The sequence below is a fragment of the Mustela putorius genome, unplaced genomic scaffold (assembly GCF_011764305.1).
Source record: "Mustela putorius furo isolate JIRA1106 unplaced genomic scaffold, ASM1176430v1.1 tig00003858_pilon_pilon_pilon, whole genome shotgun sequence".
Taxonomy (NCBI): domain Eukaryota; kingdom Metazoa; phylum Chordata; class Mammalia; order Carnivora; family Mustelidae; genus Mustela; species Mustela putorius.
Window position 1 is genome coordinate 39,915,800 of NW_025422010.1, and position 263,541 is coordinate 40,179,340.

General features: G+C 49.4%; 2 protein-coding genes across 4 annotated transcripts; both read right to left on the reverse strand.

Moving 5' to 3' along the window:
- Positions 1-1,218: 1,218 nt before the first annotated feature.
- On the reverse strand, positions 1,219-150,802 carry LOXHD1 (lipoxygenase homology PLAT domains 1). 2 transcript variants are annotated; one of them, XM_045065772.1, is made up of 41 exons: positions 150,673-150,802; positions 144,739-144,853; positions 138,351-138,431; positions 136,179-136,363; positions 114,900-114,998; positions 107,686-107,834; positions 98,388-98,511; positions 95,817-96,067; positions 94,649-94,784; positions 93,916-94,076; positions 92,826-92,912; positions 92,257-92,392; positions 81,418-81,572; positions 79,925-80,085; positions 76,150-76,226; positions 75,044-75,240; positions 72,276-72,468; positions 67,554-67,714; positions 64,747-65,230; positions 64,103-64,257; positions 62,037-62,170; positions 56,835-57,001; positions 56,007-56,111; positions 53,362-53,490; positions 52,117-52,281; positions 48,623-48,804; positions 44,933-45,049; positions 43,835-43,997; positions 39,762-39,916; positions 36,368-36,577; positions 36,117-36,252; positions 33,952-34,160; positions 32,904-33,089; positions 30,652-30,779; positions 24,181-24,298; positions 23,160-23,334; positions 21,350-21,535; positions 15,211-15,381; positions 9,303-9,435; positions 7,578-7,736; positions 1,219-2,144 (listed from the first exon to the last, which is right to left on the reverse strand). In XM_045065772.1, exons 1-41 carry the CDS (start codon positions 150,800-150,802, stop codon positions 1,664-1,666), a joined length of 6,846 nt encoding a protein of 2,281 aa, XP_044921707.1. In that variant the 3' UTR covers positions 1,219-1,663. The 2 variants fall into 2 exon arrangements, with proteins under 2 accessions (XP_044921707.1, XP_044921708.1); XM_045065773.1 differs by lacking the exon at positions 32,904-33,089.
- A 5,933-nt stretch (positions 150,803-156,735) lies between these two features.
- Positions 156,736-218,887, reverse strand: ST8SIA5 (ST8 alpha-N-acetyl-neuraminide alpha-2,8-sialyltransferase 5). Of its 2 annotated transcripts, XM_004752211.3 has the most exons (8): positions 217,724-218,887; positions 200,898-201,005; positions 186,128-186,220; positions 177,447-177,533; positions 173,721-173,865; positions 170,038-170,150; positions 169,172-169,264; positions 156,736-168,042 (listed from the first exon to the last, which is right to left on the reverse strand). In XM_004752211.3, the coding sequence occupies exons 1-8, from the start codon at positions 217,852-217,854 to the stop codon at positions 167,574-167,576; spliced, it is 1,239 nt and encodes a 412-aa protein (XP_004752268.1). In that variant the 5' UTR covers positions 217,855-218,887; the 3' UTR covers positions 156,736-167,573. The 2 variants fall into 2 exon arrangements, with proteins under 2 accessions (XP_004752268.1, XP_004752269.1); XM_004752212.3 differs by lacking the exon at positions 200,898-201,005.
- Positions 218,888-263,541: the final 44,654 nt, after the last annotated feature.

Consider the following 263,541-nt stretch of genomic DNA (forward strand, 5'->3'; position numbering starts at 1 on the left):
GCGGAAAACTGTTTTCAACTTTGAACTCACCATCTTTCTCCAGCTTTAGACAGAACAGAGAGGCTGAGAAGGAGGCCGTGCTATAGGACCCTCAGAAATGGCTGTTGGTATGGGAGCACTCCCTTCCTTCTGGCTGCCCTCTTACCCAATCCTGGGGACCGGGACTTCAACAGGGCTGCCTAGAGAGGGAAGGGGTACACCTCATTTGAAGATAGAGTGTCCCACCCCATCTATAGAGACCCAGGGAAGAGGGGTGGCCTGGCTGGCTGCTGATGACAGAGACGTGTGGCCTGAATGCCCAGCGTTCGTCAGAGCAAAGGATGCCCAAGGACCTCCTCTACAGGTGTCTTAGTTCCTAAAAAGGAGATAGATTGGAGGGCTGAAGGAATGGAGAAGAACTCCCACAGGCATCCTGCCTCTCTTTCCTCCCCCAAGGGATGGGAACTTGGGGTCAGCAAGAGGGGGAGGGGGAGGGACAGTGCACGGTGGGGAGAGAGGGGAGGGACTGCGTCCCGCACCCACAGCGGTGCACACACGCATGAACACACACGCGTGCACCCCTCCTTCCCTTCTGGTCCCCCTGTGAGAGGACTGAGTTGCGGGATGAGATCAGACGAATTCTAAGTATGACTTTGGCCCTTATCTAGGAGCCGGACATTTCAATGGCAGAACGGTAGTGGGCTTTGGGACTTAAAGTGGTGGTTGCACTTTTTATGACCCACGAGAGTTCAGAAGAGCTTTGAGGCTTGGTGAAGGGGACAGGGACGGTGGTGGGGAGGTGGAGGAGGAGGGTGGAGAGAGCCAGTTCCACAAAAAGCTGTTTCATGATTACTTCTCCCCTACTCCCACCCCAGCCCCCATGAGTCCTGCTCCCTTGTTCGACATGCCGGACACACTCCCCCTTCAGTGCCGGCACTGAATCCAAACCCCCCGGTGACCTGTGTGGTGGTAGTTCAGTCTGAGTGCACCAGTGACCAGGCTTTTCCAGGCCCTGCCCCTCTCCCTTCCATTTCTCTTCAGTTCTCTGGGTCTCACCTGTGGCACCTGGCAAGGCTTCTCCTTAAACGGTGGAAAGGATCATGTACATTTTCTCAGGCTCATAAATCCCCCCGGGGCTAAAGCACTTCCTCCCGATGTTTTTCTCCATTTGCCACTGGATTTATTGGAACTGGGGGAAAGGATGCATTTCTTAGTGAGCAGACGCCAAGATGACTTCTTTGTAGGGTGTGGCTGGTAATAATTTAATTAGCCCAGCTTTTTTGGGAAAAACACATTAATTAGTTTTCGCTTAAAATACACCATCTCGATGGCCTCTTCTTCCCCACTTCTCTCCCCTGGGTGAAGCCCCAATTTCCCATCCACACTTGGCAGCAAGTCTCAGCCTGGTTTGTTGCTGTTATTGGAAAAGAAAAACACAGAAGGTTATTTCAGTACCACACAGGATTATGACACACGTTGATGGATTCCTGTAGGTCTGGGAGACTGGGGAAGGGCAGGACGCCTCAAATAGTCACCCACAGTGGCGTCCGGAGAATGTGAAGTTCCAGCCCACCCTTCTGGACCCCAGTCTCACTCCAGGAGGCTTTGAGAAAAGACTGCTGAAACCCAAGGTGGAGGTCAGGAGCATCTTGGTGAAGGAGTGGGCGGGAGGGCCTCCAGCCCCTCAGACGGAAGGGAAGAGGTCTCTCCAGGTGAGCCCGTCCCCCCGCTTCTTGTCCAGCCACCTGCCGCAGTTGAAGATGGTGGCCACGCCAGTGCTGGTGTTGGTGACTTCCACCTTATCCACCAGCCAGCCCGAGTAGTAGCCGCTGCTGTCATGTTCCACTCGTACCTTGCGCAGCTCGCCCAGCTCCAGCGTCTCCAGGAAGAAGCGGTCGGTGCTGCCGCGCTCAAAGAGGTTACGCATTTTCTGCTTCAGCTCCCGCTTGCCCGTGTCCCCGTTGGCCCCAAAGATGGTCACGAAGACATTGGCATCGGTGCCTGCCCCTGGCTCATAGCCCGTCGTCACGATGACCTCATACTTGACTGGCACCAGGCTCTGGATCTTGCTGGCGAAGCTCTCAGTTGTCTTGGTGACCTCAAATACTTTGAAGTACTTCCTCTTCCTCTTCAGGGGGATGAGGGAGTCACAGTTGAAGAAGTACCTAATGGGGAGGGAGGAGGCTCTGTGGACACCGGCCGAGGCTCCCACCCTCACCCTGGGACCCCAGGTCCATACATGATTCCTTCCCCAGGTGGCAGGATATTGGGGCTGGAGATGTCTGCATTGAAATGCGAGGATGGAGCCTTTCTTATCTTAGAATTCACAGTGAGTGGCTTCTCTATTCTTGTAGTTGCTCCTTGATTCTTTTACCCTGCCCCCTCTATATTCCATGTGTGATCCACCAGCAAATAGCATTGACCCCGTCTTTAAGATAGGTCCAGAATCAGCCACTTGAAAAAGTGTGCGTTGGCTCACTATCTGCTCTGCTGTCCCTCTGGTCCAAGTCACCAGCACCTCCCCCTCAAGACAGATCAGACCCCCAGCTGGTCTCTCTGTTTCCTGCGGTCCATTCTTTGCACAGCAGCCAATTACTCTGCAGACATGTAAGCCCAAGAATGTAATTCCTCTGCTCAGAACCCTCTAATGGCTTCTTAGATTAAGTAAAACCCACCTCCAAGACCCTTTGAGACTAGACCCTCTGCCTGGTGTTTGCCTTTCTGACCCGGCCGCTGGCTTTCTCTAAGCTCACTCCACAGCAGCCAGGCGGTCCCCTTGCTCTTTCAAAGGGACTGATGAATATTTCTACCCAGTTTTGTCACCTTCAGAGACAGCTGCAGGATCCAGAGTGACAGTCCCAGGCAAAGGCAAGGGGAAATGTCCCTGGGGAATGTGTGCTCCCAAATCCCTTGCACTGGGCTGAGTTGAACTATGAGTGTGTGTGCATGGTCTGTAGAGTGAAAGGGGTAAGAGAAAGCCCTTCTTGAAGAAACCACCATAAGCAGAAGCAAATCTAGGGACAAGAAAAATGGTCTCAGACCAAAAAGTCCCCTCTCTACCCCTACCCTACACAACGCCAATTTTAGCCTCTGGGTAATGGTAGTGAGCCCAATAATTCATCACAAAGGAAGAAGTCAGAGGGCATGGTGGGAAAATGCTGCACTGGGTCGCCCCAGCCCTGCCACCCACCACCCGTGTGACCTTGGACAAGCCAGGCCCCCTACTCCGACCTTGGTTTTCCCCTTGGCAATGCTAGACGTTTGAACTGAACAACTGCTCTGGTTTCTTCCCACTCCCAACTGCTAGAATTTTAACAGCTTTGGAAATAAGCTCTCCTGGCACTGACTGATGACGTCAGGGAGGTAGCCCTGAGAGGGCGTGCCCAGCGTACAAAATCAGACCCCTCTTAGATCAAAATCCGTAACTGCGAAAAGACTTGGCTTTCCTGCACGCTTCCTAAATGCCAAGCCTTTGCGTTCTTGCATCTCATTAGTTCCCACAACTACCCGGAGCTGTAGGCATCATCCTCCCATTTCACAGAAGGGGAAACTAGGTCTTGGAGGAGAAAAGTCACCACCTAAGGAGAGCCAGAACAGGGCCCGGGACCCAGTCTTCCTAGCCAGCCGAGGAGCCTGCCACTGAAAGACACGGGGAGGAAATCCTTGTTCTGCTTCAAGATCCCCCTTCCCCCAGTTACCACTTGATAAATGCGGATTGTTGTTACATGCCACATTTTCTTAGAGGGGATATAACTTCATTCTTTGTTTAGACATTCTTTAAAAATGTATTTCTTTATGCAAATCCTCACTGATATACATAATTCTATATAAATGCACAGATCATGTGATCACATGCGTGTTTTTCTAAATGCACTTTTTTTCTTCTTGTCGCTTGGCTCTCTCTCCTTTTTCCCTCCTTCCTTTCCACTTCAGCATCCCACCTTTACCTCAGATAACCCATGTAACAGTTGCGGGTGTATCTTGCCAAATTTCCTTCCATTTCACCCAATCCTGCACAGACCCACATAGACACAGACATATGCGGGACGTCAGTGTTCCCTTTACAAAATGGCATCGTATAATATGTGTTTTCCCATATCTTACTTTTCCTGGGAATTGCTCCAAGTCATCTGGTACATATTTAATTCATTATTTTTAATGGCTGAAAAATATTCCCTGGTATAGCTATAAGGAAAAGATTTCTAATAGATATAATTAAGATCCCCCAAAAGGTGGGACCCTAGGGCTTTGTGGAGTTAAGACTCTAGATGTGGAAGGACACAATCCAGGCTTTTCCCACTGGAAATGAGGACAGGGTCATCAGAAAGAATAAAGGCAAAAGCAAAGAAAAACAAATGAAAAGAAATTAAATATATTTGAAAAACATGTAAATATGATCACGCTTCTGTGAACAGTGTGTAATTTGAATTTTTATAATGACTTTATTTTTTTAAAAGATTTATTTATTTATTTATTTGAAAGAGAGATACAGAGAATGCACAAGTAGGCAGAGCGGCAGGCAGAGGGAGAGGGAGAAGCAGGCTCCCCACTGAGCAGGGAGCCTAATGTGGGGCTCTATCGCAGGACCCTGGGATCATGACCTGAACCCAAGGAACCCACTCAACCGACTGAGCCACCGAGGTGCCCCATGACTGTAGATTTTATTTATTAGAGAGAGAGAGCACACACGAGCAAGGAGGGGTAGGGACAGATGGAGAGTGAGAAGCAGACCCCATGCTGAGCAGGGAGCCCGACTGGGGACTCAATCCCAGGACCCTGGGACCACAGCCTGAGCTGAAGGCAGACGCTTAACCAACGGAGCCACTCAGGTGCCCCAAAGACTTATTTATTTATTTGAGGTTGGGGAGGAGTTGGGGGGGTAGAGAAACTCAAGTAGACTCCATGCTGAGCTTGGAGCCCAACGTGGGGCTCAATCCCACGACCTTGAAATTATGACCCGAGCAGAAACCAAGAGTCTAACATTCAACAGACTGTGCCACCAGGGCACCCCAATAGGATTGTGTGTTATATATGATATTGGGCTAAAACAATAGTTATTTTTGGTTAAAAAAAAAAAAAAGAAAGAAAAGAAAAGTCCCTGTGTGGGTCCTCGCACCAAAATCCTGAGGATCTTAGTGGTGAAGGAGGACTGGTTAGAAGGAGGAGTCAGAACTGGAAACGGTTAGAAAGGAAATTTTGAGATTACTGTGTTTATGGGAGATTGAGATTAAACTCTTTTGTAATTCACGGAAGCCCAGCTATTAACGGGACCGCGGACGCAGACACATCGTCCCTCAGGAACCACAGGCTTGTGCCCTGCCCACGCCGGCAGGAGTACAACCTGTGAGAGTGTCCTGAGTTGGGGTCCCTGTCAGCCACCCCCCAGCACCAGACGCCAGGGAACATCCAGCTCTCTTCTCAGAAGGGGACAGCGAGCACAGGGAGGTGATGGGAAACTGCCTGTGGCCAAACAGCCGACCAGATGACAGCCCTAGTGTCGGGGTCTGGGCCCCCTGCACCTCCCTTCCCATTGGGAAGGTCCCCCACCCCATGGACATCCTTCCTACCCCTCCAGCCCTGGTGACATTGTGACAAAAGTCTACAACTCTTGAGAGTGTAGGAATGGCAGCTTCTTTCCACTGGAAGAGAAATCCTGTAACTTGGCTCCCTGGACTGTGGGGTAGGAAGTTCATGGGCTGAGCCCATGTTTTTCCCTTCCTTCTGAGACTGGAAGGTGCTGGGTGGCGCTGAGATTTTGGGCTCCCTCTCTCACAGCCAACATTGTTGGTTTAAATCAACAGGGACGATTTCATTTTATTATCGCATTGCATGATATTGTCTTGTCTGGTTTGGTCTGTTTTGGGGGTCTGCAGAGGTGTGGCGTGCGCAGCCATACTCCATGTGGCTGGCGGGATGTACCAGGTGACAGAAGGGGCTCTGACCTGGCCTGGGCTTGCTGGGTGAGTCGGGAACTCGTCTGGGCCTGTCCCTGTTCTCCAGTACCCATCAGTGCCGCTCCAAGCAACCGCACCCAGAACTCTGGCAGGATTTATTGCACCTGCTGTTTTTTCTCTAAAATAACAATGGCTCACAGTGCAGCCTGAAAGGGACTCAATTATGTCCCAGCTCCAAATTCCTACATTGCAGCCCTAACCCCCAGTGTATGGCATTTGGATGGGATCTGGGAGGTGAGTAGGTTTAGATGAGGTCTAGGATGGGGCCCCTTGAGGGAGTAGTGCCCTTATAAGAAGAGGAAGAGACACCTGCGTTTTCCCTTTCTCTCTCGCTCTTGCTCTCACTCTGTCTGCTGCAATGACACAGCAATCCAGGAAGAGAGACCTCGTCAGGACCCAGCCAGGCTGGTACTCTGACTTCCCATGTCCAGCCTCCCAAATGGTGAGAAACGGGTGTCTGCTCTTGGAGGCACCCAGTCTGTGGTCTTTTGGTGCTGCAGCCTGAGCAGGTTAAGACCGAAGCTTTGAAGTCAGAACACAGGAACTTTCCTGGCGGATTCCCAAAGGGGAAGCAGCTTGGTCCGAGGGAGCCAATCCCAGGATGTCTGCCTGCTGCAGGGGGTGGTGGGGGACACAGGCACACATGGCTCTGAGAAGCTTGGGCTTCTGGAAGCTGGAGCCTAGAGGCCGAGCCTACACCTGGCTGCTGCTTCTGTCCACTGCACTCACCGGGAAGGCATGGCCATGGGCAGGTCACCAGGAAGGCATAGCCATGAGCAGGTCACCAGGAAGGCATGGCCACGGGCAGGGTCTGTGCCAGGAGGGGTGGGCCACAGTTCTTGGCGGGGGCCCAGCAAGCAGGCTGGCCCTGTGAGTTGTGCACCTCGCCTGTCACTCACTCCCCAGGCCTAGCCTCCCAGAGGCAAGCACTGCCCCCGGCGGCATCTCTTTCCTCCCCTCCTGGTGCCTCCAACACTGTCCTTCCTGCCTTCGAGGGCCTCTGGGCTCTTTCTGGCATCCAATGTGGTAACTAAGTGGTTTTAATTAGAAAAACTGATGGCTGTGGACTGTTACCCAGGTAACTAAAACCCTTAATCCTCCAGAAACGCGGAGTCTCCAGAAGGCCCTGGAGGGTGGGGGTAGGGGGATGCAAAAGCTCCTTATCCAGAGTCCTCAGAGGCAGGTGGGCCATGGGGTGACTCCAGCTGGTCTCTGGTTCCCACTCTGCCCACAGGGAGGTCCAGCTTCAAAGCTGTATTTCTTTGTCCTTGCTCGGGGAGGGGAGGGGAGGGGAAGGGAAGAGCCTGCTGTCTGGCATTGTCTGGCTCACTCCGGGGGTTTTTCCAAGGAAGCATCCCTGGAGCATCCAAGCTCATCTGCTCTAGTCCCTGTCTCTGAGGGTGGGCCTATGGCTCAGAAAGCTCCAGAACAGTACAGCTGCCTCCGCCCTTCCTGCCTTGCAAGTTTCCTGAAAAAGGTGGCCTTGAAGGGGACAGCTTCCTGGGGTCTGGTGTCTTGCCTCTGCTCTAGCCCCTGTCCATCCCTGAAGAGTGAGCAGAACTTTGGGGGGGTGGGGGGGAGGTCCACCCCTGCAGAGTGAGCAGCACTTCCTGGGGGGGGGAGGGGCAGAGGCACAGTACATACACATTGCCGTACTCCATCTCCGTGATGGTGATGGTCTTGACATGCCAGACCAGCTCTCTCTTGGGGATGAACCGGTCCTCCCTGGCAAGGTGGCCCACGCAGAGGGAGGCAATGTCCCCCAGGAAGATGCTGTCAAACTCAAACGTGTCTGTGGTCCCCCTGAAGGAAACAAAGATAGGCCCGTAAGAGCTGCCCGTATCCACTGAAGGAGGTGAGCATTTATTGAGTGCCTACTGCATGCCAGGCACACTGGTCTGAGGAGCAGGGATGGAATGGCAACCACAGCCCGATGTCAGGCTCACGTTCTTTCAGGGGTTTGGTCTAGTTTTGCAACAAGACAACCACAGTCATTAAAAACCCCTGCCTGGGGACGCCTGGGAGGCTCAGTGGGTTAAGCCTCTGCCTTTGGCTCAGGTCATGATCTCGGGGTCCTGGGATCGAGCGTCGCATCGGGCTCTCTGCTCAGTGGGGAGCCTGCTTCCCTTCATCTCTCTCTCTGCCTGCCTCTCTGCCTACTTGTGATATCTCTCTGTCAAATGAATAAATAAAATCTTAAAAAAAAAAAAAAAAAAAAACCTTCCTGGTCGCAGCACCAGGGGGTGGGACTGTCATGAAGCAGATGGAGCCGGGAGAAGGGGGAGTTGGGTGTTGAGCTGGGGAGAGTGTTGGGGTTCAGAGAGCAGAGCCATGGGAGGACGGGAAGAGGCCCCCAAGGGGAAACTGACTGGGGGCTTCGGGAAGGAGGCACAGGCTTTACTTGCGGGGTACTACTGGCTTGGCTGAAGCTGGGGTTCAGCCGGGGAAGCGGCAAGGGGAGAGGCAGGGTGCGGCCATCTGTGGCAGTCCAGAGTGCCAGTGTAAGGAGCTCAGACTTCGTCCTGATGCACAGGGAGTTCGAATGAGAGCTATAGTGGGTCACAGGCGGGGGAGACTTCTGTAAGCACTTCTGGAGGGAGCGGGGAGGGGAAGGGGGCATCTGGGCGGACCAGAGGCGGCTCTGGTATGGAGGAGGGGAGATGGTCCCGGAGTGCCTGCCAACCAGGAATGGCGAGAAGAAGTGCCTTTACCCGAAACTCCAGGCTGATTTCCCTGCAGAGCATCTCGGAGGCTCCGTCCTCCCTTCGTCCCTCCAAGTAGAACTCATTTCTATGCTGTCTCTCATGATGACTCTCTTCGCAATCTCATGGTTCAATGTTCTCTTTTTCCATGAGGCCATGAGCACCTGGTCTGCACGGACTTGGAGGAGGTCTGCAGTGCTCCCCGGTCCTGCTGCCATGAAGGCTCTCTTTAATTAGCTAATTACTAATTTTTGCTGTAGCTTTCTATTAACTTTTAAAAACTGAAATATATTTGACATAAGACTGTATAAACTTAAGGTGTATGTGTTAATTTCATACAGTTTTTATATTACAGCATGACTGCCATTGTAGCGATAATTAGTACCTCTAGTACATTACAGAATTAGTCTTTCTTTTTAATGGTTGACATAATTAAACTCTCATCTAGTAGCCTCTCTTGGAGTGGCAATCCCCTCCTTTCCCTTTTATAAGGGAAACTCCTCGGTCCTGACAAGTTTGCACAGGGCTGGCACACAGTAGGTGATCGGTAAGTGCAGTGTAGGCCCATTTGTATACTTATGGCGCCTACCAAGGGGATTGATTTTGGGGGTCCCTCTCTGACCCACCCCACCCACCATCACTCCCTTGTGGGAACCCCTCTTCTTACTTCCTAAAGGCCCGTTGTCGGGAAGAATTTTCCACGAGGAACTCTTTGGATCGGTTCTTCCGGCCTTCGAGGATGAGCCAGACGTTCTCCCTGGTTTCACCTCCGTTGCCTGTTTCAATGACGATCTCGTAGGCTGCGGTGAAGAAGGTGGGAGAGGGTCAGCTAGGGAAGCACCCCCCGCCCCGTGGCTTCCAGGTCCACCCTCTGATCTTAGACCACAGCCAGGGGGCAGGATGGAGTCTCTGCCTCTGCCAGGAGAGTCTGCCCTCCCCCCTCCGCCCCCAACCCAGGCTACTGTTAGAACCTCTTCCAGTTAGAGAACAACAGCTTTGCCCTGCTGGGCGGGAAGCCCCAGCAAGCAGTGGGGGAAGATGAGTTTGGGAGAGGTGCTGGGGCCTGGTTCTCAGGGATGGACAGCCCCCAAGAGGTAAAATGGAGATCATGTGCAGAGAGAAGAGGACAGGGAAGGGTGGGCAGGCCAGACTCCAGGAGAGCTTTGAAGTTTGTACACAAGTGCCAGGTCCTGCCCGGTCTCAGTTCTCACTCCGGTGCCCTCCTCCCCTGCACTGCCCTCGCGCGCGCCAGCATGCACTCAGTGATATTTGTTATGAGGCTGCCAAGCGTCAGGATGCAGCTAGATTCTGGGGGACACTGGAACTGCCTCTACAGCCCCAGACACACACTGACTACCATAGCCCCCAGACGGAGTGTGCTACCCTGGCAACCCTGCAGCAAAGGGCTGAGGGAGCTCAGGGTGAGAGGAAAAATCAGTTGCCCATTAACTCTCCAACACCATCTTCTCGTATTTTCTTCCTTGCTCTCTCCATGCACTCTGCCTCCGTGCTGTCCCTGGAGCCCTGGGAGGTGCCCTTGCTCCCTGCACAGCAGTGCTGCCCCCCCAACCCCTTGCTCTCTTCACTCCCACTCACTAGGCTCAGCCTTCACCTTGTCCTTGCTCATGAAGTCTGCCCCAGCCCCTCAAGATTGCAACCCTATGCACCCAGCACTCCTGGCCTGCCTTCAGGGGCTCCACATTTTTCTCTTCTTTTTATCACCTGTTACCTAGGAACATGCTGTGTAGTTTGCTTATGATTTTACCGTTCATTGTACTCCCCATCCCATCTGAATGTAAGCTCCACGAGGGCAGGGGGAGGTCTTTGTTTCACTTACTGATAGATCCCAAGTGCCCAGAACAGTGCCGGGCACACAGGCACTCCATACATATTTGAGCAAATGAATGAATGATCCCGCCACCGGAAGCCTCACGAAGGAGGCAGCATTTGAGCCCGTGCTTAAAGAAGAGTGATGATGACCACTGGCAGAAAATGAAAGGAGGTTCTAGGGGGAGGGAGGAGCACAAGCAAAGACTGAGGAGGTGAGGAGGGCTGGGAGTTCACGTGAGCCAGCAATCCCTCCCCAGGGACCAGGCCAGAGATGGAGATTTCCAGAGTGTCCCTTGTGCATGTGGCTCTTGGAGCAGTCAAGGAATCAGAAGGTTTGGGATTCTGGATGCAAAGGACAGCTGTTTCTGCACCTTTCTCCCAGAGATGTGATATGGACAATGGAGAGAAGGCATGGCTGTGCCTACAGCTCGGTGTAATGTTAGCCCTTCTGCCCTTGTGACTTCTCTCAAGGAGAGCGTCAGCTGTTGAGATGAGGGAAGTGAATCTGGACAAACAGGCAAGTAGCCAGTGATAGAGGAGGAAAGCCACAGAGAGCACATAACTCCTGAAGAAGACGAGGCTCTGTGGGTCCGTACAAATCGCAGCCCAGGACACTGAGGACCTACGATGGCTGAGCCATTGTCAGCTCCCACTGCCATTCTGCTTTCCTCACAGAGGGTGGGCTGAGTTCTGCAGACCTAACACCTGGGAGTTGCAAGCGAATCCTGGGCTTTGTTGAGGAAATGGTTTGTTGGCCCCTGGGGAGGAGGCAGGAGCTCTAGGAACCTAGAGGCTCACTAGGTGAACTCAAGTCAGAGATTCAAGAACTAATGCGGATGGAGTGCAAATGGGCCATAATCCTTTCCCGTTGGTCCTGAGGGTAAGGAAGCCAAGTAAGGTGTGTCAGCAAGGACATTTAGAGAAATTGGGAACAAATGTTGCCAATGGCATCTGTGGTCTTTTGAGAGGAAGTTTCAGTGAACATAGTCCACCCTGTTCTCTTTCCCGGTATTTCATCAATGGCTCGATAAAAATGTGGAAGGCGTGCCTCTCAAATTTGTGTATATGTGGCTGGGGGGGAGGGGAATGGACAGAGGAGCACCAGGGACCTGAAGGAATGGGGCAGGTGGGAATGGTGAACCCAGGCTAGTGGCGATCAGTGTAAGGCCCCCCTCGAGGCCAGCACACCCACAGCGCAAGCCCGGCTGGAGAGAGGAGCACAGCAGCTCCGGCACGAGTCACCAGCACGAAGGGGGCACCAGCCAAGCCACCATGGGCTCTGGGGGGCATGAGTGGAGTTCAAGTGGCAGGACAGGAGAGGGAAGAGCAACCACCCTTGAAATCTTCCTCTTGGGCATGGCATCTGCGGAGGAAGATGAGCAAGGAATTCAGGCTGTCCTGTCATGTGAGAGGTGCTGAATAAACAGGGGTTGTCCTGAGGCAGGAACCGCAGGGGCACACGATGCTGGGACAGTGGGCGCCTGGAACTCGCTGTTCCAGATCACCTTGCCCATCTCACAATGTCAGGAGGCCTCCTGCTTTGTGGTTCAGATGGCCAGTCAGCTTCTTCCCTTGGGAGACACCGTCTTCTCTTCCGCTGAAAATGTTAAGTACAGAGCTATGGGGTTGGGACTACCAGAGACCATCTTCCCACAGTGTAGACAAAGAAGCAGAGCTGAGAGGAAGTTGAGACAGAGATGTCCTGAAGTGACTGGTGCCTCTGGAGACAACCGAGTGGAAGCCAGCTCCACCTGAGATTTCCAAGTTCTGGGAAACAACACATTTCCTCTTTGCTGGAGCCTCAAGGTGGGTTCAGGCCCAGACAACCAAGAGTCCTGACCATTCCTGAAATGCTCTGTTTGACTCCACAAGAACGGGAGCTTCGAGAACTTGAGTACAAAGATGGATTTTCTGACAGAGTTGCCTGGTAAAGCAGGGAGTCCTCCGTCCCTGGGGAGCTGTCATCAAGCTGGACTATTTCTGGCCTGGAAACTTGGTAGATAAGGCTCAAAGAGCAGCCCTAGGAGGCATCAAGGGAGGGAGAACAGGAAGGGGAAGGGCTGTAGGAAGGGGGCCCTTCTCCTGCTGGAGGATGTCCCAGTGAGGGAGATCCTTCCAGGGTTGTGTGTGTGTGCGTGCGTGAGTGGGTGTGTGTACGTGCGTATGTGTATGTGTGTGCGTGCTTGTGCACACACAAACTTATAATACTACTGCTCAGCCCTTACTCTGGATTAATTGCAACAGAATCTGGGATTGGGACCCAGATGTCATTGTTATTTAAAAGTTGCCGATGGCTTTCAGCTTTGCAGCATGCTGGAATCATCTGCAGAGGCAGGTGCTTGCAGAGGGCTGGGAGCAGCTCTGGAAGCGCTAACAAGAGTCAGAGGTAAAGGCAGAGAAGAGGGGCTGCGCCAGGTGGAGCAACTGACCCATCTGGAGACCAGCCAAGCCCAGTAAAGATGAGATAGCCTGCAGCAGAGCAGTGAGCCCTGGACTAGGAATCAGGTCACCTGGGTCCTACCAGCTGTGAATGGGCCTTAGATGTGTTGCTTCACCTCTCCGGGTTTTGTTTTCCTTACTGCCGGTATCGAGGTGAGAATTTACACCCAATCCAGCTCAGGGGGTGGGAGTGGAACCGTGAAGGCCTAACGAGAACAGAGGTGTAGAGTGCTTCCCACGTATGAGGCTCTGTTCGCGCACTGTGCGGGTGTTGGTTCTCACAAGCAGGGTACCTGGAAGCGCCCCAAGGCCACAAACACTGAGTGCCACTAGGGCAGGGTCTTGATTTCACCTACTGGTGTGTCCCAGACTTCAGCAGGGGTTGTGGCATTTGGGAGGCGCTTCGTAAACGTCTGCCAAGTGGCTAAATAAAGGTAGCTGAGGACTGGGATGTTTGGCTCCAGCTGTGTCCGAGGCTCTCCCCAGTGTGACCCTCCATCTGAGGACACAGGTATGGTCATCTGTCCCTGTGCCATACCTTGAGGGCACCACGCTGCCATCCGTGGCCTCTAAGCAAAGACAGATATCCAGGACAGCTCCTGGGCTGCCTGCCCCTGCTGTCCAATCTCCCATCCGTAACATCCTTCCAGAACTAACCCAAGTGCTGCTCTCCTCGGCCATCTCCCTGCTAACCCAACCCCCGAAGGTCTTAGCAGCTGCTTGGCTGGAAATCTTCGAAGGAGACTCGGTGATTATACTCTGAGCCACACTAATCTCTCCTCCCCTGGAAGCCAATAGCCTGGAGGAGCCTCTATGGAAGGGGTTTAAGGCTTCCTATTGCATGAAGGGCTGACGCTTCTCCCTCTAACAAGATATGAGGCTCTAAGAGGAAGGACCACCACTTCTCTTCGCTGAGCACTAACTGCACACTTATTGTCCCAAAGCTTGTAGAGCTGCAGAAGGCTACAAACATGAGTGGCCCTGTCCCTGACCTCTGAAAGCTTCTAGCTGTATAGGGACACTAACCATGTGCAAAAGCTGATACAAATAAACTGGAGGTCACAGAGCAGTGTGCACCACTCACGCATCTGTCACGAAGCTGGGCAACCGGTGACTCCTCTGTAAGTGTGGGGTCTAACCTCTGCATCAGGGAGGAATCCTTGCACCATAAACCTGACCATAAACCTGACAACATCCTTTGGATGTTCCCTGGGACATAATGCTCACCATCTCTTGGAGAAGTTAAGGTCACGATTGGGTAGTTTGGATGGTGTGGCCAGCATGAATGGGTGGCTTTCTACCAGAGAGCCATGCTTCCCTTCCATGGTATACAGTTTTTCCCCTGGAGGGGCTGTCCAGCCAGGGACTACATTTCCCAGGTGCCCTTGCATCTGGGTAGAACCAAATGATTAGTTCTCACCAACAGAAAGTGAGTCAATTTGTTATGAAAGTAGGGACGCATGCCTTCTCCATGCTCTTTTTCCTTTTGCAAGAACTTTGGGAGCCCTATGTTGAAAATGGCAGAGACACAGATCAAAAGACCTTGGGTCCCTGAATCACAGTGTGGAAGGTCTCCTGCCAATGACCACACTGGACGGTTTATCACATGAATAGAAATACATTTTGGTTTGTTAAGCCATTGAGATTTGGGGGTCCACCTCTTACTACAGTTAGCATTACCTTGAAAACTGAGGTTAAAAAAATCCTTTCTTTACACTGGGCTCTGCCTTTGGTAAGACCTTGAATCTGCTGAACCCAGACTACAGGCAACTGTAATAAAGGAACATCTCCCTAGTCCTGGGATGGCCATCCACTTGGGGGATCAATTACTTTTCCCTTTAAATATCCCCTGCGGATCTAAGAAAGAGGCTGCAGGAGAGGCTGGCTCCTCCTACACATTCTGTTTCCAGAAGTCTTGATTTGTCAGCTGTTGCCACGGGCCCCAGTTGTATGGAGCCCATGATACAAAAATAAACCAGAGACAGAGCTTCCCACTCAAGTGCCCAGCCCAGTCCTCAGGGCAGGGTGAGCTTGTCCCCTGTGGTTTTCTGGCTACCTAATTAGTCCCTGTGATTGGGGCCAAGATCTGGGACCAATGTCTTGGCTGTTCCAAGTTCGCCAAGGAATATTTAGGGTATTTATTTATGTACCTTCCCAAAATTCTTTCCTTCATAGGACCTCTGAGTCCCTCCAGCTGTAACAGTCTCTATTTCAGATTTACCGACGCCCTTCCCTACCCCCTCCTGAGCCACCTCCCATCTAACACTGAAGACTCAGCCCATGAGTCACACCTGCCCCCCACGTACTGGTCTCCTCCAGCTCATCACGGATCTCATTGTTGGCACAGGCAAAGTCACGGAGCGTCTGCCTGTCTCCCTCACTCCTGGAGAGCCAGCAGTCACACTGGAAGCGGAAGGTCTCATCACGCGAGTTGTCCTTCACGTCGATGTAGCTCAGGTGCCAGCCAGGAAAGATCCCTGTGGAAAAGACTTCGTGGGGACCAGGAGCTGAACACGCTGTCTTGCTTTCAGCTGTCTGCTGCCCCCTGCCCACTGCCCGTGAGGCCCCACACGAGTTCTCTGTCCTCTCTCGGCCTGGCTTTCTTTGTTGAGGGAATGAGGACATGGGCTAGATGGTCTCTGAGGGCTCCTCTAGCCCAGGGCAGGTAATGTTCTTTGCAAAATCCTTAGTCTGGGGTTCATGAGCCCTTAGATCTGTGTATGGGAATGAAGCAGTCTAGCGGCTGGGAGAAATTGTGCTGTGATTACATGTTTCACCAGGGAGAGAGCTCATAACTTCCACCAGGTTCACAATGGGGGCCACTGACTTCTGGGGAGTTCACACAGCTGAAGGACAAATCCTATTACTTCCTGACTCCAGTATGCACCTGACTCAGGCCGGTTATCCTTCCAGAATTCGTTCTGGCATCACCCCCTCCGGGAAGCCTTCCCTAGTGTCCCCTGATTGCCCAGTAGGCCTGCACCTGCCTTGGCCACACGCTGACCTCCCCGTGTCATCACTTGTTTACGTGTCTCTTCCCCTGACCATGAGCTTTTGGGGGACAGGGACCTGGTCTTATTTGTTTTTGTTTCCCTAAAGCCTTGCCTATTGCCGGTCATGTAGTAGCCGCTCCATGAATGTGGGCCGTGTCTGTTATGACGTTGAGGACCTTGGCTGTTCAGTGGTCATAGAAGGGATTTGAGGCTGCTGCTTCTTCAGGGTATATGTTAAACTTGAAAGGTCTCAGCCTAATACTGAACATACAGTTACTTCTGCTGTAACTGGCAGGGCTTCTTTCCGAAGTGCTCCCCCCAAATCACAGCTATCAAGTATAAATCTCTGTATTTGCTGTGGCAGCTATGTCTTATTTGTGCCTCACACTGGTGCAGTTACTCTCTGAGAACTCGGAAAACCAAAGCACCCATCACACATGGGGGAAATCCTGTTGTGTGACAGGTTACAAGGTGGTACCGGCTGCTCATTAGTTGTCCACAGGCAACCTCGCAAGGAAGGCACGGATATGCTCAAGTGTCATGTCTTGACCTCCCATGTCACCTGGGCCTGTCCCCACCAAAAAGCCATTCTCTAGGATTGGACACTGCCTCCAGCAACACCTGTAGATCCTGCTGCTGGCCTCAAGGGTCTTATAAGCACAAAGACACACAAAGATGGACACACACTTCTATCCCTCGGCTTTCCGGGGATGGGGACGGGGGAGTGGATGTGGAGGCTCCCGGGCTGGGCATACACACCAGCAGTCCTAGGATAGCTTAATTCTGGATTAAAGGCTCTTCATATATTTTTTAAAACATAGATCTGTACTGAAGTAAAAACCCAGGAGTCCTGAAATAATTACGTTAAAATTTAAAATACTTCTGTTGAGTTAAACAGTGGTAAGTAATTTTATCGATAAACTTAGAAAAGCGCAACAATATTTTTACTTTTCCACATTGGGGCCAGTTCTGACTGTAAGGTTATAAATTGGCTGCTTTCTGAGATGATAACATCATGAAACTGATTCAACCGCTTAATAATCCCTGGTGTGTTCAGTCTGGAAATGATGCACAGGAGACCCGTTGGAGCAGTCCTTACAGACCTCCAGAGTGGAACAGAGAAAGGGAGAGGCAAGTAAAAAGGAAGGCAGAGAAAGAGAAGCCAAATGTTGGTGCCCTTGGAAGGTGTAGGTGTGTGTGTGAAGGAGAGAGCAAGAGAGCAAGTGGGAGAGAGAGAGATTGTGTTTTCCAGACCTTACCCAAATCAATTACAATAGGGTCTCTGGGGTAGAAGCCAGGCATCAGTGGTCTTTACAGTTGCCCTAGCAATTTCAATGTAGAGCCAAGGCTGAGAACTAGGACCTACACTGCAATCACCTGGGCCCCCCATCCTGGAGAGTCTGATTGAGGGGGTTTGTAATGAGGTTCAAGAATTTCCATCTCTAACTAGTTCCTTGGTCATGCTGGTGCTGCAGGTACCAGAGTCACATCTTGAGAATCACTGGCTTAATGATCTCTCCTGACTCCAGGATGACGGTGTTTCAATGGCTTCATGACAAAATAATCAATGGGAATTAATGGGTAATTATAAGTGTGTGATTGTGTGTGTATGGGTGAGTGTTAGTGGAGAGGGATGACGTTAATTGGAGAGGTGGGTCATCGCAAGATCATGTCTGTTGCTGGAACACACTATTCACCCTGCTTCACAGCCCAAGTAGATTTCACTCCTGAATTACTTCTTGGACTCCAGGCAGGGTGGTGACAGTGAGCGGAGGGGAAAGGAGGATTCTGGGCTGGCTTTGACTTTATCCACAGACAATTCAGTGCTCTAATGGAGCAGTGAAAGCCACTGGAGATGGAAGAGAAGGAATGTGTCTGGCCTGGGTTGCCCTGGTGCTTGGTTGCTTCTCTTCCCACCCTTCCCCCCTTTCCCCTGTCCTCTGAAAGCATGGCCTTGTCTCACCCATCTCCAATTCTCTTTTCAAGTAGTTCTTAAAAAACAAACAAAAGCCCTCCTTCCATGATAAATAGCAGGCTAACCCCAACTCCTTTAAGATGAAAGAAACTTGTCTTCAGATCTTTTCTCATTGTTGATTTAGTTGCCTTGTTTTGGATATGTTCAGTGTGATTGAAAGGGACCCTACCACCATGAACTCTACTAAGAACCTATCAGACATGCAGCTGGAAACAAGCAGCTCTGGGGGCTGATATCACGCGGTTGGCTTTTACTGGTGAAGACGAATCCACAGTAACAGCTTGGCTAATGGTGTGGCCAGCACTAGCCTGATGGTGGAGAACCTCCTGACCCTGTGGAACAACAAGGAGCCATCTGAAAGCCACCATTAGAGAGTCCATTTCTTTACAAAGTCTCCTCTCCTAAAAAATTTATTTGAGAGAGAGAGAGAGAAAGGGATAGTGATTATGCAAGAAAGAGCATGAACAGGGGAAGGGGCAAGAGAAAGAGAGGAAAGCAGGCTCCTCACTGAGCAAGGAGCCTGATGCGGGACTTGATGCCAGGACCCTGGAATCATGACCTGAGCTGAAGGCAGATGCTTAACTGACTGAGCCACCCAGGTACCCCAAAGTCCCCTCTTTTAAAGTTTTACTTTTTAAATTTTTTACACAATGATAGTAACTCCCCACTGCTGGACACCTTTTGACTCACAGCCAATCCATATCAGATCATATCTGCCACATCCTCTTCCATAGTTGTATGGTTTTCCTTTCCATGCACACACCAGAAATCAAATACCCACACACTACCTTGTGGACACATAGTTGTTCTCCAGAATTTCACTTGCATTTTACAGAATTTATAATATTGATGCTGTACTTCTTATCCTTCTACATATATCATAGTGATCTTTTAAAATCATAGATTAAATTTTGTGGTAAAAAGTTCTTCATGGGGCACCTGGGTGGCTCAGTCAGTTAAGCGTCTGCCTTCAGCTCAGGTCATGATCCCAGAGTCCAAGGATCAAGCCCTGCATTGGGCTCCCTGCTCAGCTGAGAGTCTGCTTGTCCCTCTCCCTCTGCTTCTCCCCCCCAGTAGTTCTCTCTCTCTTGCTCAGTTTTTCCCAAATAAATAGATAAAAATCTTTAAGAAAATAACTAAAATCTTTAAAAAAAGAAATCTTTAGAAAAAAGGTTTTTCATTTCCCCAGAGTTTTCATCAGAGAAAGCAAGCAAGCAAGAAGAATTAGAAAATAAAAACAGTATGTTATAATTTGTTCTGTTATAAAAGCTATGGAGGTAACTGGAATTAAGAGGAAGAATAAATCATTCACCTTTATTTTCTTCTCTGGACAATATTTTCATGGTAATCATGGGAGCATTTTTTTAAACAAAAGAATTACAGTTAATCAGTGGCAAAGAAAGGACAACTAGAAAGGCACCATTTGTAATCCTAATTTATCATCACTGGATGAAGCCATTAGATGAACAGTTATTGGCGGGGGAAAGGTGTCAGGGTAACCAGGCTGACAGTCCCTGGATCCACTATTTGGTGTGAACATCAGGAAGAGTAGGATTGCTGTGAGGTAATGGGAAGTACACAGTTGCATTTTAAAGAAAGATGCCAAAGAAAGTTGAACCTGAATCCAAGCATGCCTTTAGAGCTGACTTCCAAATTGTAGGAAATATGGGGACTCGAGAGGCAAAGACACTACAGTAAGCAGATAAACACTAGAATCTAAACATTCTAGAATGTCCAGAATGTAGACATTCTATAGATCATTGGCCCAATCGATTCCACAAGCAAATGGCATGACAAAAGAAGTAGGCATGCTCTGCTTTTGAAGAGACTGAAGGGAGATGGCAGCTATACACGGAGTGGAGACCTTGTTTGCTTCCAGGTTCATGCAAACCCAAAAGTACAAAGGCATTTTTTTTTTTTTTTTACATTAAGGAAATTGGTGTATGGAGTGGAAATCAGATGACACAAGGAAATCATTGTTTAGTGTGATCATGGCATTGTGTTTCACTTAAAAATGTCCATTTTGAAAAGTGAAACATACTAAATATGTTTGGGATGAAATAATATGAAGTAAGGGTTTGATTTTATATAATCTAACAACCAAAAAGAAATTAAGAAAGAAAAAGAAAAAGTGAGAAGGGGAAAGCAGGTATGACAACTCATAATTGTTGGATCTATGTGATGGTGATGTGGAGGTTCATTATACCATTTCCCTCACTTTTGTTCATCCTTAAAATTTTTCATGAAAATTACTGGATAAACAAAAAAGATGGAAAGATAGATTCAAAGAAAGAGATGACTGCCATGATATTAAGTTAACTAAACATTTGTAACTTATGAGGCATCACAACTTTTTTTGTGGAAGTCTCTCAAACGAAATATTTTTACCCTCATAAATTGCTATGCAAGGGAAGCATAATGTAGCTTGAATATTTTTAAACTAAATATGAAAAAATGTGGCACAGAGAGAGAGAGCTTAAGGACATATTTAGCTGTCTTGGCTTATATTAACATTTAAGCTTCCATCTATGGAGGAGAAAGTTACTATAAAGAGGAAGCTAGGCACAGAACCTGGACTTCCCTGTACCTCTCCTGACCCTACTATCCCAACCACCTGAGTTCACTGAGGATACAGATAGACATCTTCCTTTCCCTGCTTTCAGATCCAAAGTCTGGCTGGAGGGGAGGAGGCCCACTTCTCTGCCTACAAAGGAAAGAGGATAACGTCGGTGCTCGGGGTTTCTTTAAGGCGAGGAACAAGGCAATCAGATAGTCTTGAGTTACCCAAGGGACGAACCAGACTGTTTGAAGAGCTTGCCACCTAAACCACAGTAGTAGCAACAAACAGTACAGCCGAACGCGAGGAGCTGTCCACGGTGCTGAGCTGCCTCCCTTTTCTTTTGATAGTGAGGAGACACAAAATGATTGGCTGTAAAGTTTTTGTACAGAGGAAAAATGAATCAAGAAAAATGAGAAACTCTGGATATGTGCATAGTTGGTGTCGGGGACATGGTAGGAAAAGCAGTATTAGTGGACCTAGTCATGAACCTGGGATTCATGGCCAGGACTTAATTTTTGAAAATATTAAGGCACGGGGAAAAACTGATTCCATGGAGATGTAGGTTTCTTGTGACTGCGGCATGAAAAAAAATCAGGACTGAGTCTGAGAGAGTGAAATGTGGCTATAAATAAATTCCATTAAAACTATATTAAGTCCCTACTATAGTACAGGCAGTGTGATAGGCATTACGGAAAGAGCAATGACCAAGACAACGGTGTAGTTAGGAACTAAGCTTGATTTCTAAAATTTGTCTAGAAACACAGGACATTTCTAACTGATGGAAATGTCAAAATGGTGGCAACCAACAGTTTTTAGTTGTCTGCCACCTTGTGGTAGGAGGGTCAACGTGCTGCCAGGGGGATGGTGGAAAGCGGAGGTTTGCTATCCCCACCACCCTGACCTTGAGCAAGAGCTACCTTTGTTGTCATGCCAGACCCTCAGCTTGCAGAGGTGGCCCAGGCTCAGCATGTCAGGGAAGTTGAATGTGTCTGTGTTGTTCCGCTCAAACTTGTTCCAATTGGCTGACTGCTTCAGGGCCAGTGTCCCGCTGTCCCCATTCTCCCCGAAGATGATGATGAACACATTGGCATCGGTGCCTGCTCCTAGAGGGTATACAAAATAAGGGTTCTGGGTGTTAGCCTCTTCAACACACAGTCCACTTGCTCTGGTTCCCACCCTGGCTTTCTTGGAGGAGCCATCAGTGCAGATGGGAAGTTTAATGTTGATGAGGCCAGTGGGGAGGTTGGAAAGAGTTGGTTAGTTTTTTGAGACTTCTGGGTCTCCAATTTTATCTTTCATCTTATCTCTGTGTCTTCTAAATGCTATTGGGCTAAATGGAGTCTGGTTAGCAAGTATGAGTGGTCTAGTGCAAAAACTCATTTATTTCTGGGGAAATACACCCATACTTAAAAGTATGCCATGAAGACTGGTTTTTCAGGTTAGAAATCTAGGCTCCTTCCTGCACAACATGGATTCAGAATGAAATAGGAAAGTTCCTTATTCCCCAGATCTATCCCTGGTTGACAGTCTATACTAGAGCTTTGTATCATTTGCTTAAGCCAAATAGAGGTATTGACCCTAGTTAAAAAGAAAATGTTTCTGAAAGGGGTGACTCTGTGAAGGTTTCCTGAAACATACACCCTATGGTTATCATGGGATTTATCAACTATTTTCTGAGAACACATCATGAGGGGATGTAGGGGTAAAAAACATGTGGGCACTTGGAACTTTTAGCAAGAAGAGTGAAGGCTCCATTGTTAGGAGAAAGGAAGAAGAGAAGTACCAACAAACTTACCTGCTACCTGGGCCCACACTTACTCCAGAGATCTTACCATGAGAGCTTAATTTCTTTGGCTAAATGCTTCTTTGTTGAAAATGTAAGCTTTTATGGCCTACAAGCTAACCCCTCACAAGACATTTATACACAGTGCGAATGAGTTTGTCACATTCCTTGTAACAGGTCCTGGAGAACAGTTTGATATAGAGAAGGGTAAGTGGGAGACATTGTTTCCACGATGGGAGTGTATTCCCACTCAACCTCAGGCCTTTGCACAAACTAGCATTTTTGCTTGGAAGGTCCTTCAGCTGGTGTTCCATCTACCTCAGTGGCTTCTGTTTGTCTTTCTGCACTAGACTTTGGTATCTCTTCTGGGAATACCTCCATGACCCTTGCTCCCCAGCTAGATAAAGAACCCTCTTCTGGGTCCCCCAGCTCCTGTGCAGACCTCTTCCAGAGCTTAGTTCACTGCCATTGTTCCCCTAGAATGTCAGTTTTAGTTCACTGTCATTGCTCCACTAGAATACCAGACTCATAAGGGCTCAGGGTCATCTCTCCATGCTAAGATTCCAGACCAAACCTGGCACACAGAAGATGGTTGCCAACCATCTGTGTGTCAAGGAACCCAAGGGCATCTGAGATTCACAGCAGCATAAAGACAGAGGGCCTCTGAGTCATGTTCCTGCATAGTTTTCCAAAGTGCTGACCATGGTGCCCAAACTGGTTCTCCCAGACCTCCTTGAGGGAGGAGGAGGAGAGCCAGTTCAGTCACTGGGAAGAAATACTTTGTCTGGACAGAAAGTGACACATGGTGGAAAGGATTTGTGTTTGGAAGGTCAGCCAAAGAAAAGTGAGAGCCTGACCAGAGCCCAGGGCCTGAGCCAGAATTTGAGGAAGGGCAAGTGGACTGGGATGTGGGACTGGGAGATGGGACAGATGCCCTGACTCACCCAGGATGTCACTGGTCTTGACTGAGACAGTGTAGGAGGTCCACTCCATCATCTCTTCCCCATCAATGACAGCACACATCTCACACACGAGGGTCTTCTTGCCCTTCCGCTGGGACAGCCAGTCTCCATAGTAGAACATGGTCAGGTCTCCAGTATTCATGCACTTCAGGAGGATCTGGATGAGAGGAGCCAGTGTGGGAACCCTCCCTCACCTCCACCAGCTGTCCACCTGCGAACACAGGTCCCTTTCCCGAACCCCAAGGACCCATGATTCCAGACCCAAGATGAATTCTTCTGATCAAGATTCTCTGGGAAAAAGACCCTGTGTTGTATGTCTTGCACAGGGGCCGAAACCCCTTAGTTTGGGGATTTGGAAATGGGTAATGCATTCAAACCTGTTTCTGAGAGGTACCTTCATTGTGCACAAGAAATGTTTGTTGAATAAATGACAGAAAAAGGGACCAACCAAACCACTGTCAGCCATAAATACCTCTGGTTGGCCAAGTTGTCCTTGGTGTGGGCACCATATTGTTGGCTCAAGAAAAATCTGCTAATGGCTGTAGAGGGGGAGTGGGAACCTCAGGGGACTCAGGATAGATAGCCTTTGGTGGCTGGGAGATTTGAGGACTGAATCAGAGAGAGCAGAGCCTGAGATGGAAAGAGAGGCAGCTACCTAATGTGTGATCCTAAGGCACCCAAATCTCCCTTCCATCCTGCCCGAAGTGCCCAACATTAGACCCTCTGCTATCCCGGTTGTTGCTGCTTCTCTCTCTATCCTCCCAATTGACCTCCTCCAAGAAGGACGCGCTAAGTCTGTCCACACTATACTGACTGCACATACTGAGCACAAACAACTAAAACTACGTTCTCTGGTTAATTCAAGCCAAAGGGCTCACCGGATCACTAGGTCTGATTCATGTCATAACCCTCTAAAGTGACATTTTCTCTTTAACCAGGTCCACTGAATAACTGAGAAGAGCAGGAAGAAGGGTTGGGCTGTGGCTGGAAGGAAGATATTTACCCTCTCCAGGAACCACTCGGGCCGGCTGCCCAGGCCATCAATTCGGATCCGCATCTTGGTGAACGGAGCAATGTCCAGGATCTCCATGATGAAAGTGTCATTCTGCTCCCGCTCAAATCTGGGGAAGAGATGAGGGGCGTGATGTAGGATGCTGGCTAGAGTGAGGGGTTAGGCCTGAGAGAGGATGGAAAGGGAGGCTCCCAGCGACGCCCCAGCAGTCTGTCCCTTGCACCCCAGATGTGTTCCTAAAAGACTGGGTTAAGGGAGCTTGGCTGATAGCCATGACCCTGAATCAGGCTCTGGATCCTAATCTCATTCTGCCAGCCACCTAGAGCAGTCCAAGCTTCTCTCTGGGACTTGGTTTCCTCGTCCTTATTCTGGTGGAAATGACACTGGTCCTGCAATCTCACCAAACTGTCAGGAGGACCAAAAGAATGTGACATCAACTTAAAATATAAAAGGAATTCCATATCTGCAAGGCTTCAGATGAGATTCTAGGAGTGACAGGGCTGCCATGAATGGTGGGGCAGCCTGTACACTGCTCAGCTTAGATGGTACCATTTACATTTTTCTGTACACAATCTGCAAAACTAAATGCAGAAGCCTGAGATTGGGTAATGATACCAATAACTATTAAATGGCAGGCACGTAGAGGTAATATTGCTTTTGGTGCTATTACTATTTTTCTGCTAAATGACCTCATCATCGTCTCAGAAATGCTCTATCTTGCTTTCTTACTGCTCTTCCTACAGGGCTACATGTATAATGCAACCTTCAGTGCTGATTGCTTGACTGATAACTGATTCCAGATAATGCTGCTGATAAGCCTTGGGGGTAATGCAAGTGGCACTGAAGATAGGGAGATAGGATGCCGCTAGGCGATTGGGCTTCCTTGTATATAAGACATATATGTTTAAAAACAGAGGCCACAGCCGGAGGGGGTTGGGACCGAAAATGCTGCAAACCAAGAACTAGTCCTTTTCTCAGAGGCAGTGGAAGAGCAGAGGCCTAATCCTTTTTGATAACTTACTCATCTGTATTTTATGATTATTAGCAGCGAAGACATTCTCCCGGAAGTCTGCTCTAAATCCCTCCTGCTCTAATTTAAGCCCTGCCTGTTGTTCTGGTCCTGTGGAAACTACAAAGGCGTGCTCACAAGTCTCCTTGTCGAGCTCGTAACACATACTGGAGATTCTCTCAAATAATCTTTCAACTAGTTGATTCCTTACCAGGTGCATAATTTTGCAGATTTAAGGAATTTTAGAATTCTTTGCTTTGAAAAAAAAAAAAGAATTCTTTGTGTTTCTCTTGAATTTTCACTCTTTGAATTTAGCCAAGTATTCCCATTTTATGGAGATTTTATGGTGGGGCAGTATAAAAGGGAGAAAGAAATAAGCTTTTCTTCTAGAAGACTAAAGAGTGGATGACTGTGCCCCCTCATCCTTTATTAGAGGCTAGACCCCAGTCCCGCCTGGGTGGACCGCAGCAGGGTAAAAGGCCCACATCCACAGTGGAAGCCCCACCCGGGCCCTTCATCCCTCCACGACTCACTGGCCGCATGTTTCCAGCTGTCCCACTCCCTCACATATCTCAGCTGACATGTAGGAGGGCTCCACTTTGAGAGGCCACCTGGGGAGAGGCGGTCATCCTCCGATCCAGGTCTGTTTGCCTCTGGCTCAGAAAAGCGGGGCTGCCAAAGTGGTCCAGAGCCTGCCCTGCTCCTCTGCTCAGAGGGGCCTCTACTCAGCAGCAAAAGAGGTAGCGTTGGGGGGGGGGGTGTGTGTGTGCGACCTTTGGCTGCCCCTCAGTCCTTTCCTGTTCTGGTTTCCTTCCCTTCCCTGACCCCCACCAAGGGCTGTCCTTGGGAAAGGGCCTAGCACCCACTCACTCACTGGTCTCTGGGACTCAGAACAGCCAGAGAGCTAACCAGGGCCCAAGTTTTCATGTGGAAAAGCAGCTATTTGATGGAAGAATTTTAGACATTGCTAAGAAGCTAGGGAAGGTTTGTGGGTAGCCCTGCAAAAGGGCTGGCTGGAAGACAGGGAGAAAAGGTATGGGGTCCAAAGCTGGCCTCTCCGGGAAAGCTGCCTAAGCAGTCAGCCTTGGTGCCACTAGAGGCATGGCCGGGGCTCTTGGGAATGGCAGGGGTCAGAGCCTTGGCTATGGCTTCAGGCTAGACCTAGCTCTAGCTGCTTCCAGGCTAGACTTTACACCAAGAGCCATCTAGTTCATGCCCTGCCACCTCCAGTGATGGGCCCCCGTCAGGCTGGGGCAGCCCTTTTTCTCTCTGGATGGCTGGGGCCAACTTTTAATAAGGTTGGTTTACATGGAGCTGAGCCTCCCCTCATGGGTCCCAGCTCTGCCCACCAGAGCTAATGGTTTCACTGTCAACAGTTCGGCCACACCCAGTGCCATGCAACAGTCCCATGCAACTGGCCATCAGTGGAATATTAGGCAGCCGTGAAAATGAACAAATCACAGCCATCCTCAGGGGCTCAGAGAAATCTGAAAATCCTAGTGTCGAGGAAAGAAATTAAACATGAAAGAATGCCCACAACTTGTCTCACTTACATAACACTGAAATCAAGACTCAGTGGAAGCTGGTTGTTCAGGGAGGCCAGCGCAGGGTAGGGATAAAAGAATAAAGGAAAGCAAAAATGTATCTACCTTAAAAGCCAAGACAATACTCATGTCTAGGGTGGGGAGGTACAGGGAACTGGTAATGTTCTTGGGCTGGGGGATGGCTCATAGGTTTTGTTCTGTAAGTGTTTACAATTTATGTACATATATATGTTATGCACGTTATACTTGTTATATATATATATATATATATATATATATGAACAGATGGCTAGGTACAAATAAATAGAACTATATTCTCTAATTAGCTGGTGCCAAAGAGGTATGAGGTTATTGAATTATATAAATCATAGAAGGACATCTAACCCCACCCATACATAGTTCCTAATAAACATTAAAAAAATTGAATGTCCTTGAAACTGTTGACTATTCCTGATAAGAAAGAGATTTCAGAGCCCTGCTCTGTGGGTCAGAGCCCCTGAGGTAGGCTGACAAACACTTCCTGCTAGGGTGATGCTTAATGCAGTCACAAGTGTCTTTCTAAGGAGGAGGCAAAGAGATATTTGACACCGACATGAGGGAGGAGGCGATAGGGAGGATGGAGCAGGAAGAGGCAGCAAGATGCTGGCTTTGAACGCTGGAGAGACGTGGCCACAAGCTAAGGAAGGCGGGCAGCCCCTAGAAATTGGGAGAGGTAAGGAATGGGTTCTCCCCCAGAACCTCTGAAAGGGGTGCGACTGGCCTTGATTTCTGCTGAGTGATACTGACTTGAGACTTCTGGCCTGGGGAAATGGGAGAGAATACATCCCTGTGGTTTGAAGCCACTAGATTTGCAGCAAATTTTTATCACACCCCCAAGGGCCATGGATGGAGCACACTGGGATGTGAAGGGTGGTCACCTTGGGACCAGCATAGGGGGTATTCCAAAGATGCGTGAGAAGCAGGATGACCGTCTTAGTGGTGGTGTCCATGTCCACGGGTGCAGATGTGCCTGGGGGGTAAAAGGTGAGCCAACAACCTCTGGCTCTTCAGATCTCTCCTCGGGAACCATTAAGATAAGTGAACACAGCACATGCCCCCATGAGATATCAGGGGGTGACGAGCCGAACCCACCGGCTGCATCCGTATGCACAAGCATCCTGGTTGCGGTGTGAATGTAGACCAAAGGCAAAGAAACCTCAGATTCCAAATATCTGTCATCCCAACATGCCAGGATAAGGCCCTGTGCATGTTCTAATCTCCCAGAGCCCTCGTAAAGCATGGCCTTCCGGCTGAAGACAATGTGTCAGGAGGGCTGACCCAGCAGTAGGAGCTGGGACTTTCCAACTGCCTCCCACGGGTCCCTCAAAGACAGCCTGCCTTCCTCTTCTGTCCCCTGAGACTTGCCTCCAAGCCCAACTGAGGGAAGGACTCAGCACACCCAACAACAACCCTGCCCTTGAGTCCCCAAAGATGGGCTCCTTCCATTCCCAGAGCTTTAATGGGAGTAGTGGGAGTTCCAAGTGATAAAGAGACAAGACTCACGAGCTTATCAAAGCCATGGCCACAGTCACTGGTCCAATAGTTCCCATCTGTCTCCTGAAATGGCATCTAGAACCCTACTGGGCTCTTCACTCTGCTGGCATTCCCTTGGGCTCAGTTCCTCATCTTCTTTGCACTGGGGGCTCATGAAAGCCATGTGGCCATTCCGTTGGGCAGACCCACAGAACTCTGACTTCCTTTTGCTTCCAGATCAGGAATCTCTCAGGATATGAGGTCTCTACTGGGCCTGGGAATGATTCCTTACAGGCACTTACTTCCCTTTAAAAAGTCGCATATCTTTGTCTAAAAATAGCATCTATCCCCACCAGATACCAGCTGACTAAAATTCCACCATTAGAGACTCATTCCTTGGTTTGCGCATTACCTTTTGAGGATGCCATCTTTTTGGATGCCACATTCACTCACCAGCATCTCAGTGTGAATTAGTTTACAGAACTGTTTCCCCCAAAGTGGCAAGATAAGAAGTTGGGGGCTTCAGTTGGGGAATGGAGTAAGTGAATAGCTACTGACCTTGACCTCTGGGTCGAACATTTGACAACAGGGCAGTTGGAGCAGGCAAACCATGTATGTAGGCATGGCTCTGCCTCCTGTCTGGTCATGCACCATCTTTTGGGGGTAAGGATCTCCTTGCACAGCACCAAGCTGTGCATGTGTTGTAAGCCCAGTGAGTCTTACTACCCAAGTCCCTGATCAAGACGCTGACACTGAAATAAAGCGCAGGTCAAACAGAGCCAGTTGCTGATGAAATCAAGCAAAATTTGCCTTGGGTAAGAGGTCTGAGCTTGCAAACTAGAGGTGGTAAGGAACAATAGCTCTCAGCACAAAATAAGTCTTTATTCAGAAAAACAAAATCCTTACAATAAGGATTGTGATAAGCGCTTCAAATCACCTACAATATGGTTGTATTATAATGTGACTCTCAAGCAAGACTTCCAGAATTTAAGTACTGCCAGAAAGGAGTCTATCTCCTCTACCAGCAACTACTTCTGTGTATGTCTGTGAAATAAGGTGTGATGTTGATATGGGATCATCAATTAAAGAAAAAAGAAAACTCAACAGGACTTTGGGCTTGGGATGGAGGTTAGGGCCAGAGTATAGAGAGCATGAGACTCCAGACAGACAGGGGCTAAGCCACATGAAACTACAGAGCCAGGCCCCACCACCTCCAGGAAGCCTCCCAGGTGACCAGACCATGGCCTGAGCCCTAGCAGGCCCACAGTAGTCAGGCCTGGGTTGCCCCGCTCTCCCGCTCAACACATCAGGGGCCAGGGATGGCCTGGGGGACAATGGCTGAACACAGAAAACCAGCACAAACCCAGGACTGTCTGAGTCAGGACTTCAGTGAAAGGGCAGACAGTAAAAGCTGTGGGGAGTTCACCTTTATCATCATTACTGATGACGTAAGGGGCAGCAGAACCTCATGCTTAAGGCCACAGACCCCTGGATGCAGCTCCCAGTGCCATGTGACCTTCAACAGCACGACTTCACCTTGCTGTGTCTCAGTTTTTGTTTTTCAAAAAGGGGATGATAGAAATGGTCCTCAGAGAGCCGCAGGGAGAACTGTACCAATGCGCTCAGGGGGCTTAGGGAAATGCCAGGTCCATGGTAAGGTCACTCTGGTGTTCATGCTGCTGCTGTGGCTCCCCAAGTGTTAAGCTGTGTGGGTTCGGGAATCTTCTCCTGGTCATACTCTGTCTCTTATGTCTGAAACAGTGCCTGCCATATACTATGTGTTCAATTATTTTTTAATATTTAAAAATACTTTTGGCTTTTTATTTGCAATCATTTTAGACTTGTAGGAGAGGAGCAAAAATAGAACCGAGTTTCTGTGTTCTCTTTGCTCAGCTTCCCCTAATGTTAACATCTTACATCATCATGGTACGGGGAACGAAAGCAGGAGATTCACAAGGATACAACGCTATCAACTAATAGACAGACTTTATAATAAACATTTTTAGGTGATGGAGGTCGGGAGGGAAAGATGGAGGGAAGGATGGGTGGAGGGGGGGAGGGAGAGAAGGAAGGAAGGAAAGAAAGCAGGAAGGCAGGCAGGAAGGAGGGAAGGAGCTCGCTGTGGGCTGAGATGATCAAGGCAGGCTTCCTGGAGGAGGTAGATTTGAGCTGGCCCCTGGAAGAGAAAGGCCCTGAGACAGAAGAGAATGGGTGAGAGGCATTCCAGGAGAGAAGAATCTCCTGGATAGAGGTGTGGAGGCTAGAAGGCCCTAAGGTATGAGGGGAGAGGGAAGGAAGCAGCCGATTGAGGGAAGCAGCCGATTGAGGCAGGGTGGGACTAGAGGCTGGGGGACTGGATGTGCAGAAGGGCGAGGGGCAGAAGCCCCCTCTAGATACCTGGCCTTCTTCTTGTCCAGCTTCACTTCCTCTGTGCTGCCATTGATGCCGTAGAGGGTCATAAAGATATTGGAGTCTGTACCCCCGCCGACCACATCACCCGTCCACACTGTCATCTCATAGAGCACCTGCCGAGAGAGGGATGCTGTGAGAGCTGCCGACAGTTCTGCCCAGGCCCATGCCAGGCCTGCCATGTGCTATGGGCCAGCAAGCACAGTTCCAGGTCTGTCCCTGTGTTGGGCACAGCCAGTAGACCCTGCGAGCTTCCTTGAGCAGTGACGCTCGAAGAATAGCCACTGCTTCCCTGATTTACTCTTCAGGTTGGGGTTTGGCCCTTTTGCCTGAGGTTTGTTCCAAAGAGAATGTGTTTCCTTCTGTCTGTCTCCACTGGAGGGGGAAGGGACAGCCTGCTCTTCCCTGGACGGTGCCTCACTGGTTCTTTCTCCAGGGGCAGCCTTGTAGCAAGAGGGGCCTCCTTTGCCCATGTTCTGGAATGTCCTCTGGCTTTTTTCTCTGTTCCTTCTTGCCAGGATGCCCATCTCCTCTGAACACAGCTAGCCCTGCCTTCCCCTGAGACTGAAGCATGGCGTTCTCACCTGGTCCCCACTACCCAGAAGCCCTTCAACTCAGAACCCGAGTTATGCGTCACAGCGATCACGTTCCCGATGTTGTGCCTGTTGGGGGCTGGGGGCTAGGTGCCTTTCAAGCAGCATCGAGAATCTTTGCCATGATACCATGAGGGTAGAAGTGGTCTTGGTAGGCCTGGCCCAGAGGCCAAGTTCACTACTTATTTGCCCAGGTAGTGAGGGAAGAGCCTCTTGCTTTATCAGGAAAATCCTCTCAAACCTTAACAGGGCATCGTGGTGGCCCGAGGAGCTATTGGGAATGAAGGCGGGAGCCTGGTGCTTTTTTGCTCTTATTCAGACAGGCAGGAAAAATAGCAAGATCAAAATGAGAGCTTTGGTGACCCCATGGAGACTGGCCCCTTAAGGCTAGTGCCTCCAGACTGTCGTGCTCTCTGGGCCCATCTTTCTCTCCTTTACACAGATGTGTCTCTTTTTAGGTAATAGGTTGTTTCCAGAAAGAGACACAGAAATGGGGCTTTTGTAATTCCGCTCTGATAGCTCCTGGGGAGATGGACTGTCCAAAGAACCCTGTGGTTCTTTGCAAAGTGATAAAGCTGTGTTCTTTTATAGCGTCAATAATAGGGGCGTGGGTCTGCATTTCCACAGACTAAAGGGCTCAGGGGGAGATACAGCTGTCCTGAGTGGGGTGTGTGGGGGGGGATGGGCGGCACGCACACAGACACACTCACACCCACATGCACACTGGGAACTGGGTCAGGACAGAGGTCCCTGGATGAACTGTGTGCTCACCCACACCATCCGTCTGGCCGTAGATGGAGATGTCTGGGTAAGGGGGGGGAGTGGATCTATGCTGTAGAAAGTTCTGCTTTCTGGCTCTCGAGCAGGGGAGGGGCAGGCAGGGTGATTTCTTCTTACCTTCGTGGGACACCTTCTGACCTACATCTATAGCCCACTGGTTTAGATTCAGGAACAGAGTTGAGGGCTGGAGCATTCTGTTGAGCCCATAGCTTTTTGGTGGGAAACACCCTGCAGGGTTACGTGAACCAGGGCCATCTGCACCACCAACTGGCCACGTATCCTTGGGCCCAGCCCTCAGGCATCCAGCACTGGCTTGTGAGTTCATGCAATTTCATCCCAGATCATGCGGCCAGTTAGAGGTGGCGGACAGGAGCCCAAAGCTGCTGTCCTTCAGAGGTCTCGTGCCAGCAGCTCTCACTGCCCTGTAAGATCCCAAGGCACGTGGTAGCCCACATGCTGTCTTTCTCCACCACTGTCCTTGGGCATGGAGGGAGCCTTTGGCAGAAAATGACTCTGCACACCTATGCAGGGCTTGCAAAGCTCTTCAGGGACTGTTCATGACCTCACTTGCTCTCATCAAGATCTTCTTACATGGAACAGGATAGAAAGTCTTATTTCCATGGACTGCATGAGAAGACCAAGACCCAGAGAAGTTAGGCGATTTGCCCAAGGTCACAAGGCAGCAGACCTAAAGAGACTCGAGTCTCTTGGCTCCTAGCAAAGTGAGTCTGGATGGTGAACCGGGCTTCAGCCCTGCCCCAGGGATGAGTCTCCTGCTTCCCTCACTTCTGTCTCCCCTTCTGCTCTCCTACCCGACCCTGCATAGCTCTTGCCATGCCATAGGCACACCCAGGCCCCTCTCCATACCTTCTTCCCTATGTTCACCACCATGGCGTCCAGGAGGTCAAAGACGCGGGAGGTGACACCATCGCCTCGGTCTTTGGCAAGCCAGCAGTTGCAGCGCAATGTGTACTTGGTGCCCTGGGTGGGCACGGCCAGACACAGCTCCTCCACCAGCCAGCAGCTCTCGGGGGAGGCCCCATCGTGGCCCAGCTGGGAGAGGACACACCAACAGTCTGGGTAAAACTGGGAAGGAAGCCCTTGCCACTCAGCATCCCTTCCCCGGTTCTGCAACTTCCTCCTCACGGCTTCCTTCCAAAGTGCTCTGTACACAGACCTGGGTACCCCCCTACCCAGGAGGTGAGGAGGTTTTGCAGATGAAATAGAAATCTCTAAACAGATGATTTTGAATTAATCAAAAGATTATTCTGGGTCGGCCTCACCTAATCAGGCAAGCCCTTTAAGAGAGGGTCTAAATGTCAGAGATGGAAGAAGTCAGAGACATTTGAAGCAGAAAAGATGGTGTCTTATTGGTCTTGACAAAACAAACTGCCATGTTTTGGAGAAGGTCATGTGACATGGGAGGCCTGCAGCCTCTGGGAACTGGCAGCCTCAGTCCTACAACCACAAGGAAATGGATTCTGCCAATGACCAGTGAGCTTGGAAGAGAACCCCCAGCTTCAAATGAGACCATAGCCCTAGCGGCAACTTGATTTCAGCCCAGTGAGACCTTGGGAAGAGGACACAGCTAACTCACATCTGGACTCCTGACCTGGGAAAATGGGAAATAATACATCTATGTGATCTTATGCTAAGTTTGTGATAATCTGTTACACAGCAATGGAAAACTAATACAGCAGACATCTCAGTGGAACACCAAGACCCGGCAGGGCAGTGACTCATTCAGGGTCACCTAGTTGATGGCAAAGGCCAGGGGACCTTTCTCCATGACCTGCCCCAAGCTGGGGCTCCAGGTCATTTGCTCTGGTTGCCCTCCACACCTCCACCTGCTACGTCCTGATCAGCTCCTTCCTTCCCTGGGGGTAGGCACCATCCAGGACCCAGGGACCAGCACCTCTATTTTCTTGATGATGCCCACATCCAAGCCTGCAACATAGAACTCCTCCACGGAGCCACAGCTGAAGCCCTTCTTCCCCCGGGGGAAGTCCAGCCAGATGCGGTTGCTGCGTTCATCATCCTCCCCAATGAGTAAGATGAAGGCCCGGCTGTCAGTGGCTGCATCCTTGTGCTTCCCGGTGGTGACCGACACATAGTAGGGAATCACTGCAAGAGATTATGGGACCCAAACTCATAATGGGCCAGGTGGACATGGGTGGGCTCATAGACTTGGGAATGACCTTTGGAGAGCACAGATCATAGCTCCGTGCCTCTGAGACAAAGTGTGACAGAGCTTTCCGGACTGGTGAATGATCTATGGCGAGCATCTATGCTCCCGGGAATGAGAGATTGGTATCTCCCAAGTGAAGATCATCCTACAAGAGCATTGTTGCCACTTCTAGAAGCCCTTCTGACCAATGATCTCAGCTGCACTCTCATGTGAGGTAGGGCAAGACCAACAGCTTTTCACCAGGTACAGAAAGCTAGAAAGCTTTCTGTAGTCAACAAAAATGAAGTGGGCAAAAACAAGGTCTCACGGAAAGTAGGAATTGGGGGAAGAAAAAGAAAATAGTATTATATGTATAACATGGTAAATGAAAGTTCTAGAAGGTAGCCATTTCCAAAACAGACCAGGATAATCAGTATAAAACCTTGCTGAGGTAGTGCAGCAGAGTTCTAATTGCCCAGCAAGCATCCATTCTTCTTGCAGCTAGGCACGCTCATAAAATATAAGCAAACATTGCTGGGTGAGTTTCTGGGGAAATTTCTGACTCAGCTGGGAGGAGGGCCCTTTTCCCCCTTAACCTTCCAATTTGTTCTGCTTGGAATGTGGATGTGATTGCTGGAGCTCCAGCAGTCATCCTGGAACCATGGGCAACCTTTAGGATGGAAGTCCCTGACTTTATCGGAACCTACTCTATCAGTCCCAGTTGCCTAGCTTTGAACTTTTATGTGAGAGAAAAGAAAATCCCTTATTTGTTTAAGCCACTATCTTGTCTCAGTCACTTGCACTTACTAACTGATACAAGTTGGAAAGCTTTCTCTGGGATCATCTTCCTCAGTATCTTGGGAGACAGCTCTGGTATAGGTTATAGGTTATAGGTTGTGCAATTTGTATGTCTTTGAAAGTTTCCAAACTAGCCCTTCCCCATGACCTGTCCCAAGCTGGGGCTCCAGATCAGGTGCTCTGTTTGCCCTCCATACCTCTACCCACTATATCCTGATCAGCTGGAATTACCAGCATTGTTTTCTGCACCTGTCCACAGCCTTATTTCATCTTTATAGGAGGCCCTGTTGGCCTTTCACGGTTGATCATAGCACTTAATTCAGGAGAAGCACTTACTTGTGGGTCCTATCATTTAGTCACAGAGTGAGAAGGTAAAATATAAAATCATACACTTCCCCCCAACATGGTCTCCTAGAAGGGAACAGAGTGGCTCATGCTCTATACTTAAGACGGCTGAACAGACAGGCAGTCACTTTAAATGTTGGATAAACAAACACAGAACTGCTTTATCTCAAAAATATGGTTGGAAAAATGAGCTTTTCAGGGCATTACAATATCGTTTTATGGAGGAGGGAAAAATTGAGGCCAGAAGAGTGACTTGTCCAAGGCTACATATATTCTTGTCAGAACCAGAAATGAAACTTAAATGCCCCTAAAACCATCTTAGGCCTTCTTCCACTTCCTCACTACATCACACTATGCCTTAAGTCTGCATGGTTAACATCCTCCACGGGATACTCTACGGACATGCAAGGGGTCCTCACTGCTGCTGTTGACTTCTGTCTTATGAGAACTGTCCCAGGCGCTCAGGGCTGAATCTATATCCGGCAAGTCTGGGTGAGGGCAGAGAGTACCACAATGCCCTCCTGGTGGCGGGTAATGGATTAAGGGCATCATTCCCCTAACTTCTCTTAGTCTTTGTTCCCCCTTTTGCAACAGGGCTGATCGTGGCCCTTTCAGGCTGTTGTGGGGTGGAAACAGGCAATCTGGGGGAATTTTAAAGCATTAGATAGAAGTCAGAGGACAGTGGGGCGAATGCATGGCCTGCCCAAGAAAAGCTTAACCATGTGTCCAGGTGCCTGCCCTTCCTCCACCAAGCTCCCTGCTTGGCTTACCCGGGCCCTCCTGCACGTAGTCCACCATGGGCCCCGTCACTGTGGCGATGTCGACGTCGGCCATCTTGGAGCTCAGGGCGATCTCCCAGAAGTCCGCAGGGCTGCTGCAGTTGCTGCTTCGGTCCCCTGTGTACTCCTGCCCAGAAGACCCGAGTCCCACTACAGCTCTGGTGTCTTCTTCCAGAGCACAAGGCATGAGAACGGGGACGAACCAAGTCCCCCCACCCACACTGCCATGGCCTTTCCTGCACCTTCTCATAGAAGAGCCTCTCAAGCCGCCCGTCTTCCTTCTTCAGGGACAGCCAGCGCCCGCACAGGAACAGGAACTCGTCCTCGTTGGTGTCGTTCCAGATCTCCACCTTCTCCACATACCAGTCTGCACACCACCTGCTGTTGTCGTGGCGGAGCTTGATCTTGTAGATGACGCCCAGGTCAGCGGCCTCGATGATGAACGTGTCCGCCTGGGGAGACAAGATGTGCGGGCTCGGTGGAGACGCACCCCTCCACCCGCTGCAAGCCCAACCATCCAGTACCTTCTATCCCCCTCAGCTGCTGGACTGAACAAACCTTCCTAGCTGGGAGCCCTCCAGGCACAAGTCCCCAACATAGAGCGCTGGGTATTCTGAGGCCTCCCTTTCCCAATGGCCCCATTTTGCAGTCCTGTGCCTCCTGGGGTACCCCTTGTGGATGTCTGGAAGATGGAATGTTAGTGGGTGTGGGGCAGATGAGGGCGCTCAGCCTGGTGCTGGTACCTGGAGGTCCTTGGTGATGTGGAGTGTCAGCATGAGTTCAGGTGGGGGGCAGGACGGAGGATGGAGAGGGGCCTGAACTCCCGGGGGGAAGCTGGGAGGCAGTCAAAGGAGCCTCTGGGTCAGACAACAGAATAGGGAGAGGCTCTGGTGGAGGCCAGGCTGAGGAGAGCTCCGGGACACCATCTGGAATGCAGGTGCAGGCAGGTGTTCTGTGGGGTGTGATGTAAGGCCCTCTGGGTCCCTGATCATCCCTTCAGTAAAGGGCTGTGACACTCTCAGGCACTTGGGATTCTTTTGGGATTGCTCAGTGAGATGTAGAGTTCCAGGCCTTGAGGGGGGGTCAGTCAAAACACAGGCTATGTGTGGCTGGCAGGAGCCTGGGGCAGGATAGGAGAGGCTGGTGGCCTTGGGTTACAGTGCTTTTCTTCCAGAAGATGGAAGATGTGCTGAGTCACTACGGAGCACCGGGAACCCAGACACAGGGCGAGAAAGCCTCTGACGCTCGTTGGGACCTCCCAGCCCAGGGCAAGGAGAGGAGGCGGTGGGTCAGTACAGCCCGGGTGCGGGAGCAGCCACCTGTCCATGGACTGGAGTCAGGCCCAGGAAGCCTCTTCAGGTGGTGGCAGGAAGTTAAGGATGGGGTGGCTGGGCCTCTCAGGCAGCCCGGCAGGTCACTGTGCGGTGAGCAGTGCACCGCTGATGGGGCGGGCCACAGCACTCTGCCAAGCGGCTGAGATCGTCAGGGCAAAAACAGGCACAGCCCGTGACCCAGTCCACCTCTTTGCTTCTGTCCTTGAGAGGACACTTTTGCATGTGCATAAAGATTTTTACTGCAGGACAATTTCTACAGTGGAAAGCTGGGAGGGGAGCCATGCGCCGTCCAGGGCTTGGGGAATGGCTAGATAACCTTGGTGATACTGTGTGTAGGATGTGTGTGGTTGTGACGAAGGATGAGCCATCGACGCTTGACGATCCTGACATGGAAAGATTTCCAAGGTACGCCGCTGCACGCCAAGGGGAGCTGAAGAAGCATTCATCTTGGCTGATGTCTTGTATGTGAAACACTGAAAGCAGGGAACAGCATCATGGATTTTCTCTGGGCACATGAACCTGGTTGTAGGGAAGATGCCCAAAAAGGTTTGGAAACAGGAGAGAGTGAAAAGCATTGTGCAGTGGACGCTCCACACAGGCTGGCTGCATGGGCCATGAAAGGTCGTGAATCCTGCAAAGAGCTCAGGCTGGATCTGGGATCATGGAACGCCCCCGGAGGGCTGCATGTCTTTGGACTGGGTGAGATGAGGAGGCCCAGGGCACATAGCAGAGAGCCCAGGGGGTTCAATAAGCCAGGTCAGCTAAGGAAGGGCTCAGGAGCTCATAGGGCTGACCTAGGAGCTGTGCAGAAGGGAGAGTCTCCAAGACCTGGCTTTGGGCTGGAAGTGGGTGGGTGGTGCTCATGGGGGGCAGGTAGGGGACTTCTGTTTGTGGAGGAAATGGTCAGAGAAATGGAAGCTGCTAGAGGCTCAGCAGTGAACTTTAAGTCACATAAACCGTCAGTGAGTAAACCAGAAGTGGCTCTAGCTCCTCGATAGGAGAAAAGGAAGAGAAAGGGATGGGTAATAGAATGGGGCAAAGGCTTTTCTTATGACATAACAATTGCTAAGAGAGACAAAATCTGGCTCTGAACCCAGAAGGGAATGGACTGCATCACCTTCACTTATAAGTTCATTCATTAATGTGCTCTATAAATATTTGCTGTGCCTACTCTGTGGATTTGGCCACAAAGACACATGGATCTGTCGTCTGCGAGCCACACGCCCCTATCTGACAATACATTCTCCAGGGGTCGGTTCCAGGCGCCATCAAAGGCAGGGGAAGGTGAGTCCCCCAATTCTCAACAACGCTCAGCACTAACGAAGAGCTAGGCACTTCAGATGTTTTAATTCAGTGAACTTATTTTACGGTGGAAGAAACTGAGACATCGAGATGTTAAGTAACTTGCCCAGGATCACACAGCTAGTCAGTGTCACCATTTGAGTCCCTGACCTCTTTGCATTCCATTTTGTCCAAAGTGGTTAGATCTCCCATTACTTTATGAGTGCAGCAATTACGTGTGTGTGTGTGTGTGTGTGTGTGTGTGTGTGTGTAATTATTTCTCCCTGATACAGTGTTCTTCCATCTCTTGTCCTGTTCATCAGCCCAGGGCACAGTACCTATCACACTGCTCTTCCCACTTCAGAAGCAGTAAACCAAAGCTAAAAGTAAAGAGTTCCTATCTGGGTGATGGAACAAATGAATGGGAGCCCCGGGGCCTGACTAACCCGGAACCTCGAGGCCAGGCTTGGCCCATGGGGTCACCAGCCAGCTGCAGACCTGCTGAGATGCCATGGTCACCCTTGCTCCACAGCGAATTTCCTTCTCACTAGTGGGAAATGTTTCAGGCCAAGGACCACACCCAGGTGAGGGTCGGCCTAAGGAGACCCCTGCTAAATACCCACCGGTCAATGCAAGAAACCCCTATGTGCGCACGGCCATGGGCAAGACCGCAGGTCAGGCTACCCATCTCCATGAGGAGACCTGCCCACAGTGAGCTGACTTCTCTGATGATGACTCCCCCTGACCCCCAGACAGACAGCAACCCGGGGCTCAAACAGGCCTGGAGCAAACCCCAGCCCTGCTCTACCTCCACCCCAGATCAGGACCCAGGGTTCGCGCACAGGCTGAGAGAGGAGACCGGCCACTCTGCAGAGGGAATCGCTAAGGGTGAATACCCACACGAGGGAGCACAACACCGCACAAGGTTCACGGACAGCCTCCGGCACCAAGAGGAACTGACCCCAGGCCACTGGACCTAGGAAGGGGAGGGAAGGGGGTAAACTCTCTGTGCCCCGCGTACCGTTCCTTTCTCGAACTTGTTGGTACGGTTCTCGGACTTGCCAAGGTACCGCTCCCCGGTGTCCCCCAGATCTCCGTAGATGGTGATGTAGACCTTGGCATCCGTCCCTGCCCCAGGAACGTTTCCTGTGAAGATCTGCACCGAGTACAGCACAACTGGGTGGGCGGTGAGACCAACGGACAGACAGATGGACAAAGGGAACAAAAGAACGGCATTACTTTAGACTGGAGGGAACTGGATTTGTAGGAGGTGTTGAGCCTCTGGCCCAGGCCCCGAGGAGGAGTTAGCATCTGCCTTTTATTTGTTCACTTGTGTACATTCTGCTACAAATCCACGAGGATTTGCAGGCAGGGAGTCCGCCCAACCTCTGGACATGGGTAGCCTCGAAGACGTGGAGGACGGAGGCTTCCCCCGGCAGCTGTCAAACCATCTACCCATCTAGCTGCCTGCGCTGCTGGGGGGAGGACACAGGAGACCGGCCGACATGTGGGCACACTGTGGTCACTACGTCTACCAGACGATAGTATGCCTTCCCGTTTGAGGGTGATCAGGATCCATGCCCGCTGCTGCTAAACACTCTTTGGAAAAAATCAAGTATTTTTTTTTTTTGAAGGCATAGCTTGCCCATAGTGTCCATGTCCTTATTTCTATTTATTCTTCAGCTCCCTGCAATCTGGTGCCTGCCCCCAGTGACCATCAGTCACCCTCTCCTTCACCTCCTGTGGTCTGCAGCAAGGGCTCTGTGACAGTTATTAAAAAATTATCAAGGAAAATAAAAACAAATGTTGTCTTGTCTTCGTTTTGCTGTTGTGGGCTCATAGAAGAAGAGTGAAGTATCGCCTTTTCCGACCTCCACCCCAGAGGCAGAGGCGAGCTGTGCATTTTTATGAGGCTAAGGATTCTTTCTCTCCTCCCCCTATGCGTCTGTCCCAAGAGCTTTGGAGTGTCAGACCAAGAAGAGGGGACTTCCCTGGATGATCCCCAGGGGGTGGGATGGAAATTGTGGCTTTGAGGTGGAGGGCGGGAGCGGCCAGACCAGGAGGAAGGTTCGTTTCGCCAGCCTGCAAGGGAGCTCGGGCTCGGGAGTCCAGTTGGCTGGCAGGGACCCCGCATCTGTACACGGAGCCTCTGCGGGGAGGCGGCGGGCTCGGGGGTCCAGTTGGCTGGCAGGGACCCCGCATCTGTACACGGAGCCTCTGCGGGGAGGCGGCGGGCTCGGGGGTCCAGTTGGCTGGCAGGGACCCCGCATCTGTACACGGAGCCTCTGCGGGGAGGCGGCGGGCTCGGGGGTCCAGTTGGCTGGCAGGGACCCCGCATCTGTACACGGAGCCTCTGCGGGGAGGCAGCGGGCTCGGGGGTCCAGTTGGCTGGCAGGGACCCCGCATCTGTACACGGAGCCTCTGCGGGGAGGCGGCTGCGGGGTTATCTGGGAACCTGAAGCAAGTAGGCCTCATGGCCAAGAAGACGGTCTCGGGTTGAGGCTGAGGTGTCTCTGGCCACCTAGACAAATGATGCCTCTGTGTCTGCGGAGAACCAGCAGCTACTGTCACCGTGGGGTAGGAGGACACAGGTGTCCGTAGTACCTGCCCTGGACTAAGGGCCAGGCCCCTCCTGCGAGGCTCAGGATTCTCATGAAACCAAAAAGAGGAATTCTCTCTCCCTGTCGTGACTGGGATGGACTTTCTTCCCAACCCCTGCAAGTGGGCTCAGACCACATTTAATTAAATGGAGAAAAGGAGGGAGAAGTGAGCTGCTCATACTCATGGTTATGGAACGTGTTCACGCCCACCCCGTGGTTCCTATTATTCTCCTCTTTCCCCTGGGACTCCACCGCCTTATTCTCCCCTGCTCTCCATCTGCCCCTCTGGTGGCTCCTTCTGGAGCAGCTTTCCGCGTTCCTGATCTCCTTCCCGCCTCTCAGATGCCTGGTTCTATCCGCTTCCCTCAGCTCTCCTCCTGCACACCCTGGGCACTGAAAGCCGCGAGTTTCTCCACTCTGTATCTCCATCCCAGTTCCCTCCTGGCTCAGATCCACGGCCCTGTCACCTAGGGGACATGTCTGTCTTCACTAGATGTCACAAACTCCCCTGCAAACCTGAACTCTGAAAGTCCCTTTCCAAGCCTTCTCCCCACCCAGCCTCCCTGCCCAGCACTCTGTTCTACAGATGGCCACGGTGCCCGTGAGCGTGGCTCTCGGGGGCCTGTCCCCACCCAGGCCGGGAACCAGGACTAGTCACGCTGCCCTCCACCCCTGCCTCATCAGCTCAGTGCAACACCCATTAGCATTTCACGTGTTGCATTAATAAATAAAAGCTCCTCTTTGGTGTTGAAGAGTCAACATTCCCCAGGTCTGTCTGGCTCCCACTGACAGGAGGTGACATTAGGAATCTTGTCACAGTTTAGACACAACAATCGACTGTCTTCCCCTGCATGTTTCCTCCCCAGTCACTTCCTGGCTGTGGGTTCAGCCCTGCTCCACACTGACGTAGGACCTTTTCTCGGAGCCCTTGGCGCGGAGTGGGGTGCTGTGTCACCAGGGGCTGTGGCTGAAGGGCCCCCCTTCTCCCCCTCCTCCACCCCCCGTTGCTCTTTCCAGTCCTTGGGGAATGGAAAACTGATTCAGCTTCTGGGCGCTGAGCAATGCGGTTGTGCAGCCAAATCCAGCTATTTCTGGATCCTCCCCCCTCCCTGTCCCACCCAAGCCCCACAGCTCTCAGCAGAGAGATGTTTCCCTAGAAACATCACCAGGCACGGAGTGGGCTTGTGGCATGTTATTAATACAGAACAGCCCAAGTGTGCCGCTGGGACAGCTTTCCAGGTTGTCCTCTGGGATCCAAGTAGGAAAGGGAATTCTCCCCCAGACTTAATAGCAAAGGGATTTGGGTAGGGAAAGGCACATTACGGAGGCGACACTTGTTTTTATTTCTAAGCAAGTGGCAGCTGAGATGAAAGGAAATGTTAGAGCTATGGCTGCTTTACACCCCCCTGGTTCCTCATGGGGCCTGGAATCTGGGCTTTCACTCCCTTTTTTTCCAAGATGGGATGCAACGCAACCTATGTGAGCTGGATCTCCAAGCTCCCAGAGCGTCTCTGATCCGCGCAGACTGCCCCCCGCGGGGAGACCGCTGGTATTCTTTCATGTGTCATTGGTGGCGGAAAGCCCGTTTTTTGCACGTGAGTTTGATTTTTGACACAGCTGAAGCTCACTCGGGGCTCACCGAGTCACCTGGGGATTGATGGGACAGCGACATCGCTGGTCAGAAAAGAGGTGCGGCTGTCCCCGTGGTCCGGGAAGTAGGTGTGTGTGTGCGCATGTATGTGTGTGCGCGTGTGCACCCATGTATGCGCGTGCACTGACACGTGTGCGTGCCCATGCAACGTAAAAAGAAAGAGGAAGAGAAGGCCAAGGACGGAGTCTGAGGAACGCCACCTCAGGTAAACAGCACCTGGCGCAGGGCGGACGACAGCACTCAGCGGGCCACGCAGAGAAACGAGAGAGGAGAATGGCCCACGAGCAAAGGAAGAAGCGCACGGAAGTGGGGTCAGCACGGACGGCTGACGCAGAGCCTGCAGGGAACCCTGGTGAGGAGTGGGCAGAGGTAACTGTCCTTAGAGAGAAGAAAGTCGCGGCTCTGGACGCTCGGGGGCCGCTCCCAAGCCCTGGGTGCAGCTCTAGCTACACATGCGTCCCAGGGGCCTCCTGGTTCATACCCAGCAGAGACGGGTGGGTCCCGCCAGAGCAGGGAGGACCGAGCCCTGCAGAGGAGTAGCAGAATCAGTGAAGAGGAGGGAAGACCAAGGGCCAGGGGGATCCAGACACAGGAGAGCAGGCATCTGGAGGCCAGGGAAGGACGTGTTGTGAGACAGCCAGGACCCTGAAGCGCAGCCCGCCATTGATCAGCTGTGTGAACGTGGGCAGCTTAGAGCCCCCTGTGGGCCTCAGATCCCCTCTCCACAGACTGGAGTTAATAACAGACCCTGTGTCCTGGCACGAACACTTGGCCTGGCACGAGGGAGGTGCCTGACAGAGGGCGAGGGGCCGCGGCTGACCATACGGAGGGCGTCACACTTACTGTCCAGAGGTTCCTCCACTTCCTTGTAGACTTGCCTTAAGGACCCATCTTTCATGTATTTCTCAGTGAAGATGTCATAAGGGACCAGTTCTCGAATGGTCTTCTTGTCGTCCTCTGACGTGGCAAGCCATCGATCACAAGGGAAAGTCAAGGTCTCTGTCCCCTGGGGTGAGGAGGCAAGAGGAAAATTCCTTAGTGTGGACTCTTCCGACGTCAGTGGCTCGTCAGCACATCAACACTCGTGGGGACCAAGGACAAGGGTCGTGGGCCCCACAGACAATGCAAAAGCCACAGGGGAGGCCAAGCTCTGCCCTGATTCCAACAAATTTAGTCTTACTTCAATTGCATCAGGGGCAGGCTCTTGAAAGCCGAGTCCCCAGGGTCACTTAAGATGGTATCAGAACCCCATCCCACAGACTCAGATTCCGTGGGTAAGGGGAGGGGCTCAATATTTTTAAATTGTTCTCAAATCTCTCAACCACAGCCACCCCTGAGACTTGCCTTCCATGTTTAGAATTCTGTGGTTTCAGGATGTTTGCCAAGTTGTCCCACTGGGTTTCTGTGAGTTGACCTTGAGCAGCAGGAATGGCATGCTTGGTCACTCACTAGCAGTGCGCCCCTGGGGGTGGGGCGCAGGGACAGCCCTGCCTAGACCCTCTTCCCCAACCCCCTACATGAGGTTCTAAAAGATCCTGCCTTGGACCTGAGCTGGTTCCTACACTGTTTGGGAAACTGGTAAACTGGGTGAATTGTCCTCAGATTTTACCTCAACTTAATAAGGCTACAGGTTCTTTCTTTTTTTTAAAAAAGATTAATTTTTATTTATTTGAGAGAGAGAGAGCGCACAAGTGAGCAGGGGGAGGGGCAGAGGGAGAGGGAGAGAATCTCAAGTGAACTCCCTGCGGAGTGTGGAGCCCGCCACGGGGCTCGATCTTATGACCCTGAGGTCATGACCTGAGCTGAAACCGGGAGTCCGACACTTAGCCAGCTGGGCCACCCAGGCGCCCCATAAGGATGCAGGTTCTTATCAGCAAGCAGTCTCGAATCCCTCTGGAAAGCGACAGAAGAAACAGCAGGACAGATGAGTCAGGAACTCACATCTTTATCTGGGAGGAGCCTGCGGATGTCCACGTGGGAGCAGTGCCAGCCAGGATTCAGGCCTGTATTGTCATGGCCAATCCGAATTTTCTCAATGATTTCCCCCACGTCTTCTAACTGTGGGAAGGAGAGAAGGTACCAGGTGGGAGCCAAAAGTTCCAGGAAAGTAGAACCTCAGCAACATCCTGCCTCCCCAGGACATCGGCTCCTGTGTCCCTTTGAACGTCTAGGGGCCACTTTCTCCCAGCATGTCCCCCTGTGTGGCTGAGCCAGCCCCTACTCTCCTCTGTGCATGCCACGCTCAGGCTTCCCTTCCTCTCTCCCCACGTAAAACCAGCCTAGACTCCAGAACTCAATTCAGTCAACCTCTGGGACACTGGTCCCCCTTTTCGTGGTGGAGCCCACCTCTCCGTCTTCCATTACTTACCATGGCAGCAGCTCATTCCTGGCTTGAGAACAGACTTGGATATCAGAAGATGAGTTCTGGTTCTGCCCATGCCCTGTCTTGCCAGCCTGACCTTCTTCTTGGCTCTTCAAAGCCCCTCTGTCTCCAACTGCCCCTCTTCTAAATGCCTCAAATTACAGTCCCTCAGACTCAACCTTCTCTTGCCGTGGGGCCTTTGCACAGCCTCCTCCTGCCCCTCCACTTTCCTCTTCTTTACCTAAACCTCAACCTCACCATTCACGTATCAGATCAAGGATCACTTCCCCAGGGAAGCCCCCTTGACCACCTAAGGAAAGTCAAATCTCGTTATGACAGGCCCTTACAGCATCCCATGGCACCCTTGTCCCCCACCCCAGCACTTCTGCGGCCTCTCTGCAGAGCTGACCACCTGGCTGGTGCGGGCAAGTCCTCAGTGCTCAGAGACAGCAGTCAGCTCTGGGATGGGTGAGTCCTGTGACAAGTGAATGGCATCTGAATGATAGATGAAGTCATTCACCACATGCAAAGCCTCTAGAACCACAGACAAGTGACCTCTGAGTGAAACGGAACTGCTTCCAACCATGGGTTTCCTTCTTCCCGGCATACACACACGCACCACAGTGGGCAGCCAAGAGCAGGCCCATCAGGACTGCTTGAGGAATGTCCCCAACTCCCATCCCCATCTTCAGCCTTCCCAGTTGGGGTCACGGCTCTGCCACCTATAACCCATGTAACCTGAGGCAGTGCACCTGACCTTCCAGGACTCAGCTTTCCTCTCTATAAAATGGGGGAGAACAATGTCTTACTCAAAGGAAGGCAGAGGCCTGGTAGTCCCTTGAGGTCACTTCGAGGTCTAAGATCCCAGCCATGGTTCTTTTTGGCAACTATTCTCTCCTGGGACCAGCAGGGCACCACATTGCTAGAAATGGCGAGAATTAACAAGGCTTCTGCTGTCTGCAGCACTGGCCCCCAGGCCCTGCTCCCTACCGGCTAGCTCACCCTCGCTTCCCCACAGAAGTGCTGTCCCCTGGGAGCCCCCGAGGGCAGTCTGATCATTAAACACAGATTGGTGGCCTCAGGCTGACGTTAGTGCTCTGGACATTTTTAAGGAGGCTTCACTCCCTCACGACAGAAACGGCATAGAAGCTATGGAGGAAACCCTTGTCTCACAGAAGATCCCCCTGTGGGCATGGAGGACTGAAGATTCACCTGCCTCTCCCTCTGCCCAGGGGCCTCTTCTGCTCCTTCCCCATCCCGTCTCTGAGCTTTGAGATGTGTGGACCTGGCTTCACTGGTGGTGGAAGAGCTAAGCAGACAAAGTCCTGGAATGGAGCTGCTTGGGTCTAAATCTTGGCTCTGCCCTTTGTTCCTTACGACGACCCAAGCAAGTTTCCTAACTTGCCATTTCAGCCAGACAAAGTGATAATCATACCACCAGCGCAGGGGATGGTGACAAGGACTCCCAAGTGCTCAGAGCAGGGCTGGCACAAGGCAGGGGAAATTAGTATTAGTTATGTTTGCTACTTTCCCAGTGACTCCCTGTGTCTTAGGACAAAGCCACAGAGGGAGGGAGAGGCTTGTTCGGAGTCCGAGCCAGAGCCAGAGCCAGAACCCGGGGTCATGTGCCTGCGACCCAGCGCTCTATGTCTCACCTAAAGATCAGTCGGAAAAGAGACATGGAGAGACGGGGACACAAAGCTTTTTCATGTGTTTCCAAACTCTCACACTCCCCCAGCAGCCGGAGAGGTTTGAAAAGGAAAAAGAAAAAACTTAGCAACAAATTACTGGCCAATTATAGCTGCCGATTAGCGGGCATTTCGTTGATAAAACTCCGTGGAAGTCATGCTGGGGTGTAATCGCAGCCCCCCACTGATGGCGTCAGGCTGGGGTGACTCATGTGCCATGCCATCTTGGCGGGGTGAGCTGTTACTTTGTGTGCGTAAAGGAATCACCCTTGCATTTTCCTTGACAAAGACTACCGAGGTGCCAACCTTCCCACAAGTGTTGACGGCTCCTGGGGACGGAGGGGAGGGAGCAGGGAGAGCCCCCCCACCCCCAGCACAGACACTGGCCGGGGGAAGAGGTAGGGGCTCTGGACTTTGTTTCCCATCAGAAGATAAGGGGTATTTCTCCAAAGGTCCCCACGGTCTGGAGAGTCCCGGCTCTTTTCCTTCACAGCTGTCCCCTCTAAGTCTTGCTTCAGCCAGTCCTTTGCCCTTCGGGTCACTCTCCTACTGTCCATCTGGCCAAACCTCATTCCACATGCTGCATTTATTTACACGTCTGGCCTTGGCCCCAGTGTTCCCTCGCTAGGAATGCCTCCCCTTCTTGTCCTGTCTTGTCCCTGCTTACGGTCGCACTCAGTCCAGCTCAAAGTCACCACCTCCAGAGAGCCTGCGTCTTTCTCTGAATACCCATCACACACTCAGTCCCTTACTCATGCTCATCACCAGGGGCCAGTGTCCTGTAGGACACTGAGAGCACATATTCTAAGCCAGTTCTCCTGGGTTTGAATCCTGCTTCCACGACACCCTAGCTCTATGAATTTGTGCAAGCTACTCAACACTCGGTCCTCACTTTCCCCATCTTTAAGCAGGGATAACTACAGCACAGAGTTGCTGTGCGGGTTAAGTGAGTTAACAGATAAAGTCCTATAATGGTGCCTTCTTACCAAAAGGAACAGTTACTCTAAGGATGACCAGCCTCTCTCATTAGCCTTATGTGGAGGTTCCGGGTTCCCCAGCTGGATGCAAGCCCCTTGCAGGCAGAGGCTGGGTCTTCCCCTTCTCTTGTCTCCCCCACCCAACCTAGCGCACAGAGGAGACACTGAGCTCACGTGCATGGGATACCCAGCTGCTGGGACCTACACCTACAGTAAGCATGCACCAAGCAAGGCCCCAGGCCAGAAGGGGAGCTGGGGAACACATGGAGTTTCTGGACGTCTGGCTCTCCCCAGGGATATGGGTGTGTTGCTAGCACTGGAGATGGTCCCAGTGGAACTGGAATTGTGCCTCTAGTTTCCCCAAGGCCTGTCCACCCACTCTCAGCTTAGGTCCTGAAACTTGTTCCTGTGGGACAGGTGAGGTGCTCCATCCTCCTGGTGACTCAGACGTACTGAGTGAGGCCCAGCAAGGCTGGATGAACCGCCTGGACTCCTTGCCAACAGCAGCCCATTAGGGTCCCTCTGGATGCATGGCTCTTCCTGCCCCCTCCTGTGGTGCCCCCACCTTCCGGTGTTGGCTATGGGGGAGGGAGGGTCCGTGTACCTCCATAATGAAGCGGGAGGCTGACTTCCTCTCAAAGAACAGCTTCTGCTCTCTCTTGTTGGTGCACAAGTACTTCTGCTGGGTGCACACTGCATCACAGCCATATATGACAATGAAGATGTTGGCATCTGTCCCGGCGGCGAAGACGTCGCTGGTATACAGGGTGATCTCATAAGGGACAACTGAGGGTGGGCAGAGGGTGAAGTCAGAGGGGAGGTGAGAACAGAAAACAGATGTGGACAAGATCAAGTTCTTCATTGGCCCCACTGCCCCATGCCCCATCACTGGAAGCTGCCACCCAGGGACCTGCATCTTCTTCACACGGTTGCTTAGCAACGGCAGGTGCAGGGGAAGGGGGAGGCAGTGTCCTGTCACACCTACTGCCCGCAGTAAGCCCCTGCACCTCAGACCATGGTCTCTGTGCCTCTCTCATCTCAGAGCTAGTCCAGCAGTTTGGCTGAATACACGGGATCTATCCTGATTTTTTGTGTGACCCAGCCAAGCCACTCAAGAATCTCAGTTTTCTCCTCTACAAAGGGTCCTCACCATGGTCCTTAGCTGTAGAGACTGTAAACAGGAGGGTTACATTTCAAGGGGCAACGAACCAATCAGATCAGCAGAATTGAATAGAATTGAATAAAAAAATACCATCTATGCAGACATCACACATAGTAAGGGAAAACATTTTTTGTGACACTTACTTGTTGCATATGTATATAAATGTATATATACTTTAAGTCACAATAATAAAAAAATTATATTAAAAACTCAGAGAAAGGGTGTAAGTGGAAATCTACCTTATTTTGTGGTCTCAGCCTTAAAAGCGATCGCATTAAAAGTCACCTTCTCACAGGTGGCCCCCTCTCCACATCTGCTCCAAAGCAAATGAATTTTCTTTTCATTAGTTTGTGATGATGTCACTCTGCTGTCGAACAGCAGCTGTGAGGCCCTATAAGAATCATACTTGCTGTCTGTTGCCCTGTGCCCGACTCTCCACCGAGAGTTCTACCTTCCCCATCTACAACATTCACGATGACCTGTACAGGAGACACCATTACACTTCACTTTATGGATGAGGAAAGCAGGGCTCAGAGAGGTGAAGTGACTTGCCCCAGGTCACATGGCTGTTCAAAGGTAGGGGAACTCCAACTCCAACAGGCTTGTCTGACCCCACCATCCTGGGTGGTCAACCCCTGGGGTACTGTTGTCAGAACTGGAGGTGAGTACTGTTCTTACCTACTGGTCAGGGCCTGTCCCCACAGTGGCCTGGACAGGCCCCTCACCAAGGTCAAGGAAAAACGCAGGCCATCGCAATAATGGAGGCAACTTCCTTGGAGTCCTCTTGGGTGTCTCCATGGTCTAAGGCTCAGGAGGCCTTGAGCAGAGATGGACTTGAGCTTTCCTGAGACTAGCTGGCAGTGGGAGAAGCCCTGGAAATAGATGGGCAGGAAGAGCCGACCCTTCCGCCCTCACCACTCTGGGCCTGGGCTCAGATGCATTTCTTGGTCTCTAGTTCTACCTCTGCCATTGAGGAGCTGTGTGTCCTTGGGCAAATGGGTATACTTCTCTGGGCCTTTTTCTTTGTCCATAAAATGAGAGCATTTAACAGAATCTGTGGTTTTCAGACGGTTTAACTGAAATTAATTTTCAGTGGAATATTCTTGAGCAATCCTTAAAAATACCTTTAGGAAGAATGTTCAGAAAAAAAAAGAACTTGACTTTTTAAAGCTGAGGAGTTGCTCTGGATGGCATGAACTGGGGAGCTGTTCCTGCTCATCCTTTCTCCAAATCCACCAGCTGCCTGGAAACTACCCGCCCCCCATCTTTAATACCAGCAACCCTCAGAGCACAGACTTTAAAGCTGGTGCCTCTCAACCCTAACATGGCATGATTCTGACCTTCACGGCTCCACGCTGTGTGGTGCCTTTAAGGGACCATCACAGTGGTCCCTTTCCTAAGGGACACCCCTCTCCTGTGCTGGCAGCACATTTCAGTAGGTCTGGAAGCAGAGCCATTTTGCTCTGTTCTTCTGGTTTCACATGTATTGGGCAGCCTTGATGAACTGCCTGATCTGGGTCTCAGCCTTCTAGACCCCTGAGAACAACACCCGGCCACCGCTCCTGCGACTGCAGCTCCCCAGCCCCTGGAGCTCCCTGGCTTTGGGCCCTCTAGAACTTTCCCAAACAAGAAAATAGGCTCTGAGCAGCAGACCCTCCCTGCTGGGCTTCTGCCTAGTGAGAGCCGCCCTTTGAAGCTGCCTCCATGGCTCTCCAGTCTGAAAGGTGAACCTCTCCTGCACTTTATATGTATGTATGTGTGTATGTATGTATTGGTAAATACGAGCCTAAGGCAAAGGGTAAATGGGCTTGTTTTCATATCAAGCTAGAACTGAATATATTCAAGGTTAGGCCATACGAATCCAGAGCAAGGCCCGTCCTAGGGCGCAAAGGGAGAAACGGCTACTTCTGTTTAGAAGTGCCTCGCCCAGTACTGCTGTCAGGTCTGCGTACATCTGTCAGGGTCAGTGTGTCTGTCCCCGACTGCAGGCAGCTCCTGGGGGCAGTGGCTAGAGCCAGGGTTTGCTCTGTATATGCAGAGATTTTACTAGAGGGAAATGTCACTTTCTTTCAGGCTTTAGACCTGATGGATCAGGTCTTTTCCAGTTTAATTGCTTTAGGCGACCCCCGCCCCAAAACAATACAAAACAAGACCAAAAAAAAAAAAAAAAAAAAAAAAAACCAAAAAGCAAAAAGCAAAAAACAAAAACCCATCACTGATTTATACCGTGTATTTATGAGCTGTTTGGGGGAAATCTTTCGGCATAGCTAATTATTTGGTTAGGAAAAAAAAAATTTTATTCTGTGGGTTTGGTTCCAATGTTAGCATATTCAGACAGATTTTTATAGTTTGGCTGATTTCAGCTTGATTCCCAGCGCCTAGGATGTACGTACACGTAAATAAACATTGGACACATACTTTCTGGTGACACTGGAAAGGAAAGGTCAGAACTTCACCCAATTGCTCCCCTTCCTCCTCTCCTTTAGCTGGTAAAAGGAATCACATTTATCATCTTTTCAAGTTCTTTTTCCCTCCAGTCAGGATAAAATCTGATAGCGGTGATTTTTTTGTCCTGTTACTGACTAGACTGAGACGGATGATGGGGCTGGTAGTGACTTCTCACAGTTTAGACTTTGATCTTTCTTCCCTTTGGGGTCATAGGAGGAAACTGATCCCAGAGAGGTCAGGCGCTCTGTCTATTGTCACCAGCTGGTTTGGGGTGGAGGTGGGACTAAGTCCCATATTTCCAAACTCTTGATCCTAGACACCGCCCATGGCCCACAGAGGGCCCAGGGAATTTGGGAGAGGAGCAAGAAACCCAACTCTGCAAGGTGGGCCTGGCCCAGGACAGGGACGGAGGAGGGGCTGGGACCAAGTTGGGGTAGTGGGTGATGGGATGTGGGAAGAGGGCCAGCCTTGCCGCATACATAACTTACATGGTGTGTACAACCTCGTCTGCAGCTCTGCGTGGAAGAGGTCCCTGACGATCGCTCCGTCATCCTCATTCTTCGCCAGCCAGCGGCCACAGGGGAACGTCATGCACTTCCCAAGAGATGGGGCGTCCACCTCTACCCAGTCTACAAACCAGCCTGGAGCCTTGCCTGGAGAGATGGAGACACAGATCTCACCAAGGAGCCCAATGCAGAGGGTTTACTGTGGGCAGCTTCGGGGACTCCAAACGTTCTTCCCTACCCCACGGCTGACATCCACAGCTGCCCCGCGCACGGGCCATTGCTGTCGCTGATTCCTGTTCCAGCGTACACCCAGCTGAAGGCGGAAGCTGGGTCACGCTCCAGGCTGCTGTCAGTGAAATCAGCAAGAGCAAAGGAGCCTGGGGAAGAGGTGACAGGAGGTGACAGCAAGCACACTGTCCAGAGCGGAAGGCACTCTAAAGGGGGAGCTCAGAGATGAAAGAGAAAGCTCGTACAAACAAGGATTTCATAATGTCACCCCGGGACGAGGATGGTACTCTGAGCTCCCTGGCCTCGGCCCGTGGAGCCTGAAGGGGAGGGAAACTTGCGAAGGACTGATGGTCTTCCCTGGACAGATGAGTGTTTAAAGAAGGAAGTAGGGGCTGAGCAGAGAACCCCGTCTCTCCATCCCAGGGGCGAGCTAGAGGGCCTCGTTCCTCAGGCCTAAAATACTTAGTGAAAAGATCAAGAAAACAAGTCCTCCCTTAATGAGAGAGAACAAAGCTTGGCTGTAGTGTCAGTAGGTTCTGGGAAGAATTGACCAGATCAGTAGTTCTCCAAGTGGGATCCAGGACCCTTACCATCGTGTGTGATAGAAATGCTCGGGCCCTACCCTAGACTTACTGAACCAACACCTGCGTGGGTAAGGTCCAGAAATCTTTGTTTCACAACCTCCAAGGTGGTTCTGTGGCTCACTCAAGTCGGAGAACCACTGAGCTAGATGGGGGATTCGCAGATGTTGCCGCACAAGGAAATAACTGATGGTGGGCTTTTGGGGAACTCACTGGTGTCCAGGCCTGAGCTCGGGCCAATTAGACCAGAATCTCTGCAGGCAGCTTGGGCTCCACTGGACCGAAGGGCCCAAGGGAGCTGTGCCATCATGAAGGCAGCTGACATCCAACTTTCTTGCACATTCTTCCCAGACTCCACCGGGACCTGTCTGTGGTCCTCACATTTTTAGCAGAAAACAGAGGGGGAAGGAAGCCAGACCTGTGTTGTCATGACCAATCCTGACTTTCCACAGATCTCCCAGGTCCAGCGTCTCCACTGTGAAGATTTCGATGCTGTCCCTTTCAAACTTGTCGCTGTTGGTCTTGGAGGATTTCAGGAGGGTCATTCCTGCCAACCAAATGGCCCCACATGACTGGTTGGGCCTGAGACCTTCAAACCTAGACTGACTGCCCGTTTTAGTCCCTCCTCCCAATAACCAAATATTTCTGACTTTCATAAAATTTAGACCTTGCAGGGACCACCCACAGGTACCTTTGCACATTTAGTGGGTACTGTCTTTTTATTGAGCTTTGTAATCAGCTTTCAAGGTGTGTATTTTTATTTCGAGTTTGTATCTAAAGAACAGGAAACATACCAAAGGGCTTATCAAGACCATCCAGGAGAGGGTGGTGGGCCCTAAGTCAGTGTCAGCTCTATTTCCATACTCCTCCTGTTTCCCCATGTGGGAAGGAAGCCTGTGACAAAACCTCCCTCCCCCTGTTCCCTGGGGGAATTAGGGACATCCTTGAACAGAAGGAGAAAGCTGGCGGAAGTCACGGACAACAGACCAGTCACTGTTTGGACTGGGAGGCCCTTCCTTATGGTTTTAAAAGGTAAACAGAGGGATGCCTCTAGGAAAGGCCCAGGAAATGGTAAAAAAAAAAAGGAATGGAAAAAATGGAAAAAAAATTCAGAAAGGCCTAGAGAAAGAATGACCACAGGATCGAGCATATTACCTAAGGAGACACGCTGAAGGGAAGATGATTCCTATGGCTTCCACATACTTCGAGGGTGGTAGACATAGCAATGAGGATGGGAGAAAGGAAAGGAGACTCTCTGCCCCCTGGAGTGGAGTAAGACTGACTTATAGAGATTTAGGAAGAATCTCTAAAGGAACCAAAGTCCACAATCTGGGTAGACAAGTCACCTTGTGTGGAGATTTTTTTTTTTTAAAGACTGATTTATTTATTTGAGAGAGCGAGAAAGGGAGAGAGATCACAAGCAGGGGCAGAGGGGGAGAGAATCTCCAGCAGACACCCTGCCGAGTGTGGGACCCAATGCGGGACTCGATCCCAGGACCTCGAGATCATGACCTGATGTGAAATTAAAAATCAGATGCTAACCAACTGAGCCATCCAGGTGGCCCTCACATGTAGACTTTTAAGGAAAAGGGAACTGCCTTTCTCCAACAGGACTGGTTACATGCAATCTGTCAAGTGTGTGAGGCATGCAGGAACACATAACAGGAAAAGGTCAGTCTCTTCACAGACGGTGCTGAAAAAGTGGAAATCTACATGTAGAAGAATTAATGTGGACCCTTATCTTTCACTGTATACAAAAGTCAACTCAAAATGGATTATAGATTTAAACATAAGACCTAAAACTCTAAAACTTGTAGAAGAAAACAGGGGGAAAGCTTCATGACGTGGGTCTTGGCAATGATTTCATGGGTAGGACATCAAATGCATTAGGCAACAAAAACAAAAACAAACAAATGGGACTACACCAAACTAAAAAGTTTCTGCACAGCAAAGGAAACAATCAACAGAATGAACAAGCAACTTACAGAACGGGAGAAAATCTATCTGATAGCAGTTTCATTGCCACAATCTCCTACAACTCAAAAACAAAGAGCTAATAACAAAAAATGGACTAAGGACTTAAATGGATATTTCTCCAAAGAGGACATACAAATGGCCAACAGTATATGAACAAAGTGTTCATTGTCACCAAGCTTCAGGGAAATGCAAATCAGAAACGCAATGAGATCTCACCTCACCCCTATCAGGATGGCTACCATCCAAAATCAAAAGACAACAATTGGTGAGGATGTGAAGAAATTGGAACCCTTGTACACAGTTGGTAGGAATGTAAAATGGTGTAGTTGCTATGGAAAATAGTATGAAAGAGCCTAAAAAAATTAAAAATAGAACTACCATATGATCCAGCAATCCCACTTCTGGGTATATTTCCAAAAGAACTGAAATCAGGATCTTGAAAAGATATTAGTACTCCCGTGTTCATTATAGCACTATTCACAATAGCTAAGATGTGGAAAAAACCCAACTGTCCATTAACGGATGAACAGATAGGGAAAAAAAAGTGATATATCCATATAATGGAACACTATTTGGCCTTAAAAAAGAAGGAAGTTCTCCCACATGCAACAATGTGGATTGTCCTTGAAGATGTTATTCTGAGTGAAATAAGCCAGATGCAGAAAGACAAACATAGCATGATCCCACTTATACAAAGTGTCCAAAAGAGTCAAATTCATCAACTCAAGGACTGGAACTGTGGTTCCCAGGAGCTGGGGAGAAGAGAAGATGTGGAGATACGAATCAGCAAGCATACTTCCAGCTTAGTAAGATTAGTGAACTCCAGAGATCTGCTATCCAACCTGTATCTATAGTCAGCGGTGATGCATTACACACTGAAAATTTATTAACTGGACAGATCTCATGGTAAGTGTTCTTCCCACAGTAACATAAAGTAAAACAATAAAGGGGAATTCTTGCAAAAAATTTTTTTTAAAGAGAGAAGAACAGAGACGTGACCAGGATTTCCTTGGAAATTTCTACTGAATCTCCTACTCTCCTTGAGGAGGAATGTGGGTGAGCCTCGGCCCTGCGTTGCTTTCTTACCAGTGTTGTCCTGTGTGCCAAAGAGCGTGATGAAGACATTGGCATCCGTGCCTGCATTCTTCTTGTCCCCAGTCTTTACGGTCACGGAGAATGTGGTAGATTTGTCTGCCAGGAGAGGAGTGTGGAGAAGTGAGTGGTAGAGCACCCCTCCACGGAGGGAGGAGGGAGAAAACACACTGAGTATGCTTCTGCATTCATGTTCTCCATTTCTATGAGTTGCTTTTCTTGCAGCATGTGTTCTTCTGCAGTTCCCTTTAATCTAGAAACTTCCTCAAGGCAGAGGGGAGGTCTCCTCTACCTCCAGCTCACACAGGAAGCTCTCAGTCAACAGAGCTGTAGAACGCTTAGGGGAGACTTGGGCTCATCAGCTGGGAGCCTGGTCTGATTCCTCCAGGCTGAGAAGAGTTTTACAGATGCAAGTTTCAAGGAAGGGAGGCATCTTAGAATTCTTGAAAGTTCATTCTTTCCCTTGACAAAAATGTACTGAGGGCTTATAATGCGTCTGGAGGGGAGGACACAAAACTAAATTAGAGCTAGCTACAACTATGCTGTCCTATCCTAGCCTATCCTATTCCATTTCACTCCACTCCTGATAAGAACTCCATGCTAAGCCATATGTACTTTATCCCAAGCCTTATGCTACACCTGTGGGAACATGTCTTGTCACCTCCCCACTCTTGCCATGGAGGAATGAGAAGGTCGGACAGACACACTGCCAGAGGAGGAGATGTCCAGAGCCCACAGGGAAAAGGAAGACGGAGGCTGAGGATGGGGGCGAGGCAGAAGAGAGGGAGCTAGAGGGAAGAAACCAGCTCTAGTTGAGGAAACCTTTCTGCTCCAGGGCCAGGCTGTCGAGGGGGTTGCTGTCACCACCTCCCCCTCCCTCCTCATTCTCGCTTGGTAACACATAGGACTCGTCCACCGGCAACAGCTCCCGGGACAGCTGGCCATCATCCTCCTCCACCGCCAGCCATCGTTGGCATGGGAAGTAGTACCTGTGGGGTGGAGAACAAGATAAGGTCAGGAACATCTCTTTGGAAAGGTTTCACAATGGAGCAGTCCTGGGCTGCAAAATGAGAGGCCCTCGGGGGCCCAGACACTCCCCTGCCTACTCCCTTCCCAAAAGCATGGCCCTCCCCATACTACCTAGCCTAGGGGTCACCCCATGAGTCACCTGCCTGGAGTGGACAACAAATCTGAGGTGATGGTTTGAAGACACCCCCAGCGAAAATGGCCGGGTAACAGTGCCTGAAGCATGTCAAGTCCTTGTCAGGGTTGCATTGGAAGCATCTGGAAGAAGAGCTTCCAGGGACTATTCCAGCAGTTTCTAGGTGGGTCTGGTAGCCAATGCTACCTTAGTGGAGAGCATTGTACACAGTAGGTGTTCAATACCTAAGGGCTGAATAAATGGATTTGAATGGAATGGTATCCAGTTATGCTTCTGGAAGGTACGAAGGTGTAGCTAAGGAGCTGGCACAGCTGACAGCTGGCACCATCCAGGGAAGGGAGGTCCAAGTTGACTCCTCAGTAGAGGTGGAGCCTAGTGAAATGGAGACACCCAGGCAAAGAGGGGGGTAGGGAATCACAGAGGTAACGACATGGGGTAATTAAGGACTCACCTCTGGAGCCACACGGGGTTTGAATCCTGGCTCTGCCACTTAAAGTCATGTGACCTTGAGCAAGGTTCTTTTCCTCTCTGTGTTAGGGCTGCCAGATTTAGCCAATAAAATCACAGAACTCCTAGTTAAATGTGAATTTCAGAGAAGCAATGAATAATATTTTAGCATAAGTATGCCCTATCCAGTATTTGGGACATACTTAACGCTAAAACATTATTCACTGCTTCTCCGGAATTCAGTAGCTGGCCATTCTGTATTGTATCTGGCAACCGTACTCTGTGATTCAGTTTACCATTCTGTAAAATGAAGATCGGATTGTTTCTTTCAAAGTTGTTAGGAGGATTATGTGAGTTAAACATTTTAAAGTGCTCATCTAAACGCCCGGTAAGAGTCTGCTCATACCATCACTGTTGTTATTCTTAGTGTCGTACTGCCCTGTGTTTCTCCTCTGCCCGTGCGTGGGCTCTCTGGAGCCTGTGGGCTGGACAGTTCCTCTTGGGCACCCCAGTTCCCAGAACAACTCAGAGGGTCAGGGAATGCAGCCAGCCCATCTGTCAACTGGGGCCATTCCACCCCGTCTCTATTCCTCCAAGCCCTCCACCCGGCTGGGAGCCAAAGATGCATTCAGGGACTGATCAATGTCTGGAGAGGAGGAAGCCATGTGGGCTGAGTGTCTCGCCTCTGTCAGAGCCCTCCGCTCCCCAGCAGACATTATAGCCTCCCAGCACCAACACATTTAGAGGAGCAGAACCTGAGAATACCACGTCCGCCCGCGGGCCCACGCTGGGTGGAGAGGGGAATGCTGTGTTCATGGACATGGACATGGATTCAGAGGGTGGGAGGAGCTCCGCTAGGGGCGACGGCGACTGAACGGTAGTTACATCGGAGTTCAAGTGAAAACTGCGTGTGGTTCCACGTCCCAGTCTTTAAATTATGAAAGGGAAAGTTTCATTTTTATTCAACCAATTAACTTATGAATAATAGGCTTTGGTTCTAAATTAGGGCCAATTAAAGGAGAGACAGAAATAAAGAAAGGAGTGGGGTTGGGGCAGAGGAAGAGACAATGCGAGTGGGAAGTCAGAGCAGAACAAGGACAGGGGGAGAAGGAGACGCAAAGGAGGGGAGACTGGTTCCGGGAGAGAGAAAGCAGTCAGACAGACAGAAGCGTGAGGCTCAAGCCCGCCCACACCTGCAAGCACTCGCACGCACAGGGACGCAGAGGCTGGCTTTCCTGGGGTGCCCTCCCCGCTCTTCTGGAATACCTGCACGGGGACTGAAGCTCCCCAGCACGCCCGGAGCCAGCAGGTGGAAGCCCCTCGGCCCCCGCCTCTCAGTCTCCCCCATCACACCGTTCACCTGCCTTTGTGCCTTCTGTTCCAAACACCAGACATCAAGGCCCATCTGAAATGCCGCCTCCAACAGAGCACCAGAACACCCCCACCACAAAGCTCCCTGCCCCCTGGAAGCCCTGGCAGCTGGGGGCGCCACCGTGAGATGGCTGCCACCTCCCTTGACCTTGCAGCCCCCATGGCCGCAGGAGCTCCTTCCTGCTGTGCTATGAGGCCCCTTTTATGGGCTGCCAGGCTGGACCTGCCCTGCCGAGGGAGAGCAGCCCGGGCTGCCTTCTGCCGAGGGTCAGGCGGTGGGCCCTCACATGGGTCATCTCAGTCCCCATCACAACCTCGCGAGGGGGTTTGACTATGTCCATTGTATGGATGGAAGAACTGAGGCTCGGAGGCCCCCCAAGGCCACATGTGTAAAGCGTGGGAGAAACAGGAATGGGGCCTAAAACATCGGCCTCTTAGACCCTCATAGTTTTCTGCTCTTCAAGGGCAGAGTCGGAAACAGCCACTTGACCCTCAGCACTGAGCATGCGTGTGTTTGCTGAATGAATGATTAATACATCAAACATAATCTTTATTCATTAGTTGACTTGGTATTTGTGGCATGCCTACTGTGCGCCAGGCCCTCTTCTAGGTACTGGGGAGGACACTGCAGGGAACAAAACAGATGAAGTCATTAGCTTTGGCAGGGTCCTTATATTCAGTTGTGGCGAGAGGAACAATAGCAAAATCCTGCATTTGAGGGGCACCTGGGTGGCCCAGATGGTTAAGCGTCTGCCTTTGGCTCAGGTCATGATCTCAGGGTTCTGGGATTGGGCCCTGCGTTGTGTTCCCTGCTCAGTGGGGAGTCTGCTTCTCCCTCTCCCTCTGCCTCTCCCCTCTCCTTGTGCATTCTTTTTCTCTCTCAAATGAATAATAAACAAAATAAAATGTTTAAAAATATACTGCCATTGAAGGTAGGTCAAATGATAACTGAGGTGGAAAAAAGTAGAAGTTCCAAAGGGGGTTGGGATCTTGATAAGTAGGTGACACCTGAACAGAGACCTTACCTAGAGACAGTATGAGAGTGAGCCATTGTGGGAGGGAGTGCCAGGCAGAGGGGACAGCACATGCAAAGGCCCTGAGGTAGGACCATGACCATCAGCTTCAAGGAATAGCAAGGAGTGAGCGAGACAGAGATCAGGACCAAGAGTTAAGGAGGGGGCATGCGGCAGGCTACTGGAAGTGCTCTAGCTCTTACTCGGGGTGAGTGGGAGCCTCTGCAGGTTATCAAGCAGAGGAGGGACTCACCCCTGCGGGCTGGACTGCCACAGACACAGGAGGGCCGCAGTGCAGGACAGCGACCAGGCAGGAGCCTCTGAGCAGGGCTGGGGAAGCTGGAGAGATGGAGTTTGCCTCACACCAACAAGATGGGGTGGCAAGGGAGGGAGGGAAGATGAGGAAGCCAGGAGCTCCAGGAGTTGAAGAGGGAAGAAAAAGAGAGACAGAGGGAAGAAGATGAGTAAAGAGAAGATACCATTCAAAAGAGTGGTAAAAATACAAAATATTTGAGCATAAACTTAATAGGACTGTAGAAAATTGTAAAGCATTGCTGAGATACTAGAGGGAACAGTTGGCTAAGTGGGATGCATACCTGGGGCAGCACTTCATGTTCTAAATATGATTCTCCACACGTACATTTAATGGCATAACAATCAGAATTCCAACGGGTTTTTTTTTTTTTTCCAAATCACTTAATGTCTTGATTTGAAAAGCTAAGAAAAGTGAATATTTTTAAGGAATAATGGAAGCAAAATAAGCCAGAGAAAAAGAGTTATCCTAGGGTTTCATTCTATATGGAATGTAAGAAACAGGGCAGAGGTCGGGGGCGGGGGAACCGAATCAGAGAGAGAGAAAAACCATGAGAGACTCTTAACTATGGGAAACAAACTGAGGGTTGCTGGGGGGTAGGGTTGGGGGATGGGGTAACTGGGTGACAGGCAGGGTGGAGGTGGGAGATAGGGTGAGCCCTGCACAGAGGGGAAGGCACTCTCTGAGAGATACCAGATCGCAGGCCAAAAATTGAAGTCAACGCACATTTGCTTACTGGGCGCCCACTATATTCCAGGCACCGGCAGGCCCTTGGTAGCTCCACAACCCGCTCAGGATCTTGCCTGCTTTCTTCTCTACCTCCCTCCACATCTCCCTACCACACCTCAGGCCTTTTTTCCTGTCTACTGTCCCCTGACCCCTTTTGCTCAAGAGGCAATGGAACCTACCCATGGAAACACACCAGATTCATCACTGACGATCTGGAGTTCTGGTCGTGGCTTGGGCATGAATTGGCTCTAGAGCCGTGGCTTCCCCTCCCTGGGGCATGATTCCTTCACCTGTCAGGAGGACAATACCCCTTTCCCAACTTAGCTCCTGGTGGTCACTGGGAATCTTGAACCCGGGCCAGCTGGGTTTTGTCCTGGGGACAAAATCTGGCCTGCTCACCTGTTTATGTACATCCCAGAAGCTAAGCACGAAATTTACATTTTTAAATGGTTGAAAGATCTAAGGAACAGGATTATTTTGTGACACGTGAAAATTACATGGAAGTCAAGTCTCAGTGCCCATGAACCCAGGTTTATTAGAACACAGCCACACCCATCCGTTTAGGCAGCACTTGTGGCTGCTTCCCCACTGCAAAGGCAAATAGATTAACTGTGACAGAGACCGAAGGGCCCCAAAGCCTACAATATTTACTCTCTGGCCTTCACAGAAAAGTCTGCTCACTCCTGGTCTAGGACATTAAAACAACGGTACCAGAAGCCACTTCCTATGCAGAGGGATGGATGGGTGACTAAGTCTGTGCATGGAGACTGGCAGGGACAGGAGAAGTCACCTTCTGAGCTGATGGATCTCAGGACCTGGATGGGCGGTCCTGCCAGACTGTCCCCTGCCAGGGCAGTAGCTCCAGGGGGCTGCCCAGTGAGAGGGAAGAAAGGGAGGCGATGTCCGCCCAGCTACCCACCCCCCGCCTCGGCCCTCTTTCCAGGACGGTCTCAGAAGCAGCCCTGGCCTCCCCTACCAAGCCCACTCACGTGATCTCGTTGTTCATGTCCGTGATGTCTATTCTGTCCAGAAACCAGCCTGGTCTGTTGCCCGAGTTGTCATGGCGAATCCGGATCTTGGTCAGAGGCCCCAGGTCAATGGCATAGATGGTGAAGGTGTCAGTCTGGGAAGGGCCGGGGAGGCACTCAGAAGGATGGTGCGGCCCCGCTCTCCCCCGCAACGGCACCTCCCCTCCCACACACACAGTCTGGTCACCAGCCTCACCCTCCCAGCGCCTGGGGCAGCCTGAGACCTACTGTGGAAAATGCAGCCGGCTAACTGGTGTACGGTCTGCACAGTGTTTTTTTAACCTGCCTTCCTGGGGGTCTTCTTACTCTCACTGTGTCCCAAAGGGTGGACGGAGGAGGGAGGAGGGCCATGAAGATGACTGAGGGAGAGAGAAGGCAGGTTGGCTGGCACCTGCATTTGTGTTATGGGGTATGTGTGTGCGTGTGTGTGTGTGCACATGCATGTGTGTAGGGCTGTTGTTGGCAGTATGCCGAAACCCCGCATTATGTGTGCGCCTGTGTGCACACACCCCTTCAACCACATATTTTGATGAAGCACCGGGGATGAGCCAAAGTGGATGCAAATCCAAAGTCATTCACAGAAACAGGACACTTGCCCTTGCTCACACGTAGGTGGGAAGACACTGGTTAGACGGGAGCAGGTGCACATGCCCGGCAGGAGGCGGACAGCCTCAGGACCAGTAAGTGAATGGGATTCTTCTGGGCTATAACTTTTTAAACTCTTTACATTGAAAAACATTTCAAGACTACAGAAAACTTGAAGGAATGGTACAATGAAATTTTGCAAGTCTTTCACCTATTTTGTAATATTTGCTTGCCCTGTCTCTTTTGCCCATTGTCCATTTTATTTTTTTTCTGAATCAAGTAAAAGTAAATGGCAGATACCATAATTCTTCACCTCTGAACTCTTCACCGTAGATTTCCCAAGAGCAGGTGATTTGCATATAATCACAGGTCAATGGCCAAATATAGGAAATGTAACATCAACCTAGTATTATTATTTAACATCCAAGTCTGTATGCAAATTTCATCCCGCATGCTAGTTACACCCTCTCTAACAGTTTTCTTCCAATCTGGGATCATAGTGGCTATAATTTCTAAAGGAAAGTATCAAAACATGAAATAAGCCCCAATCCTCAAGTCATGGTAAGGGAGTGTTGGAAGAGAAAGCAGACAGCCTTTGAAGTATATCAGAGGGGCCCATGGGTGCTCTTGTGGGTTTGGTTTCTTTCTCTTCTTGCTCTGTGTAGAGGAGGGAACGTGGCTTTGAGATCAGGGGTAGGAATGAGAAAGGTGAGATGGAAAAGTCTTCCATCTCATGTTGTAAAATCTGGAAGCACAAGGAAGACAGCTGGATTTTTTACACATCTCCCACTATCCCTGGAAGAGGGGCCTGTGTGCACTTCTTTCAACACTTGAAAGTCTTGGTGGCTCCTAACACAGTAGGCAGAACGCGGTCCAGGCTTCTCAACCTGCTTTCAAGGCTCTCATGCCCCACTCCCTGTCACCGCGCTCATCAGGCTTCCAGAGGCAGCGCCCACCCCAGCTCAGCATGAACACAGCACAGGGGAAGAGTCACTGTCCTCGAGCTGGCCTTCCACATTTCCAGCCCGCTCTCTGTTCTGCGGCCCCATCCCTGGAGAACACCTGCCACTGCCATCCTTAGATGTCTATACCACAGTCACCCGCCATGGCCCCGGATACAGCTCTTCTTCCTACCACGTTTTCCCCAAAGCACCGTCAGCACTTCCTCCTTGAACCCCTGCTCTGGCCACTTAGCCCCTGAGCTTCTGCTGCCTAAACTATCTCTGGTTATCTCCTGCGCGCTCCGTGGTGCTCCATACCCCCACCCCGGGCCTTTCTTACGTCCCGCTCACAGGTGCTCACAGGGGACCCACTGCCATGACACTTGGATGGACTGGACAAAGGTCCCTGCTGAACGCTGTGCTGGTGGGAGGACAGGGGGCGGCCTGGGAATCAGCAGAGTCTCAACCACGAGCCCAAGGACCAGAGAGCCCACACACTACCTGTCCCTGCTCAAACTTGTTGGACTTGTCCGACCTCTTCAGGGGCCGCTCGCCTGTGTCCCCATACTCCTCACCGTAGATGGTCAGGTAGACATTGGCATCGGTACCAGCCTTGGGCACATTCCCTGTGATCACCTGGACCTCATAGGTGTTGGCTGGGGACAGAGAAAAAGGCCGCGTTGAGGACAGCGCCGCTCAGGGTGGATCTGAGGCTCCGGCTCTCAGATACAGCCAGCTCCTGGGGAGCGGGAAGGCACCACAGGTTCATCTCCCCTGCACCAACCTGGAGCTGAACGGACCCCTCCTCCCCACACAAGACCCTCCTTTGCCATGACGCCCAAGAGGCTAGGAGTCACAGGAAAATGTCCTGGGCCGCCCTCCTACCTCATCCTCCCCCTGGGAATCATGGTGAACTATATCCACGCTCCTCCTGGAGTCCCCGAGCCCTCCCGAGAGCCACAGGATGGGGCAGAGCTAAGCCAAGACAGAGACCTGTCCGTGGTGGCAGTTCAGACACAGCTCAGGGGACCTAGTTGGGAACCATGATGGGTGCCCCCCTCTGGGGCCTCCAGGTGACAGGAGAGCTGGACACCCCCTTCCCGGGGCCCCCTTCAGCAGACGGGCTGACCCCTCCTCAGGCTTACGCTCAGGGCCCGGCCGGCCTGCCGGCACCAGTTCCACAGCCAGCTCATTGTCCTCTTTGCCCCGGGCCAGCCAGCGGTGGGCTTCGAACTTGTACTCCTCAATCACCTCCTGCATCCCAGGCCCAAACTCCTCCTCTTCCTCCTCCTCTTCCGTCTCCTCCTCCTCCTCCTCCTCCGACGAGGACTCCTCCGACGAGGACTCCTCCTCCTCCTCGTCCCCCTCGTCCTCCTCGTCGCTGCCCTTCTTCTTCTTCTTCTTCTTCTTCTTCCTCTGCAGCTTGGCCTTCAGCCGCTCCTTCTTGAGCAGCTGCCGCAGCTTGTCCTTCTCCTTCTTCCTCCGGGCCTCCTCCTCAGGCGTGAGGTCCACCTCCCGCACCACCAGGTGCCGCAGCCACAGCGTGTCCACGAACCAGCTGGGTCCGAAGCCTTCGCCCGTGTGCCCCAGCCGGATCTTGAAGACCTCGCCCACATCCTCCGCCTCCAGCTGGGCAAAGCACAGGGCAGTGGCTGGGGCGGCCCCTGGCCTCCTCCCCGCCTCCCCTGCAGAGCCAGGCGCGGGCCATCATGCGGAGCCGCAGGACGGGGAGGCCCGGGCCTCAGCTCAGAAGCTTCCACCAGCCCCTCTCTTCTACCACATTCGGCCTGGTTGCTGGACCAGCCTTCCAGGACCTCTTGTAGGTCCTACCCTCCACCCAGACTTCCTTCCTTCTAACCCTGCGTGGTGGTCAGAATGGGGTCCCTGTCTCTCCATCTCTTCCCCTTCTCCCCTACCCCATGTAGGCACATGCAGGCACACATGTGCGCTCACACTCATCCCTGTTCCTCCCAGTTCCATAGCTGTCTTCACGCGCTCCCCCCACCCAGAATGCCTTTATTCCCTCTGCCGCCAAGTAAAAACTATTCATCCCGTTTTCTGAGTTTGATCACTACTTTTCCTTTTTTTGTTTGTGCTTTTCTGCATTCTCTTTCCAACGTTGTTTTTTTTTAATTATAAATCACATATAACTTTTGTAATAAGCAAGAAAAAAGTGTTATCTTTCAAAAACAAAAAAACCTCACCCACATCCCCAGAAGCCCTGAGCCCCTCCCCCAGCACATGGCCTTGTCCATCCCCAACAGCACAGAGGACCCCCCCCAGCTTGGCTATGGTCCTGGCCTGTTCCGAATGCCCTCCCTGTCCACATGAGCTGCTCCCTGCCCACTGGGATGGGAATTCCTAAAGACAGGGACTGTTTGTTCTTGCTTCTGTCCCCCACGGGGTCTGGCACACGGCTGGTTCAAAGGGCAGTGGGGGTGGATTTAGCTTTCTTCAGAAGATTGGGTCCCTAAGTCTTCGGTCTGCCACTCTGTGCTAAGCCTCACACTGCAGTGAGGTCTAGCCCCCGCAGAGCTCAGGGGAGGGCTCACATGGGGGGCCTGCTGGTTGTGCCACTCTTCGGGTTCCCCACTGATGGGCGCTCTTCTGGGTGTCTGACACTTTTCAGTCTGGTGCCACCAATCTTCCCACAGGTGTCCTAGTGAAACTAAGGTCTGGGGCTATCCCATGCATTGCTCAATGCCCTGTAATTGGAGTTCAGGCCTAGATGAGAACTCAGGTCTTCTGACTGTGTTCATGAAGCTACGGTATAGCTAAAACCACCTTTCTGAGAAACTGATGAGCCAAAATAGAGCCCAGGAGCCCCAACAGGCATTTTTTCTTGTCAGCTACTGAGAGGATGGGCTCTGGACCCGGTAAGCCCCTTCTTCAGCACATGAAATCTCCTGTCCAGAATTTTCCAAGTACAGCATCTCTGCCACCAACCTCTGCAGGCAGACCTGCTGACCTACCCCTCTGCCCACATCTGTCTGCCCAGCTGTGACCACGTCCAACACTGCCTCCAGCCACACAGCCCTGCGGCACCAGAAGATGCCCCATTCTCTTATGTCTCCACAGCTGGTCACAATTGCCCAAGGACTTTCTCTGACATGGACTGTTTTGCTCCTTCCAAGGACTGTGAAGCAGGCTGGGGAGGTAGTCTAAAGCTAGGTTTGCACTCATGAAGAATCCAAGGCTCAGAGATGTGCACTGCTAGGGCCTCTACCTCCTCAGCTGTGTAATGGGCGCTTGGACTCAGTGAGGCCGCCTCCAGTGCTAACGTTCCAAGCCCCTGGGCCAGCTCAGCCAGGCCCTAATCTGCTGGGCACGGGGATAGGAATCTTTGCTGAGGACTGTCTGTGGCACACAAACACACAGAGAACACCCAGCATGAATATGCTCCCTGTGTACACACACCTGCAGTAGTTTCCCTTCTAGAACATTCTTGTGTCCCCCAAGGGCCATCACACCTGCATCCTCTTCTCCCATCAGCAACATGTTCACAACCTCATCTCTTCTTTTCTGCTCAAAGGGAAGTACAGAGTCCTGCTGCACTCAGAACAGCCATGAGACTCCTCCCCAGATCCCGTGTGGGAAGCATGGCCTTGCCCACACACAGGGAGAGTGGTAGAACCAGAGCTGGCAATGGCTGCAGTAATCAGGGGCCTCATGCCACACTTGGCCAAATTAGAACCATCAACTCCAGCAGTACTCAGAATTGCAGCATGTTAGACTCCCCAGGAAAGCTTCTAGAGGCATGACCCAGAAAACATACCACCCGCCGCAGAGGTTCTGATTTCACTGATTCGGTTGTAGGCCAGGCAGCCCTTTTTTTCTCTTAAAGCTTTCCAGGTGATTCTAAGAAGCCAGGAATGAGATCAAGTTCAATCCCTACATTCTAGGGCATCCATTGGTGCTCTGTGGATACCCCCATTGCCTTACCCCCACATACCTGGAATGTGTCCTTGGACGCGCGATCAAAAACTTTTGAGCGGCTGGAGAGGAAGAGCACTTCTGTCTTGCCGTCTTCACCATAGATCTGCATGTAGACCCGGGCGGTGGTGCCTGCACCGCCCACGTCCCCCGTCCAAACCTCAACCTCATAATGGACCACTGGGTGGGCACATGGGGGCAAACGGGACAGTCAGTAATATTCACAATGGCAGGGAGAGGAACAAAACAGACATTCCTGACCCTGTACCATGCCTGGGGCTTCATAGGCATTATCTTTATCATTTTCTAATATTTTTCTTTCATTATCGATCATAATGAAATTATCTATCATTATATACCCTTCATTATCTATCATTATCTAATATCTATCCTCATCATTATCTAACCCTCTCATCAACAAAATGATGAGGACTACCATCCCCATTTCGGAGGCTGACAAACTAAGGCTCAGAGAAACTGAGTAGGTGGTAGAAATGGCAAACTCAAGCAATCAGACTCCAAAGCCCAGTCATTCACTGCACCACATGTGACTCCTGGAGCCAGGTATGAGGAACAGTCAACATGCCAGCTAGCATTCTCTGCTGTGTGCCTACCCCTGGGCAGACACCACAGATCAGAAAGAAGCAAAGGCTGTATGTTTGCCTCTTTTCCTTATTTTCAGTAAAGGACAAGAGGTTGAAATTACAATATTATATGTGTGTATGTGTGTGTGTGTGTGAGAGTGTGTGTGCACGCGTGTGTATATTCTTAAATCTATTATTTATTTGAGAGAGAGAGCAAGCATGTGCACGTGGGGTAGGGAGAGGCAGAGGAAGAGGGAGAGAGAGACCCAAGTGGACTCTGCGTTGAGTGTGGAGCCTCATGGGGGGCTCAGCCTCACGACCCTGAGATCAGACCTGAGCTGAAGCCAAGAGCTGGACACTCAATTGAGTAACTGACTGGGCCACGCAGGTGCACATTTTATATATATATATATATATATATATATATATGTAATATATATATTTATATATAAATAATATATATTAATATAATCATATATTGATGTAGATTATATATAATATATTATATATTAATATAATTAATGGAAAAGATATATTTTTTAAAGTAAGCTCTATGTCCAATATGGGGCTTGAACTCATGGCCCCAAGATCAAGCATCTCATGCTCTACACACTGAGCCAGCCAGGCACCCCTGAAATAATTTTCATTTAAATATATGCATCTTTCAGATGATATCAACAGATATATCTACACAGAAAGAGTTGTCCGTATTTTGAAGTAATACTTTATCCAGCGTTAGGGGGTGGAAATGTGTTACAGGTATGCACCACTAGAGGGCATTTCCCAGTGAAGAGCATAATGTCTACCAGAACTATGGGATCATAGCCTTTTTTTTTTTAATTTTTTAATTAACATATAATGTATTATTAGCTCCAGGGGTACAGGTCTGTGAATCGCCAGGTTTACACACTTCACAGCACTGACCCTAGCACATACCCTCCCCAATGTCCATAACCCAACGGGATCATAGTTTTTTGGTGTCTACTGCAAAGACTTGGGCTCTCAGCAATGTCATAAGATGATATCATTATTTTTTTTTCCAAGATAAGACTTATTTTCAACAAGATGGAGGATCTTCCATTACCACAGTTATGTGAGAGATTTGGGGTGGAAAGCAAGAGGACTGGCTGAGAGCCTAAAGAAGTTGAACTAGAGATTCCAGGATCAGCTGGGGGTGACCGTGGGTAAGTGTTTGGACAATGAGAAGATTCAGTAAAAGCTGACATTCCAAATGGAGAAAACCCCAACCCCATTCGCTCTCTCAGATTTTAGAGAAATAAGCAGCCAGGATTAAACGAACCTTGGAGAGAGAAAAATTAGCATTCAGAGAGCAAGAACCAGCTATTGGAAATCAACATGTGGTAGCTGAAATAAAATATTCCATTGCAAGGATAAAATCAAGGACAGTTCATAAGAACAAAAAGAGGAAATTTCCCAAGAACAAAATGACAACTGATAGAAAGGTAAGAAAATCAGAGGCATTCCAACATCTCACCCAGAGCTCAGTTCTAAAAAATACAGAGAATGGAGAGTTGGAAATTGACAAAAAAGTAATATTCAAAGAAGTCCCATAATTGAAAAATACTTCTAGAAGGAGCCCATGAGTTCCCAGAACAACCAATGAAATTAAAATCCCACAAGGCAGTGAGGACATCATGAAATTTCAGAATGCCAGAAATAAAACTAGAATGCTATAAACTTTTAGAGAGAAAAAAATCCCCAAGAATTGGATCAGAGAATGGCATCAGACTTCCCAGCTGCAACACTGGGAGTTAGAAGATGGTAGAATGATTCCTTCTAGACTTTAAGGGAAAATGCGTTCTAAATCAGAATTCTGTAATGAGCCAAATTCCTTATAAATTGTGAGCCATTTACAGACATTTCTCTTCCATGCACCTTTTCTCAGGAAGCTACTCAGTAGAAATGAAAAGAAGGGAGAAACCAAAGAGGGAGACGCGAAGTCCAAGAAACAGGAGATCCAACTAGGAGAAAAAAGAAAGGAATTTCCAAAAAGATGGCTAAAAGGAAGTCTCACAGGACAGCTTCATGACAACCTAGAACCCTTTGAGGTTCCTAAAGGAATGTTTTTTGGGATGGGAGTGAGTGGAAGGAGGTAGAGAGGAAACAGAATTGTTGTTGGGTTTGGATTTATGAAAAGAATTTTAGTTCTACTCAAGGGATGGAGATAAAAACGATGTTCAGGGAGAACTGTCTCCCCTCCAAATTCATTATGGAAGCCTAGCCCCTCGCATTTCAGAATGTGACTTATTTAGAGATAGGGCCTTTAAAGAGAAGATTAAGTTAAAATCCAGGCCCTTGGGAGGTTGGGGTACCAGGTCGTGGGTATTAGAGAGGGCACGGATTGCATGGAGCACTGGGTGTGGTGAAAAAATAATGAACACTGTTTTTCTGAAAATAAATAAATTGAAAAAAAAAAAAAAAAATCCAGGCCCTTAGGGTGAGGCCCTAATCCAATATGACCGCTGTCTTTATAAAAGGAAGAGATTAGGACACACACATGCAAATGCCCAAAATAAAGACCATATGAATATGCAGTAAGAAGGCCGCTATCCACAAGACAAAGAGAAAGGCCTCAGAAGAAGCCTAACCTCCAGACACCCAGAGCCTGGCCATCTGGCCTCTGGAACTGTGGGAAAAGAAATATCTGTTGTTTAAGCCCCTAGTCGTGGTATTTTGTTATGGCAGCTGTAGCACACTAATACAGATAGGTGGGTATATAGAACACGGTACAAATGGAAAATGAGGCTATTACTAACTTCAGAAAACAAAAAATTGTGCCATAATTGAAATGCAACCATCATACAATAGGTGTCCCAGCCGTGAATGATATTTACATAGTCATAATAATGTAAAAATTGAATACGGATTTAATTTTATTGAAGGCTGGAAGGAGGGGAAGCGTGTATGTACACACACATATACACACGTGTGTGTTCACAGAGCTAAACCGTCCTCTTCCATTGTAGGAAGTCAAGAATTAATGTCCATGAATAAAATAATAAAGAAACAGGTAAGCAAATTATTAAAAATATAGAGATAAATTTCAGAGAACAGGTGAAAGCCATTTAAAAGTTGATACTCTGAAGAAGGGGAATAGTAAGGGGGAACTACTTCTTTTTAAAAATCTGCATCTTACTAACTAGTACCCGTATTACTGTGATAGAAATCAAGTTTTAATTTCTAAAAAGAGGAAAAGAGTTGATTTCTTCACACTGGCAGATACCATTACAAAGCATGTATGTGTATGTGACCCTTCAAGGAACCTACAGGGTCCCTGGGGAGAGAAAATGCACACATGAAAACACAAGGAGCTCCGGGCAAGGAAGCAGTGAGTTCACACTGGGGTTCTTCCCAGGGAAGATTCTGGTGGAAGTGAGCCTCGGGCAGTAGCGTTCAGGGTAGATGTAGAAATGCAGAGGTGAGGGAAGTGACATTCTCTGCATCCATTTCTGGTGTCACTATCTTCCTGGCCCTCTAGATAATCTCTTGTTGCTCCGACCCCTCCCATAACTATGGCTCTCACGCCGTGTGCAAATGAGCTTCACCTTCATTTGGCGGTCTCATCACCCTGCCCAAAAGTGTCCTCCACCCCCATGCCATGACTGTCACCCTGTCCTGCTTCATTTTCTTCATAGCTCCTACTTGGCATTATATTATGTATTTACTGTTTGCCTCCCCTGGGGGCAGGTAAATTCCACAAGCGCAAGGACTTGGTCTACTTTGTGCCTAGGGCAGTGCTGGCTCAGAGAAACAGTCAATATATATTCTTATTAAATAAATGCACGAATAAACAGCTTTATCTCTTCCGCCAGTCTTCCCGGAGGAAGACACGGACTAGGTCTCAAACTCTTGCACACAGGGCTGAGGATGTACATCTCTTAACAGAGTCATTTTGCTGCCTTTATTCCAGAAAAAAATGTCTCCTCCACTGAATTCTCAGTTTCACCATCTGTCCAATGAGCCCTTTTGCCCCTCCAAGAGCTGTGATACACAGGCAATCAGAAGCCCCATTATCTCCCTGCAGCCTCCGACTCAGAAACAAGGTCCAAGTTACCCCCACGGTCACTCCCCCTTCCCCACTGCCCCAGCCCACAGGGGAAACGATGCTGATGGTCCCATTACTGTTAATCCCATACGTTTCTGGATCTCCACGACCTCACTGGGGTAGAGCTCCACCTCCAGGCGCCCATCGGCCTGGTTCCTGTCCAGCCAGCGGTTGGCGGGGAAGGTGTATTGCCTGCCTTGGCGGGGCACGCGGATCTGGACGCTGCCGAGGAACCAGCTGGCGTGCATGCCGGTGCTGTCATGTCCAATCACGAGCCGACTGATCTGGAAGGAAACCCAGGGTGTGAGTGAGCAAAGAGCTGCTGCATGGAACCCTCGACGCCTCCATCCCTCTGCACCCCACCCCCACCCACACTGGTACAAACTGCTGTCCTCAGCCCAGATCTTCAGTTCCCCAGAAGAGGGGGGCTCAGCAGGAAGAGGCTGGGTCCCAGGCTTGTCCACCATCAGCCAGCTGCCTGGAGCCTCCCATCCCTCCTCTTAAGAGCAGCTTGCCTCTCGGGGAAGAGGTGAGAAGCCAGTGGGGGACCCTGGGTATGGCGTGAACTTTGAAAGCTCCAGCACGTACTTGGGCAGCGCCCGAATAAGAAACCGAACATTCAAAACATGAACCATTTGCTGCTGATAGCCATGCTATTGATTGGACTTTGTTTTGTTTTGAAAAATACACTATGGTATGTCTTTTCTGCATTTCTTCTTTGACAAACCCGTCTAGAGGTGACCGGATAGGTGGACGACCTCTCAGGACAGCCTCTCTGTGGTTCTATGCTCAAACGCTCCTCTCACTCTTGGCCCTGATGAACATCTTTCTCCAGTAACAGTCAACAGTCTACTTGCTTGGCTATTTTACATGTTAACATCTTTACATTTCACACAGACGACTGCCTAGACCATTGTGTTATCATCCTTAGGACGAGTTGGTTCTTCAATGTTCAAACCGCTTTAGTGCTTTTTCAAAATGCTGTTTGCAGGGCAATTCTAACATTAGGTGGAATGATCAACCAGCCTTTGAGATCCCTGCCAAGCCTCCCCCCCAGATCATCTCTGTGATGGTTTGGAGAGGTAATGCTAGACATGAGTTTGGGGCCAGAAGGCTAGTTCGAGAGGATTGTCCCTCCAAGCCCTGTGTTTGCTCTTACGAGTATGAAGTGCTTCTCTGGGCTGATAATGAAAACACCATCACAACTGTGTGCCTGTAACCCGGGTCCGCTGGAATTGTAGGAAGGAAACCAGCCTTCTCTACAAAGCCCGACAGCCTTTCCGGTGGGCACCAAGGGTCACAGGGGAGCTTCACTGTGGTGCTGGGACAGTGACGGGACCAGCTGGATGATTAAAGATAGGGACAAGGGTCTTCTGCAACACCCAGTGGGAAGCTCCTTAAGGAAAGAACTCAAGTTCTCTCCATTCCAGAAGGCCTAGCACCCCCCTGGAGCAACAGTTCCAGTTCCATCAATAGCACCTAGTGACTGAGGATGACTTGTGGGGGCCGGGGGGAGGGACTAGGTTATTATTAACATAGTTACTGCAAACAGCAGTCCCATTAGCATGCCCAGTTGTTAGAATGAATGAGGCAAACAAAGGTGAAGTCACTGGCAGGCTTGGCAGGAAGTCAAAGGAGGGACCTCAGGCAACCAGCAGCCAGACTGACCCTCCCAACCTCTTAAGCTGAACTGCTTGCTGGGGGGAGGGGGCATTTCAGAAATACAGGGAAAGGCCCCAAGCACCATTCCCCTCCCCTTAGATGTTTCATCTATCCACTGGCTGTTGTAGGAAATCCTCAGTAAAAGGAAGAGCATTTCACTCTACGGTTATTAATTCAGCTGAAAATGTAAATATGTTTTAATGAAGGAAGATCTTGAGTTAGGCTCATTACCATCAGGTATAAAGAACTGACAGGAGCTCTTTCCCTGTGAGCATGTTCTTGGAGTATCTAAAATAGGGTGAGGCTCAGATAGAAAGGAAACGGATTGCAGGAAAGTTGCCGCTAGCCACACCTTGAGAAGGGCAGGTGGTAATAGGAAGCCCAGCTCAGAAATTTCTAGAAAAGTTTCCAATTTTATAAGGGGGTTAGATCTGTGCTTTTCCAGATGAAGAGCTCAGACTGCTGGCAGCAGGGCCACCAGGGCCCTTGACAGAAGGAGACCCTCAGGTGCCATCTTCAAGAGCAGAGTCTCTCCAGTGTTGCTCAGGGTGAGCACTGAAATGAGTGTCCTGAGAATATCTCAGAGGCACACTCAAGTTTGGAACTAGGAAGTATTTTCAGCCCACTTTTCCTGCCCTGCATACCGGTGTCCTTTTCTCCAGTGTCTGGGACCTAGCCACCATGGTGTTGGCTATGTAGGTAAAGGGAATGTTGGGACTACAGACCCTAAAAATAGACATTCCAGGGGCGCCTGGGTGGCTCAGTGGGTTAAGCCACTGCCTTCGGCTCAGGTCATGATCTCAGGGTGCTGGGATCGAGTCCCGCATCAGGCTCTCTGCTCAGCAGGGAGCCTGCTTCCCTCTCTCTCTCTCTGCCTGCCTCTCCGACTACTTGTGATTTCTCTCTGTCAAATAAATAAATAAAATCTTTAAAAAAAAAATAGACATTCCACCCCTACAGGGACTGCAGAAGTTTCCCTACTGTTCACATATCTTCTGCTGCTCTGGGTCATAGAGGAAAGCTACGCAGCTCACCTACCTCCGAGTGGGCATTTTCCCTCTTTGTGCATGTGAGTGTGCGTATGCGTGTGATGTGTAAGTGTGTGTGCACATGCATGTGAGCGGGATTGTGCACCCACATGTGGATATATATGGGGTGGGTGAGACCATGTCGCATGGTCTCGGGAAGAAGACTTACAGTTCCAATGTTCAGGGTCTCCAGGGTGAACTCATCCACCCGGGCGCGTTCAAAATAGTCTTCTAGGTTGTTGTCGGAGACCAGAAGGACTTGCTTGATGGTGTCAGATTTATCCCCGTAGAGCTTGATGTAGACCTTGGAGTCTGTGCTGGCCCCAGAGACATCCCCTGTCTTCAAGCTGATGTGGTAGCGGAAGTCTAGGCAAGTCCAGGGTGGGAGACAGGGAGGGGGAGGGGTTAGAGCAGGTTGTGGGGGGAAGGGCTGGAGCAGGAAGGTGGTCTGTAGCCAGGGTGGGACACCGGGCTGGGGGTCGGCCGCTGAGCCCTTGCTTTAAGTAGACCCATGGTGGGGCGGGGCTGCCTTCCTCTCTGTGGGGGTCCCCTCATGGGCAACACTGGGATGCTGACCCCTGCTTGGCCTGCCCACAAGGTGTGAGCACACCCAGAACAGGAGAGCATTCCAAGAATACGAAGTGCAAGAGACTTGAAGGACCTAAGGCAACCACCTTGTCCAGTTTCTGATCTGACGGATGAGGAAACAGAGGCAAAGGAGTATCAAGCTTTGCAGACAGTGTTGCAAAGGACATGCGCAGTGTTGTTGCTAAGGGTTCTGATCTTGGCTCTACAAGTGAAGGATAAGAGGCTCAGAAGGGTACATGTTTGACTCAAGATGTCAACGGTTCAGGAGGAGCCAGCCAGGGGTGAAATTCTGCTGGGTACCTACAGCACCATTACGAAACAGGGCCCCATGCTGACATTGCTCCAGTATATCACCCAGAAAGATCCATACCCTCTGTGCCTAAGGGAGGATAAAAATGCCTGTTTGGCTAGTGTTACCGCCTCTGTCGCTCGTGTCCACAGAGGCCTGTGTGTGCTCAGGGCCCCACATCCAGTGCCCCCACAAAGTCACCGTGTACACAGCCTAGACAGTGAAGAAAATTCCAGATCTTTCCTCAGAGCCTCTTCCTCTCCACCCTCCCCACTACTGCCCTGGGGGGATGAAGTGAAGAGTTCATGCTTGTTCCAAGGGCTGGCTTCCGGACAGAAAGGGGAGGGCACCTCCCTCACCAGGGACACACCCGCCACCTGGTCATCAGGACGACTCACTCTTCAGTGTTGCATTGCTGTCACTGGGCAGCAACTCTCGGACCAACTGACCGTCATCCTTATCCTTGTCCAGCCACCTGGTGGGCACACAAGGGGCTGTTAGCTCTTTGAGTGGCCAACGACCAACCACCCACTGTCCCGCTGTCCCTGCAGGGTCACCAGGGAGGTCAGAACTGGACACTCAGCAGAGGAAAAGACTCTACGAGAGCTGAGAACAAAGGGTCGCCGCCCAGACTGGGCAAGGGGGACTGCGCTGAGGAGAGGCTCCTGGCTGAGGTTGGAAAGGTGATGAGGAGTTGGCTGGGGGAAGAGGGAGGTGCCCTCGAGAGGGAGCAGCACATGCTGGGATGGAGCAGATCTGGCAGGAGCTGAGCAAAGGCCCTGTGGTTGGAAGGCAGCGAGGGCAAGAAGCCAGCATGCGGGGATAACGAGAAGGTTCACAGGGTGTAAGACTTTGCCAATCAGTAAAGCGTTTGTCTTGAAAGCCAAGAACAATGGAGTCACTGTCCTCAGCAAAAACAATCACCTCTTTTTAGGAGAGCCTACTGTGTGCACAGCACTGTGCCAAGGGCTCTGGGGGAGGGGAAGAAGGCAGAAAAGATACACTGACATCAATAAGACACTGCTCGGCCCCTAGGGAACCTACCGTCTAGTTAAGATAGGATAGACTAGGGGCACCCCAGGGGCGGAGGGTCAGTCGGTTAAGCAGCTGATTTTTTATTTTGGCTCAGGTCAGGATCTCAGGGTCGGGAGAGGGAGCCTCATGACAGGCTCCTCGCTCAGCACAGAGTCCGTTTGAGATTCTATCCCCCTTCCTCTCTGCCCCTCCCCAGTTCGCGCACACGAGGGCTAATAAATAAATAAAATCTTTAATTAAAAGACAAAGAAGATAGGACAGACTAGCCAAGGCACTGAAGGCCAGGAAAAGGATGGCTGTGGGCCCAAAGTAAGTGTGACAGGAATTTAAGAAATGAGGACAGTTTGTGGGGAAGCGGCTTGCTCGGAATCCTCAAGGAGGGATGAGATTTGCCAACAAGGAAAAGCTGGGTCGGGACCCTACAGGGCTGGGTCTGACGGCGGTGTCTCAACCCTACAGGGCTGGGTCTGACGGCGGTGACTCATCTATTCGTCAGAGTGGGCCATGGTCCCAGCTCTCTGCTGGCCATCCACCTGGGAGCAACGCATTGGACTGGTTCACCCGGAAAGTGCCCTCCCCACGGAGCACGGGGATGCATCCAGAGAAATTAGGTGACTGTGCAAAGCGGAGACACCCAGACCCCAGTGCTCACAGGGGTCCATGATACAGGTCATGGCAGCAGAAGAGGCACCCTCAATGTTCTCCAGTGCCATGGGGAAGCCAGGGGGCTTGCCTCTTGATCAGCGTCTCCCCATTTGGATCTACGTCGGAGCTCATCTTGGCCACCCAGCCCTATTCCACTCCTGGCAGGGACTTGCCTTCCTGGCCACGGAACCCGGCAAAGGAAGCCAAAGCGTGGCCTCCCCTCCAGCCTTCCTGACATGGAGTTCAGGCCTCCCTAAACCACAGTCCCTCTGCCAATATACCCCACCCGAGGATAGGGTCCTCATCCCTTCTTTCTTGCCCTCCCTCCCAAGCACGTGGTCTTCTATTCCCACAGGATGTCGCTGCCTGCTGGCTGTTACCTCACATAGGATGTCAGTCGGCAGCTAAGTGATTATACTGGGCATGGGTTTTGGTGCTGCGAGTCTTGAGCACCAAAATTGTCTGGGATTCCAAGATAGGAAGACGCAATTGCAGAATTCTTGGTACTGACGATGGGGGTGGGGGGATGGGAGAGAGATTTGAGAGCAGGGACTGCTTCCCCGAGTCCCTTCAATCAACCCATTAGGAGCCTCTGCCTCTGTCCCGTGGAGGTCACCCGGGATTATCCACAGACAGAGGCTGCAGAGAAGAGTGTGGTGTGGCCCAGCCATCACTCCCAGGGACAGGGAGCGTGGAAGCCAGTGGGCCCGAGGCCATCGGGAAACCCCGCGCACCCTCCCATTGCTCTCTCGACCACTCACCCATCCCCAGGCCCACCCCAGCGGTAAAGGGACACCATGGCTTGTCATCTTCACTTCCAACTGAAGGGTATTAATAGATATTTCCAAATATAGTCATTTTCTTTCTGCTTCAGACACGTGGGCCCAGGTTCAGCGTGAGACGCTGCAAAATCGGTGAGCCTGTCTGCTGGTGATTTTATGGCTCTTTCCCCAAGCTCACAAGAAATGTGCAAGTGTGCACACCACACTCACAGAGCTGCCAGAGCTAACATGCTGGCACCACCTGACCATGGCAGAGAAGGTGGATAAAGAGGCCCTGTGTGCCATCCCTCAGGCAGTACACGTCCCGTGCAGGTGCAAGGGGCGGGAATTAACTTTCTTAAAACTGCACAAACCCTTTAAGTGTTTGGGGGCAGGGAGGGCTCTAGGGCGTTTGGGGGCCTTGGCTGACCTTCTGCCCTGCAATCAGCATCATTTGTGTCATTGGCAGACCCGGCTCCTTTCAGAGGGCAGCCCCATTTCACCCTTGCCATCACCGTGGGACGCGTGCTGGCCGGGAAGTTGCGGAAGACCAGAGAAGTTAAGAAATGTGCCCAAAGCCACACAGCAGGCAGGTGGCTAGACTCCTGGCGCCAAGCTCCTCCCTCACCATGTATATAGCCATGCAGACAGTGTGGACATAGCAACCTCTTCCTCGTCCCCTTTCTGGGTTCCCTGTCCTTCTACTGACCAGTCTCAGGGCTCAGTCCAAACAATTCTCTCTCTCTCAGGATCCTATCCATTTCCCTAATTTTAAATTCTACCACTATGCTCTCATTTACTAGAGCTATTTCTCAAGGCTGGACTCTGCCTACTCAACTCACAAGCATCTCATACCTAATATGCCCCAGCTAAGCCTCCAGAGTCCAGTCTGACCCCATTCTCAGGCCTTCCTCCCCACCCCCCGCCCCAGGCTCTTGGTTTCAGCAGGAAGTGCGGCCTCTGCCCACCCACCAAAGAGAGACTTGGGGTCTCTAACAGTCCTCTCTCTCTCGGGGGCACACCCCATGAACTCTACCTACAGGACCTATCTCTGGTGTAGCCCGTTCCCCCTACCTCCACTGCCACCACCTAAGGCCACCTGCCCTAGGGCTTAAATGTGTTTTAAATGTGTTACGGGCTTAAATGTGTCCCCTAAAAGTGACATGTTAAAGTGATATGTTAAAGTGATATGTTAAAGCCCCAGGACCTCAGACTATGACCTTATTTGGAAATAGTGTCCTTATAGAGGTAATCCAGTTAAAATGAAGGCAGGCCTTCATCTAAAATGGCTGGTGTCCTCATAAAAGAGGGACATGTGAACACAGAGACAGACATGTACAGAGGGAAGACGATGTGAAGACCCAGGGAGAAAATGGCTTCTGACAAGCCTAGAACACCTATGGCCAGCAGAAGCCGAGAGGCAGGGAGCAGAACCTGTTCAGAGCTCCCTCGGCGGGAACTCAGTTAAATTCTGAAATTGCCATACTGTATCTTTAAAATGTAACAACACTCTCGTACTTAAATAGACAGGTCAGGGGTGCCCTGGGACACCTGACCCCAGTGGCTCACCACCGGCAGGTGGGGTGGGGACAGTCTAAGCACCACCAGCAGGGGCCCCCTCTTCAAGCCACAACTATGCTCCCGGTCTGGGGTAGCAGGCAGGGCTGAGTGTCCTCAAAAGCCAGGGCCCCGGACGGAAGCTGGAGTGCACAGAGCGCAGCAGGCCACGCACCTGAGACACGGGAACTCCACGTTGTCGCTCTCTGGCTGCCCCTCTTCTCTCACCAGCACCCGCTCCAGGAACCAGCCGCTGCCTCCGCCTTTGCCGTCATGCCTGATCCTCACCCGCCTCACCTTCCGCATGGTGACCGCCTCGATGGTGAACTCGTCAGCCTTCGGAGGGGAAGACGGCAAGGCCGGTAGGATGGGGCTCCCTTGGGACCCAAACACCAAGCAGAGACACAGGCCCAGAAATCAGAAAAGCCGGGGCTGATGGGTGGGGCTGCTGGTCTGTCACAGGTGGGTTGAGGGGTACCTGGAAAGAACAGGTCTAACCCCTCCTCCAGCTGCTCCCAGTGGGAAGTCATTCCATGTCAAGTTCCCAACAAGGGAGGGCTGTATTTTCTGATTAAACTGTGGCCATTCCCTATGATCTCCTAAAAGGCAGATTCCCCAGGAGGAGGGATAGGATAAGCTGTTTGTTACCAGTCACTAACCATGTATCATGACTTAATTCCTTGGCCAATCAACTCAGGCTCCTGCTACGAAAGGTTACCAGCCCGCTTCTAAGGCATGGCTGGGAATGACTGGGGAGGGCAGGAGAACTAGTGGTCTTGCTAATTGCACAGTTTTGCCTGCCAATGGGGCAGCAGAAGTGCAGCAGGGGCTGGAGAGTTGCCAAACCTACACGAGCACACCTGGGAGCCTCCCGGAACAGGAAGAGGAGGGTGCGATTGATTGATGGATAAAGGATTCGAAAGAGGTAGAAGCGTGGGAAAGGGTGGGTGTGGATGGGAGTGAGAGCGGAAATGTACAAATCTATGTGAAGTCACCCCCTCCGGCCCTCCCCAAATGAGCCTGGGTCCACCCACAACACTCAGATTATTTTGATCACCATAGTTTTCTTGTGTCTGTGACCCCAAGGTCAGCTGGAGTGGCCTCTGAGAGAGACCTCCACTCGATCTCCAGGGTTTGCCCTGCCCTCGCTGAGGATGGGGCAGCAGAGGTGGGAAGAGAGCCCAGGATTGTGCTAGGTCAGTCTGCAAATTGGCTTCACCTGGTAAGCACCATGAGCCTCGCTTGACTGCAATAATGACCCTACTGAACAGCTGCTCTGTGATGCAGGCCAGGCAGTAGGTACAGCTGTGCTCCTAATTCTCATATCAGCTGGCACAGGCGGGCATCGCTTCCCTGTTTCACATGTGGGGAAACTGAGGCTGGGGGAATGGAGCGACTGGCCCCATGCGGGGTTTGCCCCCAGATTTCCCTATTGCCCCACACAACCTACCCAGGAAACCCATTTGACAGGTGGGGAAGGGACCATGACCCCTCCAGGGTCGGTTCTCCAAGTCCCTGCTGGATCACCCCAGGAGCCCAGAGGGTGTCATGTATGCTAGTTTGCTGATGGCCGGGGCACCCATATCAGCTTCAGCAGAACAGGGAGGACAGAGGAAGGGGACCTCAGACCAGGGCCGGGTAGGTGGGGACGGAGTGGGCTGTACTCACATTGCCCTTCTCAAACAGGTCATTGTCATTCCTGCTGTTGTACAGAAGCCGCTCGCCTGTGTCCCCCACGTCACCGTAAAGGCACAGGTAGACATTGGCATCAGTTCCCGCGCCTTCGAGTTCTCCAGTGCACACGGTCACACGGTACCGGGCCACTGTCAGGGAGAGAAAGGGACACACTGATGGCCCCCTGCTCCCAGCACTGGCCCTGCTGCTCCTGCCTCTAAGTGCCCCTCCCCTGCACCCGGTCAGCTGGGACTGCAAACCCCATGCCGCCCAGTCAAAGGGCAGCTCACCTGCAGGTTCCTCTTCCCAAACAAAGCAGAGGTTCCCAGGCCTGCTCAAGGATCAGAATTCCATGGGAAAGTCTTGTAGGAGACTCTGGGGGGGCTTGGCAGTGTTTGGGGACCACAGGTCTGATTCAAACATTTTGACCCTTGGTTCTATCTAACCCAGCAGACTCTTCTGCCTTAGGTTGTTCTCCAATTCTTATGTGTCCTGTCTTCTCACGGAAGAGCCAGACTGAGCTTTGCTTCAGAACGGAAAGGCACAAAATGCAGTCACTGTGGGAGGGGCAGCAGCTTCTCTCCCTGTTGAAAATGTGCCCTGGAGGAGACAGGCCGGCATCCCTGCATATCACAGCTTCCCTTCCTCACTTCAAATATGCTAGAAAGTGAAATTCATTCATTCATTCACTCACTCATTCATTCATTTGCCCTGTATCTATTGGCTGAAGCCCAGTAGGCACTAAGCACCATTATAGAACCTAGGTTCAGCAGTGAGCAAGACAGACAGACTTCTGCTCCCATGGAGCCTCCATCCAACTTGAGAGTGGACGGGTGGAGAGGAAAGATGGACAGTGACATCACACCAAATTATGAACAGGAAAATTCCTGAGTTACATCTGCAACAAAGATTACATGGGAGAGGGGTGCCCCAGAGTGGGATAGAAGTGGAGGGATTATGGCGGGGGAGTGAAGAGGATTTGGAGAGGCAGAAAAGCTTGCAGCAAGAAGTTGACATCTGGTAAGATGCCAAGGAGAAGAAGCCAGCCGCAGGAAGCTCGGAGAGAAGAGTGTGCAAGTAAGTGCGAAGCACTGCCAAGGGGAGGAGGGGGCGAGTGTTCCAGGAGCAGAGAGAAGGTCAGTAGGGCCTGGTGAGGGGGGTTCAATGAAGTCCAGAAGTGGACCAAGGCCAGCATGGGACAGAATTGGTATGACAGGTCAAGGTAAGAAGTGTGACTTCCTTTGGTTGTTTTTTTTTTTTAATACAATGGGAAGTCATTCAAGGGCTTTAAGCAAAAAAGTAACCTGATCTGAATTATATTTTAAAGAGCACTCTGGCTGCCATGCGGAGAACTGATTGTATGGGAAGAAGGAGTGACTCAGAGAGGCCTCTTAGGAGAATAATTAGAGTTGCCTAGAAAAGACAGGAGGGTATCTAGGATTGGGGGTGCTGTGGAGATGGAGAGAAGCCAGTAGATTAGAGATATAATTTTAATGTAGAATCAACAGTACTTGGTGATGGATTGGATAAGTAATTGAGGCAAAGAAGAATCATGGATGACTCCTAGATTTTGGCTTGGGTAACCAGGTAGATAGTATTTCTAGTAAGAAGTAGGCATGCCTGAGGGAAGCATAGGTTTGGAGACAGAAATCAATGGTTCTGTTTGTTCATTATAAATGTGTGCTACTAGATGTTCTTAAAAGAGGCCAAGAAGGCACTTGAATATGTATCTGGAGAGTCAGGATTACTGACATGATATTGGTCATTGGCACACAGATTCCCTTGAAAGCTATGAGTCCAGATGAGATCTCCCATAGAGAAGATTATGGAGGGACACCAACATTAGAGACCAAGCCCAGGAGAAGCTAGCAACTCAGATGAGAAGCAGCCAGTGAAGCACGGGGGAAGAGTACTGCTGGACATGTCTCTAAATCAAGAGAAGGGAGGAATGGTCGTCTGTAGCAAATGCCACAGAGGACAAAGAGTGACTTTTGGTTTAGCTACATGGAAAGCACTGGTGTCAAGGACAAGAGCAGCCATAGTGAAATTGTGGGGAAGGGAAGAAGCCCTATAACAAGAGTCTAAGTACAGAATAGGAGGTGGGAAATTAGATATAGTACCTGGATGCCTGGATGTAAACCTTCCCTTTAGTCTGTTGTGAAGAGGAATACAAAGAGAAATAATAAGCTAGAGTGGGGTATGAGTTTAGAAAAGTTTTATTTTAAAATGTTTAAGATGTGAGGTACTAGATTATTATCTATAGGATCATGTAGAGGATGATGATCCTGTAGAGAAAAAGAAAATGATAACAAGGAGAGAAGAACTAGTGAAGTTCTTTAGAGAGAAAGAAGAAAAAGGACCAGAGTATAGATAGAGGACTAGCTTTGCTAGGGTTCAAGAAACTACAACAATAGGGACTGGGGGAGGGCAGTGATAAATTGTAGGACAGCTTTGAATACAAACTGAGATATACTGAGTCATAATTTTTTTTTGATTTTTAAATTTTTTATTTTTTATAAACATATATTTTTATCCTCAGGGGTACAGGTCTGTGAATCGCCAGGTTTACACACTTCACAGCCTGAGTCATGAATTTTTTTTAAAAGATTTTATTTATTTATTTGACAGAGGTGATGAGCAGGCAGAGAAGCAGGTAGAGAGAGAGAGGGAAGCAGGCTCCCCGCTGAGCAGAAAGCCCAATGCAGAGCTCGATCCCAGGACCCTGAGATCATGACCTGAGCTGAAGGCAGAGGCTTTAACCCACTGAGCCACCCAGGTGCCCCTGAGTCATGAATTTTAAATGAGACCAGTCTGCAAGGCTGCATGTTTTGCTACAGTGAGTCTACAAGGCTACAATAACTGAAAAGGTCATTTGTTGGCTTTACCTAGGATAGGGTTTATCCAGGTAAGCATGATAGAGAGATATAAGGACAGAAAAGGTAAGGGAAGGTTTAGAGGTAGGTTATAATGGTGGCCCATGCAATCCAAGCCATGTAGACAAGAAAATTGAATATAAGGGAAGGTGATAATAAAATCAGTGATATTATAGGTCTTGACAAAGTTAAAAAAATGTTAGAGTGGGAAAGGCAAACCTATGGAGACGTAAAAAAATCAATGGTTGCCAGGGTGTGGGTAGGAGGGAAAGGAAGAGATAAATAGGGAGAGCACAGAGGATTTTTTTTAGGGCAGTGAAATTACTCTGTATAACACCATAATGATGGATACAAGTCATTATAAATTTGTCCAAACCCACAGAATGTACAACACAAAGAGTGTTCCACAAGTAAACCATGAACTCAGGATGCTAAGAATGTATCAATGTAGGCTCATTAATTATAACAAATGTATCACTCGGGGGGGGGGGATGATGATAAAGGAGAGGGTATGCATGTGTGAGGGAAGGGAGTATATGATAAATATCTACACCTTCCTCCCAATTTTGCTGTGAACTTGAAATTGCTCTAAAAAATAAAGCCTATTTTTAAATATGAAGGAGCTAGTAAGATATTCCCAGAAAAGCAATAAGTATAAAACTCCATTGGTGGCTTTATAATATATATATATATGTAATTTGTATGACAGTATAGCACAAAGGAGGGGGAAGAGAACAAACCTATACTGCAGGAAAGTTTTTGTGTATTATTGAAATTAAGTTGCAATTAATCTGAACTAGATTATTGTAAGTTAAGATGGTAATTGTAATTCTCTGGGTTACCATTAAAAAATAACAAAAAATATATATTAAAAGAAACAAGGGAACTAAAATGGTATTCTAGAAAATATTTCTTTAACACACAAAAAAGTGGTAATATAAAATGAAAGGAACAAAAAAAGACACGAGACATAAAAAACAAATAGCAAAATGGCATTCAAAAATCCTGCCACATCAGTAATTACATTAAATGTAAATGGAATAAATATTTCAATCAAAAGGCAGAGTGTGGTTGTCATCCTGCAGAGACGGGATGGGTCCTTTCACTGCCTATTTGCTCAGATATCAAGGATGATGATGACACACATGTACCAAGAGTGAACATAAGAAGAATTATGCACCTAATAAGGAGTTCTTGGGAGAGTATGGTGGATTTCCAAGAAGGTCCAAAATTGGCTTGAGAAGCAGGGAGATTTTATGGTGATTAGGAGATAAGAGTTCCCTTGTGGGGGGAGTGAGGGGGTCAGTTCTTGCATGGCTTGACCTTTCCACCAGTGCTAAGGGAGGCAATATCCAGTCTTCTTATCAAACTGCCCAGATGTCAGGCAGAAGGGGGTGGGGTAGTGTAGCCTGAAAAATGTCAGCAGTCACACACCAAAAAAAGTCATACTATTGCACAGAGATTGGTGAAATTGATAATTGATCTATGTGCTATATACAGAAATACACTGTAGATTAAAAGACACAAATAGGTTGAAAGTAAAAAAATGACCACCAGAACTGGCTATACCTGAATAGACTTAAAACAAGTGTAAAGATCAAATTGGTAATTTTAAAGAACTACTCAGAAAGAAAAGCTCAGGCCTAAATGTCTTCATTATCGAATTCTACCAAGCATTCAAAGAAGAATTAATACCAGTTCTTCTCAAATTCTTCCAAAGAAATTTGGAGGGGAGGATATGTCCAACTCATTTTAGGAGGTCAGCATTACTCTGATGCCAAACCAGAAACAGATATCACAAGAAAAAAAATTACAGACCTATCTCTTTTCTGAATATGGATGCAAAAATCCCCAACAAAATACCAGTGAACCAAATCCAGCAACATAAAGAATTATATACCTTGACAAAGTAGAATTTATGCCAAGGATACAAGTTTTAAAAATCAATTAATGTAATGTATCACATAAGTAGAATAAAAAAAAGTATAACATGATAATTTCAATAGACTCAGAAGAAACATGACAAAATCTATCACTCTTTTATGATAAGAAAACCATCAACAAACTAGGAATAAAATGGAACTTCATCAACCCATAAAGTTATCTATGAAACACCCCCAGCGAACATGTAATTAATGATGAGAGACTGCATGCTTTCTTTAAGGTCAGAAACAAGACAAGGGTATCTGCTCTCATCATTTGTTTTCAACACAGTGCTGGAGGTTTTAGCTAATGCAGTTAGGCATCCAGATTGGAAACAAAGAAGTAAAACTATCTCTGGGCACAGATGACATGATCCTCTACACAGAAAATCATAAGGATTCCACTCAAAATTATTTGAACTAATAAATGAGTTCAGCAAAGTTGTAGAGTATATCAATATGCCTGAATCAATTGTATATCTATTCTTTTGCAATAAACAATCTGAAAAGGAAATTAATAAAACATTTCCATTCAAAAGAGCATAAAAAGAAGAAAATATGAAGACATTTAACAAAACGAGGGAGAAACCTATGCTCTGAAAACTACAAAATACTGTTGAAAAAAATTAAAGATTACTTAAATAACTAAAAAAGCATCCCACGTTGACTGCTTGGAAGACTTACTGTTACTAAAAGGCAAACACTAAGTGTTTTCAGCCTTCAGCCTCTGCGTAAATGAAGCTGATGCTTTTGTGTTTAGCTTCCAGTAATAGAACTGGTGGCAGTAAGAGGGAGGAAGAGCCTCAACTGGCCTGAGTACGGAAATGGAGAGGCACAGAAGGAAAAGAGGAACATGAGCCTCACTCATTCTTAATCCTGACGCAGGACAGTTCTGCTCTTTCAGCTGTAACTATCAGGCAATACCCAGAAGCAAACTGATGAGGGGAGACAGCAATCCCTCTGCCTGGAAATTCCAGTCCTGTTTGATCAGGAGCACTAAGGTCCATTGGGCTGGAAGTTCTCAGGGCTCCTGATCTTCTCCAGGGGCCCCTCCCAGCCCACCAACCATTGGGGTCCCAAGCTCGTTCTCAGCAGGAAGTCCACAGACAATTAAAAAATAACTGTGTTGTTAGCCACCAGCAGTGAAAGACTTCAAACAAATGGGTAACTACCAGAGCCTCTTGTACTTTAATTTAAAAATGACAACTCAGCCTGATTAACAAGAAGCTCCTCTTTTCAGCAGTTGAGTCCAGCGATTCCTTGGCCACTCATCAGCAGTGTGTAATCACTTCAGCTGCAAATGCAGGGGAGCGTGCAGGGCGCATGGCTCCTACCATCTCACCGAACTCCTGATCATAAGCGGTGCGTGTCCAATCTGTGTCCCCAGGCGGTGTTAGTCAGTGAGGTCATTCCTCAAAGCCTCTTGCTGTCAGACATGGCATTAATTGCTTCTTTGACTGGCTCTTGCTTTAGAAGTAAACCCGGAGTAACAGACTTATTTATCTTTGTCTATCTATTTATTTATCCTTATCTATTTACTTATCTTTATCTATTTATTTGAGAACATGCATGCATGTGCTGGGGTTGGCGTGTGTGTGTGGAAGAGCTAGAAGACGAGAGGGGGATGGGAAGGGACGAGCAGACTCTGTGTTGAGCACAGAGCCCAACATGGGGCTCGATCCCAGGACCCCAAGATCATGACTTGAGCAGAAACCAAGAGTTGGACGCTTAACCAACTGAGCCACCCAGGTGCCCCAAGAATGGTTTTAAATTGGTATTATTATATGTGAGTTCAAGGCTTTCCACTCAAGGGACTGCCAGGAAACCCTGCATGTTATTCACAATACCCTGGTGCCAGCTGGGGAAGTGAGACTTGCCATCAACTCTTTACCGTTACAAAGAAGCATCCAGAACACCAAAGGAGATCCAAGTTCCTTTAGAGGTGAGTGAGGATAAGGGGGTGTTCCAAGCACAACAGAAATTTATGTAGGCCAGATAAAGCATCGGGGAGATGGAATCCAAGTCGACATAGGCTTGAGAGTACTGCCAAGGACCCCCCCAAGAAGACGTCGAACTTCATTTAAAGCCAGAACAGACAGCCCTTCGATCTAATCCTGTTCACCAGAGACTTTTTTTTCCATTAAAATGGTTCTTTGATAGTATTACAGAGGACAAAAACCAAGAGCTATCACAGCCCCACATCTTGCACACTGTTTAAAATGTGACATGCACGTTTACCCATGTAGCTTACAGACACACTCTTTCTCCCCACCCTTCCTACCACCGTCTCTCCTTGTCTGTCAGATCCCTACTCAGAGAAGACCTAGCTTAAATGGCACCTCACCTGAAGGTTCTCCCAAAGTGTGGGCAGAAAGCTCATCTGGCCACAGAGTCTCGACACCATTCTTTCACTGAGTCCGACCGGAGCCACCTTCAAAATAGCTCTTGAATTTACCCTCTTTCTAGTCTATTAATTCTTGCTCACTTTGAGTACCTCTTCTCCCCCCTTGATGACTTCTTTTTTTTTTTTTTTAAGATTCCATCCATTTATTTGATAGACAGAGATCCCAAGTAGGCAGAGAGAGAGGGGAGGAAGCAGGTTCCCTGCTGAGCAGAGAGCCTGATGTGGGGCTCGATCCCAGAACCCTGAGACCATGACCTGAGCAGAAGGCAGAGGCTCCAACCCACTGAGCCACCCAAGCACCCCCCACCCCCATTGATGACTTCTTATAGGTTTGCCTCTAAGATCCATCCTCCACACACCCATGAGTCAGGCCAGGAGAAATGTTGGGGAGAAGGAGCTAGAAGGAGTTGCAGGATGGAGCGGAGTGTCACCAAGGTCATGAGAGGGCTGGGGGGCAGAAGCCTGAGCCAGGGGTGGGGTGCATCACTCATTCATGGGATGATCCGAGGAAGGTACTGGGACCAGGATGTGGATGAGGGGATTTTCCATTCAATCACTGGAAGGAGTAGGACAGAGGCTCTGAAGTCTTGATGTGCAAAAAAATTACTTGGTATGCTTGATAAAAATGCAGATTATCAGGGATAGCTCTCAAAGAATCTAATCAATGTCTCTGGGATGCAGCCAAATTATGTCCCCCACGCCCCCATCCATATGTTCAAGTCCTAACCCAGGGTGCCTGGGGGACTCAGTTAGTTAAGCATCAGCCTTTGGCTCAGGTCATGATCCCAGGGTCCTGGGAACAAGCCCTGCATCAGGTTCTTTGCTCAGCAGGGAGCTTGCTTCCCCCTCTCCCTCAGCCTGCTGCTCCACCTACTTGTGCTCTCTCTCAGTCAAATAAATAAATAAAAATCTTTTTTTTTTTTTTTAAAGTCCTAACCCCCAGTATCTCAGAGATGATTAAGCTAAAATGAGATCCTATGGGTGCATCCTCATCCAATATGACATAAGAAGGGATTAGGACACAGAAAACAGGACACTTGGAGGGAAGACTGTGTGAGGACACAGCAAGAAGGCTGCCACCTACAAGCCAAGGAAAGAGGCCGCATAAGAACCCAAGCCTGATGACACATTGATCTTGGACTTCCAGCCTCTAGAACTGTGAGAAAATGAATTTCTGTTGTTTAAGCCTCCAGTCTGTGGTATTTTGTTATGGGAGCCCGAGCAGATTAAGAGACTGCCCTAGAACAATGGCAGGAGTTGGGGGTCTGGAGAATGACTGAGAGAAACATTATACCACCTTCAGTGGAAGGAAAAGTAACCAGAGGACACCAGAGATGGGATTGATCTGGAGCAGAGGCAACATCATGAGATGGCATGGGCCCGTGTCTGAGAGTGCAGAGGGAGTCTGGCAAAACCCCCCTCACCAGCCCCACAGTCTGTGAGGTGGGAAAACAGGTTTGGAGGTAAAGAACATCTTGGGCATTCTAAGTAAAAATGGTAGATTTCTTTCTGGAAAAACCTCACTAAAATGACAATACACAGGTATTTTCAGGACTTAACAAAAAAAAAAAAAAATAGGGACAAGTACAGATAATAGCAACAAGACTTGGGGAGTTTGACATCCCCTGGGAAAGTGATTAATGCCTTAGCAGCACCACTTAGAAATGCATGAGACAAATTCCTGAGTCTCACCCTGGACTTCCTGAGTCAGAAACCCTGGGCTTGAGGCCGTGTACTCCGTTGCCACAAGCTCTCTGGGTGATAATGCTCAGGGAAGTTTGAGGATCCCTGACTCACCAGACCAGAGAGAACCGATCGGAGTTATCACTTGTGAAATTTGAAAGCAAAGGCTGAGGAATGAAAGCACCAGGTAACTTCAGAAACAGGACATGAGGAGCTGAAGTCAAGAGAACTGGTTAGAAAGATCAAGGAAGCAGTTGGGTCCCAAGACCCCCTCCCCATTAGTTCACATCTGCAGGCTCTGTTCTGGCACACGAAGGGATAGATCTGACGAGAACAGGCGTGTTTCTGCCTCAGTGGGCTACATTGCTAAATCAAGTCTCAGTCTCGGGCAGAATCCTCTTACCTACCATGTTCCCAGGAAGATGGCTACCTTGCTGCCACAGAAAATAGTACACAATGTGAAAAGAGTATAGTCGCTGTGCACACAGGAGGCGGAAGACCTTGCTCTAGGTCTGACTCTGTCTCCAACTGTATAATCAGGACAAGAACTCCTCGTTTTCCCGAGTTGCATTAGGCTATTTTTTTATCTATCTATCTATCTATCTATCTATCTATTTATTTATTTATTTATTTAAAGGTTTCATTTCTTTATTTGACAGAGAGAGAGACACAGAGAAAGGGAACACAAGTAGGGGGAGTGGGAGAGGGAGAGGGAGAGGAAGAAGCAGAAGCAGACTTCCTACCGAGCAGGGACCCGATGTGGAGCTCAATCCCAGGACCCTGGGATCATGGCCTGAGCTGAGGCAGATGCTCAACAACTGAGCCACCCAGGCGCCTCTGCATTATGCTATTTTAAAGGCCTTCGAATGCAAATATGCTATGCTATGGTCACATTTTTAATTACAAACGAAGAAGCATCAAGCAGATAACAGAAAGTGCTCATCACCAGCATTGCCTAATTAGATGACTAGATGGTGCGATCTCTTAACAGATATTTGCCATGTGGAGTTTCTATGTTTTTGAGTATTTACTTCTATTTAAATCATTTCAACAAATACACACAGAGCTTCTACTGGATGTACAAATGTCTGAGGAGTGACGCTTTCCAAATATTGAGAAGAGCTACTAGAATGATGAATGACATTGTTTTCTATATATTCTTAACTCTTGGTAATTTTGTGGTATTACTATATGATTTAAAAATTAGGACTGCCACAGTGATAGCAAATGGGTTGATTATCTTAAGTGCCAGTTCTGATCAATTGCTAATGTCTGCTTAGATCAACTGCAAATGTCTGCTTAGATCAATTGCTAATGTCTGCTTAGAGTGCCCTGTAGGGAGCTTTGAAACTCATTTCAGACTCAGTGAGAGAGAAGGCTGTGATTGCTCAGTAATGTCTGCCAGAGCAAAGGACAGGACATGTGCTGTGCCTCACTCTCTTCTGCCGCTATAATCTAGAGGCAAAAATGATCTCCCTTTACCCCTGAGAATGTGCAAACTGGACCCTAGATTAAAAGCTTAGTTCCTCTCCTATGAGCCTTAAATAGACACAGAGGACTCATCCGGGGCCGCCAATCATGGCTTCTGGATACAGTCTTCCTTTTGGGGAGACTCTTGTGCATAATTTGAAGAGAATATTTCTTTACTGTTAGGAAGGCTGTGGAGAAGCACTGCTTGGAGAGGATCCTTCTCATCCCCTCACCCACCTGAAGAGCCATAAATGTTGCCTTCCTTCCCCACACCCACCACCACAGAGCTCTGGCATCCTGCCTTAGAGATTCCCACAAGCCAGTCAGAAGGCTGGGAATTTTCTAACTCCATGCTGGCATGTGGAGGGGGTGTGATGAGCGACAGCAGATGAGACCATCCACTCATGGGCTGGACCCCCACGCACACGCCAACTAGGAGTTCCACCGCCTCGCCAGGGATGGAGAACTGCTCAGTACTTACTGCCCATTATCCTCCGCACGGTCGGGCCCTCGGCGGTCATTTCTCTCACGATCTCATTGTCATCCTCATTGGCATCCAGCCAGCGATTACAGTTGAAGTTATACTTGTCCTTGGTCAGAGTGTTCACCAGGGTCATCTGGAATGAAGTACTGGGGTGAGCAAGAGGGTGGACCAGAGATCTATCACACCTTGGGGTCACCATTCTGCTATCTCATCCAAGGGAGGCCAAGGCCATCCCATTGAGATGTCTCTTGTGGAAGGTGGTCCAGATTTCACATCTATCCCTCTCGCTCCCTGGAAACCCATGCTTGCCTAGCAGCCAGGCAACTGGGGGAGAAGGTAAGTCTCCTGAACACCTGAGCATTTTCTCAGTCAAATTTGGAGGCCCTCTCCCCATCAGGAAGTCCCCATGTCTTAGGTCCAAATTTGGGTCTCACCGTGAGACCCATGCTTACCCACCCCCACTCCCAATGGACACAAAGGCAAACTTAGGTGACATGGTCATTAGAAAGGGACCATACAGGTTCCTCTCCCATGCACCTCCCAAACCTCAGGATGGCACACCTCACCCTTTCTAAATGCCATCCAGAACCAGGGCTCCTTCTGTCATGCCATGCCCGAATCTTGTAAAACCTGCCAAGATCTGGGAGCTCAATCTACAGGGAGAAATGACAAGGTTTGGGTGAACATAGTCAAGTGAATTGTGTTTATCTCACAGCTGACCCCTTCCCAGGAGGGCACCCGCTCTGGGCCAAGTCTTCAGCAGTGAGGATGGCTTTGCTCCAGGCTGCTCTCGTAGACTGTATTCTCTCATGCCCTGGCAACCAAGGGCACATGAGGGCGAGAGAGCTGTGTAGCGCCCAGGTTCAGTCTGGCCTGGCGAAACTGAACAAAAATAACTGACCCACAGTAGGATCCAGAATAAAGAAAATCTTCCAAGCAATAAACTCCAAGTAACAAAATCCATTCGGCAACCCTGCAAATTAGCACAGGTCCACAGCCCCAGGACCCCACTGGGCACTAAAACAGACAAAAAGATCAATACAGCAGTCGTGCCCTTTCCCTAGGGGCCTGCAGTCTAGCCGGGAAGACAAATACATGAAGAGCAATGAAGTGAGTGTGTAGCAGAAGCAGCAGTGGGGTGCTCTGGGAAGACAGCTGAAAATTACAAATCATTCTCACCTAAAGGTCAGAGCACACTTCTGTTGGCAAAACAAGCCTTGCTCTAGTTATATACACATCAGAAATTTAAAGCTAAATTTCTTTTAAAATATTCTACTATTTATACTTTCCTCTCAATTTGCTACTCACTCTCTAATTCAGTTCAGATCAGGCAGTTTGACACTAATGTGCTCAGGGTCTCTGTTCTACAATGATTCCCCAGGTTTCTAGGCTCCTGAAGAAAATTCTATACCTGCTTCTTTCTCCCAGGCTTGGTTCTGAAGTGTTTGATTCAGAAGAAGGGCCAGACCAAAAGCGGATGCCTTTCAATCAATAGATCACTCTGGTACCCTTGCAGGGGCCTGAATTTTGTGTAGCACCCGCTTGTCTTAAAACGTGATTCAAAATCTGGCTTAGAAAACCATCCTCATCACAAATACCTCTTACATCCCTTCCTCCTTCCTCCTCCCTCCCGCCCTCATTACACTTCCTTCCTACCCTAAATTTCTCGATTATGCCCGGTTTGAACCACTTGTTGTTGGGATTCAGGAGAATCTCGTCCGTCCGCCCCTTTTGCCCATAAATCTGGATGAAGATGGGAGAATTGGTACCAGCTTTCTTCAAATCGGTTGTCCAGACCCACAGGGACCAAGGGAATTCTGCAAAGACACGGCAAGTTGTCCCATAAAGACTTCAAGAGTACAGAGTTTTTATGTTACCAGTGGGGGAAGAGAAGCAAATCAAAGGTGTTTAGGACTGAAGCGCAGACCATGCACAGGTGTGGCACACTCTCAGTAACCCATTCTAACAGGTGCCAATATTAGGGAGCCCAGGATTCTTTGCTGCTTGAAAAAGGGTATCTCAATGATCCTTTTAATGGCAAAAGCCTATAGTATGTTTTAAATAGGAAAAAGAGTTGACTCCCTGCGCCCTGTGTATATTCAGAGTGCGCTATGTTGAACCATTCCGTTCACCTTCTAGCCCATCACAGCAGGTTATTCAGTTTGGGGGTCATGGGGGTGCTGGCCATGGTGCTGACTGTGTAACTCTTGTGTGGCCTGTACCTTGGAGAGATGGGCTTCCTGCGGGGCCCATTCCCTTCCTCTTTAGAAGAGAACTGAGAAGCAGAAGTGCACTCCTTCACAGCAGAGCTCTTGCCCAGGGGGCTGACATCCTGGCCTCTGCTGGCCCTGTCTGGGAGGACACCAGCCTCTGGGTCCTCACCACCTACTTTTCAGCCTCTTCTTCCTGAGAGACACCATCTCGTAGAGCTGCCTCTCAATCAGCCCATCCACCTTCTTCTCATCCAACCAGTTGCGGCAAAGGAAGGTCTGCTGGATGCCGGTGAAGGGGCACAGAATCACCACCTGCAAGGGGGTGTGGTGCAGATCATGAGTCTCCTGCAGCAGGTGCCCTGGTTGGGACCTCCTGACAATGTTTGACAACCTCTTCATGCTAAGGTGGTCTACATTAGGATTCTCAGGGAATGGCACTTTTCTTCCTGTTGCTGGTCCCATTAAGTCTTAGATCAAGAAATACCTCCTCCAAGGAGTCTTCCCAAGTAGCTATCATCCATCCTCCAATTTATCAGCCCAAATCTCAAATTCTTCCCCCTACACACAACACTCTCTTTGAACACTGTATTTCTTTATGCATATCATAAAAATCTCAGTCCAAACCAGATGAACTAGTATACTAAATTAATTCCCTTTATTTGTCTGTAGAAAAAAGGTTGATCACATAAAAAGGAATGAGTATCTGGAATATAACACAAAAATAAACAACTTTCTTCTGGGCTTGAACCCATTCAAACCTCTTTCCCATGCTTTCTCTACTCTACTCACATTCTCAGCTCATGGTTTTAGAACTCAGAAGTGCACCCCGCCTAGGTCACTCACTCACTCACATCAGGTATATCCAAAGGAATGTTCTTGTGACTACAAAATTTTCTATCAGCCAAGAATTGACTATTCACTCTGCTAGATTCTCAGCTTTACCTTCTTTTTAATCTCGGGACTCTGGGATCATGACCTGAGCTGAAGGCAGACGCTTAACTGTGTGAGCCACCCAGGAGACCCCAAAATACTTGTTGACTGAGAGATTTATAAGCTGAAGTGAAACAACACCAAGAATCAGGACAGTTTATAACTACCAGCTAGCACCTGCGTTTGGCCTTTGGATGCATACATAGAATAGCCCTCATCCCTGACCATAAGCAAAACAAGGTGAATGGTCACATTATCAACCCAACTGCCCAATGAAAGGGCCTGTCCATGTGCTCTGACACTGGTCCAAAGTAAGTAGGAAGCAGGAAGCAGGTCAGCGTTTGTACTTGGCAAATTAAAGAAGAGGGGTTGAATCAGGAAAGGTCTCCCCCACCCCCGGGGAGCATCCCTTACCTTCTCACAGTACCAGCCTCTGTTGACACCCACATTGCCGTGCCCGATGGAGACCCGACTCAGGGGACTGAGAAGGACAGCCAGCTCGATGTTGAAGATGTCTGTGCGGCCACGGTCAAACACACCGCCTTCCAGGAAGATTTTCCCACTGTTCTTATTCCCTCTGGCCCCATACATGACCAGGTAGATTTTGGATTTGGTCCCAGCCCCCCGGACATCCCCAGTGAAGACGGTGACCACATACGAGATAGCTGGTGTAGAAGCCACAGGGGAGGAGAAAGTGCCAGCTGGTTACAAAATCCATACCCCACCCCCCACTGGCTCCAGCCTCCCTAGGCCCTCCCTCCTCCATACATCCTCAACACCCCCTGCCTCCTGCCCCAGATGACATCCAGTGCCCCTCTCCGCTTCATGTTATCTTTTTCAGAGTTTGTGTGTCCATGCATCTGAGTTCCAGAATAAACTGCAGGGATTACTCTGAGAAGCTGCCAGCCCTGATTACAAGAACTAACAAAGAGAAGGCAGGATTTGAGTTGGCTGAGAATAGTACTTGCTATTAACATTAATTACCATGTGCCTATTATTAATAGCTGCCGGATGAATTCTGTTATGTCTGATTTAATTATAACAGCCAACTCCATTAATGGAGATTTATATCCGGGGCTATCTGATTCATTTTGTTCGGTCTTTTGCTCGTAACTGAAAAAAGACAACTTTTAATAGAGGGCACTAGTGTCCTCCTTGGCTACCTGACGTGGTGGGAGGAGGGAAGAATGAGGGAAGGAGAGAACACTGTAGTTGGGCCCTGTGGGGTTTTGGTCACTCAGGAGGCAAGATGAGGACATGAAGTTCTGGGCAAGCACCAGCAAAGGACAATTAAGCTCTGGGATGGGGCTGAGGAAGAGGAAACACTGAAGACAAGCATCTGGACAGGAAATCTGCTAAGGTCTGGCCTCCCTTCATGATGTTCTGGAGTCGAAGGCAATGGCCCTTTAGTCCTTGTTAGTTCTCCCGAGCCTGCACACAGCCCTCCACCCGACCCCCAGGCCCACCCTTAGCCCCAGAGCCCAGGGAAATGAAAATCCCAGCTTTTCTTTGGAGCTAGCACGTGCGGCTTCGCGGATGCCTCCCTCATTTAGACATTTACGCCCTCCTCTGTCCATCAAACGCTGACTGAGTGCTTACTACCTGCAAGGCCTCAGGGAGACTATGAAGATGGGGAAGGTGGCCCTGCCCTCAAAGAGGGGGTCTCCAGCTCCACTTCTCCAAAACACACAGACCCGGGATGTCCGCCTATGGCCCAAGCTACCAGCCATCCCCAGCCCTTGGCGGTCATTTCTTCTGCTCCTCTACCCCTGGGGACAAGGAAGAGTAACATGGTTAAGGGGGTCATAGCAGACCCACTCTGGTATCTGTTTTTAAGTAAATACTTTGCAAGCCTCAGTTACAAATGATGTGTGAGGCTGAAAGGTGTTGGAGCAGGGGCACCCTGGATTTCCTGAGAGCAGTCATAGTAAAGGGCAAAGGAAGGGCATGTCCTACCCACACGAAGGAGGGAGGACTCCAAGGGAGTGGCGGGCAGCACAGAGAAGAAGAGAAATGGCATCATAGTCTGAGGAGAAAGATGTTCTAAAGATAAAGAGAGAGAAAGAGTAAGGCCAGCAGGGAGGGGAGGGGAAGGCATGTCTGAGGTAGGGGAGGAGAGTGCAGGGAAGCTGAGCAGAAGACAGGTAGATGAGGAGGAAAGGGGGTAACTGGGCATAGGTTCAGGAAAGAGGGACAAGTGTATGGATGAGGCGGAGGGGGATGGGTGGGGAGGTGGAAGTGGGGAGATAAGATGCTAAAAGATGCTCCCGAGAGCTGGAGCTGCACTGTGGGCAGTTTGCACATGGTTCCCCAGAACCTGGACATATTCTCTGTGCAGTGGAGGGCAACAGGAGGCTTTGTAGCAGAGCACGTTCTCAGGTGTGCACATTCACAACCCTGACTTGCTCAAACATCCACGACCTCCCATGCAGGGAGTTGCAGGTTTTCTGTGGAGTTCATACAGGGTAGAGATTTAGGTGGCAGATCAAATCCTGGATCTGTCACTTATCAGTTGTGACCTTGGACAGGTCTCTTAACAGCTATGTGACTCAGTTTGCTCATCTGTGAAATGGGAGCATTAACAGTTCCTATGCTATAGTCACTGTGAGGATTAAAGGAGCTGAAGTGGGTCAGGTGCCTAGCAGAGGGCCCGGCGTATAGTAAGCACTCAAGAGTAGGAGGAGTTGAGGGCCAATCAATATCCTCATAAACGTCTGATGGAATAGGAGTCCCCATCCCGGCTATATGCAGTGGATAACCTCTTTTGCCCTGGGACGTTAGTATTTGCTCAGGGGCATCTCCCCACTTCCTCTGGCATCAGCAGAGCCCCAGGTTCCAGCCCAAAGGGACAGAAGACTTTCAAGAGCAGGAGGAGTGGCTGGCTCCCACTCAATCGCCAGCCTCCAGGCCCATGCACAAGATCAAGGAGCCTCGGGCAGAAACCGAAGTGTCAGCCAGTTGGGCCTCCCCTTTCTTCAGTTCTACCTGTGGTCTCAGCTCCGCCCACTAAGATATCCCTTTGGATTTTGCCGTCATCTTCGTCCAAGGCCAGCCAGCGGTTAAGAGGGAAGTCATATTTCCTTTTGTTCCCAATATCTTCAATGATAATCTGGGAAGAAGCAGAGAGGGAGGGGATGACCAGGGTCATGGAGGGCTCACCTGGTGATCGAATCCCTCCACCACCTGGGTGAATTCTGAGAATACACTCTCGGGATGCCTGGATGGCTCAGTCAGTTAAGCGTTTGCCTTCAGCTAAAGTCACGATCCCGGGGTCCTGAGATCGAGTGCCGCATCGGGCTCCTTGCTCAGCGGAGAGTCTGCTTCTCCCTCTGCCTGCTGCTTCCCCTACTTGTGCTCTCTCTCTCCCTTTCTGAAAAACAAATAAAACTTAAGAAAAAAAAGAGAGAGAGAGAGAGAGAGAATACACTCCCACCTTCTTAGTGGCCCTTCAAAGCTTCTCACAAGGACACACCTGGCACAAAGCACTGAGAGGCATGTGACGATGACTGGCAATGATTTCCCACTTGAACAACTGAATCACTCTTCCCTCTTCCGCTGCAGATCGTTTAAAAAACTGAATGCAGGAAATCTGGCAGGATGTAGCCTGTGAGACCCGAGCGTGAAGCCAAGATTTACAGACTTCAACAAGAGCATCACCTTCCCCACCTGCTGAAGGTTGGGACCCTAACCTTCTTAATGAGAAGCAGAGTCCATGCAAGGAGAACTATGAGCCCTAAATCAGGCACACAGAATCCTGAGATCTGGTGATGAGGTCAGAAAACACCAGCCATGGACAGGGAGGCTAATGGAATCAGCCATCTACGAAGCTTCCTCCAGGGCACTCACAAGGTGAGGTAGGCTTGTGAGGCTGCAGATAAGGGGTGGGGGTGGGGCGTCTTTCAGAGTTTACCAGGAGCCGAGGGACCTTCCCAAATGTCCCAGGAACCCAACTGAAAACCCACTCTAAGATAAGCAGATTGGTCCATCACTAGAACATGCCCTCCATTCATAGCACTGTGCAGGGTAAGTAGACATGTCTGCCCAGGTGGTCCCAAGACTGCCCAAGAGAGAGGGGCTCTGATTTCAATGAAAAACTCATTGCCTAATATCGAAGTGTCTGTGGTGTGCTGCCTATGTCATCTCACCTTGTTTTAATTCCGTGTTCATTAGAGAAACTTCTGGGCCAAGCACAGTCTTCCTGAGGACACAACCCATTGAGGGGAACCAATGGCCTGAGTGAGTGATTAGAAGCCACTGTCCTACCAGGCTTCTCTCCTCCGATAAATCAACATTCCAGCTTTGGTTTATAAATCAGGCCCTTGTGAGTTTGGTTGGTGTGAGTCACCCTTCAGAACCTGCCAATTTGATTGTACTCTCAAGCTGAGTGCCTGGAGACCACGGTGGCACAGCCCAGAGAGACTTCTGCCACTGAAGTCCAGCCTCTCCCAACTCTCCTGTCTGCACATTTCTCTGTGGCTTTCATCTCCATGTTAGGGCGAGTCTGGGGAGTCAATGACAAAGGTCTGAGGCTTCAGCCTGCCTCCTATCCCCCTTACTCTGACACTCACAGAGCTGGAAAAGCAAAGTGAAGGAAGATAGAACCTAGTTTATCAGATAGGCTGTCAAGTCTACTAATAAACCTAGATGTACAGCTTCACCATCTCTGGATTTAAATGTTCACACAGACAAGTGTGCCAGCCACGGTTTCGGGAGCCAGAGCAGCACCCTCCCAGCCCATGGAGCTGTCATCAATAAGGGCCTTCTACTGGCCTGGTGTCTGATGGAAATTCCTGACCTGAGCAGGTCAGCTAGTCTGAAAAATGGAACGGGCACCATTTAACACCTCTCCAGGACAAAACTAGCTGAATCACAAAGGAAAGAGGTGATATTTGAAACATAAATTTTTGAATAACAACCAAGATGTTAAAACTAGAGTCTCCAAAAATACTGAATACAAAGAAAGGCCGAGAGAGAAGATACAGATTTAAGTACTGGTACAGAAAGTATAAAAGTCCGTGGACAGTTCTAAAAATTTTCCAGGTGCGTATTACAATGTGGAAACAATCCTCTATGAAAATTCGTGGCCGCCAGGTCTGCAGGATGAAGCTGGAGGAGGCTGGCTCCCTGAGAGCCAAATATCTGGGAGCACTTCACAGCGGGAAGGAAATGACCAATGTATGGAGAGACTAGCCAGGGAGAGGGGGCACAGCTTCTCCCAAAGGCATTTCTGGCCTCTGCTGATGCCTTATGACAGGGTCCTGGCTGACTCCTGCCCACTCTTGCTCAGAAGGGCATACCCAAGGGTCCCTTCTAAGGGAGGAGGGGGCAGCTTTCCCATTTCTGTTCATCACCTGCCCAGACACCTCTGAGTTTTCAAGGCGTTACTTGGAAGAATTCAGGATATCTCAGGAATGCTTTTTTTTAACAGAAGAAAATGTCTGTCGGTGTTCCTACCAGAGCGTGGCTTCACGGATTCTGTTGTTAAGGCAGAGAATGTTGTAGAAGACTGGGGAGATAGAAATCCCCTTCCCCATGACTGAGAGAAGCACATGCCTAGAGAGAGAGAGAGAGAAAGAGAGAGAGTGTGTGTGTGTGTGTGTGTGTGTGTGTCTGTGAGAGAGAGAGAGAGAGAGAGACAGTCGGACAGACAGAAACAATGACCAAATAAAAAACAAGAATGTTATCTCCTGGGGCCATACCCTCCCTCAGAAGACAAGCCCACGGGCAGGGCTTGCCTTCTCAGAGGCAAGAGGGAAAGCTGGGCTCACGAGCCCCTGGGGAGGTGAGGCCTGTCCGTGCTGGAGCCCACTGTCTTCAGCAGCACCAAGGACACAGCGGAGTCATAAGGTGAGACCAGCCAATAGGGAAAGTCCCACTGTCCCGAAGGAGAAGAGCGAAAGATGGAGCCGCCAAGCAGGGTCAGCTCTTCCCTGTTCTTTACTGCGGTTCACAGACACTCCCAAATGATCCAGGGCCTCGGGGCTTCCATTTTTGCACCCCCACTACCCCCCGGGGTAAACACATGTGGGTGAGCCCAGGGAGTGGGGCCTGGGGTCGGCAGCTTTTAGATGGATGTGGCGTGTCAGCTGTGATTCATAACTGCTCTCCCCGCTCTGTACTGGAATAACTTCCACCAATTTAATATGAACGTACTGGAACAGAGGCCTGTTCTGTGCAAAAGTGAACCCTCCCACACACACGGAGCAGCGTGAGGAGGGTGATGGGTCTCCTCACTCTCACGCACGTGCCAAGATGCCCAGGATTGGCACAATCACAGGGGGCTGAAGAAGGTTCCCGCTGTGTGCCAGCCACAACGGCCGGCAACGCACGTAAAACATGCCTCTGCTTTCCAGGAATTTTCAGTCTTCCCTTTAAAAATGCACATAGGTAATCCGGTAGAAGTGGCCCATGACCTGGGAGCAGCCGTCACCACCTCCCCAGAGCCACTGCTGAACTGTGGCTCCCTTTTAGAGTTCTAAAATTATAGGGCAAAGGACAGGTAAGTTTCGACACAGCAGAAAAAACGGAAGAAGACTTTCAGCGCTTATGAATTGACTTTCAAACAAATCTCAGCATCTAGGAGTTAGCAGGGAAGATCCGGGCTCGTGGAAGAGCAAGGGAGTATTCTATGGGGGAAACTGAGGCCCACCAAAGAAAGGTGAGATTTTGTTTCTGTCGTGAGGCTATCCCTCCCCTCAGGCTCGAGGTTTCTCAGTCATCATACTGAAAAACTCAGATAATATAAATAACTGTTCGTGTCAGCCTTCGAATGGTGACGCCCTAACATTCTCTTCCTCCGTACCTCCTCTTCTTTGAGCCCACCCATACCCCCCTACTCCCTCATCACCACCTCAGACCACTGCTCTACCTTGGCCAACAAAGACCTCTGATGGCTTATTATGATCAGATCTGCAGAGACCCGGCCCACACCCACCTCCCTAACTTACTTCCCACTTCTCAGTCTGCTGAACCCCATGCTCTGGCCCAGCGCTACTCCGCATCTGTGGCCCACACTCCAGCCCCTCCTCCTCTGTCCACAGGAGTCCTCCTCCCTGTCCCTCCAGGAAAAACCCTACCCAGGGGACCCCCCTGGTGCCCCGTGAGACACAGCTTACCCCCACAACCTTTGTTTGTACCTGACTCAAGACTTTTTATCTCCCGCTTTGCATTAAAGTCATGGTCATTCTGATTTCTGGTGTCCCCATCAGGAAATCTGGTCCGAACAACACTACTCTATTTGTGGGGATCCCAAGACAGAATGTTTGTTCACTGAAAGCTGGGCTCTCCCTGAAAGTTTGGGATATGATACCCTTATAGCAGAATAGGTATGATCATTTTAGGGACTTGACTTTTTTTTTTTTTTTTAAGATTTTATTTATTTATTTGACAGAGAGAGACACAGCGTGAGAGAGAACACAAGCAGGGGGAGTGGGAGAGGGAGAAGCAGGCTTCCCACTGAGCAGGGAGCCCGATGTGGGCTCGATCCCAGAACCCTGGGATCTTGACCCGAGCTTAAGGTAGCCGTTAATGACTGAGCCACCCAGGCACCCCTTGTCTTACTCTTTTAAGAAACAGAACGATGTTTATCATAACAACTGCAGTTGGCAGTCACATAAATGTTTGTTGACTGTTGAGTTTTAACTGGTAAGGGAAGGACAGACCGAGCTTCTTGCCATCCCTGAATTCGACTCCAGGGGCCTCTGTCTCCTTGTCCTACCAGGGCCGGCGGTGCAGGCTGTGCTAACACCCCCGGGAGCACCAGTGGCGATCTCCTCATCGGGACTAACACGTGACACTGTGGAGGGAGTCCCAGCTGCGAGTCCAGAGGACCTGGGGTATGGACAAGCCTGCCACTGAAGAGCCACAGGGCCTTGAGCCAATCTGTTTACTGCAGCAGATGGACCAAGGACAGGACCCGTTGGTGTGTGATGTTCCATCCTGTGACTGTGGCTCTTTCCAAGTGGTCTTTGAACCGCACTGACCATTTGAGTTGATCAAAATTGCGGACTAACCAGACATGGAGGCCCAAGCCATGGGTAGGGGTAAGAGCTGGGGAAGGATGCCAGCGCCCCCAGCTCCGGGAGAGGCAGAGGCAGGGCAGAAGGGTGTGTGGGTCACCTTGAGGCTTCAGGTCACCCTGAAGCGCACCCTGTATACTTGAGAAGCACACGTGGGCAGATGACTAGAAGGGAGACCACCTATGAATGGGTCAATTATACTGGATTTTAGGTTTATCCCACCAAGCCCATAAAGGTAAACACCAAAAGAGAGGTTGTCATGCGAAGTCTAAGGCAAACAGCCTGGCAATTTCGAGGACCAGGAGCACTTGCTGTGCAAGTGTCAAATCTGGAGACACAGTCAGTTCAACAGCCCCTTTAACTGGCATCCCTGGGGAGCTGCGGGCCCGCAGGTCCGTCAGAGTGAGCGGAGGAGGGACAGCGCGACGCGAGAGGTGAGAGAGACAGGATGCTAGAGCTGGCTGTCCACGGCCTGATCACACAGTGCCTTTCCCTAGCCTCTGGCTGCTCACTTGCACCCACCGTGCCTGGGACTTAAAGTCCTCCTTCCTCCCTTCCTCAGGAAAATAGCAAGGAAATCCAGCACCCTCGCCCACAGAGGGCCGGAGGTGTCTTCTGTCTTATCCCCAGGAAGCATTCTGGTTTGGCTTAAGGTAGAGGAACAGGCTGCTAGGAGCTTTTCAGAAGGCAGCACACCTTGGAGGGGGACACCTGCCTTGGTACTGGGGTGGGGTTGGGGGTGGGGAGCAGGCACATGGGGCCCTGACCTCACCCCTGCACATGTGACAGCCGCAAAGAGAAGAATCGATCTCACGCTGAAAGTAGCCTGCTTGGCCTTCCGGTTCAAAATAGTGTCTGATTAGCAAATAAGGAAAGAAAGAAGAAGGGAGGGGGAAGGGCAGGAGGGAAGGTGGAAACATCATTCCAAAGAAAGAAAGGCAGAACTCTGCCAGGGGTCCCACACAGCATACAGTACCAGGATTCGGGAAAGTGGGCATGCTTCGTGGAGTACAAGAAGTTTTGGTCTTTATGAAATAGGACCACAGCAGGGCAAAAGATGGTATTAAAGGGAGCTAGACTCAATAAGGAAAGGTATCAAAACCAAAAGGCAGCAAATCCGTCAAGTTCTCACCATCCTGTGAGTCCTTTAACCAACTCCTGGGAATTTATCGTAAGAAATAATTCTAGATGTGTATAAAGATAAACTACAAGGATGTGTGTCACTGCGCTCTTTATAGTATGAGGAATGCTGAGGAAAGGGATGTTCAACAAAAGGGGGTCAGTTTCATAAATCATGGTATATCTGTGCACTGAAATACTAGAGCACTCATTAAAAAACTACATTGTAAAGACTTTCATGTCATTCTATTGAAATAACATGGGGATAACTGCAAGATCTATTTCCAAGTGGAAACAAAGCAGCTGTAAAACACTGTTAATGATGACGACATTTTATAAACAAAGATATATGTATAGAGATTCACAGAAAAATAGCTGGAGGGTATGCACCAAGATATGCAGACTGGTTATCTCTGGGTGGTAAAATCATGGTGGTTTAAGTTTATCTCATTTTTTGTTTATTTGTATTTCCTAACTTTTTACAATGAATATGCATCACTTTTTTAAGAAGAAAAAAATAATAGGAACATTCAGAATTAAAATGCACACTGACAGGAGAAAGGAATGGACCTGAGAGTTTGGAAGAGCCAGTCAATGGGGGGGTGGGGGAAGGCGACGGGGGTGCTCACAGGATGCAAAGCGCAGAGGAGGGAAGGAGTCCAAGGGAAGCAGAGAGCTTTACAAAGCAGAGAACCGAGATCCTCTAAATGGCGAATGGTGCTCCCAAAGAAGAGGCCAGAACAGATGCTATCCAGGCAAGAATCTGGTATATAATAGGAGATCTCTTTTCTGAGCTATAAATAAATAAATAAATTATAAATAAATAAATATCCTTTGCATCAAAGTAAAGCCGAATCATGTCCCTGAGAAATTAAAAACACAACCAAATAAAAGGAAGGAAGGAAAGAAGAGAGGCAGAGAGGGAAGAGGACGGGGTTCTAAATGCACCAACATAGTCCCCCTCTTCTCGATTTCTTATTATAAATATAAAGAATTATATATGCTTTATATTTCTATAAAGCATTCTGGCTGAAAAAATAAATAAATAAAACAGACAATCCTGAAAGAAACAAAAATCCCCTTGGCTTCGATACCAAATTTCAGAAGGCAATGGAATGAGATTTACAACATCTTAAAGGGAAAAAAGAAAAGGGAAAAAAACATGTTCTCACTCTGCCAAGCTGCCCTTTCCTTTGAGCATGAAGACAACAAAGGGGCCTGTTCTGGTGTGCAGATCTGCCACCTCGTTTGTGAAGTTTCTGAGGAGAGCATGTCGGGGTGAGTGGGCCCATGTGACCAAGAAGGAGCCTGACCTGGTGGTGGGGAGGAGGCGGGTGCAAAACCTTGTCAAGGCCACACTCAGTCCTGGGGTGCACCTAGCAGCTCTGTGCACTGGCCCTGGGTCTTCACCCAGACTGTCTTCCTTCCCAGGATGGAGGGACAGGGCTTTGAGGTACCCGCTCTGTGTGCCACCCCACCCCCACCCCTGCCTCCTCTCCCTTCTCCTCCCTGAAGACACAACTCTGCCTGTCCAGGCTACTTAGGGTTCTGGACTCCTGCCTCATTTCTTCTCCAATCCAAACAGCATTTAGCCTCCTGGAACCTTGTTCAGCACCAGGCTGGCTACTCTTAGGGCCAGGCAAGCCCCCTTCTTCCCAAAGGAACCTTGGCACCCCTCACTTCACCAACTCGTGCCCCAAGCCAGGCCAAGAGCCGGGGTGGTACCCTCGGGAACTATCCAGCCTAGTCAGGAGGAGTGTGGCAGACATGCGAGGATGCTCACTCAGCCCTTTCCCAAGCACCTTCTTCTTAGCCTACTTCTGCTACAAAGAATGGAAAGCCAGCCACTTGTCCTACTTTCTGCTGTAGCTAGAGCGGCCACACGACTCATTTCTGGCCCATGAAATGCAGGCAGAAAGCCCAAGGAGGGCAGTGTGTCTCTCAAAATAAAGCAATGCTTACCAGAAAAAAAGAAAATGGTTTTCTCCTTTGGTTTTTCCCGTTTTTTCCTGCCTGGAGCACAGATAAGATGGCTAGAGGTTCAGCAGCCATCATGTGATCATGAGGCAACAAGTGGGGAGTAGTTCAGGGATGAAAGCCACAGTGCCCAGGATAGTGACACAGCAAGAGAGCAGGGGCCTAAAAGCAGCTGCACCAGGCCCGAGCTGACAACATCTGGATTTTGTGTGAGATGCGAAAAAGAAGCCCCAGTTACGTAGCGCTGCTCTGCTGACATAAGAAGGTAATGAAGTTAAACACTAACAAAACCCCAGCTATTAGGCAGCCTCATTCTCTGTAGTCAAATTGTTATAAATCTGAGTGGTTTCTGTTTGAAGCAATAAGATCTTTCTCAAAATATTTTTCTAATATATATTCTACAATAACCTTTCCCTATCATTCTGCAATGTTCTGAAATATACTGATAGCCTCACGAAAGGGAATATATGCAAAGAGCTGGTAGCCCATATCTTCTGAGTCCCCACTGTAGTCCTCAATAGCCCTACGTAGTACAATGACTCTTTGTCTCTCTAATCTGCTGTAGGTTTAAAATTGCAGCCAAGAGTTTGCTAGAAGGGATTATAATGAGCACCAGGCTGAGAGGGAGTCTGAGGGGTCTTGCCTTCAAAATCAGGGCAAGGCAAGAGAGAACCAGGGGCATGAGCTCTCCCCACAAACTTTGAACCGGATATGTGTTAGCATCTCAGATGTCTTTTGGTTTTCTTCTGGATTCACACCTTTCTCTTGGGTTGGTAAGATTAGGAGGCACCAAAATGCAGATGTGGCATGGCAAGAGCCCAAGATAAATCACAAGAAAACTTAGGGTCTGATGAATGCCCTAAGCAGGCAGGGTTATAAACATTCATGGGAGGGAGAGGTTCTGGTGGGCCGGAGTCAGGGAGAGCTTGAGTCTTGAAGGGCGATCAGGCCCTGGCTACTTTGGGATGGGAGCCCCAGGCTTTCGGAGAAGGTGGTAACATGCACAGGGTCTGGGAGGCTGGGAGTCGGGCAGCATGGTTGGCCAGCAGGCTTAGGCAGAAGAGTGGAGACAGACCAAGAGAAGGAGGTTAGGGCTGAAATAGGCCCCCCGAAGAGCCAGAACTCCCCCTCCCAGGCAACAGAGAAAACAGACAGCCCACTGAACCTACCTTGGACAGGAACCAACCTGCAGACCCACCCTTGTTGTTGTGGCCAACATTGATCTTCATCAGCTGCCCCAGATCTGGAGCATCTAGCATGAACTTGTCTTCAGCCCCCCTTTCAAAGTTGTCCTTTTCATTTTCCAGCCGACGTTCCCCTGTAAACACACATGTAAGAAACTTACAAAGGAGACCAGAGGAAGAGGAAAAACCCACTTCTAAGCTTAATCATCGGCCCACTGGAGGGTGGTCTCAAAAGTCAACATGGTGGGCGGCGGTAGGAGGGGGGGACAGGGGTACGTAGGTACTTTTTGTACTTCCACTCCATTTTGCTCTGAACCTAAAGTCACTCAAACGATAATGTTACATTTTTCTTTTGAAGATGTTATTTATTTATTTGACAGAGAGAGAGATCACAAGTAGGCAGAGAGGCAGGTGGAGAGAGAAGAGGGGGGAAAGCAGGCTCTTTGCTGAGCAGAGAGCCCGATGTGGGGCTCTATCTCAGGACCCTGAGATCATGACCTGAGCTGAAGGCAGAGGCTTTAACCCACTGAGCCACCCAGGCGCCCCTGTTAAATTTTTTTAAGAAGTCAACACAGAGAGCTTTATCCTGAGATCTCCAGACTCTGTAAATCCCTCCAACCTCCAGTCAAAGCAGAACGTGACCTGCACGGGGCTTGTGCCCAGGTCCATAACTGGGCTTATGCTTTCTGTTTTAGTCTGGAGTTCCCATCCTGGTGAACCCAGGTACACCTCCATCCTGAGAGCTGAGGTCCTGTCTGTCTTGTACCAGCCTCTTGTCTTTGAACTGGGAGCACAGCTGTGGGAGCACAGGCTGTGCTGGACCCCTGACTGCCAAGAGCCCCCATTAGGCCTGTCTCCTTTTCTGGAAACCAGTGATGACAGCTACCATCAGACACTCTAGTTCCACAAAGATTTTTTTTTTTCTTTTCTATTTGTCACCACAATCTAAGAAGGGTATTGTTAATGCTATCTTGTGGGTGAAGAAAAAGGCTTAGAGAAGCCAGATAACACACCAGAAGTCACACAAATGATCATGGATCATTAAGATCCATTCTAACCTTTTCTTCCTACTTTGCAGTTTTCCAGTATTATGTCCCGAAGTTTGCAAGCCATATTAACACTTATAGCCCACATAAGCCCACGTAAGATGCTGATGCCATCCATTTCCTTCCTTCCTTTCTTTCTTCCTTTCTAAGACTATTAATTTATTTGACAGAGAAATAGAGAGCACAAGTAGGGGAGCAACAGGTAGAGGGAGAGGGAGTATCAGGTTCTCCGCCAAGCAGGGAATCTGATGTGGACCTCAATCCCAGGATCCTGGGATCACGACCTGAGCCGAAGGCAGATACTTAACTGACTGAACCACCCAGGTGCCCCTGCTTTCCTTTCTAAAATTTAATTTCCTTGCATCTTTCTACATTTTGAACTGCAACCATTCAAACATATAGAAAAGTAGTATAAGACACCCATACACCCACCACCAGATTTCAAAGGCAGAACAGGTGCTAACACTCTGCCTAATTGGCTTAGACCTTAATTTTTTTTTAATTTTTAAATGTTTTTTAAGATTTTATTTATTCATTTGACAGACAGAGATCACAAGTAGGCAGAGAGGCAGGCAGAGAGAGAGGGGGAAGCAGGCTTCCTGCCGAGCAAAGAGCCCAATGCAGGGCTCAATCCCAGGACCCTGAGGTCATGACCTGAGCCGAAGGCAGAGGCTTTAAGCCACTGAGCCACCCAGGCACACCAGACCTTTCTCTCTCTCTCTTTTTAAAAAAATTTTATTTATTTATTTGACAGAGAGATATATCACAAGTAGGCAGAGAGGCAGGCAGAGAGAGAGAGGGAAGCAGACTCCCCGCTGAGCAGAGTGCCTGATGCCGGCCTTGGTCCCAAGACCCTGAGATCATGACCTGAGCCGAAGGCAGAGGCTTAACCCATTGGGCCACCCAGGCACTGCAGACCTTTCTCTTCTTTAAAGAAGAGATGACAGGTAGGTCTAAAGTCTCACCAGGCACCCCACTCTCTTACTCCCTCCTGTGAATAAACACCATCACCTGATCGTCTCCATGGGTTTTGGTTTGCACGTGATGTCTTCATACAAAAAAAATGTATTTCTTTGCATGTTTTAGAATTTACAAGAAAAACACCCCAGTGCACATCTCTGTATCAAGGTCGTCAACCACACACTGGGGATGCAAATGGCCCCACTGTCTAGGGTCCGCTGGGAGGATGAGCTGAATGGGTCTCCACGATGCGGCTGCCCATGCAGGTGCTGTGTTCATGATGGAGTTGCTACCATTTCCCCCCTCACCATTATATCATCATCCCTGTCATGCTGCATACAACTGACTTTCCTCTCAGTTAATACTAGGCTTTTCAGGTCACCCTGTTGATGCTAGCAACTTGAGTTCATTTGTGTAACTGCTGTGTGATAGTCATCGAACAGAGACAGCCCTGTCATGCTTCCACCTGTGGAAGGCTGGGAGTCGGGCAGCCTCGTTGAGGTTGTGCCTAGTTTTTTTGCCACTGTGAACAACACTAACATGGGCTCTTCCATATCTGCATTCTGCTGCCCATCTGTGACATGTGCTCTGAGTAGGTACAAAGAGTCGCTGGGTCCTGGGTGTGCTCCCCTCCGGTGTGTTAGGTATTACTGTAAAATTGCCCTGCAAGATGGGAGCTCCACAGTGATTACCACCAGCAGTGATGAGGCTCCCATCCTCCACATCATCCTTAACATATATATTTGAAAATTCTATTTCAGTATGTATACAATGGTATTTCGTTGTGATCTTAATTTATATTCTCTTGATTATTTGGAGAGATTAAACATGTACATTGCTGAGAGAGATCTAAACAACCCATGTATGTTGGTCACTAAGACTGGCTCTTCTGTAGTTTTTTTCTGTTCATATACTTTACTATGTTTTTTTATCATCTCTCCTCTGCCTATGGTGTCTTTCATCACATAGATATTTTTCTAGTTTTAGTGGACTTTATCAATATTTTCCTTTGTTATTTGTGCTTTTAGTGAATTGTTCAAGAAACTCCATCTTAAGTTCAAATTCAAAAGACACACTTAAAGTTTCTTCTAAAAATCTCAAGAGTGTTGCTTTTCCACATTTAAGTCATCAGCCCATCTGGAAGTTATTTTTGTGTATGGTAAAAGGTAAAAAGATCTAATTTTATCTTTTCTCATATGGTAAAGCAATTGTTTGCATACCGATATTTGAATAGCTCATCCTTCCTTTCTGCTTTATAACACTACCTCTATGTGTGTTTCTAGACACTGTTCTGTTTCACTGATTTTTTTTTGTTTCTCCTTCTATCAATACCACACTGTTTTAGTTTTTAGAGATCTGTGGTATCTCTAAATTTCTATTTATCCAGCAGGGTAAATATCCCCACTTATTAATATTATTTTCATTATTCAAAATAGTCTTCACAATAGTTAGACCTTTATGGATGGGAATTTTATTATCAGCTTAAGCTGCAGGATATTGCCTTTCAGAAATGTGACTGAAATTGAATTGCATTTATAGGATAATCTGGGAAAAATGAGTTCTTAATGAATTTGGGATTCTATAGCGCATTTCTCCATTTAAATATTCTTGGATATCCTCAAATTTCCAGAAAGCTCTTGTGTTGGAGTTTTTCTTAGGCACCTTGTAATTGATATTGTGAATCATGTATTTTTAAATTAAATGTTTGCTTATTGTTTTTATTAAAATTTGTAAATTAATCTTGAATCCATAACCTTTACTAAACCTTCTTTCCCATTGGTTCTAATGATTCGTAAATCATCCTGGATTTTTTAGATGATTATTATTTTTTATGAAAATTAAAGTTTGTTTCTAAGTGGTGTGAGAGGTTGGCGTTTCTTCTAATTTTATTGACTATGATCAAGGAATGTGAATGTTGAGTCTACCTTACTAATTTCAGTTTGTTGATTTGCTTTGTGGTTTTAGTACGCAGTCATTATATGCTTGAGAAGAACGTGTATCCTCTACCAGCTGGACGCAGGAATCTGTGTCGTTCCAGTAGATCAGGCTTATAAACTGTGTAGTAAAAATCTTCTACACCCATGCTAAATTTTTACTCATATGATTTATCAATTATTGAGAGTGGTTTATTAAAATCTTCCACTGTAATTATGTACTTGTCAAGTTTCTTCAAGAGTTTTGTTTCTTTTCGCTTCTGGTGTTTTGGGAACATCTTGTAAAATTTATACTCCTTCAGAATGATGACATCTTCCAGGTTAATTGTTCCTTTCTTCATTGCTGATATATTTTTATTTCTAACAAAATATTTTTGTCTTAAAGTTTAATTTTATAGATAACAATACAGCTATGCCACCTTCTTCTGTGTTGTTGATATGCTCCTGATATATTTCATTGTATTCTACTTATTTTCAGCCCTTCTGCATCCCATGTTTAAGCTGGATTTTATTTCTTTCATTTAATATAAGAATACCTATCTTTTAACTGATGAGTTTAGTTTATTTCTATTTATTGTGACTATCTGTACATTTATTTTATTTTTTATCATTATTTTTATTTATTTTACATGTTTTTCCTTTGCTTCTCTTTCCTTGTTTCCTGCCTTCTAGTGGATCAATTGAGGTTTTATTCCCTTTTATTCCCTCTATTGGTTTAGAAGTTCTAAGTTTCTTATTGGGGGGAGGATTATTTTTACAATTTTAATATGCACACTTAACTTACTGAAGTCTGAAGTTCACCAATACCTCTAGTCTCCTATCACTTGAGGATGAGCTGTGACCAAGAACATAATTATGTTGTAACTTTCATTATCTACCCTCCTTCTCAAAGATTATTGTGTTCTAGCAGTTCGGGTCCACATTTTCTCATGCCCTGGTGATAATCATTATTAGTACTACTTACTAATACTTGCTTAAATTTGTTACATCAATATCAATACTTTTACTCTATTTCTTTCTTGCATCCCCTTTCTTGTGGGTATGATTTCCTTTTTCTTAAAAATATATTCTTCAGTGGCTGTTTAAGTATAGATCTATGAGTGGTAAACACTATTTCTCTTTGCTTGTATGGCAATTCACTAATTCTGTCCTCACTCTGGAATTACTGAAAGCCTAGCTGGACACAGGATTCTAGACTGATATATATTCTTGCTCAGAACATTAAAGTGATCATTCCATGAATTTATCACCTTGTATAGTTAGCTGAGAGGAATTTGCTACCAATCTAATTGGTTTTGTAGAAGATAATCTGTCAAATCTCGTTACTTTTTTTTTTTTTGTTAAAGATTTTATTTATTTGACTGAGATAGAGAGATCACAAGTAGACAGAGAGGCAGGCAGAGAGGGAGGACGGAAAGCTGGCTCCCTGCTGAGCAGAGAGCCCGATGCGGGACTCGATTCCAGGACCCTGAGATAATGACCTGAACTGAAGGCAGAGGCTTAGCCCACTGAGCCACCCAGGTGCCCAAATCTGGTTACCTTTAAGATCTTTCTCTTTGCCTTTGGATTCACCACAATGTATCTAAATGTGGATTTGTTTTTCTTTTACCCTGCTCAGTGACTCCTTCTGTTACTTTAATTTGAAAATTCATAACTTTGCTCAATTTTGAAGAAGTTTCAGCCATTATCTTTTCAAATATTTCCTTTCACCCGTTCTGTTCTTTATTGGAATTCCTGCTCAGCGTCTGTCAGAACTTATTCTGTCCTCCATGAATCATGACCTCTCATTTGTATTTTCCAACTCTTCATGTCTCTTCTCCGAGTATTTTGCTCATATTTATTTTATAATTCATAAGTCTCTATTCAGTGGTTTATAATTGTGATGTTCAACACATGCATTAAGGGTTTATATTTAGTAACTATATTTTCAGGTCCTATATTTTTTTTCTATGCTTTTCATGGTGTCTTCTTATTTTCTTCAATTGTTTTGTTCATATATGTAGTCCATTTAAACATGTTTAAACTATAGCTTTTCTCAGATTACTCTAGTGTCTGAAATTCTTGAGCATTTAACATTGTTGACTGTTGTGTCCACTGATGTTTAGTCATGGGGGTTATGTCCTTGAGTATTTTGTAGTTTTGGAAAGTGAACTCATCTCTAGTACATTATCTTTGGGAATCTCATGTGGTCTTGCAAATGCTTCTGAAAGCACCAAGGGTATTACTGATGTGGAACCAATTTTCTGAGCCTGGGGGAGGAAGGGTCCCCAAATCATATTTGCAATGTAAAATCAGACATTAAGTCCACAGAAGTGTAAGCAGAATGTATCAATTTCTCAACAACTCTGTCTTTTTAATCTAGAGCCCTTGCAGAGATAAGGTTATTGTACTGATGAGCAAACATTTCCTGGCCTGTTTTTTCACTGAAGATGTTCCTGTGAACCTTCAGGACTCCTGACTTTACCTGTGGTTCTAATTTGGCCTATCTTGCAGGACACAATCTTATTTTCTGGCCCCCAACAGGTATGAAAATCTATCCTGTAGATTGTTGAACATGAAAGCCCCCTCCTTCCTTCGTACCTAATACTCTGGTTTTGAGTTCCCTCTTCATTTCTGGAACCTGAAGATTTCTCTTTTTCTTCTTAAGCTCAGCAATGCATTTTGAATTCTTTAATATATCACATCCAAAATTCAGATCTCAGTAGCTTTTCTGACTCCTACGTTATTTCAGTAATTTGGAGGAAGCAGGAGAGAACCACCTGTCTCAGTTCTATTGGCCTGAATGTCCTCCCAACACCTGTGGCCATGCTTGTGTCCTCAGTTCTTGGTTCACTTACGAAGACAAGTCTAATGATCTATCCCTGGCCCCGTTCTACTCTGCACCAAACCACTGCACTGAATCAGGCCATGCCCAGCCACGTTCAAAATATAACACAAGATGGCCATGGAGCTTAAGGAGATAAAGTGAGAATGAGTTATTTGCTGATGTAAAGCTTGGGTCTGTTCATCATCTAGGATGAAGGACAAGTTTAAATAGACCCCAAACCCAACACCGTATTCTGAAAACACATCATAGTCACACACATAGATTTTATAAGATGGGCACCTGCTGCACAGAAGGCCATGGACAACCACAAAGAAAATTGCAGCTCAAGAGAGGAGACTGGAGCAGCCTTCCTCTGCCAGGCGTGGGGGGAAAAGCCCACCTAAGAAGCAGAACTGGGCACAGCTTGGGAAGAAAGGATTTCAAATCCATTACCTGTGTCTCCATACTCTCCAAAGATATTGATGAAGACATCAGCATCAGTCCCCGCACCAATGACATCACCAGTGTACACCTTGACTTCATACTTGTTCCCTGGAAATGAGGACAGAGAAAGCCTCAGCTTCTTAGGATCCTGAAGAGAGAAGAGCAAAGGCCCCAAGGTAGCTACCACACCACCTACCCATTCCTCCAACACAGCCTGAAGTGTCACCATTGCTGTCAAGAACACAGCAAGAAATGAGCTGCTTGACATTGGTTCCAAATTGTCATTGCCAGGATATATGTGTGTCAAGTTAGTGCACCACACACCTTAAACTTAGACAATATTACATGTCAGTTATATCTCAATAAAGCTGAAGAAAAAAGTCAAATGGTCATTGCTAAATGGTATACACAGCATACATCAGGTAGACGGAACTTCTGTTTTCATCTACTAACATGCTGCCTTGGGACACATGAATCAGTCCCAATCCAGATGCCTCACTGAACCAGACCACCAGCTGATCTCCCCTGGATATCGAACTGCTTCTTACTGGGCCCACTGCCCATCTACTCTGCCCTCTCCAATCTGTTACCACATTTCATCACAGTGTAAAAATGCACTGGGGAAAATAAATTCTGCGAATGAAAATCGAATTTATATGTAAATTGTCAGGACCATAACCAACTCAAAGACTAGAGGCACCAAGAGTAGCAGCAAATGCATGCCTAGTGGTTACCTCACTTAAAGATCTATATGGTTTCCCGTATCTTTCCCCCATTCACAGAACCCCATGCACTGTAATCCCCAAATGCCTCAGCCCCAGCCATGGCCTTGTGAGGGGGATGGGCTCAATGTAAATTAGACAAAAGGCTGAGCTCTGCCTAGGTCTCCCCAACTGGAGCCTGCCTTAGAATGGGGAGCAAAGGATAGGGGTTGCTGTGCTGTGCAGGAAGGAAAACTCCTCTAGACTCTCTTTGGGTGTTAACCATTCTAAGGCTGGGGCAATTTTCCCAACCCTTTCCCCTTCCTTCAGTGACTTTTTATATTTTATGTAGCAGAATTCTGTTCAGATTTCTTGTGCGCAAGATGTGAAGTTGATAAGAATTAGATTTGTTCCATTAACTCTAAAAGATATCTGTATCCCCATGTCTAATGCAGCATTATTTACAACAGCCAAGACCAGGGAAAAAAACCTAAGTGTCCATCAATGGAAGGAGAGATAAAGAAAGACAGACAGACAATCACACACATACAGGAATATTATATAGCCATGAAAAAGAAGGGAATCTTGACATTTGTAATAACATGAATAGAACTTGAGGGTATTATGCTAACTAAAATAAGCCAGTCACAGAAAGACATATGCAGCATGATTCCACTGATAACGTGGAATCCGAAAAAACAAACAACAAGAAAAAAAAACAAAAATACCCCTAAAAATCCTCTAAACAAAGGCAAACAACCCCAAAGCCAAAGATATGGACAACGGATTGGTGGTTGCCAAAATTGGGGCATAGGAGGTATATGAAATGGGCTAAGAGGGTTGAAAGGTGCAAACTTCCGGTTGTAAGATAAATCATGATCTGTAATGTACAACATGGCAACTATAGTTAATAGTATTGTATTGCCTATCTGAAAGGTGCTGAGAGAGTAGATCTTAAAAGTTCTCATCACAAGGAAAAAAATGTATAATTATATGTGGTGATGGATGTTAACCAGACTTTTTGCAATGCTCATTTCTCAATATATACACAGAGCAAATCATTATTTTGTATACCTGAAACTAATATAATGTTTTATGTCAATTATACCTCAATAAAAATAAGTTTGAACTGTTTTAATTGAGGCCCAGAGTTCCAGACCCTCTGCCCACCCACCTCCTCCCTAGGGCCTTCCTTGATGTCCTAGCCCCCAGGGGCGTTCTCCTCTGCATTCCTGGGCTCTGCCATATTGTCTGTGTCAATGATTTCTAAGTTCACCATCTATCTATTGCTGTTTTCTGCAGGTGTGGCTTTCAAGTTCTTGAAGAACTTAAAAAAGGTCTGGGCAGGACCTCCTTCTCATGCATAGCCCCCCCACCCAAACAGCCCCTAGCCTAGTACTGGGCAATACTAGAATCTCACCAAGTATGTTGGAAAGCAACTTGATTGGCATTTCCTAAAGCTCAAAGTCCCAGGGAAGTAACTCAGGACAAAGGAGTGAGGTAGGGGAGATAATGAGAAAACTTCATTTCCCCCAGTCCCTATCTTGAATCCTGCCCAGCAGCTGCCATCTAGAGATGACACAATGTAGAGTGTTGCAAGGCACAAAGAGAGACACCCCCACTTAGACACAGCCTGGAAGGCTAATCTTTAAACCTGTGAGAACCTGAGCCAGGAGGGAGCAATTCTGTCCTCAAACCTCACTCGGTGAGATCCAAAACAAGAGAGGGAAGACCCTCCATTTGTTTGTCCCCAACCAGGGATGCCAGGATTAAGTGGGGGCCTGGGGAGGACCTAAAGGCCACTGCTGAGCATCATGCAGTCAGAGAGGGCAACGGGACTCCAGAAAGAACTGGGCGCAGCACAGCAGGAGGAAAGGATGAGGGGGGCTGGGGAGCCCTTGGGGGAGGAGCAGCAGACATTCTGCATCATTCCAGAAGGCAGAATTGGACTTAGCACTTGAATTATAAAAAAGGATATTATAGCTCACCTAAAGAAACGTTTTCTAGTAGCTAGGGCTGTCCAACAAAGGCATGGAATGCCCTTGGGAGAGTGAGTTTCCCATCCCTAGAGACATCTCAGCAGTCACTTTGTGACAAACACACTGGTGGAGAGCCATCTGTCAGGGAGCCTATAAAGAAAAAGCCAGAGGTGAGAGAATGTGAGAACACTAAGGGTCCTTTCAGTCTGCAAGTCCTTGACATCTGACCAGGCAAGGCAGCCTGCAGACGAGAGAGGGAAGCCAAGAGATGGGGGCGGGGGGAGCCTCTCAGCAGGGGAGGAGTCACAGGCTGGTGTACACAGGCCTGGGGAGCAGGATCCCACACAGGGCTCTGGGAACACACAGCATCCCCGTCCCAGGAAAGTCCAGAGAAGTAGCATCAGGGTCTGAAATGAGGCAACAAAAGAGACAAGGGTGGAAGGAGCTTCCAGAACTTTCCAGCTGAGGTCAACAAGGCGCCCAAGCCCAGGGGTCAAAAATCAGATGAAGAGAATGCAGGAGAATGTCAGTTCTGGAATTAGGCTGGACTGTTCTCTCACCTCTGCAGAACTCTCTATGGCAAGATGGGGCCCTGGGTCCCCATGTAGCTGACTGGGTGAAGGGAAGAATGCCCGTGTGCCAGACGACCTCCTATCATGCTGGAGAGGGGGTGCGAGCGGCATCAGGGGGGCAGGCCCACCTCAGAAAACTGCTCTTTAAAGGGCCCTGAAGATGGACAATGAGGCTGATTATATTACTGTTCTCCCTGCTTTTCTTCCACATTTCCTCTGCAAGCAGAACCCCATCTTATCTGATGCGCCGTTTTTCCAAACAAGGCCCAGGGCCCCGCGCCAACCGTAAATTGTGATCAAGTGCGTATATTGTTGAAAGAGCAAGACGGGCTAAAAGCAAGGCTTCATTCTCTCATGGCTGGCACACTGTCAGCACAGTGCATCAAGCCTTCCTCCCAAGTGGTCATGAGAGCCCCCCAGGATCCCGTGACCAGAATTTCAATGAGCACAAACTTGCCATTCTGGTCACAAGCGGGTTTGTATATGTTCAATTCACCCCTTAGATCTGATGGTCCGTGTGAAAGCAAAATGCTCATCCTGGTGAAAGGACCGGCCAGAGGGAAAGTCCCAGCCCTGCAAAAATCCCTGCCCCAGAGGCCAGGAGGAAACAACTCGGGGGCCAGAGAAAGCAGATGAGAGCAAAGAGTTCTAACAGGATGGCCAGGGCTGGCCCCCTTGCTCAGGGCAAGTGATACTCAACGGTCATGCAGGCCTTGCGGCTCACGAGGCCCCTGCATGTTCTTGATGTCATTGGAACCATACAATGGCCACACGATACGGGCAGGACAGATACTCTTGCCGTTCTCATTTACAGACAGCGAAACAGAGGCTCAGGGAGCCAGGCTCCTTGTCCAGGGACACACAGCTGCTAAATGATGCAAGAGGGGCCTCAAAGCCAGGGCTCTTGTCTCTGAAGCCAGGGCTCTTTCTAGAATGCGACATGGCCTCTCATTCTCTGTGCCATGTGTAGGCAATTTTTTTTTCTGTAAATTGCCAGATAGTAAATATTTAAGGCCTTCTAGGCCATCTGGTCTCTACTGCAAGGACTCCGCCCTGCAGGAGTATCATGGAAGCAGCCGTGGGCCATAGGGTAGTCCCCTGCCCCTTACCTGCGGGGCTACCACGGAGACCCCAGCGGATGCCTGCCACCCTGGCGGACAGCCAACCCTACAGAAACTAGGATATTTCCTATTTACTCCTAGACATACTGGGATACAGTTTAACTTCTACATTAGGCCTAGTGAGAGTCGACCAGCAATAACGAACGATGTTACAAGAACTGCAATAATCCGCTGTAATAAAAACGGTGGGAAAGCGGGCTCCCTCCCTCAGCATTCCTTCCCGTCCCGGACTCACCCCTCTGGAGCGGATGCGAGAGGACAAACGCCGGCGTCAGGACCCCGTGAGGAGAACGACGCAGGCTCCAGGACACTGAAAGCTACTACTACCCGCCTTCTGATCCCTGGTCACAAAGAGGAGCCTCCGGAGTGCCTGGGTGGCTCAGTGGTTGAGCCTCTGCCTTTCGCTCAGGTCATGATCCCAGGGTCCTGGGATCGAACCCCCAGTACGGCTCCCGGCTTAGCGGGTGGTGCTTCTCTCTCTCCCACCCCCTGCTTGTGTTCCCTCTCTTGCTGTGTCTCTGTCAAATAAATAAATAAATAAATAAATATTAAAAAAAAAAAAAAAAAGGAGCCTGCACTCTGGAGGCGGGCTGACCTGCAACCACCCACAGAGACGACGGGGGATAAGGGGATGCTCTGGCGCAGGCGCGGCCCACGGCGTAAAACTACGTAAGCAAATGGGCGTGGCCTTGTGCCAATAAACTTTATTTATGGATACGGATGTTGGCACTTCTTAGGACTCTCCTGTGTCATCAGATATTATACTTGTTTGATTTCTTTTCAACCGTTAAAAAGTGTAAAAAATCTTTGTTAGCTCCAGGTCCTCGCAAAACTACACGTAGTCGGCCCACGTCCTGTTTGACGTTGGCCACCCGCTGCTCCAAGGGGTCTCCTTCTTTTGGGCACTGTTCTGTGTTTCTAGGCAGGGGACCGCAGGCAACCTTCCACTCGGTGGCCTGGAATGGGAGAGGAGCTGCTTGGTGCAGGCATGGCCAGTTGCTGGTCAGGGGGAGCACAGCACACTCTGATCACTAGCTTAAGCAGTGCAAGGCTCTAAAGACTGGGGAACTGTTACCCTTTTCCTGTCAGGCTGCAAGGGGTCAGAAGGAACATATCCTGTGCCCAGTGTGGGTAGGGAGGGCCAGTTTTCCCTGCCCCTACAATGCTGGGTAACTGGGCTGAGCTCAATGTTTCTGAGTGCAGTGGAGAATAGGGGCCCAGGTTGCAATGTCCTCAAGGTGGGGACAGATGGAAGCATCAGTTCTGTAACCTCAGGCATTGCGCTTTCAGCTCCCAGCCTGGTTGAGGGTGAACAAGGAGCAGAGATGGAAAGAGAGGTGGAAGGTCAGGTTGGAGGAGGGGCTGGCAAGTTCACTGTCCTTCTTGAACAAGCGTGGGACCAATAGGACCTAGTGATGGATCCCAGGACTTGTTGCCCAAGACAGTTCTAGAGTTGGCCAGTTCTCGCTTGAACTGATTTCTCTCTGGCCTTTCAGTGGGTAACCATTAGTTCATAGGGTGCCTTTCTACAAATTAGAAAAAGGCTTCCTTCCTCAAGACACTTTACTGCCATCTGTTGGATAATTGTCATAATAAATACACAAACCTACAACCTCTATGATGTGAAAAGTGTCTCCTTACATAGTCTCAGTTGTGCAGTGCACAACCTGTGTATCCAAACCCAGCAACACTACGTTTCAGAGAGTGGTTGCCTTTCCCTGAATATCAGTGAGAGCTCAAAGAAGCCAAAGTAGTTTGAGGATTAATGTGAACAATATATGATAAGGGAAACACACCAGAGCTTAAGATAATCCCAGGGTACCTTCCAGAGCCAAACAGAACTGCATTGGGGTACTACAGGGATGGCATTTGTTGCAGCTTAAAGACAGGTGGCCACCTGAAGGCCACAGCACAGGGTTGTCTGTGCCCTGCTTGCCCTGCCCAGGGGATCTACCAGCCGAGGCTTGCCCCCTCTTTCCTCAGCAGCCTGCATGGCAGAGGCACAGCCCTGCTCCCTCCAAACAGGAACCATGTCCTCTGTGGGCCAACCGGAAGCTGCCTGTGTGGGCTTCCAGAAAAGGCAGGCCCTGGCAGGCCTGAGCTGCCGCCTGCGCCTGGTGCGCCAGCCGCCTCCACAGCCTCGCCTGCGCTCTGTCTGGAACAGTCAGCACACATCAGCGACAGGACACATCTGAGAGAGCCACCCTGGGCGTCCGGGAAAGAGGGTGTGGGGAGGCACAGTCACAAGTGGGCCGGATCCCCCAGTTCTCGGTGCTGAGCCGCGCTGAGCTGCTCGTCACGTTCCCGATGACAGAAGTCAAGCAAATGCCCGGAAACGAAGCCTCGGTCCCGCTTGCCAAGGAAGGGACCATCCCACACCCAACGTGATCCGAGGCTCCCAGCAGCTCACGTGGCCCGCGTTTTTTTAGGAAGCAGGGAATCATGAATGGAGCGCGGCTGAGTTGACGCCCCGCGTTTCTCTCCGCAGCCTCGCGCCTTCTCGGGTCCTGCGTGGTTAGAACGCGCGGCTTCATTCCCTCGGGCGGGTGAGAGGGGGCGAGCCGTGGCCGGGGGCTGGCGGGACTTGACTTGGGCCCCCTCTCCCCCTGCACCCTCCCCTCCCCCGTGTCCACAGCTGCTCCCTGGCACCCATCGCTTCCGCTCAGCCCGAGCCAGACGCTGCAGAAGCGAGATCTCACCCGCGCCGCGGAGGAGGACACGGAACCGAGTGAGAGACACCGGCGGGACTGCCCCGGGAGTGAGGATGAGCAGAATGTTCTCCCCCAGCCACGGAAAGCCCCTGACTCAGGCCTGCCCCGGTGCGGGGAGGAGTGTCGGGAGACCCCGGCGGATCCCGTGCTGGGGGCTGGGCCACAGCCACTGAGCAGGGAACGTCCTGCCAGGTCCAGAGCCTCGAGTCTACCACGCCCCTTGCTGTCTCCAAAAGTTTCTTCTTCCTTCCCTCCGGTCCAGAGGTCCACATCTCTCACCCAGATTCACCTGATTCTTCAGTTAGAACTGGAACATCTCTGCTTTCCCCGATAATGCACTCAACCTTGCGGCCCCTAAGGACACACGCACTTAGCAAAGCAGTTAAGAGCCTCTGATGCTTACGGAGGCCCGACATGGGCCCGCCACATCTCTTCCTCCTGTCATCCTCACAATGGCAGACCATATTATTACTGTGGTCACCACTTGCTGAGAAAGCAATGGAAGCAGCAGGTTAAGAAACCTAATCCAGTTGCCACAGCTGGAAAGAGTGAAGCCCAGATTTGGCCTCAAGAGGTCTGGGCAGGAAGGTTCTCTCTCAGCTGTCATGTCGCCCACCTGGCCAGGTTGAACATAAAACCCACCTCCGAAGCCCGAGGTCCTCCCCTCCAGAACTCTCCAGGCGTGTATCACTTCTTTGGCTCCTAACACGTGCTCAAGCCCATGCTGAGTCCTGTTACACAAGGACACTAAAATATCACTTAGTCATTAACGGTTGCTCCTGGGCGGTAATCAAAAAAAACCATCCCTTGTTTCACTGCCAAATCTCGGACAGCTAGTATATTTGCCTAAGACACTGTGATGTAAGCCTATTGTTATCAGGGGCTAAAAGGCGGGAGTAGGTTGGCTTTCACTCCTTTTAGCTCGATGTGCTCACACCCTCATTCAATTCATTGCCAAGCCCTGGAGGGCCATTTGCACACGTCCCTTAGACACTCACCTTCCTCGGCTCCTGCTCCCACTGCTCTGCAGTAGACCCTTCCCTTCCACCTGCACACCCCAGCAATCTTGGCTCCATTTCTTCCCTTTCCACCCCAGACTCCACTCCACTGCTGGGAAACCAGCACTTCTCGTCCCCTGCTGGAGGAACCAGAATGCCACACAGCCTTCCTGGAGGGCAGAGTAATACCTGTCAGAAGGCTTACCATTCTACAAGCCCCTTGAATGAACAACCCAATCCCTGTGCATAACAATTCATTTACACTAGGAAATAATTGTGTTCATAAATGACCTATAAAGATGTCTATCACAGCATATCACAGCATCGTTAATAATAAAATATTGAGAGCAGCCTAAAAATACCTGAAATGGGCAATCACGGAGGTAAATTATCATATTCACCCATGCGACCATTTTAAATAATGGGTTAGAAGATTGTTCAATGTTATTATATAGTATTAAGTGGTAAAACCTGCTTACAAAGTTGACTGTAATATAGTACCATTGATCAGTAGGTAGTGTTTAATGCATTCATACATAAAAAAGAAAAGGAAGGAAATTTGCCAAAATGTTAATAGCAGTCTCTCCAGGGCTCTCCTACACAGCAATTAAGTTCAAGCCTCTGGGTTTATTCTTGGGTCCATCACTTCTATGCAAATCACTTCTCTGTGACTTAGTTTGCTTCCCCAGGAAAATGGGAATAATAGTAATAATACAATAATAATAATAATAATAATAATAAATCCATCATGGCAATGTTGTGAAGATTAGATAGAGAGTGATTAGAACAATGTGTGACATTGAGTGAGTGTCTGATAATATTAGCTATTATCATTTTGGGATAATGGGGTTATGGAAGATTTGAATCTTTTTCTTGCTTATTTATACATATGACAATTTTTACAATAGCCATGCTTCTTCCCTTGTAATTGAAAACTGAAAATTGAGGTCACCTAAAGCCAACACTTGAATAAGGAGCTGTTGAGAACCACAAGTCGGAAAGACCCACCTAAGGAAAATCTACACACTTGATAGACACCCTTCTACCCTTGAGCTGGCTTTGGTACCAGAAACCTTTGAGCTTGCTGGTCAGGGAGGCTAGAGGGAGGGTTGAGAACTGGACTAAGGCAGAGAAAAGACAGAGGCAGGGGCCCGCCAGATAGATATCCAGCCCAGGTAGGTGGGAACCCTTTCTCTAATACCCTGCTCCACTCTGGCCAACACTTGGAGCTCAGGGCAAGGGTCCATCAGGAAACCAATAGTGGCTGGAATGGTCACCCACAGCTGGATCATTGCCAAGGCAATGTTTGTATTAGAAGTTCCAATTTTAATGCATACAAAATGCAGATCTGAGAAAGTGCTCTCTACAAAAAGGAAAAAAAAAAAGGTTATTATAAACACCTATTTGAAAACTTCATTCTGTTTGGAAGCCCAACAAACTCCTTCTCAACTATGAAGTCTCAATTGGGCATCGCCTCCTCTATGAAGCCCTCCTGATTCCTCCTTCATCTATGCTTCCACTGGTCTAGGTAATTCCTTATTTAGAACATTCTATCTTTTTGCACTGATTATTTACTGGCTTGACTGTCTCTTTTTAGTCTCTAAATTCCTAGAGAGAAAGACCTGTACATATTTACCCTGAGCAAAGGATCTACCATACAATATTCCCAACAAGTTCCCATTGAAACCCTGAATGATATTGGAAGAGCACAAGGTGACATCTGGAGCCCAGGCCACTAGCTCTGCCCAAACTGGGTGACCAAGAACCAGTGGCTTAACTTCCTGAGGCTTCTGTTTTCTCTTCTAAAAAATGGAGGAAGAGTTGAGTTGATAAGGTCCCTTCCGGTCCTGAAATTCTCTGATATTCCTCACTGGAAACAGTTCTCTTCCTCCCACTCTTTCCGGAGATGATTTTCTGCAATGTTAGGTGGGAGCAGATGGGGTGGGCGGGGAGCTGCTGTGAAGTTCAGAGAAGGAGAGCGCTGTAGGACTGGCCCAGCTCCTCACCCCACCCCAAAACCCTCACAGCTCTGAGTCTGTGGGCCCAGGCCCAGCTCCAGAGGATTTGCAGGAACAATGACTCCCAGGCAGCATCCACACCAGAGCTCAGAGGGGTCTGGATCATGTGTGAGCTGGGGTAAGGGGAAACATCAGGGAGAAGGAAAAGTGTGAGGAAGAGAGGTTCTCCCTGCAGGCTTCCACTGAAATCAAGGTCATGAGTCTATTTCCAGTTGTCTAGATGAGCCTGGTGGATCCTAGAGGGGATCCTGGCACTTGAGGGCCTCTGAGAGGCCATAATCTTGAATCTGAGCATCTCAGAGTCATAATAAGCCTGGATGTGGGGGAAGAAGAAGGGAAAACATCAGGAGGGTAACAGGTACAATCACCGCAATGCTGGTGTCATTTACTGAAGCTGTTACTCTACGGCCAGCATTGCATTAAGTCTTTATGTTCACTTCCCCCCAATGAATCAGCTCAACCACTTTATGAAGTGGGGATTCACATTATCCCCATTTTACAGATGAAGAGATAGAGGCACAGAGCTTAAGACATCTGCTCCTGCCCTACCCAACTAGTGCAGTGGCAGAGCCAGGTCTGGACGGCAGAGAATGAGGGGTCCAGGGACCTTGCTCACAGCAGGGAGATGAGAACTGTGCAGAAGAAGGCTAAGTATTGGGGGGGGGGGCGATGAGAAAGAAGTATCCACAGCAGAAGAGAGGACACCAAAAGCCAGTTTCCTCTGTCCCGTGGAGGAGGGCTAGCCCTGGATCCCTCCTGCTCTCTTCAGGCATGCACTCTGTTAATCCTAAAAAGACCCTCAGAAGCCACTACAGAGGAAGAAGCTGAAGATGGGAGCAGAATGGAGCTCTGCCCCGGGTCTCATCACTACTGGTGGCAAAGCCAGAGCTAGAACCCAGGGTTTATAGTTCCTTGTGCTTTCTGATCCAGAGAGCTATTTTTTTTTAAAGATTTTATTTATTTATTTGACAGAGAGAGAGATCACAAGTAGGCAGAGAGACAGGCAGAGAGAGAGAGGGAAGCAGGCTCCCTGCTAAGCAGAGAGCCCAATGCGGGGCTCAATCCTACCACCCTGAGATCACAACCTGAGCCAAGGCAGCGGCTTAACCCACTGAGCCACCCAGGCACGCCCAGAGAGCTATATTTTTAAATCAATTATTTGATTGCTCATCGGTATCATTGATAGAATGTGGGAGTAAGTCGAGGCTGCTGGGTTATTTGGCAGAGCCGCCATGATGGGCGCTTTCTGCATCCATCAGCCGGGCTGCTTGCATGCTGCGTTTGCTTCTGCACCGGGCCGGTCTCTAGCAAGCCCATCACTACCCACCTCAGGTCAGTGAAATTTAAATTTGCCCATGCCCCAAAAATGTTAATCACGATCCCTCTCTTGTCCAATCCCTTCTTCTGATGCACTGTGGGCACCATGCCCAGCACAGTCTTGCCAAGACCGGGTGCACATCTGGAGCTGTGTGATAATCACTGTGCCGCACCGTGTGGGCTGTAATGAAATGATAACCCACTTGCCTGATGAAATCACTGGGAGTGGAAATAGTGATTATGCCGGACAAACACAATCCCATTTCTACCTGTTCCCTGGCCTCTGGGCAGCTTTCAGCCCAGCATTACCTGTCCCATTTGCTCCATCAAGAAGAAGGAGGAAAAGGACAGGAAGAAGAGGGAGGAGGAGGAAGAGGAGGAGAGGAGGAAGGGGAGGAGGAAGAGGAAGAAGAAAAGAAGGAAGAAGGGAAGGGGAAAGAAGAGGAAGAGGAGGAAAGAGAAGAAAAAGAGGAAGAAAAGAAAAGGAAGAAAGGAGGGAGCGGGGAGGGAGGAAGCCAGACTAGGAGTCAGGACAAAAGGTCATCCACGCCTCCCAACCTCCCGGCCACCCCCATGCTCCTGGCCCACCTGCTCAAGCCGATGCTACTTCTGCAAGAAGCCCTTTCGTCTCTCTGGGGCATAGCACAATACTGGCTCCAGCCACATTTACTATTAACACACTAAAGAAGATAAAACCTCCTTAAGGAAAGGGTTGTCCCAGAGGAAGCCTAGGGTACGGGCTCAGCTGGGAGAAGGGGAGGGGCAGGATCCACTTTCTGAAGCCAGCCATTCTGGCTGGAACGACCCAGCCATTCTGAAGACAAGGGCCTCCTCTGCTGCCTGCAAGGCCTGGGTCTGAAACATCGATGAGCTGTTGTGCCTGCTTTCTGACAGCCCTGGGGTGCGAACAGCCCCCAGGCCAGCTGGAACTCGGCTCTTGGCTTCGGAGGCCTGTCGCATTGCCAAGTTGGCAGAACTTTCCCCGAGTGATGTGGTGTGGGCTCAGTACTAATTTAAGCCACGTGATCTTCTCAGTGCTTTTTAAGGTGGGAGGGTTTGTGGGCGGGTGCTGGGATGAGGACAATTACTTGGCCGGAAAGCAGGAAGTGACATCATATTAGCAGTGAGAAAGCCAGGCAGGGTCTGTCCTAATCAGGTCTGGCCCACTCCGGCCTCAGAGATGTGTCCTGAGCCGCCCTGCGGCGGGAGGGATGGGCAGCCCTGTGCTCTCAGCCCGTGAAACTCTGCACCGTACTCACAATAGCACCTGAGTGCTGGGTCCCAAGAATGTCACACCGGAAGTAACAACATCAAGGTTTGGGGACTGAATTGAGGGAGCCAGGGAGGGGAGACAAGGAGCCATTGAGCTAGCAGAACACCAGAAGAAAGCCAGCGCTACAAAGGACCTCAGAGCACATCTAGTCCAAGCTTCTAGTAAGATGAGGAAGCAGTCTAGAGGGAACCAGTAACCTACCTAAGGCACCTAGTTATGGAAAGGCAAGACTAGAAGCCAGTTATCTGCCCCCATTCCCTGGTAGATCTCTTTCCACCTACCTCTGCTGCTGGTCTGCATACACGGTCTACATGTGACCCCCCACTAACCACCACACACACACATACACACACATGAACCTGTTTCTTACTAATCTCATTCAAGCCCCTGAGTCCCAGTGGCCAGGCTAGCAGATATGAATGAAATCACCGGGTGGGGAGAACCCAGAGAAAACTGAGCTTGGCTGGAGAACCCAGAGACACTCATATCCAGCAGTTAGCACCCAAAGAGGACAACAGCAGTCTTGGAGATGTGTATCCATCTTAAAACACCTTACAACCCACCCCTACAGCCACAGTGGCTTCTTCTGGCCATAAATTAGCCAGATCATGTCTAAATCTCAGAGAGCAGGCTGAAAAGTTCCTCCTCCCTGCCCGTGAGATTCTCTACACATCCCTGGCGGGCAGCTGGGCTGGGGGAACCCCTGAAAAAACACTTCTGTGGGTGGCACAGACTTCGATTTCTCCAGAGTCTGAAGGGGGAGAACCCAAGGCAAGGGAGCAGGCAGTGCTTTCCGGAGAGCCGGGGGCTTTACCCCCCCACCACCCCCTTGCTGGAAAGTGAAGCACAGGATGAGGGAGAGCACACGGGTTGGGGGGAAGGAACTGGCTCTGATGTTTCTTCTCACCCTGAAATATGCTTTGTTGCAGTCTCCTCTCTAACTGGCTCAACGCAGAAGTCTAGGAGCAAGGTTAACCCTTCCAGGCAGCAGTCAAGTAGGACTCTAGGGCTCCTAGGTCCTGTGGGGCTTGAGAGGACAGGGCATGAACCCCAGAAACCTCTGTCAGCAGTCTGGCTTCCAGGACACCATCAGAGAGCAGGCAGGGAGAGAATGTCTCATCCTCAGACCCATTTCCTATGGGTCCCTTGAAACTTCCTCATGGTTTATGAGTGCTGGAGAGAACAGCTTTCAGATCCACAGTCTGCCAGACACTGGAGCCAACACAATCTGAGCAAACAAGTTGAGAAATGGGAACTGCTGGTCCAGGACTAAGAATAAGAGGGCAAGGTGGGAGGTGGTCTATGCACCCTTACCTTGACCTTGATATAGGTATAAAATGGGGACAATAATAAATCTCAACTCCTAGGGGCACTGTGGATTTGTACAGTGTATGCATATGAAGACCCAAGACTATAGAAATATTTTGTCCAAAGGTCACCTGGCTAGAAGGTAGTATTTGGAGGATTTGAACCTAGGACCCTTATGTCTCAAGACATGGAGCTCTGAACCATGTGATGCCCTCCCCTCTCCTTGAGGGTAGCTCATACTGTAGCATTCTGTAGCTCATACTGTAGCTCATACTGAATTGCAAGCAACTGGAGTGCCAGGACCATATCCTTACCCCAGACCCAGCATTTAAGAGCAGCTTGGGGAGTTAAGGGGCATGACCCATGACAACTGCTAATAGCAATGCCTCAGTTCAAGGCCTGGGAGACTGTTTTAAGATTCTGGCCAGCAGCCCTCAGTGTACAGATGTCAAGGCAGGTACTGTGCCTCTCTGGGTTCTGGTCTGTCAAGAGGGGGAAGCCTTTCTAGACAGAAATCCTCTAGGAAGAGTGTCAGACATCCATGGCAATGGGGAGATGCCAAGAGGCAGATGGAGGGATGGAAAATTCACTATAGTTCTGGAGCTATTCAATAGCCAAGACTGTATTCCCAGGGATAGTCAATCCAGACATGCTGAACGAGTGGCTGCCAGCCTTCTGCAGGCCCCAGAAGAATGCCAGGACCCCTAACACCCACTCTAAGCATAGAGATGACTTCTAATTCCCTAATGGGACATATGTATGTCTGAGATTATTAATCAGGAGGTGTGAAGTCTCCTGGACCATTCAGCTCAGATGTGGAGGGGAGCCAGCCAAGAATAGGACACCCACTCCTGCTGACTCACGTGGGAATGAGTCAGGAGAATCCAGGTTGTTTCTCCAGAAGCCTTGAAGTCCTGGACAAGAATTGAGGACTTGGGGTGGAGACAGCATTCTTGTCTTTTCTTCCAGGGGAGTAAGAGTCCTTTGACTGAAAAGTCAATGTGGTGTATTGTCACCATGTTATATTGGGTTAATGGAAAGGCAGGATTGGTTATAAGAAGCAGGACATGAAGGGAGCCTGAATATCCAAACAATCTTAAAAGAAAACACTAAGGTTGGAAGTCTTACACATCATGGTTTCCAAACTTCCTACAAAGCTACAATAATTAAAACAGTTCAGTGACTTAAGAGCAGACATTTGGGTCAATGAACAGAATAGAGAACCCAGAAATAAGCCCTTGTGTATATGGTCAGATGATAATTGACAAGGGTGCCAAAACCATTCAATGGGGAGGGGTCAGTCTTTACAACAAATGATGCTAGGAAAACTGGATCTCCACATGCAAAAACACCAAAATTGGACCCTTATTTCCTACTGTATACAAAAACTAACTAATAATGGATCAATGGCCTAAAAGTAAGCAGTAAAAGTATAAAACTCTTAGAAGAAAACATGGGTCAAGATCTTCATTGACATTGGGTTTGGCGATAATTTCTTGGATGTGACGTCAAAACACAGGCAACAAAAGCAAAAATAACAAATTGGACTTCATAAAAATTAAAAGCTTTCATGCGTCAACACAACTCTTTTCAACAGAATGAAAGGCAACCCACGGAATGGGAGAAAATCTTTGTGAATCAATCGTACCAGCTCAGAGGTTAATATCGACAAATACATTCTGGATGGACCCCTACAACTCAGCAATGAAAGCAAACAACCCAATTTTAAAATGGGCAAAGGACTTGAAGGGATGTTTCTCCAAAGAAAATGTACAAGTGACCCATAAGTGCTAGAAGAGATGGTCGACATCACTAGTCACGGTTATTATTTTTAAAAACCCAGAAAATAAAACACTGGTGAGTATATACAGAAACTGGGACCCTCATGCATTGTTAGTGGGAATGTGAAGTGATGCAGCTGCTGTAGAAAACAGTATGGCCATTCCTCACAAAGTTAAACAGAATTACTGCCTGAGCCAGTAATTCCACTGCTGGGTCTGTACCCAGAAGAAATGAAAGCAGGAATTTGAATAGCTATTTGTATACCAACGTTCATAGCATGATTTACCATAGCCAGAAGAAAGAAACAACCCCAATGTCCATCAACAGCTGAATGGATAAACAAAACAGGGTCTATGCATGTAGTGGACTATTATTCAGCCCTACAAAAAAATGAAGTTCCCATACACGTTGTGACAAGGTAGACCTTAAAGACATTATACTAAAGAAAAATAAACCAGTCACGAAAGAACAAATAGTCTACGATTCAACGTATATAAGATCAAGTAGTCAAATTTATAGAGATGGAAGGTAGAGCAGAGGAAATGGGAACAGGGAGCCAATATTTTATGGGGACAGTTTCAGTTGGGGAAGATGAAGAAGTTCTGGAGATGGATGGTGGTGACGGTCGCACAACAATGTGAATTTACTTAATGCCACTGAATTAGACATTTTAAAATGGTTAAGATAATGAATTTCATGTATGTTTTAGTGCAATAGTAAGTTTTTTTTAAAGATTTTATTTTTATTTATTTGACAGAGATCACAAATAGGCAGAAAGGCAGGCAGAGACAGAGAGAGGAAGGGAAGCAGGCTCCCTGCTGAGCAGAGAACCCGATGCAGGGCTCGATCCCAGGACCCTGGGATCATGACTTGAGCCGAAGGCAGAGGCTTTAACCCACTGAGCCACCCAGGTGCCCCAATAGTAATAGTTTTAAAAAGGAAGTAGGTTGATGGAGTCAGGGAGGCGTCTGCACTCTGTTCTGGGGAGGCCCCATCTGGAACACTATGTTCTCGTCTAGGAGGTCCATTCTCGGGGAGCACTGGCAAACCAGAACTGCTCAGGGAGGCAGGCTGGACATGTGCCCCAAGAGGAGAGGCCAAGAGCAGCCTGTCTTCACGCAGCTGAAGGGCAGACAGGAAGACGTACAGGGCGTTTGTCGGCAGTGGACTGCAACAGACAAGGCTGTCTGGGGTTTAATTTCCGGCAGATCTTTCTGACAACCAGTGCCATTTAGCACTGGAATGGCTGAGCTCGGTGATTGGGAGCTGTCCACCGCTCAAGAAGGCTGGATTCAAGCCAAGGTCGGAGAAGCAACCGGTGCGGACACACGTGGTGAAAGGGATCCCTGTGACTATAGGAGACTGGTCCCCCTGCCCTCCAGGCGCCCTAGCTGTGAGCCCTCAGGCCCTGATCTCTTAGGGACCAGTCTGATTGCCCTGCCCAGGGAACAGGCAGGAAGCCTATTCTGAGAATTAGGAGCCCTGCATCCTAGTGCCAGCTGCATCTGTGGTCGGCTGTTTGATATTAGATGAATCACCCCCTCTCTGAGCGTCAGTTAATTCATCTGCGTAACCAACACCTGCCCACCCTCCTTCACGTTGCCTCCCCCAGAAGTATGGTAGGGACGGAATGAAGCCAGGACTCAGGGAGAGGAGAGCCCATGCATCTTACAAGCCCTCCTTCCTTCCTCCCCTCCTCCCATTTCTACTTTCCCTTCCTCACAGAACAGGGCTGGTAGTGCTCCCCAGCATACATTTCGCACGCTACTGGCAGCACATGGGATGCTAATGGGGATCCAGGAGAGTTATCTACTGTTGTGTATTTGTTTTGATACGTGCTGATATATACCTGATATTTACAGCAAATGATAACAAGTGTTCTTTTTTATGGTAGCAATATGCACTTTCTTTTTAAAATACACTTATAAGACAACGATAAGTTGTCAAAAGTGAGCTTAAGAAGAAGAAGAAGTAAGTAATAAAGGAAGTTGTTGTACTTGTATAAAGCAAAAATCTTGAAGATGGGATGTGAGTGGCTCCAGTGGTGGAAGGGACACAAAAACCTGTCTCCCCATGTCCAGCAACAGATGCCCAAGACCTGGCAATCAGACACACAGGAAACCAAAAGGTGAAATGTTTGGGTTGGCCCTGACACCTGGTTTCCTTAAAGTGTCAGATGTAGAGATTTTGACCAACCAACTGGGAACCACTGAGAAACTGAACTTGAATCTGGGATCTTCCATCCACACAACTCTGGCCGTCATCCACCCCCTTCTTTTGCAACCTCCTGTCCCTGTTTTTTTCTCATGCCCACCTTTGTCAGAGTGGGCTCTATGAAAGAAGAGGGTGACCCTGACCAGGCATCCGCCCCAACATCTTGGGACTATTTGGGGGCACTTTCTCACATTTAAAGAGAACCCCAGAGAGGTAAAAGTTATCTCCACAGCAAAAGTCAGGCACTACACCGTGCAGGGCGGGTGACACACTTGTCTAAGACAGCAGGCCAAAAGCTCCACAGCTCACCAGCACCCACAGGCAGGGCTAGCTTCCCTCATGTCTATGTCTTTAAGCATGTTATACGAGATCCCCTATGGAGGAACCATCTAGAAACCTGATCAAGGTCCAGCCCCTCCACCTCGGCCACTACCTGCTGATCAGCACAGTCAAAGGGTCAGTCGGTCAGCATAGAACACCTATCCTCTCTAAAGAGCAGGAATGAAAGAAGCTTCCAGCTAATTATCAGTCAGAACATCAGAAGACGGTCCTGGGAGTGGGGAGAGGGGAGCCAGGATACCCAATTGATGATCCACCATCTCTTGGAGGGTCATGAAGAGGTGAAATATACACTTAAAATGTCCCCTTCTATTATTGCTCATATCCCACATCTTAAAGTATTCTCATATATCAAACTGCATGGATGAAGAAATAATTATCTTCCCCATTTGGATCATCAGAGACCTTCTGCAGCAACCAAACATCAAGTTGGTATAATCCCAGGTGAAAAGCAAAGAGAGTTAAACTTTTGTTTACCAGCGCAGTCCACTGAATATTTGAAGATCCCCTTTGGAAATACTAAAAGTCCAGTGTCCTCCTACTCAGAAAAGGGCGGGGGGCCCAGGTGGTCTGAATGAGGGACAACGTCATCGGGTCTTGTCTTTCCCTCAAGGCAAGAACACTACCCTGGGTGATTCTCGTGGAAAGCTGGAGAACCTTGGAGTGATGCTAATTTACTCTTTTTTTTTTTCTTTTTAAAAATTATTTATTTCTTTTCAGCGTAACAATATTCATTGTTTTTGCACCACACCCAGTGCTCTGTGCATGCTAATTCATTCTTAATGGTGACTTTTCAGAAGCTCTTCCAACAGAGGAATCCTGGATTTTCGTGTGGCCAAAGCAAAAGGTGGAATGAGGAACTAAATGGTGGGAAAATGTCCAGAGAAGGTGGGGGGGTGCTACAAGAGCAGAGAGGAAGATAGCCAGCTTGACAACTTGCTAAGGATTGATCCTAGTAAAGAGACTGGATCAAGAATCAAAGAAAAATCCTCTTTGGGAAAAATCTATGATATTCACCCCAAGTGAGAAGACATGCATGGGGCTTGGGTGGACAATTCTCTCTCTCTCTCCCTTCTTTCTCTCTCTCTCACACACACACACTATAAATAACCAAGAAATGTATAAAAAATGTCCAGCCTCACCAATAACCAAAGAGATCACATCACAAAGCCCCTGTTCCCATCCAGTTAGAAAATTAAACAGTACTAAGTATTGAGGGTGAGGAAAGTGGGTGCTCTTGCACAGCTGGTGGGATTGTGCACTGATGCACCGTTTCTAGGACAGTTCTAGGACAGAAATGCTCATTAAAAGTCTTAACCGTGTGCATTATATTTGACCTAAAAATTCTATTTAGGAATTTATCCGAAGGAAAGACCCCTTAGTCTGTGCAAAGATTTAGGTGTGTTGTTTATAGTAACAGTAAAATTGCAGAGGAGGACACAATGTAAATCAGACAATAAGGGGTTCAGTGAGTCAAAGGTGGTAGCTGCCTACCCCAGAGCACTCCACAGCCATAGCTAGCAGGAGTGTCAAGCAGTATTTAAAGACACAGAAACAAACGTGCTCTAAAACAAGATGTTGGACTAGCCCATTCTTTCAAACTATACACACACAGAAAAGACTAGATATGAGTGCACAAAAATGTCACCAGGGATGTTTATCCAGGTGATAGAATTACAGGTATTCCGTTCTTATGTCTGCATGTGTCTCTGTTTTATAAATTCTCTACAATGATCAAATTGGCTTTTGCTATGAAGAGAAAGATCAGTAACATATCTTTTTAAGAGAAGAAGCGGTGGGGGTGCCTGTGTGGCTCAGTGGGTTAAAGCCTCTGCCTTCGGCTTAGGTCATGATCCTAGGGTCCTGGGATCGAGCCCCGCATCGGGCTCTCTGCTAAGCAGGGAGCCTGCGTCCTCCTCTTTCTCTGTCTGCCTCTCTGCCTACTTGTCAAATGAATAAATAAAATCTTAAAAGAAAGAAAGAAAGAAACAATGACGTTGCAAATTATGATGATGGCGGCCACAGAGGAATGAGGCAAGTTCAAGGTCAGCTGGAAGGTAGGAAATCAGAGGCAGGCAGTGAGACATGGGATATGTTTTATTCTGCCCAGCTGGGTTGCAAGAGAGGATGGAATTTGGAGACCACAGAGCACATGCTGGAAGACAGAGTCTAAGGAGGGTGTCTGCCTTTGCTGAGTGACCTGGCAAAGTCACTTCTCCTGGCTATCGAATGCCTTTCTTTGCGATGGTCCATGACTCTGCAAGCAAGGTGTTATGATGGTGGTACCCACGTGTGATTTCTCCCTTTCTGGAAAGGCAGATGTGTCCAATATGAGGCAAGGTGAGGTCAGAGCTTTAGGGGACATAAGTGTGATAAAATAGGTCATGGGATAGGGTGTGTGTTTTTACATGATTTGTCCCCCTGCCTCCTGCTGAGCTGAAACGACTGAATTTAAGGCCTCTGGCCAGAGATGCACTTGGAATTAGTTGTTCCCTTCCTCGTAAAATCAATTAGAGATGGGACATCTTGATGGAGCTCTGGACGGGGGGTTCTGATTCCCAGCCACCATGCCCTGGCCAGAGTTCCCCTTCTTTTGGGCATCAGAAGAATGGCAAAGAAATAGGAAAACAGGGAAAACTGCCTTTGACCTCAGAGAGGACTCTCGGTGGATACCCATCAATCAGAGTTATTAAAACACAGGATATGCTCAGAACTGAGCCCACCCCTCCAAGAGGCCTCCAGGTCCTTTCGTTTTTCCCCTTCCCCAGAGCCCCCAGAGCATATAAGGTTGCTCTTGGGAAAGCCACGTGAAGAAGATGGGGCCTCAGCCAGACCCTGGCCAATAGGAAGACTCTAGAGGAGTGGCAAGAGGACAGGGAACTGCCCAAAGCAAGAGAGAGGCACAGGCCAGCCCTGGCAGGGAAGAATGGCAGGCAGGCCAGCCTTGGCACTGACCTCGGGGCATGTCCATGGGGTCGAAGCTGGCCAGCAGGTCACGGCACCACTGGCGGTCTCCTTCCACCTTGCTCAGCCAGGTGTTGCAGTTAAAGTAGTAGCGGAGGTGAGGCCGCTTCATGTCGGTCACTATCACACGATCCAGGTACCAGCTGGCGTTCAGGCCTGTGTTGTCGTGCTCAATCCTGGGGCGGAAGCAGACACCCACACGTCATTGGCCGAACAGAGACGACACCCATTCCACACTAGAATACCCAGATGTTCACTCCAAAGAGGGGTGCCATCAGTTCTTGTGGTTGCGTTACCCCTCAAGCCTCAGTTTCCTCATCTCCAAAATGGGAATACTGTGCAAGGTCGAATCACCAGCAGGATCATAGCACCTTCCACAGAAAATCCAGGATTGCCCAGGACCATCTTGAGCTTCCCTTCCCTCCCTAATCTCCAGACCCCAGACTGCCCCCCCAAGATACTCGCCTTAGTCTCGCCACCCAGATGATCCCCCCCGGCCATCTAGACTGATGTTGACCCGTGGAAATATCACCTGAGCTGCACGTGTGGGCCACATACATAAGCTTAGATTTTCTAGTAGCCACATTAAAAAAGAAGCAGAGGGACCGGTGAAGTTCATCTAAATAACATATTCTATTTCATCCACTTATTATTTCAACACGTGACCATGCGAAAATTTGCTAATAAGATAGTTGATGTTCTTTTCTTTTACTAAGTTTTCAAAAATCTGGTGTGTTTCTATACGTCCAGTGCATCTCAGTTTGGATCAGCTGCATTTCAAGTGCCCAGAAGCCACACGTGTCCAGGGGCTGCTGTATTGGGCAACATAGATCCTCATTCTTCAAAGTCTGGTCTCCCAAGTTCCCCTCACTTTTTTTTTTTTTTTTTTTTTAGATTTATTTGTTTGTTTGACAGACAGAAATCACAAGGAGGCAGAGAGGCAGGCAGAGAGAGAGGAGGAAGCAGGCTCCCCACTGAGCAGAGAGCCTGATGCAGGGCTCGATCCCAGGACCCCTGGATCATGACCCGAGCCGAAGGCAGAGGCTTTAACCCACTGAGCCACGAAGGCGCCCCTTCCCGTCACTTCTTGCAGCCCCACTTGTGCTTTGGCAGCCCCAACTTTTTTCCTCTGAGGAGAAAGTTTTCTCCCCTAGACCTTCACCTCTGGATGGCCAAGCATCTTTGCGCCAAGCATCTCCTCCCTACCAGTCGTAGCGAGGCCTTACCTTCGCTGTTTGTGGGAACAAACACAGCTTAAGACAGCACAGCCCTGATGGACCTATGTCACACGTGACATACCTGGGGGTGTAGACCTCTGCCTGGCAGTAGGACCCCAGAGTACTGGTTGCCTTTCCCCACACCAACACTCTCTCCCCTACCCTCCTCTTCCCTGTTCGTCACCCGCCCCCTGCCCCCCCCCCACACAAAGCCAGTGCCAGGGCGCTCCTATGTCCCTTACTTCCTCAGGAAAGTTTATGGTCCTACACTTTCTAGTGGGAGGTAGATAAAACAGGACTCAACAGAGGAAGCATTTGACCCTAGCCTGGGGGCAGTCAGACCACATGACCTTGACCTCCTGACAAATGAGAATGAACTTGAATGGGCCTGGGTAGTGGGGGGAGGGGCTCTGCCTTAACAGCTAGGCTGATAGAGTTCTTCCTCCCCACATGCTCACACCAACACCCCCAGAGGGACAAGCTCTCTGTCACGAGGTGTCCTGCAAAGTGACTTGGCATCTCTAACCCTTGCTGAGCGCTACTATCTAAGCACTAACCTGTTGAGTCGTCCTCACTAACTCGTTATTACAAGTGAGGGAAGTGGGACTTGGAGAGGAACTTCCTGAAGTCCCACAGCTAGCAAATGACGGGGCAGACATTTGAACCACAGCGATCTGGACTCAGAGAGTCCGCTCCTGGCCACCGCGCTGGTGCCTTTCAGAGCCGATTTCCCAAGTTTGTGAGACATTGTCTCGAACTGTCTTCATCCAAAGAAGTGAATCTCTAATGGGAAAGTTTAGGGTGGGAGGGAAAGATCTGGGCCTTTGGTCACCCCAGAAATGACACTAGAGGGTAATTAATACTCAGAAAAGGTCAGTAGTGATGTTAGTTCCTAATCTACTGGACTTCCTCTCAGTCCCTCCCTGGTCAGGGTTCAGATTCCTACCTGATTTTGTAAATGAGGCCCACATTGTTGGTCCTCACCCGGAACACGTCAACGTTGGCTTTCTCGAAGGCAGATTCACTCCTACAATGAACGTGCACAGTTAGCACAGATCTGCACTAGGCTCACAAGCCCGGGAGGAGAGCCAAGGGCTGGCATACCTCTTCTTCCTCCACCGTCCCAGTCCCGGGAAGAGCTACGAGCAACCGCTCCCATTCTGAGATTCCTTCCTGACAGGGGGCAAGGTCGGTAGGTATCCGCTCCTTGTTTTCACAGTCAAGTTCTCCTGGGATGCCTGCCGTGTGTCGCTAAGACAAGTATGGCGGGCGGTATCAGCCCCATTTTACAAACAGGGAAAGTATCCGTTGGTAGCAGAGCTGGGACCAGAACCCGGATCTCCAGAGTCATGACCCAGTGGGCTCTGGTTGCTCTGGGTTGGGACAGTGGAGGAGGAAGGCAGGCACAGTAAATAGCATGGTGCTCTCGGTCTGCAGGCGCCCAGGCCTCTCCTCACTTGCCTTGCATTTGCTCGGGGGAGTTGCAATGGCAGCCCCAAGCAGATGCAGACCTTGGGTGGTGGCCCACGGTCCTGCCATTCCAACAAGAAAGGAAACACTCAACCCAAACCAGCAACCAGGGGAGTCAGGTGGTGAGGGAATGCATATCGAGCATCACACAGAAGGTGTGAACAGAGGCAAGTACACCTGAGAGGTTCCTCAGAGCTGCCCAGGTGGATCCAAACTCAGCTGCATCCTGGATTCTATCCAGCTTACATGCAGGAGGCCCGGAGCGGCCTCCCCACGCAGTCCTCTGGGAGCAGAAGCCGGGATCTCGTGCCGACACTGCTGCATCCTCTGTGTGGGCCGGGACCCCGCCCGTGGAACCTGCTCACGGCTCTTCCTGCCCCCACGTGCAGGCCTCACAGGTCCGGAGAGCTTGTGGACCTCCCACCGGGCTCCCAGCCGGGGCTCCCAGCACCAGCACACAGCCCCCGCGAAAAGAAAAGTGTAGAACACACATGCCTATTTATTGGCCAGACAAAGAGGGAGGTGAAGAGCCTTCTGTCCAAGGCAACAAGGCTCAGACTCTCTCAGCCACAGAAGGCTTGTAAAGTTCTATGGACTGGGATGCTGTGGGCCTGCCAACAGACCCACTTTGGCAAACAGTCCGTCCTGAGAAGTCTCCTGAAGGTGGGCACACGGTGAAGCAGGAGGCCTCCGGTCCTCCCAAAGCAGGCAGAGACCATGAAGTCAGGTGACAAGCGTACACGGGGGCAGCCTTGTCAGGGGACAAGTTGAGGTCCGGCCACAGAGGGTGGGAAGGAGAAAATGCTAGAAATTTCTGGATTTCTGCTCGAGGGAAAGGACCCATTTTCAGGCTCGTTGCATATACTTGTCAGAGGCTTACTTCCAACAGTGAATAACCACACAGCCCACGTTGCATTGCAGTCAAAGCCATCGTGTGCCACAGTGTGGAACACACATGAACATTATTCTGTACCTCGGGATTGTGTGAATGGGAAAGAAGTGAATAGGAGTTATTTTCTGTTTCAACAAGAGACAGTTTTTGACCAAACAAGAGTGTCTCAGTCTCTACGTCAACCCAAGAAAGAGTGGCCCTGGGAAGAACTGTGGTCGAACGCCGTGCAGCCATCAAAAACGCCTGTTATCAAAGAGGAGTTAATGCAACAGATACAGGCTTACGATAGAGGCATAAAAGAAAAAGCAGATTAAAAATAGAATGTATGAACAGAACGACCAACACAACAGAATGCCAACTGCATTTAAAAACCACGGAGTGGAAGGATTTATTCAAAAACATCGCGTCTAGATGGTAAGACTACTATGAAGCGATGGTTGTTTATTCTTGTCTGTGTACATTTCCGAAGGGAGTGCGTCGTGATTTGCCGTCACAAATATGGGGCAGTCCCATTTCCTCAGCCCCCCACTCCCCACGGCCTACGGCCTCCTGGCGTGAGTCTGTGGGGACAAGTCTGAGGATGGTCAGGCTTCACCTGCTGTGAGGCCTGGAATTGGGGAAGCAGCCAGTGCCAATGAGCAGGGGGAGAAGGGGGCGATTTGAAAGGAAAGCAGCTGCAGTCCTGGGAAGCCTCTGACCACAGCCCCTTCTGGAGAAGCTCTGATAGCTGCCTTTGACCTTCAGAAATGCCCTATGGCCTTGACCAGGTGGGCTGTGAATTCAGACGTCCCAGTGTGTTTGTTAATAGTCGACCATAGTGTACTGTCCCGCAGAAAACAAATGTTCAAAAGCGAGGTGGAAGGAGGAGACCAGGAGAGAAAGGTCTATCAGGATGGGCAAAGGGGCTCCGCACCCCAGCGGAAGGTTCCAGCATGTCACAGGAGGTGTGGAGCAATTGTCCACGGAGCTCATGTGATGGGGCCCAGCATCTCCCTGGCCGATGAGAGGAAGGCCTTCTGGGGCCCAGAGCCTCTCCCCGGTGGAAGGAAGGGAAGGACTGAAGAGACACACCTCCCGGGACCGTCTTCTTCCAGAGGGGGGCCATGATAATCCCAAACAAGCCCCAGCCACCACCCGCCAGGTCAGATTCTGAAATTCCTGCTTCTGGGAAGTCAGAATGCAATAGAGGTTGATTTCAGAAAACTGACTGGGGGCGAGAGAGAAGTACCAAGGGCCAGAGAATCCCCTCACAAAGGAAACATTAGAGATGCAGACGTCCTCACGTTTCCTTGCGGGACGCTGTGGCTTCCCCATGGCTCCTGGTCGCTCAGCAAATGAAGGCTAATGCAGTACACAGGCCCCTCCCTGGCCGAGCCCACCCATTCAGTGGGGACCCCTACCCAGGAAAGCCTATAAAGGCTGCACAGGGCATTTTAGCCACCAACATGGCCAAGCTAGTGGGCTAAAATGCCAGGCATTCTCTGACACTCAGATGGTGAATTCTCCACGGGAGAACCATGTTCCCGAAGATGCATGAGATCCCATCCTTTTGCCATATTCTGAACATGTGACCCAGGGCTGGGGGTGGTCCTGGGTGATGGGGAAGGGCACCCAGAACATGGGGCCTTCCTCTGGGAGCCACGTGGCTATTGATATCCAGCTGGTGTGGGGTCTGGGTGGAGGTCAGCTGGCAGGGGATCAAAGTGAATGTGCCACGCTCTTTGCTGCCTATCAGAGGACCTGGTGTGTACCGAGGAGTCGGACACTAGACCACGAAGGTCAGAACAGTCAGCATGCTAACATCAGGTGCCAAATAATTGAGCAGAATTCATTTGTATTGGGAAGTAAACATTCTGTTAGGCCAGATGGGAGGCAGGTGAAGTCCCGGGGCATGGGAGAAAAGGCAGAAGACGGAGCAGGAACAGAGGGGAGAGAGAAAAGAGAGGGTGAGGGAGACACAGGAGAGGAAGATGGGGTGCGGGAGTGCGGCCAGACACCGTGGAGAAAGCAGCTGTGGGAAATTCCAGGGGAGGCAGTGGCTGCATCTTCAGATGATGGGGTCTGTCTAACATTCCATTTCAAGCTGTTTGCATTGCTGTGCCGGGCACTCACTCTGGTGCCCCAAGTATTAGGGAAGTCTATACACTCAAGAACACCTCGTAGCCTCTGTGTGTGTGTGTGTGTGTGTGTGTGTGTGTGTGTGTAAAGCGAGGAAAGGGAACTTAGTTTCAGTTAGCACACGAGTTGGCTTTGGGGTCACACCGAGTAGTGAGGAGGGAACAGCAGCCCACAGTGAGCCGAGAGACTGGGAGCCAGACCCCAGGGCTGGGGTGCGGGCAAAGGGTGGGCTGGAACACCTCCATCTCAATGTCATAGAGCAAGGTGACCTCGGCAGCCCTCACATCTGGGGTCCTCCGGCAGCCCGGGAGTCCTTGGAAAGCGGTGCTCCCTCCCAGGCCCAAGGTCTCCGTCATGAACTGAAGGCATCTTAGATGGCGAAGAGTGGGTCTTTGCCATTCTCTCTGCAGACACTTCCCTGGATCTTACAGCGGCCAAATTAATCTTTCCCCGGGCATGTTGTAAGTTGGGCTCCTACTAATCAGCTTGCAAGCAGGGCCTTCTAAGGCCCGGCCCTCCCCTCGCAGCCCCTTGCTGCCTCCATGTGTCTGCAAGCTATTCCCTGTGGTCTGAAGTACCCTTCCCCTGTCCCCTCTCATCTGGGTCTTTTTCACCCCCCGAGGCCCAGATCACCTGCCTTTCCCTGTGAAGTCCTGCTCCGGCAGCCCTGACAGGTAACACTGAGCTCTGCCTGTTGGCAAGCAGCTGGGAGAGGGGCTGGAGGGACAAGCCGGCCACCCCTCACAGTCCTCCTCCCCTGGCACCCCTCTGTACATCTCCTCTCCAGCCTCCCAGGACAGAGAGCACAGGCTACAAAATGAGCCCCACCTCTGAAATCACCCATTCCCCCTGGGCTCCTACAGAGCCGTCCAGGCCAGCCCGACCGGGGTCCTGGCCAGACCCATGCCTTTGCTCCCCAGCCCGGAGCATAACACAGGTCCGGAGAGACCCACTGAGTCACAAGGAGGGGGTGCCCATTTCTGTCGATGGGGCTGGCGTGGAGATGCTGGCCGATGTGTGACGCCTGGAGGCCTCCCTGCCCTGTCTCTCTCTCTGCCATGATGCAGGCTTCCCTTCTGCACTGGGAAGGAAGGCTGGAATTCAGGCTCCTGGGAATGGGGACTCATTGACCAACCTTCCTCCTGGTTTATGAAAGGTGACTCTGGGGGCCTTCCTGGGAGGCTGTTTTGACAGAGGAAAATAGTTGGGGGTGGGCGGAGTGAGGGTACTAGGTGCAGAAAGTAGAAAAAACAGCAAGGAACCACCAAGAAAGGAGAAAAGGGTTCTTTTCGTTTAAAAAGAGGCAGGCTGGGGTCTCCAGAAACCACCCTGGCTGGTTTCCCAGAGCTTAGTGGCTTCTCCCTAGAATAGTGCGCTGGGTGGGGAAGGGGTCACATGGCAAAGAGGATGGACATTTCATGTCTTCTCTTTACCGTGCCCACATCACTGGAGAGAGAGACTTCCGCAAGCCAGTCACTCCACAGAGTAAGCGGTACAAGAAGACGGGTACCCTGTTCTGCAGAAATGGACAAAATCAGACGTTACACCTGCCTCGATGGGGCCATATTTAGGCCACAGCCCACGCTCAGGGCAAACTTGGGATGCAGGGCCGGGTCAGTCTGCAAAGCACAGAGTTCGGGGATATCCTGGCCTGGGGGCCCCACCCTTCCACAGCCTCCCCGACTGCCCCCCCACGCCCCAGGAGGTCACAACCCGGGGGCTCAGGAAGCCTGCAGGGGATGCGCACACACACCCTCTGGGCCACAGGGCCCATGCTCGAGGAAAGTGTCCGCATCTCCTGGGGTTTGAAGACCAGCTTTACCGTCTAGAAGCTCCATGGCTCAGAGCTATTGGCCCCTCCTCTCTAGGTCTCAGTTTCCCCATGAATGAGTTGAAATAAATGTAGTGGATTTTCACATTTTTCTTGGCTATAGAACTCTTGGCACAAATGAAATCTGACTCAGAAAGTCAGTGGGCAAGGCAACCTTAAATCGGGCTGCTCTGGAGGAAGGAAGGATAGGGGTACAGTGGGCTCAGAACCAACAGACCCATCCCCAGTTCCGTTCAGCACAGACTGAGAGCCAGCTGCCTACGACACTGCGGCCGCCCCTAGACAGCCCGGGGATTGCAGAACTCTGCTAAAGCAGCCCACATTCTGCTCGGGGGTATCTGTGTGCACACGCGGGTGGTCGGGGGAGAGGATTAAAACCAAGAGGCAGCAGCCCTGCTGTGAATGAATTACAAATGACACAGCGCATACACATGAACACACACACAGAGCATGTCTACATAAGCACATGTGCACAAGTGCACAAGCCCCCACATAGGAGGAGTCTATGTGTGCGCGGGCTAGCTCACAGGCGGGTGTTGTGAGGTGCTGGGCCCTAGGAGAGACACAGATCAGAGCATTGTAAACTCCTGGCTCCTTTGAATGCATGGTTTTGCTTCCTCCTCTCAACTGCCCTGTGAGGTTCCTAAAAAGGGGGATGATCACTCCTAGATGCTAGAGGAGGGAGCCAAGGCCCTGGATGTGAAGCGGTTTGGCCAAAGTGACATGGCAACTATGTGGTAAAGCTGGACCCAGACCCAGGGTTCCTGGTCCCACATCAAGGGACAGCTAATAGAATTCTTGGGGATTCTGAGATCCAAAGTAAGTATTACTTCACACGAAAACCTACAGGAAGGTTGATAGGAGGTCACTGGGAAGGACCCGGTTGACCTGTGGTCTGTTGTTAGCAGAAGCCTTGTGCCACTCAATATGCCTGTGGCTACACAGGTCTTCTCCCTGGCTTCTAGAACTGCATTAATCCCAACTAACAGTTGACGGTCCCACCAAGGCCAAGTTGGTACTCACTTGCTAGTGAGATGGAGCTTGGGAGAGAGCCCATTCTCTCCAAAAAGGGTGATGAAGACATTGGCATCTGTCCCTGCACCACGAACGTCCCCCGTGGCTGTGACCACCTCGTACACTGGAGGAGAAAAGAGGACAGGTTGCAGGCTTATCAGAAAACCCAGAATCCTACATGGGCTTGAAGAAGCCATAGCTCCTACCAGCTCCTCAGGGGGTTCCCAGGGGTCTCTATAAACCCCTGGTACAGCCCACAAGCCTCTGAGCCAGGGTCAGACCCACACCAAGTTCTCCCGTAAGACGAAAACCGCCTATTTAATGGTGCACACTCATTTTACAGGTAAGGAACCTATAGACAGGGGCAAGCCCAGGTCACACACCACACAGTGTCATCACTGGAGCCACCCCAGGGCCTTTCCAGCACAGCACCTAGATGCCTCCTAAATACGGCCTTCAGAGCCTGCACCTGCTTTCACATTCCTCTCTGTCCTCTATGAACACAGTTGCATTGTCAGCCCTCACCTCCCCTGACCTCCTGAGCACCTCCCCTGACCTCCTGAGCACAGGCCCAGGAAGAGCTGTCCCAGAGCTGAGTGACGCAGAGCTTCGTCAGGGCTCCCTTCTTGGCAGGGACACAGATTTCCCCTCTCTTGGGTTCCTAGAAGTTTGTACTGTTTGCTTTTGATGTCTTTTCTTTGAAGTCCCTGGTTCAGATGAAGATCCTGATAACAGCATCACGAGGAAAGAGAGGAGGAAGTACATTTGCACAACTCCTTGTCTCCTGTGATAAACAAATCCTGAATTTTTCCCTCGTCTGCACCACAGGGGTGCCTGATCTGTAGACAAGCCTTGGATTCCTCCCTGGGAAAACTCCAGGACCTAAAGAGTTGCCCACGTGGCTTTGCACGTACGCAGGGACATTTCCAAACTGAATGTCCACAGAAGAATGAGCAGCGTGGTAGAAATTCCAGGACCACATCACATGAGAGAAGACACAGAGGCCTGGAGATGCATGGCTTGGAGAAAAGGAGAGTCTGGGGTGCGAGAGGAATGAGGAAGCTACCTCAAGGGCACACAGGTCCTTCTTAAATAGCACACTGGCCATAAAAAAAAAATTGGTAAATTAAGACTTACTGAAATGAAGCCCATTATCTGAATGAAAAGGCAAGTCACAAACTAGAAGATACTTGGGCATGCATACACCTAACAAAGGACTCAGGCTCAGAAGAGATAAAGAATTCACACAATCAATAAGGAAAAGAGGTACCACACTCTTTTTTGAATGGGCAGCAAATTGTTTAAAGATAAACACACAATTACCATAAGATCCAGACATTCCACTTTTAGGTATTTACCCAAGGGGAATAAAAATAAAACATGTCTACACAAAGACCTGCATACAAATGTTCATGGCAACTTTATTCATAATAGCTCTAGACTGGAAACAACCTAAATTTCCAACCACAGATGAACAGATAAACAAGTTGGGGTATATCTGTACCATGAAAGACTACTCAGCACCAAGAGGGAATGAACCACCCTCATATGCGATAGAGGTGAATCTTGAGCAGGTTATGCCGAGAAAAGAAGTCAGATGCAAACTCTATGCACCATAATGTTACTCACAGGAACCTTTAGGAAAGACTAATCTACTTTAACAGAAAGCAGAACATGGTTGCCCTGGCACTGGAAGCAGAGGAAATTGACTGAGGAGGGACACAGGGACCTCTGGGAATAATGTAAATGCCATATGGTTGTACAGATGTGTGTGTATGTCAATGCTCATCAAACAGCACATTTAAAATAGGTGCATTTTATTAGGGGATCATTATATTTCAATAAAATTGTATTTCTATAAAGTTGGAAAATGGGCAAAAGGCGTAAACAGGCATGTCCTCGGAGAAGATACCCAAGTGGCCAATAAGTATATGGAAGTGTGCTCAGCATCATTATTCCTCAGGGAAATGCAGATTGAAATTATGAGATACTACCATACACCTACCAGGATGGCTAAAACTAAAAAGACTGACAATTCTAAGTGTTGACAAGAATGTGGAGCCCCTGGCACTCTTGCACATTGCTGGTTATGAGTGTAAATTGGTACAAACACCAGTAGCTAAACATATGCCCACTCTGTGACCCAGTGATTCTATTTCTAGTTACAAATCCAAAAGAAATGAGTCCATGTGTCCATCAAAAGATGTAGACCAGATTAATAGCAGCTTTATGCCTAGTAGCTAAAAACTAGAAGTAACACAAATGCCCACCAGCAACAGAATGGTTAAATAAATGATGTATTTATAAAATACAATAGGACACAAAAAGACCAAACTTTCTAGAAAGTCACAAAACAGGTAAATCTCGAAGGTAGAACGTTGAGTGAAAAAGAGGAGCTAGATACAAAAAATGTGTCTACTGTATGGTTTTGTTTATCTGAAACTCAAGAGTGGTAAAAACTAACCCATACCGATAGAACCAGGAGAGCTGTTACCTATGGAAAGGAGAGTGAGGGAACTTTCTGGAGCCTTGAAAAGTTCCATGTCCTGATCTGAATGTTCATTCCACAAGCATGCACATACTTGAAAAGTCATCAGGCAGTACTTTTAGGAAAAGCTTTGTACTATGTATACATTACTTTTCAATTTAAAATTTTTAATTAAAAACTCAGTTCAGATAGCGAAGAGACTATCATGTGGGGGCCAAATATCCTGTGGAAAACACAAGATTCTGTTTGGCTCCAGAGGGGAGGACACAAAGTGCGCAGGGCTGCACAAAGAACTATTGAGGGCACCATAGGGTTCTAGCCCCAAGTCTGGCAAGCGGGAGGGGCCCAATAAATAATTACCTGGGGGAATGAATGAGCAAATGAATGAATGAATCAATCAATGAAATGAATGTAGACAACAGAACTAAACTGACCAATATTTGAATCCCAATTCTACCATTACTGGCTGTGTGATTTCAACTAAACTTCCCACAGAGTCTCAATGGCCTCATCTCTGAAGCAGGAATAATTTCTTCCTTGAAGGATTATGAGAAGGATTAAATCAGATGAAACAAAAATTCCAGTGTTCATGCTCACTGAGTCAAGTATTTCCACTTCTGGGAAGTTAGCTTACAGACCCCCTTCCACAGTGAGATGAAAGATCTATGTTCCTTAAGTAGTAGACTGCCAGCATCATCACCATTACATCATCTCCTCCATGGTCATCATTATCATCATCATCACCTTCATGGTCACTGTCAACATCATCACCATCATAACTATCAGCATCTCCATCGTCAACATCAACTGCATCATCATCATGCCTGCCATTATCCCCATTAACAACATTCTCAGGGAGGCTGCCTTGGGATACTGTACCCCCAAATTGCTAGGCAACCCCTGTCTGGGATGGACCAGAGGAGAGCATCCCAGGGCTGGAAGTTTGTGCAGGATGGCCTCCAAGATCCCTCGAATCTCAGGTTCTGATATAAGTCACTCTCTTCCCCTAAGGGGTCCTATCATAGCTAGGAAAGAGACCAGTGCCCTGGGCTCAGCCTTCCCTCAGGGCACTGAGGGAGCCACTCTGCTCCCTCCGGCTGTTGGTGAACTCCAGTGTAGCCCGGAGGTGGCCTGAGGAACAGAGAGGGAAACGTAGGCCTTTCTCCTTTTCCTTCCCCATCACACTCACCAAGAGTCTCCCAGTAATGCAACAACCCAGAGCTCAGGGCGAGAGAAAACAAATCATTCTAGAGAATATCAGTGACATGGCAGGTTTGGTGTGTGACTACTGTTAGTGTCACCCACATTTACTGCCAGTGTCCTGCCCTGACTGAAGAGCCTGTGGTTTGCTCCGCTCCAAGTGTTTTCACCACAGTCAAGAGCAAGGACCAACCAGAACAGCTCGACTCAAAGTTTGAGTCTGCTACTTACTAGCTCTGTGATCTTGGGCAGGTTACTTAACTTCAGTTTCCTCATCTGAGAAAGAAGACAAGAATGCCACCTCAACCTTGGGCAGTTGTGAAGGTTACATAGGTTAGTATGAGTGGAGAGCTTCTCCATGTACTTGGCACTCCCAGTGTCATCTGTGTGGCGGCCCTGAGGACGGAGTGGGGACTTGCCTTGAGAAAGGTTATTTGAACTTCTTGTTCTCTCTCCCACTTGCGACTTTGCTCAAGTCACTTAAGTTGCCAGGGCCTCCGTCCTTAACCTGTGAAATACAACTAATCCCATCTGCCTTGACTGTTCTCGGGAATCTTCAAGATTGAATGTGAGCCTGAAAGTAAAAGGACTTCACAAAGGGTAAAAAGAAGAGCAAACATGTGAGGGATCAGATAGTCACACAGGCACCCAGAGCCTGAGCAGAAGTGGACAGGGTGGTGGCTCCCGGAGACTTGAGAATGCACTCCCCAGCAGCCACGTGTGCTGGGGAGAACACCCCAGAAGCTGAGAGTGCTTGTCAAGGGTGCTACACGCACACTAGCTGCAGTCCCCTCCCCACTAACCGGTTTGAGTTGGGGCGCCTGCACTGGGGCAAGGCAGTACCCTGTGCTGGGGGAAGATGGCAATGCCTCACTTGCTCCAGGCCTGCCTTTTCTTCCCACAATGCCCACCCCCCACTCCAAGAGGCACTCAGAACACCATGCTGGGAAAGGAACCTCCTCTGAGCCACTGCCTTCATGTGATGACCACCTTCTCTGAGCCTGGGTCTGTGCTGGGAGCTGGGTGAGGAGTGAGGACAAATAAAGGGGGGGCCCGCCTTCATGGGGGACAGGATGGCCGAGGTTCAAGAAGTTAGAAGCCCAACACACCAGGCTCATGTGAAGCAACAGAACCATGAAAAAGTGGACGTAGGTAAGGAACTTATGGTGGACTGGAATTAAGGAAGTCTTCATGGAAGAGGGGAACCTGAGCTGGGCTTTCAGAGTCAAGATAGAAAGAGGGAGAAAGGGTTGGGTGAACAAGCCCATGGACAGGCACAGAGCAGGCATTCAATAGACATCTTTCTACTGAATGGATGAACGGGTGAATGAATGAATGAATGAATGAGTGGATGGATGGACGGACAGACGGACGAATGGAGGGACAGATGGATGGATGGACGGATGGATGGATGGATGGATGGATGGATGGATGAGTGAATGAACAAATAGGTGAGTGAATGAATGAATCTGGAGCTTCCAGGAACTAGTGAGCCACTTTGGAGTAAGCCCTGAGAATGTAATGCCTTCAGGGACCAGGCAGGCAGCATCAGTGAGTGAAACAGATCTAGTCTGAGCGATAGGGAGCAGAGGAGACTGTGACAAACTGGCCGTCCATAGCCTACAGGCACTCACAGGCAAAATCTTTCAAAACATTTTAAAGACAAACACACACAACCAAACCAAACCAACAAAACTCCTCTTCAGGCCAAAATGAACCCCTGGATCCCCAGTCTAGCCGTCTCTGGTTACTGCTCTGAAGGAGCCCCCGTGAGCCACAGGGGAGGATGAGCCTGGAAGGACAAGCCCCAGGGTCTAGAGCAGCAAATGCCCTCCCCACATGGGCCCCAGACCCCTTCTCCATCACCAGGGTGGCAGCAGGCCCTACCCCCACCGGGAAGGTGGTGAGGGGTCACGCCTCTTCCCCATACCCCACACCCCACACCCCTCTGCCTGAGCAGAACAGGGGGCTCTGGGCCATCAGGCTGCAGGGCGGAGACCGGGCTGGCACTTGGCTCTTGGGATGTATAGGACTGGAGAGTGTGGGCACTGCGGTTCTAGTCTATTCCATGCCACTGAGATCTGTGTCTGAGGGCAGCTGGCCTTGACCCTGTACAGGGGACCATGGTTGAACGCCCGCCCGTTACTCCGCGGTGATGGAGGACAGCCGCCGGGCATGCGGCTGCGTTGGAACCTGCCCTCCCTCCTCCGTGCACGGGAAAGGGCCGTGTGCCCCACTCGGCCCTCCGTCCGCACCTTTGGCCTTGTAGTACTCGTGCTCCAGCTCCTCCTCATCGTCCTCCGAGGCATAGTTCAGCAGCTCCTCCTCATACAGGGCGAGAAAGTCAATGTCTTTCTTTCTCCTCTTTTTCTTCTGGGGCATCATTTTGCCGGCTGGCCCTTCTCGGCACTTGCGGACTCACAGCGCCCACCTTCTCACACTTTCTTGGCCCCGAGGTCTTTCTCCCTGACCTCCATGCCCACCTCTGGGTGGCCCAGAGCCCAGGCTTGGGTTCCCTGTGTCCACAGCCTGGTCCTGCCCCCTCTCCTCTCTGGCAGCGGAACGGAGCCTCAGTGCCCTATCTCTGTCCTGCCTGTCCCTGGCCCCTCTCTCTGTCCCCCAGTCATCAGCCACCTCCTCCTGCACCTGCCCCGGGGTTTCTCCTCGGGCCTTATCCCTTATTCATGGGGACGGAGGGCAGGCCTTCCTCCTTACCCACCCCCTCTCCTCCCTTCAGGGAGAATCAGGTGACATCAAGCCCTTGGCATCTTTTTCCCACCTGGCTTCACAGCAAGGGGGCCCCCTGGGGCCCCTCCAGGTCACCCCAGGGACAGCTGGGAGCCTCCCCCATGGAGGTCCCCCTAACTTCTGAGCATTCCAGGGCTGTGAACAACGTCCCCAGGGCCTGAGGCCTTCCTGAGGAGGGCGGGCCCCCAATCCTCCAAGCTCCCAGAAGTCTGCAGCCTCCATTTCTCTCCATTATTCATGACCTCTCCTCACCTTACGGAGCAGGCAAGGCTCTTACTAGATCCTTCTCGTTCCATCTCTCTGCTTCTGTCTCCTTGAGACTGCTGGCTTCTGGAAGAGACCATTTGGCGGGCAGAGACCTGCTGCCCTTCAGAGACACTGCTCAGAGTGGCACTCTGACAATCCACAAAGCATTTTCTGAGCCGTGAGTTCCCAGCATTGCCAGGCCAGAGCCATGGACGCTGGAGAGGCCCACCACATTGGGGGGGACCCCCCACATGCTGGGCCAGGCCAGGCACGGTTAACCAGCATGTTGTTTTTTGTTGGTTTTTTTTTTTTTTTTTAAGATTCTATTTATTTATTTGACAGAGAGAGAGATCACATATAGGCAGGGAGGAAAGCAGAGAGAAGGGGGGAAGCAGGCTGTCCGCTGAACAGAGGGCCCAATACGGGCCTCTGGAACCCAGGACCCTGAGATCATAGCCTGAGCCGAAGGCAAAGGCTTAACCCACTGAGCCACCGAGGCGCCCCTAACCAGCATGTTTTAACAAGAACTCTCCATTTGCCCACGTTGCTCTCTGCATTTTCAAATGAAATGATACAAACCCTCAGAGCCCACTCCCCTCGGCCCTTCCTTCTCCAAGTGCAGCCCCACACAGGGGATTCTGAGCTAGGGCAAGAGAACCAGGGCCCGGAGGACCCTCCCCACACCATTGATCACCAAGAAAAGTTTCTCTTGGGACCGCCGGACTCCTCTTCCTTGCTTATTTTATTTTGTGAAGGTTTTATTAAGGCACTTAATTAAGATTTTATTAAGATTTCTTACAATCCGAGTTGTAAGATTGCTGTGTCAATCCGAAATGCTAGAAATTTCATATCTACTTGGAACTCATCCCTCTGACTTGGCAGTATGAGGTCTTCGGACAGAATTAGAACTGCTCAGCACCTGCTGGCCGTGTGGCCTCGGACAAGGCCTGGCTCTCCATCTGTGGAAGAGGGAAAATGACCCGTTAAGGCATATTGAGAATGTAGAGAAAGCGCTCAATCAGCAGAAGCCTCTGGAACAGAGTAGGGGCTTACTAAAGGCCTGTGACTCCTAATCAGGGTTTATCTCTTCTTTGGCACGATGTGTGTGTGTGTGTGTGTGGTCAGGGGCGTGACAGGTAAATGCTTTGCTATCATCTCAGATTGTTCCAGAAGCCCTCCTTTGGTTCCTATTTGCAAAGACTGGCTCCACGTGTCCTCCTCCCTCTGTGGGGCCCAGCTCACAGCAGCGCATCAGAGACCACGGAATTGTCTGTGTGCTTCCAAGTTCCTGGGAGGACTATCTTGTAACAGCCTGTTTCCTTGACCATCTTCCCCATGCCTCTCTCTGCCACGAGCTCTGTGGAGGGCAGAGGTCATGCCTCCCCATTCCCTGTTAGGCTTCCCTATCATACAGCTGGCACACGGTGGGCTTCGTAAGCATCCGCTGGACAGATGTAGGCACATGTGTACACAAGCACGTTACAGGCAGGCCTGTGAAACAACCACAAACACAAGGCCCACTGTCCGCACAAGGAAAACGCAAGGAACGGATACCATTCTGAGCACATTCAGCCTAGAGAAGAGGACGTGGCCTCCCCTATAAACGACCGTCCCGTAGAGCAAGCTCCAGACTGGTCTGTGTGCCTAAAAAGGCAGTCTTAGCACTGTGGGCGGTGACTGCAGAAAGGCAGGGTTCGACCCAATCCAGGAAGAAGGACGGGGCCCTGAGTGCTGCCTGGGATGACATACAGTGGCCAGGTGGCATCGCTTGCCACCCGACAGCAGGGGACGCTCCAGCGGCCCTCGTGGGTGGGTTTGGCTTGGACAGCCGTCCATCTGCGAGCCGGGATGCGCTAGGACGCTGGATGGCAGGTGCAGGCAGACTGTGCATGAACCAGACCCAGCCTGGGGCCACCAGAATGCGCCAAGGGCCAGAGAAGAGCACTAGCCAGCTCCAGGCTCTGCAGCAAAAGCCAGAGCCAGAAAGCAGCTCTATCCCCAGACCAGGAGGAGGAAAGACCGTCAGCCAGGACTGCTCACCCCCTCCCCAGCCACGGCGTGACATGGGGTTTGGAAAGGAGAAGGGAGCTGGTCTGCAGCCATCATGAGATGTTTCACACGCTGCTCCTTTGTCACCTCCATGTCCTACCACCTGGCTGCTCCGCGCTGAGCCCAGACCCTGAGCCTGAGCTCCCAGAAGATGCAGGACATCTGAGCAGCGGTAAGCACTCACTCCCTTCCCCAAAGTCCGTGGCAGCTTCATTTTCTGGAGCCACCCGCATCCCCACTACGGGGAGACATCTCTGACCCAAAACATCATGGCCCAGGAAAGATCAACTTCACCTCCTCCCCTGTTCTGCGGAGGGACATCCTCAAATGCGCTCAAAGTCCTGATGAAGGAAGCAGAGTGAAGTTCAATCATGGGTGATGCACGCCCCCTGCTGGCAGCATGTGCTTTGACCTCTTGTTAATTCTACCTTTAGAAAGAGACTTTAAATACAGGGAAATTACTAGGATTACCACAGAAAATAATTCCCGTCCAGATAAACTATAAATAAATAAATAAAACGCTCACTTTGCACAAGGGCCAATTCAGATAAAAAACAAGAAAGTGTTTACTGGGCTGGTTTTTTTTTCTTCTTCAAAAAACTGAAATCAAAATACATTTCGAGCATCCATGGCATTGAAACACAATGTTTAAGAGAACAGGGTCTGAAATGGCACCAAATGTTGACAAGGACACAGAGCAGCTCGAACTCGCATACCGCTTGTGGCAGTGGTAAGCAGTACAGCCACTTTGGAAAAGAGCTCGCACTTGTTTTCTAAAGCTCCCCAGACACTTCCCACACAACCCAGAAATTCCACTCTTGGGTGTTTCCCTAAAAGAGATGAAAATACATGTCTACATGAAAGCCGCATGTGAATGTTCATACAAGCCTTATTCGTATGAGCCAAAGGCCAGAAACAACTCAGATGCCCATCAACTGGCTAATACTTACTCAGCCAAAAAAAAGGGAGAAGCAGTGTTACATGCTACATTCTGGACAAACCTCAAAGCACTAAACCAAGTGAGAAGAACCAGCCAGAAAAAACTGACTTCTGTCTGATGACAGTTATGTGACATTCCAGAAGACGTAATGCCAGAGCAGTGGTTGCCGGGGCTGGGCGTGGGGGCAGGGGGTTGACAGCCAGGCAGCCGGAGAGGGCAGTGCTTTGGCCCAGGGCTCCACCCCATCTCTCTTACTAGCCTGGCCCATCTGCTGGCTTTCCATGTCCAGGTGAGAGCCCATCTGCGTATGCCCCAGAGTGCAGCCTGGACACCGACCTGACCTCATCCCCAGATCCGTGGTGTTAAGACCCCGTGTGGGGTTGGCGGGGAAAGGGTGCTCCGAGGAGGTTTCTCAGACCCACTCTGATCCCAGGGAAGGCCATGGTTCTGTCCACCGCCCTCCACCTAGGTTGAGCATTCTCCAATCTAAACTGGGCAGGGTGGCTATGTTCCCTCATTGATGACGCTGATACTCCTATCGGTTTCTCATGTACTGATAAAAACACAAAGAGCAGACATGGTAATTACAGGAATCCCCAAGCTCTGATTATAGGGAAGGGGCTGTTTATCCCATGAGCCATTTGTGTATGTACACAAATACACACACACACACACACACACACACACACACACACACACACATGATCTCATTGCCCCAGGCTCATTCCCCCTTGAGTGCTTCCTCCTGCTGCTGAGTGGATTCTCCCAAAGCTTGCCTTTGGTCCTGTCTCCTCCCAGTGTGAAAACCTTCCCTTACACCTCAGCACAAGCAAATTTTGTCAGCCAAGATTCTGGACTGCGAGCAGCTGAAACGAACACTGGCTAGTTGAAGCAGAAAAATTACTGTTTGAAAAGTTAGTGTTGGGGAAGAGATCTCAGAATTTCCAAGTGGTCTTAGGGGCTACATCCTAGAAAGGAAGCCTGAAACTGGACTGACTGGGGAGGCCTCTCGTGCTCCCAGGACCAGGTCTGGGCATGCAGTCTGGACCAACCTTGGGCACAACCTGCTGTCCCTGCTGGCACCTCCCCTCGCCAGAAGAGCCTCTGCTGCCTTCTGCCTACTCAGAGTCTGGGGCTTATGCATCTGATTGGCTGAGCCTAAGTCACATGCCTACACCTCACTGCAAAGGAGGCTGGGAAAGTGAGTATTTGGCATTTTCAACTCTTATGTGGGGAGCTGTCCTCTCCTCACATTTTAGAAGGGCACTCAGATGCTACATTGCCAAAAGAATCCCAAATGTCCCCAACACGACTTCTAACTCCTCTAGCTTGGAGGACCTTCTGTAATCAGACCCAACCTCCCCCTTAGGGGAGTTAACACGAGTCCAGCTGAAGACCTCCCTGGTGTTTTCCGTCTGCAAGCCCTACTTCACTCTGACATGAGAGCTGTCGCATGCATTTCTGTACCCGCCAGCTGTTGCTCCATAACAAGCAACCACAAGACACTCAGGGCTGTAAGCATTCTTTCCCACGTGTCTGGAGCTTGGCTGGGGTGACTTACTTACCCTGGGCTCAGCAGGCAGCTCTGTGTCAACCTGCAGGACTGGCCGAACTTGGCTAGGGAAAGCTTTGTCTGGGTGGGTCCCTCTGGGCTCTTCTCGTGGCCGTGGTGGAAGGGCAAGAGGGTGACTCTGACGTTGCGAGCACACTTGAGCCCTCCCCTTACATGTTGTCTGCTAGCATCGTCGGCTGCGCGCAGCAACACCCGTGGCTGGGTTCAGAGGCAAGGGCTGTAACATTTCATAGCAAAGGATGTGGACAGACCAAGGGGTGAAGAATGGGGACCTGTAATTCAATCTACCTCTATCCCTCTCTCTTCCACCAGCCTGTGCTCCCTTTCAAGGAAGTTATGTGTTCCCCAGTGCCTCCTAGAGTATGAATGTGACCCTCAAGACCTGCTACAGGAATGAGCCAAACACAACTGTGTGTGTTGGGGCGAGTAGGGTGTAGAGAGCACATGTAAGTACGAGCAATTCGAGCGTGTGTCCTGGAAGCTCTGGTCCCCACCTGTGGTTCCCCACCACCGCGTGTCTCCAATGTCTCACCCAAGGTAACCAGCTAGTCTGCGATCTTGAAATGACCCAGCTCCTATTCTGGAAGCAGGACAGCTGATGCAGTGTTGAGAGGCTGGTGGCTTTTCTGTTTCATGGAAACATTAGTTCCCACAGCCATTGTAGGCTCCCTGGGGTATTAGAAAACCTTGTCTTCAACCACTTCTGCCCCCTCCAATCCACTCTGCTCAGAGCCATCGAGGGATTTTACTTAAAACACATCATGAGCCTTTGATAAATGTTTATTAAATAAATAAATGAACTCCATTCAACTTCCATCCCCCAGCTTACTGATACATGCATTCATTCATTCAAAAACATTTACTAAACTCCTGCTTCCCTGAGCCCTGGGTTTGCTTCCTCCGATGATAGACTAGAACACAGTGCTCAGGTCTCAGCACCCCTGGATCCCACAGTTGCTTGCTTGAGGGTCTGGTATTTTACATTTGTAATAAGAAACGTTTAAACATCGTGCAGCTAGCATCCAGCCAATTCATTCAGAGGAAGGTAAAAGGTGAGCTGAGATCCAGGCTTGGTGGGAGACCAAATGCACAGAGATACGTCCTCTGCTGAAGGGAGTTGAGGAGCTGGGGGCAGGCAGCCACAGAAGGGTCGGAAGAGGAGGGGCCAGAGAGGTGGGCTGAGGCTGGGGTGGCACAGCCTGTCCACACCGGGAGGCTGGGCATTTGAGGTTGCATATCCGGAAGTGATTTCCATCCCTTTCCCCTCCCCTCCTGCATTCCTCGGGGATGCATGATCCGATCACTGATATCAAGGAATGGTCTACGTCTAGTACCACGCTGGTTAAGGGATAGAAAACCAAATCACGCGGAGCAGCAGGAGTCTGAAGACAGAGGTACCGTGAAAATGTCAGGCTCTGGGAGTTTGCACGTTGTCTTCCCCGATGGGAAAGCACAAGGAAGGCTCTGGACTTGCCCAAGATGCAGATCTGGGGAGTCTTTTCTACAGGCTAGCCTTGGTCAGGCTGTTTGTGCATGAATTTTAAAAACTGTATATACGTTTTACATATATATCCCTATTTTAAACAAACCAATGGAGATTGGCATGGAAAGAACTTTTATAAAAAATGTTTATAAGATGGTAATTAGTGCTCAGATGACTTTTGACGTGACTCTAGACCCTGACAGCGACCTTGCTTGAAGAGCGGTAGGTAGGTCTCTGTGGCTTCCAGGTCTGAGCCCATCTGAGGCACCGCCTGCTCCGGCAGCCCTCCAGCCCTCCTGGACTCTCCCTCCTCTGACTCGAGCCTGTGTTCCCCTCTCCAGGTCCTCCTGTGTCCTTCAGAGTGTCGCTGCTGCATCGCACCCGGCTTGGCCTGGCTCTGGTCTCTGAGCCCGGCCAAAGAGCCTTTGCTGGATGAACTGTCTGGCAGGTTTTATCAGGTGGAAATGGAGGGCCTTTCAAGCACAGTGACAGATAAGAAGTACCCTGATTATACTCAGGAGAGATCCGTCATCACGCACGGATCCCTCGGGGACAGCTGCACACTGCTGGCAGCGGGCTGCAGGGGTGCGTGTGAGCCCCGCTCCGGAGCGCGGGTTGCATGAAGAGAAGGGGAGGGCTGCAGCCCGGGCTCCCCTGCTTCCTGACTCCACTGGCGGCACAGGGCACCTCTCTCCGCAGTGATCAGGGCAGCAGAGGGAACAAGCCAGGAGACCCAGGGCCGGATGGTTTTCAGCTGCAGTCCATTCCACTCAGATCGCCTGTCCCCATGTCCCAGCAAATGACATCCAGTCTCCTGGTTCTTCTGCAGTGGGAAAGGCTTTCTGGAGCACGATCCAATGTGATTGGCTCCTGAGAGAGGACAGCGTGGGAGGCGTGGGGCCGAGAAGCACACGGAGGTCACGGCCACGTGGCCACTTTGTCTCCACACGCAGTAGGCCGCGCGGGTTGAGTCGGTGCCACCCCTCAGGGATAAACTGCTCTGCCTTCATGGGAGCCCTGAGGCAGGGCTTCCTGGAAAATGACCTGGAGCCTGTCTGACGCCGTGCACAGCTGCGAGGCAGGGAGCCACGTTTCCACCGCTCCTCTGCCGGACCTCCATTGTCTGTCATGGCTTCCTTTGGGGAGCAAGGGGGTGGGAGAATGACTCCAAACTGTGACACTGAACACCCCGCCTATGCTCATTTACATGAAGTGTTGTTTAAAAAAGAAATAATACATACACATATGTTTCAGTTCAAACAATACAGATTGGAAGAAGAAGTATGGCTTTCTGAAGGAAAGGTGGCTGGGCCCAGGAAGAAAATTTTGCAGGCCACCAAGATGACCCTGTCGTATCCCTAAAACATTTGTGCAACGTGTGGGAGCCCCAGGGAGGACCAGCTGTCCCCCAAAGCAACCTGGGGCAGAAGGACATGCTCAGGGAAGGCAGCCACAGTGAGCGCCAAGGGTCCTGCTGAAGAAGGGTAGGGGAGAGCTGGCTCCTGGCTGGGCTGGTAGGATCTGTCGCTTGGGAACCCCCTGGCCTCCTCCCAAACAGCCACAGCACTAGGGGCTGGATTACTGGGTCTGATGTCCACTCCCTCCACAATCCCACTTTGCTCAGGCCTGTGGCTTTCGGTGACTCCCTGCCAAGTACAGCTGTCTCCACTTCCAGCCGACTGGGTACAACCACCGAGTGTTCTGACTCTGGGTACCCTGAGTGCAGGACCTAGAGAGGAATGAATACCCAAGAGAGCCCTCCCCAGACCCAGACACTGGAATGAATACCCAAGAGAGCCCTCCCCAGACCCGGACACTGCGTGAGGCAGGGGGTGCAGCCCAGGCCTGGACCAGATGCCAACCAGCCTGACCAGCTCAGAAGGAAGAAAGCAGAAAAGCCCCCAGAGGCTAAAGCAGGGACCCCTTCCACCACTCCAGCAGCTTGGGCGCCCAGCACCAGAACTCCACTGCCAATCCCAAGTGCCCTGGGGTGTGCAATCATCGTCTTTCCTGGCTTCAGTCAAGTGGGGACACCCCTAACTGCCCCAGCCTTCTCATAGGAGCACAGCCAATCCTGGTGAGAAATGGGTGATGAAGGTGTTTGGAAAGTAGAAAACTGTGTGGGCCGGGATGAGGTTCTTGGAGGCAGGGGTCATTCATATTCTTAAATTCACAGATAAATCCAGGCTGGGTCCCTGCAGAGCCTGCCCAGGTCCCAGCATGACCTGGGACCTGGTGGAAGTCACCATAGGTGGAAGCACAGATGCAGAAGGAGAATTCCCTGCTCCCCCACAGCCCCTCAGCCACCACGCTGCACTTCCCTTGGAGGGGGAGGGGAGCTGCGAGGGGTGCGTCCCCCTCTCTTCTCGTCTTTTTGTTCTTAGGGGAAGGGGAAGCAAATGTCAGAGGGAACACGTGAGTCCAAAGAAGTGACTTTGGGGCACCTGGCTGGCTCAGTCCGTGTAGCACGTGACTCTCAATCTCGGGGTTGTGAGTTCAAGCCCCACGTTGGGTGTGAACAGTACTTAAAAACAAAGGAGTGACTTTGCCCATCTCATGTATCCTCTGTTGTCAGAAAATGAACTATTGCACCTACCTGAACTTAAGATGACCGAGGGCTAACCCTTGAAGCACCAAGATTTCTACAACGGTGTTTTAAGTTTTGGGGGTGGAACTAATTCCAAAATGGGTGAGTGGCTTCTCCGCCTTCTGAAACACAGTACAGTGAATGCTGTTTTTTCCTGCACTCTGTGTGGTTGCAGACATCACAGGGTGAGCAGATCGAAAATGCTTTGTTGCCCTCGGGGTTGTGGCAATGTATCTGCCCCTCCACTAAATGGCCTCCGATCACTGCTGTTTGCGGAGATGTAAAGATTTGGTCTTTTTAATGCGTTACTGTTGGGCTTTTAGCTGCCACTTCTTGCTGGGTCTAGCACCTGTTGTCATTCTCTTCGTTCACTTTATTATGAGAAACCAGAATCAGGTTCCCTAGAATTGAATTTAAAATTAAGGTGGATGCCACGAGGGATCTGCTGTTAGCAAAGCATTTGGTCTTTACTACAGAGCTTTTATAGCATCTATTTCAGGGGCTCAAAATTAATTTTCCTTCCTCTGAGTCCCTAGCGACCTAAGGGCTGAGTGAGCTTGCTTGGGTACTGGGAAGTGAGGTGTGCTTTGACCTCATTTCGGCAAGATGGTAGCCATATTCTCCCTTAACAAGTCTTCAAGGTGTTCAGGGTGTCTTGTAAACATTGCAGTTGAGTGCGGGATCCTGAGCTGCCGTGCAGAGAACGTTCTCACTGGGACCACACCTTTGTGGGCGTCTGAAGAGGGAAGGGGCAGGGGACTTGCCTCTCATGGGAGGGAGGAGACAGAGGCAGGATGCAGATATTAGGTAGCTGGTTTCTACTGGAGCCTTTTCCAAAGGCAGATGGAGAAGGAAGAGCCTAACGCAATGGGGAGGGACCCCTAGTCCCTGGGTCACACAGACATTTCTATGGGACGTCTCCTCATCACTGCCTTCCTGCTTGTTTTCCATGGGTGCGGTGGGGGCAGGGACAGATCACTGCGCCCATCTTCCACCCCCAGGGGCCCAGGAACTGTGCTGAGAGGGCAGGGTGGTGCATAGATCCTCCCCAGCTTCCAGCGCCGGTCATAAAACTGGTCACAGTTTTGGTTGTCCCCAGTTCCAGAGACATCAACCCCTTAGTTCTGATCACAAATGCATCCTAATTCCAGGCACAAATAAATTCTCAATTCGGCACACTCTGAGCCTCCTAACCTGGGAGAAGAAATCTATGTGACTTCACTTTAAAAATATTTCTTCATGTTTATTTCAGTGTTTAAAATGTTCGGAAAAAGAAAAGCTATTTGATACCTTTACGAAGCCACTGGCTTGAATCAGCTTTTCCCAACCCCCAATGAGGAAAAAATGTAGGAGAACAGGGTCAAGCTAGTTAGGTCTAAAGCAGTGGCCAGGGACCAGCATCACCATCCCTTGGGAGCTGGCTCAGAAAGGCCCCACCCCCAGGATGGGACCCAGGAGCCCGCCCCGCACCCGCCCCTGAGCTCTCCAAGTGATTCGGACTCTGACTCGGGTTCAAGTTCAAGAACAGCTGCTCTAGAATAGCGGTTCTCAACCCTGGCTGCGTATCAGAATCATCTGGAGAGTTTGAAAGCCCCCAAGACCTCGGTCATACCTCAGACCAACTGGATCAGAGCCTCTGGGGTCAGGCAGCGGGTGGCAGGTGTATTTCTCAAAGCTCCTCGGGTGACCCAAAGGGCTGTCAACCTGCAGCCCCTCTGCCTCAGGGCAATGAATCTTCACTGCTGCGCAGAAGAGTCAAGAAGATTTTTAAAAATAAAGATAGAGAGGACCTGAGTGGCTGAGTCAGTTAAGCGTCTACCTTCAGCTCAGGTAGTGATCCCAGGGTCCTGGGACCGAGTCCTGCATCGGGCTCCCTGCTCATTCCGGAGATTGCTTCTTCCTCGGACCCTTCCCCCAGTTCTGCTCTCTCTCACTCTCTCTCTCTCAAATGAAAACAAAATCTGAAAAAAAATAAATAAAGATAGGAAGCCCTATCCCTAAGCCAACAGAATCAGACTCTCTGGGAGGGTGAAGTCCATGGGGGGTCAGGGGGCTATTTTATAAAGATCCCCAGGTGATTGTATATGCACACAAGGCTGAGAACCACAATTCCGGAGGAAATAAAACTTTTACCCCAAAGCTGAGCAAGTCATTTTGTTGAAGGAAATGAGTTACTTAGTTGCCAAGGGAACCATCCCCCAAATGGAAAGAAAGACAGTCACTGATTTCTGGCTTTTGTGCCAAGAGCTAAATCACTGACTAAAGTGTGTATTTCTCTCTTGCTCTCCCTCTCCGTGGTTTTTTTGAAATGAAAAGAAAAAAAAAAAAGGTGGGGTGGGGGTTGTTAACAGAAGACACTACACAGGGGAAAATATCTAAAGACTTTAAAAAGGTGGGCAGAACTGCTGCCTCTGAGGACACTGTCTGGCCAGGACAGCAGAGACCACCAGCAAAGCAGACCAGGTCTGCTCTGAGCCTCCGCAAAGGCACCAAGATCATCATAAGCAGGGACAGACAGACCAAGGGCCCAGGACAGCTGCTCCAGACAAAAAGGAAGATCAGAATTCTATTACAGGGACACTAAAAACAGTTAATGTCATTTGAGAACAGCTTGTGCCTACCTAAATGATTCTCTATGAAATAAACCAGTCACAAAAAGACAGATACTGTATGATTCCACTAATACGAAGTACCTACAATAGACAAATTCACAGAGATTGAAAGCAGAGCTGTGGTTGCCAAGGGGCTGGGGCAGGAGAAATGAGAGTCATCCTTTGTTGGGTGCGGAGTCTTTTCTGTGACATGAAAAGTATTCTGGAGACTGGTCGCACAACGATGTGGACGTCCTTACCACCACTGGACTGTACACTTAAAAATGGCTAAAATGGTAAATTCAATGTCTTATGTATTTTATCCCAATCAAAAATAGAAAGAAAAAGAAATCTGATAGTGTCAAGGCCAAAACAGATTTCATAAATGTTTCAGATTCCCAATTATTTTTTTGATGGCTAGTGTAGGAGCAGCTTATATTTTATATTCATATTTATAGGAAGTGCAGAAGTTGGGTTGTGTGTCAGATTTTGACTTTCACTCTTTTCTCATCTAAGACCCTCGTCTGAATTTCCAGCCAGACCCCCTCCCCTGGTGGCAGCCCCTCAATGGCAGACATGGTGGGGTGCGGCTCCCCAGCAGTCGAGCTGACGTGGAAGGTGAAAGAGAAGGAAGAGCCTAGGGTGGCTCAGGTTTGTGGGGTGAGTGCAGGAGAGCTGTTCACCGGGGGAGGATTGGGGGAGGGTGGGGAGCAGCAGAAGCTGCACTCACTGAGTGTCTAGTCTATGCTGGGTTCTGTGCTAGGCATCGCCCGACCATACTTCCCTTGTCCCTCAGCACAGCCGGAGAGGCTGGTCTCCTGGCCTTGCCCCTCAGAGAAGGAATCAGAGCCCCCAGGGACTTCGGCAGCCCCCTCGAGGTCACCCAGCTGGTACATGGTAAGAGGCAAACTTGGAGCCAGGTTGTCCTTTCAACAATGCCCCCTTGAGGACATGATGAGTTTGGAGATACAAGTGCAGGCTCAGAGGCCGTGGTGAATGTGCTTCCGAGGCTCGAGGCTCGGAGGGAGAGCCCGCCTGCCAGGGAGGGGGCTGAGACCCAGGAGTCGTACAGACAGGCCGTGAAGAGATGAGATTTCTGCAGGAGCGCTCCTGCGGAGAGAAGAGAGCCCCACTGAGGAAGCCTCACAGAAGGCGAATCGACAAAGGGGCCCGAGAAGGAGCATTCAGAGACAGGAGGAACATCAGGTTAGGAAACGCAGGAGGAGAGGACTTGAAAGGACAGTGAGGCCATCCCTGTCACCTGCCTTGTTAATGTCAGGGATGAGGCCTGAGAAGCAGCTGCTGCTTTGGCAATAGCTCTGGCATGCCCTGTCCTCTCCCCCTGATAACTGTCCCCGAGCCCAGACTTGCCAGCTCCCAGCACAGCTCCTGAGAAGCGGGTGGGCTCTTGGGCCCCGGGAGGGCAGGGGCTAGGGCGGGATCGCTGGTCCCCGGCACCGAGGCAATGTCCTGGCACAAAGTGAGTGCTCTGTAATTCCTCCTTGAAGGCCTGGCTGAAACCAGCCCTGTGCTCTCCCTCACCTGGCAGGCCTGGCAGGCGGTGCGTCCCCAGGCCCCTACCCCACTGGGCAGAGGGGAGAAGCCGCAGGCTCTCTGCTCTCTGCAGCAGCAGGTGATTAGCGGGCAAAGTTGCCTCGGCAGCACTGTGAAGCCTCAAAGGCTGCCTCTGACCTTGAGCCACCTTCCCTTCTGCTTGGCTAAGCACTGAGTCATTTACTTGGTTTTGCTGCCTCTCAACCCCGGAGCAGTGGGTTGAGCACAAAGAAGACATGACGGTTGTTTTATTTGTGGGGAATCGATTTCCCTTAAATAAGAATTTAACTGGTAGTCTGCACTGCAGATGGTGTTGGGGCTGCAAGGAACACGGTGGGGGCGTCCTGAGTCAATGCCCAGGAAACAGTAGGGGCATCCTGAGTCAATGCCCAGGAAACAGTGAGCCTTTGGAAACCATGTTTTCCCCACAAACATGGACTGCAGGAGAATCAGCATGGCCTGGAAGTCGGGACACTGGGTGAGTCCCACCTGAGGCACTGGCTGGCCATGGGGCCCTGGGCAAGTCACTCAACATGCTGTCACTTACCGGGTACTCTTTCTGGGCAGCTCTCCTCACCTATAAGATGCCGAGATGACCTCACCTCCCTCCAGTGCCCAGATGGCACCCATTGGACCATGGGCGGCTGAGTGCTGCCAAGGTGCATGGTGGTGGGGGACATCTCCAAGCAGAGACGACCTCCTGGACCCATGACACCTTCCCAGAGCATTTGTCCCCAGAGCAGGGCCCCGTACTGCCCTGCAGTGGCACCTCCACCAGGATCCCTCTTGTTCCAGCCCTTGCGACACTGGCCAAGAAGCGGCTAAGACAGGTCGGGGCACAGGCGCTCCTCACTGGTCCCATGGGAGCCTTCTTACCTAAAGGGGTCTTGTGACCACAGGAGATAACTGCAAAGAAGGTGCTCCGTGCTGGGTCTGACACAGAATGGGAGCACACTACATGTTAGCTGTTATAATAATAAATACTACTTGGGGCTCAGAGCCCTATATCAGGAATAGCTCAAAAAAAAAAAAAAACAAAAACAAAACAAAAAAAAAAAAACCATGAGAGGTTGTAAAGACCCTAGTGATCTTTCCCAAGGCTCTAGTTGCAGAGATGAGGAAAGAGATCTGTGGGGAGGAAAGAGACTTGCCCTAGGACCCACATACAGAAATGAGACCATGATTCCCCTGTGGGGTAGATCATGGCGTTTCATCCCCAGCTCCTACGAGGGCCCTGCTGGGGCAGACGCCAACCCGTGGCACCCTCAGGCAGTGGGAACCCTGATGCCTGATTTGCCACAGCTCCTGCCCCCAACACGGCCCTCCCTGGAACAGAAGTGTTAGCCAGGAGGCTCTGTCCAGAGCAAGCATTCCGTAGAGCCCCAGACGCAATTTGACCCAGGCCACGTTCCCATTCTAGACCTGTTTCGTTAAATGGGACAAAACGGTCTTTAGGAGCCTCACAGTCCTGACATGCCACCGTCTCAAGAGCTGGGCTCCATTAACCACAATGTGAGGCTGGAAAGCTCAGCCACCCGGAACCTTCCCCAGAAGTACCTTCCTTGGAGGAACAGGCAGAGCCCAAGAAAGCCTAGTCACCCCCTGCCCTCGCATGGTTTTTCCAAGCTCATAGTCCACTAGGGTCTACGTTGTCCTGCTGGCTGCTTCCCCGCTCTACAGACAAACAGCGTGAGGTCTGCCCAAGTCAGGACCAGGGCTCAGAACAAAGGTGGAAGGTCCCATCCTGAACAGTGCTGTGCACGGAGTGTGGCCACCCACCCACACGAAACAGAAGTGGTTTTGTCAAGGACGGAGCCCTGGACCGGGAGCCTGGAGCTGAGCACGCGTGTGCCCCTGTCTCTCACTGGCAGGACCTGCTGCTTTGCCTATAAAAGACAGTCATCGGATGGCAGGTCCCCCTCCCTGCTGAGACCCCGCAGCTCCCCGCCCTCCTCAGGGCACCTACCAGGCTGGGCTGGGGTCTGTGTACGGTCTGCCCGCCATCCCTAGAAGAAAGCGACTCTGCCTTTATTCGTCACCCTGTCTTCCCAAGCCCACCCCCAGACCCAAGCAAAATAGGCTTCTGGAAAAAGGAGGGAGGGAGAGTGGGAGGAAGGGGCCTGAAGTCCCTCCAGAACTAACACAGCACGAGTCCGTGAAGCTAGGTCCTAAAGCAAGTCACCAGGGTGTCTCTTAGGTGGGACCACACTGATGGCGGAAACACCATGGGGAAAGCAAAGGGAATGAACTTCACAAGTGAAATGCCATGTTAACCCCTTTCGGCCCAGGCCCAGTTGACCTTCCAAAGCACAGGCTCTGTGGGTCCATGTGTGCGAAGGCCAGGCTGCGTGATGTGGAAGTCCTGCCTTCCCCGTGGGCCCCTCAGTGATGCTGGTGTCAGAGGCCATGACGTACTTCCATCTGCAAAGCTCATCGGTTTCATCTCTGTGCTTTCCAGCCCGGAGCTGACAGTTCCCGGCCAGGAACACAATGTAGCAGGATTCCGGAGCAGAAAGAGGAAGGGATCTTATAAATAACTCCTGGTTAAAACGGAGCTGAAAATAAGGAGACAGGAGAGGAAGCAGATTGAGAAGCACGGGTTGAGTCAATACCATTGGTTTGAAGACCTTTGTGCAAACGGCTGGTCCTTTTCATGGGAAGATCGCACACAGGATGGGACCGGGAGGGGCCGGGACTGTGTGTGCGCCTGAGGACGTGTGTGAAAGAGCGCGGCTCCCAGCTCATGGTGTCGCAGCGGAGATGCTAAGACATAGGGCTTGCATTAGATCTCATGGTGTTGCTTGAGGGACTCCAATCCGTTGGAGTGACTGTGGTTAAGATGCTGGACCTCCCTGTGCCACTCTATCTTCACGGGAAGGTCTGGCTGCTGGATTGATCTGTAAGCTCTGAGATTCTAGATTGCAGTTCACGGCTGAAGCCGTAGGATAAAACCCTGGAAGCCAAAAGTGAGTTAAATCTTGACGGTGCTCCCGTGTCCTGTCTCCCTCGTTTCAGTCCTGGGGGGCCTTCCTTTAGCTGCGACAAGGCCACTGCAGTGTGTGCTCTTCCGAATGCTAAAATTGAGTGCAAATGTGCTTTATTCACTTGCAATCCCCCAGGCCCCCCATCTCTGGGTGTGGCTCGGCAGCATGCTCCCCCCCCGCCGCCCCACGCGGAGGCCAAGGAGCTTAGCACGCAGCCAGCTCTGCTCCATGGGGGGAACCCCCAGCCCTGCCTCCGGGTCCACACCACCCATGCAGGAAGTCAAACGCCGCAGGTAGTGACCGCCTGACTGCCAGGCGCCCCCAGTAGCACCCGGCGCAGAAGGGAAAGGAGGTGCGTGCTTCTGCTCGCCGGGTGGCCGGCCGGCCAACCCGCGCTGCCCTCAGCAGCAGGAGCAGGTGCCTGTGTGCACGCGCAAGATGCCTCGGCTGTGCAGGTGCAGGAAGTTGAAGATCTCGGAGGGCATGGCGTGGAAGCCGGGGCGGGGCTTGACGTTGTCATAGTAGTGGTGGGTGATGTAGAGGCCTGAGGGGTTCATGGGGAAGGCCCAGAAGCCGAACAGGTGCACCTCCTCGCAGAGCTCGAGGGCGGCCGTGGCCAGGATAAGGCCGGTGCTAATGCGCTTGGCGCGCACCCCCAGGCTGAGCCAATAGCGCGACACGTTGACCAGGTACTGCGGATGGAAGTAGTACACGGCCTGCGGCGACTCGAAGTCATCCAGCACGTACTTGACGCGGATGGACACGTCAGTGTTGCGCGTGTTGTAGAAGGCAGGCAGCAGCACCGACGCGTTCTCGTACACCTGCAGCACCCGGTAGAAGGGCCGCCGCCACTTCTCCAGCTTGTGGAACCTGGGCGGGGCCAGAGCAAGAGGGTCGGCAGCCCACTCCCCAGGCCTGTGCCCCCCGGAGCCCCTGCTGCCCCCACCCGGCACCCCGGGACCTCTTTGGAGGCCGTGGGGGACTCAAGTGCACCCTGCTATTCCCCATCATTTCCTTCACCGCCGAAGATGAATGCCCTGCCTTTCTCGGGGGCGGCTATTTTGTGTAAGTGGACCCAGAGGGACAGCAGTGTGGGGACAGCTGTGCTTCACCCCCAGGGATGAGGGTGTCCCAGGGTGGCCTCGGTGGGGAAGGAGTAAGGAAGTGGAGGCTCCTCGGGCCATTCGTCTGTACTTTCTTTCCCAAGGTCCCCAATGAAGTATAGGGAAAAAGTCTGCCTGCCGCCTCTTTCCCTCCTCCCCCAAAGCCCCTCCCTCACCTCCTGCTTCACCTTAAAGTGTCCTCCCGGGGGCTCATATCCCTCCTCTCCAGGGCTCCCTCACGTTGCTGACTCTGTCAGTGACCTTGGGCATCGGACCCGATTTACCAGCTCCCCATCCTCTGGTCTCTGGCTGTCCCCCTTCTTGCTCCTAGCCTGACCTGGAAGGTGGGACTGTGTCCCTGCTGGAGTTTTAACCCCTTAACCCCCTTCCCCCAGGCCTCCCACACAGACAGAGCCTAGGAGGGACACTCGGTGGGGGCTGAGATCTTCACCTAAGGCTTCTTCCCAGAGCTGCCTGGACACACCAGCTTAGGAAGCTTCCTGCCCCCATCACACACTGGAAAGCTTTATGGCCTTTCCAGGTGAAGCCTGTCTGGACCAGTGCTGTCCAGGGGGAAATATAATACAGGTCACATATGGAATTTTCAATGTTCTACGGATCACATTTAACTAAGCAGAAAGACATGGGTGAATTAATTTTGGTCCTATCCTATTGAATGCTTGCAGTGTTTTCTTTAACTCGATAGACCCAAAATACTACTATTTCAACATGAAATCAATATAAACAATTGAGGAACTGTGGCCCAGTAAGCCTTTGGAATCAGGTGTGTGTCTCCTGCTACAGACAGCACCTGTCCATCTGGATGTCACATGTCCAGGAGTCATGGCTCACGGCTACTCTACTGGGCAGCAGGAGTCTGGAGGAGGCTCACTGACCTCTCTGTGATGATGCTGGGGTTCACAGTGACCACGTCCGTCTTCACGCCCACATCCATGGTGTACTTCTCCGAGATGGGGGGTAGGTTGCACCTGCAGAAGACACAAGGCAGCCTGGCTGTGCTCACTCACTCCTTCCAGAGGGAGCTGGAGCGCGGGCAGTGCGAGGGTGTGGGGAAGGCAAGATGGTGCTCCCACGGGCAGAGCAGTGCCTGGGCAGAGCAGTGCCCAGGCAGCCAGCAGGCTGGAATCTTGGTAGCCTGTGCATAGAGGGGAAAGTTTAACTCCTTCCCCCTCCCACTCTGAACGGCACCGTGATTATAGATCCCTGACCCGTGAGACCCCACTAGAGCCTCGATCCCAGTCCCTTTGCTTTAAGCTTTATTTTCAACCCATCTTCTTGATCCTAAAGTGAGGATCACCACAGAGATGAGAGGGCTCTAGCTAAGGAAGGAGAAAATACAAGGACCAGTCTCCAGCTTAAAGCCAGGGCAAAGCCAGCAGTGGTGTCAGCCACAAGGCTGCACGGGTTCCAAGCACTGCTTTTGGAAGATAGAATTCAGCCAGGGAGGTAGCCGCCCAGATGGCCTCTCCAGCAGATCTGCCCGGCCTCCGGGAGTGTTCAGTGTCCTCACACCTGCCAGGCTCTTCAGGCGCCTCCCATTCTGCAGATATGGAGACTGAGGCCCTGAGTTTCAGCCATTGGCCCTGAGCGACAGGACTGGAGAAGGTAGACTGTAATGGTGTGCAGGAGTGGGGAGCGGGGACCGATCAGCTGAAGGACGGGGGGGGTGCCAACAGAGGAAAGAGCAGAGAGTGGGAGCACCAAGCCGGTAGCAGGTGCAGAGCCAGGGGGATTCTCTTACCGGAAGACAAAGTCAGCACTGTTGATCTCCCTCCCACAGCGGCTGTTCTTCAGGATCCCCCCATTGCCCACCACTGCACACTTCTTAAACTGAGACCGGTAGTAGGGCATGTCCTGGGGGAGACAGATGCACAGCTGTCAGAGGCGACACCCTGCCTGCCTTCTCCCACTGCCCTCACCCCTGTACCCATGGCCGCGTGCCCAGCCAGCCTGGCAGCGACTATGGGGGGAAAGTGATTATCGCACTTTGCAGATGAGAAGAGAGGTCAGGACACTTGTTCCCAGGCCCCCTGGCAATTACAAATAAGGTGGAGGAGAAGCCAGGTCTCCACTGCCTTTTCAACCAGCCCTGGGATACCTCAGGTTTCCCGAAAGAAAGTATAGGTGATGGCCAGTCCTGCTTGCTTTTGGTTTTCCCGATGCTTGGAAGTTCATCTTCTGTAGGACTTCCCAGATGCATATTTTATTGGTTTATGCAGATGTTGCTGGGGGATGACAGCAGCAGAGACAGGGACAGGGGCCTAAACCCGACCCTCCCCCCTTTCAGCTCAGGGCCAGGTATACAGGGAGGACGCAAGCCTGGGACACAAAGAGACTGGGACCGATGCAGCAGCAGGGACTAGAGATCAAGGGCTGAGGAAGCCAGGCCGCCACCGGGAAGCAGTAAGGGCCTAGAACACCTCAAAGCTCGGCAGAAAAAGGGCTCTGAGGGCGGGAGAGCCTGGGTCTCACCCTGAGTGACAGTGGCACTCTCAGGAGCCCTGGGAGTAACGATCTCACAGCAATTTGACCTTGTCATGCCCTGACTGCTGGGGTTACTTTGGTCTGGGCTCTGGCTGCCCACAACGGCTCCAGGGACACGCCCTCCAGGGGACCACAGACAAGTTGGCAGGAAAAAGCAAACGTTGGCTGGCCTGACGGTAAAGTGTCCTGGTTCTGTCACGTCCCTGCTCTAGGTCATAAACCCCTCCTGGGCAACCAGAGGCAGATGGAGCCCAGCAGCCACACGCATGGCACAGACAGAAGCACAGAGCCAGAGTCAAGGGTAGGGTGACCAACCACCCCAGCTTGCCCATGACCGGGGAGCTTTGCATGCAATACAGGAATTTGCTTGGGTCAAACCAGAAAAGTCTAGGGCCAGCCAGGATTGGGTACCTGAGGCAAAAGCCCCAAGGCCAGCTCTGATTTTGTCCCAGCATGAGATGAAGGAGCTATGGACAAGTGTTCTGAGTTCTCAGGAACTCAGATTTTCCATCTGAAAATTCGGATAATAACATGCAAGTGTCACACTTTTCAATGCGATGGTGTAGAGCAGAGTGTCTCAACTTGGTGCTTGTTGACATTTGGAACCAGATCATTCCTCGTTGTGAGGGACTGACCTGGAGCTGCAGAATGTTTAGCAGCATCCCTGGCCTCTCCCCCTTAGAGGTCAAGGGTAACTCCCCATCTTGACAAACAAACTGTCTCCAAACACTGCCAAGGGTCCCCCACGGTTAAAAACCACTGGTGTAAATGAAAAGCCTACCCAGTGCGGTGCTTGACCCAGAGGTCCCTCTGCATGGGGACCAGGCTCCTATCACTGTCACGAAGCCCCAAAGCTCGCCCCTGCCCAGGAGCCTGCAGGGCAGCTCCCCCACTAGCACACTCGCAGCTGGCCAGCCCTGAACAACAGTAGCCTAGCGGCACCTTGGACTTCCAGTGGGGCCCGATGTCAGGTGGGGTCATAGAAAATCACACCACAGTGGACCAGGAAGGAGTCTAGGTCTGCAGGAGAGGCTGCATCCGTCTGTGGGAAGCTTTCCTGCCAGGCCCATTTTCCCTGGAGAGACGGGCCCAGAAGCCAAGAGGGGGAACAAGGGTATCTCAGAGCCAGTGGGGGAAACTGCACTGTCTGACTTCTACCAGGGAAAGGAAAAAAACCAAAGTTATCTTTGGAGAGATAGAGACCTTTATGTTCTATGTCAGTGCTTCCCAAACTTCTGTACATCAAAAACAACCTGGAGTACTTTCTGAAAATAGAAATTCCTGGGCTCCATCCCAGAACCATGGAATCAGAATCCCCAGGGCGGGGGCAGGAGCCCGAGAAGCTGTATTTTATACAAACCTGAAGAAAGACTTAACCCTGAGGCAATACTGCTATATCACAGGCTCTGAATCTGGGAGGGAGAGGGGTTCATTATGGCCAGTGGGCCACGTCAGACCTGCCTGTTTCTGTATACCCCACAAGCTAAACGTGGATTTTATCTTTGTAAGTGGTTGGGGGGGGGGGCGGGGATCAAAACAAGATCTGGGACGTGTAAAAATTAGATGAAGTTCCCATTTCAGTGCCTAATAGGAGCTAGAGTGTTCCTGAAACCCAGCCATGCTCGTTGGCTTACGAAGGTCTGTGGGGGCTTCGTGCTGCTGCCATAAAGGAGAACAGCGGTGACAGAGAACATATGGCCGGCAAAGCTTACAATGTTTACTCTCTGGCCCTTTCCAGAGAGCGTTTGGCAGCCCTGCTCTAATTCCCCGGGACTCGGCAGTCTAAACCCATGGCCCTCCACGGACCCGTATGTCATAACCGCCCGCAGGAGAAACAAATCCACTTGCTGTCCCCCGCTTCCTGTCCCGGGCCTCGCAAGACCCACCTCGTAAAGGTGGCTTGTATCCATCATCCTCCAGCGCTGTGATGGGGGAGAGTCTGTGTGACATGTCCCCTCCTCCACCTCCTCCACCACCGCTGCCCCCACAAGGCCCAATGTTATCTGTGCCCTCTGTGCAAGCACCAGAACGCAGGGAGCCCTGGCTGTGGTTTATGAGCCCTTCTGTGGAAGCAGGGCAGCCCAGACCCTCAGATTCCATCTGGAAAGACCTGAATATGCCCCCATTCAGCATGTCTACACTCTGGACCCATTAAGTCCTGCTCTGGACCCAGCGCTCTCCAGGAGGTGCTTATATAGACATCCAGCGAAATCTTCCTCCTCTTTAGAGGGTAACCATCAGCGTGAACTGAAAATGCAGGTTACAGGGCCCCTGCTCGGAGAGTCTGAGGCCGCGGTCAGGCCCCAACAGAGTGCATATGTCGAGCCTTCAGGGACACATTCCATTCATGCAGGGGGATCACTTACCCTGGGGCCCCCCGCTGACCAGGGAGTCACTGTCCTAGCTTTGAAGAACAGCCTACATCCAGATTTCTTTTATGGAAAGGAGAACAATTAACATCTACCTTGTTTAAGTGAGATTTTTCTGCCACACCTGTTCCTAGCCCAGGGACAGGGAGACTGAGACCTTGGAAGATACCATAAGTGCCCAAGGTCAGCCAACATGAGATCAGTCTTTCTTGCTTTGCTTTCTACTGGTCTGTGATTTCTTGGGCACACAACCTTTGCATGAATGTTTTTGCTCCTGCTCCTGCCTCTCATGTGGGGAAAAATGCTTAATCACCCTCCCAGATAACTTCAGGCTGTCCTCGGCAAGCAAGGCAATAACCAAAATTTGACAAGCACTCTCCTGCCTGAGTCACTCAAAGAGTAGCCAGTTGGCATTCACCGTGCTCGGATGGTCTACCAAGAGCCTACCAGAGCCAGGACGGTGGGTGCAGAGGGCCCAGCAGGTGGATGCCATACCCTGTGGGCAGAGCCACTTAGGGCCACGTGGGGTTGCCCCTTTGCCCCGCCCAGGCGGCCCTGCCCAAAGCGGCACCTTGGGAAACATGCGGAAGATCTCCTGGTTGATGTGGTAGATGCCACTGGTGTCCACTTCGTACTTGAGCTTTGTCCCCAGGGGAGTGTTCTTCTGGGTGGTGAAGAGGAAGGAGGGAGCATTGCAGCACCTGGACAGAGTGGACCTGCCAGGCAGGAGACAGAGCGGGAAAGAGGTGACACGGGGCAGAGCCAAGCCTCTGGAAAATGGGGGGTCATGGAACTCAGGCCCCTCAAGATGGCCAGGAAGCCCCCACCCACACCTTCCCGCACTCACCCCCCTCCCCACACCTCTGCTCACGCTGTTCCCCTGCCTTCGACACGCCTCCCAATGCCTGGGCCTTTCCTCCTCTCCTCACGCTGGCCTTGCTCCCTGAGAGCTCCCGGCTGCCCACCCCACCGACCTCACCGGCCTCCGAAGACCTGGAGCACAGACCGGATACCACCCACTTCACCACCTACAGTCTCTCTCCCCACCCGAACCAAAGCCCCTTGATGGCAGGGACCCTGCCAGTGGACCCTGCCTGGTGTTAGTCACATGAGTGTGGACAGCCAGCTGCTGGCCAGCCCTGGGCTGAGTCACGCCTCACTCAGGCGCTCGTCAAGGTCCACTGGGCATTCTGCTACTCGCTGGAAATGCTGTTTCTCCAGCCTCGATGGAAATCTGGGGGTACCGAGCTCATCCTCGGGCCCCTGGCCCTGATCAGACTGTAAACAAGGCATTTACCCCATCTCATGGGGGCAGAAACCCAAGAAAAAAATGATCAATTTCAATCATTTAGAAAGTGTCTTAGGAAGGGGGGTGGTCAGAGAGAGGGGTGGTGGGCTGGTGCCTGTGGAGAGAGGAGTCTGACTGACTTCCAAAACAGGTTCTCAGGAGTTCACTGTTTCTAAAAATAAATAGTAAATAAGTAAATAATATAAATAAATAAATAAATAAATAAATAAATAAAAATTAGATAAATAAATAAATAATAAATAAGAGCCCCTGGCTTTCCCTCACAAAAAAAAAACCAAACAAGCTACAGAAGGCGTAAAGCTCAGATGATGCAAGCAGGCATCACAAAACTAAAGAGTAAAAAGATAAAGGCTCCTAGGGAGAAGGTGGCTGCTGAGGCCGACCGGGGGCCGGCCTGGCGGGAGAGGGTGGAGTCATCTGTCATCCCTCGGGCCGCAGCCAGTGCTCCCCCTGGTCACTCCCTCTCCAAGGTCTGGTGAGGGGTCCAGCCCTGGGCCATCCCTCCCCCTGCCCTAGGGGCCCAAAGCTCTCCCCACCGGCTGCCCAAGGGCTAGACCTAACGGAGCAGGCCAGCTGCTGCTCTTTCACATGGGGCTCTGAACCCACAAGGCTCCATTTCCTCCGGAAGCAACAGTGAGGTGCCGTGTCCACGCTGGCCTCCTCCCCCAGCACTAGCTCTAGGTACGGTCCCATGCAGCACCTAGGTGGTCCCAGGAGGGATGGGACACCTTCCCCAAGGAGCTGGGATGATGACCACCAACAATGTTTGAGGAAGAACTTTCTGGAAGCTTCCCCTCAAGGTCTGGGATGGAAACATGGGGTTGCCACGCCGCTGTCAAGAGGCTTCTGTTCTAGTTTCTGTTCTGCCCGAGTGGGGCCCGAGGCAGGGGTCTTCCCCAGACCAGACCTCAGCCTCTTTGTCTATAGAATACAGCCTTGTGGGGCACCTGGGTGACTTAGTCGTTAAGCGTCTGTCTTTGGTTCAGCTCATGATCCCAGGGTCCTGGGATCGAGCCCTGCATTGGGTTCCCTGCTCAGTGGGGAACCTGCTTCTCCCTCTCCCACTCCTCCTGCTTGTGTTCCCTCTCTCTCTCTGTGTCTTTCTCTGTCAAATAATAAATAAAATCTTAAAAAAAAAAAAAAAGAATTCAGCCTTGGCCCTTCCACCTCTGACCCTCTGTAATTCTGTGACTGTAGGTTGCCAAAGCCAGGAAGGTTATAAAATTATTTTTTATGACTTTCTCTCTTGCAAGGATTTCACTGGGGAGCTCAGCAGGCTGCTGGTCACAGAGAGAGGACTTTACTGTACAGTGTTGAGTTTCAGAATGTGACTAAGGCCTCCCAGACTGGAGGCCAGATGACTGGCCAGGTGGAGGCCATAGGTCAGTATTTAGTTTTGCTGGTCCAGAAACTCAGTCTTGTCAGGCTGCTGGAGAGTACTTCATTGAGGGGGAAGAGGGGGGACTGTCTCCCATTAACCAAGCTCACAAGTGACTGATATATAAACCGGAAGGCCAATGTTTCTATTTGTAGGCAGTAAGTTACAGGACCCCTCTCCTACAACTGGAAAACTCATGTCCATCTTCTAGCACACCCCTCCTAAGCTGCGCATTTCACTGTGCTAGGCTCTTACAAGTCTAAGTGAAGAATCGCATCATGGTTCAATGAGCCTGTGACAAGAGCAAAGGGAGGCAACCTTGAAGTTTTTCCATTTAGAGCCTAGCAAGGCCTGATGGCCTCTCCCTTCCCCACACCTGAAACTACTTCCCCACGCCCCAGAAGGGTGTGGGCTCCCCTGGAGCCTCTCCCCGGGATCCTGCTGACTGATCCCTGCTGAAGGGATCCTTGTTTTTCTGTCAACCATCTTCCTGTTGTTTCATTATTTCCTTAGACATGAGGATCCCACCAAGGAGTCTTCCGTGCTGCACTCAGCTCTCAGCCAAGAAGACACCCTTTCACATCTCCCTGACCTCCGCTAGGCAGGGTGTTGATGAGCTGCCTGGTCAGTGCAGTGCCCACCGTGGCACTCCTTGCTAAGTGGCAGATTTTTGGGGTGGGGGGCACCTGCCGCACAGGTCTTGGACCCATTCCCTCCTCCCAGCACTGGGCTGAAGTTCATGTTTGACTTTTATGATGGGGAGCATTGGGGGAGGGAGGGGGTCAGCAAAACACCTACACGGCCTCGGACAGGAACCCACAGTCTCACTGAGACCTATGGGGCGACGCTGCCAGCATCTGTTCTTGAGGGATTACCACGTTAAACATCCACATTTCTAAAAACGTGCCACTTAAAGCTACAACTCGGTCTCTAGACAGGGCCTGGAATGGGGGCAAACTGGAACAAATGACTTTTAAGTTAAAGACAAAATGCTGAGTGTCATTTGCTTCTCGAAGCCTCCCGGGTAGGTGGGCCGCGAGCCCATGGCTCCTGGGTACGTGGGAACTGCCGCCTGACTTGCCCGCAACTGGTTCCTGCCCACGTTCCTCAGCTCCCCCCAATTCCATTCCGTGAGCTTTGTCTTGCACTGAAACAATACCGTGAGCTCCCAGAAGTTCAGCGAAGGAGAGAACCCTACGATCAAAAGGAATTTGTGGACATCAGCCAGCTGCTTAGCTCCCCCAGAGAGGAGAACCTTAAGCTAGGGCTCTCGCCTCTCTGGGAGCTGATAATCTATTGCTTTGGGTTAGAAAAGAGACGAATCTGCAGCAGGCCTTGGGCCAAGGAGCCCAGCATGGTTCTGTGATGGGCTGTCAGGAGACAATAGCTCCGAGGCTGCTGTGGGGCCCAAGGGCCGTCATGTGGGGGACAGCAGCCAGCAAGGTGCCCACCTCAGCCTGGGCACGGAATCAGAACCTCCCCATGGCCCAGATCCCAAAGCCCAGCCGGGGCCAGCTCTGGGGAAGATGAGCCCGGGGTGGGGCCCTGCGGGACGGGGCTGCAGAAGGAGAACGCGGAAGGGCTGGGAAGGGCAGACAAATCACAGATACTTGAACTGGTTGGCTTCCGAGATATTCATCGCCCATCTGCACATCTGCAGGCTCTTCCATCTGTCGAACAGCTCCGACTGCTTCACCCTTGGGGAGTGGAGGACAGAAGAGCACCAATAAGGGCCAGGCTGGACAGTGTCAGCATTCCCAAGCCTCCCTTCCTTCTCCCCAGGTGCCGAATCCTGGTGTGGACCTTTACTTGAGCTGTGTTTTCTTATTTGGGGTATGCTGGGTGCCCCGGCATCTGGGGTCCTGCTCATTCCTAGACAGAGCCAACTGCTCTCCCGCAAGCCCGCCTGCCACCTGCAAACCAGCCAACACCGAGCCGGCAGCCTCAACACCAACTTCGTCCACGGAGCCACCAATCTTAGGGAAACTCAGGAATGCTCTGAATTACAGACAAAATCCCCAGTCTGTCTGCCCATGTGCTATCTTGGGGGAGAATCTCAAGCTTTCATTGGCTGCCCGAAGAGGTCTTTGGTTCACAAAATAGGGCAAATACTCACTTCGGTGTGAAGTAAAAACCAGGCTCATTCTGCAGAGCTGGGTCCCCTGTGTTTAGCTGGAGGGGAAACAGTTGCTCCCCAACAGGGCAAACCTCCCCCACAGATGCAACGCACACATGACTGGTGTGGAGAAGGGTGACTGCAGGAAGAGTCATATAGGAGAGTGGCCAAGTGCATGGATTTTGGAGCCAGAAGAGGAGCTGGATCCCAGACCAAGTTCAGATACTTCCTAACTATGGGACCTCAGACAGATAATTGACCTCTCAGAGCTTCATCTTTATAATGAACATAATAATAGATTATCATTCACAGTCCCAGATTTGTTAAGATTATTAAATAAAGTGATGCAATAAAGGGCTAGGCTTGGGAAGTGTGCACAGAAATTCCCTGAGACAGGTAAACTATTTTTATGGTCAAACAGCACCATCTTGATGACACTCACTCACCATCCCCTGGATTTCCCCTTTTGTAAAACCCATAACCCGTTCCTACCCACTCCTGATCCTTCCCACAAGAAAGTAAATACTGCAGGGGCAGGGGGTGGTGCCCGAGTTCACCCCCATAAATCCAGCGGTAAGGCACATGGTGGATGTGTGGGACATAGGCACTGAGCCTATCAATAAATTAGTGAATAAAACCATAAGTCTGAGTTCAAATAGAGTCTGTAATTACTGGTTGAACTCCTCTATATGGCAGGAACTGGGGCTAGAGCATGGAACAAAACCTTTCGCTGTTCCCATGGACTTTAAATACTAGAAAGGAGGCAAATGGAAAACAGGTATGCATGCATAGGACAACAAGAGCACAAAAGACAAAAGCAGGACTGTGTCAGACTACAGCAAAGGACCACAGCAGAGTGAAAAGTCAACTTAAAGAACGGCAGAAAGTATTTGCAGACCATGTATCTGATATGGGGTTAAACCTCAAAATAGATAAGGGGCTCTTACAATTCAATCACAAAAACCAAATAAGCCGATTTTAAGATGGGCAGAAGACTTCAACAGACATTTTTCCAAAGAAGACATCCAGACAACCAACAGGCACATGAGAAGGCGTTCAATATCACTCACCATCAGGTAAAGGCTAATCGAAAGCGCAACGAGCCATCCCCTCACACCTGTTAGGATGGCTAACAGCGAAAAACAAAAAATGATCGCCAGCGCCGGCGGGGACATGGAGAAAAGGGAAGCCTGGGACAGTGCTGGTGGGAACGCATGCCCGTACAGCCGGCACGGGAGGCAGCATGGAGGTTCCTCCAAAAATTAAAAATAGAGCTACCATATGACCCATCCACTCCACGTCTGTGTCTGTATTCATAGGACTTGCTGTCAGGATGGGAAAGAGCTCAGGACGCTCCCTATTCACGGTGGGACTACTTGGTAGTAAGCAGGGAATGGAAACCAGCTCAATGTCCCCCGATGTGTAAAAAGAACGTGTTACGGACACACAACGGAGTATTCTTCAGCCTTTCACAGGCAGGAAATCTGCCACAGATGACAAGCTGGACGAAGGCAGCGGACCTCGTGCCGCGTGCCATAAGGCAGTCACGGAACGACGTATATGGCGTGAGTCTGCCCATGGGGCATCTACACAGTCGATCTCTGAGAAACAGGAAGTAGAATGGTGGTTGCTGGAGGCTTTGGGAAGGAGAAAGGGTGAGCTGCCTGCCACCCCACGGGTCTAGAGCTTCAGGTTGATGAGGTGAACATGGGCTAGAAATCTGCTGTACAACTTCGTGCAACATTTAACAATACTGGATTATACGCTTAAGAATGGGCTCAAGGGGCAGATCTCAGCTCAAGGGTTCTTACCCCAACTGAGAGAAAGAAAACAGATAATAATGCCATGTCTGGGAGAGGCAAGGGCTCTGAAGAAAAATGAAGCAAGGTAAATGAAGCAAAAAGTGACTGTTTCAGAAGGGCTGGTCAGGGGGGGCTTCCCTGAAGAGACCTTGGCACAAAGAACTGAAACGATTAGGAGGGAGCCATGCAAACACCTGGGGAAGGAGCAGTCCAGGCAAAGAGAAAAGTGAGTACAAACACACTGGGGCAGGATCTTAGTTGGCCACTTTAAGGAGCTGGAAGGAACCCCTCTTCTTTCCAGGCTGATGCCTTCTTTCTGGCTTCCACAAACCTCTCACTGCAGCCTGCCCCTCTCAGGCTAATGTGACATTGGAGGAGAGGCATTACACAGCCCACCCCTGCCTCCCCCACGGCTTCCCTCCCCTGCTTTCCACAACCCCCAGGTCCCTAGAGCAGCACCCGACATGGCCAATGCCTCAGACACCACGTGGAAACAGTCCTCACAGGACTGTGGGCTGGGGTCCCAGGTCCAAGTCTTACCAGCATCTGGGTCCCATTCTCTGTGCCTCCAATACCTGTCACACACTGGACCAAAGCTGGGGCCTGAACGCCCAACCTTGAATCCTGGCTCCATCCCCGACTTGCAGGGTGGCCTTGGACAAGTCATTGAATGTCTCTGAGACTTGGGTGCTTTATCTGTACAACCAATATAACAACCTCTGTCCTGTTAATCTCCAGGGTTCTCAGAAAGATCAAATGAGATAATAGCTTTGCAAATGTGGAGATTGCCTTTCCTTTAAAAATGAAGGGTTGATCTCAGGCTCTGATCTCCTTTCTCTGCACACACCACTGAAAATCCAGAAGAGGAACAAAAATGTTATATAGACCTAGAATAGATTGATGGGGACAGGGAAGTCCAGAGGAAGAGAGAACTTGACAAGTGTGCGCAAGGAGGAGGGGGGACATATGGAGGGGTGACATGGCCCAGAAACAGTGTTCAACCCCAGGGAACACTTTTAAAGAGGGTGGAGGGTGCGGATGGGGCATGGTGCTGAAAATGAGCATCAGTTGTAAGTCTGTATCCAGAACCTTCAAACCACAGCAGCCAAATAGTCAGTGTCCAGCAGAGGGAGGGGAGGGGCTGAATCAGACTGTCAGTTCCTACCAAAAAATAAAAACAAAAACAAATTATCATTTTCAATGAAAAGATCTGGACAGCATAACAGCAAAAAGAGTAGTGTCTCCAACAAGGACTCTTGAGGAAGGCCTGCTCTTCAGCTTTTTGTTGTTCTAAATGCAAATATGAATCCGATGAGCAAGGGTCACCTGGTCAACCGGAAGGAACCAGATGAAGAGAAACCATCAGTTAAAATATCCAAAGAGAAAAATAGTGGAGGAACAAAATACAACTTTAAAAGAGTCTACTTAGTGTCTCTAGAGAGCCTAGAAGACATGACACCCTTAAAGACAGGAATAGATAGCTCTGAGGACAAAGAAAGAGCTCTGGGTAGGGGTAAGTTCGCTCAAAGAGCTGGAAAATGAAGTCAAGGACTTTTCTCAGGAAGTGGAAACAATGGGCAGAGACAGAAAAGAGGACATCGGACAGGGAATGCTACACGAGCGATCCAGAAAGTCGGGGGTGCGACTCTTAGAAGGACTGGAAAGAGGAAGTAGAGAGGAATGGAGAGAAGGGAATATTTTTAAAAATCCAGAAGAACATTCAAGAGTCTGGACATGAATCCCGGATGGAGCGGTCCGACAGGTGTCTGTCCTGAAACCCACCCTCCAGACATTTCAGAACTGTAGGATCTGGAAACACTGCAGAGAGAAGAAAACAGAACACCTCTAAAGGAAAAAGAAGCATCAGGCTCTCATCACTCTGGTTGCTAGAAGGGGATGGGGGAAGTCTTTAGCGTTCGGGGCGGTGGGGGGAATGGTTTTCTCCCAAAATTCCAACCCCACCAAACCATTAATCAGGTATATGGGAAGAATTAAGTCATTTAGACACAGAACTCAAAACCTGACCTCCTACCCATCATTGGGAAAAGACTGGAAGATGGTTAGAAACAAGAAGAAGCTATGGGTTTTCCACAAGAGTGAATCCCAGCTAAGAGGCAGGGAAGGGAATTTCCCTGGACAACAGCGTGTGGCCCACCAAGAGAGCAGCCTGTCCACACTGGAGCACGAGGATAAAGAGAAACCCTGAGGGGAAGGTCTGATTGGAGGAGAGGCTGGCAGAAACCCCAGACAGGGCATAACAGATACAAAGAGTTCAAGGGGGAAATGATGAGTTGATGCTCCAGTAAAAAAGGGGGAGGGGGAGGATGCCCAAGAAAGGACATAAAATAACTATTTCCTGTTCTTCAAAACTTGGAGTCAACCTATAGAGCAAACCCCAAAATAGGCTCATTATGGATACCAAGAGAATGTAAACGTTATCAGCCTTGACCTTTTAAAGGTAAATGCACTGATGACTGGAACCAAAACATAGGGATCATTTTAAAAACCCCATCTTACAAAGTACAGGCTCAAGAAATACTGCCAGTATTTGGCAGAACCAGAAACAAGTTACTCAGGCAATCTAGAGATGGAAGAACTAAAAATAGCAATTCTCCCCAACCCAGTAGGGGTGGGGGGTATCGTAAGGGGGCTGAACCCTCACCCAAACGACACCCAACGAGACCCGACGTCAGTGCACATCGCGGTAAGTCAAGAAACAACCAGCAGGGGTGTGTTACTGAGAGCTGTGGCGGTAATGACCAGAAGGAACAGCCAGAGTCGAAAGGATCAGGACTGAGGGGGTGGGGGGCGAAGGCATGGGGCAGGGGCCTGTGGCTTCTTATTATCACCAGCCTCTCTATCCTACTTGATTTTTCCCACCATGTGCAAGAGATGGTGAGGATAGGAGGCGATCCTGACCGTCTCTCTTCTTCTTTCTTCCCCTTTCCTCCACTGGCCTCCTCTGTCTCCACCCAGCTCTCGTGTCCATGCCCCGCCCACCCATTCGTGTCACGGCCACATCCTGAGCCCGTGCACACTCGGGGACTCCGAGATGCATGGGCACAAAGGGGCCCCCAGCCTGGGTGGCCCTGGCTCCCAGACTCTGTTCCTGGGTGCAGCACTGGCCCCCCGCCACCGCAGAAAGATAGGGAAGGGGCAGCAGGAGAGGGCCTGGGGTGATGCCCCAAGCACCAGCCCCACTGGGTGGGAACAGGCTCAAAAACCAAGAGGTTCTAGAATGACTACATTCAAACAAATAATTTGTACAAGTATTAGTGACAAGACACATCATAATACATCACCACAGAGTGACTCCTCCTGCTTCTGTCATCGTCGGAACTGAGGCCTTCTCCATGTGGGAATTTGCCGGCTGACTGGTTTCTACTAGCGTTTGGAGCAATTTTGGACCAGAATTATTCCCAGATGAATCCCACCCCTCCCTGTTGCCTCCCTGTTGCCTCCAAATGCCAGCTGTCATTCTTACGCCTTAAGGGCCTCCCAGCCCAGCCGTGCAGCCCCCTCCATGCCCATATGGTGACTTAACCTTCCTCCGATGACTCAGAGTCTCCACTGGGAGCAGCATGCATGGCCGCGGGCCAGTGAGGCCCGCAGGTACCCGGATGATGCTAGGACCATTCGAGTCCGAGGCTGGTCTCCGGGCTCTCTGATGTCAGCCTTGGAGGTCCCACTGAACCTCAGCTTGCTGACCCAGGAAAGGAGGCACAGACAGCCTCATGCCCGTGCCCCACAAACAGCCTCCGCCTTTCCTCTCAGAGCCCCAGGGCCACCGGGCCCAGGCTCCCAGGGTCTGGGGACTACAGGGATGTGAAGGAGACAGAGTGGTGCAGGGCCCAGGGGTCACCAGCTGGGACGGAGCTCAGCTCAGGAAACCAGAGCGGGTGGCCCAAGGCAGAGAGAAGAGTTCAAGGCGAGCACCAGACATGCATCCCTGATGAGGGACAAAGGTGGACACCGACTGTGGGAAGATTCCTCACCGCACCCCACCCCATAACGTTGTGATGCAGGGCACGGTGGAAGCTGGGATAGGGACTCTCAGGGTCCAAATCATCTCTCCTTCAAAACTCTTATTTGCGATCCTGACCTCTGAGATCTCAGAATGTGACTCTTTAGAGACAAGGTCTTAAAGGAGGAGGTTACGCTGAAACGAGGCCATGAGGGTGGGCCCACATCCGGTCTGACCGATGTCCTCATTAGAAGGAAATGAGGACACGGGCAGGTACAGAGGGCAGTCCACGCGAAGGCCGAGGGAGAACACGGCCATCGGCAAGCCAAGCAGAGGCTTCAGCAGCCAGCCCTGCCAGCACCTCGATCTCAGGCTTCCCACCTCTGCAGCTGTGGGATCTAAAGTTCTTTGAGGGCCTGAGGTCTCTGAATTCCGGGAAAATACAAAGGGTCTCTGCTGAGGAACTGATGAATTTGACTCATGCCTGAAGCGTGGACAGCCACGCTTGGTTTGCCACTAAATGGCAACTCCTCACTGATCACATCACACACACCCCACTGCCACCTGCTTAAAGCCTTCCATGGGTTCCTGCGGCCCTCGGATAAGGACAGAATCTGAATCCTGGTCCACACTGCAAAGCCTCATCAGGTCAGGCCCTGGTCTGGCCCTCCAGCAACAGGGCTGCCCCATCTCCCCTCTCACGCTGGTATTCAAGCTGCCCTGACCCTTCAGAGCCGGGGACACAGCGGGCTTTCTCCTGGCACAGGGCCTTTGCACAGACTGTTCCCTCAGTCTGGAACCTGCCTGGCCTACTTACCTCTTATCACCCTTCCAACGGTAGTGCCAGCATCCCTTCCTCAGAGGAGCTTTGCCTGACAACCCCCTCCTCGCCCCGGTCCAAGTCCAGTTCCCTGCCATCCCCTTGTCTCCCTAGGGTAAACAAGTATTAATGTCCGCTTCCCTGCTGGGCTGGGAGCTCCATGACGGCGGGGACCAGGCTGGCTGGGGCTGATGGGAAGGGGACCTGCCTCCCACGTTTACCTCTGGAGAGGGTACAGAGACCTTAGGTTGGTACCAGGACCATAACGCAGCTAAGCCCAGGGGGACACAGCCTGGGAGCTTTCCTGCAGCTATTAAACTTACAGATTCTGAAAGACAGCCCCGAAAAGCTGCTGCTGCTGGCAGTGGTTCCAGAAGCAGAAGAAAAGGGAGGGAGGCATATGAACATTTAGGCAACACCTATTACGTGTGCTACTATGGACGCGGACCGAGGGGCCATCTGCCCTCACATACGCTACTTCTTCTAGTCTCTGCGGTGACCTTTAAAAGTTGGGTAACAGTGTCCTAATTTCTATAGGTAAGGAAAGGCTCAGAAAGATTAAGGAATTTGTATAAAGATGCAGAGCTGCTAAGATCCCAGGTCTGACAACTCCCCCGGCGCATGCTCCGTCTGTGACCCACACTACACAGAAACTGTGTCAGATGGCAGAAGGTCCGGTGTCTCCTGCCCGTCGGCCACGGACCATGGTCCCAGGGATGGCTCACGGGCCCACGAGAGCCCCCAACGCCACCGGAGTCTAGATTAACTATAGTCCTTTTCCACATCTAAGTAGAAATGTTTTCAAATACACACGGATTTTACTTCAAACCAAATATCACGACGAGCGCGGCACATTCCTCTCAGTGGGTGGTGAATTTGTGGCAGTCCCACGTGGGAGGGGAGGGTGGTGGAAACCCACAGACACTGAAATGTGCTGCATCTAATGTGCTTTTTCTCCTATAGGTTGTAAAAAAGCCATGGGTGTTGTGCTGTTGGGTGAGGAGCAGAAACTACAGTTTTTTTGTGATTTGTGAGCAAAATCCTAATAAAGCGTGTTTGTGCACAGGTGCTGGTTGAAGCAGATTCCCCAGGGGAGTGCACAAGGACACCCGTGCTGCCTCTGCGGGGAACCGAGGGGCTGTGAGACGGGGGTTTTTATTCTATGCCTTTTTGTACCATTTGAATGCTGTATTATTGAAATAATTTTAAAAATACTTAATTTAATGACTATAAAAGGTTGAAAGATGATAGCAAAAGAGCGCCGCTTAACCCTCCGCTCGGAGCGCTGAATTTTGGGTGAGATGCTCCTGTGCTCTCTTTGGCTTCCATGCAGCAGGAGCCCAGGGACAACCTCACAGAGCCTGGTAATTGAGACTGGGACTGAATCCCCTGAGTCACCAGAGGTGACCTTGTCAACTTGGCCTTTTTTCATAAAATGCACAATTATCCCTGCTCTCCAAGTGCCAGAGGCCCGGGGGAAGGAGATCTCATTCTCGCTCTATGGGGCGCCTGCCCCATCCCACGCCCCCTCTCCCGGTCCTGCCCCATCCCACATGTCCCGTTCCCCCCACCGTCCCGGCCACACTCACATGGACAGCACCTTCACTTCCAAGATTTCGTGCCTCAGCTCCAGGCATCTTGTGGAGTTATATTCAAACGGGCCCTCGTAAAACTCAAAGTACCTAGGAACCAACAGGGACAGAAGTTACTATATGAAGAAGCCAGGCAGACTTTGGGGGGACTAAGGGGCTCTTGATGGGGACAAGTCGATCCTGGTCAAATTAATAGAGCACACCAGACCCACCCCAGCAGATGACCTCATAGGGGGTCCCCAGGGCTGGTGGGACCCTCTGGCTTGATCTCGGGGTGGTTGGTTACTCCCAGCACCCCACTGCTGCAGGAGTGTAACCCTTTACAAGGCATGAACTCATCTCAGTAAATCAGGACATTCAGAAGAAGGTTTGGCTGCAAAAAGGAAGGGAAGTGGGAGGATGCCCAGGGCCTGGTCTCATTAGCTTCGGTGATCGGTGCCTGATGGAGGCGGCACTGGGAGTCGGGGTGGTGAGACCCAGACTTTCAACTTGAGTCCTGCCCTTTCCTGCCCCTTTCTCCTCCCCCCAGGACACAAACACAGTGAAAATCTGCTGCTTTTTCCGCTTGTCAGTAGCTCACCCGGCTCTCGAGCTCACGCTGTGACTAGGTGAGGCTGACGTTTCTTTCTCCCCATTTGACAGCCGAGAAAGTGGAGGCTAAGGAGATGGAGCTCAGGTCCCACAAACAGGAGGACGGGGCCAGGCTTGGGCTGGGTCCCACCACAGGGAAGCCCACGCCCTTCCCAACACCAGCTGTCTCCAGGCCTGCCAGAGCCACATCAGGGTCCCTCCTGCAACTCCACACAGAAGCCGATTCTAGCCAGTGCTTGCTGAGCCCTAACCTAGGACCAAGTGCTTGACGTGGGTGCACCCACTTGTTGTCTTGCGAACTAGCCTATGAGGAAAGCAGTCGGCATATGCATCTGGAATGAGCTCTGCAGTTGCCCAAAGCCACGTAGATGGTAGGTGGCAAAGCTGGGACATGAGCCTGCACGTTGACTCGAGGCTGCTCTTGTCCACTCACCTGTAAGGACAGCTGGTGTCCCCTGAAAAGGCCCTGTGGCCTCCCACAGTCACTGGGTGAGGAGACCTTTAAAGCTGCCCCCTCTCACACCTGAAGTTCCCACAATCCCAGAGAAGAAAGAGCACCTGCAGACATTAAGCACAGTTCACTGCTGAACGCAGCCACAGAGACAGGATGGGGCCAGCCCTCGTGGCCTCTCTGTCCGGAAGTTGCTCAGAAAAGGCTGGGGGGCCGGATCCCAGAACAGCTCAACACCAGAGAAGCCTTCAGGGTCAAGCCACTCTAAAAGTGGGGTCAGTGGCCTGGGGACAGGTAGCTCTGGAGAATCAGATGTGGGAGTGGTGCCTCAGGGCTGCTCCTGGGCACTGTGTGCCGTGACCCAGGATTTAGAATAAAGTCATTCCTCCAGCATGTCCCAGAAACCTTCCTGGCATGTGGGGGCAGTTATTTTCCATGTGTTCTCACACACCTCATTTCTGTGTACCAATTCCTGGATGTGCTGCTCTATACACAGAAAGGCATTTTACCCAATAAAGTGACTTTTTACAATACCTGCATTTTAAATAACTTCTATAGATCATATCATATTTAATACTTTAAATATGTTTTAAAATATTTGTTCATAACTTTCATATAATTTAATAGTTAAGTGTTAAAGTTATGTTCTTAAGTAGTTTTAACTTATATATGTATGTGTGTGTATATATATATCATACGCATGTATGTGTATAATCATTATACCGTACAGGGAATGATTATACACATACATGCATATGATAGATGGATAGATAGATAGATAGATAGATTTAACAAAGAGAAACACAGTGAGAGAGGGAACACTAGCAGGGGGAGTGAGAGAGGAAGAATCAGGCTTCCAGTAAACTAGGGAGCCCAATGCAGGGCTCAATCCTAGGACCCCAGAACCACGACTGGAGCCAAAGGCAGATACCCAACAACTGAGCCACTCAGGTGCTCCATTAAATTATTATAACATTTTATATAACAAATTGTCTCTTACTGACAAAATGAAATTGACTCTTTATTCTTGTGTCGTGAAAGAAATGAAGCGGAGTTCATAAGAACTAGGCATTGTGGATTTCCAAAATATCATACTCACCTTTTTCTCCCTGTTTCCCCATGTTTTGGAATTCCTTTGTCTGTCTTTCTCATCTGGCAAACCCAAATTTATCCTTCAGTACCCAGCTCAACTGCCCCTACCTCTGAGATTTTTCTCTGACCCTCACTCCTGGGGTCCCTCTTACTTTGTCTCTTAATTAGAACAACTAACATTGTATTCTAACAGTCTGTTTATGTATCTGTTTTCCCTTCCAAACTGTTGTGAATATCTCAAAGACAGGACTCTGTCTTTGTTACCTCTGTACCTTTTGTACTACAGATGCTGTGAAGCGGAAAACTACATTTCCCAGACTCCCTTGCAACTAGGGTATGGATGCCATTTAGGTTTGACCAATCAGAAGCATTTGCATAAGACTGAGTCAGAGTTGTTATCCGTGAAGAATAGCAAGGCTCCAGGCACTGTTTTGCTGGTGCAGAATGTGGCAGAGGTGGCATATCTCTTGGAAATTGCAGTGGTAGCAGCAGCCTCATGATTATATTCTTATGTAAATATATTACATTTATTATTAGATATTATTTATTATTATATATAAACTACAGTAGTAGCAGCACCCTCATATTATATTTATATATAAATATATATTTATTATTATTATATATTATATTCTTTCCCCTAAATAAATCCCCTTCCGCTTTCACTAGCTCAATGGATTTGACTACCTATAATTAAGAACAAGAGGTCAGCATGAGGCCACCAGAAAAGTCCATGACCTTGGCTGTAACTGACATCATTTTCCAGTCACACAACTGTAAGTAAGGTCTGGTGTCTTATCACAAAGATCATCGTTTGCAACCAGAGCCACTGGCACTATGTCCTTTGGAATCCACTGGGTCATCTGAAGCCATGATCTCAGGCTGCTACTAAGAAAAGCTCCAGATTCAAATGGTGCAGGAGTTAGTTAGGAGAAACTTACCCCACTGGTCTTGGGGGGCTAGAAGTCTTGCAGACACATCTTTGTTACGCCTCTAAACCAGCTACGTGATGTGGGTCAATCACTTATCCTCTCTGGGCCTCTGCTTTCTCCTCCTTAAAATAATAGCCAAGGGCCCACCCAGCACACAATATGATCCCCAGTGCTTCCCACTCACTAACCAAACCAGAATGTAACTGTGGAATGATGATCCACAAAGGCAAGGAAGAAACTTGCAAAGACCAGCCAGAGCCAGCCCCTCCACGGTCTCCATCAGGCGCTCCCTGCTCACCTCTGCCAGACTCCACTCAGTCTCCCTCCCTGCTCAATCCCCAACCTTACCCCTACAGGGAACTGGGCAGTACAGTGATTCCAGAAGGTCTCGTATTGTGTGTTTGGTGCCCACTCAGTGGACAGGCTTTCAGAACGGGGTCACATTCCTTTCCTGCCCCTCATAAGCCACCCCAGGCCCACCACGTTTATGAGCCTTACTTTCCTCATCTGTCACATCCACACACACAAAAGTGCCATTCATGTGTAACAGGGCTGAGAGAAGATATTGATGAGAAATTTGGGGAAAGTCCCAGGATAGTGCCTGGCACACACCAAGCACCCAAGAAATGCTCGGTCCTTCCTTTCTCCTTTCTCTTGCCATCAAAGGGCAAGAGTCTCCAGGGAGTCAGTGACCACTTATGGCCCTGCGGCTGGCTGATGGCAGAGCTGGGTCAGGCACGAGTAACCTCAGGAAGCTTCTCTGCCATCTGGACAGACTGGCATCCTCCTTCCACTGCTATCAGTAAACCCCCTCCCCTGCCACTCAGCGGGATGAAGCCCATGCTGCGTTCCGCTTGGACGTGGGGATGTCCCTGGTCACTTCTCTGCTGCACACTCCATGGATAAACTGTGTTTCTGAGGCTTTAACATCTGGACCTTGTTGTCCCTGGAAGACCGGCCCCACCCAGGGCTAGCCGTTTCCTGGAGACAGGAACCACCTGTGAGCACCTTTCCTATGCAAACAAACCAGTGCAGAGCTCACACACACACCCCCCACCACTTCCCAATAGGGGCTGCTTTCCCCCTGCCCTGATCATCCCAGGGCCAGGTACAGACAGCCCCTTAGGCCCCGGAGCCCGCTGAGATCATTCAGACTGACGACTCCCAGGCCTGTGTACCTGTCTCACCTGTTTCTTCCAGAGAAACCACAGTAGAGGCTCTTGCCCACTTTTTCCATCACTCCCTCTGCTCCTGATCCCACCTCCCGGTGCTCCCCAGGGTTTGGTGTGGTGTGCCTCCTGCTTCTGGGCATGACTACAAAACCCTCTTCCTTCCTGCCAGTGACTTGCACGTCTGTGTGTCTCACCGTGCACGACTATAACGAAGCCCAGCCACCCTGAAAACAAGCCATCAAAACCACTCCCTGCCTGGGGCGAAAGCCCTGGTTTTCCCAGCTGAAAATGGAGATTATAGCTCTTGCCTGGGCTCTGCTTCTCTGGGCTGCACTTCTCCATCCCTGTGTCTAAAGATAATGAACTTAAGGAAAGGAGATTGTAACAAGGGCTGCCAAGTGTCCCCTCGCATTCTGCTTCTGATGGGACACCCAAGCATGGCATTCTGGGAAAAGCCGTGGTAATCCGTGTTTGGCCTGGACCCAGACTTCTATGTAGACATCAAAAATGAGGCTTCCAGTTTCTTTGTGGAATAACATGGGAAGATACTCACAGGACAATGCTGAGTGGAAAATGCAAGTTACAAAACTAATGTCCCAGAAGAATGGGACGTACATATGTGAATGTGTGGGGCAAAGGGACGGGCCACAACAAGGCACTAATGGTGGGTTTCTTTGAGTAATGGGACAATGATCAATTTTTAAAATACTTCTCTGTATTTTTATGTTTTCTGTAATGGGGTTATGATTTTTGTGTTATTGGAAATCACCAATAAATGTCCTTTTATTGAAGTCCTAGCTCTCCCTCGACACAGCTCAAGCTCCCCCTTAACCTGCCACAAGACTGAGAAAAGCAGTTTCTCCAACCTTCTCAACTCTATTAGCCTCTCAAGGTGAGTTAGTCACTGTCTCTTCTTCCAGTTCTCGAAAGGTGATCTCTGCCTGGCTCAGAGAGGAGGGGCCCCGCAGCACATTTAGCACCTCGAAGGTATAAATAGTCTCAGCCGGTCAGCCCCGCAGTCCAGCTCATCTCAGATGCCATTTGGCTTCCGGCAGCCACCTCCGGGGCTGGCACCAAGCTGTGTCTGTCCTGCCCCTCCTCGGTGCCCTCAGGGACTTCGGGGGGGGGGTGGGTAGGGCAGCCCTGGCTGCCTGACCAGAGGGTGACAGCTTACCCTAAGTGAGAAGACAATGGCAGAGGTGACCACGATGGTCCTCCTCCTCCTCCCCAGACTTGGGCTCTGGGTTTGCAGGTGGAAGAGGCCTCATTGCAGCATGCCCAGGGCCCCATGTGCATCCCTGCCAGACTTTCTCTGCAAGCCTGCCCCTCAGCAGGCTCTCCTTTGGCCTGAACCCCCTCCAGAGCTTTGTCGGGGCCATGGGGTCTTTCCTGGAGGTCATGGTACTTTGAGCCCTGGCACCACTGGCTGGTACAAGATAAGGTTCGTGCATTCGGCTTCCTACCTAACACTGCCCTTCCTCCCCAGGTGCTGATGGTGTTCAAGAGAACAGGAGCCCAGGGAGATCCCAATGTCCTACAAAAGCTTCCACCAGCCCAGAAAGCAAGGAAGCAGCCCCAGCTCAGCAATCAGCACCCCTGGGCTCCTCTCAAACCTCGTGCAGAATCTCAGGGGACAACAAAATGGTTTATTTATTCCACACTGTGTAGGAACCTGGAAAGGGTATGACACCTCTGTGCAAATTAGGATAAAGTACCTTTTTCTCTGGGTGAATTAAGCCACAAGGCAGTCACATGACTTGTCAAGTGAGAGTGAGCTGCCTGACCGTTGGCTGGGTATCTTTGTGCAGTGCCCACTCTGCACAACCGTCTGTGGCAGGCTGATACTGGATTCCTTAATTTTGTCTTGTTTAATCCTCCCAACAGCCCTATGAGGTAGGCATTGTTTCCCCCATTTTATACCAAAGACTCAGATAGCAAGTGGTAAAGCAACCCGCCCAAAGTCATTCAGCTAGTAAAGAGGGGCACTGGAAAGGGGACCCAGAGCTTTTAGGAGCCCAGAATCCTTGTCCTTCCGTCACTGCAGTACACTCCCTCTCCCTGATTCTGACAAGCTACGGTTATGGGGTGCGGGGAACAGTTCTCAGCGAGCAGCCCCCTCCCCGTCAGGGGGCTCAGTGCGACTTCAGAGCCAGGAGAGCTGCCATCCCAAGACAGCACGCCACCCATCAGCGCACAGGCACAGAAATCAAAATCTGCAAAGTGCAGCCTGAGAATTCAAAGGACTGCCGTGTCTTCCCTAACAGGAAAGGAGAGACTCGAGAAGGGCTCAGCTGTCAACAATGGCAGGTCACAGGTACCAGGAGACACTCCCCTCCCAAGGTGTGAAGAGAGCTGGCTCGGACCCCTGACTAGATGCTGGCTCTCTGGGCCACGATTTCCCCATCTGTCCATGGGAATCTGCAGAGGTACGTGACTATCAGAGCTGGAAGCTAAGAAAGCCCAACGTTCCGAACACAACCTTGATAGTCCTTTGGTTAATCTGCTCCAGGTATGAACTTTGGGGCAGCGTCATTCCTGGCATCAGGCAGGAGCTGGGGTTGCCCCTCCTCCCCCCTGCGGCCAGAGGTTCTGCGGGGCCCCTGATTCAGTATCTAGACAGCCCCGGCAAGAGGTCACATGTGGTGGCCTTCCCTTCTGGACCAGACCAGGGAGCCCTGAAGAACTCCCCTGTTAAAACCCAGCCCACCTCCCGGTGTCCAAACTAGCAGTGGTGGTCCGCTGCTCCTGCCCTGCTTCACCACCCTGCTGCCCCCAGGGGCCCCCAGGGGCTCAGCCACAGCCGATCCGCCTGGCCTCCTCTTCCTTCAGCTCCCACCCAACTGATCACCCCTGCTCCCTCTGAGGCACTTCTCTCCCTTCCGGCACAAAGGGTGTGAGTCAGTCCTCTTTTCTCCCTGGAGGGGTGTCTCTGTCTGAGACCCTCTTCCTCGCTGTGTCTCTCTGGTTGCCACCAGCTTATCCGTCAGAGCCTTCCCCGCCCTCCCTCTGCCGTGCCCACAGCCCCCAGCTCAGTCCTTATTACACTGCTCTCAGTGCAACACCTCCACCGCCACGCCAGGCCCCTCGGGACAGCTCACCGAAGAGTTTCTGACCCACTACTACGTGCCAGGTACCCATTTAGGCCAGGATGCAGCGTCGACCCCTCCGGATAAAGCCCCCACCCTCAAGGACTTCCAGGACAGGAAACACATGAAATACAAATGCAACATAGGGTCAGGTAGGGACGAGCGTCATAAAAGTAAAGCAGGCGAGGGGACTGGAGGGCACCTGGAAGGGCGGTAGGAGGTCAAGGAAGGCCTCTCCGGACAGAGATGGAGCCATCGGCAGGGGTGCGGGAAGAGCATTCGAGAGGGAACGACAAGCAGACACCAACATGCTGAGGATAGACAAAGCCAGTGGGGCTGCAGGGACAGGGCTCTGGGGCCGGGGGTGCGTGGTGAGAGGAACTGAGGCCCAGGGGCGAGTGGCACTGGGTCAAGCTGGGCTGGGGGAAGCACTCGATACACCAGTGCGCTGAAGCAGCAGAAACGCACGGCCTGACGTGAAAGTTCCCTCTGGCCGCCATAGGGACGTGGGTGGCATGTGGGCTGGTGGACTGTGCCAAGAGGCGGCAAAGAGATGCAAGAGACAGAGCAGGACACGAGTTCCATATAGAATCAGCAGGATGTGCTGATGGCAAGACTGCAAAGGTGAAAAGGAATGAGAGAAATCAATGGTAGCTCCTAAGATTTTATCTTGGACAACTAGTTGGTTCACAGAGACATTGAAAGAGGAGGGAATGATGGAGATGAACAGCCTGGGTCTAAACCAAATCTCCTCGGGACCCGTGAAGCTGGCCGAGACTGTTAGACATTCAAGAAGAGATCGTAGGTAGCCAGTCAGGGTCACATGTCTGCAGCCCAGTGCAGACGTCAGGGTCAGAGATACATGCTCCAGGGTCAAGGGACAAAGGGCTTAGCGAGATCTCATGGGAGGGTGGCGGGCAGAGGGCAAGCCTGTGGTCAGCTCCGACAGACTTTCAGAGGGTGGCAGGGGAGACAGGCACCAACAGAGTCTGAGAAGGAGAGTTGTATTAAGGAGGAGAACGTGGAGAGCCCACCGACACGGGAGCCAGGAGCAGAGAGCATTTCCAGGACAGAGGGTCAGCTCTGACCAGACCTAATGGACGCCAAGAAAGAGAAGGTCCCACTGACCTCACGACAAGGCAGTCATTGGTGACCCTGACAAGAGCAGACTCAGGGGAGCAGCGAGGCAGAAGCCCCACTGGCGTGGGTTGAGGTGAGAACAGAAGTGGGAGGTCCTGCGGACAGTGACTGTGGAAGCGTGTGTGATGAGCACTGGTGGCCATGAGGTGGGGTCTTTGGGGGGTGATGAGGTCATGAAGGTGCGGCTCTCGTGAATGGGATCAGGGTTTTTATAAAACGGATCCCAGTGAGCTCGCCTGCGGTCTTCCCACCACGGGAGGGCACCGCAGGAAGATGACAGTGTGCACACCAGAGTGGGCTCCTACCAGAGCCCAACCGCGCTGTCATCCAGATCTCCAACATGCAGCTTCTGGAGCGGCCAGAGACAGTCTGTTGCTTACGATCCCCCAGATCTGTGGGCTGCCGTGGCCACAGCCCACCCGCACCGGGACAGGGAGTGCGCGAAGACTCGGTCCCGGCTGGGCAGCAAGAAGGGCATTTCCCCCAACGCGTGTAGAAGCAGCCAGAGTTAGAAGGAACATGCCTCAGTGTTCTCTGAGGTACTGAAGCCCCCGGTGGGGGGTGAGGGAGGGAAGGTTTACAGGCCACGCGAGGAGGCCCGCATGGGGAGGACAGCCTCTGGGAACCCCACCACCCCCATCCCCTATGGCCCTTGCTGTAGGTGATGTAGGCTACGCACGGGTAGGCAGAGTAGGAAACTGGGAAAGCCCCATGTGCCTTACCATCTGGGCACCCCCTAAACTGCTTCCGGGTGGATGCTGGGTCCTCCCAGCCTGACCCCAGTCCCCTTTTCCTTTTCATCCTGGAAGCTGACCTGGGGCGAGGCCCTGGCAGTCACCATTGATCACCTGATCTGGAAATAAGGCCCACAAAGGGAAGTGCTCATACCCAGTGCTGTGAGTCGGGGTGAAGCAGGGGCCTGGCTCTATCCAGAAGGTCCCCTCAGTGGACCCCACTAGTGACTGAGCAAGACGGGAGCTTACCCAATGGGAAACTGGGGCACAGAACCATTCACCTAAGTGGTTATTTGTCCAAGAAACTCAATTCAGACTCAATCAAGGGCCACAAAGCTCGAGGACCAGGGAGACTCATGGGTCAACACCACTTGACGTGTCCCAGGACACCCACAACCTGGCCTCCACAGACAGCCCCCTGCCTGCTGGCCACCAGAGGCCCTCGTCAGGTACACGGGAGGAGATGGGGAAGCTGCTCCGTCTTTGTTTGGCTTTTCCAGCATGCAGCCCAGAACAGTGCCAAACCTGATTCTCCACACTCTTCCCCCCTTGGACGGAGCCCGAGGACTCCATCCCTCTTTTATTTATTTATTTATTTATTTTTGTCCTTTCCCATAGACTTGAATCTTGACCAGAGAGGCTTAGGCTAAGCCAGCCCACACCCACAGGTCAGGGGCCCAGACACAGGCCCTCAACAACAAGTCACCACACCTCCAAGTCCCTGGAAAATTCTTTCCCCTGGGGTCACCTTGCCCCCAAGGGCTCCTCTCTGAAATGTAGCATGTCCAGGAGCTGGTAGAAGGAAGCATTTGTTAGGTGTAGCAATCGAGAAAGCACTAAGCATGGGATGGGGGGGTAGGAGAATGACACAGAAGATGGGGGTGGGGAGAGGAGAGACCTTAAAGATGGAGTAGGACACTGAACCCTACCCAGGCTGACCTGTCCACAGCCCAGGAAGCAGCAGCCGTCTGTCTTGCACGCCTTAGCCCCGAGACTCGAGGGGAGGATATGCTGTGTGCCAGCTCCAACAGCCACCACCTCTAAGTGGTGACTCAGTTTCCTCATCTGGAAAAGGAAGGCACTAATAGGACCCACGTCAAACACTGGAGGGTGAGGACTGAGGGCAGGAACAGGTGCAGGCACCCAGATCAGTGCCGGGCACACAGTCAGCCCTTATATCACTTGGCTGTGGCCGTCACCTGCCAAGATCCCAGCCAGGTCCTGCCCTTCCACAGAAGCACCTCTGACCTCCACGCTGAGCCCCTGGTGCACTCGCCATCTGTGCGGCGCAATTTATTGCCTGATTATACACCATCTTGAAACAACTATGAATAGCTGACTACAGCCTAATAAGTGCTGCACTGAAGCGCTGCTCTGAAACGTCACCGCCCCAAGGCCCACACCGCACAGTACCTGCTAGACACACACACAGAATGCACCCAGAGTGCAGGGCTCCAGCCCAGGCCCTGGACACACACCCAGCTCCCTCTTCAGTGGGGCAGAGTCTCCTGTGTTATCAGTTTGGGGCTGACTCTTTTCTCCCACGGCTGGTGCTACCCTCCCACTTGGGAGGTCCCCTTCAGCCAAGCCTGGAAGGCTGGCAATGTAGGGACAGTGCTGTCCCAGGCGAGGGCAACGTGGATGGGCAGCAGCCTGAGCCAGCTCTGCTCTGGACCTCAGAGAGAGTGCTCTGTGCACTGCCTCTTGGCATCGCACCACAGCCCAGGAGGGCCAAGGCTGTACAGAATCTGGGAGAGGGGCTGATGAGACTGACAGCCAGGCCACCTGTGGGTTGTATCTGGAGCAGGAGGGTCTGGAGGGCCCCGGCGATGCTTGCACAGGTGGTCCAGGCCAGTTCTCGGGATCTGGGGAATGCATGAGCAAACACGGAGAAGTTCGTGTGCACTGGCTGGAGAGCTGACTGTGTGTGAAATGATAGAAAACAGCCCTCCATGCAGATGCTTCTTACAGAATGTACAGTTAAGGGGGCTATCCAGGAAGGCTTCAAGGAGGAGGTGGAGTGGGAGGTGGATATTGACCGGACGATAAGGACTTGATGTGGAGCAGGGTCCAGGAGGCAGAAGCTGAGTGAAGCCCTTTGTGCTGTGACTACGGGCCTGATTCAGGGTCAGCACCTGAGAGGACTCCTGGCCCAGCCACCCTCAGCCCCTCTGACTCGGTCCTCTCCCCGGGACAGGCTCAGACAGTGGGTGCAACACCGCCCACCTTGCAGGACTGTGACTGCTAAGGGCGCTCCTGCCTCTCCCTGCCCTCTGGGCCCACCCTGGGAAGGCGGGCAAGGGGCCGCAGCTAGAGGGCTCGAGGCACTGAGCTGGCCCTAGAGGACGTGGGCCCTTCCCTCCCGCTCATCTGCAGTGATGCTCTGTGGCATCGTTTGGGAAGGCTTCTCAGCCATGGCAGGAGTGGATACTCTGCCTTCACTGCCTTCTCTCTCCTTCTGAGCCAGCCCCCTCCCCCTCCTACAGGCTCCCTTTCCCGCCCAGCTGCCCAGATTGCTCCAATGGTCCTACTCCCTGTTCTTCTCAAGAGAATGTTCTCCCATCATTCCGAACTGGGAAGGAGTTTATGATTCAAAGCGCTTCCCCTCTGGGGATTAATTTTCAAAAACAGTGCCAGAGACAGGTTTATTCAAAGGAATACATCACTAAGGGAGAATTTGGGAACCCTGAAATGTAACTTTGCTTTTTTTTTTTTTTTTTTTTTTTTTTAAACCAACAGCCCTTACTCTGCGCCTGCTTAATTCATTCTTTTATTCCAGTAACATGCACTGAGCTCCTTCTGCATGTGAGGTGCCAGTCTGGGTGCTGAGGGCTCAAAGGTGAAGGAGCGCCATCACTGCCTCGTGCGGGAGATAGAGACACAGCATAGCTTGGACCCAGGGAGAACTGTCCTCAAAGACCTACCCGCTCACGTTCAAGGCACCCACTTGCATAGCAGCATTTGCGGATTCAAACGGCTTCCTATCTGCTCACTACAACAGTTCCCCCAAGGACTCTCACGGATGCTTCTAGACTCATGCTTGAAATTAATAAAGCCATATGTCGATGTATATTTTATAATGCACACACTTTCTAATTTGGCCTGGACTTCCCCCAACTCATGTCCAAGGGGAAGACCTGACCGCAACCGTTCTGAGCACTGTCTGGCCTGGATTTTCTTTGTGGTCTTATTTGGAGTTTTCCAGACCAATCGTTTGGACCTGCTCCTTCTCCCATGGCTCCTGTTTGAATATACAGTTTATGAGTCATTTGCTTTTTCTGCCTCTCTTGATCCTCTGGTTATATATGGTAACTCCTGACTTCCCCTCCAACCGTGTTAATAATAAATAACACACTTTACCACACCACGACATACCACACAACTACAGAGAGCAAAATATGGCCTGCGCTGAATTATTCAGTGGCTGAATAATACCACAAAGCACATCACATAATCCGGGCGTGGAGAGCTGCTCACCGCCATGATGTTCTTTCCACAGCGACAGGAGACACCCCCTGCCCAGCCCTGCAAATCTGCTGCCAGGAGCTGTCCTACCCATTATGAAGATGGCAGAAGCTACTCCTAAACCGAGGTTAAAGAAAGAAAGAGAGAGAGAGGAAGAAGGAAGAAAGAAAAAAAGGAAGGAAGGTAGGTAGGTAGGTAGGAAGGTAGATCTCCAACATATGGTTCAGTTCTAAAGACATTAACCATTATTTCCCAAACCTGCGAACTGTGCACATGACGGTTTCTCACATGTGTGATAGTACTTTGGGGGTCAACTCGAAATGGCGATCTGACATTGGAACTGTCCCAGAAGAAGCTGCGCTGTGTGCTCGTCACATTTGTTCTGTGACGAAGGGGGGGTCTGGGTCAAACAGCTGCTCCCCAGGAGGAAATGAGCTCAGCGGGTGAGCACGCTGGAGAAAGGGCGGCTGAGTTCTAAAACCAAATGGTTAGAAGTTAGTGGTGGCTCTGACTCCGGGGGACCCTGGGTGACTGGGAACGGGGAGTGTCTGTCCAGGATCACTGGGAGGGGGGAGAAAATAAAAGGGAGGGGACGGGAAGAAGGGAGGTAGGAGGGAAGCAGGAACTAGGGAGCAAGAAAGGGCGGCAGGAAGAAAGAGGGGGAAGAGGTCAACGAAGAGGCAGAGAAAGCAGCAACACAAGGCAGAGAGAGAAGGAGAAGGAAAGTCTGCCGGCAACAGGAAAAAGGGCAAGTAGAGCTCTTGCAGGGTGTTCCCCGCAGAGACAGCTCCCAGGGACCTGTCCCATCTTGTCTTGCTCAGGGGATTTGCATCTTTAGCCAAACTCTTCAGAGAGTCCGTCCAGGAAGGCAGACACCCGCGGGCTTACCTAGATCACGCCCCCCCATCTGGGTGGGCTAATCACACAGCAGAAAGGCCAACACCGGAGGTGCAACACTTAGAAGGGACAACTCTGGACACCCCGCTCTTCCCGGGTGACATCCCAGGGGCCGAGTGGCTGGCCAGGGCTCCACCACACATATATGGAAAGAACTGGCCAGGATAGGACCCGGGTCCCCGAGACTGACCCACACCCTAAGGCCTGTCTGTGAACACTGCCCCCGCTGACATTCTTCTGACATTGGAACCACATCCTTAGTTTTTCAAAGCAGCGAAGAGAATCATACACGTGGGAGGGGTCCCTGAAAAACACATTACTTCTCTTCTGCGTCTTCTGTGGGGTCAGTTTAATGTTTCAGTGTCAAAATTAACAGCAACAAAAACTCGGGCCATTTTCCCAGGGAAACAGACCTGAGAGTCAGTGCATCCTGAGAAATGCAAAACTTAAGGGGCCCGAACAACTTAATTGGCCCCTGGAAACCCTTAGCTGGCAAGTTCCAGCCACACCCAGAGAAAGTGTTCTGCCTTGTCTGAAAGACTTCCCCCCACTGCCCTCCCCGCCTTGAGTGTCCCCCAGTAGAACCCCCTGCATTTTATGTGTCCAACAAACCCCGAGCTCCTGGGTTTACAGAGTGTCTTGCGTTACTGTTTCGTGCCCAACCTGACAGCAGAGCAGTAAGGGAAAACCACGCTGTGGTCTGATTGTCAAATCTCAGCATTTGACATTGAGGGAATGGTTCTTCCCTAGCCAAGGTCAGCCCCAGCTGGGGGCAGAGTAGGAACAGCCTGTGCAGTGGGACATCCAAGGAGCAGAGCCCAAGCCCCACACCCACCCCGGATGCCACACACACACACACACACACACACACACCTACACACACCTGCAGGCCGGCCTCCAAAACCCCTGCAGCAGGGGCGCAGCAAAAGCCCCGACTCCCAAGGAAAGCTTGAGACCCACATTCTGCACCCCTTCCTGCACCCCGCTCCCTGGCTGAGAGGGGCCGGGGCGTCCCTGCTGTGCTGTGGTTGGGTCCTAGCCCTCAGCCCTCATGTCAGAGGAGACAAGGTGGGATGTTAAAACGCAGTGAGCTTTGAGCCTGCTTCTTCCCTGAGGGTAGTTCTGGGGGTGGACCACAGGGCAGGGGCTATGAGGCCACCTGGGGACGGGGTTACCCCCCTCCCAGGCCATTCACTGGGGTCTGTACCTGGAGCTGGAGTCACTGCCGCTCTGCACTGCTGGGTCGTCCGTGACATTAAAGAGCCCCGTCCAATTGGCCAGCGGGTCGCCACTCTGCCAGCCAAACTGGAGGCCTCTGGCAAGAAAATGAGGCAGTTGGTACTCAAGACTCACATACTCGATGAAACCCATCTAACTAACAGCGCCTCTTGCTGCTGCTGTGCCAAGGGACATGTCGCCCTGATCACACCTTCACTGGAGATAAAGCGGATGCCCACCCATGAGGGGGATGGTCATAAACCACAGCCCTGTATCCTGTTCTCTGCTCACTTACACCTGTGCCCTCCTTCCGCCTCTCCCAGCAGAGCTGAGGTTACACACTGTAAACATAGGGAAACTGAGGCTTAGCGAGGTCAAGGTCCTATGTGGTGCATTCTTCATAGCTACCTCCCCAGACCTGAGAGAGTGGAGCCCGGCTGTTTATGGGGTAATCTATTCCCTGTGCACAACTCAAGAAGGCTCTGAAAATGGGGGCCCAGGGCCACCAAGGGCAGGAGTGCAGGGCTGAGCTGTGCCCCCCAGTCTACTGTCTGGATGCCAGGAGCACCTCCTTCCCCACTGTCCCACTGGGACGATCGCAAATGTCTGCAGAGGTTACCCTGCGTCCCCAGGGGGTCCACATGCCCCCAGCGGAGAACCACTGTCCTAAGACAGTGCCCACCTCACAGAGCTCCGGTGAACCTTCTGGAGACTGGCTTGCCCTGAAGTGTGAACAGGCAATGAAAGGCCACAAACCAGCAAGTGAGAAAACCTTAAACTTCAAAGTCAGAGAACAAAACAAATAGCAAAAATAAAGGGGGGGGGTGGCGAGCGGAGGTAAACTCAGGGGAAAAGAGACAAATGAAGGAGAAAAAAATTTTTAATAAAACTCTTGATAATAAATAGCCTCTAAGCTGAGGGGAAGGGACAGCGATGGTTGTCGGAGCTGCTGTCCCGTCGGCCCGGAGCTGCCCCTGTTGAGCCGAGCGACCTGAGGGAAATCTGCATAACTCCCTGGCATCTTCCAAGCAAGGAGCGCTGTCTAGGATGTCCCCCAGGGTCCTTGACCAACGTATCAGGGAGGTGAGCTGTCTCCCCGATGCCCACCCAGATCCCTCCGTGGGCATCTAGGTCACCCCAGTGTTTAAGTGGGTTCATGAGTTCTAAGTGGGGACACTGTGCAGACCACATGCGCAGTGCTGGCTGAGGTCCGGGGACCCCCGCCCCCACCCCCACCCCTGGGGGCCCCTGTCCATAGAGGGAGACAGTGTGCCTCATCTGTCGCAGCTCAGGGGATGTCCTGGGTCCCATCGCAGGAGTCTGCTGCCCGCAGCACATCTGAGGGTCTTCTGTCCTGGGGGCTGGCTCAGGCAAAACAGACCAGCTCAGCACCGCGGGGGGCGCCCACCTAGGCAGCCCAGGGGAGTGCGGTCCCCGGAGCCTGTGACCACCCCTTCCCCGCCCCCTCGCCCACTGGCAAAGCCAGCCATAGGACTGTAAATGCCTGACCTGCTATTATTGCCAGGACAACCTTGAGTTGACTCCATGGGGGAAAAAATAATAAAAGAAGAAAGTCATTCAGAAAACAACAGTACTTAACTTTTGTGGGAGGATAATCTATTGAATTATTCATTCCCTCCCCCATTCCAAGAAGGGAGCTGGGCTTTTTATCCTCTTACTTTAGGGCCCTGTGGGTTGTGGGGGCTGAAAGCTTCCCGGCTCCCTGAAGAAACTGTGCTAGGCGTCCAGGAGGGGAAGTCACGGCCTTCTGGTCTAAGAGGGGGACAGAAGATGCCTCAAGTCCAGGAAGCCTGCCTCCTGCTTTGGGGCTCCACCACCACATCTCCCTCTAAACAGACAGCAGGACCTTAGAAAGACCACAGCGTGGGGCACCCCCGGAGGCTGGACCCATGGCTCTGGGAGCCTCCGGAGAGCAGTGAGCAGACTGACTAAGGCCGGTGTGGCCCTGGGAGCCCCCAACTGCACTGTTCTCCACAAACCCGGAGCAGTGGGGGGGAAGGGGTGGATGGAAGCCCCTTCGGGGATGATAGACTCCGTTTCCCACCAGCTGGTGGATAAGGCTCAATTAAAAGAAGAGAAGGAAACAAACTCTTCCTTTCATACCAAGTTTGTGAAATCAAAGGTATGACTCCTTTTCTATCAATCATCAGCAAGTCGCTTGTGTCGTACCTCACAGCTGACTGAGGATATGTTTCCTTTATCTCCAAGCTATTTTTATTCTATTATACAGGCAGATATATTTCAAATATTTATTTTATTATTCTGTATTTATCAAAGAGCCCTGCCAGGCTGGGTGCCAGGGTTCAACAACAAACCAGTCGAAAAAGGCTCTGCCCCAATGACAATCGCTACCAGAGGGAGACAGATACAGTGACAATAAGCCAACAGGTGACACGATGTTTAGTGTGTCAGATGTGGATAGTGCTGTGGGAAAAATTAAGGGTGGCAAGGGGGGATAAGGTGTTTGGAGTGGTGAGGGTACCAGTCCACACTGGGCAGTCGGGGGGCCTCTCTGGGAGGTAAAATGGAGAGGACGGGAAGTGGGTAATGAGGCAACAGGTGGCTCCTGAGGAAGAATATTCCAGAACCAACACCTGTGGTGGCCCTGAGGGGTGTGATGGCTTCTTCTGGGGCTGGCAAGAGGGTCTATGTAGTTGGGGCTGAGTGAATCAGGGCAGGTGACAAGGCCTGGGCTCAGAGAAGCAGCGCCACATTTCTGTGCTCCCTCAAAGTCATCTAAGAGGGAGGTGGGACCATGTCATCTTCTGAGGAGCCAAGAATTCCACTGGACCACCTGGTTGCCTTCCACCGCTCTGGGTCTCCAGAAGGAGCTGGTCAGAGCTGCCAGGACCTTCCCACCCAGATCCAAGCGGAAGTGCCTGCCAGCTGGGAAGCCTTTTCAGTGGGATTAATGGGCATAATTATCAGGTTCCACATACTCCTTTGCCTGTCCCCATTCCTGACACACCAGTGACTCATGGTATTTCTGTGAAGGGCTGGATGGTAACATACTCCCCAGAAGAGCCTCGGGGGGGGGGGGGAAGGGAAGTAGATTCATCCCTAGGGTTCACCTGTGGGGACTTTCATTTGGGGCAACAGAAAAGCTGCTGCAGGTGGGGACTTGCTGAGAGGGGAGAGGAGGGGGGCCTGTACTCCCCAGTGGCCCTGCCCAGAGGTGGCAGAGGGCTGCCCTCCTTGAGAGTCCCCAGGCCTGGAATGCATGGGCCCAGGGAGCAGATAGAGGCTCCTGGATTCGAAGACCGTCCACTGCCCTGCAGAGGCCTCTGACTAAGGAATGGCTGGGCCGGGGCCCAGGGGTCTCAGTACTGGCAGTGCTAGGGCAGTGACGGGGGTGGGGGGTGATACACACGGGGACACCCAGCCATGGGAGGGGTCCAGAGAGAGAGAAACCGGACAAGCTCCAGGCATAATTCTGAGACCACCTTGCCACCTCCCATTTAGGCACCGCAGAGGAGTCTGGGCCCCCCCAGGCCCACGTCCAAACCTTGTGCTCCCTGGGCTGGTGCTCCAGACCACCCCTTCCAAGAGAGGCTGTTGCAGGAGGAACACAGGGTGAGGGAGGGGCTGGGGGTACACCCACAACCTTCCAGCTGTCCTCTGGCACGAAGGCCCCCAATGGTGGACACAGTGAACAGAGTGGGGACCCCCTGCCCCCTCGGAGGGCAGTGGAACGAGGAGGACACATGAGGGGCCCCCCAACACTCATGCGTTCATTCACTCCAACTACTCTCTTACGAGCTCCCACTAATTCAATCTCCTCCATCTTATGACACGTCCCAGATTCTCCGAGGTTAGCAGCCCGCACTCTCCCCCCACGCTGGGGAGCCCCCTCCACCTGAACTTCTCCAATCATTTCGTGCACCAGCCTTTGCTCCTGCTCATTCCTCTGGCTCTTATGGGTTGAACTGTGTTCCTCCAAAATTCCTATGTTGAAGTCCTCCCCCACCCCAGTCCCTGTGAGATAGGGTCACTGCAGAGGTAATTCGTTAAATTAGGATGAGGTCATGCCGAAGTGCGGTGGGCCCCTAATCCAATATGACTGACTGGTGTCTTTATAAAAAGGGGAAATCCGGACACAGGAAGAACGCCACGTGAAGATGAAGTCAAGGAACGCCAAAGATCACAGGCCAACCAGTAGATGCCATGGGAGAGGCATGGAACAAACTCTCCCTCATAGCCCTCGAAGGAACCGACCCTGCCGACACCTTCGCCCCAGATATCTGGCCTCCAGAACTATGTGACAGCAACTCTCAGTTGAAGCCACCCAGTTCGTGGTACCATTACAGCAGCCCTGACCCTACACTTGGGGTCCCTCTCTAATCCTCCAAGGTGAGACCTTACTCTTTCTTCAAGATTCCATTCAGATGCTCAGCCCTGGCCCCTCGTTTCCAGCTTGACTCTGTGGGGCACTGGGGGACCCTTTGTGACTCTGTAGAGGAGGGAAGGGACATGGCAGAGGGTGGGGTTGAGGAAGAGGCACCTGGGTGGGAAGGACTGAAGCCCCCACTCTGTGCCAAACGAGTACCCACTTTTCTCCATGTAAGAGGCTTCATGTCATCTGAGGCCCTGGGGGTCTCTCTGTGCCCAAACCCCAGCCCACGTGGCACTTAGCAGAGTTCCATACATCTTGGCAACCAGAGACTAGAGTAGTACTATCCAACAGAAATACACCAGGAGCCACAGATGTCATCTAGAATGTTCTGATAGCCACATTATAAAAAAATTAAAATAAAAAGATCAAACACATCATAAAATTCCATAGAACGAGCTACACACAGACACAAATGAGTACATGTAAAACTAGTATAATCTGAGTAAGGTTGATGGATTGTATCGATGTGGATTTCCTGGTTATAATATTGTACTGTAATTTTGCAAGATGGTAGCAGCTGGGTAACAGGAGTAGGGTACGCAGATTCTCTCTGTATAATTTCTTACAACTGTATGTGAATCTACAATTCTCAAAATAAAAAGTTTTCTAAGAAGTAAAAAAAAAAAAGTTGAGGGGCACCTGTGTGGCTCAGTGGGTTAGGCCTCTGCCTTGCTCAGGTCATGATCTCAGGGTTCTAGGATCGAGCCCCGCATCAGGCTTTCTGCTCAGTGGGAAGCCTGCTTCCCCCCCTCTCTGCCTACTTGTGATCTCTGTCAAATAAATAAATAAAATCTCTTTTTTTTAAGTTGAAATGAATTTTAATAATATATTCTTATTAACCTCATACATCTAAAATATTGTCATTTCAATATATAATAATTTAAAAACCAATGGGGGCGCCTGGGTGGCTCAGTGGGTTAAGCCGCTGCCTTCGGCTCAGGTCATGATCTCAGGGTCCTGGGATCGAGTCCCGCATCGGGCTCTCTGCTTGGCAGGGAGCCTGCTTCCCTCTCTCTCTCTCTGCCTGCCTCTCTGTCTACTTGTGATTTCTCTCTGTCAAATAAATAAATAAAATCTTTAAAAAATAAAAAATAAAAAAAAATAAAAACCAATGGGATGGGTTACATCTTTTTTCATATTATGTCTTTGAAATCTGTTTTTAAAAAAGATTTTATTTATTTGACAGAGAGAACAAGCATAAGCAGGGAGACAAGCAGAGGGAGAAGCAGTCTCTCTGCTGAGCAAGGAACCCGATGTGGGACTCAATCCTAGGACCCCGAATCATGACAAGAGCCAAAGGCAGACGTTTAACTGACTGAGCCACCCAGGCTCCCCTATGTCTTTGAAATCTAGTATGTATTTTATACTTACAGCACATCTTAGTTTAGAGTAGTAACATTTCCAGGGTTCCATAGCCACACATGGCGAGTGGCTATTATACTGAACACCAAAGGTCTGGTACATGCTTGCTGGATGAACAAACAGATGAATGAATGAATGAATGAATGAAACAACCAACCAACCAATCACTCAACCTTAAGTAAGAGGAGGCGGAGACTGGACGTGCAGAATGGCACCTCCACCAGCTGGAGGCCCCGGGAGTGGGAACATCAGCTCTGCAAGCCCTGGTGGGTCAAGAAAACCCAGAGTAATGAACTTGTGTCAGGACAGCAACCCAGCCTGACACTGAAGAAAGAGGAAACACTGGGGGGAGTCTTGAGTCCTCTAAGCCTTCTTCTGGAGGGTTGCAGCTTATTTCTGGGGAAAGAGCAGAGTTGGTCCCAGAAATACTGATCCTCAGCCTGATGGGCCGGGAGAAGCGTGGAAAGCTGGTATACTGGGGGACCAGGGAGAGGCTTGGGTTCCTTTGCTCAGAGGCTCAGCAGGAGGAACACAGATCGGATACGATCTCAAGCTGGAGCAAGCACAGCACATTTGATTCTCCCAATAACCCTGGCACCCCCAATGCATGGTGTCCCACCCACATCTCCTGGCTTACCAGCCTCATTCCCATCTCCCATCTCTGCAGGACCCGTGGCTCCCTCACAAAGAGGACTGGCAAAATCTGGCCCAAGCCTTTATGCTGAAGGGCTGGCCCCCCCTCATCAGAGCTGGGAAAAACAACTAACCTCCCACTCACCCTCTCACATTACAGAATACTAAACGGGGACCAGAGAGGGCCCTCCGCCTCACAGAGCACCAGGGAATAAAAGGAAATTCAAAAGCCTTCTGTGACTCCCATCCCCTGCACCTGCAGTCTTAACACCCCAGCCTGTCCCCCAGAATCACCCCCTGGAATACACTAGCTCCCCAAAGCCCACATCAGGTCCTGCCAGGCTACTCATCAGTCAACTGCTGTCTCCTTTGAACCCTACAAGCTTTATCACTTATGCCACACAACTGCAAGTTCATTTGTACAGTTTTACATATTTTTCAGGTTTGTCTCTTTATGTGTGCTCTAAGCTCCTTAAGAACATGTATTTTATCTAATAATTCCTTATCACATCACTTTATCCCCCCAGTATTAAGCTGAGTGCACATTTAATTGATGTTTGACAATAATTAGGAGAAGATTGGGGGTTCCTTTAAAAAAAAAAGGTATTTACTTATTCATTCATTCATTCATTTAGAGAGAGCTGGAGTGGGTAGCAGAGGGAGAGGGACAAGCAGACTCATGGAACCCGAAACGGGGCTCCATCTCATGACCCTAAGGTCATGACCTGAGTGGAAATCACGAGCCAGATGCTGAACTGCCTGCATCCCCCAGGAGCCACGAGCGGGTCCCTCTGTGTGCATCCATTTGTCCAGCAATTAATGTCAGGCACTGTGCTAGGTCCTGGGAATGCAGAGATGGATAAAACGTCTCGTTTACGGGTCTTGCAGGCTATGTGACCTTATACAAGTTACCCGCCTCTCTGAGTGAGTTTTAAAGGAAGATGATTGTATCTGTTTAACAGGACTCCTGTAAGGATTACATGAAACAATCCTCACTTAGGATTACCTCCTCAGGTCGGAGACTGGCTCATGAACACTTAAGGAATGTTAATAATGCGTATCATTACCTGATGGATCCTTCAGCTGTGTGGTGGGGAGGGGGCAGGGGTCCCTACACATAGGGTTAAGGCCCAAACTTGAGAAGTTTTGGATGAGAGGGTATTAGAGGAGAAGTGAGTGGGGCCTGGATAAGTCACAGAAGAGATGCTAAGTCCTTTAAGAGGTACAATTTGCCTGATAAGTAGGAATGTCGGAAAGAAAAGAATGGGACCGAGAGGGGGGTGGGGAGAAGAGTGAGAGGACAGCACTGCATCCCTGGGGGTCATCTGGGGAAGGGAGACACAGCTGACAGATGACTAAGTGCAGCCTGGGCACACAGCAGGTCAGGGTTGGGACTGGACTGAGGCAAGCAAGGTTTCCAGGGGCCAAAACTAAAGGCGGCCCCTACCACTCAGACTCACACGGGTGTAGGGCACACCCGTAGAAGGGAGGCCTCCTTGAGTCCTGTCCCCTGGGTGCCAGGCTTCCCTCACCCTAATCCCAGCCCTGCATCAGATTCTCAAGACAAGCTTGCTCTGATCAGCAAAACAAGAAGGTCATCCCGCCGGCCAAGCACACACCCCGGTGCCAGTCAGCTCAGAATCCCTTCTCCTCTCTGGGGGACCATCCATTCCCACCAGGTCCCCGCGCGGCACTCGTCCCCTCCAGAAGGGGAAGGTAGATGGACCTTCCCACCCCCGCTGTCCCATCTCCTTTGCTGTGCCTGTTTCTCAGGGCAGTCGAACAGGAGGGTTGGTTCTGCGAGAAGAGCCTTCGCACACAACTTCAGACTAAAGCGTGGAGTCAGGCTGTGCTTTTCCTTGACCCAGTTTCATATCCTCAGGTCTCAGGCCTGCACCAGCCATGTGCAGGCAGCCCAGATTGGCACCCTCCGAGCACAGGAGAGAGCAAGGCTGGAGGAAAGGCAGCAGAGAGGAGAGCCGGCTCTACAAAAGGCAGGATGAAATAGACCCAGCCTCGGCTCCTGTGTGGTTGGAGAAATCATCCTTAACCATTAAGGAGATGGAATTAGTAACTTACAGTCTTCCCACTAGGAAAACCTTAGGTGTGGATGGCTGTACAGGCAAGTTCTACCAAACTTTCAAAGAATAGATGATCTCAGACCTGTATAAATCATCCCACAGAATGAAGAGGGAATATTCCCAACTCCTTTTACAAGACTGGTTTTAAGACCAGAGACTGCATTCTATAAGAAGATGAGATGCTGATATTATTCACTAAAATGAGATATAATACCGTACATAAAAATACTGGCCAACAAAATCTCACATCGTAGAAAACAAATAATACACCATGAACAAGCTAGGTTTAGCCCCCAAATTATAAGTTGAAAATCTATTCATGTAATTTATCACATCAAAAATTACATGCAAAAAACTACATATCACCCGATAGAGGTAGAAAAAGCATCTGATAAAATAAATATCCAAACACGGTGACACAAGTAAACAAAACTCATTAGCCTACTCCAGAAGGGAGTCTTAATATCTTAGAGGTTATCTACAAAACATAAAAAAAAAAAAAAAGAAAATTTTAAGCAGATAAATTCAATGGGGACACTTGTACCATAATTCTCCTTAAAATCAGGTTTAATCATACACTAGACAAAAAATAACTCAAAAATGGAGCAAAGACCTCAACATAAGAGCTGAAGTTATAAAACTCTTAGAAGAGGGTGGCTGGGTTATGGACACTGGGGAGGGCATGTGTTATGGTGAGTGCTGTGAGGTGTGTAAACCTGGTGATTGACAGACCTGTACCCCTGGGGCTAATAATACATTATATGTTAATAAAAAAGGGGCACCTGGGTGGCTCAGTGGGTTAGGCCTCTGCCTTCAGCTCAGGTCATGATCCCAGGGTCCTAGGACCAAGCCCTGCATCGGGCTCTCTGCTCAGCAGGGAACTTGCTTTCCCCCCTCTCTCTCTGCCTGCTTCTCTGCCTACTTGTGAGCTCTCTCTCTGTCAAATAATAAATAAATCTTTTTTTTTAAATGTTAAAAAAATAAAAATAAAAAAAATTTTTAAACTCTTAGAAGAAAACACAGGGATAAATCTTTGTGACACTGGGCAGTGTACATAGGCTGTGATTTAATGGAAACAGCCCATAAAGCACAAGCAACCAACAGCAGCAACAACTATATATATATATATACACAGACATACATATACATGAATTACAATTCATCAAAACTAAAAATTTTCAAAGGATATTATCAAAAAAGTAAAAAGACAACCCCTAGAATAAGAGAAATGTTTTGCAAATCTTATTCTCATAAGGGACTTATATTAGAAGCTATAAAGAGCTCTCACAACTCAATCAGAGGAAGACAAATCATCCAATTTAAAAATGGGCAAAGGATGTGAATGGACATGTCTCCAAAGAAAACATCCAAATGGCCCATAAGCACATGAAAGTATGTTCTACATCATTAGTCATCAGAGAAATACAAAATCAAACCCACAACGGAATACCACTTCAAAACCACAAAGATGGCTATGACCAAAAAGATAACAATGAGTGTTTTTAAAAATAGGGAAAAACTGGAAACTTCATGCACCTCTTGGAGGGAGTATAAAATGGCAAAACCACTTTGGAAAGGAGTGTGGCAACTGGAAAAGTGTGTGGCAACCAGATGGTAAAACACAAGAGTTACCATATGACAGAACAATTCCACTTGTAGGTATATACCGAATAAAAAGGAAAATGCATGTCCATACAGAAACCTGGACACAAATGCTCATCACAGCATTATTCATAACAGTGAAAACAAAAAGCCAATTTCCATCACTGAAGAACAGACTGACAAAATATGGTATATTTATAAATGGAATATTATTCATCAATAAAAAGAAATGAAATATTGGGTACCTGGGTGGCTTAGTCCATTAAGTAGCCAACTCTTAATTTCAGCTCAGGTCATGACCTCAGGGTCTTGAGATCAAGCCCCACGTCAGGCTCCACATTTAGCACAGAGTCTGCTGGAGAGTCTCTGCCCCTCCCCTCGCCTATGTTCATGTGCTCTCTCTTTATCTCAAATAAATAAATAAATATTAAAAAAGAAAAAAGGAAGGTTAGTACTGACACATGCCCTAACATGGATGAGCCTTGGAAACCTTATGCTTAATGAAAGATGACAGTCATATTGGACCACATATCATATGATTCCATTTGTAGAAAATGTCCAGAACAGACGAAGCTATAGAGACAGAAGATGCATTAGTGTTTGTATATCCCTACAGCTAGAAGTGGGAGTACTGGGGGAAGATGGTTAAGAAGTCTAGTTTCTTTTTGGGGTAATGAAAATGTTCTAAAATTGACTGTGGTGATGGGTACACAGTGATGTGACTATACCAAAAATCATCTAATTGTACACTTCAAATGGGGAAATTATATTTGGAGAAATCTATTTAAAAAGAAAGTTAAAGGGGCACCTGGGTGGCTCAGTGGGTTAAAGCTTCTGCCTTCAGCTCAGGTCATGATCTCAGGGTCCTGGGATCGAGCCCCACATCTGCTCTGCTGAGCAGAGAGCCTGCTTCCCTCTCTCTCTCTCTCTCTGCCTGCCTCTCTGCCTACTTATGATCTCTCTCTCTCTGTCAAATAAATAAATAAAATCTTAAAAAAAAAGTTAAAAAAAATCAGAATTAAGGCCAAGATATTCATTATGGCATTTTTACTGAACCTTATATCAAAGGTCCTCACCAGCTCAATAAGACAAGAAAAATAATTAAGGTATAGGGTTGCGATAAAAGGAAAAAAAGTCTATGCAGAAATCCCAGAAGATTTTCCAGATAAACTATTGTCATTATGTATACATTATCCAGTTGCTGTTTATAAGATCAAAACATAAGAAAATCAAATTTATTTCTATATACTAGCTACAAATGCTATACAAATTCTGTATGAGACACACACACACACACACACACACACACACTTTAGTATATGTTTTTGTATATATACTATATATAAATGTTTCAAAAATACAATTTTAAAAAATAAATTTTTACAATAGCAGTTAAAGCTATGTAGCCTGAAAGAAGTCTAGCAATGTTCAAATTCTTTATGAAGAATTATAAAATTTCACTGAAAGACATAAAAAGAGGACATGGGAGGCCCATGCCTATCTGGTCTTCCTCCGAGATTAAGTTTAAAAGGCAGGTTGATGCCAGATTGTAAAAAAATAAAATAAAATCTACAAGGACTTTTATTTCTAACTAAAGGAGAAACAACCACAAAACAGAAAAAAAAAAAAAAAAAAAACGACTGCCCTTTCCTGCCCCTCTGTTAAAGTGTAAGTACTTTTAGTCCTCAGCACTTTAGGGACAAAAGTTTATGTAAAGATTTTAGCACTAATAAAGGAGCTTGGGGGCAGTGGGAGGCTTAAAGGAAGAGGGTACCATTTCCATGACCCTGATTCTAGAAAATCCTTTTGACCCATCACTCCCCCAGACCTGTCCTTACCCACACAGCCAAATCTGGATAGGTTTTATCTTACCTGATCCCTCTGCAATGTGTGCCACAGGGGACCACTCTCTGCCTGGCACCATCATCCCTTGGTTTCCTCAACAGCTGTTCCCCTCTACCTCTCTGCAGCCTCAATTTCCAGAGACAGCTCTCCGCTCTGGACCCTTAGATGCAGGGATTCCTTAAGGCTCGCCACTGTGCCCTGACCTTCATCGTCCCTTACTCTGCCTTCTCCTGGGTGATCTCATCCAACCTCATCATGGAACCAGTGCTTTTCTAACAAAGGGTTCCAAACCAATAAGTTATAAAATCAACTTCGTGGTTTACCCCTAGAATTTATTTTAAACTTTCGTATTGCAGTGAAATAGACATAACAGAAATTTACCACTTTCACTATTTTTAAGTCTACAGTTCAGTGGCATTAAGTGTAGCCAATCTGTTAGGCAGCCCTCACCACCAGCCATCTCTAAAACTTTTTCATCTTCCCAAACCGAAACCCTATACCCACTAAACACTAACTCCCACCCCACCTCCAGCCCCTGCAACCACCATTCTACTTTCTGTCCCTATGAATTAACTAATCTAGGTGGTTCATATAAGTAGAACCATACAATGTCTGTCATTTTGTGCCAGGTTTATTTTAGCATAACATCTTCAAGATTCATCCATGTTGGGAAAAAAAAAGATTCATCCACATTATGTATCAGATTTCCCTTCCTTTTAAAGGCCGGATTTATTTGTCAAATGAAATGGAATAGAAAATATTAAAGCAGGTTTCTTATAAGAAGGTCAAATATTGTTTCACAGAATGGCTGTTTCAAATGGATGTGTACGTGAGTGTGTTCTAGATCCCTGGGTGTAACATAGTTCTTACGGCGGCTAACGATTATAAAAGTTGGGAAAACACTGATTTTGGTGGTGACTAAGTAATCTCCATTGCTAGCCTGGCTCTTCTCCGCCCACAGTTCCGGAGCTCACTTCCAAGGAGCTGCTGGATAGCTCCCTGTCAGCTCCTTGCAGTGAGTTTCCTAACAGATCCAGACTCAAATTTGTCCCTCTTTCCCCCAGACATGCTTCTTCACACACATCTCCTTGATTCTCCACAATCAGACCCTGCCTGCCTCACCTTGCCCCCAGGTACACAGCTGTGATATCTGAGTTATGTTGAATTACTTAGCTCTCCCTGGCACTGGCTATCCTCATTCAAGCTGGCTCTCATCCCCCTTCCTTACCCTTCTACCATGCCTACGGGTCATTTTCCTTTCTTTAGGACCCATTTCTTTTTTTTTTTTTAAAGATTTTATTTATTTATTTGAGAGAGAGACACTGAGAGAGAACATGAGCGAGGAGAAGGTCAGAGGGAGAAGCAGACTCCCCATGGAGCTGGGAGCCTGATGTGGGACTCGATCCCGGGACTCCAGGATCATGACCTGAGCCGAAGGCAGTCGTCCAACCAACTGAGCCACCCAGGCGCCCTAGGACCCATTTCAAATGCCTCCATGCACCTTGAAGCCATCCTGATCCACTCTGGGTCCCTCCGGATTTCTGGAAGCCCTTGCTCACATCCCCAATTTGGCTTATGTTTGTATTACCCCTTTCCGTCTTCCTAGCAGACCACAAGCTCCCCGGAGACCATGGACTGTGTCAGCCTGCCACACCACTGTCCTCAGCACTTAACGTGGTGTTCGGCATAGAGCAAATCTTCATTAAGTACGTGCTCAATCAAGTACGGATAGGAGGAAGCCAAGAACATCAACGGGAAACTTCAGTTTTGTCCCCAGAAGGGGCGACCACACAGCACAGACAGAGACCAGGGGTCCAAGGGAAGAACACATACCGACTCACATCCCCCACTCCCTTCTGGTGAAGTCTGGCCCAAATTCTCCCTGAAATAGCCTGTCATCTCTGTGCTCCTGAGCTCTCTGTGAGATGTCAAACAATGGAGGCTTTGCTGAATACATCACCAACTAACCCAGCTCGGCACAGAAGCGAAAAATGGCAGCCTTCAGGAATCCCCAAGGTCTAAAGTAGATCTGCCTTCTGCACCAGAGTCTCCTCACTTTGGACGAGGCTGTCACAAGAGCCTCCCAGGCTTTCCCCATCACTCACCTCTCCTTACAGAGCCTGAATAGCCTTCCTCCCCAGAGGCTTTTATCCCATCATTACCCTACTCAAAGACCACATGCGGCTCCCTGTGAGTGAAGGAACCCGGTTCAATCTGCCCTTCCCCATCCACAAAGCACCTCACAGAAGCTACTCACCCAACATTAAATCTGTCCCCGTTCTCCACATTCTCCCTTTTACCAGTTGGATCCATTTCTTCACCGTGTCTTCCAATTACCAGGGGCGCACGTGGGCAAACAGGTGCATGTGCACACACACCCCACCCCCACGTGCACGTGTACGAACACACACACCCAACTTTCAATCATTTCTTCATTATCCTGTATTTATTGAGAGTTTACTATGGACCCGGCACCATGTTTGGTGCTCAGCGTGCAGGTGGGACCCAAGCGTGGAGGACCCTGCCTCGTGGAGGTTCCGGTCCAGAGCGGGGGTTTCTCCATGTCAGCCCTATTGCTATTTGGGGCTGGGCAATGCTTTCCTGGGGGAAGCAGATGATGCAGTTGTAGGATCCTTAACAGCAGCCCTGGCCTCTCCCTGCAAGACGCCCGCAGCTCTCTCCTTTCCCAGTGTGAGAAACAAAAATGTTTCCAGGTACTGCCTGGGGTAACACTGCTCTCCCTTGAGAACTGTGTCTAGAGCAGCAGGGGGAGCTTGCTAGGAGCCCTGTGGGGACCTGGTAACAAGCATGAACTGGACCCACCCCCCAGAGAATCCAATCCTGAGCCCAAGCACCTGCGTATCAGTGGCCCCTGCAGGTGATTCTCATGAGGCTGTCCCAAAACGTGTTTGGGGAACACTCAAGTGGGAAGTGTTCCTAGACCGGACACAGACCAATAATCACACCCAGGTGGTTCATTACAATTGAGTGGGTGGTCCGGGCATGGGAGAGCGGAAGGGAGGCGGTGCCCCATCTCTGCACGTTTGCTTACATGCTCTTTAGCTCTGGTTCTGCATGTCACCACCCCCCCCACCCAGACACACACCTAAATTTCACCCTTCCTACATGGACCCATTCAGGTTCTACCTCCTCTAGGCAGTCTTCCCTAACTACTCCAGCCCATTCATATGTCCTTCCTCAGACAGGTTAACACTCACTACTTAACTAGCTCATCTGTGGCCATTTGTTTCCCCAAAGAGACCTCAGGCCTCCTGAACACCAGGACCACACAATCTGCTTCTCCACAGACCCCCACAGCATCCTTCCCGTATCAAGTACAGGCCAGTTTTTCTTGCTTGACTGGACTGAACCTATGTCCCTGGAGGGAGGCCCCAGAGGTGGCATCTGAGATTCAGGGAGTCACGATCTGGGTGTGAGGGAGGGATGGGAGGCAATCAGCATGCCTGCTGAACTCTGGGTGGCTCGCACAGCCACCCAAGACCAGGGCAGGTATGGCAGAGCAAGCAGTTAGGAGTTGAGCTGGTGCTGACCATGAGCACGGATGTTTTCTCACTGTCGACCAGGCAGCATGGATCCCAACAGGCCCAGCAGTACTGAGTCAGTGCCAACGGGGCCCAGGAACCCAGAGTGGGCCTGCTGAGGAGGAAACAAGTGCAGCAGGTGGAGGCCAACAGGGCAGAAGCAGGCCATCTGGGACCTGCCAGTCCTTGCATGGGCTTATCTTGGAGTGGCAGTAGGAGCCAGAAGGGGAGGCAGACCCAAGCCAGCCAGGGGACTCTGAAAATGTCCTTTAAAACCAGCAGCACCATGCAGAGCTCATCAGCTGCCTTCCATGAGGGAAGAATGCAGTCTGGGGAGGTGGGGGGGGGGGGGTGTGCATGGCTGGTTAAATGCAAATGTCCCAGGCAAGGAGCCTCATACTCCCCAGCACAGGGATAGGGACAGGGACAGGGAAGGGAGTAGCCTAACAGCAGCAAAGAACAAAACTCCAGGCGAAAGGAGAGCTAGGCTACTTCCAAAAGGGGCTCCCATGTGGGAGCATCCTAGGGTCAGCGCTATCCCCAAGCTCTGGAGCTAGGCAGAGTACCCCGAAGCATTTCTCCTGGCCAGCAGAAGGAACTGGCTGGCATTTTCACACACGCAGGGACCCAGGCTGTGACACATCCTCCTACTGCTCTTTCTCTTAACAAGAGTCGGCGGGTGGATGGGGTGGGCTGGGAAGAGAGCCCAAGGAGGGGAGAGTTAACTTCGTCTGCCGCTCTGACCTTCTGTGTAAGGATGAGAAAGAACCATCTGCTACAGGAGGAATCAGGTTGTGTTTCGCACGCACCGTGGTTACCGGTTTATGAAAACTGACGATTCCAGTCACGGTCCCAACCCATTATCACTCCCCACCTAACCTGCCGCTTTCCCCCCAGGAGCCCCCACAGAAGTTCTGGACTCAGGGTAATCCTGTTCGGTTTTGAGCCCTCCACACCAGGGAGCCTCCCCTCCAACCAAACGGCCATGGCGCCGTAGATTTGGGGGTGACCTATCTGACTCCTGTGGCCCCCCTCGGGGCATTCGGATGGATTCGTCATCGGCGTAGCCACTCGGAATTCCAACCTGTCCCCCCATTTACACAAGAAAACAAAGTTGTCGGGCCCCTCCGGCCCACGCAGGGCAGGCGCTCTCATGCCGCTGGGAGGAGAGATGCGCTTCGGAGCGCCAGGACCCAACCCCAACGCTGCCGTGCTCGCGGCCAGGTTCCCAACCCGGGCCCCTGACTCTGGGGACGCCCGGGCCGACGCTGCTGCCGCCACCTGGGGACTGGCCCGCGAGCTCCCTGCACCCTCACCCGCGCTCGTACTTTCTTACCTCTTGATGTAGTTTCTGCCGTACAAGATCTGTTGCAGCAAGGTTACCAAGGCGAAGGCGCAGATGAAGATGAAGAGCAAAGTTCGGTTCCCCAACAAATCCCGGTTCGCAGAGGGGTCCGCGTAGCGCATCCTGGCGGCCGCTCGCGCACGGCGGGGCGCGGCGGGCGCCGGACGCCGGGGAGCCCCCGCAATCACGCACGGGGTTTCGGGGCCCCGGCGGGGCGCGCGATCGACCAGGTGCCTCTCGGCGCTGTTAGCCGGGCGGGGGACTTGGCGGGGCAAAGTTTCCGCCTGGCGGGGAGGGAGCAGGGGGCATCCGAGCGTGACCGGCGCCGGGGCGGCGGGCAAGGCAGAGCTGATCGCGGGGAGCTCGGCCGCGGCCCGGGGCCTTCCCTCCGGACGCCTCTACCTCTGGGCGCCCGTGCACGGCAGCCGCCGATTTCCCTGCGGAGAGGCGACTCCAGGTGCCCCGGGCTCGGGGCGGCCCCTCCCCGCCGAGGTGACGACCAATGAGGAGCGGGGCCTGGATGCCGTCCGCTGGTGCACCCGAGAGCGCGGCGCACCGCCCCCTCCGGTCGGGCTCCGGATCGCGGTCGCCTCGCGCCGTGCCCTGTCCGGGCCGGCCACGTCCGATCCCAAGGCCCGCAGCGAGGCAGCGCGAAGGTTGGCCTTCAGTTCTGTAGATGGGAGGTGGGGGGACCAAACACCCGGACAGGCTGGCGAATGACTGGCGGGCGGTGGAGAGGGGGAGGGGTGGAGCGGAAAATGCCAGGTTTGAATCGTGGAATTAAAAAAGGGGGCAGGAAGGGGAAGGCGCGGCTGCGAAGCTGGGCATGCTGGAAGGGAGCGTTTGCTTGCGGCGCGCAGGGTACTGAGTCACCGCGGTGGCCACGTCCTCGCGCTCGGGAGATTTCTCCGGAGAAAGCGGAGCAAGGTCAGCGGGCAACCCTTCAAGGACGGGCGCGCGCGGCTCCTGCATGCTGATGGCCTGCGGGGCTGCCCGCCTGCGCTCCGGGCACCCAACTCTTGCAGGGAGAAAATTCAGAGGCTCTACACCCCAGCCACAGGCCTCCTTCCTCTCCGCAGCTGCGGCCCGCGGCTGTTCCTCAAAGACCTGGTTGTCACCGAGACACTGGGACCATGTCTCATCCTCGGAGCCGCTCATAAATCTTAGGTCAGGCAGCCGGCCTCCTTAGGGTACCACGGTCCCCCAAAGCTTGAGTAAGTCAGCAGGTCTGGAAAGGCTGGTGCTTCAGAGGGCACAGAAAGGCAACGCCAAAGTCGTGCCTCTTCAGAAATCCAAGCCCCTAGATGCGCTCCCCTTTTCCTAATCCCCCTCACCCCCCACCCCCGCCCTGCAAGCCAAGAGCCAGCCCTGTCACCTTGACCCCGCAGTCTCCCACGTCCTGGAGAGTCACGCGCCCACAGCGTTCACCCCTGAGGCCTCCTGGATTATTTCAGGGCGCCCTTTCCAAGGGCCCTACAGCCACTGGGGACGTTCTGGAGTCAGGGTGAGGATTCAGCTCCCAAATAGACGGAAACTATAGTCGCAGAAAGAAAAAATGGCTTTAGTGACGGGCCTCCAGTGCTCTGGCCTTACCCTTTAGTGCTTTGCTCTGGAGCTGGAGAGAGCAAGGAACGGGATGGCAGATCTCATGATTAGGGATTCACCAATAAGCTTGGAATGGGTTTTAATGCACAAGGTGGCAGCGGACCTTGGGCTGTCAAGAGTTTATGTACCAAATAAATACCTGTGAGGTCCATTAAATAAAGAACACAAACATTAAGATGGCCCATTATTATAATAATCCCCATATTTATTTGGTGACTTACTCATCAAAATAGTGCTTGCTTTTGCATATTAATTGAATTAGTGCCTGCTAGCCTCTAACTAACCCTCTTTACAATCAAAAGAACCAAAGGTCTAGTTGTCCAAAGTAACTCACCTAGCAAGAAGTGTTTGGAATGGGAGTGTGGCATTTGCTCCCACAGAGGCAGGGGAGGGCTTTATTGGTGGGGCCAGTGCCCTGCCCCACCCCACCTCACCCTTGGCTTAGAGTTCCACTCTTGCTGTCTTTAATAATTGTCTCTTAATAATTTTGAACTAGGAGGCCCTGCACTTTGCTTTCCACTGGAACACACAGATTATGCGGTGGGTCCCGCACAGTGGTCCAAGTTGACAGAGTCTAATTTTTCACTTAGTTGGCCCTCCCCTGCAGAGGTCACGGGCTACGGTCACTGCTGGAGAGGCACTCTCATCTCCTTTCTTTTCCCGCTGGTTCCCCACCACCATCAAGTACTCTGCCAGATAGTTGTCTTTGAACGCATAGTGCCTTGGAAAAACAAGACGGATCTATTTTAAAACAAGAAATCTAAATTATTCTAAAAATGTACAGCTTGCTGAGTTTCCACAAGCTGAACACTCTCGTGTAACCAGAACGCAGATCGAGACACCAAACATCTTCAGTCCCCCTCCAAGACCCCTCTCCTGCTCCTTTCCAGGGACGTTGTGCTGAAGAGTAACCATTATTCTGACTTTTAGCCCCAAAGATCAGCACTTCCCATTCTTGCATTTTATACAAACAGAATCATACCTCATATATTCTTTTCATGTCTGACTTCTTTCGCTCGCCACAGGTTGGAAGATTCCTCCATGCCACTGTGTATGGTAGGGAGCATTCTAATATGGCCCCCGAGATGCCTCATCCTCTCTGGCTCTTGCACTTTCTCCCAGTTACTCAATTGAACATCCATCTAGGTGTTGCTGTAAAGGGATTGTGGGATGTCATTTAGGCCCAAATCAGTTGGCTTGAAGATAGGGAGCATATTTTCAGTGGGCCCGATCACATGAGCTCTTCAAAGGGACTAAGCTCTTCCCAACGTAAGAGATTTTGAAGCCATGAGACAGACGGACTTGAGGGAAGCTCTTCACTTTTGGCTCTCGTGACAGAGTCCACACGGCAAGAGCTCTGGACGGCCTCTGAGAGCTGACACCGGCTCCTGGCTCACAGGCCGCAAGAAAATGGGGGACCTCAGTCCTCCAGTAACAAGAAAGACCATAAATTTCGCCATCACCTGAATGAACTGGGAAGACAGTCCTGAGCTCCCGGCCTGTGAGGCTGTCTGAAGAGAAGCAAGATTTACGAGCTGTCCCACCATGAGCTGGTAAGCTTGTGCTGTCCTCAGTCCCTAAGTTGGTGGTCATGTGTTTCCCAGAGCCAGAAAATGCACGCTCCGCACACTATGGGTTAGAGGCTGATGGATACCATTGTTTGTTCTATCTTCTGTCTATATAGAATGTCATGGCTGGACTGTAGCACAACCGACTTATTCACTCTACTGTTGACAGAACCCCAGAGAGTTGCGGCCACATACCTTCCAGTGTGTCCTTTGATGAATATATGCACACCTGCCTGTGGGGTAGCGGTATTTAGGAGTGGGATCGCTGGGTCACAGAAGGCTCAGCTGTAGTGATTCCTGCCAAACAGTTTTCTAAACGGCTGGGTTATTCTTTTCATAGGTATTTGATTCAAACTTGCCATGACCTGATGGGAATTGGGCCCCACCCTAGATGACGCTACCATTAACCAGCTAATCTAACAGCAAAAAAACCCACCAAGCGAAGAGACAAAATAGTCCAGAGAAATGAATTACTTAATACTGGGTGTGGACTCTCTCCGTGGCCAGGTAGCTTGCAGGAATCTGCAGCAAGGGCCAATGCTGACTTTGGCCACAGCTGGAATGCTGGGGTAGTCTCCTGTGTGCGATGCGTTTGGGTCACTTGATCCCCAGCAATAGTCCCGCACACCTCTGCTGACAGGGCCTTCCTAATCCTAACGGTGAATCCCACCATCTTCGTATCAAGTCAGAAGGTACCTTTAACATACACACAGACTTAAGCATCGCGGAGGAGTCAGAGACCAAAGATATAGAGACACGGAGGTCTGCAGTCCCTGTTGTTGTTATTAATATATGGATCTAGGTTCCATTTTAAGCCAAATCCATATTCCAATTGGGGAACTGCTACAAACCCTCGGAAGGCCTTGCAAACAAAAGAGTAAACCGTGGAGAGCTGATCCCTGTGCCAGATTCAGTGCACACCATTTTTATATCCTAATTGCCAGCAACGGGGACAGCTGCATCATTGTTTAAAACACACACGCACGCACAATTAAGCCAAGAAGAAATGTCAACACTGGCACAATCTGCTAAACTGCTGATAACTGATGGGCATTACTCATGCAGGGAGCATTGTCTCTGACAGAAAACGGAAAGATTCCTTTAAAAAAAAAAAAAAAAAAACCTCAGAGATTTCAACTGGTTTAAGAAAACCGGGGTTGCTAACATTATGGCACAATTGCAACCTGCCAGATTATGTAAGTGACATTCCACCCATGCGTTCGCAGAGTCTGTGATAAGTCCAGGCTGTTCTTCTGCCTCTTCTATCTGTGTTCGCAAGGCGGCTCCAAGAGGCTGATTCCTGGTTCGGGGACACTCTGTCTGTGCTGAGGGTGTCTTGCAGCCACCGAGCAGAAATGCCCAGGGATAACCTCTGAATCTAGAGAGCCAGAGCTCGCCATTGCTCGGGCATCTGTGGACGCTGGATCCTCCTGCTTTTCACTAAGCTGTTATTATAGAATAGAACTAGAATTTAAACTCCTCATTCGGTTCCCTTATAATTCACCAAGCATGTTCGAAATAACTTATTAAATGATCCTGAACGAGGCTATGAAGTCACAGTGTGGCCTTCCTGTGTCTCACCTGAGAGACAACTTCCTTTTGTCCTCGCACTACTCCCCTCCTCCCCCAGGGATTCTCCTTCTGTATCTGCCCTGGAGGACCCAGTTTGCTTCCAGAGGCAGAGACAGGCTTCTCAGTATTAATCCACAAAGGCTCCTGCATCTCAGGGCAGAAAAGACTCATTTCCCCCTGGGGGTTGTCACATTCCCACAGGTAGCCAGAAACAGCTACACTCTTCATAATGAGGTCACTTGGGGACACACTGAGATGACACAGTGTCTTCTTTGCTCACCTTCAAGGCCAGGCCCTGGGCTAGAAACCCCTGGGATCAGGTTCTGCCCTTTGAGGAGGAGCTCTGACAAATTCAGCTCAGAGAAGGTTTCTCATTTCCAGTCCAGGGCAGGTTCCTCGATGCGTTTTGCTGGTGGTCTGTGTAATGCTGAGACTTCAAAAGAATGCCTGGGAACACAGCGGCTTGGAAATGTTTAATGTTCCTTGGGTACCTGTAAAGAGAAAAGCAATACGTGTCCTACTATGATCATCCATTTCTAGAACACCAGAGATTCCCGGTCCTAATGTCACAGCCACAGTCAAGTAGGTTCACTTAGCCTCTGTCCTGGTTTCTCAAGGTCCAGGCTTTCAGTGCCTGTGATGGGAGTGTCTACTATGTGGTAGGTATTGCATGATGAGCCAGGGAAATGAGGATCTGTAAGTCATAGTCTGTGCCCTTGAAGGAGTTTAGGTGGCAGTGAAGAGGGCATACACTGCCCTCTAGTAGGAGAAGTAAGCCTCTAACCAAGTGGGAAGATCGTGGGTTGTTGGGAGGTAGGGCAAAGAATGGCAAGGAAGGGGTCGAGACGAGGTGGTCTTTGAGCTGAACTGTGCCAGGGAAGGATGATTAGCCAGGTCACTGAGTGGGGCAGGGGCAATGCGGACAAAGCCCAGCAGCAGGAGACGACGTGACCCGGTCAGCTCAGGGTTGCTGGAGAGATGAGGCTGGAGGAGAGGGCAGGAGCCAGAGCACAGGAGTGGGGCTCTGATCCACCATACCATTGCAAGATTTTAAGTAGCAGAACAACATGATTAGATTTGCATTTTGGTTAAACCAACCTCCGGGTTGGTAGAGAGCAGCTGGAGGGAGAAATGCCTGAAAAGGCACAGACATGAGAGCCTCTCTCTCCTCTGGCTGACAGCACCAGACCCCTCCCCACCGCTGTGGCCTCACCCACACACCCCCAGAGGCAGGCAGCCCCACCGCTCCTGTCATTGTTGTGCCAACCTGAGAAAGAATACCCTGCCCCCTTCCAGGGGAGCAGGCAGGGAGCAGAGGCACAGGCTTACTGCCTCGGATGTGATCGCTATCTCTGTATGAAGGGCGTCATCAGCCCTCTTAGTTGGTGTTCATGGACATTGGTGAAGCGTGGTTGGGGCCAGTCCACCGCACACTGGTACAATCCCAGAGCATGTCGCCAGGACACCCTTTTTGCCATTTTCTGGGGTTCCTTCTACTCCGCAGGTTTCTGGTACAAAAATTCTCTCTTCCTCCTCCCTTTGACAACCCTGCCCTTGGAGAAGGTTCTGGTAACTTTCATTTATATCCTACTGTTCCTGATGGGGAGAAACATAAACTGAATTGTCCTCTGGGCCTGTAGTAAAGGTGATGTCCTATTAGAAATGCACACAGAGACATATGAAGGGACCTATGGGTGACCACCACCTGACCCATATGCTCAGACATCGCAGCCTAATGGGGAGAGGGTTTTCTAGGAGAATACATACCTGGTATTATAAATATGGAGTAGTGGGAATGGGATTTGTTTCTAAAAGAAATTTCTTTTTTTTTAAATTTATTTATTTATTTTCAGCATAATAGAATTCATTGTTTATGCACCACACCTAGTGCTCCATGCAATCCGTGCCCTCCATAATACCCACCACCTGGCTCCCTCAACCTCCCACCCCCCCGCCCCTTCAAAACCCTAGGATTGTTTTTCAGAGTCCATAGTCTCTCATGGTTTATCTCCCCTTCCAATTTCCCCCAACTCCCTTCTCCTCTCCATCTCCCCATGTCCTCCATGTTATTTGTTATGCTCCACAAATAAGTGAAACCATATGATAATTGACTCTCTCTGCTTGACTTATTTCACTCAGCATAATCTCTAAAGGAAATTTCTTGTCATCTACCCACATCAGTACTTACATTGGAAGAGCAACAGCATTGGTGTCTTCCACCTGAACACCCTGAAAACAGATCATTGTTGACAAGCGTGGTCACTGGTGTGACAGCCTTCGCCCAGCTACATTGTGGATTTGCCCAGATGGCCACTGCTTACAGGCCAAGTGGACAGTGCTGTGTACGGGGGTCAGCAAACTGAAAGGGCTTTGCGAGCCATACAGTTTCTGTTGCACTCAGCTCTGCTGTTGTGCTGTGAAAGATAAATGATGCAGAAACACATGAGCGTGACCAGAGTTGGTCCACAGGTTACAGTCTGTTGCCCCATCTGTGGCCACACCACGTGATTTGCAGAGCCCCGTGCAAAAGACCCACCCCACTGAACTAGAGAATCACTGTGAAAGGGAGTCCCCTGTGTTCGGGCATTATGTCTACAAAGGACTGATAAATTACAACATGCGAATCCGTTATCCACTGTCAACATGTTTGCACAGATTCAATTATTCCTGAAGTACAGCCTGGAGATCATGGGATGACATTTCCACAAAGAAAGTGCCCCCTAACTTGGACCACTTGTTTCATAGACATATGCCCCTGGTCACCAGGGACTCCTGAGCACAAATATGGGCTGCTTGATGAGACTCCATCTCACTTCTGGAGACAATAAATTCTTGTGTCCTAAAGGTCATCGTGTCAGTTAGGAGCTTTTGACTAAAGTAACAAAGACCACAGAGAAATGTACTATCCCACCTACCAGAAAAACTGGAGGTGGGGTGGGCTCCGCAATTGGCCAATCAGTCTTTCTAGAACCCAGGTTCTTCCCATCCTCTGTTGCATCATCTAAATTATAGGCTTCTTCTCAAAAGTGGCTGTCCTCATGGCTCTATGAGAGCTGCCATTAGTAACTGGGGAGAAGCAGAAGAGGGGGGTGTGTAGAGAGAGAGAGAGAGACTCCTCCAACCTAGGACCAATAATATTCAGCAGAGGGATGCCATGCCTTGACTGGGTTGCACCGGGTCCCTGAACCAGTCACTGACAAGGGAGGGTATTATCCTAGTTGGTTTAATCTACCAAAGAGGCTCCCCAGGATCCAGGATCCATTCCAGAAACCATGTGGCTGCTTCCACAGATGGAGATAGAAGATGTTGGAGAGTCAACCTGATATCATTGAGGGCATCACTTTTTCATTTATGTTTCCTTTCTTCCTTTCAACAGGGTACCACTGCTGTCATTGGTTAGTGCTGATGACAGACAAACAAGAGAGTGAGAAAAGGTGCCCCTCCAATGTCCCAGAAATGTTTCAGAACCATGAAGAGTATCACGGGTAGCCCTGTCTCCTGCCCATTTCCCCAAACACACACATGTTACTCGTTCACTGACGGTAGCACGTATGACAATACTTACAAAGCTTGTAGGAAAAGAGAGAAGCCAGGCAACGGGTCAGCTAAATTGTAAGAGTGGAAACAGATTATGTTTGTGTCTGAATGCCTTGGTGTTTGGCTGCAAAGACAGTGACAGGCTGGGGAAAGTAGCTGCCAGTGTGGGAGTGGGGAGGTATTACAGGTTGGTGGGAAGGAGCTCAGTCTGGGGAGTCAGAGGAGACATGCTTTAGGTCTCAGGCCTAGGAGTTCAGGAGAGACCCCTGCCTTCTCTAACCCACTGGTGTCCTCATATGGAAACTGGAAAATATAATATCTATCCCTCAAAGTAGGAGTTTTTGAAGATTAAATATAAAGCTATAAAAGCATTCTGTAAACTATAAAGCCATATGACTCTAAGATAAATTAAACCACATTATTTGCAATGGCCTGGGAGAGAAAGATTTCACAAATGTTGAGTTTCAGCAGATTCGTGAAGGGGGCCAGGTGTCCTCAGCAGCCTCCCTTGTCCCCATCAGCCCTGCCTACTCCAAGTGCCCAGGACTGTCTACTGCACATAACTCTGCAGCATCCCCACTGAAGCCCAGACTGGGATCTGCCCCCTTTGTTCTCCTCCCATGGAAACTCACTCATCTCGACTCTCACTATCCCATCTCCTTAACACACATCTGCAACTCACCTAAGGAAGTACGAAACGGTGGTGAGCATAGTCCTGAGTCAGAATACAGAATTGTAGGCCCGGCTCTGCCACTAACTAGCCCTCTGATTTCAGGCTTCGTTAACCTAGTGGCAACCTTGGACTTTGAACCTACAAAATAAAAAAAGAGTTGTAGTTTTTAAAACTCTATCCAGCATGGAAACCAGGCTTCAAAACACAATGGTGCTCCATACCCTCCATCCAGCCTTCCCTCCTGCCCGTCTTGACCTGAATGGCAGCAGAGAGTTACCATCATAAAAATGCAAGGGCTTTGCCGAAGTGTATTTTGAAAACCACTGAGCTAAATGATCCCCCAAGGGCTCATTCGTCTCTACAATTCTCTGTTTCTACTTCTAAGATAAATGACTTCATGCTAATGTGAGACAGAATATAATATGGTTCCCCCACCTAGAATCATTTGTATCTAAGTAGGAATTCTCAGAGATGCATACTCTCCTGAGTTCATAAATGAAGATGGAATTTCAGGCACCCTGCATGTGAAAGGGGTAGTTGAGAGACTCCCCGAACCCCCTAAAATCACTCAATTAGGATTATCCACTCAGCGTTCATGTGGGACCTCATCTTGAAGCAGTTAATGGCATTTTGGGGGGTGGTGAGCAACCTGGTGGCTTCTCAGTTTGGGACCTCCCAGAGCATGGCTCCCATCAGCTCCATGGTTAACCACCAAGGAGGACAAGGGAAGTCACCATGTTTTTATGGGGCAGGGCTGGGAAGAGGATGAGCTACAGCCGGGTTCAGCTCTGGGCACAGAAATTCCCCAAATGACAAGACTTAATATACACAGGGTTTTTCTTTCCTGTGACATACCGGACATTCAGAGGTGAGCGATTCAAGGCTCAGAGGGTGGGTCCATTCAAAAAAAGTCTTCAAAAATTCAAGCTCCCTCTAGCTCATTACTCTTCTGTTCCAAGGAAGGAGGACCCATGGCCAATGGTGGGTTCCATGTCAGGAGTTCGTCAGCCATAAGGAGGGGAGAAAACAATCCCCAGAATTTCAGTTCTGGGATCTTTATGTTGGCCCAGACGCTTGAGTAATTTACCAGAATATCTTCAGATTCTTCAACATAACTTTTCATGTCATTTGACTAGATGTAGATGAGAGCTGCATAAGTGATAGAGTGTGTGAACTTTAAAAATACATTTGTACTCAATAACTATATGCTACAAAATTCCTATTTTCTTTTTAACCGTTTTAAGAAGGATAACATATGTACTGATAGGTACTCAAATCTTGCTGTACGGCCCCATGAATGACCACAACATGAAGACACCCACAGAACCACCGCTAAGATAAAAGAGTGAAGGAACTAAGATAAAAGAGAAAAGGAAACCACCAGCCCCCAAAACCTGCCTTGGGCTCCTCCCAATCTAACATGCCCTGTCCTTTTCTCTTCTTTTTTTCTCATCCTCTGTCCTATCCTTGTCTTCTCTTGTGCTCCCCTCACATCCCAGGCCTCTCAGAACCCCCAGGGCACAGGGATGCTGGTGGCAATGGTAATAATTTGAGGCTGTGTTGCCTTCTGGCACACAGCATGTGGCAAGAGCAGGACCTGTGGAGCCAGACTTCCTAAGATCCAGCTCTTAGCTCCTCTGCTCACTAGCTTTGTGAATCCAAGCAAGAGATATATCTCTGTCCCGTGGGTCCGATCACAGTTTGGCAGCAGGCTGGGCACTCCGCGCATGGTGACCCATGTGAGGTCACTGCATTTTCATTTTTATTCCTTGGGTTGGATCTTTTAAAAGCCCCGGGAGGCACTTGTTATTTCTATTTCACTGAGACGTCCAATGAGGCAAAATGACTTGCCCAACACAGCACGGTGGGTCGGAGGCAGAGGAAAGGCCAGCCTGTGAGCCCTGAGGCTGCACCGGCACGTGTCTTGGAGCTGCAGGCCTCCTACCCCTTTGGGGCTGAGACCAGACAGGTAATTCAGACAAGCCTACAGGTGCCCGGCCATCCAGATGCTTGTTTGACCCAGGGGTGCCTGGTTCCTTAACTGATTCACTCTCGGCTTCATGCTTCTCTCTGCTGCGCCAGAGAGTTTCTTCAACAGACGCACAGACGCCAACCTTACAACACCTGCTAATAAAACCTTCCTTGGCAGGATTGGGTTCCGGTGGTGTCTAGTAACTCCAGACATGAAGGAGTAAATAGCTGGTCATGCAAAGAGTGTGCGGGACCCTCCAGGAGCAGAGAGAATGCAGAGCGATCAGGGTCAAGGCAGCATCTATGGCCAGGACAGGGACAGGGCTAGGAGCTGGCAAGCAGGGCAGCTGGTGGAAAGAGGAGGACAGTGAACCAAAGTCACGCCCCAGCCTGGCTGTGTTGGCAGTGCTGGGGCCATTCCTGCCGTTACCTGACAACTGCTCCTGGATAATACCCCTGGGACAGGTGCTGGGCAAGACAGGCGTCTGTGTGGTTTGGGGGGATCAGGGGGAAACTCCTTACCCCTCCCTAAAGGGGTATTATTATTTAAAGGGTCCGGGCCTTTCCTTCTATGAGATACAGAAGACTGTCAAGCAAGTAACCCTAGGAGAAGAGGCCCAGGGATATGTCCAAAGTGATGTAGGTAGCATAGGGATGAGAGCCTCCCCCTGGAGGCGGTTTGACCAAACCCTGCTTCTCCTATCCCACTTGGGAAGCCTGTCCTTGGCTTGCTCACTGTGTTACAGCTCCCTCCCTTCTCCATGGGGGGCTGTGAAACAACACCATCAAGGCACTGAATGCTCACTGTGTGCTAGGCACTCTTCACAGAGCTTCCCTGCTCTTAATGCATTTAATCTCCCTTGAATGAAGGTAGGTGAAAGGGAGGAACTCTTTTCAAGCCTACACACTTGGGGATGGAGAGGCCCCAAAGGTTCAGTAACTGTCCAAGGTGCTGGATCTACGTAGAGGTGGGAGTGCGATCTGCACCCAGGCCCCCAGGCCCTAGAGCCCAACCTTCCACTTCTCACTGCAGGCTGCACATTCCCTAGACTCCTTGTTGTCTCCCAAGCCACAGGACCCCAAGGCCCAGGGCAGGGTCAGTTTGCTCCTGGGTAGCCAGAGCTGAGCCCTTCATACCCTTCCAAGGCTTCCATCACTGATGACCTACCTTCCCCTCAGACTGCTCTGTAAACTCAGTGTTTGGTACTGAGGCTGGCTGCCTTCCCCTTATCCTGGGCTCCTACTTCCAGGCTGGGGTGTTGGGGCAGCATCCAGAAGATGCAACCAGGAGCCAGCCTCAGAGGCCTCCACCTCCCTGCACCTGCACGCTTCTCCTCCCTCTCCCGGGGAGCCCCCAGTGTGGGAGGCAGAGTAGCCTGTCCAAGAGCTCGGGCTCTGGAGTCAGGCTGCCTGGGTTCTAATGGCAACCCAGCCAGTGATGTTTTATTCTCCTTGAAAAGTTTCTTGAGCTCTCTGAGCCTCAGTTTCTTTCTTTATGAGATAGAGTAATAAAAGAAACTACCTTCCGGAGTTATGCTGGGGACTGAGATTCAGCACATCCTTACCCACTTAAAAGCCAGCCAGCTGCACAGGAAGCATTCGGGCAATGTTAGTACGTACTAGGACCGCATCTTGTCAAGCACATTCTGAAACCATAAAGTCAGAAATTCTACTTTCTAACCATAGCTTCCTACTTTCTCTTCTTAAAGCTCTTCAGCCCCCATAGCCTGCTCTGCTGAGTTAGTGTGCCAAGGGCTGGAGTCCCTGTTCTTCTGTAGATGGGCCACCTCCTGGCTTCTTGTCCTTTCCTACTTCATTAAATAAAACCCCATGGTCAATCACTTTACTGACATTCTTATAATTACTCACAATTTTCTCATGCTTGGTCTGTTTCTCTCAGGATCAGGTTCAGTGGTATATAATAGAAAACCCAAAATAACCATTCTCAAAATAGTTAAGAGTATATTTCTCTCATATAAAAGAAATCCAGAGGTAGTAAGCTTAGAGGTGGGGCGGTAGATCTGAGTGCATCAGGGACACCTGCTCCTCTTCTCTTGCTATTTTCTCACGTTCTAGCACACTGTCTCGGAGTCCACAATGGCTGTGGGAGCTCCAGCCGTGGTGTCTACATTCCAGAGAGCACAATGGAGGAAGACAGCCTCCCCATCCAACATGTTCCTCTTACATCCCAACAGCCAGAACCCCATCACATAGCCTCACCTGGCCACTGCTTACTTCCTGTCCCAAATAAGAGGGAGGAGGTGGAGGGTCCCCACCACCCCCACCCAGCCAGTCCCCAGACAGTGATGATTTTGCCACCCACTCCCACTTTGAGGCTGGCCTGCTGCTGGAGAAAATCACGTGCTGACAGGCACCTCTAGAGGCCGTGGCTTCCAGCCCCACTGAGCCCCCCACACTCCTGGATGAGGCCATTCCCCTCTCTTTTGCTTGCCTCCTGGTAGTCATTCCAAGTAGTCAGTCACTCCCCTGAAATGCTCCCTCCCTTCCTCCCCCTCGTCTGTCTTCAGATGTCCTTTTCGTTCCTCTGCAGCTGCTCCAGCTCCCCTCAGGGGTGACTGCCACCCAGGAAGGAGGGGACTTGCTCTTTTCCCTTGAATCCTACAACCAACAGTGATGACCTGGCGAGAGCTGAGGTGCTCCTGACTAACCGCTTCATCCAGACTCTCTCCCTGGGCGATTTGTTTCTAACGGTGGTATTGATGGTATCGATGTTTCACTTGGAAGGAGGCTCCCAGGGGAAGTCGGAGGCTCCAAGCAGGCTGACTTGGCTTGTTTTGGGGGACACGGTCCCCCCAGCAGTCCCTCCATCCTTCCTCACATCAGCTGATGGGCCTTGGAACAGAGAAAAGTGCTCCCTGAAGAAAGCTTAGCATCCTGAGGCTCCATGAGCCCCAGACCCCTCCAACAGCCCCGCCAGGCCAGCACACGGGCGCCACACACTCCGTCCACCTCTAAAAAGAGGAAAAGTGGCTTGAGAGAGGGAATTCCCCCATGCTAAAAGAACCGTGTCTATATTCTTATGAAAACGTCCCCTTTGCATTCCTAGCTGCTTGTAAGGAGCAGTCTGAGAGCAGATGTCCCCGGGTTTAGGGACTGGCTGAGGCAGCCACCCCATCCTTCAATAAATGGAGGGGAAGCCACCAACCCGCTTCCATACAGAACCTTGGTTTCTGCCCTGCTGGGAGGACTGGAGTTGGGGTGCGGGTCTGGGGGCTCACGTTGGTTCTTGGGGCCCCGTCAGCCACCACCCTTCTCTGCTGACCCTGTCAGGGCTAATGAGGGCTAGGGCCGGGAGACTGCTCAGGAGCTCAGTGGTTCCTACTTAGTGTGAAAAGTCTGCCTTCTAGGTTGCTATAAAAAGGAGCAAAAATAACAGATGTGCCTCTTCGTCTGTCTTTATGTTCCCTGTTTCATTTATCACACACATCTTGCAATAGCTACTCATTTTCACATTTCCCTCACTTCCTCCCTCCAACGTGAATTACTTAAAATAACAGCCACCACTCAGGGTCAGCCCCAGCCAGGACGAGGGAGGTGCTCAGGGATGAGGACTGTGCCCGAAAGAAGCCTCAGGTGACCCCTGCCCTCATCACCGTCCCTCAGACTCCTCAGCTTCTCAGAAGCCCCTGGTCTTTCCTTCCGAAGCCAGAGGCAGTACTGAGTGAGGCCCCCTGGGAACTCACCTCCCACTGCAGAGGCTTCGATGACACTGGAAACTTCCCTGAGAACAAGGTTGGCTGGGAGAGAAAGAGACAGCTGGACATGACCCATGTGGCATGGAAGGAGAACCTGACCAGAGACATGACCTGGGTTCTGGTCCAATACATTCTCTCAGCATGCTGTGCGCCATGGGCAAGTTGCATCCCCTCTCTGAGTCTCAGACTCATCATCTGTAAAACAAGGGGTGTGAGGGCCCATCCTGTGCTGGGTTCCTGCCTGGAGCCTCTACAGGATTCAGTCCTGACCCCTAAATCTCTCTTCTCCTTCCCTCACCAGTTATGTTTGCCAATGCCTTAGTTAGCTGCCTATTCACATCACGCCTGGTCTAATGTAGGACACTCTGGACTGCTCTTCCAACCCCGCTGCCAGCCTCTAGAGTCTGTTCTCCATACTGCCACCAGACTTCTTAATGCTGATCTCATGCACTGTTTAAAACCCTTCAGATGCCTTCCTGCATTCGACTCCTTACCCAGGCATGCAAGGATTACCACTGTCCCACTCTCTTTCCACAGCTCCTGACCTCATTCACAAATATTTATTGAGCCTGCTCCATGCCCAGCCCTGTTCTAGGAGCTCAGAATATAGCAATAAATCTTCAAGAGTCAATTCAATTGTCACCTCCCTTGAAAAGCTTCCCTGCACTCCACTCCTTCGTGCCCACCAACAGGGTGAGTTCATTGCCTCTTCCTCCTGTGTGTGCAAACTGCTAAACATGACAGACTGGGAGGGAGCTGAGAACAGCAACCTCTCCTTCATGGCTGTATCACCAATGGGCATACCTAGGGAAGTTGTGTTCAGTTAATGTTTGTTCAATATCATGGTCAGTTTTATGTGTTGACTTGGCCAGGGCAAGTACCCAACATTTGGTCAACATTACTCTACATGCTTCAGCGAATGCATTTTTTAGATAAGATTAACATTTAAACCAGAAGACTTTGAATAAAGCAGATTACTCTTCATAATGTAGGAGGGCCTCAACCAATCAGGTGAAGGCCCTAGGAGAAAAATGATTGACTTCTTCCCAAGGAAGGGGAACTTCTACATTTGGACTGCCTTCAGACTAGAGCTGCAACATAGCTTTTCCCTGAGTTTCCAGCCTGCCAGCCTGTTCTGCAAATTTAGGACTCACCAACCCCCACAGCCATGAGAGACAGTTCCTTAAACATTCTCTCTCTCTCTCTACACACACACACTCTGTTGGTTCTGTTTCTCTGGAGAATCTTAACATACTGAGTGAATTATTTCACCCCACCACTACCACCGCCACCCCTACTTATCTGATACCTGTGGCTAAAGAAGGTGTAGGAAGAGGAGGAAGAAAAATGTGTAGCTTTTTCATATGATTATTAGCCATTTTTTAAATCTTTCTTTATGAAGAACCTGCATAGGTCTTTTGTCCTTTTCACAATGCTGTTGTCTTTTATTATTGATTTGTAGGAGGTTTTCAACATTCTGGACACATGTTCTTTTTCAAATGGAATGGCTTACAAATGTTTCCTCCTAGAATGTGGTCTGTGTTTTTATTTCTTAAATGATTAGAATTTTTTTTGATCAATAGAAATTTTTAATTTTGATGACTCTACCCATCAATCAAATCTACCTATTTTTTCCTGCTATGATTAGAGCCTTATGTGTTTTAAGAATGTTTTCTCTAGAAGCTTTGTAGATTTACCTTTTGCAATTAAATTTATGACCTATTTCAAATTAATCTTTGTATGGCATGAGGTAGAGGTCAAGGTTCATTTCTACTCCATAAGGACATTCAGCATTCCAGTCCCATTTTTGGAAAATTCATTTAGTGCTTTTGTTAAAAATCAAGCTATACGCTATGGGTTTACTTCTAGATTTGTTTGATATTCTGTTCCATTGATCTATTTAGTTATCCATATGCCAATACCATATTGTCCTATCTATTATAATTTCATAGTGCATCTTGAAATCTGGCAGTATAAATTCTCCAACTTCAATCTTTAAGACTGTTTTGCTTATTCTAGGTCCTTTGCAATTTCATGTACATTTTAGAATAAGCTTTTCAATTTCTGCAAAAAGTCTAATGGGACTATAATTGGGATGGCATCTTAACAATATGACATCTGGACAAAATTAAGTCTTCAAATCTATGAACATAGAATACATCTCCATTTATTCATATCTTATTTAGTTTCTCTCAGCTCTATTCTGTAGTTTTCAGCATACAGGCCTCCCACATCTTTTGTTAAATTTCTTTCTGAGTATCTTATGGTTTTTGATGTTATTGTAAATAGTATTTTAAAAATTACTTTTTAGAACAGTTTTAGATTTGGGGCACCTGGGTGGCTCAGTCAGTTAAGCATCTGACTCTTGACTCAGCTCAAATCTTGATCTCAGGGTTGTGAGTTCAAACCCCACACTGGGCTCCACGTTGGGCATGGAGCCTACTTAAAAAACAAAAAACCAGTTTTTAGATACAAAGAAACATTGTAAAGGTAGTACAGAGAGTTCCTAAATAACCCACACTTAGTTTTTCCTATTGTCAACAAACTATATTAGCATGGGACATTTATCACAATTAAGGAACCATACTGATATGATGTTATTAACTAGCATCCAGCGCTTATTAATATTTCCTTAGTTTTACCTAAAGTCGCTTTTCTGTTCCAGGATCCCATCCTGAACACCACATTACATTTAGTTGTTATGTGTCTTTAGGTGCCTTTGGACTGTAACAGTTTCTCCGAGATTTTCCTTGTTTGTGATGACAATTTTGAGGAGGTATTTTGTAGAATACCCTTCAGTGGGGTTCGTCTGATATTTTTCTCATGATTAGACTGAGCTTCTTGGTTTTTGGCAAGACGACCACAGAGGTAAAGTGCCATTTTCATCATATCATGACAAGAGCACATACTATCAACATAACTAATCACTGTTGATTTTGACCTTGATCACCTGGCGGAGGCAGTGTCTATCAGCCTTCTCCACTGCAACGTTACTTTTCCCTCTCTCCATCCTATACCCTTTGGAAAGAAGTCATCACTATATGTAGCCCCGCTTAAGGAGTGGAGAGTTACGCTCCAAATCTTTTAGGGTAGAGTATAAATTATTTGGAATTCTTCTCCATGGGCAATCTGTCTGTTCTCCCCCACTGATTTATTCCCCATCTACAGCTGTGCTAATGTATACATTATTTGCCATCCGTATCTATTCTTTGGTGAAATTTCTGTTCAAATATTTTGCCCATTTAATAATTGGGTTGTTTTCTTATTCTTAATTAAATTTTTGCCCATATATATTATTGTCCAGATACAGATGTATCTTTTGCAAGTATTTTCTCCCAGTCTGCAGTTCCTCTTTTAATTTTTTCAGTAGTGTGTTTCAAAAAAATCAGAACTTTATTTTAGTGAGGTTCAGAGTATCTTTGTTTCTAGTGAGTGTTTATGGTGTTGACTAAGAAGTCACTGCCAAACACAAGATCATAAAGATGCTCTCACTGTTTCCTTCTGTAAGTTTCACAGCTTCAGGAATTACATTTAGTTCTGGGACTCATTTTTTTTCCCTCTTTTCTTCTTTTTTCGGAGAGAGAGAGAGAAAGGGCTGGGGGTTGGGGCAGGAAGTGGGAAGGGCAGAAGGAGAGAATCTTCAGCCCCAACTTGGGGCTCCATCTCAGGACTCTGAGATCATGACATGAGCTGAAATCAAGAGTTGGACGCTTAATAGACAAAGCCATCCAGGTAACCCTGGGACTCATTTTCTCTTCATAATTCCTTTGTTTAGAGGCAACTACTGCTAGTTAGCATTTCCATGCAGTTTTTTTAAGCTGAGGAGGTTCAAAGTGTTTGTTTGTGTAGGTTGCCTTTAAAAAAACAAACAAACACAATTTTATTTTTTCAGAGCAGTTTTAGGTTCACAGCAAAATGAAGCAGAAAGTACAGAGTGCTCCCATGTACCTGCAGCCCACCCCCTCCCCAAATGCACAGCCTCCTTCACCATCAACATCCCCTGCCAGAGCAGAAAATATGTCACAATCCATGAACCTGCATGGGCACACCATTATCATCTGGAGCCCACTGTTCCTATTACAGATCACTTCGTGTTGTACATTAGATGGGTTTGGACAAATGTATAATGACATGTACCCACCCTTGTAGTATCTTACATAGTAGTTTCACTGCTCTAAAACTCCTCTGTGCTCTGCCTATTTGTCTCCCCTTCCCTATCCCCACCCTTACCAACCCCTGAGCTTTTTACTGTCTCCATACTTTTGCCTTTCTAGAAGGTCGTATAGTTGGAGCCACACCATATGTAGCTTTTTCAGATTGGTTTCTTTCACTTAGTGACATGCATCTCAGGTTCCTCCATGTCTTTTCATGGCTTGATAGCTCATTTCTTTTCAGTGCTGAGTAACCATTCCAGTGTCTGGATGTGCATGGTTTATCCATTCACCTACTGAAGCACATCTTTACTGATACCAAGTTTGGGCTATTATGACTAAAGCTGCTGTAAACACTAGGTTTTTGTGTGGACACAAGCTTTTAACTCCTCTGGGTAAAGACCAAGGAGCATGATTGCTGGGTCATATTGTAAGAGGTTGTTTGATTTTGTAAGAAGTTGCCAAACTGGCTTCCAATGCGGCCGTACCCGCAGCAAATGAGAGTTCTTGTTGCTCCACATCCTGTCCACCCTTTGGAGTCGTCAGTGTTTTGGATTAGGGCCATTCTAATAGGTTGTTCTAATTTGCACTTCCGTAACAACCTCTCATTTGAGCATCTTTACATATACTTACTTGCCATCTGTTTATCTTCTTTGGTGAGGTGTCTGGTTTTTTGCCTATTTTATTTTTTTTCCTTTTAACCATTTTTAAATGGATTTGTTTTCTTATTGTTGAGTTTTAAGAGGTCTTTGTATATTTAGAATAATGATCCCTTATCAGAAATGTCTTCTGCATGTCTTCTTCTGTGTCTCACCTTCTCATTTTCTTTACAATGTCTTTCACAGAGCAAGAGTTTTTAGTTCTTATTTTTTCAAAATTTTAGATAAATTTTAGTTAACATACAATGTATATTGGCTTCAGGAGTAGAATTCAGTGATTCATCACTTACACATAACACTCAGTGCTCAGCATAAGTGCCTTCCTTAATGCCCATCACCCATCTGGCCCACCCCCCACCCACTACCCTCCATCAACCCTCGGTTTGTTCTCTACAGCTAAGAGTCTCTTTGTGTTTGTTTGTTTGTTTGTTTAAGATTCTACTTATTTGACAGAGATCATAAGTAGGCTGAGAGGCAGGCAGAGAAAGTAGGAAGCAGGCTCCCCCACTGAGCAGAGAGCCCGATGTGGGGCTCGGATCCCAAGAACCTGGGAACATGACCTGAGCAGAAGGCAGAGGCTTTAATCCACTGAGCCACACAGGTGCCCTAGTTAAGAGTCTCTTATGGTTTGCCTTTTTTTTTTCCTTCCTGTATGTTCATGTTTTGTTTCTTAAATTCTACATGAGTGAAATCATACAGTATATTTCTTTCCCTGATTTCTTTCACTTACCATAATATACTCTAGCTCCATCCACATCACTGTAAATGGCAAGATTTCATTCTTTTTGATGGCTGAGTAACATTACATTGTATATATACATCACATCTTCTTTATCCATTCATCAGTTGACAAACATTTGGGCTCTTTCCATAGTTTGGTTATTGTTGATAATGCTGCTATAAACATCAGGGTGCATGTGTCCCTTTGAATCTGTATTTTTGTATCTTTTGGGTAAATACCTAGTGGTGCAATTGCTGGGTCAGGGTAGTTTTATTTTTAACTTTTTTGAGGAACCTCCACACTGTTTGCCAGAGTGGCTGCACCAGCTGCATTCCCACCAATAGTGCAGGAGGGTTCCCCTTTCTCCACATCCTGGCCAACATATGTTCTTTCCTGTGTTGCTAATTTTAGCTATTCTGACTGGTGTGAGGTGGTATCTCGTCATGGTTTTGATTTTTATTTCCCTGATGATGAGTGATGCTGAGCATCTTTTCATGTGCCTGTTAGCCATTTGGATTTCTTCTTTGGAGAAATGTCTGTTTGTGTCTTCTTCCCATTTCTTAACAATTATTTGTTTTTTGGGTGTTGAGTTTGATAAGTTCTTTATAGATTTTGGATACTAGCCCTTTATCTGATATGTCATTTGCAAATCTCTCTTCCTATTCTGTAGGCTGTCTTTTAGTTTTGTTGTTGTTTCCTTTGCTGCGCAGAAGCTTTTTATCTTGATCAAGTCCCAATGGTTCATTTTTGCCTTTGTTTCCCTTGCCTCAGGAGATGTGTCTAGAAAGAAGTTGCTACAGCTGGGGTCAAAGAGGTTGCTGTCTGTGTTCTCCTCTAAGATTTTGATCATTTCCTGTCTCACATTGTCTTTCATCCATTTTGGATTTATTTTTGTGTATGGTGTAAGAAAGTGGTCCAGCTTCATTTTTTTGCATGTGACTGTCCAGTTTTCCCAACATCCTTTGTTGAAGAGACTTTTATCCATTAGATATTTTCTCCTGCTTTGTCAAAGATTAGTTGACCATATAGTTGTGGATCCATTTCTGGGGTTTTTTTTAAGAGTTTATTTATTTATTTGACAGACGAGATCACAAGTAGGCAGAGAGGCAGGTAGAGAGAGAGGAAGGGAAGCAGGCTCCCTGCAGAACAGACAGCTTGATGCGGGGCTCGATCCCAGGACCCTGGAACCATGACCTGAGCCGAAGGCAGAGGTTTTAACCCACTGAGCCACCCAGGGACCCCCATATCTGGGTTTTCTATTCTGTTCCATTGATCTATGTGCCTGTTTTTATGCCAGTACTGTACTCGATTGATGACTACAGCTTTATAATAGAGCTTGAAGTCCAGAATCATGCCTCCAGCTTTGCTTTTCTTTTTCAGGATTACTTTAGCTATCTGGGGTCTTTTGTGGTTCCATATACATTTTAGGATTATTTGTTCTAGCTCTGTAAAATGCTGGCGGTATTTTGATAGGGACTGCATTAAATGTATAGATTGATTTGGGATAGTATAGACAATTTAACAATATTTGTCCTTCCAATCCATGAACATGGTATGTTTTTCCATTTCTTTGTGTTGTCTTCAGTTTCTTCTGTAAGTGTTCTATCATTTTCAGAGTAGGAGTTTTTAGTCTTAATTAAGCGCAGCTTATCAACTATTTCCTTTGTGGATTTTACTTTCAATGTTGTGTGTAAAAAGTCATCATCATACCCAAGATCATGCAAATTTTCACATGTGCTATCATCCAGCAAATCTGTCATTTGCTTCCACTTCTGTGAGCTTGTGTTGCATTTCTTCAAGAAATCATAAAAACCTCGAGGTTTTAAATCTCTGTGTTCTCTACAGCACCTTGCATGCAGCAGATGCTCAACAGAAAGATGGCTGAACAGGCTGGTTTACCAGTAAGAAAAAAAATGAAGGTTCCATAACTAGAGGTTGTACCCTATCTTTCTGGACCCAGCTCTCATGGACCCACAGTTCTTACTGTATACATGCAGGTAGAAAGATAATGACTGGAGACCTCAACAAAATTGTGAAGTCCCTGGAGCCGCCTTTAGACCACCCTCCCTTTCCTATGCCCTTGACACACAGTGGCCTCCATGGTTTCCTCATCTTTTTGCCTGGTAGCTGTCCAAAAAAAGAAAAAAATTATTATATTCTTGGATAGAGCTTATTCACAAGAATGCTTGCCAGGTTTTTTTATGTCATGGAAGGATTTTTCTCTTATAAAGGAAATAAGGGGCAGTAATAAGTAGATGAAGAAGGATGTTCAGAGAATGGTGCCCTGAAATCATGCTATGCCTAACACTAGTCCTGGAGAGCATGCGGCAAGGTCTGGGTCTGTCCCGAAGGTTGTGTGTGTGCGTGTGTGCATGTACAAGAAAGACAGAGACATCAGCTGAGAGAATATGATTAATAGTTAATATATGGGAGTGTTTACACAGTGAGAAGAGGAAAAATTTTAATGAGTTGTTTATATAAAAATGATACTAATTACAGATACTTCGTAGAACTGTTTGCCGTTTCTAGCAGATTACCATGCAGCATCATAAGTACAGGAGTCAGGGGTTTTTAGACCCTTCTTCCAAACATGGGTTTCCATGGCAACACTCTCAGGACCTCACCACCCCCATTCCACCCGAGCCACTCCTCTTCATCTAATTACAAGATTTAATTTGAAAGACAGTTTCACTAAAGATGAAGAAAAGAGAATAGGGACCAGGGGCAAGGAGGGAAGGACCCTGCAAATCACTGACATAAAGATTAAATCTAGGCTAGATAAGCTTGCGACTAGGATTAAAGCTTTTCCTCCAAATCTGAAAAAAAAGCAGCTCGATAAGAACGAAATGGCTTGACCAGATATTAAAATGCATTACAAAGCCTTGGTAATTAAAGCAGTATGGCAGTGATACATGAAGGGACGGATTACTAAAAGAACAGAATCGGAAGTACAGAAATAGACCAAAACATGCACAGCCATTTGGGGGAAAAAAATGAAGACGGCTTATAAAAGAAAAACAGCTGCTCTGAGCTATGAAATGACCCTTGACAGGGAGACAAATGAGAAATCTCCTGGATTCATGAAGGCAGTATGCTCTGAATGGGGCCTTTACTTTTTGTCCTTCTACCTATGCTGTTCGGTTAGCCTGAGTTAAAATAAAATAGAGCACTTGCCATAATCATGCCTTCTTTTCTAAATGCAGATAATTTGGGGCAGCTGGACAGCAGGCTAAGTTCCTGCTTCATTAAGTCTCCGTTCAGCCAAAAGTCCTTCAAAGCTGCCCCACTCTGGCCCTTGTGCCTCAGGCTCCATGTCCCTCCCTCTGCTGGGCCAGCTCCTCCCGGGCAGTGATGGCGAGCATCCTCAGAGGCCAGGGGCCCTTCCAACCCTCACACGGGCTGAGGCCCAGATACACATTAAAGCAGAAAGCAGCTCTGCCATGTGGCCACCCCTCTGCCTGGCTCCTAGCCCGGAATTCTTGTTGGCCTGGGGGCGATGGGGTGACCACAGATTTCCTAAACTCCCCAGGTGTTTCAAGCATGTAGCTGGGGTTGACATGACCACTTTAAACTGTAAGGTTCTCTTTTTATCCACAGAGCGCGGTCTACCATTCTCCGGCAGTGCGGGATTAAAGACAAGGCTGTGTGTGAAAGCGCTGGGAAGCTATGCAACTGCCCTCCGGTGGTGTCATTAGAACCTTCCGGGCGGGGCCCTCAGCCTGTCACAGGCTCACATTCTAGCTGCTGTTCTGTGACATGTGCTGGGTGACAAGTGTTCGGGATCGGCCTTCCGTTACCAATGTTGATTTCAGGCAGGTCGACCTCCTCCGGGTGTTTTTTTCTAACAACTCTATTGCTGCCCATGGATGGCAGAGGCTCTTGCCATCCCCGGCAGGAGTTCTCAGGTAGCGGGCTTCATGAGCCAACGGGCATCCCTGCTGTTCAGCCTGCATCTGAGGGTTGTAACAGCCTCTTTCCTTCTCCAGGACTGTCGCTCCCCACACAGCACAGGCGGACGCTGTCTGTGACTAGCCACCCACCCTACTCCTGTGTCTTAGTGCTGGAAACAGCACGTAGCTGTTCACACTGCCTTGGGAGGCATCTCAAAATACTTTCTTTTTAGCCAACATGGTAATATGTTGTAGTTTTCCACACTCTCTGCTCTCCTCTCTCTCGCTCTCTCTCAAATAAATAAAATCTATAAAAATGCATACATATACATAGAAGAGCTTTAACGCACCCTCTGTTTATAGCAGTGTTCTTTACAATGGCCAAGATATGGAAGCAGCCCAAGTGTCCACCAAAAGATAAAGAAAGATAAAGATGTGGTGTGTGTGTGTGTGTGTGTGCGTGTGTGCACACACGCACACACACACACACACACACAGACACAGGAATATTACTCAGTCATAAAAAAGAATGAAATCTTGCCGTTTACAATGACACGGATGGAGCTAGAGTATAATGCCAAGTGAAATAAGTCAAAGAAAAGACAAACACCATATGATTTCACTCATGTGAAATTAAAAAACAAAACAAATGAGCAAACGGGAAAAAGAGAGAGACAGACAAACCAAGAAACAGACTCTTAACTACTGAGAACAAACTAATGGTCACCAAAGGGGAGGTGGGTGGGGTGTTGGGTGAAACAGGTGATAGGGATTAAGGGGTGCCCTTGTCGTGCTGAGGACGGGGAGATGCATGGAAGTGCTGAATCACTGTATCGTACAGCTGACACTAACGTAACACTGTATGTTAACTGGAATTAAAATAAAAACTTTTAAAAAATATATAAGCATTTTATTTGTATTCACTAGTTCCTACGTCAGTTTTTCAGTTTTGTTGTTATTGTTGAAAGCCTTTTCATAATAGCAGACTTTGGCATCCACCATTTGTTTCATTTATTCATTAAATACAGACAAACCAGTGGTCAACAATACACTGAAGTTTATGTTCTGATCTTGCTTACTAAATAGTTCTCGTAAAAAACTACCACATATGCTAAATGAAGGAGGCACTTAGATTTGAATCTCTTAGAAAATTCCATGGTTAGTAATAAAGAAGTTTCTCAATTTGTCACTTTATTCAGTTATGCCCATCCGCCCTTTGGTCCTCAGTGGTCCTGGGACAGAACTGAATCAGTAGATTGCGACCCCAGAGCAGGGGCCCTCAAGGAGAAAGCTTTGCAGACCCCCTGCTCTAGACTGAATGTTTGTGTCCTCCCAGAATTCCTGGAAGGAGGAGCCTTCAGGGGGTGATTAGGTCATGAGGCTGGAGCCTCAAGAATGGGCTTAGGGTCCTTCCTTAGAAGGAGACGGAGACCACAGCTCTCTTCGCTGCAAGCTACAATGAAAAGTCAGCAGTCCGCAACCTGGAAGCAGACTCACCAGAGCCCCATGGTGCTGGTCCCCTGATCTCAGACTTCCAGCCTCCAGAATGGTGAGAAACACACACCTGTTGTCTGTAAGCCACCCAGTCCCCGCTATGTTGTAATTCAGCCCAAACGAAGACACCTAAGTTCTCCCAGGCCTGGAGGTCAATTCTGTTCCTCATTTGTGCGGTTTTACACCTTAACTGCCCTAAAGGGCCTGCACACACTCGTGAGCAGGGATCAACGCAGCCCCTTCTCAGCTGCTCCTGAGAAACTCAGCACCATGTTGGGCACAGGCTGGGCAGCTGGTGACTAACCCAGAGGAGGCTTTACCACGAAGCTGAAGAAACGTCAGCTCTCAGGACCCCTTTAAAGGCCCTGCAAGGGCCCTAGTCATGTGCTCCCCCATCACAGGGCGTGATTGTTAAATTTGCAGATAATGCAACATATGCAATTACAAATGCATGATAAGTTTTTTAATGGGAACTGTGAGAAATAAAGTGCATCAGAATTCCACTGTTTTTCAAACACAAACTTGTAGTGAACGGTACTACAAGCAGTGAGCATGTCTGTTCATGAAGCTGAATCTTTTTGCATCCTATCAGCAATAAATTCTGACCAACTACTAGAAAAGTGAACATTCTGTTCTCTCTATAGAAAACCTTACGAACTATGAAAAGACGACAATATGCAGTGATTTAGGAATCAAGTTTTATAGAGGCATGCCAAGCAGTTAAGAAAATAATTTATCCTGGACTTTTTCTGGTATTTATCAGTCCACAGTAAAGGGTTAGCTCAGCTGATTCAGATTGTTCAAACGTGCACATCCTAAGAAAACACTGGCCCTTTATGCGCTCCTGGGAGAGAACTTCTGAGCCCTTGAAATATCCTGATAAGAAGTCGTTTTTAACACACCTGAGGCCTTGGTCCACATTCTGCCAGTGTGAACAGAGAGCTCAGGCTCACAGTGAGACTGATGGTGAATGCCAGCTTCTGTGTGTCCAAAGCCCTAGGCCATACCCTATCTAGGCACCTCTGGAGGGCTGGAGACTGAGTAGCTAAGGTTAGCGGCATGGGAGCTGCTTGCCCTTGTCCTGACACCTCCCCGCAGTACGAACATGGGACACAAGCCTCAGGGGGCCTCACTTGGTCAGTGACACTTGGCAGATGCTGACACGCATCCTGGATGGAAGAATTATGTGCTGCCTGTGCAGCCCGGCTAGGAGAGGACGAATAGGAGCCTGCACCTGCTCTCTGGACCTTCTGTGCCTTTGCCCTTTGCTGATTTTCATCAGCATCCTCTCACTGTCATAAACCACAACCATGAGCGTAACTGCTTTTCTGAGTCCTTCTAGCTTATCCCAGAGCCCGAGGGTGGTCCAACACAGTCAGCTTTTCGGATTTGCAACTGCTGTGATCTTTCTCATTCTCGGTATTTACAGTCCTATCTTACCTTGTATTCCTAATACTGTATCTTCCCAGAGACGGACCCCAAAGCTGCATGTGTCCAAACTCTACAAAATGTGGATCTACTCTTGGGTCCACGTTCTCTCCTTTCTTGGGCCTTTTCTCGTGCCAATACCTTCACTTTGGGGAGGAGTTGGCTGAGCCGACCCACCAGAAAATGTCCTACTTCCTTTGGTTCTGGGCTAGAACTTCACCCTCTCTTCTCCAGGCCAGGGTCGTTACCCTGTCCCCATCATCACTCACGCATCCCACATGACTCTGTTTTCGCATGTATCCCATCATCATAACATCATTGCTTCTGTTGCAGACGTACGTGCATCTGCCTTGCTAGGCCAGCAAGGCCTGGCTCGGTTGCTATTCCCTCCGGAAGGGAGGGGAGACAGGATGAGTCAGAAGCACCCAGCAGAGGTAACGTGGTGAGTTAGAATTTGTGTTTATCACCAGAGAGATCTTGAGGGACACCCCGCCCCCCCGCCATTTACTAGCTGTGAGGGGTCAGGCAAGGTTACCTCTCTCAGTGCCCCAGTCTCCCTGATGGAAAGTGGGTGACATGCCACTTGCCTGAAAGGCTGTCTGGAGCACTGAGTAAGAAGATGCTGGTGAAAACGTAGCCAGCAATCTGAGTAAGAGGCTGCGGCAAGGTGCCCCGAACTCAAGTGTCGGTTTCCCCACCTGCTGGCGTGGGACTTTGGCCACCTCCTCAATGTCTCCATTGTGTAATGGAGACAACAGTGCCTTCCCCACGGGGTCATTGTGCTGATGAAGCGAGCTAACCAGGGCCTGGCTCGTAGTAAGGGGTCTGTAAATGTCAGCTACTGTTAGATGCTGAAGGGAGGCGAGTCCCTTTCCCTTTCGTGGTGTGCAGAGCAGGAATAAATCTGTTCATAAACTCTGGCATTTTGTGTTTGTTTTCTCTATATGAATACGATTCTGCGGGTGCCTCCAGTCCACTCGCAGTCAGGCAACAGGTAGGAACGTCAGCCTCAGGCACGTGGAGAGCTTCCCCACACCTGCACGGAGAGGTGCTGGGGTCTGAAGAGGCTCCAGGTACCAGTCACTGGCTCCTGTGGGCACCTTTGGACATGCTTGGGAAGAGTTCCTGACGTGCCTTCGGCTAACCCTGGCTCCCACCTGATCCTTCGGGCAGCAGCTATGAAGGGGTACCGGGTCCCCATCAGAAGCCCACTGTTCTCTCTCCCCGGCTCTGAAGGCTGTCCTAAGTCTGGGTGGGGAAACCATCCTGACCACCTCAAGGCCCTGCCGCAGTATTCCCTCCGAGGGCTGCAGGCCAGGGCAGCTTCCTAACTGAGCACCCACGCCCAGGGGCTGGCCCCTGCTGGGGTGTGAGGGGAAGATGGAGTAAAGGGGTTAGGAGAGGGAACCGGAGCTTCGGTGTGGACTTCCGCTCCCCCCATTCCTGATGGCAGCAGACTTTCCGCCGCAGCCAGGGCTCTCTCGAGAGCATGGGAGGCTCAGAACCATCCGCCTTCCCTACAGCAGGTGACTGGGCTTCGGGGAGCAGCACCTCCCCAGCGCCCTGCCGGTCCACTCACCGACTCACTCACTCCAGATGCTTGTCCTACTTCCGGCAACCATGGCTCTTAGCCCCAGCTGCCCCCTTGCAATCCCTCCAGCTGCCCCCCACCCCCAACTTCCCACCTGGAGCTTTGAGAAAGTGTCCATTGCTGGAGCCCCATTCTCCAGAAATAGACTTAATCAGTCAGAGGTGGAGGCCCCGTCATAGGTTAATTCTTAAAACACTCCCAAGCGCCTCCCCGATGTGCAGCTGGCGCTGGAAAGCACCGGCTTAGAGCGTGTGGATTTGGGTGGAAGGGGTGAACTCGCGCTGACCCTGGGTACCCACCTGCCGCTACCTCCTCCCGAGTGCTATTGTAGGATGGTTACTGCTCCTCCCCGGCCAGCAGTGCCTGATGGGAAAGGTCTCGGCTGGAAGTCAGTTTGGAGTCCTGTCTGTCCTTTGGTGACTAGTCTGTAGTTTACTTTCCCTTTGGAAAACGAGAGAGAGAAAATAGATTTCTACCCTGTATTTCTCAGGAGATTATGAGATAAAGTTCTTTGGGGATAAAAAAGAATTCTAGAAAAATCCATTTTTTTAATATATCCCCAATAAAGTCAGTGCCCTAACACGGGAAATATGTTTTCATATCTTTACCTCTCTCCAGAGCTTATAGCAATCTTCCCTATAACCTCTGAGGAGAACTGCAAAGAGAAGAAATTGGTGGGGGCGTTGCCAGATTAAGAAAAGCAACAAGAGGTCAGCCTGGACCTAGTCACAAAATAAGAAAAATGTAATAGCCTTATTATAGACAAATAAAAAATATGCTAAAGAGCATTCAGTTTAAAAACCAAGCTGATTTGATTTTAGACCAAACTGATGTTAGATTAGGGACTCAAACAGTGAAATACAGGAGATCCTGCTACCAAATACTTCCACGCCTTTGGTTTCATAATTTTGTCAGCTTGTGTGGCTTCACTACTGTTATTTATTTTGCTTACATTTGTGGTCTTCTTCAGGAGGAAAAGAAAACCGACGATCTGGGCTTGAGTAGGTCTTGGCAAATGAGAACCATTTATTCTAACCTGAGATGAAAACAATCAGATATTTTGATCACTTCCATACACTGAAGGGGAGTGATAATAGTACTTACTAGGTGCTGAGTATTGCTCTGATGGCTTTACCTGTATTTTAATCTTCCAAAACGACCAACGCAAAGGTAAAGTACTCTAATTATCCTCATTTTGCACAAAGGGAAGCTGGAACATAGAGCACCTCAGTCACCCTGCCAAGATCATACAAGTAGTGAGTGGCGGAGAGGGACAGAGAATTTGAACCCAGGCTAGCCCCAGAGGCCACGCTCTTCATCACTACCTCAGGACCTGGCCAGACTCTGCTCCACTCCAAGGGACAGGGAGCAGCTCATGTAGCTCAGGTTCTTCTGGTTCTTCTCCCTTCAGACCTCACACCAAACCACAGAACACGGGCCTTTCATTGTGCTGCTTCTGATGGCGAAAGACAGCGTCATCTCTCATGCTGGTGAGCACTGCTAACAGAGGTATTTTATGTGTCATTTATTCAACAAGGCACTACCGAGTGCCTTTCAAAGCACTGAGGGTAACAGAGCAAAAGAGGCAATGCCCTTGCCTGCAAGAGGTCTACCTTCTGGTGAGAGAAAAGGTAAGTAGCTCATGGTCTGTCTTTGGTGCAGGATAATGCCTCCAGGGGAGGGAAGCATGAGGACCCAGGAGAGCTGAGAGAGAGAAGGGCACCCAAAGCACAGGAGGGCAGGGATTGCTGGGGTTTTCCTGGAGAAGTGTCCCTTCATTTTGGCTGCATATGAGAAACATCAGGACAATTTTAAAAGATTGCCAAGTCCAGGCCACAACCAGGACTAATCTATCAGAATCTCTTGAGAAATTTTTTTGTAAGAGCCCCTAAAACAGCAGCCTCTAAAAGAACAGCATTAATATCGCTTTGAAACTTGTTAGAAATCTCATCCCAGATCTACTAAATCAGCTTTCTGGGGCATTCTAACACCAACTCAAGTCCGAGCAGTGGGTTGAGCAGTGGTTCTCAAATGGTAACAGACATCAGAACTGCCTGGAGGACTCCTTAAAATACGTGAGAGTTTGCAGAGCCTCAAGGCCTCACCCCCAGAGGCCTCACCAGCCCCTCTTCCGAGTCCCAGGTGCACACTTTGAGAACTGCTGCCCCAGTGAAGAGGGTGAAGGGGTGGAGTGAAAACATACTGATCACTCCATTGTGTTTTCCTATTTTATTCTGCTCTTACTTTTTTTTACTTTTGCCCTTCCTTTTTTGGGGGGGGGGGGGCTTCTGATGCTAGTCTTTTTTTTTTTTTTTTAAGATTTTATTTATTCATTTGAAAGAGAGAAATCACAAGTAGATGGAGAGGCAGGCAGAGAGAGAGAGAGGGAAGCAGGCTCCGTGCTGAGCAGAGAGCCCAATGCAGGACTCGTTCCCAGGACCCTGAGATCATGACCTGAGCCAAAGGCAGCAGCCTAACCCACTGAGCCACCCAGGCGCCCCTTCTGATGCTAGTCTTATTCTAACCTTATATGGATGTTTGTCTCACCCATTTTCAGCCTAGCTTTCCTAATACACATCTGAAGCTACAAACCTCCAAGTATTACTCTAGCTGCATCCCTAAAGTTTTGATGCACCGTGTTTTCATCGTCATTCAATTCTAAATACTTTCTATCGCCTATTACGATCACTTCTTGAATTTGGGAGTTACTTACAAATAGGTTTCTTAATTTCCAGACATAGAATTTTTTTTTAAAAGATTTTATTTATTTATTTTACAGAGATCACAAGTAGGCAGAGAGGCAGGCAGAGAGAGAGGGAAGCAGGCTCCCTGCTCAACAGAGAGCCCGACTCGCCCCGATCCCAGGACCCTGGGATCATGACCTGAGCTGAAGGCAGAGGCTTTAAACCTCTGAGCCACCCAGGCGCCCCCAGACATAGAATTTTTTGCACTGACTTCTAGCATTGTGGTCAGAGAACATACTTCTGGTATTTCAGCCCTTCAAGATTTGAAATTTATGGCCTGATCTTTGGTCAGTTTTTAGGACATATCCCACCTGTGCTCCAAAAGAGTGTGTATTCTGCAGTTTTTTGATACAGTGTTCTAGATATGTTCATTAAACCATGTTTTTCATGTTAGTTAATTCTGCACATTTCTAATTACTTAATACGCTTGTTCTATTCATTACAAAGACAGGTTGTGTTACTATTTCCTGCAACTGTTTTTTTTTTTTTTTTAAATTCTCGATGCAGTTCTGACATTTTCTGCAATATGTATTTTGGCTATGTTACTAAGTGCATATAATTTAAAAACTGTTTTATCTGATAATTTTGTGGCTGTTCTGATGTTAATAGAGCTGCATCAATGTTCTCTGGGTTAGAATTTGCCTAAGGTATCTTATGCTATCTTTTTAAGTTCAGCATTTCTGAACTCTTGTGTTTCAGATTTTTTTTATAAACAGCATATTTTCTCATATCCAACCATCTTGGCCACATAAGTAGAGATTTAGGCCCTATTCACTTTATGCCATTTTGAGATATAAACTTTCTAGTTATCCTACAGGTTTTTTTTAAAATTTATTTATTTATTTGACAGAGAGAGTACAAGCAAGCAGAGAAGCAGGCAGAGGGAGAGATGGGGAAGCAGGCTCCCCGATGAGCAGAGAGCCTGATGTGGGGCTCGATCCCAGGATCCTGGGATCATGACCTGAGCCGAAGGCAGAGGCTTTAACCCACTGAGCCACCCAGGTGCCCCTATCCTACAGTTTTGATGTTTCTCTTTCTCTCCTGTATTTCTATCATTTGAGCACCCCCCCCCATTTCCACTTTTTTTTTTTTTTCCCACATTGCCACATAGAATCACATTCTGCTTATCCCCCTAGCAGTTTTTAAACTGCTGGTAGACACAGTTTAATGTGTCAGGATATCAATGCAGTGGGTCACAATCAGCAGCTTAAAAAAAAAAAATAGAAATATCAGAAATACCTATTGAAATGGATATTAGAATAGAGAGTACTAGGGGCACCTGGGTGGCTCTAGTTGGTTAAGCATCTGCTTTCAGCTTAGGTCATGATCCTAGGGTCCTGGGATTGAGCCCCATGTTGGGCTGCCTGCTCAGCAGGGAGCCTGCTTCTCCCTCTCCCCCTGTGCTCTTTCTCTCTCACGCATTCCCTCGACTAAATAAACAAAATCGTAAAAAAAGAAGAAGAAGAAAAGAAGAAGAAGAAGAAGAAGAGGAGGAGGAGGAGGAGGAGGAGGAGGAAGAGGAAGAGGAAGAGGAAGGAGGAGGAGGAGGAGAAGAAGAAGAAGAAGAGAAAATACCTAAGTGAGAGAGCCCGTGGACTCTCTTCAGGAATGAGTCCTGTCTCAGGAAACACTATGGCCAACTGAGACACACAATATAGGGAAGACGGTGAGGGGCAGGTGACGAAGAGATGAAAGGGAAGGAACAGGTCATTTCCTCTTTTGTGGAATGGAGTTCCACTTGATTTTCTGGCACAGGCAGGGTCATTCCTGTATTATTTGAATTTTATATTAACACAATCCAGTCTTGGTACTGTAATCCACTGTCGGTAAACATGTCACTACCCTGACAGATGTTCACTACTCATCATCATTATGATAAGTTCATTTTTTAGGACGAACACTCTCAAGGATAATATTTTTCAAATTGAAAACAACACTTTAAAGTTATCACTCTATTATATTTCCTAACATTCTTAAGAATGTGAATGTTTTTATGACAATGATTAGAATGAAATAAAAATAGAGGCGAGATTAAATCTCATTTTTCTGTCACAAACTCTTCCTTATTTAGTGACTTCCCTTCTGCCTAAGAAAGGACTGGATTTAATATCCAATCAAAATATCCAAAAAATATGTCCAACAATTATTTCTAAGACATTGGACATTGGGCAGCAAAGGATGGTGATCCTCAGGAGTGAGGAAGCAAGTGGGGTGCACCATACTGCCTAGAGAGAGTCTAAGCTGCAGCACAGAGAGCCCAGGCAGAGCCCAGTGGAGCACCCCCCCCACGCCCCCCGGATTAAGGAAATAGAACCAAGAACCCAGAGAGCCCAAGGTGGTGAGATCTGCAAGTCAGAGTGCCAGAGACAAGGAGCTAAACAGAGAGGCACCCCCTAAGAAATTCATCCCAGTGGTTATCAAGAAATGCATGTGAGGAAAGTATCTGAGGCTGGGGAAAGAACTACCTAGAAGAATTAGGGGGAACAATGCTTAGCACTCCCCCAGGGCCAGGAATAGTACCTATCCCCAAAATCCAGAGTGTAAAACCTCATCATTCAAGAGGCACTGGGTGCAATAGCCAGGGAGATCTTGCCTCAGTAGTGGGGAAGAGTTAGCTCTAGAAAGAGCACTGTTCTGGAGGTGTCTAACAAATTATAAAAGCCAGACCTGAAAGGATCAAATGTTTCCAAGTAACAAAACTGTATCCCATGGCAATGCTCAACTGTATTCATAAGAATACAGATATACTCAGCACTTGACAAGGTAAATTGACTATGTCTGGCATATAAACAAAGATTACCAGGCATACAAAGAAGCAGGGAAACATGACCAGTAATGAGAAATAGCAATCAAAACGAAACCAGAACAGACCCAGGTGTTAGAATTTTCTGGTAAGGACAGTAAGACAGTAATTGTAGCTTTATTCTATATGCTTAAAAATCAAATAACTTGGAAGAGACTAAAATTAGACCCCATATGAACTTCCATAGATGAAAAATATTCTGAAAGAAATTACCAGATGATCAGTCATGCTGTATTTAAATGTTAATGAAGTCATATACGCCTCTTAGATACATAAGGACAAATACTTTTTCTCAAAACTTTTTTTTTTAAACGATTTTATTTATTTGACAGAAGGAGAGAGTGAGCACAAGCAGGAGGAGCGCAGGCAGAGGGAGAGAGACAAGCAGCCTCCCACAGAGCAAGGAGCACAATTTGGGCCTTGATCCCAGGACCCTGGAATCATGACCCGAGCCAAAGGCAGACATTTAACCAGCTGAGCCACTCAGGCACCCCTCTCAGAACTTTTATTAAAAAAAAATATGTATAGGGGGTGCTTGGGTGGCACAGTTGGTTGAACACCTGATTCTTGATCTCAGAGTCATGAGTTCAACCCCCTCAATGGGCATGGAACCATGCTGGGCATGGTACCCATTTAAAAAAGTTAAAAATATGTGTATATAATAAGACATAGTGTGAATTATATTTCTTACTGTGGTCACAAGTGAAAGTTTAGAATCACTAATGGAGGGCCTTGTAGGTTGTGGTAATAACATTTGTATTTTATCTTGAGTGAGCCAGGAAAACACTGAAGGGTTGTAAGCGGAGCAGTTATATGAGTCAATCTTGTGTTTTAAGAAGACAAATTTGTTGCTATGAGAAACTGCCTTAGGGAGGCTTGGATGAAAGCAACAAGACATGTTGCCTACAATTACAGTAGTCCAGGTAAGAAAAAGATATATATGCAGCATGACCAGCCCTGCTCCCCACCATGCAGCCAGACCCTGTAATTACCTGCTGAGACAGGACGTTTTCCTCAAGAATTAAAAACCTAGGCTTCTGTATTCCCAGTACACAGCTGTTATGAATGAGAGACAGCCCATCAGCTCTGAAAATATGGAGTCTCTCCAAGTCATTATATAAATCACTGAGAAACCAGTATTGATTCACGTTCCACACATTTTAGATCCAAGTTCTCTTTTATCTTTTAGAGTGAGTAGTATGTGCACACAGTCCAACCTGTAGCACAAAGTTATCATAAGGTTCAGATGAAATAACAATGTTATTTCATCTGAAGTACAACTCTACATTATGTTTAAGTTGGAATGCTATTACTACCATGTCTTCCCTCATTACAATAAAATGCCTTTAAGGACCTAACCCTATTGCTAAGGCTTTCCTTCTTTAACTGAAGACATGAGTGGGGATGCTTTGAGTCAAGTGACCATTTGATGGCATGAAAGAAAAGGGCTGACTCAGAGGTTAGGGTAGGGGGTGGGAGAGAAAATGCTGGGGGCTCTCATATCCTGGACAAGAACAGGTACAACCTGTGAGGAAAAAAGTTTAGAACAGCTGGGAAACTGGCATGACCAAGGGAAATGCTGCCAAATTTGGCTTAGCCACAGCTCTACCAGGGAGGGAAAGTGTTACTTCCTTTACCTCTCAACTTATTCACTTAATGTTGTAGACATGCCCAAGAAATAGAGCTATAAATAGAGGGTGTTTGGGAGGAAAACTGGCATTAGATATTATTATTGAAAATAAAACCTGATGCTTCTGCTTGAAGCCAAGATGGAAGAATAGAAGTCAGATTTAGCCCTCTACCTGACAAATGAAAAAAAAAAAAAAAGTGTGAAAAAGTAGTTCTCCAAGACACTGGATGTAGGGCAACGAAGGAAAGCAATCCAAGAGAGATGGGGAACAAGCCAGATGAGCCCTATGGTTCAGGCCACAGGGCAAGGAGTGGGAGGAATGCAGGAGGAAGCCAAGAGTCTCCTTCAAAAGTTGAAGAGTCCAGTCCAGCATGAAAGGAGCATGGAAGTGTCCCTCCCACCCTAGCAACAGGAAGAAAGCTCAAACTGAAAACCATCAACCCTTCTAGATCCAGCAGATAACTATATCTCCCCAAATTGGGAGAGATGGGCAGGCAGACACAGAGAGAATCACAAGCAACCACAGTAGAAGCCCAAGAGCAGAAACCATCACAGGAACCAAAAGGGAGCCCCCTGCTACCCGGTATATCATGTCTGACTTTCAACAAAAAAAGTTATGAGGCATACTAAACAAACCCAAACCACAGTGTGAAGAGATGGAGCAAGGCCCAGAACCAGACTTGCATATGGCAGGGATACCGAAATTACCAGGTTGGGACTTAAAACAACTTATGATTAATAAGGTAAGGACTCCAATGAATGGATAGATAGCACAGGAAGATTAAAAAAAAAAAACCTCTAAAAATGAATCAAAAATAAATGTTAGAAATAAAACATTGCTGTCACAAAATAATGCCTTTGATGGGCTCACCAGTGCACCGGACATGGCTGAGTACAGAGTCAGTGAGCTTGAAGAAATGTTAATAAAAACCTCCAAAATGGAAATGGAAAGGGGAAAAAAAAAAGGAATGAGATAAAAGAAAGAGAGAGAGAGAAAACAGGAAATTCAAAATCTGTGGGGCAGTTATAAGGGTATAACATACACTTGGTAGGAATACCAGAGGGCAAAGAAAAAGAGAAAGGAATATTTGAAACAATAATCACAGAGAATTTCCCAAAATTAATGAGACACCAAATCACAGATTCAGGAAGCTCTGAGAACATAAAAACCACACCAAGCATATCATATTCAAACTGCAGAAAATCAAAGAGACAGAAAATCTCACAAGAAGCCGAAGGAAGAAAACATCTTACCTATAGAAAGGAGCCATCATAAGAATTACATTGGAATTCTCTTCAGAAACCACATAAGCAAAAAGAAAGTGGAATTAAATATTTAAAGTGGTGGGGAAAAAAGACCTGCCAACCTAAAATTATGTCACTAGCCAAATTAACCTTCAAAAGTGAAGGCAAAATACTCTCTCAGATAAACAAAAATAAAGGGAATTTGTTAGCCACAGACTTGTCTAGCAAGAAATGTTAAAACAGATTCTGGAAAGAAGGAAAATGATACAGGTCAGGAACTTGGATCTGCTTAAAGGAAGAGTATTAGAGGAGGCCTACATGAAGGTAAAATAAAATCTTTACGTTTTCTTACTCTTATTTGAAGAGTTTCTTCAAAATAATAAAAGCAATAAAATATTCAGTGATTATAGCTACAGATAAGTTCACTGAAGGACAGTAGTACCATAAGAGATGGAGGGAGGAACTGGGAATACTCAGTAAAAGACACTTCTGTTACCTGTAAAGCAGGACAGTATTACTTCACAGATGACAGGGATTAGTTGCAAATGTATATTGCAAAGTCAAGGGCAAACACTAAAAAAAAAAAAAAGTTTTTTAAAAAAGGTAGAAAACTGGGGTGCCTGGGTAGCTCAATGGGTTAAGCCTCTGCCTTTGGCACAGGTCAAGGTCTCAGGGTCCCTCTCTCTGCCTGCCTCTCTGCCTACTTGTGATCTCTGACCAATAAATAAATAAAATCTTAAAAAAAATTTAAAAAGGTAGAACTGACATACTGCCAAGAAAAAAATGAAACATAAAATGCAGAAAAAGAGGGAAAAACCCCGTATAAGATGGGCAAAAAACAAAGCAAAAAAAAAAAAAAAAAGGCACATATTGACCCACCTAATATAAAAAATCACTTCGAGTGTTAATGGTGCCAATGTACCAATTAAAAGACAGACTACCAGGGGCGCCTGGGTGGCTCAGTAGGTTAAGGCCTCTGCCTTCGGCTCAGGTCATGATCCCAGGGTCCTGGGATCGAGCCCCATGTCGGGTTCTCTGCTCCGCAGGGAGCCTGCTTCCTCCTCTCTCTCTGCCTGCCTCTCTGCCTACTTGTGATCTCTGTCTGTTAAATTAAAAAAAAAAAAAAAAAAAGACAGACTACCAGAGTGAATCAAAAACAACAACAAAAACAAAACAAGGCCGAACTATGTTGTCCACCAGAAACCCACTTTAACCATAAAGACACAGATAATAAAAAGTAAAGGAAGGGAGAAAGATGCACCATGGTAACACTAATCAAAGAAAGCTAGAATAGAATAGAATAGAATAGAATAGAATAGCTCTATTAATTTCAGGCAAATCACACTTCAGGAGGAAAGCTACTGGGGACAATGGGGTCATTTCTTCAGGAAGACAGAACAGTCCTTAATGTGTCTGCACCTAATAGTAATTCAAAATAGTTGAGTTAAACCAGACAGAACTCAAGGACAGATGGAGACATCCACCACATAGTTGGAAATTTCCACACCTACCAGTAGCGGGCACATCCAACAGGCACAAAATCAGAACGTGAGGACTTGCATAGCGCCATCCACCAGATCTAAGGGGCATCTGTGAAACACCTCATCTGACAACAGTCTTCAAGCCCACACAGACACTCATCAAGAGTGACCACATTCTGGGTAGAACATATCCTAGCACGTTTAAAAGAACAGAAAACATATAATACGCTCTCAGACCACAAGAGAATTAAATTAGGAAGCAATAAGAGAGGACACAGAACACCGCCCCCCCAACAAAATCTTGGAGATTAGATTGCATACTTCTAAATAGTGTGTAAGCCAAAAATGTTGCAAGAGAAATTTTAAAATATTGTTAAATGAAAATGAAAATGCCACTTATCAAAATTTATGGGATATAGCCAATTGCACTCCAGAGGAGACTTTATACCACTGAATGTATATATTAGAAAAGAAGAAATATCTAAAATCAACCATCTAAGCTTCCACTTTAGAAAACTAGAAAAAGAGGACCAAAGTGAGTAGAAGAAATAATAAAAATTAAAGAAGAAATCAATGCAATTAAAAATAGGAAATCAGTGGAGAAAAACCAATGAACACAAGCTCCTTTCCCCCACCCCAAAGTAGTTAAATTGATAAACCTTAGGCCAGGCTAATTAAGATAAAAGGAGAGAAGATACAAATAACTCATAACAGAAACAAAAGAAAGACATTTCTGATACCATGGACATTAAAGGATAATAAAGGAGTACTCTGCACAATTCCATGCCCACAAATCTAATAACCTAGAAGAAAGGAGCCAATTCCTTGAAATACATAAACTACCAAAATTCACACAAGGAGAAATAAGTGATCTGGATAAGCCTATATCTACCAAAGAAACGAAGTTGATCATATTTAGCTTCCAAAACAGAAAACACCACAATGTTTGAATTCTACCAAACATTTAAGTATGAAATGATAACAATTTCTCTATAAACTCTTCCAAAAAAACAGAAGCAGAGGGAGTACTTCTTAACTAATTCAATGAGGCCAGCATCACCCTAATGCCAAAACTGGGCATTACAAGAAAACTACAGACCAGTATCTCTCATGAACACAGCTGCAAAAATCTCCACAAAATATTAGCAAATCATATGTATAAGAATTATACATGATGACTGAGTGCAATTTATTGAGGTATGCAAGGCTGTCTCAACACTGAAAAATCAATTAACATAATCCATCACATCACAAAAAGAAAAACACATGATCGCATCCATAGATACAGACAAAGCATTTCGCTAAATCCAAGACCCATTCATAATAAAAATGCTCAGCAAACTAGGAAGAGAGAAGAACTTCCTGAACTTGATAAAGAACACTGACTAAAAACATACAGTTAACATCATACTTAGTGAAGAGAAATTCAATCTTTCCACTAAGATCAGGAACAAGGCAATGATGTCACCTCTTACACTCTTGATTCGTATTGTACTGGAAGTCCTAGTTAATGCATTAAGACAGTAAGAGCTGTATAGATTAGAAAGGAAGAAATACAACTGTCATTGTTTGCAGATGACATGACCATGTAGAAAATCCAAAATAATGGACAAGAAACCTCCTGGAACTAGTAAGTGATTAAGGAAGGTTGACGGATGAGGATAAAGTCAACTGATTTCTTATACAGCAATAATGAATAATTGGAATTTAAAATAAAAATACAGTACCATAACACCAAAGGAAAACAAATAAATATTTAGGTATACACTTAACAAATTATGTATAAAATCTATTTAAAGAAAAAACTGCAAAACCCTGATGAAAGAAATCAAAGAAGATAAATAAATGTATAGCTATTTCATGTGTATGGGTATGAATACTTAATACTGTTAAGATGTCAAGATTTTAAGATGTCAAGATGTTTTCTTCAACATAATCTATTCATATAACGATTCATATAAATCCCAATAAGTTATTTTGTAGATATTGAGAAACTGATTCTAAAGCTTATAGACAGAGGCAGAAGACCCAGAATAACCAACACAATATTGAAGAACAAAGACAGACACTACCCGACTTTCAAGTCCTAATATAAATCTACAGTACCCAAGACAGTGTGGTATTGGCAAAAGAATAGGCAAATAGACCAACAGAAGAGAATAAGGAGCCTAGATGCAGACCCACGCAAATACAGTCAACTGATCTCTGGCAAAGGAGTAAAGGCAATTCAGTGGAGAAAGGAAAATCTTTCAATAAATGGTACTAGAACAGACATCCACATGGAAAAAAAAAAAAATCTAGGCAGAAGCCTTATACCCTTCACAAAAGTTAACTCAAAATGAATCACAGACCTAAATGTGAAATGCAAGGTATAAAACTCATAGAAGGTAACATAGGAGAAAATCTAGGTGATGTTGGGCTGAGCAATGACTTTTATATACAACACAAAAATGACAATTCATGAAAGAAAAAAAAACTGCTACACTGGACTTCATTAAAATGAAAATTTAAATTTTAGAATTAAAAACTTCTGCTCTGCAAAAGACACTGTAAAGAGAAAAGATAAGACTCAGACTCAGAAAGACATTTGCAAAACATATATTTGATAAAGGACTGGTTTCCAAAACCAAAAACTCTTAAAATTCAGTAATAAGAAAATGAACTGCCCAACTAAAAAATAGGCAAAGGATCTGAACGGACATCTCATCAGAGAAGATGTACAGATGGCAAATAAGCATATGAAATGATACTTAACATCACAAATCACTAGGGAATTGGGAATTAAAACAATGAGATCCTGCTATATAGCTATTAAAATGGCTAAAATTCAAAACACTGACAATGCCAAACACTGACAAAGACGTAGAAAGCATGGGAACTCAAATTTGCTGTAAGTGAAGTCATATGGCATTTGTCTTTCTGACTTATTTCACTTAGTGTAATATCTGCTAGGTCCATCCCTGTAGTTACAAATGGTAAGATACCACCATGTTATGGCTGCACAGAATTCCATTGTGTGTGTATATACACCGTCCATCTATTGAATGTATTCAATCTGAGGTCACTTAGGTTGCTTCTGTATCTTGGCTATTGCAAATAATGCTACAACGAAGATAGGGGTGCATATATCTTTTTTTGTGAATTTGTGTTTTCATTTTCTTCAGGTAAATACCCAGAAATGGAACTGCCGGATCCTTCGATCTCTTTTTAATTTTCTGAGGAACCTCTAAACTGTTTTCCATAGTGACTGCAATACACATTTCCACGGTGCACAAAAGCACCCTTTTCTCCACAGCCTAACACTTGTAATTTCTATCTCTGTTGACTTTGTACCTCCATTCTCATCTCCTTCCCACTTCTGGAACTGGCCACTCCACTTGGTTCTCAAAAACATAAAAGCAAAACCATCATATGAAAGCATTATACTCTCTGCTACCTAACGGGCCCAACGATGTCCATATCCATTTCTCATCTGCCTGATATGGAGCCCAACTTTCCCCTCTTGCTCAGGGACCTGATGTACCAACGATCATGGCCAACCCCCACTATACTAACCACATTCACTTCTCCTCTCCTACAGTCTGCATCTCACTATCTAATTAGTATTGGAACATGAAACTCGAGATTTTTTTCCATCTTAAAAAAAGAAATTCCCTCCACTATACACATTTCTACTGTGAAAACCTCAGCCTTCGTCAGAGCCAGCTGAGTTGTCTGTATTGGCACACTTCATTTCTGTACTTGGCCACCCTTGTCCCACTGAAACCTAGATTTACCCTCATCGTTCCACTGAACTTGCTCTTGGTGCTATCACTAGATATGGCCAGGTTGAGAAAACCAAAGGAAGATACAGATTATCTGTATCTTATTCCAGGATGCATATGCACCCCCCACCCCCATTTTAATGGGCTTCGCCTTACAATCAATGCAACTGAAAACAATGGGTCATAGTTTAGGCTTTCTTCGTTTACACAAAGCTGTTGCAATCAGTCAGGTATAGATTTAATCAAATAGTGTTTCTAAAGTTGGTTCTTCTACTGGATACTTTTTACAGTATAGGAGCTTTTATAAACTCCACTGAAACTTTCTTCTTCTTGGAGTGCTCTATTGTTTTGGACTCTGCTATCCCTCCTGATTTCCTTTCTACCTCGGGCGCTCCTTCTAGGTCTCTTTGCTGTGCTCCTTCTCTAGCTCTTCTCTCACTCATTGACTTCTCCAGGTTGAGGTCCTGCATTTTCATAGTTTCGATACTGCCCATATGTGATAGGGTAAGCCTGTTGCTCATCTAACGGCATGTGGGCATGTCTTCCAGAGACTTCGGATGATCCCATTCTTATTCCAGTTCCAAAATAGACTCCAGTGACGACTTGGGTCAAGATGCTATTAGCCTTGGGAGACGGGCTGATAAATTAGAATTACCTCTACAGTTGTACTGTGTAACTCAGTGTGGCGTACCTGACCCAGATGAGTGGTCTTATGTATATAGATCACACAAATTTCCTGGGAGGAAAGAGGAGGCTGGGTCTGCAGGGGGCTTATTTAGGCTTTCAGGTTTAAATATAGTATCTGCTTATACATTATTATCCTCAGTGCACCCTGCCCTAAAACTCACCATTCCCAGTGCTTGTCCCTGTAAGATTCTAGAATCTAGGTCAGTGCACTCACTTTCTCCCAAACCCCAAGCATGTGTCACTTCTACCATCTGCCCCAAACATGTTTTCCTCTCTTGGTGAACGCCTGCTGCTCAGCTGGTAAATTATTTCCCCTTTCAGTACAAGTCAAATACAAACGGTTACCCACCACTTCTTCATTTACAAATATTTATTGAGCACCTAACATGTACCACATACCTTGTTAGGCTCTGAGATGCATGTGAAGTGAGATCACCCCTACCCTCACGGAGCTTACAATCTAGTAAGGGAAACAGACAATTCACAGTGAACCGACACATGAATAAACACAGGTTGTGACAAGTGCCATAGAGAAATATAAACAGTGGTATGATACAGGACAGTTAGGAAACAACTACTTTTTAGACAATGATCGTGGACAGCCCAAGGTGGTTAAAGGGGCGATTTGAAGCCTGCCTCGCCACTTACAAGCTGCAGGACCCCAGGAAAGTCATGCACCTTCTCGTGATCTGTTTCTACATTTACGAAATGGGAGTCAGACTCCACCAAGGCTGCCATCAACTCCTAATGATCGTGAGAACTGCTCAGGGCCTTTCACTTCTTTCTAAGGCCCTGCCGGATTTCTTGCACAAACGTGCAGCTATTCTGAACATCTTCAGTTCTCTTGACGAACGATCAACTGCCATGGTCCTACTCATAGGGAAACTTCTCTGGGATCAGTCAGTTGCCTTAGCTATGGGCTACTGTAGCACCCTCTACTTTACCTTTTACCGCTGCACTGTAATCTCCCTATTTCGCTCATCTTCATTCTAGTGAATCACAACTTGGGTGAAGGTAGGGATTTACCTGCCCTGTGTTCTGAGTGCCCGACACAATGCCTGGCATGTGACACAGGACCTCATATTTGATGGCTGATACTTCTGTAAGCCAAAAGCAGCAGCAGAGAGGTGAAAGACATTCAGAAATGAGGGGGTTGATGGAGGAAGGTCCTGAAGATGACAGGAGATGAAAGTCAGAAGTCCATGGGGCTGAACTGGCCTTCGGGCCCAACTCATCCTCTGAGACTGGGATGAAGGAGAATGAAGATGGGCACATGTGGAGAGAAATCATACTGGCAAACTGAATCTTGAGTGCATTAGGAAGCAAGGTCATCTGCAGAGACAGATGTGGTCTGAAAAGGAGTAATGTCTGTAATAATCGACAAGAATGGGCAAAAGCAGCATGTGATGCCAAAGCAAAGGATGGATGGGTGACCCTGAAGGAAGGATGTGGGGATACTTTCAAGGCTGTAATAATGTAGGAGCAGTGTAAGGTGGACAGGAAGTACAGAGAAAATGCAAGGGGTGAAATACTGGTTGGGCGTTTCAGTGCAAAAAAGTATCGGAGGTAACCAAAAAATCTCACAAGCTAAGCTGCTGGATGGATGACCTGTCAAAACATTGAAGACCACAAAGTTAGAGATGGCAAGAAAGACTGTGAGTAAGGAAGCAAATTCAAGCACATGGTCAGGTTACTTGACAAGAGTATAAGTGGCTAACAGAACCTCACACGGGCTGCAAATGGGGCAGATTTTCATCAGAGGCCAGGGGAGGAATTACTTAGAAATTACAGTAGAGGAAGGGCAGCAACCACACACCTCTTAAGGTATGTGGAACGTGAATACAGCCCACACTGGTGAGAGGTGCAGGGCATGGCCAGGACTTGAGGTGACAAGGCAGTGAAGAGAAAAATCCAGAGAAAAGATGGGGAGGCAGCTAGCATGGTTTAGCAGGGAGAGTGGATGGGCAACTGGGAGGCAGTAGAAGACCTATAGAATGGAGACCAGTTAGAGTGAAAACAATGAAGGCAGGCCACACATATTCACAAGACTGCAAGAAAAACAAACATGAGTTTCAAAGGCCCTTCCCTTTTGAAATCTCTTGCTCAACATCGAACTGCTCATTGCCTCCCCAAATGACTAATGCCCATTTTAACTGCATCCTCTCTCTTTTAAAAAGATCCATTATCCTTGTTACCTAGGCTTGAGAAATGGACTCAGCCCTCACACCTCTATCTATCTATTCATGCCACCAAATCTGGAGTCTTCGTTTGAAATGCCTCCAGGGTCCACTCCTTCCTTATTTCAGAAATGGATCTAAAAATCAGTTTTTAGAATCTTAGGTCTAGATTCCCAGATAGCCTGATTAACGTCACTTCGATTTAGTCAGAGGGCTTTTGAGATAAGTCTGTTTCAGACTCCCAAGTCCACTGAGAAACTTACTTAAATCTGTTCCCTCATCTGTAAAATGAGGACCATACCACTTCCCTTTGTAGGGCAAGCATAAGGAATGAGACATTTTTGTAAGATTCTTAGCACAATACCTGGTAGTAGGTGAGAATCTTTGATTTTTGAAAAGCTGATTGGGAGCCCTTTGAAGCCTGGGACCAGATTTTTTATTCCACTGTATCCTACACACATTTCTAAGACATACTAAATATGTGAATAGTTCGATGAAGGCCAAAATAAGAGGCATATTCTATTTTAGAACACAACCCTCTTCTTCACTTAAGAGTTAGGCTTTGAGAACACAGAATGAAAAAGCTTTAAAAGCCATTCTGGAAATAAAAAGCAGTCTGGGAAATTATGTGTTATGTCAGTCAATAAAATAATACACCTTGAACATTTGTCATGGTAATCTGCTTTGGGAGAGGGTTTGTTT

Bases quoted from the DNA above. Each gene is read 5' to 3' on its own strand.
- ST8SIA5 (XM_004752211.3), bottom strand. From the start codon at position 217,854: ATGCGCTACGCGGACCCCTCTGCGAACCGGGATTTGTTGGGGAACCGA. The intron at 201,006-217,723 runs GTAAGAAAGTAC...TTTTCTTGCCAG, and splicing joins GGCAGAAACTACATCAAGAG to AGGCCTCCAGTTTGGCTGGC. The intron at 170,151-173,720 runs GTGCCGCTTTGG...TGTCTCCCCCAG, and splicing joins TCTTCCGCATGTTTCCCAAG to GACATGCCCTACTACCGGTC.
- LOXHD1 (XM_045065772.1), bottom strand. From the start codon at position 150,802: ATGATGCCCCAGAAGAAAAAGAGGAGAAAGAAAGACATTGACTTTCTC. The intron at 81,573-92,256 runs GTAAGTACTGAG...TCTCCCTGACAG, and splicing joins CGTGCGGAGGATAATGGGCA to TGGCCCGGTACCGTGTGACC. The intron at 45,050-48,622 runs GTACACGGACCC...TCCTTCCCACAG, and splicing joins CCTCCCGCTTCATTATGGAG to TTAGAAGACGTGGGGGAAAT.